The sequence below is a fragment of the Lepisma saccharinum genome, chromosome 8 (genome assembly GCF_977018435.1).
Source record: "Lepisma saccharinum chromosome 8, izLepSacc3.1, whole genome shotgun sequence".
NCBI classification, from domain to species: Eukaryota; Metazoa; Arthropoda; class Insecta; order Zygentoma; family Lepismatidae; genus Lepisma; species Lepisma saccharinum.
The window spans coordinates 80,231,219-80,501,096 of NC_139236.1; the positions used below are offsets into that span (position 1 = coordinate 80,231,219).

Sequence of the window (269,878 nt, forward strand, 5' to 3'; positions counted from 1 at the left end):
CCTAAGTTTAACTTCATCAAAAATCAGCATTCCGCTACGCTCATTCTCATTCTTTTCACTAAAAAAATGTGTTATAACGTCGATGGCATGGCAAATCGTGATGCAAACAGTGTCTATACCCCAAACTAGTCACAACGGATCAATCACAAATCTAACGACACTAAACTCAATAACGTAACAACGTTGTCATTAATAAAAGTACAAAATGTTATTCTAGCACAACAAAACGCAACGCTCTACATAAAGCGCGGCCGCACTGCAAGCAGAAGACGCTCGTCGCAAGCGAAGGTGCTGCCAGTGTTTCGGTGGGGCACCGCTCTGTTCACTTCGCTTACGGGAAGAAACCGAAGTGCGCACACTTTCTCTTCTATACGCTCTGGTTCTACCTTGCCTGGTATAGATCCTGTTAAAAATGTAAACATAAACATTGGTGACGGTTTTACCCGGTTCCACCGGAACTTCCGGTTTAGGCCAGTTCCTGTTGTTTCCAATACAGAAACCGCGGCATACGAAGTAAGATATGAGCACTTGTTTTCATCAATTGTGCGACGATAATAATTTGCTAAATTTTTACCATGAAGGAGTGGACTTGTTGAATATTTTGGATGATCAACTGCAGAGCAGATTAATAAAAATCATCGTGTCTTTGTGGCAGACATATAACATGGGCAGTACACGCACAACGAACTCAAAACGTACAAAAGTTTAGATATATTCAATTATTTTGTAATTGGAAAAGTTAGGGAAATAGAATGCTAGTATTTGCATTACTCATTACTTCTGCAGATTTGTTGGGAAAGATTCACTTCAGCGTACATCATAACAATATCACCAGTTTTTAAGTAGTGCCTTTAACCAACCACTTCAACTTCGCATTGGCGCCTGAGGGATTTAGGGAAAACCTATGATAAGACATGGCATGCCACTTTTGCTTGCACGAATTTAATTCAAACAGTAAGGCAGAATTTACTCCGAAGCGACAAGCGACAGGTATGTACGTATGTATGCGTTCGACTGGTGAAATCCTCAAGCGGCACGTGTTGCGTGTCACTTCGGTGTGAATTCTCACTAAGAAAGCTTTCAGACTGAAGCGACAAGCGACACGGGGAAGCCCCGGTGTCTCTTCGGTCTGAAACCTCCCAAAGAGACGTGTTTTTTCAGCATACCACCACAGACAGATCCACTGTCTTGAGCCGGGTACCAATCCTTTCTTCCTCTTGTATCCACAGGTTTTTTCTCGTTATGTGTTTCGGAAACCTACGAAATGCTACTTGTCTCAATAAATTTGTTTCCGATCGAACTGTGTAACCATATGATACACAGCTGACACTCCATTTCGCCGTTTAACATTAACGCCCATAGCACTGTCAACGTAACCGGATGTTCGAGGGGAACCGGACGAGTGCGCATGCTCCGCAGTAGCTCCGCCTTTAACACCGTCAATTCCTTTTGCAGCTCCTGTTTGGGAGATCTGTTCACCAATGAATAGCATACAAGAAGCAAAACAACCTTTCGTTTCCAAGTAGAAATTCCAAGAATTCTCATTTCGATTGATTTGTTGAGTTGGTTTATTTTACGTCCCATTTTACGACCCTTTTGGCTAATCGCAACGATGAGGATGAGTGATGAAATTGATGGAGGGATTCACAAAGAACAAGCATGCCCAGGCCAGGATTCAAATCCGCAACCCTGTCGTCGTAGGACGCTGTGATAATCACTCCGCCAAGTTGTTCTGTTATTCTGGCATCTAAAGTATGCCTAAGTTAACCGATCTCCCAGCATACAAGGACAAGGCTAAGCATATTTCTTAGAAGTCCGCACTGTGTGTTATTTGGCTTCATTGAGGCCCACGCTGTGTGTACTTTGTCTTCAGAGAGGCCAGAGCCTACCGACTAAACACCGCCAGGAGACACATTTAGTACAACAACTTTCTCTATTCTTCTTCATCTATTGTTTGCAAGAATTAATGTATCAAAGGATGGGTTTTTATATCACAGCAGAAACAAAATTCAGGCTCACATTGAGTCCTAAATCGCCAATAATATATGACACTTACATGGCAATTTAAGTGTCGCAAAGTAACTGTTGAAACGTTACTTCTATCGTAAGAAAGTAACTCTGTTACAGTTAGAGTTATTCACTTTTAAAAGTAACTAGTTACAGTAACATTTTCTCAAAAAGTAACTGTTACTTGTAACTAGTTACTTCCAAACACTGTTAAAAAGTCATTAACAAACAATAAATTTATGTCTGGATACGAGCTTTCAAAGTGTGTCCTGGGTCCTAGTTTGCCTTTCATTGGGCCAGCCAGGACACCATCATTTTAGGATACAGTAGGATATATTATAAATTAGGTAAAGATAGATGAGAATAAACATTCTGTTCATAAGGGTTTATTAATTTGCTAGAAGAAATGAGCACAATAGTTATCATTAAGATGCACTTAGAAGTTACCTCCTGATTAATGTATTTACTTGTAACGGCGATAATATTTTTACTATTTTTTTGTGTGGAGGGACGGATAAGAATTTGTTATTACTTATGAACCATTAACATCCGTGACTGCGACACATTCCGTTAGGTTGTTGCCTCCTGGGACCGCTGAACAAAGTGCTTTGACTGGAGCTGGAACTGAAACTTCCATATCCATGACTTCTACTGGAACTTCAACTGGAGCTTTTACTGGAACTGAACCCTCCTCCCGAGTTCCACCCACTGCTACCGCTGCTGCTTTGGATTTGACTGGAACTTCCAGCAAAATTTCCACCGGACCATGCATGGCTGGAACTGCCACTTTGGCTCTGAGAACCACCAAATTGTCCAGGCCAAAATCCAGCGTTGCTTCCGTTTGAACTCTCGCTCTGGCTGTTGCTGAAGTATCCGCCTGTATGTCTTCGACGGTGGTCATGCCATATGTGTCCATTTTGTTGTCCCGAGAAGCTGTTGCTGGAACTTCCGCTTTGGCTACTGCTGGAGCCTCCAGAACTTAGTCTTTCACTCCCGCTTTGACTCTTGCTGCCGCTGACTCCACCAGAACTTAGACTTTCACTTCCGCTAGAACTTTGAGATTTTGAAGCTCCTCCTGCATCTAGACGTTCACTATAAGGCTGACCAGAGCTCATGCTCTGGCTACCTGGGAAGGCTATTCCGACATTTCTTTTGGCAACGCCTGCAAGGAAAACAAACATGTTATCTTTCAGCAAATATGAATAACATGATAGAAGAAGGAGAATACAAGCAATACAGAATTAATTATCACAGATAATAATTATATACGGGGAAGATACAAATACATTTTTTCCTCTGGTGTGCAAGTATGCCTGTGCGTCGGGAAGGGGTCTGTTTGGCGCAAAATATTCCAGAAAACGTAAAATCCACTGGCGCTACCACACCACCGAGATGTTTCAGTTCAGAGGGCATGATCTAGAGCAGTATTTCTGAACAGCAGGGCCCTGGCGTCAATTATACTGGGCCGCGAAAGGATCTCCTAAAGTTTAGATTTGAAGCCAGAGCTGGCAACCATCTTGTAAGATGGCATTTCGTTCGGGGTTCACCAGCGTTAAGAGGAAATCCTTTCACGACAGTTCTGGTGAGCGATCAATCAACCATGGGGCCTGTTGCATTCCGCATCCAAATTTGGAGGCTCACGGAAGGGCCCCATGGTCAATTTAGTTTGCACATCAACTTTCACTAAAAAAATATAATGAAGTGGAAATATTCTGATTAATTGGAATTTTCAGGTGTTGAAATGGAACATGCCAAAGAAAATCAGCACTTACCAAATTTATTTTATGATTTTGGCCAGACGAAACTAAAATATTCCATTAGATCCAGTTGTCAACTAATTCAAACCAAATTTTATATTTGTCTAAAAGTCTATCATATAATCGAACTAATAGTCACTATGTCTTCATCCCTGGCCGTGCGGTCTAAGGCGCTGTGCTTTGGGCTCCGAACGGCATGGGTTGGAGTCCACCTGGGTTCAGTCTCTGGGTTCTCGGCCTGTGTATAGCGTGAGGAAATTGGGGAGCTACGAGTGAGTAGCGTAACCCGGTCTCAGAAATCTCCAACGGCTGGGGTTTCAACGTGCTAACCCCACGTCCCCTTCCGGGTTTGATTACCGGTGGAGGCACATAGTGGTTCGGATCCCACTTTAAACTGTAGGACCAGTCCGGATTAGCCTTACTGTGGATAAAGTGGACTTAAAACAGCAAATCAATCCAATCCAACCCACATCACCCCATTGAAGATCTCCACACTTCTAGGTAGGATTGTGGGAGGAGACTGGCAGCCGGGAGATTGGTCCAGGCCCTTTCGAGGGCTGTGGAGCCATGGGCTATTACTAATAGTCTCTATGATTATACCATAATTTATTTTTATAAGTTTCAATTGTTAATTAAAGTATACATTTTAAAAATTAGAAAGGTACTTAGGAATATAATTGTTTGAGAAACACTGGTCTAGAGTCCTAAGAGGAAGGTAACTTGAGAGGGTTACAGAGGTGCTGTCATCTAGCGGCTATTACCCAGATCACCTTCTGTACTCTAATCTCCCCTATCTCTTAACTTTCTATCCATAAAAGCTGAATTAGCTTTCAGATGTAATGAAGGTACTATTTCAGAAGATTTATCGTAGCAATACCAGAGAGCATGGCAATACCATCTACAAAGTTTCCTATAGGAGGTCACCAGGCATGGCCGAAGAAGTGTTGATATGAGCCACATTCTGTCCAATACAATTATGCAAGACTAGCACAAGAATATAATAAAATGATTCCGAATAACCTGGTATTTATTTTTCGATGAGAGAGACTAAGGGTATTAAATACGAGTAGTAGATGAATGTGACTACGTATTTCCATTTTTATCACCATAAAGTACAGTAGAAAGTTCATCATAGTGGATTTAGATTTACAGTACCATACATATTTTAATGAACATGAACAATTATAATGCCTATAGCAACAAAGGGTTTGATTTTGTTGAAGCAATATGTGTAAGGTCAATAATGATAATGGTGGAAATAGAACATGTTGTAATGCTTCCAAGTAACGTCACCTATTGTTATCAATTTGAGTGTCATTACTCCTACCCTACACAATGAATAGTGCGATATTTCTTGTAGAAGAATAGTATAATTTTAACAGCTTTTTTACCATTGGTATCTTATATACGGGCTAATTTATGTATAATTATCATTGGAAAGTCTTAATTGAAGAATGAATTGAGGCATTTTGTGAAGATTTTCAACCAACGTTAAACATTATTTTAAAGTCCTTTTAATGGGGACATTTCCTACAGTTTTAAGTGGAACTTGAACCACTTTGTGCATCCACTGAGAATCAAAAGCGCCCACTTGAAGACAGAGACGTAGCTAGAAACATCATATTTTTGCCGCCCCCCCACCCCTTGCTCCTGCTTGGGACGAATGTTCATCCGAACTACGAGGGGTGTCCCATAAGTAGCGAGCCTAACCTAGAAGAGAACAGGATGGGACCGCAATAGGAATCTATTTTTCTACGTAGTCTCCCTGCAGGTCCACACACTTTTGCCAACGCTTCTGCAGTGCTTTTATCCCGGTCTCATAAAAGCTTTCCTCAAGGCTTGCAAAATAGTCACCCACAGCACTGATGACGTCATCATCACACTGATAATACACACCGCGCAAAGCTTTTTTGAGGTTAGGGAAGAGATGAAGGTCTGATGGAGTAAGATCGGATGAATAAGGGGGATGCCCCAACAATTCGAACCCACAATCACGGATGGTTGCCATCGCAACAAGCGATGTCTGAACACGTGCATTGTCGTAATGCAGAATCACCCCTTTAGAAAGCTTTCCCCGTCGCTTAGTTTTCAAAACACCCCGTAATTGCCTCACCAGGGAAGCATAATGCTCTCTGGTCATGGTGTTTCCCTTTCGGAGGCGATCAATCAACAAAACAACAAAACACCCTTTGAGTCCCAGAAGACTGTCGTCATCACTTTCCCAGCAGAGGGACCGGACTTTGCCTTCTTTGGAGTGGGAGAGCCGGTGCGGTTCCACTGTTTTGATGCCTGTTTGGGCTCCGGTACATAGTGATGAGCTAATGTTTCAGTAGTCATAAGTCGTTCAACAAATCCGCCTGGATCGGCCTGAAACAGCTCAAGATTTTGTTCTGAGATCATGCGTCTTGTCAACTTTTGTTCACCTGTCAGAAGTTTTAGAACCCAACGCGCAGAAATCTTTTTCATCCCAAACTGGTCATGCACAATGCGCTCCACTGTTGATTTTGACATCTTCAGTTCCTCTGCAATATATCGCACAGTCACACGTCTGTCTGCAAGAATAATCTTGTGCACTTTGTCTACATTTTCTTGTGTCACCATCTCCTGCCTGGGCGAGGGTCATCTTCCACACGCACTCTCCCCCGCTTAAATTCGGCTACCCATCTCTTCACTGTGGCAGAGGATGGAGCATCCTCTCCTAATGTTGTCACCATATACTCATGGATTTCTTTGGGACTGAATCTCTTTTTCAACAGATACTTGCTCACTGCTCGTATCTCTTCTCTGTTCATTTTTCTGACGTTACGAACTTAGCACACTTCTAGCTCCTGCTAAGAAGAACAGGATGGTTGGAACTGGACACAGCTTTGCATATACACTTACAAAGAATTGCTATTTCAAATCCTCAAATTATTTTCAGATTGAACTATGGGAACGCTATCAGGCTCACTACTTATGGGACACCCTACCATCCCCTCCAGGTTTAATCGTCTAGGGATACTGAGGGGGCGCGATGTTGAAAAAGAAGGAAAATAAAACATGCATGCAACCATTAGCCACTACATCAAATGCTAATGAACTTTGAGTAGTTTCCAGTACATGCTTTCGATTTTCAATGAGACTCTCCCCGTCACTCAGTACCTTGTGTATCACATCATCTACAACAGATTTTATCTCATATCTATTCTTAACTAATAAGTATTATTTGTTGTGACTATTAGTATAGCTATATCTATGCAAAAGTGAAAATAATTTTAATTTAATATGGCGCCAATACTTTCGCAGGGCAGCGAAACGTTAATCTTTTCCATTTTTGTCTCTGCTCGTAGGGTCTCGGGTTCGAATCCACGCCTAGGCATAGGTATTTTTTGTAAGTGCCCCTTCATCAATTTCATCACATCATCACTCATATCCATCGTCGCTATTAGCCAACAGTGGCTGAAAAGCGACGCAAAATGACAAGAATCAGCCTGTTTGCTCGTTCCCTGCCATCCTAGCCTCGCCTGTCGTGGCAATGCGTACCAGAACGAATTCCAACAGTGGACGAAACACGGGGAACGTCGTTTTCACTATACTTTTGAACTGTTTAAACTGCCTAACAAGGAAAAATAAAGTACATTTGTAAACAGTTCGGTTTGTTTTTGTCCAGGCCTCGTATATTTTATAAACTGAATCAATAAAATTATATTGTTTACTATGTAATGGTATTAAATAATTTTAAACGGTTGTGGTAATTTATATACGTAATAGAATTGACGGTCTTATAACGTAAGTTCTTCAGTCAACATCAGAAAGTGTATGGGCCGCAAGCGCTATATCCCTGACGAGAACACGTCGGCCTCCGTGGCGGAGTGGTTAGCACATCGCGGGCGGTGCCTGGGCCAGGGTGTTCTTTGTGAGCGTCCGTTCATCAATTTCATCATATTATCCTTCATCCTCGCGATTAGAAATAAGTGGCAGAAAAAAGGAGTAAAACAAAACAAAATCAATCAATGTGGTGAGAACACGTCTCAAAATGTAACAGTAATATATCAGTATAATATCTTACCCGATTCTAGTGGCAAAGCTGCCACGTAGATGCACAAGTTGACGAAAAGAAGAAAGTTGAAAGTTGTCATGGTGTGGACTGTTAGGAACCTACCACTGACGACGTTCCTATATATATATACATACACACAGCCTCTTCGGAGGAGTGTAGTGTTTACTTCTCAAGAGTTTGAGGTTAAATTGTGTATTTGATATTCTAAACTACGTCACTTCTAAGAATCCTGATTTGTAAATTAGCACAACTCTTCGGAATTTCTAGACATGACTAGCTTTACGTTTGAACCATTGCAAAAAGCCATAACTTGGGTTCTTTCCCTTATGATTTAATAGTATTGGTTTTTGGATCGTAAAGCTATAAACTTAGTACAAATAAGAAATATTTCCGTAATAGTATTTGTTCTTCGACTTCCTTCACGTTGGATGGTGTTAACATGTGTCTCGTGCCTGTCTCACCTTGAAATTTGAGACCAAAACTGCAGTTTGCAAATCGGTTGGCTTTATCTTACTTCGCTTCTTGTGACACTTTTGGCTAATTTGCAAAGATGTGGATGAGTGATGACATGATAATATTCATGAATGGACACTCAGAAACATCCATGCCCAGTCCGGTATTCGAACGCGGGAACCCTTGCGTAGTAGCGCGATGTGGTAACCACTCCACCACGGGACCTGGCAGTTCGTAATTGGAGACGAGACGTTAGAACATTAGAATGCAAGATCTATGAAAAACTCGCTTACTTAGAATGTAAGAATAGAATTATTGAAAACATGTCAACAATGCGCTGTTGGAGTAATTAGCTGCACTCATCATTTTTTAAGACAGAGCTAAAATTCTTCAATGCAACTATAGTCAATTAAATATTTCTCAATATAATGATAATACACGGGATATTTTTTTCTCTGCGAAGCTCTGTGGCGTAGTGGTTGCACAGCGCGCAACGACGGAAGTGGTCTCGAATACCGGCCATTAGTGTTGCCCACGAGACGAGACGAGACGAGACTTTGGTCTGTCCCGTCCCGTCTCGTGAAAATGCTGTCTCGTCTCGTGTCTCGTCTCGAAAATATTCGTTTGTCCCGTCTCGTGTCCCGTCTCGAAGGGTTCTGTCCCGTCTCGTTTTGTCTCGTCTCGTCTCGTAAAAGTGATCCGGGATATCATGCCAACAAAAGTCAAAAGTAGCAGAAACACGAAATATTTTTCCGGAAAGTGGGATAAAGCTCCAAATATTTTACTCATTGCGTGGTGAGAATAAATAAGGTTCGTTAATCATGAGGACATTAATGCAGTTTGTTGGTTACTGATTGCTAGGTATCTTATGAAATCTAACTTGTGGTTTTTCTGGCTTCCATACAAGAGTGCTCTTTTCATTACTGCTATACCTTTTGGAAGTTTTGAAATGTTTTCCACTAGACCTTCTTTCTTTCTGAATGTCGAACTTTCGTGCACTATGAAAATGTATATTTCTTCTTTAAATTCTAAGCTTGGCGCTCGGGAGCAACAAAAAAGTTTTTAAATGTGTAGTACGAACACAAAAGACTATTTAAAATTTCAATACTTAGTATATTACAAATAGATAGCATTTATTGTTTTTAATATTGTTAAACATCTTCTATGACATAAGTTTCAAAAAGTGTTTCTTTGTGATATTGTGCTGTTTCTTATGCTCAGCTTATGACGCACATAATTCTTTGTTTTCTCTTTAGCCTCTAAGTCAGATACCACCACCGCTTGATCTAATTTATCCTTCGGCAGGCACGCATCTAGAAATATATGTCGGGGGAGGGTGTCCGAGCCAAGTGTTTCAGAAAAAATGATAATAATAACATTAACGACAACAATTAAGCAAATGTTTAAATTAATACATTAATATAATTCATAGGTCTATTCACTTGAATATGTAAATTAATCAATTCTATTATTGTTATTACATGAAATGTTACAAAGATTGTAGAAGAATAGTAATATAACAGCACGAATATTAGCTAATATCTAGCTTACGTGTAGTTAAGATCGCCTAAATTTGCATAAAAACAACTGTCCTGGCAAGAAGTTTAATGTCAAGGTGATGAATTGAATATTTGCTAAATAACAAAAAAGGATGTTAAGTCCACTTGACGAAAAATAAAATTCCTGATTAATATTTTATTCTCATTATTATAAGTAGTAGTGTACATAAATCTTCATTGATACTGTCATTCAAAGCCGTATGATCGCAATAAAATCCTTGTTCGGCATAAAAAAGTAACCCTCGATTATGCTAAGAAATATATTTTTGTTTAGCTAGAGCAAGGCCCCAGGAGGATGCAAGAAGCCGTTCCTGCAAAAGTGTATGTTGTACGAAGCGAAGAAACGTGACAAAACCACCACGTATGGAAGGCAAACCTGCATATATTTTATATCGCACATTTACAGAGCCGTGCCTCCTGAAGTTATAAAAATCCCAACTTCAACGATTCTTTTAGACATGCTATAGTTGAAGAAAATATGTTTAGATGCACCAAAAGTGCATCATTATCATATTATACATATAACGTGTTATTAGAATCAACATATTTGTGTAAATTGGGTGCCTCCCCGATTACATAGTAATAACGTCGAGGTCTTGTAATCAAGGGTCCCCGCGTTCGATACCCAATGGAGGCACGAAGTGGATCGGATCGCACTTTAAACTGTAGGTCGGTTCGCGATTTAGCCTATTTGTGAATCAAGTGGACTTGAAACCCAATATCAACCTTAAGAATATTAGAACCCACTAATTCACCCGCAGCTAAGTCAAATTTCACATATCCCTCTTCATCCTCGTTCATAGACTTTCTGCAATACTCTTGTGCATGTGGGTTGCATCCCACCAGGTGCGAGAAATGTGAAGAGTTATTCTTTCCCTGTACTGCGTTATTTCTTTTCATAAGAGTAAGGCTAAATTCTCGTTTTATCTGAACTTTTTAAAAATGTGCAAAATACGTCTCTATCTTTAAACAACCACCCTTTCTCATGTATGTGTAAAATAATCCCACTCTGTCTCAGAAAACCTCTTCCTACGATCAAATGAAGGAAACAACTCTCAAGTCTCAACAATTATAATTTTTTGCTTAAATTTCCTATAATTTATACAAACAGTAGCACACATCACGTCCTTTGGTGCAACATTGTCAACAACTAATGTTACTTTCCTCGTCCTAATAAATTTACTTCCAACCAGTGACGGCGCCAGGGAAATGTGACTGGGGGGGGGGGCGGAAGGCTGGCAACAAAATATTGTAAGGGGGCAGTCACATTAAAACGCCCGAAAACACTACACATATATATACATATATAATAATACTTATAATAATAATTATTATTATAATTATAATTATTATTATAATTATAATTATTATTATTATTATATTCATGTATGGTGTTTTGTGTTTGTCTTTTATTTAGAGTGGACGTTTACTGCCTAAATTTACTTCTTGATTACGAGTTTATCTCCACATGATTCGTTTTAATAAAGACATTAATTCTTTTTTATTGATAAGTTGCGTTGTCTCTAGTGGCCTATTTCAGTATTGGAAGACATTCATAATTTTATAATTCATCGTCTCTCTTGAGATGAAACTACTGATATAAATATTTTAGTTATAAGATAATAATATAAATGACGAAAAATGCTTCGAAGAGTTTAATTTTCTTGCAAAATAAACGTGACGTTGGAAGAAATGAATCTTCTTAAGTATTAGAAACAATGTGAGGCACTTCTCCTGTAGGAGAATTCTGCTCTATGTGCTTTGGAGAACACATTGCCCACCTTTGGTACGTCCAGGACTTGACATTTCTTCTCAATGGCAAGAACAGCCAAATGAGGCAGTTTGCATCCAGCATCCTGTTTCGAGCAAGCCTTTTCAAAGATTTTATGGACAACCATCTTCGTAACGCTGAAGAGTTTTGGGCAAAATTTGTGTTTCACCTTTCAGGGAAATGTTATCACAGGATAAAAAAATCAGACAAAGGTTACAGTTATCTCATAATTCAAGAAATATTCAGACCCTGGCATTACTTACTCTTACTCTACCACTCCAACGTATGTCTGTGCTACCCAATTACAGGCACCTATGGAGTTCGTGGGAAGAAGTTCTTCGATTTTGATATGTACGAGAAAGAGCGAACCTGCATCTAATGATTGAAGAGTGGCAAATCCTAATAAGCGTTCTTTTACCTGCCAGCGATATGTTTTGAATCGAATTTTAAGTGTAATTTGCATTTTAAGGTTCACGTTCAATACATTTCCAAACAATATCCCCTCATTAGCTTCAAGAGTATCGAAGAAATCCCCTTTGTTATGGTTTGCCTCAGACTCATCATCTCGAAATTCAAATCCCTGAATAGTAAGAAACCGCGATGAATCCACAACAACTGACATGTAGTGTCGGGTTTTCTTCGATCACCTTTGGTCCTGGGTTCGATAACCAGTGGAGGCACTTTAAACTATAAGTCCAATCCCGATTGGCTTTTCTGTGCATAAAGTGGACTTAAAACACCAAATCAACCAACCAACCAAATCTTGAATCAACTTTCAATGTCTTTTAATAATTAGCGTTGTCACTAACGACCACGATTAGAATAATTTGCCCGTACTACAGATGATGTCTTGTGGTCCTGAAAATATTCGTGATGTTTTAAAACCATCCACATTCAACACCTTTTCCCAGTTCTTAAGACTGGTTAAAACTTAGGTTAATCTCGGCTATTACAGGAATGAATGAGAAATCACCTATGCCCAGGTCGGCGCTCGAATCTTGAACGAAAGTCACATACACATAGCTATATATATGAAAGGTAAAAAAGTAAAGTGCTCCCCTGTGCTTAGCACCACGCCATGAAGGCGTATAGGGGGTGTGGGGGTAACGCCCCACACTTTCTTGATCCGGTCATGAGTGGGGGTGATGTGATCAGCATCACGCCCCTGACCGCCTTTACCCCCCAGGGTTTCCCCCAGGTACCCATGTTATTCGACGCTGGGTGGGCGCCTGGGCCGCTTCCAACGTTAGAAAAGTTCCCGGATTTGAATCGGCCGGGGATCGAACCTTGAGCATGGTAGTCAGACGCGTTACCGACTGAGCCACCGCGGCCATAGCTATATATATACTAAACAAATTAATATTTGTTAATCAAGTTGGTATTATAAGCAGGAAAGTGATATCGTGCAGAATACACCACTTTGAAAAGGTGAAAATCGTCATACTCTTATAAATGAACTCTCTTATTATTCGATATTTAATTAACTTCAGTTGGAGGGCCCGGGGGGGAGGGGGTGGCGAAGTGTCTGACATAGGGCGTCCCCCTGCCTCCTCTGGCGTCGTCACTGCTTCAAACCCTCTAATAACTTCGCTGCTGATAGCCTCACCTTCGAAATGGAAGCTTGTGTGTCGGCGAATAATACAAAGCACTTGTGTTCACTGTCCCTCTATCATTCAAAGTCTGCCGTTTTCCTTTTCAGCTTTTCCTGCAAAACTTCCTGTAAGCAAGCAAAGCAAATTTCAGAATTTTTATTGCCCCTCCCTTGCATCAACCTTCATTCCTACTTTAGGCCTGGATTTATGGCACTTACCCGCTACTGCAGGTCAACCTCGCCCCTATGTTTGGTGTTTACCCCCTGAAGCAACGGTGTCCATTGTTCAAAGCGAAACCTCTGTCAGTGAGGAACGGCGAAAAATAGTCTCGGAATACACCCTGGCCGTAAACAGGCTCCCGCCACCCTGACATTGGTGTCAGCTTCCCTCTGAAGTTTGATAAAACTACTTTGTGAAATTTGTTTAGTAACGATTGAAAATGTAGACAGTAGATACTACATGTATTTTGCTCATAAACTTGAAGGCTAAATTCACAGAATAAAAAGAACAGCTACAACATTCCTTCATCTGATTTACAGAAAGGCTAATCGGGACTGGACCCACACTTTAAAGTAGGATTCAAATTACTATGTTCCTTCACCGGGTATCGAATGATTACAAGGTGACGACGCTACCACTGTACCATCGGGGAGTCCCCATAGAACAACGTTTCCTTCTACGACGATTATACAGAACTTAGTGCACTTCCTTTATTTGAAATCTATTCTATATCAGGCTCAGTATTTTGTTATTACAATCCAAGGAATAGTATTCTCCTTAAATAAGAAATAAATAAATAAAAAAAAAGCATTGGAAATAATCTTCAAACGGACGTAAAAAAATCGAATCCAACCACCTGTAGAATGCCTGAGGGAAACAACAAGAATTTTCTCAACAAAGATATTTCCGAAATTTCCATAACATTCTAAATATTTCGCAACCCGTGCAAATAATCACGTGGTAAAATCTTGTCGTGGTTCCCTGTAAACACTAAAATCACCAAATTACTTCTTTCCATAATACCCGTATTTTGTCCTCCTCTTTAGCTCTCAGATGTTCGGAGTGGGATAATGCAAGATTATTTGTCCCTAATTATCTCTTTCTCTTAGTCTTGCTAATATCTTGGACTCCTTAATAACTTTCCCAACAACTCCTTATCAATTTGTAATGCCATGTTTCCCACAATGTTTTTCCTACTTCCTAATAACATTCACTTCCGTACACCCTTTGATGTAAAAATTAAATAATAATAATAAACCCTATCCGTCGGTCCGTTTATCTTTCCAACCAATAGAGCTGAGACTATGTTTACAAGATAAATCTCGGACTCAGATACTCCACGATGTTCTGGCCCCTCCTTCCACCTTCTCTACCTTCCCTTTTACTTGATGTTATTCAGAATTGTATTAGTATCAGGAGTACTATCGTCATAAAATTATTAACCTGGAATGAATTGAAAAATAAAAATGGGGAGTAACGCTGTGTGTCGAAAGAGTATTGAAAATAAGTTTAGGTATTCAATTCATTCATTACTCTCTCTAGAATAGTCTTCTTTTGACTTAACACGCGCTTATCAACGTTTCTAATTGAAATACCTTTTTCCAAGCAAACAAGTATTTGCAACTATTTTGCTTTTATTTTTTCGAGACATTCGAGACGAGACGAGACTTTTCAAAAGCCGTCCCGTCCCGTCTCGTGTCTCGTCTCGAAAACGAGACGAGAAAGGCGTTCCGTCTCGTGTCTAGTCTCGAAAACGAGACGAGACACGAGACGAGACGGGACATGTCCCGTCCCGTGAGCAACACTACCGGCCATCATATCATCATTCATCATATCATCATTCATCATATCATCATTCGACCCCCTAAATATGTCCTTCCCGTTACACAATTCATGAGATATTTTTCCATATAGTTGGAAGATGTTTTTTTCGGCTGTTTTTTTTCTTCGACTTTTTACCCCAAAGTGTTTGAAATCAATGAAAATACATTACTTGGCTGCATTTATCTTATTTCACAGCTTTCATTTATCTGTCTACTATAAAAAGACGCCCATATCTAAATTTAAAGTACAACTTTCGATATGGAATTCATAGCTAGACACAGCAGTTTGCAAGAAATGACGGCTTTTTTTGAATGGATAGTTTTTCCAAAATGTTATCTTCAAATTTCAGTGGGTTTAAAAATATATCTACATAGCATATACGTACTCACATGACTTTAGTAGTGTTGAACGTATATTTTGTAAACATAATTTCATAGTATAGTATAATTTTCAATGTTTAATTTTTTTTATTTGAATTTTTGTTTAAAGTCCACTTTATGCATAGAGAGGATCATTGGGACTGGATCTACACTTATTTATTTATTTACCAGAGAATTCCAAATACAGCTTTGGCCATTTTACATTGGACTGTAATAACAATGGAAATAACAAAGAATAACAATGAAAGTAACAATAAAGAATAATAACATATACTAGAATACAATATATATATATAAAGTGAATTACACGTTGCTACACAATAGCCTTTTAAAACTTGCCTGGTTTTCAAAAATATCAACTCGGTTTGGTAGAGTGTTGTATTGGCTGGGTAGTCTGTGGAAGAGAGAACGCTGTATTAGGCTTAATCTTGATTTCTGATATGTGAAATGTAGAGTGCTCCTTGTCGTGCGGGACGGTACTCGAAAGTGAATTTCTTTAAAGTGGGATCCAAACCACTGCACAATGTGCCTCCATCGAGTATCGAACTCGGGACTCCTTGATTATAGTGGAACCACAAGCAAAAAAAAACTGCGCAGACCCGCGACTTCTGTGCACCGTACTCCCACGTGGAGGGGAGGGGCAGAGTGGAACATGCTTCCGTATGGCCCGAGTTGAACGGAAGAAGGGGGAGGTGCATGGAGATTTTCCCCCGAAGGTGTGGTCGCTCTATACAAGGCCACAACATTACCACTACACCATGGGGGAGGCACTTTTCAATGTTTGAATTTGGACATAAAGCAAAAGGAAAAGAAGAAATCTTGCTACATGTTTTAACACAATCAAATGTATCCTTGATAATACAGTTTCTTCTTGAACTATGACTATGAAAGAAAATCTAATATTAACTGCTTGACATTTGTATTAGCATAAAATATTTGTATTCTGGCTTTCAAGTGCATTATGTATAATTTGACTTAATGGCCGCTAAACTTGGTCGTGGAACAAGATGTGGTGTATTTTGGCCACCTAGTGTAGTGGTTCTCAATTGTAGTGAGACCACAGCATGGTAAATTCAGATAATAAAAGTCAATGCCCAGCTCAAAAAATTCTAATTTCATTTTTTTAAACTTTATATAATAATGTGCATCCTTGAAATTAAGTATAAATGAATAATGGAATATGGTATGTGCCTAGGCTTGTTGACAAATATAAAATTGGGTTCAAAATAGCTGGCAATCATTTGATCTAATGAACTCTTGTGGCCTGGTACAATTTATGCCAGCGCCCGTTACTGGACCACAGCCTGGCACTTGAGAGGCATTGCAATAGTGTATGGTGGCACCAAAACTAAGGCAGAGACTGAAATATACTAATGTCGAAAATTAAAGCAACAAACGGAAATTCTTTCCCGTGTGTCCATTTGACCACATAATACGATCAGGTGATAGTAATATTCATGATGTCATAGACAACTAGTTTAAGATAGAAAATAAACTAACCTTAATGTGCCAGGATTTATCAACAAAAAAATCACGATAGCAACAGGTTAAACTTGGCAAATTTATCAAAAATAAAAAAATCACACGAGGAAAGGATTTCTGTTTGTTGCTTTAATTTTGGACACTAGTGTAGATTGGTCACAAATGGCAATTTAAAAAGAAAATCTGGCTTCCTGGCAGTAAAATTTTGTTTGTTTAATTAAGCCAACTTTATGCTCAGACACGATAAGATAATTGATATTGGATCTACAGCTTAAAATGGGATCTGAATCACTGTGCCTTTATTGGGTATTGAACCTGGAACTTGGAATCTGGAACCCCTGAAATCACAGAAATGCAACTTGAGAATAACCCAATTATTTTCAGTTTTTAAACGGCCCATGATATGTTGACAATGGCACGTGAAAGTTTGTGTTAAGTTCATTTTGTGCTCAGATAGGTTAATAAGGACTGTGCCTACAGGTTTAAAATTGAATCCGAATCACTATGCAATATGTCCACTGAGGATCAAACTTGCAACCTCCTGATAATAAGACAGTGTTACCACTATGCCATTGGGTAGGTAATACACACACTCGGATATGGTAAAAACAAATTAGATACTAGCAGAAATGGCCAATGTGTGTCTCTTGGATGTAAAAGTATTTACGTAGTTCCAAATATAACATTAGGAACCTCTAAGACTCTTAATTGACATTGCAAGTGAAATAGGTTAGCAGTAATTAACAAAAAAGCCAAAAGAGCCAAAATTTCCGGTTTCTTTCTCATTATCGAAAAAAAAATCCGTCCATTAAAAAAAGCCGGCTTTTTGTCAACTCTATTTTTCCATGACATGAAACGAAATCTTTGGTATAATTTATTTTCGTAAGTGTTGCAATCTTTGATTGATAATGCATCTATATGGCTTTGAAGTACTGGGAAGGAAGTGCACGTGTTGACTTTTATTTTACTCTTGTAGTCGAAAGAAACTTGGGTAGTTGACAACAATCTCCATCCGTCGATATTTATTAGAATTACCATGTGCAGGGTGTAACCACAAGAGAACGGCTGCTGCAAGGGGGCAGGGGGGCGTTGCGCCAAATGGAAAATGAATGTCACCCTTATATTAATTATACGTATATACTGATTTTATTGATTTATTGAAATATACATTTTGGGCGAGTCCTCACTTGGGCTATTTGCACCCGTCACATTATACGGGGCCAAGCCGTTTGCCACAACTAAAATCAATACATGTCTTTGAGGACTAAAAACTCCTTAGCTAGATTAAAAGCTGAGGGTGTAAAGGATACTTTGGTGGCTACGTAACCCTATTTAACTATTGATGAAGTCTAGCAAACAGCAGAGACAAACCATGCAAATAATTACTTGAATGCTCGAGAAAAAATTCTAAGCATATATACAGTCACCGGCAAAAGAAATGGGACACCTAGATCCAAAAATAGTCCCTTCCCGTAAGGCGTTATATGTGTTGCCTAACTCTACTGGGGTGATAGAAGTTTCCATTGAAAATTTTCTATTAAAATCCACTTATTGCCGTAGAGTTAGGCAACACACACAACGCCTTACAGGGAAGCGAGTATTTCAGGATCTAGATGTCCCATTTTTATGTACACTGTACATAGAACTTTCCAGATTTTTTTTGGAATATCGTAGAGGTTTTTTCGAAAGAAAAGGAAATCCCCAGTTCCGCTTGCGTCGGCCAAGGGTCCAGCCGAGCCTTAAATAGCAAATGCGAATTTATGGTTATTAAAAAGGCTGTCTTCTCGGGTGGAGCAACATCTGGTTAAATTGTATTCTCTTTCTTATCCAGTTTCTGTAGATGTGCAACCATCACCGAAGCACACGGAAGGTTCTGGAGTCCAAATACTACCTCCTCGAACACCAGCACCAGTAGCGCCACCGGCACCACAACACACAGGAGGTCCCGGGATCCAGATACAACACACCCGAACACCGGCACCGCGCACCAGGAGGGACCAGCCAAGGATTGCCCTTGAAGACCTTTCACCAAGAGAGAAGCGGGTCGCCCAGGTGCGACACGGTTTCGGACACGGAGGAGGCGGTGGATTCGGCGGGAGCCAGAGCTCAGCGTCGGCAGGCTCCCTCGACATCTCGGCGTCTCTGAACATCCACGGGAGCCAGAGTGGGGCCCAGAGCTCTGGTTTCGGAGGAGGGCGTGGTCCCGGAGGCGGATTTGGTGGCGGTCACAGCGGCGCTGGAGGGTTCGAGGGAGGGATGCCTGGATTTGGACCTCGACCCGGTCATGGTGGGTTTGGCGGAGGTGGTGGTTTCGCCTCTGCTTCGGCTGGCGGAGCCGGGTTCGGTGGTGGATTCGGACGTTGAACTTGCTAACCTTGAAAAACTCCATTTTCTCTTCAAGTTCGTCCCGGACTGAGAGCGTTCTTGAAATGGTACATGGATCATGGATCACCAAAACAATAAAAACTTTTACATCTGGAGAAATATTATTCTTTTCATCCCTTTCGAAATAGTGTTCGAAGTGGAAATTCCCTGCTAGTGGGTGACCCCTCCCTTTGGTTCTCCCACTTCGAGCACTGTTTAAAAACAGCCTTTAGAAGTTACCACCCTTTCAAGTAACTATAATAAAGTTTCTTTTGGAAATGACTGACAGTACCTGCAACTGATTTATTTTTGAAGAGCTTCAACTTATGGAGATACATGCTACCAGCACCAAAGCTGACCCGCCTAACCTATCCACGCAGGCATATAATAGCAGAAATAAGCATGTAAAGTTTTCAGTCAGATTAAGTTTTGTTTATTTAAGCTTAGATATGCATACGTGAATAGGTGAGGCATACGTGAATAGGTGAGGCATGTCAGCTTTGGTGCTGTTAGCTTGTATTTCTAAGTTGCTAAGGCTGTCGGAAGCCGCTCGTCTTCTGTTAAGCAGAAGATTAATTTTGCTCGACAGATGGTGCTCATTAGTTTCCTTTATTTTTTGATGTATTCTGGGTCAATTTGCTAAGATTTAATTATATTAGAAAATATTTTCGTGAAGGAAATGTTCTTGTCGTTCTTCTAAAGCTTTGTTTACATAATATTAAAACAACATTTGTAATTGTTCTTCCTTCAACAAACTTTCTCATGGTTTAAAAGTAAACATATCGTATTAAAAACTCGCAGCACGTATTAGAAATATAATTTGAATTTAGTAGTATTAATGTTACTTTTTGAATGGGGGAAATTATTGTTTTTTTTTAATGACCAAGTTCCCCAAAACTCAATATTACCAATGGCTAGACAAATAAGCTAATCAAATCGTCTTTGACGCGCTTCAAAAAATAAGACCTGCTTTTTTTCCCCAGATGAGGTGACCCACTAGTGAGGAGTGTAAACTCTTGCCTTCTTCACTCAGTCTCAGGAATATGTGGAGCAAGGTTGCGTTTAACGGTAGAGAAGTGGAGAAGGCGAGTGGCAGGAGCAGGACAATGTGACCTTCTGGTAACGGCTTCCGAGTTTTCGGCTCCATGTACTCACTTTCCCCTCTCACGTGTTCAGTGATAGAGCTCTGAAGGTACTACTTGCACGGAGACTTATTATTGTTTGCTTACTTCAGAGCTTTACGGCACAGAGTGTAGCTTGTAATGGTGGTTTAATCGAAGAAAGGTACCGTATTTATAAACTGTATCCCGTCTCTAAGACTTTCTTCTGGTGTCATTGCATATTCCGTTTACTGTACATTATTCAATGGCAACTTCTACAACCGCCATACAGTTAGGCAACATTCGTTACACCTTGCAGAGAAGCGAGTATTTCTAGGTACTCCATTTTTATTGCCGGTGACTGTACGTACTGGAGGGAAAATGCAGAAATGTTCTCATTTTTTTATTATCTTGACAGAGTTACAATTAAGACAATCAATATATCCTTATAAATAATATTAATGGAGACAATGGCTTGACATGATAACCTGGTAAAAATTCTAAACAAAAGCCTATTATTATGGAAAACGAAATGAATTGCCAAAAAGTACAAGAATTTAGCTTAACCTTCACTATTGCAATTTATAATAGTCATAGTTTCTTTAAGCGAGTGAAGTGACTTGCTGAATGTCAACGAGCCTTACTTGGAGGTAGGCAGTGCTGCGGTCCTAAAATTCTCACAGGGTATACACTAAGTTTCGTGCAATGACCAATGGAGACCGTGTTTCCATCTAGCTTTGGGTTATGTTTCCATTAAGTATATGGATGCACTGCTTTTGTGAATTATCAGTTTGTAGACGGTTACTACCTAGTCATGGAAACATACAACGACTGGGTGTTCGTGGGGCTGACAACACGTCACCCCGCAACTGGTTGTATGATCTCCCATCTCGGCAGGTAGGTAAACCCTGGCCCCCAAGGTCTGTTGCGCCACGGGTTAATACTGTTAATAACACTTAAACTTGGAGAAATACTTTCGTCCTGGTAACAAAAGTCAGGTCTGCACATAGAGACCAACCAAGCTAACAAAAGCTCTGCTAAAATTAACTGTACACATAGGGCACATTTCTACAAAATTATTATTATAGTAGTCAAATGATGCATATAAAATGCTGACACGCAACATTAAGTTCCCAATCACGTGAAACCACAAGTATTGGACCGTAAAAAACTTATTGGAGTAATGGTCAAATTACATGATTGATTGATTTGTTGTTTTAAGTTCACTTTATGCATAGAAAGGCTAATCGAGACTAGACCTACAGTTTAAAGTGGGATCCGAACCACTATGTGCCTCCACCGGGTATCGAACCCGGGACCATCAAATTACGTAAATATAAACGAGACGAAAGTAGAAGCTACACGAATTATAGCAGATGGTATCCGCTAACGAGTAAGGTTAACCAGAAGGTATGTGGGAAAATCTGCTTCCCGAGTATACACCATCTTCTTGGACTTGTCACTGTTGCCACATCTGAAAGGAGCATTTCCACTCTATGACGTCCCAAAACGTCGTTAAGATACCGCATGAACGAAGAGTCGTTCACAGGACTGTCTCTACCGAACATTCATTTGGATATACATCCAATTTTTGACAAAATAATGCAGAGGATTTCTTGGAAAAGAAGACAATATTAGATCAAAGACTGTAAATCTTGTTTGAACAACATGAGCCGGCCTTCGTAGCGGAGTGGTCAGCACATCACACTACGACGCCAAAGGTCCTGGGTTCGAATCCAGGCCTGGGCATGGGTGTTCTTTGTGAGTGTCCCTTCTTCTATTTCAACTCATCCTCATCTTTGCGATTAGCCAAAAGTAGCAGAGAAACGAAGTAATAAAAAAAATATGACTTCAACTTTGATATTAACCATGGTAATGAAATTGGTTAAAAATATTTAAAGATCTCAACTGCATTAATCCCCTCCCTGCGATCCCATTGAATCGCCAAATAACCCCTAAATTCGGGACCGCCACCACCCCTACCAACCGTAATCGCTTTAATGGGCGTCTGAACAAACATTTTACCTGATACATACGGATATTAAGGCACTAGCTTGCCTGGTATTCCTTTCGCAGCGCTGTTTGGAAGATCTGTTCACCAATGAAAAAGCACACAAGAAGCTAAACAGCCTCTCCCTTCCAAATAGCAGTTCCAAGAATTCTCATGTCGATTGATTGAATAATTTGGTTTATTTTATGTCTCTTTTATGCCACCTTTGGCTAATCTCAACGATGAGGATGAGTGAAATGGATGAATGGACTCACAAAGACCGGGATTCGAATCCGGGTCCTCTTTTGTCATAGCGTGCTGTGCTAATCATTTCGCCACAGAGGTCGGCAATTTTGTTGTTATTCGGCCATCTAAAGTACGTACGTCTAGGTTAACGAATCCTCCCTGTAGACAAGGACAAGGCTACATATTTCTCAGAGGTCCGCGCTGTATGCTATTTGTCTTCATTGAGGTTCGCGCTGTACGTTCCTTGCCTTCAGAGAGGTCCGCGCTCTGTTTTCTTTGCCATTTGCCACAAGCATCCTAAACGTTGAGTCGCGCTCTTTTGGGTGACCAAAGGAGTATTTCAACAGCCACGTTTACGAGCGGAAAGTATGTGGTCAACCTTGGGATTTCCCCTTCGAAGCCTTTCCGTCTAAGATTCCTCCACGCGATCTTTAGAACAAAAAGGCAAGGTTTTCTGATTCCACATGCAAGACATGAGAACCCAATTTAACAGCGGGAGAGGATTAATGCATGCGATGCCATGAGGTCAACAGCCTTCGCCAAACACTTCCGTTCCCCTAAAAAAACACTTTTCCTCATCTCGCTTCCAGGAACTGCTGTACCACAAAAAGACTTGGAATTGCATTTGTGACGTCACTGCATAAATTATTGACGAAGACGGCAAAATTAAATCAAGAGAGGTTAGATTATAGTTGAGGTACTAAATTAAAAGTGGGGAGAGAAGATGGACGTTGGCGGAAACTTTGATTAAGAAACGGTTCGGTATATAGTTGAGGTGCTATACTAAATAAGTTAGAGCTGCGTTTACCGCTCCATGGGTACTAATCAGAACCTGATGTACGGACTTCTTTGTGACATCTATGTATGATTATGTTACATAGAAAAGATGTTCATGACTGAAATAATTACAGAGAAGTGTTTTGAAATTTATTATTTAACCCATTAACCTCGTTCCATTTGGTGATCTTGATGTGGCAGGATCTAATATAAGGACAATAAGCTTATTAATTATAGTTTAAAGCTTTAGAAATTAATTTCATAGTTACAACTTTCATTGTTCGAGTCTTTCTGGGTGTTCTTACATCAATTTCATGCCATCATTACTTATCCTCATCGTCGCGATTGACCGAAAGTGGAAGAAATGCGACGCTAAATAACAAAAATACAAATACACCTCTTTCTCTTCTTTTCATTCTGTACCTTTGTTCTGCTTTCCCCTATTGTTCATTCTCTTTCTCACCCACCCTCGCTACTTTAAGTTCTTCTATTTCTCCCTCTTTTATATTTCTTGCCATCTATTTTTCATACCCTACTCTCTCTCTCTCCCTCCTTCAATCTTCCTCCGTTATTCTTTTTCTCCCACAATTTTTCATTATCTTTCTCTCTCTTGAATTTACATATTCATTTTCGTTTGTAAGAGTGAACGTCATAAATTTTCCCCCTTTTTAATGTAGCAACCCTGTAGATATATGCTTCAGTAACACAAGCAATGTTCAAGGATTTTGAAAATTCCCCTTTCGTTCTCAGTATGACTAACTGGTAAACACGGAAAAGCGTTTTTTTACACTCGTAACGTTAATGACGTAAGCAGAAGTGACTTCAGTAATCCAGTTGCTGGGTTAAGAGCTTTTGTGTGTTAGCTCGCTGTTCTACAATGAGTGTGAAGACCAACAATGGGCTTTCTGTGAATTAGAGGCCATTTGTTGAAGTTCCCTGCTGGCACAGACTTGATAACGTCATTCGACGACAATGATCTGTCCTTGAAATCGCGACGTTCGTTTGTTCGCAGGTGGAACAAACACAATTAGGAGGTGGAAATAACTTGTTTTACAACGAAGGTGAAGATCTATGCTGAAATGCTAGAATGTAACAATGGTAGAGAAAAAAATCTGACGTTGCTTAAGGAAGAATTGTTCTCTTTGCCAGGGATAACAACACAAGCATTTATAAACATAAATTTAAATTTAATCCACTGTAGTTTAGAATGTAATTAAGACACACTTTTCAAATTGCAGTTTGAAGTTATATATTCAATTCTTGAATTTTACTTTGTATTCTTTATATATATGTCATGTTACTTATAATGCATTATCTTAGTACTTCTTTATATCTTGTTGTGTACGTTCTGGTTTCAGATGTCAAATACAGATGGGGATAAGTTTCAAATTTGGTATGCAATGCCTGTAGGGTACAAGGTAGCCGGAAATTTTCTTTCAATCTCTTCAATTTAACTTGAAATATTTTATTGTTAATATAATTCATTGTTTCAGTATCTATATTTTCTATTATGTACAGTCACGGACACTTTTGGATTGTAACGATACTATTGAAAGTCAATGGGATCCTTACAACACAGAAGTGTCTGTGATTGTACGTTACTTTAGCTTTAATGTGCTTAACTCACCCGGTGGTTACTACAAAATGTGTATACGTCTACTTACATTTCAGTAATTTCAAATATATTTCTTGTCGTCATGTCATGTGAGCTTAAAAACCCAAAACAGACATTTGGTTCGAAATAAATAAATAATGATATTTACCCCCATAATAGGACCTACATTCATGTGAAGTATTTTTTCTAATAGTAAACGTAATAAAGTGATAGGTGTTTGAATTGAATTGAAATGACTCTATTGCTGGGCGAGGTTCAGCTCTTGCTGATCTACCACCTAGCCAAAAAAGTAGGACCCATATATTAAAATAATGATACAATTAAAGATTAAAAAGGGATTGAACGACAAGACAATACAATAAGAATAAAGCTATCGCAAGACAATAGATACAATATAAGCAGTAAATTATAAAATAAAGTAATTGGGTTAAAAGTGATGTGAAAATAATTTCTGGCAACTCATAGGAATTTTTGATTCTTCATTTGTTGATAAGTGATTGAAGGCCTAGAGTCCTAGCCCTCACACATACGATTTGAGGTTTAACTTTTAGGCCAATTTATGTCAGATAATCAGTATATTTTCCTGCACGCACGCACGCACGCACGCACGCACGCACGCGCTCACACACACAAATGGTGGGCCTTTTCGGATCAATTTTTCTCAATTGGAGGCCCCTCTTTGATGTTGAAGACCTGTGACTTTAGTTCTTAATTCGAATCCTATTGAAAAAGTCATTAACAAACACTTAATTTATATCTGGAACCGAGCTTCCAAAGTGTGCCCTGGTTTGCCTTTCATTGGGCCAGCCAGGACTCCATCATTTTAGGATACAGTAGGATATATTATAAATTAGGTATAGATAGATGAGAATAAACATTCTGCTCACAAGGTTTATTGATTTGCTAGAAGAAATGAACACAATAGTGATAATTAACATTCACTTAGAAGTTGATTAATGTATTTACTTGTCACGGCGATATAGTATTTTTACTATTGTTTTGTGTGGAGAACGGATAAGAATTTGTTATTACTTATTAACCATTAACATCCATGGCTGCGACACATTCCGTCAGGTATATTCGGTTCAATCGGCTGCTTCCTGGAACCGCTGAATGAGCTGCTTTGACTGGAGCTGGAACTGAAACTTCCAGACCCATTACTTCCACTGGAACTTCCACTGGAGCTTTTACTGGAACTGAACCCTCCTCCCGAGTTCTCCCCACTGCTACCGCTGCTGCTTTGGCTTTGACTGGAACTTCCGGAAAAATTTCCACCGGACGAGCTCTGGCTGGAACTGCCACTTTGGCTCTGCGAACCGCCAAATTGTCCAGGCCAACGTCCAACGTTGCTTCCGCTTGAACTTTCGCTCTGGCTGTTGCTGAAGGATCCACCGATATGTCCCGGACGGTGATGATGCCCTATGTGTCCATTTTGTTGTCCCGAGAAGCTGTTGCTGGAACTAGCGCTTTGGCTGCCACTGGAGTCTCCAGAACTTAGACTTTCACTCCCGCTTTGACTCTTGCTACCGCTGACTCCACCAGAACTTAGACTTTCACTCCCGCTTTGACTCTTGCTGCCGCTGACTCCACCAGAACTTAGACTTTCACTCCCGCTTTGACTCTTGCTGCCGCTGGAGCCTCCAGAACTTAGACTTTCACTCCCGCTTTGACTCTTGCTGCCGCTGGATCCACCAGAACTTAGACTTTCACTTCCGCTAGAACTTTGTGATTTAGAAGCTCCACCTGCAGCTAGACTTTCACTTGAAGCCTGACTAGAGCTCATGCTCTGGCTACCCGGGAAGGCAATTCCGACATTTCGTTTGGCAATGCCTGAAACAAAAGAGGTCCTCTATCAGAAAATTCGAATAAAATGATAGAAGCAATACAGAATTTTCATAAGCTAGCAATATAGAATTAATTATCACAAATAATAATTGTATAAAGAGGTGAAACAAATACAAATGAAATTTTTCCTCTGTTGTGCAAGTATGCCTAGGTGTCAGAAGAGATCCTTCGACCCCCTGCAAATTTTCATAGTTTGTTTCAACCCAGGTATGCATACTGTCATTTGAGTCAGTTTTTTTTTACTTCGCTGCTTGAACCACATCCTGACCAAGTTCCTCAAATGTCTTAATACATGGATGCAAAACTAGCACAAGAAAATAATGAAATGATTCACAACACGTCTGATGTTATGATTCGGAGAATATGAATTAGACAATGCATCTATCTTCATGGGAAAATTTATCGCTTTGATAATACTTTTGTATGTAGAAAGTTAATTATAATGGACTTGCATTCATCAAGAACTGAGATTCATATTACTGTATATTTGAAGAAAAATGTATGATCAAAGAGTTTAATTTTATTAACGGTACATGCAAAAGATAAAAAATTCTAGTGGTGAAAATAGAACATATCGTTATGCTTCCAAGCGGGACATCTCTCGTCATCCAGTTCAGTTTCATCATTCGTACCCACGAGCGGCTAGGGACAGCCTTAGTATCTTGGGAGCTAAATGCTAACTGCTAACAGTAACGAACATGACCTGCCTAACATATGCACGTATGCATATAATATAATAAATAACCATGTAAATAGGTGAGGCAGTTTTTAAATTTTGTTTATTTAAGCTGCTATATGCATATGTGGATAGGTTAGGCAGAGCAGGTTTCGTACTGTTAACAGTTAGCATTTAGCTCCCAAGGTACTAACAAGGCTGACCCTAGCAGCTCGATTCCTAACTTACACACTGTCACTTATACAAACTGTCACGTACACAAACTGCCCGACCCTGTGGCCGAGTGGTTAGCACATCACGCTGCGACGCCAAGGGTCCCGGGTTCGAATCCCGGTCGGGCTTGGTTGTTTGTGAATCTCCATTCATCAATTTCATCATTTCATCACTCATCCCCATCTTCGCAAATTAGCCAAGAGGCACAAAACGCGAAGTAAAATAAACTAAATCAATTCAAATTCAATTCACGTACACAAACTGCATTGTTGTTGTTGTTTGAGGTAGAGGATCATAGATGGCAGCATGCAAGAAGAACGACGCTTATATTTGATGATGCATAAAGCAGTTTAGAAAGTGGGCTAGAGATGGCAGCACTCAAGAAAACGGCTACCATTGTAAAAAGGAAAAAGGGAAAGCCCTGATGTGGTGAAATAATGATTGTAGATATTAATACTAATTATAATGAAATAAATAAATAAACTTAGCACAATAACAGGATATAAATAAGGTGGAAAGGGTAATTAATATTCAGTAATAGCATAAGTGATCATTATATAAAAGTAAAGAAGTCGAATTGTAATTACGATTCTGGGTCTATTACGGTTCCCACGAACTGAGAGTTTCGAGCGGCTTTTGGGTTGTTTTCCCAGGTGTAGCGCCATTTCACGGCAGGCACCCAAGCACTTTTGGTAGGCGCATCTATTGCAGCTCCAAGTTAAGGTTAGCGCCGGTCAGGCGGCGATCTTTAACTAACCCCTTTCTCTTTGTCTATCTGGGAGATAGATTTTCTTAATATTTCCGTCAATTTGTATAAGGTGATGCGAAAGAAACGAGGAAAGAGAGGAGGCAGGAAAACGTAAGAACCTATTTTGGCAAGACGAAAAAGGGAAGGAGGAGAAATATATAACCTCCAATCATAAAATATGATCCACTGGGTCTATTGCACGTCGTCTCCAAACAAGAACGTGCATATAAGCTGCAGAACCTAGATATACATACCGTTCCAGGAAGTATATACAATGATACAAAGGGAAGCGTATCTAATGATCCACGTACAAGTCAAAATCAATCCAGCCATGACCTAAAAGGCTCATTAGCAAGACCAATGAACGAACCAAAAGATGTAAATAAAGAATAAGGAAAGGATGATGTTACATAGATGAAGAAACTCAAGTAGCATCAGGAATTTGTAAATATGGATGTAAAAATACAGTAGGTAATTATAAGAAGAAGATGCGTTAGTTATTGTAAAAAGAAGAAGCCTTAGTAATAATTATAAGAAGAAGAAGCCTTAGAAATTAGAAGAAGAAGATGCCTTAGTAATTATAAGAAGAAGCCTTAGTAATTATAAGAAGAAGATGCTTTAGTAATTACAAGAAGAAGAAGCCTTAGTAATTATAAGAAGAAGATGCTTTAGTAATTACAAGAAGAAGAAGCCTTAGTAATTATGAGAAGAAGAAGCCCAAAGAAGAAGATTGGCTGTAATTAATAAGAAATAAAAATAGAAGGAAAAATATTCTATAGAAAGATTTCCAAAGTTATCTAGTATTTGTACATGTTATTCAAGAATATATTACGAATTGTACCATCCGTAGTGGGTTAAATCTATTGTTTCTTTCCATATATTCGTAGTGTTAGTCACTCTGATCTGTACCCAGAGGTATCTCATTGTTTCTACCCTGTGCTAAGCTGGCAGATGTTCACGTGATAGGACGTGGCAACACTTGGGTGTAATAGTGCGAGATTTCCTGCTGAAGAATAGTATTATAATTTTAACAGTTTTATACCATAATTTTGTTATGTATGGACTTACATCCGTCCAATTATAATTGGAAAGTTTTCTTAGTAGTAAAAGGCAAACAAGAATGGAACCTGTCCCAAGAACAACATTGTATCCAACAAAAACCAAATGCCACACAAATAGCACAAGTGGCCCTCTTGCTTTTCCTTACATGTTTTTACTCAAATGGGACGTTCTACGATGCAGAGAAATCTTCCATCTGTTCACAAAGCTTGTTCAATATATATAGCCCCAATCCCACCACTGACTCACTGACATAAATGTTCTCCATGAAGGAAGCCCCGAAGGCAAAAAATTACTACCCACCAAAAGGCCGAGAAAATTAAAAAAAATCGCTCATTTAACCCTTTTTCACGTCGTTAGCAACACGTTGCTACGGCGAATTTTTTTGCACACATTGTTCATTCATTCATACTTTATTGGTTTTAGCCGTATACCAGCTCTACACCAAGTGTCCTAAACATAAGTCATGCATGTAACATGATACTGTTACATCAAATTACAAATTTTGAATATATACAGTTTTCATATACATCACATATATACATCAATATCATGCAAAATCTAAAAATGATAAATACAATTGTTACATCTGGTGACGATATTAAAGAGGATAAAGAAGTTGGGAGAGGTATTCCCTTTTTTATTAAATTCTTGAATAAGATCTTCCTTTGAGTGGTATAAAGTGGACATTGAAATATAACATGATGAGCATCTTCCTGATCTAGATTGCACTTGCACATAGGTGAATTAACTCAATTAATTTTATATAAATGGTGATTTAAACGTATGTGACGTGATCTCAATCTTAGTATTAAAACTAAAAACTTTCTGGGTATATTAATCGTATAAAACCACCGAGTCTTATTGTTGAAATTTAGTACATTTTTATATGAATGGCCCATATATGTAAATTTTTGATTAACCCATATCTCCCAATCTTGTTGAATTTTGTTTTTAACTCTTGGCAACATATCTGTATATGATAATAATATATTCGTTCTGTGATCCATTATTATTGCTTCTTTAGCATTTTTGTCTGCCTGTTCATAATAATGGAATCTTGAATGTGCTGGTATATATGCAAAATGAATTGTCCTTCCCTCTGTAGTTAACTTACCATATCATATAATCTTATTATGTAAAGCACCAATTCTGATGCCTTATATAACTTTTTATATGAAGATTGCACACTGTACAAAACACTTTTAGCATCTGTTAATATTAGTATATTTTTTTCTGGAATATTATTAATGTACATAAGTGAGAAAAAAGAACACTCTCCAGGTGGTCTAAACTTTTTAATATTTCCATTAGAAGAGTCAATAAAAGCACATCCTATTTCTTCTTTTTTTTTGATGCATCTGTGTATATTAATCTATAATTATCCCAATTTTATAAATATGATTGAATATTTGTATAACTTGTTAATGAAACATTCCTTACTAGTATTTGATCATATGAAATGTCATAAATTGGATGTATGCTATGCGTTATTATTGTTGAAAATAAATCTTGAAATTCTATTTTACATTGTAGGAAAATGAATGTTGTCCCTTTATTTTGTTCTCTTGATATAAAATCCATTGTTCTTGCATAAGTTTATTTGCTGGATGTTCTTGTGTTTTCCAGCACTTGAAAACAAATTTACTTGTAATCCATTTGCATCTACACTTAAAAGGTTTCTCTATGGATTCTATAAACCCCTACATTGGGAGCTAAATTCATGAGCCCCAATAATCTCCTGAAGACTTTTCTTTTTAAATTATCTATCTTTCTGTAGCATTTCCATATATGCTGCATCCGTATTCTAGGCCTAAATTTTTTTTGTAAAACAAGAACATTATTCTTGGGTGAGTACCCCAATTAGTATTTGCTAAAATTTTTAGCATGTTGAAATTTTTTAAATACCTTATATGATCCATCCACGTAAATTTTCTATCAAAATTAATTCCTAAATATTTTACTTTATTTTGAAATGGAATACCAGCAATTTGTGTCAATGTAGTTGGAAATTTATGTTCACTTTTGTTATTAAAACATACAGGTGCTGACTTGTTCTGTGATATGATAAAGTTCATTCCCTCCAGCCAACATTTCACTTCATAAAAAATATTTTCTATTTTTTGAATACCTTCATATGGATTACAAAATGATCCTAATATACACAAATCGTCTGCATACTGAATTATTTTTATTGTAGAATTATTGAAATATTCCTCTCATATATATATATATTAAATAATAATGGACTCAGTGGGCTTCCCTGAGGTAATCCTTGTAAAGTGATACGGGGCGCACTAAGTGTGTCGTCAAACCAAAACAATATTTTCTTATTTATCATTAAGTTCCATATTATCTTCATAATTATTCTCGGAGTATTTGTCTAATTTACCATATCAATTAATATATGAGGATCAACGCTATCATATGCACATTGTTTGATTCATGTTTTGATTGTCAAGCTACATTATATTTATCACAGATCAATAACACACACACATGAATCAACCCCAAGTTAGAATAGATGCTTCAAATAACAGTGACATCTACATAATAAGGAGTTTCAGTCCAGATACAATTATGTATATATTGGTATACTCAATGCGAAAAAATTATGTACATCGTGATTCTTTTAACTAAATGTTTAGAGGCATAATAACAAACAATTCTTTAGAGCTTGCCGTGCTTGTTGTTGTCCATGGAAATGGACGTTGCTATGGGACTTAAAGAAAGTTTATTTTCACCCCGAAAACTACTGTAAGGGAATTATGCTAGACTTTTCGAATTTCAAAACATGAGCATCAGAATTTATTACAGAGGAGAGGTGGGAATTTAAGGGGATTGACGGAAAACAATAATTTTTCAATTATGTTTACAAATGTGAAAATGTCAAAAGACGTAAATATTGCTTTTCGAATTTAATGTCGCAATTGAATTCGTTTATACAAAAAATCTAACTAACTATCTTGAAACGGTTATTGCTTACTCACTTTATTATTAAGAAAATATACAATTTTGAATATTTTGTTGATTTGTACGATATTAGAGCCCGTACACACAAAGTTACGTTCAAAACTTTCCAAATAAGCGAACCACGTCGGCGAGCGCACGAAATGACGGAAAACAATTATTTTTTAAATTATGTTTAAAAATGTGAAAATGACAACAGACGTAAATACTGCTTTTCCAATATAGTGTCACTATACAATTCGTTTATATGAAATATCTAACTATTTTGAAACGGACAATATTTACCCAGTTTATTATTATGAAAATAGACAATCATGTGTTGAATATTTGTACAATATTAGAGTACATACATGAAGTTATTTTCTAAACTTTTCAAATTAGCAAACTTATACACTTGTTAAATGCTAAACCTTGCTAAACCTTGTGTACCAAGTGAAAGCAAACTGTACCTGCCCCCAACCTTAAGTTTTGGCACCCGAACAAGCAATAACCCATAAGTATAATATAATTTGGTTATTAGAACTACACTAGTGTCCAAAATTGAAGCAACAAACAGAAATCCTTTCCTCGTGTGATTTTTTTGTTCATAAATTTGCCAAGTTTAACCTGTTGCTATCGTGATTTTCTTGTTGATAAATCCTGGCAGGGGTGTCCACAGGGGGGTTTTATGGCGCAGGTTGCGCTATCGAGATTTTTGGGGGGATTTTTCCCTTCAAATAATATAAAATTCAACATTTATATCTTTTAAAAAATATATGTAAAACTTTACACCTTAAATGCACCATATTTAATCTATTAGATGAAGAAATGAAAGTGTTTAGGGCATTATCGAGGGTGGGGGGTATCGAACTCCTATATATTAGGCCTTAATTGGCACGTGGGTTCTAAGGGGGATTCTGAATTAAACTTTGGGGAGGACAGTATCCAACTCTAGGTCATAGATTATGGCGAGTACTTTAGTTAGCATTAGTGAGCATTAAATTGAAGGGGGAATCCAATTCTTGTGTAATACTATTGTCTTCGACTGTTGCGGAAATTCTGGCGTGGAGACTGAGAATTAATTTTTTGGAGGAGGCAATATCTACTTTTCAATATTAACAGTAAGTCTAAAATTGGCATGGAAATTTTGGTGGTAGGATTGAGTATGAAATTTAAAGGCGGAGATAGAAAGCTTTTGATAAAATGTTAAATCTTAGATTGTCAAGGGATTTCTGTAGTGGAGAGAGATTTCGAACATTACATTTTTGAGACTGTATTTAGCGATAAGGCATCCACACGTTTCCGACCCCGAATGTGCCAAAGGAAAAGCTGGAGAAGGAAAATACTAAATATCTCGGGATCTTAAGAAAGTATTGACACCCCATTAAATTAATATTCTTCAAAGCATGCAAAGAAATGGATGTAAATATTTTCTTCCTCGCTTCGCTCTCAATAATCTGTTGCTACGATGTGTGTCTGGCGCTTTAATGAGATGAATATGAAATTTTTATACTAAAGCTGCTTTACAAGACAAGCGATATTCTCGATTGATTGATTGATTTGGTATTTTGAGTCCACTTTATGCACGCTAAGGCTAATCGGGACTGAACATAGAGTATAAAGTGGGATCCACGCGATATTCTTGATTATGATGAACGATTTTAGGGGTGGTCTTGAGTGATGGCACCCCTGTTTAGTGAGGAGGAGCAGATCAATTATAATGTTCAGTAAAGCAAAGAAAAAAGTTACTTTCGGTAGACACGCTATCGTAATTAAATATTTTGTGGGGATTACGATATGGTTTAAGGGCGCGAATGATTCGATTTGGGGGAAACACATGACATGATTTCGGGGGGATGCGCCATTGCCCTGGGGGGGATGGGCATCTGGGCACCCCTGAATCGTGGTACATTAAGTTTAGTTTATTTTCTATCTTAAACCAGTTGTCTATGAGATCATAAATATTACTATCACCTGATCGTATTATGTGGTCAAATGGACACACGGGAAAGAATTTCCGTTTGTTGCTTTAATTTTGGACATTAGTATATATCTATGCAAAAGTGACAATAATTTAAATTTGATATGGCGCCAATATATTCGCAGGGCCATACGTGTGCGAACATGTCCCAAAATATGACAATAATATATTAGTACGATATCTTACCCGATTCTAGTGGCAAAGCTGCCGCGTAGATGCACAAGGTGACGAAAAGAAGAAAGCTGAAGGTTGTCATGGTGTGGACTGTTAGGAACCTATCACTGACGACGTTCCTATATATACACACACAGCCTCTTCGAAGGAGTGTAGTGTTTACTTCTCAGAGTTTGAGGTTAAATTGTGTACTTGACATTCTAAACTACGTCACTTCTAAGAATCCTGATTTGTAAATTAGCACAGCTCTTCGGGATTTCTAGACATGACTGGCTTTACGTCTGAACCACTGCAAGGAGACGTAACGTGGGTTCTTTCCCGTATGACTTAATCGTATTGGTTTTTGGATCGTGAAGCTGTAAACTTAGTACAAATAAGAAATATTTTCGTAATAGTATTTGTTCTTTGATATCCTTTACGTAGGATGGTGTTAACATGTGTCTCGTGCCTGTCTCACCTTGAAATTTGAGACCAAAACTGCAGTTTGTAATTGGTTAGCTTTATTTTACTTCGCTTCTTGTGACACTTTTGGCTAATTTGCGAAGGTGTGGATGAGTGATGACGTTAGAACATTAGAATGCAAGCAAGATCTATGAAAACTCACTTATTTCAAAATTAGAATGTAAGAATGAAATGATTGAAAACAAGTCAACAATGGACTGTTGGCATAATTAGCTGCACTCATGTTTTCTAAAACCGAGGGAAATTTCTTCAATGCAACTAGTCAATGAAATATTTCTGAATATAATAATACACGGGATATTATTTTCGCTATCAACATCCGTGGCGGAGTGGTTAGCACAGCTCGAAACGACGCAAGCGGTCTCGAATACCGGCCATCACATCGTCATTCATCCTCATCGTTGCGATTAACCAAAAGTAGAAAAGCGACGCTAAATAACAAGAATCAAATCAAATTGTTTGTCTGCTTCACTGGTGCCCCAGCCATTTGATTACTTCAGAAGCATATTGTCTGTAAGTAATCATGAATTAAAACCTGGCATAGTGTTATGTACAGGGTGTCGCCGAAAAGTACCGACAAACTTCCATAGCACATCGAGGACATCCATGAGAACAATTTTTCTTAATAAGGTTTCTCTTGTTCAGTTCCCGTGTTAGTGTCACTACTCCGTGTACTCCCTTAAGTGATCGTAGCTATTAACATTATACATATACTGTACAGTCGGGCTGACTTAGCCGAAACCATGGACAGAAGTGCGCATGCGCCAACTGGACTTGTTCATTGTCAAAATAGGGGTGACGGCAGAAATCACATACCTCTAATTACAGACTGAAAACGATGAGCTTTTGTTTGAAGCCGTGCATAGTCCTGGGGTTAGAAATATGGCGGAGATGCACGTCAGAGCTTGTTAAGTTTTCATTTTTGTGAAGAAATTATTTGTACTCATTTGTAAAGTGTAATGTGTATATTTATATATTTCTTAATAAACTTAACAATTACAATCTTGAATGGTGCAATCACTCACAATCTTCAAAATAGTTGTTACAAGTGGAAATATGAAGGTATGCTTCGCCGCCATGATAGTATCTCCCTCTCTACGAAATTTTTGGCTTAAAGTTGACCCATGTAAAAAGGCTTACGTTTCCGATCTGGTCTGGTCTGTGCAGCAATGACATTTTGGGAAGGTAAGGGTCAGCCCTGGCCCAAAACCATGGTAACGGTTGAAGTTTTTGCGTGCGATGACGTGTGACCGGCCAAGTGAATGCATCACTTCAATGTGAAGTCACGTGAAATGACAAAACGACAGTGTTGCAGTATGCAGATATTAAACACCAGAACAAGAACAATGTCTAGATGAGGATGTGTACTACAGGCTATGGAAAAGGAGATGCGATAACCACTAACGCCGTCAAACGGTTGGGCGGGAACTTTACGTCACATACCATGAAGAAGTAATAGGATCTGAGCTGATTATGTCCTTTGCGATTAGTCCACTTTATCAAATGATTTACTAAATCTCATCAATTTACATTGTCGAATTCATTATTTGAGTTGTTTTTTTTTGGTTTAGGTACAACATCTTCACCGAAGAGAAAATTATGCTCATTTCTTTGTTTTCCTTGACCCTGTACATCCAGGGTCAAGGAAGTCAGTAATAAGGTGTGTACGTACAACTATAGATTGAATTGTATCTTCTCCAAATATGATGTATAAAGAAACAAACTGCCGGAGAACTAAGTGAGGTGAGTGTACAATTTTATATTACTATTATAGTGGAACCACAAGCAAAGAAACCTGCGCAGACTCGCGACTCCTGTGCACCGTACTCCAGTGTGGAGGGGAGGGGGAGAGTGGAGCATGCTCTCTTATACTCCGAGTTGAACGTAATAGGAGGAAGGTTATTTTTCTTGTGGTCGCTCTTGTAAGTAAGGGGAACTGTGATTGGCCATTCATCTATTTTATCACTTCTTCATAATCTCAATTGACTTAAATGGCCGGAAGAGCAAAGTAAATTTATCAAATATAAATACAAACACGTACCGTTTAATAAATAACCAAAATGGAATGAAAAGTTAGCAGTTTGTATTTTTATTGCTTTATGTGAATATGTAGGGAAAAAGCGAGAGAGAATTGTACACCAATGGCAAAGAAATGGTAGGCGAAGTATTTACCAGGATTATACTCCCTACATTCCTGCTCATAATAAGGAGTTGAAGGTATCTTGCTTAAGGATCTTTCTTCGATGTAAACCTAAAAGTTGACTTTTCAGATTACGTACATAATCTTCTGGGCAGAAATGCGCACTGCAGATTCTAGCATTAGCATGATTCACGTTAGCGTTTCCACACGAATCCAAAGCTCGGTGGCCGAAGAATCTTTTTGAAAAACGTATATAACGTACTTGGAAGATGCATCTTGTGCTGAACTAAAATAAATAATAATAACAAGTGGAGTGCGGTATCTCGGAAAGTCGGGATCGGGATAGGAAAGAAAAATTCCGTCCCTATCACGACTTCAGCAAATGACTTCCCTAAATTTCTGGATCCCGAGAAGTCGGGAAATACCGAATGGTCATTTTAAAACGGTATTAATTCTTGACGTTTTCTACATTGCAAGTGTCTGGAACTTATCGGAAATTGTTAGTTTTCATTCCAGAAATGCAAAGAAAATCTCTTAAGGTGAAAATGAGAATTTGAGATTTCCCGACTAGTCGAGAAATTGCGAATATTTCCCGTCCCGAATGTCGGGATTTAAAAAAAAATTCCCGTTCCGATCAAAAATATTCTGTCCCGCATAACAATAAGTACCTATCTATATTTATTTTCAATTTGTCTGAAGCCACAAAATGTAAATGGGTGGAAATTCTCATTTGTGTACTCGATTTCGTGTGTTCAGTTTCTGGCATGGTTTCCTATCTGCATAGTGCAACACTAGCGCATAGATTTGGAATTCATTTCATGGATAAATTCACCTCTTACCGTCGTTTCGTCATTACGAGTAAACAACGGATTGGCCCAACCTATACTTCTAATAACCTTGGTAAGGGTTCCGTGAAAATAGTTTGCTGTGGAAACATCAATGAAGTACGTAGAGATTTGTTTCAAATTATGGAAGGGTTCAGAATGAAAATAAAAACAAGCAAATCTATATAAACGAAATATCACAGTGTATGGCTTGTGTTTTTACCTGCTTCGTCCTCTCGGGTTTGGACTATACCTTCCCAGCTAGTTTTGTCTTCCCTGGCTCAACTGTAAAAACGATGTGCATATTAATAATTTTGGATTTCTTGAATTATCATTGCCAGCATCTCATTGCAATCCTTTACGTATACAATTACAATAGACAAAATGAGAGCGAACAATAGCTTGTGCAAGTCGCCGTTTATATAGGCGGAAAATTGTGTTTCTAATTTGCATAATAAATGTAAATATGCATACACTTTCTTGAATATATTATTAATATGGTAAGACCAAGTCAGGTTTGAATTTACTATTGCTTAAGTGGTTAGGAGTTGAGTTTAAAGTCCACTTTATGCACAATTAGGCTAATCGGTACAGGACCTATAGTTTAAAGTGAGATCCGAAGCACTATGTGTCTCCAGCGGGTATCAAACCGGGAACTCCTTGATTACCACGACACCGGAAAGACACAAGTGATTAGAAGATTGTGTGAGCATTTCATAAGTAGACTTAGAGTGGGATTCATAATTTCATTTCGCTTAAGGTGGTCAAGAATTTGAGAATTTTCCTCAACAAGCATGTGTAAGCTTACGGGCCAATTTGGTCACGATTATCTCAAGAACTGTAAGATCAAAATTTTGAAAACTTTACCTGAGTACTGAAAAATCATGTTTCTAGAGATCCATTGTTCGATATTTTCATTAACTGCAACAATTTCCAGAAAATTAACGGAAGATTGTGTTTTGTCACTTTTGATGGCTTAGGAAAGATGAGAATGATCTTTTTTATTGTCTCATGGCTTAAATAATTACTCTTGGAAGACTAATCTTGTTATGGAATAATTAATAGAATAGGCGTTTGCCTATTTAAAGTCATATTACCGTTAAGTACTATTGGATGTACCGCGAGCTTCTCGAAGTATTACATGGCAGTTACGTACTGCATTTGGAATGTAAAGAGGACGAGACAAGCATGAAATTATTGCTATCTCCAGTCCTATTGGTAAAACGCAGTTTGGTCATAAAATATTTATGCCTTTTGGAGACACTACGTAAATCCCCAATCACACAGTTCATGCCCAGATTATTTTTGAAAATTGGAAAATGAAAGGATTCTCGTGCGTTACCTTTTCCCTTGCATACTTATCAACCACGATAAATAGACCAGTTAATATTCGTTTTTACTGCTTTTGCTGGAGAAAATGAAACGAACAAGTCCTGATGTACAGATTAGACACACAGTTTTTCTGAATATGTCAATAATCATATTTTAAAGAAGTCACAAGGGAAGAATACGCCGTTTTCCGTGAGAATTTTTAGCGAGATAAATGGTTTCAGTGTTGCTAACCCTATTTCAAGTAATATCACCAAGGATCTATGCAGAATTCTCTTTGATTGTAAACCCGGTGGAAGCACATAGTGGTTCGGATCCAAGTTTAAACTGTAGGTCCAGTCCCGATTAACCTTACTGTGCATAAAGTGGACTTAAAACACCAACTCAATCAATCAATCAATCAGTCAATCTTTGATTGTATGGATGGCAGTGTCCTGGTCTAGTTCTCATATAGATTTATATGTATCCGTCTCGGCCTCGTTATCGTCTCGGCTTCGTTATCGTCTCGGCTTCGTTATCGTCTCGGCTTCGTTATCGTCTCGGTCTCGTTTCGAGTCTCTAAATACATAAATCAGGGGCTCCGGGTTCGTATTCCAGCCTGGACATTAGTGTTCTTTTTTTAGTGTTCCTTCATCAATTTCACCATATTATCACCCATCCTCATCGTCGCGATTAGTCCACAGTAGCAGAAAAGCGAGGTAAAATAACCTAATTAATAAACATAAGATGTGAGAGAGAGAGAGTGCCGAGGCATATTAAAACTCGATGGCATTCAATCAACAAAAAGGTATTACTGGTAGAAACAGACAAATATGCGTCACAGTGAAGCCACTTTTCTGTTTGTATACTAGAGCTTTGCTGTAATAATCTGTCACTCCACTCCGTCCGTCAGCTCAAGTCAAAAACTGGGAATAGAAAGGAACTGTGTGCACACTTGAAAGAAGACAATAGTAAATCTGGCTTTGAAACGTTGCGAAAAAAATAATCTATTTAGTGAACAGAATGCAACCCGGTGGCAACCCACCATCGTGAGGCAATTGGGGAGCTACGAGTGAGTAGCGTAAACCCGGTCTGGGAAAATCTCCTGCAACGGCTGAGGGTTCGACGTGCCGACCCCACATCACCCTGTTGAGCTGTAGCCCTTGGTAGAACATTAATAAGCTGCGCCGCATGAACATCGGCACTGTTAGCCATATGTGTTAAAACAAGACGTTTGTCAGAATTCGTAACAAATTGTTTAATATGTAAGCTTATTTGATCTATTAGACTGTTCTAATTCGTTCAATCAATCTAAATACCTATTATAAGCAGCACATCTAACATTAAACCGTAGTCCCCTTACCATGAATCACTGGCGTACGTAGGATTTTTTTCGGTTGGGGCTGGAATTGTAAAGATGGATAGGACGTAGCTGCTTTCTAAGTACACACAATAAGATATTTCGTATATTTAGAACTTCCTCTTCTCAAAAATGGTAAGGAGGTGTTATTTTAAAGGCGAGTTTGGATTTACCAATCTGTTTCCTCCTCAGTTCTTCACTGTCTTTATTTGAAAATGTTGATTTTTCTCAAAATTTCGGAAGGGGCTGTAGGCCCATCAGACCCATCTGCATACGCCAGTGCCATGGATATATGTACACCCACCCAACTCAGGCTCATAATTTACACTAATCTGTTGGGTAATGATTATAAACAAAATATACTACTTATTACTGGAGGGTGGGGTAGTTAAAGTGGTGGGTTCAAGGGTGAACGAAGTAACTTTCCGGTGGGTACTTTCCAGATTATTGTGGCTAGTACGAAACATTCATAGAATGTTTCTCCATATCGTCATTCACATCTTCCTGCCTCTCTTTCTCTCTCTGTCTATTTTTCGCGAGAGAATCGTATCTATAATATTCCTCTTTCTCTATCTCTCTTGCCCCGTCCCTCTGTTTTTTGTATAGTTCTTTCTCTCTTCCTCTTTCTTTGTTCTTCTCTCTTATTTCCTTTATTTGTTTATCTCCTCTTATCTTCCTCACTCTTTCTCTCCCGTTTCTAAGGGAATGAGGGATACCGCTCCCTTAGGGAACGCGGGGTATTCTCGAACACTTCCTTTAAGTTTCAAGAAGGCTTCATTGGTGCTACCGTCTTCCGTGTACTACTTTATATACCGAATGTTTCAATAAATTTGATATAATTTCGTAATCTAATTACGTTACCAATTCTCGTGTAAATGATCTGAAAATTTAACAGTATGTGTAGAAACACCTCAAAAGTCAATGTGTAATGTGGTATATTTTTGTCTTTAGAGGTATAGACATGCTATTCACTGGAAAAGAAAAGGCCTATTTTTGTGTTAGAGTAAGCTCGAATACAGTCGAACAATACTGTGGAGCGTGCATATATGAGGGAAATTACCAGCTGTAATGCAGATGTGGACATGGCACAAAAAGTTCAAAGAGGATGGCTGTCTGTGCAGGACAAATGGATCTGGAAGTCCATCAGTATCGGACGAGTTTGTCGAGCGGGTTCGGGACACATTTGTGTGATGCTCCAGGCATTCCATGAGAAGAGCAAGTCAGGAAAATCAGATTCCTCTGACGACAGTTTGACGTGTCGTAAGGAAACGCTTGCGAATGTCACCCTATAGGCTGCAGCTCGTCAAGCCTTAAAGGCAGATGGGAAGCGAATGCGCAAGCAATTCTGTGTCGATATGCTAGAGAGACCCCTTGTGATTTTTGCTCTGGGGCTATGTGAAGGGCCTCATCTATGACCCCCTCCTCCTACAAGCCTAGAGGAACCCCTTCAGAGAATGACCGCCGCACTGGAGAATGTAACCGCAGACATTCTGCAGAGTGTTTGGCAGCAGCGGGACTACCGACTTGATGTGTGCCGTATCACAGGTCATATTGAACACTTGTGAACAATCATTTATGACATCCATATACCTTCGAGTTTCTTATTCAAATTTTTATGCATAAATCTCATTGAGTTGAGGATTGCACCTGTATAGTTTCCTTTAGCTTGACTATGTAGTTACTGAGACATTTACATCTGAAATAATATCAATTTTTTTTAAACACGCTGTACTTCTCTTGTATCGCCCGCCATTACTCTAGCAGCCATTGTTCAGCACTGAAACGGTTTCTTGTATTTATGTGAGGAATTCTATTATTTAAACTTGACAAGCCTAGTAGACACGAGGGTGGATTAGAGCTTTTTTAATTGGCATATTTCCATGAAGACCTACTAAATGTTGCTTGGTATTTGATATAGCGTCTAAACCAAACATGCATGTTTCACTTTTCCTGTATTCTCAACATCGCACCCCCTAAATGTCGTTCCGCATCAAAAGATGGTAAATCTCTTGGCGAGAGAGAATAAAAATACAGAATGTACAACAGAGAGAAGCAGAGGAAAAAAGAGATAAATGAGAGTAGATGAAGGAGAGACATATAAAGCAGAAATGAGATAGAGAGGTGGGAGAAGACAGACACAGAGAGAGGGAGAGGTAAAGGAAGAAAGAGGGAGGGAAACATAGAGGAGAGAAACGAAGAGATGGAGAAAAAGTGTCCAATACTTGTTACTAGAGTGACCATAATATTTTGACTCCAAAACGGGACATCCCAAGGAGATCCTGAAAAATCGGTCAAGCCTAATTGTAAAGTTATTGTTATTATTAACATATTATTATTACTACTATTATTTATTAAAGGACGGATCCATGAACAATAACTGAAATATGATCTCTCGTTGTCAAGAGGTATCAGTTATTATAATCTCGGTATGACTTACATAGTGTTTCTCGCTCCTTCTGATCAACTTTTCATGTTAGTCCTACGCTGAAGTTGAGGAGTGCCAGAGGTATTTAACAGAAGAACCAATCTTCTTGAGAACAACTTTATTCTTCCCCAACCGTTCATAAACTTCCTCGAAAACCTTACCCCACATATACAGACACACAACGCGAGATTTGTCTTTTGACTTTGTGTCAAGGCGCAGGAATTTAAAATCTTGTTTCAATTCCGTATTGAAACTGCATGTACGCTTCTTGGTCATGCTTATGCACTGCTCTACAAACAACGGAACACACATAAAACATATTTTTTTAGCATGAACTGTCTCTCAAATTTAGATTTGGTTTTCAAGATAACTCCTAGACTTTTATAAACGGGGCAATAGTGACTTTTTACTAATATCGACGGGACGACCGGGACACGCCTCTGAAACGGGATTGTCCCGGTCAAAACGAAACGTATGGTCACCCTACTTATTACCCATGGACACCGAACAGGCTCCACCTGAAAATATTAAAACAACCCCAACAAGAGTCTTTACCAAGTACATTTTTGGCTCTCGCAACCATAACTCAATTCCCATGATGTCAAAATATGGTGTATAATAGCCGCCGTTTGCAACCCTACAGTGTTTACAGACATGATTATCCACCCTGTCCTTTAATTGGATGTTTCCATCGCCTCGCCATATCATTAACCGATCGGATTCAGTTTTCTGGCATTGTTAATATGACACGCAAACTTCACTGACAATGGAAAACCAAACCGTAATGTTTACCCATGGCAGTGATAGCATTTATGACCGGCGAGATGCAAAGGATCTTTCGCAGGATTGACCCATTGTTTCCTTTAAGCGGTAGACTGGAATCTTAACGCAATTTTTTTCTACTGTTGACGTACACCTTGAAAAACCTACGTTAATAACAGGTATTGTCGGTGAACCATCTGCAATAATCGACTATGCCCATTGGTACTGACTCACATACGGATCTGCAATGAAGCTGAGAGGATGTGTGTGTCTGTTGTCCATAGTACAGGTAAGCAAAGGCTATGTGCTGTTAACTCTCCATGCTATAAGCGTGTGATCCCTGCATGGATGGAATGTCTACCACTGTGCCTTTGTAAACTAACAGGGATTTTGCAGTTATGTTGGTGAAGTCTTGCCTTGTTATGCACAGATGAAACAGCTATTTACGCATCCTGACACGACTTTGCCAAAGCTTTTGGTACATTAGACAAGAACTTTTGAAGCAATCGACTGTTCAAAAGTGACAACCAGCACGTACCCATTACTTTATAATCATCTCTTGTAGTATTCTCTAAGGTCGAAGAATTCTGTATTCTAAATTCTATATTCTTCTTTGATTACCACCACAACTCCCCAATGCTGTAATGATAATGAAAACGTCCGAAGTTCGGTACCCGCTGTAGGCACATAGCTAGTGGTTCGGATCCGACTTTAAACCGCTGATATTCTCGATTAAAAGATTCTTATGAAAAATAAAGGAACATTTCATTAAATTAATTTTCTTCCTTGTTGTGTGGTTCAATTAAGAGAGAAAAAAATGAATGTTTCTTTCAAACTCTACGTTTAACATTTAATGTCTTGCTATTGAAGCACCTCTGGCGATTGAGTTATCCAAAACACTATGAATCAGTTGCCAAACTCCGCAATTCTACATTTACTTCAGCTTCTAGAAACGATCCTATACGAGTTGAAATTCTTCGTTCTATTTGTTTCACAATACGTACAGAAATATGAATACTTCCAAATTGTCAAATCCATACCATATCTACAGAGCATTCCCTGATATTCGCTACGAGACTCGGCTGCAAGCGGCCCGGCATCAGCGCTTTTGTTTTCCGGTGAACGGGTCCGCGACAGTCGCTAGAGTCGGCTATTAAAATTACAGTTTTCATATTGTGTACTAACCTTGACTTCAGAAGGTGTTGAAAATGATGTCCCTCTGCTGCAATACATTCCTGGCATCTCCGAAGGAAATTGGCATTTACACGTGCCAGTTCGTCTACTGTAATTCTCCCGATTTCTCGTACATTACTCTCTTTTAACTCACGGATGGTGTGCGGATTGTCTTTGTATACTTTATTTTTAAGATTTCCCCATTCTTCTTACCACTTTCATTCAGACTGACCCTGTTACTCTAAACTTTTTTACGAGGTTTAATATATAGTGATCCTATGTGGAACGGGAACACCAGGAAATTTCGTTGGAAAACGTCAACGCACTTCTCCACAATTCCTCTTTCCGAAGTAACACTCGACAAGATAAATCCTTTGTTGTAATGTAAACTTTTGTGGTGCCATATTAAGCCACAATCTTCAACACACGGACACGACACAACACAACTTCCGAGGGTGGATTATACTGGCGTCAGTCTGCAACGTCAACAGAAGGGGAAAGAGAGTGAAGGCAGGGAGAGCGGAAAAAAAAACAGACTGTAGCGTGGGACTGTCGCGGACCCGTTCACCGGGAAAGACAAGCTCTGATGCTGGGCCGCTTGCCGCCGAGTCTCGTAGCGAATGTCAGGGAATGCTCTGTATAAATCTGTACTGTTTTATCAGGTTGCAACTTCTTAATGGCACTGCAGAAAATGCCGGCCCCCGTGGTGTTAGCACATCGCGCTACGACGCCAGGGGTCCCTGGTTCGAATCTCGGCCTGGGTATGGATGTTTGTGAGTGTCCATTCATAAATTTCATCATGTCATCACTCATCCCCATCTTCGGAAGTTGGAGAAAAGTCGCACAAAAAACGAAGTAAAATAAATCAATTCAATCAATTAATCACTGCTGAAAATCTCAAATAAAATTAATAATTATTATTTATAATTTATCGGCAACTATCTTTCAATTTTACCTATTGTTACAGTGAATGAAAAAAATGAGTTATATGTATTACGAGTAGGGCTGAGCCGATACCGCTTTGAACCGATACCGATACTTTCACCGATTCCTACCGATACTTGAAAATTGTAATGATTAAAATTTGTACGAAATATTCATGAATATCAGTGGGTTAGTATTCCACTCTAATTATAAGCATCAATTTATTCAAGGATTTTGTTATATTATAACAAATTTTAGTTCTTTTTTGCACAAAACTAGTGCGAAATAAAAAGAAACTTGGAATTTTTCAAAATCTTCAGGATAATTAGACTGCAACAAAGTATCACGAGGTATTTTTTGCGGTGCCCGTGAAAGATCAAAATTCTGGGAAAGTGTCAGCCGGTATCGGGAAATAAATTCCAGCCGAATACCATGCCCTAATTACGAGCAAGTAATTTGAATTCTCACAATCGAGTAATATATTTTTATAAACAAAGTCAAAGTACCCGTCTGTCATTCCTAAACCCGAAAATTTGTTGCAGCAGCACAAACCTTCCATCTGTCACTGTCCAGGGCATGCATCGAATCTTTACAATGACTCCGTCAAGTCTTGACATTGCTACAGGCCTGTTACGGAACAGGTTTGTTGTAATCTTCTCGCTGGCTAAACATATTGAATTCTGGACTCACGATCTGACCACCAGTCTGTACGTGTATTATTCGTGAGTGTCCCTTCATCAACTTCATAAATCAGGACTACAATTCATCGTCGCGGTTAGCGAAAAATGTAACTAAAGCAACACTTTAGGCATTCTTGGACATGCCAACATGTCCCCAGGTTGTGCGAAGAAAGCATTCTACTTGACAGGAACATCTTGTTTCTTATAAAAAAGACCATTCTGTAAAGAAGTTCAATGAAAAATATGTGTTCAAAACAATCCAAACACCGCACTTACATCACCATTTCTTAGAAATAATCCTGTACAATATTTAAAATATTCAACAACAGATTAATTAAATGCAATTTTTTGGTTCATACATCAACGGGAATCATCACTGTGCAATCATACCAACATAAAGAATCTTATATCGATGATTGGATACACACAAAGAAAGCTAACATTTCATTATGCATATAAGTGATTGGCACAATCATTCTAAACAAAAGTTAATAAGAATACAGTAAAACTTTAAACTACGCTCGCTATATCAACAATATGGAAGTGTATTGTCGAGGTTGGGAAACAATGGAAGTAATGGTTACCAAGGCAGGATTGTTCTGTTGCAATATTCTGAACAAATTTTGCTGAGAATTCATTTAGAATATGTCTATGTGAATGTGATTTTTTTAGCTGGTATGATGCTAGATCGGTAAGCAAAATGTAACCCAATTTAATTAGGGAAAACGTAGGTGTTCATTGGTCGTAACAGACTTTGCGTGGGAATGTGAAAGTGTTTTTTTTTTTAAGACCTTGTACGATTAGCCATTGTTGGTACGTATATCGGAAGAAACGTTAATATTACAGTTAATTTAATTGTAGCAATAGTCACACAGAAAATATTCTTATGTGTCACTGGTGTTTGTAATTTTTAAAGTATTAAAATGTTGACGTACTTCGAATGTATATAGCAGCAGGACCAAGATGGATAGGGAAATTCACAAGAATGATGAACCGTGGTGCTAGATTGGGTATACTTCGAATACCGGAAGTATTTGCATTCAAATTTGGTATACTCACTAATTTTGACCTCGAAATCACGAATCTGCAGTTAAAAATTGGCGGTCACGTCTAGAAAATGCGAAATACAGTGCATACATTACCGCTATGATTGTCGATACACTAATGGTCGCCATGTTTGATGATGTGAACAAGTGAAGTTCGCTATCCGTTCCATGGAGCATTACTTTACATGTCACAATATGGCGTCTTCAGTAAATGTGGAAAACATACTTGCCCCACGAACCATTCACGTAAGGTTAGGTTAGGTTAGGCAAGCATAGTTAAAATTCAGGGTGTTCATAAACATAGTTTTTGAACGCTAATCATTGCAAAAAAATGTTGTTTCCTTCATAAATCACCGGTGTTTACTTCGTTCACGGACCTCCTTATTTCTACTTATTTCGCATTTTCTAGACGTGACCGCCAATTTTTAACTGCAGATTCGTGATTAGGACGCCAAAATGAGTGAGTTTTCCGAATTTGAAAGCAATCGGAGATACTTCCGGTATTCTGTAATTGCTTCCTAGATTGTAACTCAAAGGGCGCGGGGTGGTCCCGTATTTTGGACCATCTTTATGGAATTATGATAAAATGTTATCCACTAGTTCCGTTATTGACATTTTTATTACACAATAACTCTACAAAAATCTGTCACATGTTCGTAAACAGCTCTATAAATACATTGTCACATGACTGAAAGATACAAAGAAGCTTTAGTTGATCAATTATCACAGAACATACGTGCAGTTACCCAAATATAACAAACTTCCCCTCAGTTAAGAAAATTTTCATTAAGCACACCCCTCCTGAACTGGACTTGATTTTCTCACGTATCATCTAGTCAGTGAGACACTAAATATTTTGACTGGAGGAATTTCTATTCATTACATATGTCAATAGCCTTTGTCAATATCGTTTCTAACCATACGCCATATTCACGAAGGTTTTGTATGGTGGCTCTAAGATGCCGGCAACAAGTCAGTCTATGATGATTGTAAATACCTGGCAACTATAGCAATCGTACTTATAGCAGAGCGTATAGAAGAAATAGTGTGCGCACTCCCTGAGTTGCCGTGGTCCACCGCCTAGATGGCAGTGGTGACGTTTGAGACGGCGCGGAAGATGCTCGCGTTGCTTACATAACTAACTACATAATAAACAAAAATGCATGTTACTTACGTTTGGAGAAAAGCACAGCAGCTGGATAGTTTGGAGAATTTCCGAGATGATTTTGCTGTCTTCGAGGCACTTAATTCCTTTCTTATCTGCTTGGTGCGGAAGAAAAATCGACATTTCAGATAGTGAAATACGAGTTTAGGTAGCGTACGCAGCACATGATCTTCACAGCATCCTAATTGCGAAGTTTTTACAGCAATTATGTTTAAATTGTCCAAACACTCAAAAAATATATCACCCCATAAACTATTAGCACATGATATTTTTTCTGCAACAAATTCTTCCACTCGTAACAGCACATCATAAACACTTTTCGATGCATAGGTAAGGTATTTACAGCCGTCGCCCGAACCATAGTCTTGGATTAACGTAAGTGAGGCAGGTACATTAGTTGGTTCCGTGCAGAAAAGTTGTACACAGTTTACAATCCGTCACTTTGGAAATATACCGCACTATGTATCCTGCCAAATGATACACCAAGTATTCTTTACCAACACTTTGTTCATTTAAGTTCGGTATGTTGTTTTCCCAGTCCGGTATTTGAATTTCATCTTCAACAATGGAAATTTTTTCCCTTATTTTATTTTCAGCTTGCTTCTTCACAGAAATATTTTTATTTTCGGTTGATCTTGCCAGAGTTCGCATTTGATTAACAAAAGACGTCAGAGGAGATTCAGTCCTGTATTCACAGTTTCCGCCCGCAAATAAAGCAAGTTTTGCTGGTACGTAAATTGATTGCAGCATATGTAAGTGCAGAAAATCCACAGTGGAGGGATGATCATCGCAAGTGAACGACTGCAATATACCAAAATGGCGTTCTAGGGGATCTTGATTAAATTTTCCTGTCAAAACGTACTTGTAATTGTTCTTCCACAAATATTCGGACACTTCTAAAGTACTTTCTAGAGTCACTCTTAAGGACACTAGAGTTTTTTTCTGAAGCGAAGGAATTTCGATTATCTCTAAGGACAGCATTCCATTTTATTAAAGTTGTATGTGCTTCTGATCCTTTATATAGTGCCTGTGCAGGAGTGAATGAATTTAATGCGTCAACCAGGCAGTTTAGGTCCCTTGTGAAATTTTCTGTTGTTTCACTGCCTTCTAACCCCTCTGCATTAATACTCCGATAAAATTTTATTCCATTAGCCACAGATCTGCTGAACAGCTGCATTGCGAGTCTTACATTCATTCGTTGGAATGAATTAGGATCCAAATGAGCAGAGGTCACTTTGTAGCAAGCTTTCATACCGGAAAGTTCAGTAGATGAATCATGTTCATACAATTTTCTGTAAAATGAATAATCAACAATATCACCATTATAGTACACCTGCACTTTATCATGGAAGTTATTCCTTATGCATTTAAATATATGTGGTGCGTCTGAAAATGCCCAAAGCTTTCTACTAGGGTCAGCTGGATTGGATATAGAGCACTTAAGATTGTTTCTGTTTCCGGAAATTCCTAAGCATTTCCATAACTTTTTGTTAGATTGGCTACCGTCAGATGTAAAACCAATAATTCTCACCCCTGCTTTTTCCAAATGTATGATTACCTGGATAAGTATTTTTGTGAGAATGTCACCAGGGGTGGCATTCCTGCTAGCATATACTGCTATGGGTTGAATCCAATTATACAGAAAAGGAACAAACATAAAAACTAGAGCATGATTTGCTAATTGATTCTTGCTTTCGTCTGGAGTAAGATTTCCCAAATCAACAAAGCCGTCTATTTTTAAGGAATTCGAGTTAAACTGAATTGCTTCCCTAAGTTTATCTTCAAAAATCAGCATTCCGCTACGCTCATTCTCATTCTTTTCACTAAAAAAATGTGTTATAGCGTCGATGGCATGGGAATTTACGCCGTAAGGACATTTAAGACCCTTCACCAATTTTCTCAAGTGAGCTTCAGAAGGCAAAGGTAGCAAATCGTGATGCAAACAGTGTATACCCCTTGGGGGACTTAATTTTTAAGAGAATCCAGTATAAACTCAGAACTGTATCTCATTCCTGTCTTACTTTTCAGTTGGCATTTCTTTAAGATTGTATCAATTACAATTTTTTGATTTTTGCTAAGAGACGCGAACTGTTTTGACTGTGTGACCGTTGTCTTTAATTTAGCATCTTTAACGCCTTTTTCAAGCAAATTTATTTTAGCCTGTGCGACCTTTAGTTTATTCTGCGTTCTAATTAAATTGCGTTTCTGATTCTTAAGTTTTTTCTTTAGCAATGCTATTGTATTGCTAGCATCCGCAGTGTGAAACAAATCATCCTCTACTGATAAGCTTAATGATACATTGCGACGAGTACTTACTTCATTATCATCTGTTCGCAAGGATTGCCTTTACATGGGAGATTTTCGCTTCTTAACTGTCTTAGAGAGGTATTTGGGCAGATTAGGAAATATATGAGGAACTGCTTCTGGTTTTAATTTCCACCTTTGTCGTGGAATTTCTACTGTATCGCCATCCACTATGAACGAATCCACTTTCACTAAAAGGTCAGTGGAAAAATGAATATCACACACATAGCAATTATGACTTAGTTTTTTATCTTTTCTAGGGATGGCACTCTCCCATTTTGAGAGACCATTACTGTCTTTAGGTGGCCTAAAAAAATGTCTACTGCCTGAAGAACAGCGGTCATATCCAGATCTACAGCCGGGTACGAAACACGTAGGCATCTTGTAGTTTTCGCTCGCTGCTGTCTCAAGCACAATAATAATGCGTTGAACACAACACAAACTAGTCGCAACGTATCAATCACAAATCTAACAACACTAAACTCAATAACGTAACAACGTTGTCATTAATAAAAGTACACAATGTTATTCTAGCACAACAAAACACAACGCTCTACGTAAAGCGCGGCCGTACTGCAAGCAGAAGACGCTCGCAAGCGAAGGTGCTGCCAGTGTTTCGGTGGGGCACCGCTCTATTCACTTGGCTTACGGGAAGAAAACAAAGTGCACACACTTTCTCTTCTATACGCTCTGCTTATAGTATGAAACAATATCTATAAATATATCACGAATTGAAATGTTCTCATCTGCAGTCCTTTTGCTTCTGCTATTTGTGGTTTAATTAGAGGGGGCAACTGACCCTCTTGCCTCCCCCTCATGCGCACGCCTATGCAATATAACAATATACATACAAATATGAAGGGGTGAAAGGGGTGGCTCTTTTCGAAGACACCCAAAAAATGCCAACCTGCCTTCCACGTAGTACATCCTGGACTGCATTTTGTAGACTAACGAGCCCCTGGCGTCTAGACTCAGGGCCAGTATAATAATCCTCCGTGGGACTTTCGTTGTGTCGCCCATATCGTATGTTTGTGATTGTTCCTTCACCCATTTCATCCTATCACCATTCATCCTCATCTTAGCCAGTGGCAGGAAAGCGAAGTAAAATAAATCAATTCAATCAATCAATCAAATATTTCCTTCACGTCACAGTTTACTACATGTATTAATTAATGAGAGACATATTCCCATACTGAGTTTTTTGGCTTTATTCTTAATTATTGCGGTTACTCATAGCTTGGTAAAATATGTAATGCATTTTTAAGAGATGTTTTATTAAATGATTTTGTCAGGACTGTCGAGAACTTAATTATTAACTTACATGTTCTTTTTTCCAGTTAGTCGCTGGGGCAGCTCTGAAAGGACACAAATATCGCGATGAAGGAGGAGGCAAACAGAGGGATCCAGATGATATATTTCGATTGGGCGATGACTGGGACGACGACTCATTATGGAGCGACTTCGTACAACCAGGTATTTATATTGAGCTTCCAATAATTGTATACGGGCCTGGTTTTACATACATTTGTAAACACTGGACTAACGTCTCAGGGTCCATATAAAGGGTGTTGTTAAATTCAATACAAGGGATAAATGTTTTAATCAGAAAAACATGACATGTACCAAACCCCCAAGCAGGAGTTTTTGAGGGGGGTGGAGGGGCGATCCGAAAATGAGGAACAAAGGAAAGAATCGAAATGCGTTGGATTGATTGAGATAGGTTATTCTACGTGTTTTTTCTGTAATTTTGGCTATTCGCGACGATGAGGATGAGTGATGATAAGTTGAAATTGATGCCCAGCTCGCTGTGCTAACCACTCCGCGGCGGTGGTCGGTGAAATGCTGTACAAGTATTAGATGTGACCATCAATGTTATGGTAGCATTGCATTGTCCATTACTATTTCTTTGAGCCTCTTTTCCACAGAGTGATGATCATGATTGAAATTAAAACGCATCAACATAATTCCATACCTTAAAACATCACAAGATATAGAGTAAAAAAGAATGAAAATAGCGATGGATAATTTAACAATTATTATCTTTGCGATTGACTGTACAATTGTAGATTTACAATGTTACGGCCGAAAGTAACAAAAAAACAACACTTCGATACACCCACCCACCCCCCAATGGTTATAAAAGTAAATTACTCAATGTTGCAGACTGCAGAATTCTGGAGCATGCTGCTCTCCACAAACAACCCATTAATTTTTGCAAGGACAAAATCGAAATTTTTGCACAATCTGAAAAATCGCAATGTTATTTTCGTAGGTTTTTATAGGTTCACATTATCATATTTCAGTGTTCGAGGTGTGGGGTGGGGGCATGGCAGTAATTGAAACTTTGAAACAACCTAGTTTACCTTCTTGTTTTCAAAATCATGTCTAACTAGTGGTCGAACACATTGAACACTCTCTATGAACCTGAGAAGGTCAACAGGAATTGTGTTGGATGTTGCTTAGGACCGCTAAGGTCTGTGCTCCTCTTTTTTCAAGCACTTTGCTTTTAGGCAGCACACGCAGGGAATAACCAGAACAATTAAATCGGGTGTCTTGACAGCGACATCATCATAAGAACTGTTTTCTAAAAATAAAATGCCGTAACATCAAATGAATCCAAGTTTATACAAATTGAGTGGTTTTGTTGAACAAATGACAGTCAACTAAGTATTGCCAGCGCCATGAAGGAAAATATCCCACAGCAAACACAATAATCAGACCGGTCGTGAATTTGTAAAATCACTATTAAACAGTTGTTGCCTGCCAGCCGTGTGAATAATGCATTGTTTTCCAGTTTTGTGATTATTGGAATTATGTTAACGTTCATCTTTATCATCAATCGTCTATTCCTTAAGAGTTAATTTATTACCATTGTTTTCTTTGTTTAACATGCCAAATAATAGTTCAATGCAACAATCGAACTAAAGTGACCTGTTGGTATCTCGTAAATTAGTAAATGTGGGTGTGCATACATATACAGGGTGACCTGTAATTAGATGTATTCCCTGAAAGGGGTTAAAGTAGAGACACGGGTGCAATAAATTTGACTATATGTCAAATTAGTAGTTTTCGAGATAATCGAATTTCTATTGATTTTTTTTAAAAATGACAATTTTCCACATAAAAAGATGAATTGAGAAAAAACTGCTCATTGTATGGCACATATTTCAGTGTTTTCTGATAGCTAACAAATAAGTTGTTCGTTGAAAAAAATGTTTTCCCAAATAACAATCACATGTAAGTAAACTTACAAGTGGTGATAAAAAATACACTCTTAGTTTACTAGGCAACGTATTAATAACAAAAATGGTATGACACGAAACGTACAAATTACTTAAATTACCTCCTTGAGTCATCAGCTATCCAACAAGGTACAAATGTTGCTAACATTCACATTTGTGTACAAGAAATAATACTTCATTCATTTTCATGTGAATGGAATCAATGAACATTACAATTAAAGAACATTACACGTCTTGCTCAAAGTGGGCACCTCCGTTACGAATGCAGGCACGGAGGTTTTTACGGACATTTGTTCTCGTAACTCGTGGTGTGATGGTGTCCTTGATGTGTTGAGCAGCTGTTAAGATCCTCTCCCTGAGCTCTTCTTGCGAGTTTACCGGTGTCTTGTAAACTAAGTCTTTCATGTGGCCCCAAATGCAGAAGTCGCAAAGCGGCAAATCGGGGGATCGAGCCGTCCAGGGAATCGGGCAGCCTCCGCCAATCCATTTATTTGGGTAATTTTCATCCAGCCACTGTCGCACGCCCAGGCAGACGTGAGCTGGGCAGCCATCATGCTGGTAAATCATGTCACGTCTTGTGGCTAGAGGCACATCCTCCAACAACATTGCCATCTCGTTCCTCAAAAAAATGTTCATAAGTGATGCCATTTAAGATTTGGGGCAGGAAAAATGGCCCGATCAAATGATTGTTGATGACACCCATCCATACATTCAATGACAATCTCCTCTGACTGGCTTTTTCTTTGACTTTTTTCGGGTTCTCGCCCTTTGGCGCCCAATAATGCGCATTATGGAAATTGGTTACACCGTTCTGGTCGAACATTGATTCATCCGTCCATAAAACCTTGCTGAGGTAATCTGGATCTTTGAGATCAGCGTTTATTAGAAAACGACAAAAATCCATCCTCCTGGCAGGGTCTCCCTCCTCCAAAGCATGCACGGGTGTGTAGTGGTATGGATAAAGCCGTGCCGTATGCAAAGTGAACCACACTTTCCACTGACCCATGCCAAGTTGCTTGGCCACATCTCTCGTCGAAGTAGTGGGGTCTCTTTGAAAACACTCCAGTATTTCCCCCTCCGCTTCAGGAGCAAACTCGCGAGGTCTACCTGCATCGCCTTGCCGTCGTCGAACCGAACCGGTTTCCCGGATGCGGCGGTATGTCGTACAAAACACTGGCGCGTCTGGTAAACGGCGATTAGGGAAACGACGCTCGCATTCTCTTCGTGCTGCAGCTGCGTCACCATCACAAAACCTTTAACAGTACAAAATATCAGCGTATTCTTCATACTCGAATGCAGCCATTGCTGAACAGCACAATAACAACATTAGCACCTATTCTATCACTTATTGATTTCGTTGCGAGGCTACGCAAAGGAGACTTATGTAGATCAGCCACTTCCAACCTGAGATAAGCTCTTAGGTACTGCCATCTAGTGAGCGTCATTTCACTGCCATCTACTGGGCGGCATGATTCACATTTGTATCACTTGTTTACGTGATAACACAAGTATTGTCCTGTAGTTGGCGTACAATGTAATATGTAACAACCAAAGTGTGAGTATCAGCAGCCCAGATAGCGCGCTTCTAAGGAAATTCACATGAAAATGAATGAAGTATTATTTCTTGTACACAAATGTGAATGTTAATAACATTTGTACCTTGTTGGATAGCTGATGACTCAATGAAGTAATTTAAGTAATTTGTACGCTTCGTGTCATACCATTTTTGTTATTAATACGTACGTTTAGACCCCGCCGTTACTTACATGTGATTGTTATTTGGGATTTTTTTTTCAACGAACCATTTATTTGTTAGCTATCAGAAAACGCTGAAATATGTGCCATACAATGAGCAGTTTTTTCTCAATTCATCTTTTAATGTGGAAAATTGTCATTTTTTTTAAAAAAACAATAGAAATTCGATTATCTCGAAAACTATTGCAAATTGTCTCTACTTTAACCCCTTTCAGGGAATACATCTAATTACAAGTCACCCTGTATGTAAATGAACACGAAATTTTCGTATGAAATGTAACATTTATGAAATTTAATTTAAGGAAGGTTTCAGACCCAAGCCATAAGCGACACATGTCCAACCATCAGAAATAGATGATATTTTTTAAACAAAACGGCACGACAAGCTGAACGTGTCACACGGACTGGATCGTGGACAGTTTTCTCAAAATTTTGCATCATGTCACCTCGGTATGTTGTTCGCGCATGCGTGGTGAATGTTTTGCTTTAGACTGGAGGAGTTCCGCTTGTCGGTATGAAATATCTTGTCGCTTCGGTCTGAAAGCGTATTAGAGCAATGAAACAGTATCCCAGAATATGACTTGAAAGAAGTATGAAAAGAGGGAGATACAGAAACACACTATTTCGTGCATATGTTGGTATGAAGTATGAAAGTTCTACTAATGTATTGTTCCATTACTTCCAGTTATTCCAAACGCTCCGGACTTGAGCAACTACACAGGCAACGGCAGCGGTGTTATCTGGCATGTAGGAGGAGGGAGCGAGAAGGAACCGGGAAAATATGTCGTCTTTGGGTTTGGGGCAGAAGATAATAACAGCAAGCCTAGCGTAGATAAAAGTAGCCCTAAAGGAAGTGGGGACGGCTTTGTTTTAAGTGGAAAAGGACCAGGGGATAGCAAATATTATGCTTCTGGACTTAGATTTTCCAGCAGTAATCAGGATGGCTCGGGTGGTGCTGTTGCTGCAAGTACAGGGGGAGCAGTTAGTGGTGGTCCTGGCTCCAAAATCATGGGATCCGCTATACAGAGTAGAAGCTTATCAGGAGATAGTTCTGCTGCTGCGAGCAATATGGTTGCGACTGGTGGCAGAGGGAGTCGTTCCAGAGCTGTTGCAAGCAGCCAAGCTGTTGCGAAAGGCAATTCTGGAGGAGATTCATCGGCGACAAGTCTTGCGTCAGCTTTCTCTGGTGCAACCAGTGATGGTGGTGATGGTTCAGCCAACAGCATGTCCTTGGCAAAATCTGATGCTAGAAGCGGAGGTAAGTCTGGATCATCCGCGAAAAGTTTAGCTATGGCGAATTCTGGCGCTGGTGGTAACGGGAATTCTAGGGCTCTTGCTCAAAGCTCAGCAATATCTGATGCTAGAGGTGGAGGGAACTCTGGTTCTATGGCTAAAACTATAGCTGCGGCAAAATCAGGTGCAGGGGGGGATGGTAGATCAGCAGCCCTAGCTCAAAGTTCAGCAATATCTGATGCTAGAGGTGGAGGAAAGTCTGGTTCTATGGCGCAGAGTATTGCCTCAGCTAAGTCTGGTAGTGGGAGCGGTGGATCACTTGCTAAAAGTTCAGCCCTTTCAAGAGCACAAGGTAACAACGGTGGTACGTCTTTAGCTCAAAGTAAGGCGATTGCGAATTCAGAAGGTTACGGCGGTGGAGCGTCGCAGGCTCAAAGCATGGCTCTTGCACAGTCTGGATCATCTGGTGCAACCGAACCGGAAGGACAGGCAGACCCAGATCCATATGACAATGGCGCTGGTGATTATGACGATAATGAATTTGGAAATGAATTTAACTTTGGTTCGTTCGGAGGATTCCCTTGGAAATCTTTTGGAGGAGGTGCAAGTGCTAAAAGTAAGGCCCTATCGTCTGCTGATGGCGGAAGTGGCTCTTCAGTGGCAAAGAGCTCAGCTTTAGCAAGCTCTGATGGTAACGGTGGTGGATCTTCAGCAAAGAGCTTGGCGCTCGCAAAGTCTGACGCCCGTGGCGGTTCCGGAGGAAGTGCTAGGGCAAATAGTTTTGCGGCATCGAAATCTGGAGCAGGATCTGGTGGACAGTCGCTAGCTACAAGTTCAGCTTTGGCTAGTTCTGGAGCGAAAGGAGGAAGGGGATCTGCAAATAGTATTGCATCTGCTTCGTCATTGGCGGGAAGTAAAGGAGAAGGTGGAGCTTCTGCTAAGAGTATTGCAGCTGCAAAAGCTGGTGCACAAGGCGGCGGCTCAGGAGCTTCTGCCAAAGCTATATCTGCTGCTAAATCTGATTCTGGCAGGCAAGGTGCTTCAGCAAAGAGTCTAGCTGTGTCAAAGGCAGATACAAGTGATTCTCCATCATCAGCGAAAAGCAGTGCTACTGCTCTGTCTAGTGCAGGAAGTGGTAGTGGCGGTAAATCATCAGCTCAGAGTTTAGCTCTTGCGAAGTCTGATTCTCGGGGTGGAGATGGTTCTGCAAAGAGCCTTGCATCTGCTATCTCGAACGCCAGAGGCGGAGGAGGTGGCTCTGCATCCGCAAAGAGTGCAGCTCTCGCCAACTCGCAAAACGGTGGCAAATCACAGGCATTGTCTGTTGCTAAATCAGTAGGAGGATCAGGCGGTTCCGGAGCAAAGAGTATAGCCAGTGCTACATCTATGGCTGGAAGCGGAAACGATGATTACTCAGAAGAGCAGCCAAGGAAGAAAGGAGGCTACGATTCGTTAAAAAACGGTAGGGGTTTGTACGAAAACGGTCAGCGGGTCCCAGGATATGGAAATGCTGGTGGATCGAGCAAAGCATTAGCTAGTAGTATTGCTTCAGCTAAATCAGGTGCAGGTAATGGTGGTGGTAAATCAGGGTCATATGCAGCAAGCAAAGCTGTAGCTGGTTCCAATTCCGGTTCTGCAGGGTCATCTGCAAAAAGTTTAGCAGTCAGTGATGCTAGAGGCGGTGGTGGTTCGGGTGCTATAGCTAAAAGTACAGCTCTTGCGTCATCAAAGGGACAGGGTGGAGGGAACAGAGGCAACCAGGGATCTCTTGCAAGCAGCAAAGCTGTTGCCGCGTCTGAGGGGAGTGGAAGGGGAACAGCACAAAGCATAGCCAAATCACAAGCTCTTGCTAGTGGTGGCAGCGGTGGGAATAGCTTAGCTCTATCAAAGGCAGAAGCAAAATCTGGCTCAGGTGGAAGAGGAAGTGCAATTGCAGAATCTCTCGCAAGCAGTACATCGCAAGGGCAGGGTAATGACTACGACTCTCCGAGACGACCCACAATTCCCGACTACAATGGTGAGGACTACCCCGATGGCATTGGCGGCAGCCTTTTCTCAAGAGGACCTCAAGAGCACAGATTATCACCACAATGGATGTTTGGAGGACAAGATCTTTACTCTCCTTCCAAAGGTAAGCTAAAAAGACAATGCATTTGGGGAACTTGCAGAAAGATGCAATTGGTAGCCAAAGAAAGTAGTATTTTCTATGTGAAACGGCACAATGTATGCACTTTAGATTCTAATTCGTAGAATTGGTAGGCAACACAAAAAGAAAATTGAAGCACGAAAGCAAAATGTTTATCGTACACTGCACGAAGTTACACTCTTGTTCACGGAGGCTTATGTCCATGTATTCATGTAGAGATTAAACGAGGTTGATTGCTTTTTATATAGTGGGCACATTAGCACATAGGCTTTTGCCCTTCACACAATATGGGGAGAAACCCTTTAACTAGAGGGACTTACTAAATTAATTGCTGAAACTGTCTCTGAGGATATTATCTCCACAGCGAAGTTGAAAGCTAAGGCTATAAAGGGGCATCAGCATACATAAGGACAAACAGAGGATAACCCTGGCTTTGGGTACAGGTGCCGAGGGCGTATACGGGGAAATGAGGATGTAAACGTGATTGCACATATATTTAAATTAGAATTTGAACTAAATTGATTAGCTTCAATTTAGTTAATTGAATGTTGATTAGTTGTACAGGAAACACGAGGAATCGTAAGATATAAAGAGAGCAAAAAATTTTACGAGCAGATCTGTGAAACTAGTTAAAGATATCATCCCATCATTCACTTCTATTCACTGATGCCAATAATGGAATATCGCAGAATAACGAGCAGCGTATGTGTGAAATCAGGCAGCATTTGATACAATTGCCTCATAAGCCACAACGATAAAATTATTTAGTAATACGCAACATGATCTACGATGGTTATTCCAAATTTATTTTTCAAACAGGTAAACATTCAGTTACGCCTCTCTTGTGATTGGATAAAGACAGACAGGTCTGCTCTGGATCGGAAGAAAGAAGACACCAGACTTTGGCATTTAAACAAATTCATTCGTTAAATTTTTTGTACATATATTCGACGTTCCAGTTGGAACATTTTAGCACCTTTTGTTACCTCTATAACCTCTCTTTAGGCTAGTAAAGTGCCGACACCTTGAGTTTTTCAAATGAGCAAGAAATTTGGGTTTATAATTTGTTCTGCAGCGACCATTAATGATGAAAAGACTTTTGTTTAAAGCAATTGGTATGTAGGTGTGTCCTCCTGCAGGTGGTATATTTTTTGATAAAGCCAAACATAAATTTCAACTTCTCTCATCAGGTGGTTTTGGAGGCAATGGTGGGAGGACAACAGGGCAAAGGGATTATGAAAAACCCAACCGCATATCTCGAGGACCTTCATATGACAACTATGATGAAGAATCACCAAGAGGTCGACCTACTGGAAGTGAATATGATGGATGGGGTACTCCCGGTAAGCAACATGGGCATTAAAAAAAGTGGAAGCGAAGCCACACGAATCACCGAAAGAAACTAGAGTTTACAAATCTTTAATTGTCATTGATATGTCTTTCTGATTATTTAAACAATCTTACAATTATACTAATAGAGGAAAAATATTTCAGACTGCTGGGAGCATTGACTTGTTAAAAATATCAATATACTCGATATAAGATAGTAAATATTAAACAGATGAAGTTACAATAGTATAAAAATGGGGGAAGTTATTTAAAATTCTATCCATATGATCAAATTACCAAGTCACTTGGGTCTAGGCTCAAGGGTTCGATTCCCGGTGTTAGTGATTTCGAGTGGGTTTTTACCAGCAATATCCTTGTATGGAGCAACTCTGGGGTTTACCAAACATCTAATGTGTACCTTAGCAGCAACCTAGGGTGGTAAAGGTGGTAGGTCCATGGTGCTCATCGCATCACTTCCAAAAATGATTGAAATTGTGAACGTGAGTAATTGTTTCGAATATCGTCTATTAAAATTGTTTGTCTTGTTGCGGAACCTTCGAGGTATGTTCAAAAATTGGTTTCTGTACAGCTTAGTTTTGAATTACTTAATATTTGAAGCAAATACAATACCAAGTAATACGTGTTAATGTCTGATTTTCTTGTTTCAGAAGATGATTATGGAGGTGGTTACGGTTCGGCTTTGTCGCAAGCTTCGGCGAGAGCTGAAGCACGATCAAAAGCTCAGAGTAAAGCGCAGGCAAAAGCTGCAGCCAGAGCTCAGAGTCAAGCTCAAGCAAACGCCCTTGCAAAGGCTCTCGCCTCATCCAGAGCTCAAAGTTCCGCAAGAGCCAAAGCTGAAAGTAGTGCCTCCTCGAATGCCAAAAGCCTTGCATCTTCAAACGCTAGGGCTGACAGCTATGCGAGAGCCCAGAGCATTGCCCAAGCTCAAGCCAAAAGTCAAGCAAAAGCCAAAGCACAAAGCCAGGCAAGAGCCCAAGCTCAAAGTCAATCAAGAGCACAAGCTCAAAGTCAAGCAAGAGCCCAAGCTAAAAGTCAAGCAAGAGCTCAGAGTCTCGCTAAAGCTCAAGCGAAAAGCAACGCAATTGCCAACGCTTACAGTAACGCGCAAGCCTTTAGCCAATCTGAGGCGGAGGCTGAGAGCAATGCTCTAGGAGATACTTATGGAGAGTATGGTCCAGACTACGACGGAGAAGGAGGAGCTGAAAGTCTAGCTCAGAGCAAGGCTCAAGCTCTAGCAGAGAGTAGGGCCCAATCTCAAGCTTATGCCAAGGCTCAAAGTCGTGCACAGGCTCAAGCTTCCAGCGTCGCCAAATCGAAAGCTCTTGCCAAGTCACTGGGACAAGCTGGTAATTACCCAGATTATGAACAGGGAGAAGACGGTGGTGATCTTTATCCATATGAAGATGGTAGTGCTGAATCAGGAGCTGGTGCCAAAGCTCTGAGCAGAGCCCAAGCTCAAGCCGAGAGTCGTGCAGACGCTATTGCATACTCCCGAGCTCAGAGCTATGCTAGAGCCCAATCGCAAGCCAGAGCGCAGTCGCAAGCTAGAGCTCAGTCACAAGCAAATGCAATCGCGACAAGCAGAGCACAAGCCAAGGCAATGAGCCGAGCACAAGCCAGCGCTTCGAGCAGAGCACAAGCCAGCGCTTCGAGCAGAGCACAAGCCAGAGCTTCGAGCAAAGCACAGGCGAACGCAGCAAGCAGAGCACAGGCTTTCTCCTCTGCTAAAGCACAGGCACTAAGTGAAGCCAATGCTCTAAGTGGTGTCAATGACTACGACAACTATGAAGATGGCCTTTACAACGATGTCTTATACAATGATGGTAAGTGGAATTACGTAGAAGAGAACAATGAATTCATTAGTTTTCCATTCTTGGGAAATTGTACAGGAGATAAATTTAATGTAGTAATATAAAACAGTTCGTTAGGATTATTTTCTCAAGTCTATATGACCTCTACAGCAATATAAAAAAGTTACTACATATATTTAATTCACCGATAATGAGAAAATATGACTATTTATAGAAAGTATGTAATCATTATTAGTATAATTAAGCCTTGTTTCCATATTAGAAACACTAAGTTGCTGACCAAGGCAGATTTATTAAGAAATAAAAACACTTAACAAGTAACATTTCAACCCTGTATCAAGATCTTCTTCAGACGAAGAACTAAACTAACTAACTGATTAGTTTGTAATCATGATGTAAACAAACAACACTCTTTCCACTGCATCCTTAACACAAAGAAAATATGACTTATGAAATAAGAACATTGTAACTTGCTCCCGTGGGGGAGTGGTTAGCACATAGCGCTGCGACGCCAGGGGTCCCGGTTTCGAATCCTAGCCTGGGCATGGACGTTTGTGAGTGTCCATTCATCAGTTTAATCATATCATCACTCATCCCCATCTTCGCAAATTAGCAAAAGTGGCACAAAAGGCGAAGCAAAATAAAACAAATCAATCAATCAATAAGAATATTGTAGATTATTATATTACAAATAGTGTAGATAGTTGCATCACTTTCATTACTGCTGACTCTTCTGAATTCCAACTTTTCATAACTTACAACACTTCCATTGTTCGAGATATCTATTGTTCTTCAACAAAATTAGCGGTTTATATGGAAAAAAGAGCCGAGTTTTATTATAAGAATATCTGGAAACTGGTCACGACAAGTCTTCATGCTTAAAAATTTAATAAATGTGAACAGCGAATCGAAATATGTGATTGCCTTGATGTGCGATATGTGAGTTTTGATTAGACTCTACTTCAACTAAAAATACGGATGTATTATTTGGACGGTTTAAAGTTACAGTGGTGTAAGTCACTTTGTAAAAAAAAAGACTTCACAGAAACCAGATCGAGATAAGTCAATCTGTTAACAGAAAACGTGCAGTAAGTCAGAGATTCATTCAGCTGGCAACAGATGACAGTTGAAGTTCTAGTGATAAAGGAAACAGCTGTTGTGTTGATCAGCAAAGTGCTGTGAGTAAGACTCTTCGCATTTTTTGTTTAAAGTGACTTACACCACTGCAACTTTAACCTTAACGAAGAGAAATGCACAAGTAGTGGTTAATGTAATCTGTTGTCGTATGTATTACCAAAATATATCTTGATGATATTTGATGACTCTTCTTTACGACACAATATACCTATGAGATTATTTCAATTTGAACAAGTTCGGGAATGGAATAGTAAATATATAAATATTATTACCATTTCTTTTTTTTTAACTTGCAGACCCTCGTGAAGGATCTCGCATATTTGGACTTGGAAAAACAACAAGTACGTATTTTTCTATTTTTACAACATAGTGTGTGTGTGTGTACAGTATGTGTAAGTTCGAAGTTTATTGATGCGATATTACATGTTTGTCGATACCATATGCAGCAATTTTGTTGTAGCATTAGATGATTGAATCCTTATTGATTTAAATAATTTTCAGCTAAACCTATTGCAACTTAACACATAGCTTAATTCCAAAATATTATAATATGTAATAAAGTCACTTTGTTCACAAATTAAATAATCATGACTGGACTCTAATGTTGAAAGAAAATAATAGAATAAAAGTTCACTTACTAAAATATGAAGAATTAAAATTAGAACTTTGAAGAATCAAAATTGTAAATTCATTAATCATTGGTATCATTTTTCAACCATGCTTTTTGTGTGCATTTCTATGTAGACTTGGATATAGTATGAAGTTACTATGGAAAAAATTTCGTATACTTTCAGAAGCCGATGGACAAGGTGGAGCTGAGGGATCTGTTGGCGGCAGCTGTAAGTGTGAAACGAAAGCTTACTAATATAGTTTATGCTTTAGTAATGAATTGACATAGGGTAACCAGACGTCTTCCCTTTTCCCCGGATATGTGAAACATTATAGATGACATACAATTTGAAGACATATTAATTTGCACTTAGAAAATACGTACCTCAATTTGAAAAGCAGAGAATTGAAGAGAAATTGTTTACCTCGTGAGGAAATCTATTACTCTACGGTCTGGTGCATGGAAATGTGAACTTTTATCAGAAATGAATATTCCAACTAATGATGCGAAGTTCTGTGATCAATTATGTGATTAAAAAATTGCTATATTTTCAACTGAAACTTTCTGCACAAAGTGCCAAATTGGTAGGAGAATCAGAAAAGGTATGGTAAAAGATAATGGAAGAGAAAGCGACATAGGAAGGAAATAGATCGTTTAATTTGATTTTTGTAATTCAGCGTTGCTTTTATGTAACTTCTGGCTAATCGCGACAATGAGGATGAGTGTGATGATATGATGGAATTAGTGAAAAGACACTAACAGAGAACACCATGCCCAGTCCGGGATTCGAACCCGGGGACCCTTGTTTTCGTATCATGTTGTGATAGCCACTTCACCACGGAAGTAGGCAGATTGGATAGAATCTAGGTAACGTGACTTGGTGACAAGATTAAAATAAAATAACTGAGAATGCAAATGAAAAATACATGATCAGTTTGAACGATTGTATACGCAAGTGGTGAATTTTAAGGGAGAAATATTTGGTTCCTACTCTGTTAAAGGAATTTATAATTGTAGTAAATATTGGAGACTTATTTGTTAATGGGTTGTACATATATTTAGAATTAATTGGCGTACAGTCATCAACAATAAAAATTGAACACCTAGATCCTGAAATAATCGCTTCTCTACACGGCGTTATGCGTGTTGCCTAGTCTACGACGTTAGTTGAAGTTGCCATTGATTTGACTGATTTAGTTTATTTTACTTCGCGTTTTGTGCCTCTTGGCTAATTTGCGAAGATGGGGATGAGTGATGAAATGATGAAATTGATGAATGGACATTCACAAACAACCAAGCCCGACCAGGATTCGAACCCGGGACCCTTGGCGTCGCAGCGCGATGTGCTAACCACTCGGCCACAGGGTCGAAAGAAGTTGCCATTGAAAATTTGCAATTACAATTCACTTATCTACCTACAGTTCGGCAACACTGCAGGGAAGCTAGTATTTCAGGATCTAGGTGTCCTATTTTTCATTTCCGGTGACTGTACAATATAAATAATCCAACTAAAATGCAGATAGGAAGCTAGACGTTCCGTATTTATACTTTACTGATGGTATTCAACCGGGGATATACGGACATGTAGTGTAACGAGAAAGCATGCTAAGTAAACTGAAAAACTGTGTCATGTTGAGCTAAATATAAGAAACGCATTAATGAAAGTTTGTTCTAATTTTCAGCAAAATTTAAATTGAAAGCGAAAGGTGAAGCGGAGGGAGATGCAGAAGGTTCTTTTGGCGGCCAAGGAGCGGTCGGAGGTATGTAAAATTTGACCTATTTTTAGACATTAATAGAATACATCCATTAAATGATATGATACAGCTGAAATATAATAAGAATCAATGACAAGTGTAAAATTACAACCTATGTAAAAATCATAGAGAAATATAAGTTTAATTTCAGAAGAAAATCATCAGAAAGTGTATACTGCATTCTCAAAATAATAATATGAATAAAGGAACAATAACAGATTGTTTCTGGTGCTGAAATCCTTAGTGAGAGTGTAGGTGTCAATTCATATAGACCAGTTTCATGAAAATGAATTAAAGCAGGGATCTTCGTATAGGGCACCAAAACAACCATGATTGACTGAGAATAAATGCAGAAGAACTCCAGTCATGAAGATCGGCCACAGAGTCCGAACACATGATATCTTAAATACAAATTCGTCACCTAATTTATTCCCTTTTTTTTTGAAAAGTAGTGAAATACCTTAAAAGAAAATAAAACTATATTTAATACCCTCTTAGATCAGAACAGAACTAGATTTGTTTGTGACAATTTAAATTTTAAACTTAGAATTTTAATTTATAAACATCTACTGGTTTGTAACATGTCAAAATTGATATAATTTTGCAAGAAGTATATTGATATTTTAACTGGTTTCAGGACAAGGTCAACTCGACAGTGAAACTAAGGGAGGGCTTGGTCTAGGGAAATTTCATGATGCCGGTGAGTAACTGCATATTTAGGATAAGTTATAACGTTCTGTAGTCGAAGGCAAGAGTGGGTTCAAATTACAAATGGTAATTGCAAATTGTTAATTACAATGTGTGGTGATTGCGTATTGTTATCTATTTTTTAACGCTATCCCCACAGACCTGCAGCCACTCTTCGTGTGTATGCAAGGTTTCTCATCGCACTCAAAATTTCTCTTATTATAACGTAAATTACGTCAACACGTAAGGTTTTGTCGTCAGATAAGGTAAGTTTGAAAGATAAGACTGAGGCAAAACACGCGGCTACACCATTCATGTTTTATCTCAGTCTTTTCCTCAGTCGTTCCTAAAAAAACATGGATGAAAAACTATTGATAAGTATACTTTCAGTGTGTAAGGTGAGAATGAAATAGAAAATGCGGATCGCTCACTGTGGCCTCGAGAGTGGTTACTTAAGAGGGGTAAATTCTCAAATGTCACTTTGCTCCGCGAATTACGGCAGGAAAGTGAGGATAGACATAATTAATTACGCTTGGATGTGGACGTCTACTGCAAATTATTGAAAAACAAGACATTACTCACCCAACAATAACGACACCCGGCGTAAAATTATAAGAAGTTTGACAGTTTTGTTTGAAAACAAAGCTCTGGCCCATCCGTCTTTCGAGCGGTTGTCAAACCTCGTTCAGTTCATACAAGACGCCAAACTTGCTGTCCACAGTAATGTTTTGGTTTGATCCGTCTGGCATGATCATGCAAAACTGACGATAAACATTACGTGTGGACCAGGCTTAAGTCTGCCCTCTACAGGTAGCTTTGTAAAGATACCTGTCTCAGCAAGCCGCTGAGAGTCAGTTACGGTCCAGCTATACGACGTTGAAGTACCTGTTATCAGCTGACCTTGGCTCTCCAGAGCCAAGGATTTCCGTGGCTTAGGTGCGTGCACAACAATTCCTGTTATGCACGGAAGTCCAGGAATATCGTGGAGCCTACAAAAATGGAAAGAGTGGGATAGCTTTTTTTACTGGTGTCTATGTTTCATTCTCTAATGGGGTTTTCGTAAAATCATAGAATGGTTTCAACAAATCCGCTTACTAACGAAGCTTCAGTCACTTCGACGGGTCAATATCAATGATTTAAACATCAGCCTGCAGTGACTGAACTCTTCCGTGTGTGCGAAATTGTACGCGTGAGTGTTGCTATATCTGTTCAGAATTCTGAAATGTATTTCTTGTATGTACATTCTTAATGTGTGGAGTGAATGAGTATGAAAATGTTTCAATCATCGTACCCTCTTATTTAAATAATTCATCTAGAAAATATTTGATATTGAAAAGTATTGTATTTATTAAGTAAATGCTAGTACAAATTAATTCCTTACATAAAGGAAAGGGATTGCTGAATATGCTCAGTTGGAACGTTATCGGAACATCTAAAATCTTCTAATAGATATTTTCATCCAAAAGGCGTACAATCGAATGGAGGTTTATTATTATTATTATTATTATTTTTTTTTTTAAAAAGGCAAATCTTAAATTTGTTTGAGTCGATTAAATTATTTAATAGAAAGGAATCAAAAGATAATTTCGGTTAACGATATACCTTCCTTTGTGATTGCGTGGTTGATTGAATTTGTAATTTTGGGTGCGTCAACACTTAGGCTATTTTGCACTCGTCTCATTATGCGGGGTCCAGCCCCTTACTATATAACTAAACTGTAATGTCGTACTAAAATATTATAACTACGGTTAAAAGCTGAGGCTGTAAAGGGACACTCAGCACACATAAGGACAAAACACAGGACAATACACACAAGAATTATACTGCAGAACCTCGTTAGTCTGCAAAATGCAATCCAGGATGTACTATGTGGAAGCGAAGTTGACAATTTGGTGCACTACGTGGAAGGGATAACCCCTTACACCCGGTGATTGCGTGCTGGCGAGGAAGATAAAGAGAAGTTTTTGTTTGTTTCAGGCATTAGTTGTAAGTCGAGAGTGCTGGAGGACACTCGGGGGTGGCTAGACGATCACTCCTATTCCTCCAGGACTTGCTCGAAAGATAGGGAAAGTAGGGAAGATACAGACCAAAAACGACATTAAGATCCACGCGGAATTCTGGGATTAAGAATAGTATTTATGATTAGACCTTTGTGAACTACAAGAAAGGGACTAATACATTTGCCCAATTTTGTTTTGCAGCTTCCAAAATTTGTTCTCCTTACTATACTGTGGCTCAATCTCCAGTGTACTTCTGGAACTCCAGTTCAATTTGATTAGTATATTTGTAGTACTTGAAACAGAGAAGTATTTACTTGAGATTGAGAATAGCTACTACAAGTTGCTATCACATTTTAGAAATCACGCTAATCGCGACCTTTTCTTTTAGTAACAGAATTGTTACAAAGGGAATATTAAATTCATACTTATTCGAATTTTAGAAGATAACCAGTCATTTCAATGGTACGAGGGTCACTATTTATATTTTGAGCCTAACAATGAAAAAACAGGAATTTGGCATTGAAAACTGCTTTATTGTTTTTCGAAGTATTCTCATTTATGGTTACTACACTTTTGCATTCGTTCGAACCATTTGTCAAAGCAGTTTATCCAATCTTCTTGAGACACCTCCATAATATGGTTTTTGAACGCATCAACGGCGTCTTCCGCCGACAAAAATCGTTGTCCACGCAATTTATTCTTGACATTCGGGAACAAGAAGAAGTCATTGGGTGCCAAATCAGGACTGTACGGCTGATGACCCATCAATTCGATTTTTTGACTTTTCATAAAGTCGGTTGTTAGACGAGATGTGTGACAGCTGGCATTGTCTTGATGAAGAATGATCCGACGGCGTTTGTTTGTTTTCCGTATTTGACCGAAGACCTCTGGCAAACAAATTGTTGTGTACCATTCAAAGTTGACCGTTCTACGTTCCCCTAAAGGCACAGTTGCCACATGACCAGTTTTCCCGAAAAAACAGGCGACCATTTGTTTCGATGTGCTTCGAGCGCGAACAACTTTTGTTGGATTGGGTTCATCTTGAAACACCCATACAGTCGACTGCTGTTTACGTTCCGCCTCATATGCATATATCCATGATTCGTCACCTGTTACAATATTATATACGTCTTTTGAAGCACCACGATTGTATTTATTGAGCATTTGTTTGCACCAATTGACGCGAGCGTCTTTTTGAGTTTTTGTCAAATTGTGTGGGATCCAACGAGAACATACCTTTCTCACAGCTAAATGATCATGTAATATTTTATATATGCTGGTGGAACTAATGCCTATGGTTGCCTCAATCTCACAGTATGTCACGTGACGATCTTGCAGTATTAGGTTTTGCACAGCATCAATGTTTTCTTGAACAACAACTGATTTTGGACGACCTTCGCGAATCTCGTCGGTGAGCGAATGGCGGCCACGATTAAATTCGTTATACCAGCGTTTCACAGTAGCAAAGGATGGGGCTTCATCGCCAGATGTGGAAGTAAGTTGATCGATGCACTCTTGTCTTGAAAATCGTAAAAAATCATCGCACGAAAATGTTCACGAGTTAATTCCATTTTATTGTTGTCGCGCAATCTCCAAGGCAACATAAACAACACAAATGAAGCTATTGACAAAACATTTGAAGTACGTTATGGTCAATAATGCCAGACGATTCCGTGCAAACGTCAAATCGCGCCTAACTTCAATCAGTGTTGCCAAGGCTCAAAATATAAATAGTGACCCTCGTAAATCATGCTGAGAGGTAGTTTTCTGAACTTTGAAAAATTGAATTCTTAAGATTTAAAAGTTGCAATTCAGAAGATTTACAAATCATATGATTTTCTTGCATTACGTTTATCAACAGATTATTTTTTTTTGTCAGTCATATGGTTTGTTACAACATGATAAACGTCACTATATTCAGAACTATTGTAAAATTATACACTGACGGTATTTGAGAACACAAAATCTAATATAAAAGTTACATGTGTGAAATATATTGCTCAAGAGGAAAGTGGAACCATTATTGACATGATAAGAATTATACATGATTGACTATTTTAAAGATACTAGAGATCACTGATTGTAGCATATTGCTAAGTAACGTTTCCATCACATTATAAATTTTTCTTTTTAAAACTTCCAGGCCCGAACCATGGATCTAGACTATTTGGAGCTGAAAAAACAACAAGTATGTATATTCCTAATCATGTAACATTATGTGCGTTTTGCACAAATTTGTTCGTTGAAGTTAGTTTAATTCTTGTTTGAGTTATGTTTCTTAAAGTTCACTTTATGGACAGAGACACTAATCGGGGTTGTACCTACAATGGGATCTGAACCACAATATGCACCAGCCGGGTATCAAGGCGGCGATGATACCACTACGCCATCGAAGAGGCCCAATTTAATTCTTGTGAAACGGTACACACCTGCTTTCTTTGAACACAAATAGTTTCACCTTGTTCTTTCAAGATAAAATACTTCTCTATATTCAGAATTATATTAGTCATTTTATGACACTCCAATACGAAACACACTATTGTCAATGGTAATTTAATACCTCTCTCAATGCAAACGACTTCTCAAATATTTCGTTCATATGGTGCAGAGAGAGGTTATTTATTCTGTACATTAATTCAGTTTGAGGATCGATCTGAACCATTGTTTCAATAAACATAGTGTAATTCAAAGAATTAAAACTTTACTTTCAAAGTTGCAATTACGGTGGTACAATATTCCGGTGAAATTTTATTTGTTCATTCCAACGTATGCATGCTTGCAGATTTTTATGCGTCATGAAGTTATCAAATAAAAATATACATTTACTTACAGAAGCTGATGGAAGTGGTGGGGCAGACGGTTCAATTGGCGGCACAGGTAAGTGAGAAATGAAAAAAATATTTCCAATAACACCATGCGTTAATGTTAAATTTAGATTTCGGTTTCATAGTTCAAGTCAATATATTGCTATTTATTTTTCCACTGTCGCATTCTTTTAGATAACTATTGTGTGTGTATATAAGAAAACACATACAAAGTAATAGGACCTATGTGGGAGGAAATTAAGTTTCAATGAAGAAATCAAAATACCTAAACAGGCATTGAACAAGAGTGCAATACATTGAATAAGAAGCATTCCCATGTAACGGCATTAATATAAATTACATTTCTAAAATCAGAGCAGGTTCAGATAGAGATGATGTGAAAGTACAAGGATTGAAAATCTGCAAGAAGAGAAAACTAGAATAGTGGAGGGTAACGTCAGCAGACGCTGATAAATGAAATTGTAAATGTGGGAACAATTAGAGTGAAGTTAGTGAAGTATTGGTAATATTACACAATATGATACTAAAAATTGAGGCAGAAGGGAGAGGTGCAATGTGATTATTTTAATGGGATTGGAAGTACATTAGAAGGAGAGACGTAGTGGTCGAGTGTAGACAAGAAAGCTTCGGCAGTGGCATTGAAAAGCGATTAGAACTTTTGTGGTAAGAGATAATGAAGGGACATTGGATGTATCTAGGTAATAGTTAGGAAAAGTAATGGGTGATAGTAAGTGTGAAATAGAAAATAAGCTATGAAACAGCATGAAAAACACACAGAAGAAGAAAATGTTCATAAAATGATTTCGGACAAGAAAAAAGGACCAGTCGGTAACACTATCTTGTACTTTTCAGGAAAATTTAATTTCAAAGCGAAAGGCGAAGTGGAAGGAGATGCAGAAGGATCCATTGGAGCTCAAGGTTCAGCCGGAGGTATGCCATTATGTGTGCATGTGTGTGTGGGTGTTGTATGTGTCCGAGTTATCAAAATATATATTGAAATCCCATTTAATCAATGAAAGAAGAAACCTGAGGTACAGTGTAGCAACAAGCTAATAAGTGTAAAGTTAAAACCGAGAATAAATAAGAAACAGAAATGAAATGAAAAAAAAAAACTAACTGGAAAAAAATACTATGAAAAATCACAAATTTAGTGTAAGTAGTTAAAAGTTGTAGTTTGTTGTTGAAATGCTTAACGCTTACAATTATTGTGCCTTTCATATTTTTTGTATTTCGAAACTGTTATTGGTTATGAAAACCTAAAAGTGAAATCTGTTTGGTGACATTACTTTTTCATTTGATTCCAGGAGAAGGTCATCTAGACAGGGATGTTGACGCAGGATTAGGCCTAGGAAAATATCATCATGATGCGAGTGAGTAATTACACATCAAAACTAAGAGACGTCATTTTACAGACGGTTATGTTAGAACAAATATTCTCAAAGCATAATGATTTAGTTTCGTAGCCCATTATGAGAAAATGCTCTAGGGGTAGAGAAGGGACGTAAAACAATGAAATATGAACGACAATAAGATAACAATAAGAATGTCTGACTATATATTGAAAAGCTTACTGTACACAGAACGTTTGTAACTCTACACGCTTAAGATGTTTGAAAAAAAAAATCAAAATCAAATGTGAAGTTGAAGACCTGAATTTAATTTGCTAAGAGGATAGTAAAATCATAAAACTAAGGGTAAAAATAGTCGTTATTTTCCTACTGTAGTATACTAAGTAGAAGGAAGAAATCTCAGTGATCCGTGACAACCTGTACATTGGTAAATTAAATTTCTAATAATACTTTCAATTTGCCTTTTTATCTTCTAGGTCTCAGGGAGGGTTCTCGTTTATTTGGAGTTACAAAGACAACAAGTATGTATTTTCCCTATGTCAATATGTTACAACTAATATGTATGTGGGTGTGTGCGTAGCTTGTTTAAAATGATCATGTCATAGAAAATCATGCTTTTCACAGTTTATGTACATTGGTTGTGAACCTACTGTGAATAACAAATAAATTAGATGTTATCTTGTTCTCTCAGAAGAAAGGAATACTCTTAGTTTGGAATTAAACAGAAAATTTGATTTGATTTGCATTTAGTTATTTAGTGGCGTGTTTCTGCCACTTTTGGCTAATCGCGACGATGAGGATGACTAATGATATGATGAAATTGAAGAAAGACGCTCACAACCCATGTCTCTGCTTGAATTCGAACCCTGGTTCCTTAGTAGAATTATGAGAAGTCATGATTGTGAATTTTATAATACCTTTCTAAATAATAAAGAGTTGTCATAGTTCACGATCATTATGAGCACAAATGGATTATCAAGGGCATGGCTTCAATTTACTGAGCAAAACCATAGGCGTGCACACGGGGGGGGGGGCAAGGGGGGGCAAATACCCACCTAATCATGGACGTCCGCAGATTTTTTCTACGGAGGGTCACGCAAGGTATCTTTTCATGAGGAATATTACCCCGATTATAGTGTTGCCCCCTCAAAATACACCCCTTGAATTTGAAATTATCGCATTCCTACATCCCCAATGTAAATAACTATGACTGAAATCAAATTATACGTATGAAAACGTACTTTTAGGTTGACACTCGATTTCAATGGGGGAGATGTGACCATCCTTGCCCCCTCTTCCAGACGTCCATGACCCTATTTTATTATATTTTCACCTAGAAATTTAGGATAGAGGAATCTTATCGCCGTTATTAAACGATATTATACTCAAAGAAAATGAAGTATTTTCAAGCCGATGGAAGTTCAAAGCAACTACGGGGAAAGGGGGTGGTGGAGTGTCGCAACCACAGGGGGCAGGGTGAATTTTCCCCAACCTTGGACGGAAATCATTTTGGGGGGGGGGGCAAACATGGAAGTAAAGGAAGGAAAGACTAGCAGAATCTAAGAGTAGCAGGACAAAAGCATACTCAAGATGGAATTAGTTTTCACGTCTATCTTGCATTATTTCTTCCAGACGGCCAAGAGCACCCGAAGGGCGACACAGAGCTGCAATTGGCCCCTCGATTTCAAATTTTATACAAATGAAAATACATTTCGTAAACTTTTCTTCTTCACTTCGCTCGCAATATCTGCTTTCTTGCGATCTTGTTAAGTTCAGAGTTGTAGTTAGGAGTCGACCAGAGTTGGTCCTGGACGCCGAACGGTCTAAATGGAAAAAAAATGTAAAAGAGAATGCCATGGCGCTCCAGGGGGAGAAATAAGAACAACTAAGTACTAGGTACTGCTAAACGGTCGGGTGGGTTCCAAACTGAACTTTCATCAATACTTTTGCCCCCCCCCCCTAATCAGAAGGCTGCGCACACCTATGAGCAAAACGTACTAATATTCGATTAATCATACTAAAGTGCAAAGAGTTAAAACATGAACTAAGAAAGTGGATTTGAAAATTACATAAATCACTTGAAAAAAGTTTATTGAATGTTGCCTTTTCCATCGCATGAACGCATGGAGATTTTGATATAATACCAAGTTAACATATGAAAACTTACTTACAGAAGGTGATGGAAAAGGTGGCGCCGATGGATCAATGGGCGGAACAGGTAGGTGGGAAATGAATTTCTTTATTTCATAATTGATATAAAAAATAACGACGTTAGTATAATGTCAAAATATTCTTTGGTCGCATAATTATAGAGAATCTTTTATTTTTCATCATTCTGTTATTATTTATTATTCATTATTCTAGTATATATTATTCGTTTAGATACTATATGAATACTATGTGGAATATTCAGTAATGTAAATAATTTTAGATTCACATTTACTGTGGACGGAGGGATGTGAATGCGATAACACACACGAACATGAAGAGAATAGGCCTATATTTAGAAATAATGTGATTTTGAATGAAGAAGGAATGATGTCTGTGTACTTTTGGAAGAAAAGTAGAGTACAATGGAAAAGCGGCACGCCATATAATGGCATTAATATGTTTATATTTGCATTTATTTTTTTAGTGTTACTTTCTTCCACTTATGACTAATCGCGATGATTGAGATGGGCAAATATCAAATGATTATCAAATCATAGATATGACATGAAACTACAAGATTTGATAGTACTGCAAAAACGGTAGCTAGTGTTGTAGTGTAGTTCATGGAAAACGGTAATGACAGTGATAAGAAGTTTTTTACACTGAAGAACAAGAATGAGGGAAAAGTTAGTGATTAACATAAACGTTATAGGCCAGTATTATTAGAGGTAGAATAATAATACATTTTAAGAGAGGAAACAAAGATTCAATATGATAATTAGTGTTGCCCACGAGACGAGACTTTGGCCTGTCTCGTCTCGTGGAGTCTCGTGGAAATGCTGTCTCGTCTCGAAAATATTCGTTTGTCTTATGACACATGGTCAATCTCGTCTCGTCTCGAATTTTTAAAAGCCTGTCCCGTCTCGTCCCGTGGGCAACACTAATGATAATCCTTAATGGAATTGGAAGTGTATCTATTAGAAGTAGACACATAGTGGGGGGAATGTATAGAAAGAAACTTATCTTAGGAGGATTTTAAAGAGATTTTTAATTTCGACGTGAGATATAACGAAAGAAAATATCGAAAAAATAGTCAGGAAAGGCAATTGGCGATTGTAAATGTGAAATAAGTCATGAAAGTTTAACATGAAATACAAGAGAAGAGAATAGTTTGGGCCAGAAAGTAGGAACAGCCTGTAACATTTTCTTATATTTTACAGGGAAATTTAATTTCAAAACGAAAGGTGAAGTGGAAGGAGATGGAGAAGGATCCTTTGGAGGTCAAGGTTCAGCCGGAGGTGTGTAATTATTTGTGTGTGTGTGTGTGTGTGCATCTCAATTGAGAAAATTTAGAGATATAATTAATTAAAATCAATGAAAGAAGGATAATTAGATGTACTGTAGCAAGAAAATAATAAGTGTAAAGTTATAGCCCAGAATATATAGTTAAATAACATAAACGAATAACGAATTGAGAGACATATCATTAAATGAATGAAAGAATAAACCTGAGAATAGTGTAGCTAGAAATAATAAGTCTAAAGTTAAAACACAGATTTTTTATTTTTTGTTTTAAGTCCACTTTCTGTTTTCATAGGCTAATCGGACTTGACCTACAGTGTAGTATCTGAAACAATATGTTCCTGACGAGCATTGAACACGAGTCCGCTTGATTACAAGGCCACAACACAATGGGGAGGACCCACAACCCAGAATATCTAATGAAGATACACAAATAAAATTTTCAAATGCTAAAAGGGAATAATTACTACTCTAATTCACAATAGCATTGGAAGTAGTTATAAGATTTTTGATTTGTTGAATTACTTAACGTAGTCTCTTGTGTCATTCATAACTTCTTATGCATACATTTTTACTGGTTTAGAGCACCATAAAATTGATCTGAGTGGACGGTGTATGGTGACATTACTGCTTTTTTTTTATTACAGGAGAAGGTCATGTAGACAGGAATTTTGAAAAAGGATTAGGCAGAGGAAAATACCATGATGCCAGTGAGTAATTACACATTAAGAACTAGTGGAAAATACATAATTTTAAAGTGGATAATGTTAAATGAAGTATTCTAAAAATAAAGTAGTTTATTCATGTATTCTTCGGTTCATTTCAATAGATTTTCCTATTATGAGAAAAAAAATAGAAATACACAGTCTACGTAATATATTGAAATGGAAATGAAAATGGAAACAATTTTAGACAAGAATAAGACTGTGTGAATATATCTTGTAAAGCTTATTGTACACAGGATGTTTGTTAATTTACACACTATAGGTCTTTTCAGTTCTTAAGGCGGGCGCTCCATATGCTGTCAAGGGAAATGACCAATGCAGTGCGATAAGAAACGCAGCAGCCTGTAGAATGAGGTTCACGTAGTACTTATTTCAGCCAGGTCGTATCTCTCGGCGCCACAGCTGTTGTCTGGTTGGTCTGCGGCAAATTCTCCGGTCCCCACTTCCCTTGCGAGCTTCTAGAGTGCCCTCGGTATGAAGTGAAAAGACCCATAATGATGTTGAAAGACATAAAGGTATAATATGAAAGTTTCACATAAGAATGTAAATGTGAAGCACATACTACAATCATAAAACAGAGGTAGAAAAAATATTGTTAATTTCCGTTCTATAATAAGTGAGCGATCCAGTGACTTCTCACTACTTGTATATTGGCGAATAATGTTTCTGTGTGTCATTAATTTATCTTTTTCAATTTCCAGGTCCCAATGCCGGTTCTCGTTTATTTGGAGTTACAAAAACAACAAGTATGTATTTATCATATATATTTTGCAACATGTGAATGCACTAGTGTATGTGTACTTTGTTTGGAATGTGCATGTAAATAATCACAATTATTATCATACTCATGCGAGTGTTGTCGTTGTGAAACTACTGTGATTTACAAATTAATGAGGTAGTTCAACTGTGGCATGATGGAAGTCGTAGGGTGCCTATCTCAGTATTTATCTAATTTTGAGATCACTTGAAGCACAGAAAAATTATTGAGAACATGGATTTCCGTTTGAGGAGCAATTCCAACCATTATTCGATTAATGACGTACAAAGGTTAAGTCTAGAACTTTGAAGAATAGAATTGCATATTCGATGGCATAATTGTTCATAAATATTTTCTTTACAAACGTGAAGACATGCAGAATTTGATATTAGGAAGTAAACTTATGAATCCTTACATTTACTTACAGAAGGTGATGGAAGAGGTGGGGCAGACGGATCAATGGGCGGAACAGGTAAGTAAGAAATTGTTCGAATAACTGATGTAACATTTAATGAAGTCAGTTAATATGTTTTTGGTTGGATATTATCATTCATTTTACAAGTATATACTATCACTCTCCTAGATGTATGTGAGAACTATTTCGACTGTGCTTTAATATTCAGTACATTTCATTTACGTACACAAATGCTGTGATAGAACATATTTAGAAGTAATGGGATTTGAAGTGACGAAAGGAAAGGATCTACATGTTTACAGAAGAAAATAATAGTGCAATGAACAAGTAGCATGATCATATATTTGCGCTGATTTGTTTATATTTGTACTTCTGTCATTTGTCGTCACTTTTGTTTTACTTTTTTCTAATCGTGACGATGAGCGCTAGTGATGATCAGATGGAATTGAGACAGGACACTCACAAAGGACACCCATCCTCAGACCGAGATTCGAACCCTCGGACTTTGTCGAAGACATCACAAGTCTACCATTAACAGCCCCGGTCAGCATATATACATTTTTTTTTCGGAAAACATATAGGCGTAGATAGAGATGATATGAAAGTTCAAGATTTGAAAGAATAAAGTAACAATAGTGATTAGCTCAAACGTGAAAGGCTAGGGATATTTGAAGTAGAATAATATGGGCACGTTCAGCCAGGAAAACAGATTGAATGTGATAATACTAAATGGAATTCAATATACATATAATTCTGAGAAGAATATACAAAGAGACCATTGGAAAGTGATTAAAACTTCCGTGGTAACAGATTATGAAGGAAAGTAGAAAAGCAATGGCTGACTGTACATTTTGAAATAGAGAATGAAGTTATGAATAGAAGAGGAGAAAATATTGAGATAAAGTTTGTGAGTAATATTTTCTTGTACTTTGCAGGAAAACTTCACTTCAAAACGAAAGGTGAAGTGGAAGGAGATGGAGAAGGATCCTTTGGAGCTGAAGGTGCAGCCGGAGGTGTGTAATTATGCGTGTGTATGATTTTTTTAAAACGAAAGTATATAGAGACACATCATTAAATGAATGCAAGAAGAAACCTGAGAATAGTGTAGCTAGAGATAATAGTGTACAGTTATAACCCAGATTTTTATTTGTTTGTTGTAAGTCCACTTTCTGTTTTGATAGGCTAATCGGGACTTGACCTATAGTGTAGTATCCGAAACAATATGTTCCTGAAGAGCATTGAACCCGAGGCCGCTTGGTTACAAGGCCACAACGCAATGGGGAGGACCCGCAACCCAGAATATCTAATGAAGATACACAAATAAAATTTTTAAATGCTAAGAGGGAATAATTACTTCTCTAATTCACAATAGCACTGGAAGTAGTTAGAAGATTTTTGATTTGTTGAATTACTTAACGTAGTCTCTTGTGTCATTCGTAACTTCTTGTGCATACATTTTTACTGGTTTAGAGCACCATAAAATTGATCTGAGTGGACGGTATATGGTGACATTACTGTTTTTTTTTTTTTTACAGGAGAAGGTCATGTAGACAGGAATTTTGAAAAAGGATTAGGCAGAGGAAAATACCATGATGCCAGTGAGTAATTACACATCAAGAACTACTGTAAAATACATAATTTTAAAGTGTTAAATCAAGTATTCTCAAAATAAGGTAGTTTATTCATGTATTCTTCGGTTCATTTCAATTGATTTCCCTATTATGAGAAAAAAACCGTAGAAATACACAGTCTACGTAATATATTGAAATGGAAATGAAAATGGAAACAATTTTAGACAAATATAAGACTGTGTGAATACAACTTGCAAAGCTTATTGTACACAGGATATTTGTTAATTTAGACGCTATAGGTCTTTTCAGTTCTTAAGGCGGGCGCTCCATATGCTGTCAAGGGAAATGACCAATCAAGTGCGATAAGAAACGCAGCAGCCTGTAGTACTTATTTCAGCTAGGTCGTATCTCTTAGTGCCACAGCTGGTTGGTCTGCGGCAAACTCTTCGGTCTCCACTTCCCTAGCGAACTTCTAGAGCGCCCTCGGTAAGATGTGAAAAGACCTATATCGATGTTGAAAGACATAAAGGTATAATATGAAAGTTTCACATAAAAATGTAGTTGTGAAGTAGATACCACAATCATAAAACAGAGGTAGAAAAAATATTGTTATTTTCCGTTCAATAATAAGTGAGCGTTCCAGTGACTACTCACTACTTGTATATTGGCGAATAATGTTTCTGTGTGTCATTAATTTATCTTTTTCAATTTCCAGGTCCCAATGCCGGTTCTCGTTTATTTGGAGTTACAAAAACAACAAGTATGTATTTATCATATATATTTTGCAACATGTGAATGCACTAGTGTATGTGTACTTTGTTTGGAATGTGCATGTAAATAATCACAATTATTATCATACTCACGCGAGTGTTGTTGTTGTGAAACTACTGTGATTTACAAATTAATGAGGTAGTTCAACTGTGGTATGATGGAAGTCGTAGGGTGCCTATCTCAGTATTTATCTAATTTTGAGATCACTTGAAGCACAGAAAAATTATTGAGAACATGGATTTCCGTTTGAGGAGCAATTCCAACCATTATTCGATTAATGACGTACAAAGGTTAAGTCTAGAACTTTGAAGAATAGAATTGCATATTCGATGGCATAATTGTTCATAAATATTTTCTTTACAAACGTGAAGACATGCAGAATTTGATATTAGGAAGTAAACTTATGAATCCTTACATTTACTTACAGAAGGTGATGGAAGAGGTGGGGCAGACGGATCAATGGGCGGAACAGGTAAGTAAGAAATTGTTCGAATAACTGATGTAACATTTAATGAAGTCAGTTAATATGTTTTTGGTTGGATATTATCATTCATTTTACAAGTATATACTATCACTCTCCTAGATGTATGTGAGAACTATTTCGACTGTGCTTTAATATTCAGTACATTTCATTTACGTACACAAATGCTGTGATAGAACATATTTAGAAGTAATGGGATTTGAAGTGACGAAAGGAAAGGATCTACATGTTTACAGAAGAAAATAATAGTGCAATGAACAAGTAGCATGATCATATATTTGCGCTGATTTGTTTATATTTGTACTTCTGTCATTTGTCGTCACTTTTGTTTTACTTTTTTCTAATCGTGACGATGAGCGCTAGTGATGATCAGATGGAATTGAGACAGGACACTCACAAAGGACACCCATCCTCAGACCGAGATTCGAACCCTCGGACTTTGTCGAAGACATCACAAGTCTACCATTAACAGCCCCGGTCAGCATATATACATTTTTTTTTCGGAAAACATATAGGCGTAGATAGAGATGATATGAAAGTTCAAGATTTGAAAGAATAAAGTAACAATAGTGATTAGCTCAAACGTGAAAGGCTAGGGATATTTGAAGTAGAATAATATGGGCACGTTCAGCCAGGAAAACAGATTGAATGTGATAATACTAAATGGAATTCAATATACATATAATTCTGAGAAGAATATACAAAGAGACCATTGGAAAGTGATTAAAACTTCCGTGGTAACAGATTATGAAGGAAAGTAGAAAAGCAATGGCTGACTGTACATTTTGAAATAGAGAATGAAGTTATGAATAGAAGAGGAGAAAATATTGAGATAAAGTTTGTGAGTAATATTTTCTTGTACTTTGCAGGAAAACTTCACTTCAAAACGAAAGGTGAAGTGGAAGGAGATGGAGAAGGATCCTTTGGAGCTGAAGGTGCAGCCGGAGGTGTGTAATTATGCGTGTGTATGATTTTTTTAAAACGAAAGTATATAGAGACACATCATTAAATGAATGCAAGAAGAAACCTGAGAATAGTGTAGCTAGAGATAATAGTGTACAGTTATAACCCAGATTTTTATTTGTTTGTTGTAAGTCCACTTTCTGTTTTGATAGGCTAATCGGGACTTGACCTATAGTGTAGTATCCGAAACAATATGTTCCTGAAGAGCATTGAACCCGAGGCCGCTTGGTTACAAGGCCACAACGCAATGGGGAGGACCCGCAACCCAGAATATCTAATGAAGATACACAAATAAAATTTTTAAATGCTAAGAGGGAATAATTACTTCTCTAATTCACAATAGCACTGGAAGTAGTTAGAAGATTTTTGATTTGTTGAATTACTTAACGTAGTCTCTTGTGTCATTCGTAACTTCTTGTGCATACATTTTTACTGGTTTAGAGCACCATAAAATTGATCTGAGTGGACGGTATATGGTGACATTACTGTTTTTTTTTTTTTTTACAGGAGAAGGTCATGTAGACAGGAATTTTGAAAAAGGATTAGGCAGAGGAAAATACCATGATGCCAGTGAGTAATTACACATTAAGAACTAGTGGAAAATACATAATTTTAAAGTGGATAATGTTAAATGAAGTATTCTAAAAATAAAGTAGTTTATTCATGTATTCTTCGGTTCATTTCAATAGATTTTCCTATTATGAGAAAAAAAATAGAAATACACAGTCTACGTAATATATTGAAATGGAAATGAAAATGGAAACAATTTTAGACAAGAATAAGACTGTGTGAATATATCTTGTAAAGCTTATTGTACACAGGATGTTTGTTAATTTACACACTATAGGTCTTTTCAGTTCTTAAGGCGGGCGCTCCATATGCTGTCAAGGGAAATGACCAATGCAGTGCGATAAGAAACGCAGCAGCCTGTAGAATGAGGTTCACGTAGTACTTATTTCAGCCAGGTCGTATCTCTCGGCGCCACAGCTGTTGTCTGGTTGGTCTGCGGCAAATTCTCCGGTCCCCACTTCCCTTGCGAGCTTCTAGAGTGCCCTCGGTATGAAGTGAAAAGACCCATAATGATGTTGAAAGACATAAAGGTATAATATGAAAGTTTCACATAAGAATGTAAATGTGAAGCACATACTACAATCATAAAACAGAGGTAGAAAAAATATTGTTATTTTCCGTTCAATAATAAGTGAGCGTTCCAGTGACTACTCACTACTTGTATATTGACGAATAATGTTTCTGTGTGTCATTAATTTATCTTTTTCAATTTCCAGGTCCCAATGCCGGTTCTCGTTTATTTGGAGTTACAAAAACAACAAGTATGTATTTACCATATATATTTTGCAACATGTGAATGCACTAGTGTATGTGTACTTTGTTTGGAATGTGCATGTAAATAATCACAATTATTTTCATACTCATGCGAGTGTTGTCGTTGTGAAACTACTGTGATTTACAAATTAATGAGGTAGTTCAACTGTGGCATGATGGGAGTCGTAGGGTGCCTATCTCAGTATTTATCTAATTTTGAGATCACTTGAAGCACAGAAAAATTATTGAGAACATGGATTTCCGTTTGAGGAGCAATTCCAACCATTATTCGATTAATGACGTACAAAGGTTAAGCCTCGGCTGGATGTTGAAAGAAATCCAAATTTCGAGCGTGTCGTTAGTTCCGTTCTAACAACAGTACCAAGGGAACACGAGGGAGGCGCTGACGTCGCTTTCAAGAAATTCTCCTTTTTCCCAGTCACAAATCCCCCATATTCTTACCATCGTTACCCAGTTTCAGCAACCCGACCTCGCTGCTTTTACGATCTGGCAGGGAGAGGGGGAGAATGAATGGTCGTTCCCACTGGCCATTGACCATTGACAGATGTGCCGAAACCCTGAAGAATAACTGTTTTCCTTTCCTTAGTTGAAAAAAACCTTACACATCGTCCTTTGAGAATACCAGCCTATGCACTGTGAAGCTGCATGTTTCTTCTTGTTTCCGTCGGTACATTCGTTTTGTTACAGTAAAATGGCCAACTAACATAGACCTAAAATATAAATTCTCAGCTTTGGAATCAGGATTCTGTTGTTACTGTTCTCCATAGGCGTAGCTACGGGGTGTGCCGGGTGTGCCTAGGCACACCCTAATGGGCTGCTTTATCAAAGAGAATTAAAGACAGATATTTCAATAAGAGAGAAAATAAGCGGCAGTTTTGTAATAAGTTGAAAATGTCATTACTTGGTACAAACGTGTGCATTATCGCTGATGAAACGGGTGTCTATAGATTTTCGATTTTTTTATGTCATTGGAGAAAGAAGATATTTACTGCATTTTATTCTGTACTGCAGCGCTTTTCTTCTATACCTGTCACAAGCTGCACGTGTGAGAGAGCTTTCTCCAAGCTTACCCAAGTTAAAACTAAATTAAGAGCAACTCAGAAGCAGGATAGATTGGAAGCCCTGCTCTTGCTATTTGTGGAACAGGAAAAAGCTTAGTCGATTGATGTAAATGAAGATGAGTTTAAGAACATTGTACCGTTTGACAGACGTCTCTTGTTATAGATGACGTGTATTTTGAGGTATTTGTTTGTAACATTTATGAACATTTTGTGTGTGTAATTTCTATGCAATTTGATTTTTTCTACTACGTATATTCAGAAATTTGGTGACGTCGTAGTGGTGACGTCGTCGCCTTGTAATCAAGGGACCCCGGATTCAATACTCGGTGGAGACGTAGTGGCTCCAGTGGGGTAGCAGCCACCCCCGCAATCCCCGCAACGAGGGGGGGGGCGAGGTGTAGGAGCCCCACAAAGAGCTCTTAAAGTTTTTATATAATCGCAGAAATTCCACATATAGTGTCGCTTATAAAAAAATCGATTTACGAAACAGAAATCTGGTTCCCAGTAACATCATATACGACGTCTGCGATAACAAGCAGTGACGTATTATCTCAGCCAGAGGGACCCCAGTAACTTGTCATATGGGTCCCCCTCCGAAATGCAGAATTAACTTACTTGCTCGCAGATGTCCATCGATAGGAAAATATCCCTCATCTCATACCTTTGTATCTACGCAGTTTGTCGTAAACGTAGTGTAGCGTGTCAATTGTCTACAGTTATGAATCCAGTAGAAATATTCAGTTGCTCAACCAGTCTATCCTTATTTTACAATAAACATAAAAATTGTTAATTGGTAACCTTTTAGTTTTACACGTGATATTTAAAATGTAACTTCCCACCTAATATTTTCAAGGGGGTTCCCAATTCTTTTCATATTGAAATAAGAGCTGAAATGAATTTCCCATATTGTCTACACTTGTTACGTTTTACTTCAAAGGGGCCGAAAACCTCAGTTAAAGGTGGGACCCATAGTAAATTATCCCTTTGCTGTAAAGACCATTATCCCATCCTCTGCCACGCAGGGTATACAACGTATGAGTTAAATGTGACCATTATTTTGTGTAATTTTGTAAGTTCATTTTTCTTACAATTTGGCATTTTGTGGACATTTCTGTCGAACTAGTTCTTATTTTCCAATGTGTTACGATTTTTTGATCTGCAGTGTTCGAAGGGAAAATTCCTCGCTGCAAATTTCCTTGTTCGCGTTGGGGATAGAAAAAAGGAAAATTCGAGCACTGATGGTCTATTAATAAAAAGGTTCTTGTTTCATGAAAAAGTATTTAAGAAAGTATGATCACTGGTCTATCGAAAAAAGAATGGCAGCATTAAAATTATGAATAATGATGTTGAGGTCTACTAACCTGTGGCAACCTTATTTTATTTTGTTGGGTGCGGGGGGGGGGGGGGGTCAGTCCTTCCAAGCTGCATTTCATGGAGTGACAAATTTTCAGTGAATAGAGTTCCTTCGCAGCTTCCTTCGCAGCTTTATTATCTATCACTCAAGACTAGAGTCCGCAGTCATTTCTTCGTAGCAGATTGACTGCGACGCCAAGGGTCCCGGGTTCGAATCCCGGTCGGGCTTGGTTGTTTGTGAATGTCCATTCATCAATTTCATCATTTCATCACTCATCCCCATCTTCGCAAATTAGCCAAGAGGCACAAGACGCGAAGTAAAATAAACTAAATCAAATCAAATCAAATCGTAGCAGATTGAAATTTACCTTGTGATAGGTTACTACCGACAATCTAGATATCCGGTTCAACCCCCTTTACTGAAGGTTAAGTTTGTTGCTTGAGTATATTACTCACTCAGTATTAGAAGGTTAATATGAGCGACTCTTACGTTGAATCTTGGCCTGGAGGAACCAGGGGATGGCTTAGGGGCTGAAGGCACATTCACCTCAAAGTCCAAAAGAGGAGTGTTTACTATCTTTTTACAATTCCACCAAAACAGTATTTTTTAATATCTGTGTAATATATGTAACTTCATTAAAAAAAATATTTCAAGCAAAAATACAAAGCAACAGTAACAAAATATATGGCAGCGGGAAGCTTCCCATTCCTCAAAAAGTGATTCCTGGCTGTGTCCCTGCGTTGAAGTAGAGAAAATATTTCCAGATTCTTCTTCCAGTTATTTTTCAGAGATTCAGACCATCCTGATTTAGTTTCAAGAAGGTACTACAGTGATATAAGTCGATAACAAAAAAATGGGAAGGCATAATATTTGAGGCAAAAGTTAATTTCTTGTACAACAAAGGGGAGGACAGATAACTATCTAACTATTGTACCTCCGTCCCACTCTGGTATCATAATTTTTTTTTGACACTAGGGGGGCCCCTCGATATTTTACTTGCGGGGGGGGGGGGCAAAGATCTGCGTTACCCCACTGAGTGGCTCGGATCCCACTTTAAACTATACGTCCAGTCCCGATTTGCCTTTCTGTGCATAAATTGGTCTTAAAACAAGTTTAACAAACAAACTTTTTGCTATCAGTTCACAATCATAATTGGCTGTGCTCTAATAGTTGGAGATATTGATAGATGCACGTAAAGAGTGAGGTATTTGCAAAATTTCCGGCAACTACTCTTGAAGCATCGATATATTATAAATTGTACATATATAGTCTCCCCACAATAACCAAATATTAGCAAGCAGATGGAGGACTTCCCCTTCCCTTTCAAATACCATTCTGTACATAACCACCGAACTCCGGACTTCTATTACTCAAGATTAGTCTGTCCGATACCCGGTGGAGGCAAATGGCACAGTGGTTCGGATCCCACTTTCAACTGTAGGTCCAGTCCCGATTAGACTTCCTGTGCATAAAGTGGACTTCAAACAACAAATCAATCAATCAATCAAGATTAGTCAAAAGCAGGCACGTATCAAGAAATATATTTCGGGGGGGGGAGAGTCCGAACCAAATATCAGAAATAATAATAATATAAATGATGAAATTAAAGTATTCACATTAGATTAATGACATTAATTAAATATGTAAATTAATTAATAATGTATTATTATTATTACTTGAATAGGCAAAAAGACGGTGTAAGAACAGGTAAGAACAGGGATATAACAACACATATTCTTTATCTAGCTTAGGTGTAGTTAATATCGCAAAAAAATGAAATGAGAAATGAATGTCAAATAGATCAAGGATCGAATATTTATTGAATATGAATATGGTCCTAGTAAGTACACACACATGGCATTTAGACGATTAAGAACGTGTTATTTATGGAATCATGTCAGCCAAGACACATTTTCACCTCACTCAAGGTCAAGGATTATGTGAATTCAATTGAAATTGTACCAATATCTACAATTGAATGTGAATGCGGGTTCCGTGTCATGAATCTAACCTTTACTGAACAGAGGCAGATTAAATATTTGGTTGAATCATAGAATACATTGCCGTAAATCCATTTCAGTGTTGGTGTTTTATTTTCATTTGGTATGAGTTCAAATTACCATTTTAATCCTTCGTTTTAAAAGTAATTCAAACACAAGAATGGTTATTGGGGGTCATTTTGAGTTTTTTCTACTTTATTACTACCTTCATTGGAATTTTTTATTTTCTAAAAATTTCGGGGGGGGGCTGTAGCTCCTTTAGCACCCCCTCTGCGTATGGCAATGCCCTCTGGATCTCCCTCCCCTAAATAGTCCTCGGCTCAAAAGTGACAGAAAAGCCAAGGTGAATTCCTTTTTATAATCTCTAATTCTCCGAAACTATTCTTTTTGGAATGAAAAAATAGAGATTAAAGTTGATTTCCAAAAAAAGAAGAAGAAGAAGAAGTATTGAAGGACAATAACAGGGAAGTTTTCCCTTTGTAAAGTCGGCTGGGCGTCTCACTGGCCTGCTGGAAACTAAGATTAGGTTCCTGGGCGTGTTTTGTGAGGTCGGATTTTTGCGGCCTTCTCTCTTCATAAAGCGGCTCTGGGGTTCATTCTCAAATAAACAGGTACCATTGAAGGACGACACCCCAAGGGGCGGGGGAGGCTAAAGGAGGCTGGAGCGTGATGCTTAAAAACCAAAGGATAGAGAATGAAAGTGAAAATAAAGATTGATTGATTGATTTGTGGTTTTAAGTCCACTTTATGCACAGAAAGGCTAATCGGGAGTGGACCTACAGGAAGAGGAAAACCAACCAAAACAGACTATAATAACAGAGTGAGGGGTGGATTGAGAGAAATGAAGATAAAATTTGCATTGCGTGCTTGCTTAACTTTTCGAAGGCATTGAAACATTTCTCACGATGGAGTGAGAAAAGGAACAAAGAAAAGAAACAGTACAGAACGATAAAGAGATAAAGGAAGGAAGAGAAACAAAAAGATTGGCATGCAGAAAAAACTATAGAAAGAGAGAATGAGAAACAGAAGCAAAAGGTAGAAAGCGAAATAGAGAACGAGCAAGTGGAGGGAGAGAGAGAAAGAGAAGGGCAAGAAATGAAGGAAGCTCTATATCTGAAGAGCCAGGGAGAGAGAGCAAAGAACGCAGGAGGGAAAATGGAACAAGACCTAATCGTGAAAAAGATACTATGGTTTTACACACACAGAGATAAAAGAGTTATAAATAAAAGTTAGTTTTCTGTATTACAAGTTCTAGACTCTCCCAAGTATCATTCCAGCTCAAATGAGGCGAAAAAAAGTCGCCCTAGTTTCGAGTGTAAACGAAATTTTAAAATTTTACTCGCTAAACTGCTGGAAAAGGAACACAATTCAATTGTATTCAAATATTTTGCATTACTAAGGAGGGCTTCCCAGGTGGCTTAAAAGTAACACCTTGTAATCAGAGGGCCCCGGGTTCAATAGCCGGTGAAGGCACGTCTCTCCCGAAGGAGTGGTTTGGATCCCACTTGTAACTAAATATTAAGATTTCACCAGATTTCTGACTGTGATGCACCGCAAGTTCATAAGTCCTATATGCTCGAATGTCAGTTAATGAATGAATGCTTCCTTAGTTAATGTTACCAATGTCAAGTCACTGTTCAAATTAAAGGGGATTCCAGGTAAGTTTCTCCTGTCCCATTTTCCCCAGCCTCTACATCTTCCAACTAGTAACATAAATTTTCCCCTTCGTAAATTTTCTGTTATTTTTGTGTAATTTGTCTTTTAATTTTTAGGTTCATTTAACGCCGACTCGTCAGTCAAAATTGTCAATTTTTACATAATCTTACATTAATTTTTGTATTAAGTCCTATGTTATGTACAGATAGGCTAATTGGGATTAGGCCTACAGTTTAAAGTGGGACCCTAACCCGGGAACCCTTGATTACAAGGTGATAACGTTACCACTATGCGATCGGGGAGATCATTAATTTCAGATGAAATTCATGGTTTGGAAATAAATTTATTAAAATTTTGTTACTCCACACCAAACTCACACAGAGCATTGTCGTCCTATTAAATTTTGCGCTTTACGTTTTATAATAATAATATGATGATGATGAACGTTAATTTAAATGTTTATTTTATTATTTAATTTGAGCCTCAATAAATTAAAATAAGTCAGTTCTTGGGTCTCAGATTTAGTATAAGTATAATTATTGTATTAGGTAAAAACAAAAGTCAAAATGCGAAAATGGGAATCTCTGAACCACCCTCTTCCATCCTACATTTTCTTCAATTCCCATAATGATGCATATAACCTAGATATGTAAAAAAAAATCGGAGAGCATCACAGAGTAAGTCAACGAAGTAACTGGCTTTCTTGTTTCGGATCAGACTTGTACGAACCGACGTAATTTGTGTAAACTAAGTGAAGGCGATTCACTTCCTCGACTTCCAAGACTGTCTGTCTTGTATTTTGAAAGTAGCCACCCACTGAAGGAATGAATGCACTTCCCTGAGTTTCCAACGTCTTTGCGCGGACAAAACATAAACCAGATGTCAAAGCAAGATAAGTTTACAAATTGCGGTGTGAAACCCTCCCCACCCCTCCCCCTCCTCCTTTCCCAGCGGCACATGACCGGTCCCGCAGATGGGAGCATACACATTCAGAGGGTTGCTTGCCCAGAAACGACAGCAGCGCCATAAGCGGAAAATCCTCGAACTTGCAGAAGGCGTGGGAACTAAATACTTGTCTTTCTTTTAATAAAATTATGTAATTTCTGTTGAAGATATTGTGCAAACGCTTGGAATTATCTATATAAATTCACGACACTAAGATGCACAATATTGAACTTAAATGCTAAAATGGTTTAAAACTCTTCAAACGCCCCATTTAAAGCTGCTTTCAGATCCAATTAATGCTGAATTTCCAATTTTTTGTACGCCAAACTAGAATCCCAAATTGATTTTTTTATCATTACATCCCTCCGTGTATCCTTCTAGAAAAGCCTTGCAGAGTATCATCGAAATTGGAAGCATATGTTAGGAGATTTTGTCAATAGAAAGAGAAGCAGTTTTCAGCTGTTGAGAGAAACATCCAGCCGAGGCTTAAGTCTAGAACTTTGAAGAATAGAATTGCATATTCGATGGCATAATTGTTCATAAATATTTTCTTTACAAACGTGAAGACATGCAGAATTTGATATTAGGAAGTAAACTTATGAATCCTTACATTTACTTACAGAAGGTGATGGAAGAGGTGGGGCAGACGGATCAATGGGCGGAACAGGTAAGTGAGAAATTGTTCGAATAACTGATGTAACATTTAATGAAGTCAGTTAATATGTTTTTGGTTGGATATTATCATTCATTTTACAAGTATATACTATCACTCTCCTAGATGTATGTGAGAACTATTTCGACTGTGCTGTAATATTCAGTACATTTCATTTACGTACACAAATGCTGTGATAGAACATATTTAGAAGTAATGGGATTTGAAGTGACGAAAGGAAAGGATCTACATGTTTACAGAAGAAAATAATAGTGCAATGAACAAGTAGCATGATCATATATTTGCGCTGATTTGTTTATATTTGTACTTCTGTCATTTGTCGTCGCTTTTGTTTTACTTTTTTCTAATCGTGACGATGAGCGCTAGTGATGATCAGATGGAATTGAGACAGGACACTCACAAAGAACACCCATCCTCAGACCGAGATTCGAACCCTCGGACTTTGACGAAGACATCACAAGTCTACCATTAACAGCCCCGGTCAGCATATATACATTTTTTTTTTTCGGAAACCATATAGGCGTAGATAGAGATGATATGAAAGTTCAAGATTTGAAAGAATAAAGTAACAATAGTGATTAGCTCAAACGTGAAGGGCTAGGGATATTTGAAGTAGAATAATGTGGGCAGGTTCAGCCAGGAAAACAGATTGAATGTGATAATACTAAATGGAATTCAATATACATATTATTCTGAGAAGAATATACAAAGAGACCATTGGAAAGTGATTAAAACTTCCGTGGTAACAGATTATGAAGGAAAGTAGAAAAGCAATGGCTGACTGTACATTTTGAAATAGAGAATGAAGTTATGAATAGAAGAGGAGAAAATATTGAGATAAAGTTTGTGAGTAATATTTTCTTGTACTTTGCAGGAAAACTTCACTTCAAAACGAAAGGTGAAGTGGAAGGAGATGGAGAAGGATCCTTTGGAGCTGAAGGTGCAGCCGGAGGTGTGTAATTATGCGTGTGTATGATTTTTTTAAAACGAAAGTATATAGAGACACATCATTAAATGAATGCAAGAAGAAACCTGAGAATAGTGTAGCTAGAGATAAGAGTGTACAGTTATAACCCAGATTTTTATTTGTTTGTTGTAAGTCCACTTTCTGTTTTGATAGGCTAATCGGGACTTGACCTACAGTGTAGTATCCGAAACAATATGTTCCTGAAGAGCATTGAACACGAGGCCGCTTGGTTACAAGGCCACAACGCAATGGGGAGGACCCGCAACCCAGAATATCTAATTAAGATACACAAATAAAATTTTTAAATGCTAAGAGGGAATAATTACTTCTTTATTTCACAATAGTACTGGAAGTAGTTAGAAGATATTTGATTTGTTGAATTACTTAACGTAGTCTCTTGTGTCATTCGTAACTTCTTATGCATACATTTTTACTGGTTTAGAGCACCATAAAATTGATCTGAGTGGACGGTATATGGTGACATTACTGTTTTTTTTTTTTTTTACAGGAGAAGGTCATGTAGACAGGAATTTTGAAAAAGGATTAGGCAGAGGAAAATACCATGATGCCAGTGAGTAATTACACATCAAGAACTACTGTAAAATACATAATTTTAAAGTGTTAAATCAAGTATTCTCAAAATAAGGTAGTTTATTCATGTATTCTTCGGTTCATTTCAATTGATTTCCCTATTATGAGAAAAAAACCGTAGAAATACACAGTCTACGTAATATATTGAAATGGAAATGAAAATGGAAACAATTTTAGACAAAATTAAGACTGTGTGAATACAACTTGCAAAGCTTATTGTACACAGGATATTTGTTAATTTAGACGCTATAGGTCTTTTCAGTTCTTAAGGCGGGCGCTCCATATGCTGTCAAGGGAAATGACCAATCAAGTGCGATAAGAAACGCAGCAGCCTGTAGTACTTATTTCAGCCAGGTCGTACCTCTTGGCGCCACAGCTGGTTGGTCTGCGGCAAACTCTTTGGTCTCCACTTCCCTAGCGAGCTTCTAGAGCGCCCTCGGTAAGATGTGAAAAGACCTATATCGATGTTGAAAGACATAAAGGTATAATATGAAAGTTTCACATAAAAATGTAGTTGTGAAGTAGATACCACAATCATAAAACAGAGGTAGAAAAAATATTGTTATTTTCCGTTCAATAATAAGTGAGCGTTCCAGTGACTTCTCACTACTTGTATATTGGCGAATAATGTTTCTGTGTGTCATTAATTTATCATTTTCAATTTCCAGGTCCCAATGCCGGTTCTCGTTTATTTGGAGTTACAAAAACAACAAGTATGTATTTATCATATATATTTTGCAACATGTGAATGCACTAGTGTATGTGTACTTTGTTTGGAATGTGCATGTAAATAATCACAATTATTATCATACTCATGCGAGTGTTGTCGTTGTGAAACTACTGTGATTTACAAATTAATGAGGTAGTTCAACTGGGGCATGATGGAAGTCGTAGGGTGCCTATCTCAGTATTTATCTAATTTTGAGATCACTTGAAGCACAGAAAAATTATTGAGAACATGGATTTCCGTTTGAGGAGCAATTCCAACCATTATTCGATTAATGACGTACAAAGGTTAAGTCTAGAACTTTGAAGAATAGAATTGCATATTCGATGGAATAATTGTTCATAAATATTTTCTTTACAAACGTGAAGACATGCAGAATTTGATATTAGGAAGTAAACTTATGAATCCTTACATTTACTTACAGAAGGTGATGGAAGAGGTGGGGCAGACGGATCAATGGGCGGAACAGGTAAGTAAGAAATTGTTCGAATAACTGATGTAACATTTAATGAAGTCAGTTAATATGTTTTTGGTTGGATATTATCATTCATTTTACAAGTATATACTATCACTCTCCTAGATGTATGTGAGAACTATTTCGACTGTGCTTTAATATTCAGTACATTTCATTTACGTACACAAATGCTGTGATAGAACATATTTAGAAGTAATGGGATTTGAAGTGACGAAAGGAAAGGATCTACATGTTTACAGAAGAAAATAATAGTGCAATGAACAAGTAGCATGATCATATATTTGCGCTGATTTGTTTATATTTGTACTTCTGTCATTTGTCGTCGCTTTTGTTTTACTTTTTTCTAATCGTGACGATGAGCGCTAGTGATGATCAGATGGAATTGAGACAGGACACTCACAAAGAACACCCATCCTCAGACCGAGATTCGAACCCTCGGACTTTGTCGAAGACATCACAAGTCTACCATTAACAGCCCCGGTCAGCATATATACATTTTTTTTTCGGAAAACATATAGGCGTAGATAGAGATGATATGAAAGTTCAAGATTTGAAAGAATAAAGTAACAATAGTGATTAGCTCAAACGTGAAGGGCTAGGGATATTTGAAGTAGAATAATGTGGGCAGGTTCAGCCAGGAAAACAGATTGAATGTGATAATACTAAATGGAATTCAATATACATATTATTCTGAGAAGAATATACAAAGAGACCATTGGAAAGTGATCAAAACTTCCGTGGTAACAGATTATGAAGGAAAGTAGAAAAGCAATGGCTGACTGTACATTTTGAAATAGAGAATGAAGTTATGAATAGAAGAGGAGAAAATATTGAGATAAAGTTTGTGAGTAATATTTTCTTGTACTTTGCAGGAAAACTTCACTTCAAAACGAAAGGTGAAGTGGAAGGAGATGGAGAAGGATCCTTTGGAGCTGAAGGTGCAGCCGGAGGTGTGTAATTATGTGTGTGTATGATTTTTTTAAAACGAAAGTGTAGAGAGCCACATCATTAAATGAATGAAAGAAGAAACCTGAGAATAGTGTAGCTAGAGATAATAAGTTTAAAGTTATAACCCAGATTTTTATTTTTTTGTTTTAAGTCCACTTTCTGTTTTGATAGGCTAATGGTGACTTGACCTACTGTGTAGTATCCGAAACAGTATGTTCCTGAAGAGCATTGAACCCGAGTCCGCTTGATTACAAGGCCACAACGCAATGGGAGGGCCCGCAACCCAGAATATCTAATGAAGATATACAAATAAAATTTTCAAATGCTAAGAGGGAGTAATTACTACTCTAATTTCACAATAGCATTGGAAGTAGTTAGAAAATTTTTGATTTGTTGAATTACTTAACGTAGTCTCTTGTGTCATTCGTAACTTCTTATGCATACATTTTTACTGGTTTAGAGCACCATAAAATTGATCTGTGTGGACGGTGTATGGTGACATTACTGCTTCTTTTTATTACAGGAGAAGGTCATGTAGACAGGAATGTTGACGGAGGGTTAGGTAGAGGAAAATACCATGATGCCAGTGAGTAATTACACATTAAGAACTACTGTAAAATACATAATTTTAAAGTGTTAAATCAAGTATTCTCAAAATAAGGTAGTTTATTCATGTATTCTTCGGTTCATTTCAATTGATTTCCCTATTATGAGAAAAAACCATTGAAATACACAGTCTACGTAATATATTCAAATGGAAATGAAAATGGAAAAAATTTTAGACAAAAATAAGACTGTGGGAATACATCTTGCAAAGCTTATTGTACACAGGATATTTGTTAATTTAGACGCTATAGGTCTTTTCAGTTCTTAAGGCGGGCGCTCCATAAGCTGTCAGGGGAAATGACCAATCCAGTGCGATAAGAAACGCAGCAGCCTGTAGAATGAGGTTCACGTAGTACTTATTTCAGCCAGGTCGTATCTCTTGGCGCCACAGCTGGTTGGTCTGTGGCAAACTCTTCGGTCCCCACTTCCCTAGCGAGCTTCTTGAGCGCCTTCGGTAAGATGTGAAAAGACCTATATCGATGTTGAAAGACATAAAGGTATAATATGAAAGTTTCACATAAAAATGTAGTTGTGAAGCAGATACCACAATCATAAAACAGAGGTAGAAAAAATATTGTTATTTTCCGTTCTATAATAAGTGAGCGTTCCAGTGACTTCTCACTACTTGTATATTGGCGAATAATGTTTCTGTGTGTCATTAATTTATCTTTTTCAATTTCCAGGTCCCAATGCCGGTTCTCGTTTATTTGGAGTTACAAAAACAACAAGTATGTATTTATCATATATATTTTGCAACATGTGAATGCACTAGTGTATGTGTACTTTGTTTGGAATGTGCATGTAAATAATCACAATTATTATCATACTCACGCGAGTGTTGTTGTTGTGAAACTACTGTGATTTACAAATTAATGAGGTAGTTCAACTGTGGCATGATGGAAGTCGTAGGGTGCCTATCTCAGTATTTATCTAATTTTGAGATCACTTGAAGCACAGATAAATTATTGAGAACATGGATTTCCGTTTGAGGAGCAATTCCAACAATTATTCGATTAATGACGTACAAAGGTTAAGTCTAGAACTTTGAAGAATAGAATTGCATATTCGATGGAATAATTGTTCATAAATATTTTCTTTACAAACGTGAAGACATGCAGAATTTGATATTAGGAATTAAACTTACGAATCCTTACATTTACTTACAGAAGGTGATGGAAGAGGTGGGGCAGACGGATCAGTGGGCGGAACAGGTAAGTGAGAAATTGTTCGAATAACTGATGTAACATTTAATGAAGTCAGTTATTATGTTTTTGGTTGGATATTATCATTCATTTTACAAGTATATACTATCACTCTCCTAGATGTATGTGAGAACTATTTCGACTGTGCTGTAATATTCAGTACATTTCATTTACAAACACTAAGTTGCTGACGAAGGCAATTTATTATTAAGTTAAAAGTACTTAACAGGTAACGTTTCGACCCTGTATCAGGGTCTTCCTCAGACGAAGAACAAAACTAAAATGATGAAATATACTTCACACAGAAAGATTACATACACATAGCAGTGTCACTAGCCACACAACAACAAATCAAGTTGACAGTCCTTATCTAGGAAGATTTCTCCAAAGGAATTAAACATATCACCTCCTGACAGTTGTTGACTAATTGGTCTACTAAACTGACAGGTGATTGACAGGTCAAGATTAGCAAGAATCTAGAACCACCTGCTTACCACTCCCCCACCTCCTGCTCTGGTCTTCTTCTTTTCTCTTCTTTCTTCCTTGTGCATACTTCTTTTTTCTTCATTCCTTTTCTTCAACTTTTCAACTTTCTCTAACACACTCTTCCATTCCTTGTTTATCATGAGTCCTCCATTCCAATTCATGATGTATTCTCCTTTCTTTTCTATTTCTTTGGCCTCCTTCCATTTTCTCACTAGTTCTCTCTTCTCTTTTCCTATTCGCCTAGCCGAATCCCATTCAACTTCATGTCCTGTTTCTCTAGTGTGTTTGAATATGGCATTCCTGTCTCTCTTCAATCTCACATCATCCATATGTTGCTTTAACCTGTCTTTAAGTCTCTTCTTCGTTTCCCCTATATATACACTTTCACATCCTCTGCACTTCACCTCGTAGATAACACCTTCCTCTTCCTCCTCTCTCTTTTCTTCTTTCTTCTTGCTGGCTATACTTAAAATAGTGCGTCTCCCCTTCCTGTAAGTTCTTATACCCACTTTCCTCAGCACTTTGCATATCTTCTCTGTGGCATCGCCCATACTTCTTATACCAAACCATCTCTCTTTTTCTCTTTCTTGATTCTCTTCCAGTCCTCTCTCTTTTATCTCTTTCCTTCTTCTGTTGATGTTGTGTCTGTCTTTCTTTTCATAGCCATTCTCTTCTAGTTGTTCCCACAGACTATTAATCTTGGTTTCTTCTTCCCCTTTCTCTGTGCATATCTTCTTTATGCGGTCTCCCATGTTCCTTATAAAATTACGTTTAGTTCCATCACCCACATCACTTCTTTTGTGGCAGAACACTCCTGCCGAACACTTCTTTTGATACCGTGTAGCCACAATCCCCATTCCTCTCTTCTTTTTCATCTCAATATCCAAGAAATTTAATGTTCCTTCCTGTTCCGTTTCGAGCTCAAGGAATATCCCTGCTTTCTCATCTTCTACATCTTTAACAAGCTTACTTAGCTGCCTTTTCGTTCCCTTCCATATCCCAAAACAATCATCCACATATCTACAAAACAGACTTAACTTATCTCCTCCTTTCGCTATCACTTCCTTCTCCCATTCATTCATAACTAATTCCGCCAGCACAGGGCTCAAACAAGAGCCTATATTAAGACCTTCACTAATCTTGATGATTTTACTCCCCACTCTGCTGTAGCCATTTTCCCAAATGGTTTCCAGCGCTTGTACCACTCTCTCACTATCCCATTCTCCTATAATGCTTTTCCCCACTTTCTTCCTCACTATATCCACTACATGTCCCCTTTTGATGCTCGGGAACATGCTTCTCACGTCTAGGCTAAACATTGTGATTTTATCCCCAGACTCCTTTAGACCTTTTATAAGGTCCACCACCTGCTCACTGTTTTTCACGGCTCTGCTTTCTTGTTCTCTCACTAACACTTCTCTACTTCTCACTTAAAAATGGTAATTGATGTGGATGATGGAACTAAACTTAATTTTATAAGGAACATGGGAGACCGAATAAAGAAGATATGCACAGAGAAAGGGGAAGAAGAAACCAAGATTAATAGTCTGTGGGAACAACTAGAAGAGAATGGCTATGAAAAGAAAGACAGACACAACATCAACAGAAGAAGGAAAGAGATAAAAGAGAGAGGACTGGAAGAGAATCAAGAAAGAGAAAAAGAGAGATGGTTTGGTATAAGAAGTATGGGCGATGCCACAGAGAAGATATGCAAAGTGCTGAGGAAAGTGGGTATAAGAACTTACAGGAAGGGGAGACGCACTATTTTAAGTATAGCCAGCAAGAAGAAAGAAGAAAAGAGAGAGGAGGAAGAGGAAGGTGTTATCTACGAGGTGAAGTGCAGAGGATGTGAAAGTGTATATATAGGGGAAACGAAGAAGAGACTTAAAGACAGGTTAAAGCAACATATGGATGATGTGAGATTGAAGAGAGACAGGAATGCCATATTCAAACACACTAGAGAAACAGGACATGAAGTTGAATGGGATTCGGCTAGGCGAATAGGAAAAGAGAAGAGAGAACTAGTGAGAAAATGGAAGGAGGCCAAAGAAATAGAAAAGAAAGGAGAATACATCATGAATTGGAATGGAGGACTCATGATAAACAAGGAATGGAAGAGTGTGTTAGAGAAAGTTGAAAAGTTGAAGAAAAGGAATGAAGAAAAAAGAAGTATGCACAAGGAAGAAAGAAGAGAAAAGAAGAAGACCAGAGCAGGAGGTGGGGGAGTGGTAAGCAGGTGGTTCTAGATTCTTGCTAATCTTGACCTGTCAATCACCTGTCAGTTTAGTAGACCAATTAGTCAACAACTGTCAGGAGGTGATATGTTTAATTCCTTTGGAGAAATCTTCCTAGATAAGGACTGTCAACTTGATTTGTTGTTGTGTGGCTAGTGACCCTGCTATGTGTATGTAATCTTTCTGTGTGAAGTATATTTCATCATTTTAGTTTTGTTCTTCGTCTGAGGAAGACCCTGATACAGGGTCGAAACGTTACCTGTTAAGTGTTTTTAACTTAATAATAAATTGCCTTCGTCAGCAACTTAGTGTTTTTAAATATGGAAACAAGGTTTAATTATATTCCAATTTCATTTACGTACTCAAATGCTGTGATAGAACATATTTAGAAGTAATGGGATTTGAAGTGACGAAAAGAAAGAATCTACATGTTTATAGAAGAAAATAATAGTGCAATGAACAAGTAGCATGAACATATATATATTTGCGCTGATTTGTTTATATTTGTACTTCTGTCATTTGTCGTCGCTTTTGTTTTACTTTTTTCTAATCGTGACGATGAGCGCTAGTGATGATCAGATGGAATTGAGACAGGACACTCACAAAGAACACCCATCCTCAGACCGAGATTCGAACCCTCGGGCTTTGTCGAAGACATCACAAGTCTACCATTAACAGCCCCGGTCAGCATATATACATTTTTTTTTCGGAAAACATATAGGCGTAGATAGAGATGATATGAAAGTTCAAGATTTGAAAGAATAAAGTAACAATAGTGATTAGCTCAAACGTGAAAGGCTAGGGATATTTGAAGTAGAATAATGTGGGCAGGTTCAGCCAGGAAAACAGATTGAATGTGATAATACTAAATGGAATTCAATATACATATTATTCTGAGAAGAATATACAAAGAGACCATTGGAAAGTGATTAAAACTTCCGTGGTAACAGATTATGAAGGAAAGTAGAAAAGCAATGGCTGACTGTATATTTTGAAATAGAGAATGAAGTTATGAATAGAAGAGGAGAAAATATTGAGATAAAGTTTGTGAGTAATATTTTCTTGTACTTTGCAGGAAAACTTCACTTCAAAACGAAAGGTGAAGTGGAAGGAGATGGAGAAGGATCCTTTGGAGCTGAAGGTGCAGCCGGAGGTGTGTAATTATGCGTGTGTATGATTTTTTTTAAACGAAAGTATAGAGAGACACATCATTAAATGAATGAAAGAAGAACCTGAGAATAGTGTAGCTAGAGATAATAAGTGTAAAGTTATAACCAAGATTTTTATTTGTTTGTTTTAAGTCCACTTTCTGTTTTGATAGGCTAATGGTGACTTGACCTACAGTGTAGTATCCGAAACAATATGTTCCTGAAGAGCATTGAACACGAGGCCGCTTGGTTACAAGGCCACAACGCAATGGGGAGGACCCGCAACCCAGAATATTTAATGAAGATACACAAATAAAATTTCAAATGCTAAACGGGAATAATTACCGCTCTAAATTACAATAACAATGGAAGTAGTTAGAAGATTTTTGTTTTGTTGAATTACTTAACGTGTCTCTTGTGTCATTCAAAACTTGTTATACATAAATTCGTACTGGTTTAGAGAACCATAAGATTGATCTGAGTTTACGGTGTATGTTGACATCACTGCTTGTTTTGTTTATTTCAGGAGAAGGTCACGTAGACAGGGATGTTGACGGAGGATTAGGCAGAGGGAAATATCATGATGCTAGTAAGTAATTATAGATCGAAAACTACGGGACGTCATTTAACAGTCGGTTACGTTTGATCATAAAGTTTCAAAATACAATTTCTTTCAGGTAGCCTCAAATTCATTAAGATGAATTTTCCTATTATGAGAAAATCTGCAGTATTAAACAATCGACATGAAACATTAAAGTGGAAATGAAATTGAATACAATTTTAGATAACAATAAAACTGTGAGAGTGGCCGCGGTGGCTCAGTCGGTATCGCGTCTGACTACCATGCTAAAGGTCCCAGGTTCGATCCCCGGCCGGTTCAAATCCGGGAACTTTTCTAACGATGGAAGCGGCTCCGGCGCCCACCCAGCGTCGAATAACATGGGTACCTGGGGGAAACGCTGGGGGGTAAAGGCGGTCAGGGGCGTGATGCTGATCACATCACCCCCACTCACGACCGGATCAAGAAAGTGTGGGGCGTTACCCCCACACCCCCTATACGCCTTCATGGCATGGTGCTATGCTCAGGGGAGAACTTTACTTTTTTACTTTTAATAAGACTGTGAGACTACATATTGTAAACCTTAATATACACGGAATGTATGTTAATGGGGATACTATTATTAATAATAATAACATCGTCTTTACTAGAGCTGGCGTGTGTCGGCCTCGAGGGCCGCTGTTACAATAGACCATTGTCTGGGTGATTATTACAAAGTAAGGTAAAAGTGGAATATACCTAGGTATGAACATACTCTGATTACATGTAAGCTGGATCAACACTGAATATAAAACTATAAATTGAATAAAAATAAGAAAAGGATTATATTATGATGCTTGAAGATTTGAATACATGAATTCAGTAGCTGAAACAAATTGTTGAAAATAATCGTTATTTTCAGTGCGTACTATAAAAAATGTACGAAGGTCAGTGGATACTTGTAGGTTGGGGAACACTATTTCATCACCTCATTAATTTACCTTTTTCAACTTCCAGGTCCCAAAGACGGTTCTCGTTTATTTGGAGTTACAAAGTCAACAAGTATGTATTTACCATTTTATAATATATGAATGTGTGGTTTTGTATATAGTTTGTTCATTATATTGATCATAATCAAAATGATGTAAGTCTTATGGTTGTGGATCCACTGTGATTTACAAATAAATTAGGCAGGTCATTGCTTTCTTAAGAGCAAGGATACTCTTGTATTGCTTTGGCATGATAGAAGTCGTATAATGCCTATATCAGTACCGACATTCAATCAAAGTTTGCGATCATTTGATGGTTGTCCAGGACATGTTTTTAGTTTGAGGAGTAGTTAGAACCATTATTCGATTGTTACTACTAAAGTACAAAGAGTTAAAACATGAAATTTGAAAAATCAAGCTGCGAATTCAGTTGTATAATAATACGTGGATATTTTCCTTTTCAACGCATGAACACGTGCAGATTTTTACATATTATGAAGTAATATGAAAACTTACTTTTTACTTACAGAAGGTGATGGAAGAGGTGGGGCAGACGGAGCAGTGGGCGGAACAGGTAAGTGAGAAATAAATGCTTTCATTCGAGTCACTAATAGAACAAATAATGACGCGAGTTAAGAAAAAAATTATGACTTTGAAATCAGTGTATTGTTATTCATCTTTACCCTATCGATCAATTTATATAGTATCTGAGTCTGTTGTTTGTATGTGAGAATACACATTAAGAGTAATATGGCCTGTTCAGGAAAGTAAATCTTAATGAAGAAATGAAGTACTTATTCACGGATAGAAGAAAAGTACAGTGCATTGAGGAGGTAGCATTCCCATATTATGACATTAATACAAATTAGATTTCTAAAATCAGAGGAGTTCAGATAGAGATGATGCGAAAATATTAGATTTTATAGAACTGCAAGAAGAGAAAGCTAGAGTAAAGTATGAAAAACTATTTAGACATTGATAAAAGAAGCATAAATAAGGAGAACGAATGGAATAAATTTAATGATTATCCCAAATCTGAAGGTTTAGTAGTATTCAATGCCGTACAATACTAAAAAATAAGATATGAAGGGGAGATGCAATATGGTTATGCTTAGCGGAATTGGAAGTGTGTTACTGTTAGTGTGTATAGAAAGGAACAATTTGATTAGTAGCATTGAAAGGGAATTAGAGCTTTTGTGGTAAGGGATATTCGAAATAAGAGTTTGGAAAATCAATGTATGATAGTAAGTGTGAAATAGAAAAACACTTTATAAAAGGTCAAGGTAGAACATAAGGGAAGAAAATATTGAGAAAATAATTTCCGCAAAAATGTTACATTCTCTTGTACTTTGTAGGAAAATTTAACTTCAAAGCGAAAGGTGAAATGGAAGGAGATGCAGAAGGATCCGTTGGAGCTGAAGGCGCAGCCGGGGGTGTGTATTTGTTCAGTGTCTGTGTGATTTTTTTTTCTTTTTGAATGAATGAATGAAGGAAGAAACCTTAGATATAGTGTAGCAACAAGATAATAAGTTATATCCCAGAATGTTGAGTTTTTTTGTTTTAAGTGTACTTTATTTAACATGGAAGCGTTAGATGCCGTAAGTTGTTTTGGGGATAACCGAAATTATCTATTAGTGTGTCTGTGTAATTTACCAAATATGTAGCCGACTTCCGTGGCGAGGTGGTTAGTTACGACGCCAGCGGTTCCGGGATGGAATCCTGAATCACATGGGTGTTCCTTTGTGAGTGTCCCTTCATGAATTTCATCACTCATCCTCATCTTTACCATTAGCCAAAAGTGGCAGAATAGCGAAGTAAAATAAACCAAATCAATCTATCAAAAAAAATATGTAGAAATATTCAACTAAATCAAGAAAAGGAGAAATTGAATACAGATTAGAGTCACTCGGGGGAATACGCCCAACTTTTTTTGGCGGTTTATAGTTTCGCTAAATGAAGGAGTGTCGCAAATGAAAAGGATGTCAAATGAGAGCTACATCTTTTGTTATTGTTACCTATAAGTTTTACTACTGTACGTCTTATAGCAAAAGAACCAGAGAGAAATAAACAGATGAACGTCAATTTGGGCAAATCACCCCGTGTTCAGGGTAAAATGCCCACCCATTAGGGGTAAAATGCCCAATACAATAGAATTGTTGTAATAAAGGAAAATAATACACAGCATTAACTGGAAGATTATTAACGTTTGTTTCGTAAACAAAACATCATTTGTACAGACAAGAATAGCGTTTCTAACAACATTTATTTTGAATTTACCATAGCCTCTTTTACTGTTTGGATTTGTGAGAAATTGCATGGCTCTTTGGACACATGGACGTCAATTTGATACATATTTCATGCATCCACATACTACAACGAATACACTGGATCCAGTCACATTGTAGTCCTTTCTTATCATAATGCCCATTATGCCATATTGAAATGCCTATGGGCATATTGCACTAAATTTCTGTAGGCATATCACCCCACAGGTACAAGCAGAAAATTGAATCACTGGGTTGGCAACTCTGAGCACCATCCGCCAGTTTCACTCTGCAGATATGTTTCCCTGACTCTTGATCTTTATACCAAATATAATTCAGTTTCTTTCTCTCTTGGAAATACTATTGCACACTATTAATACAGCAACGTCCAAAAAATTATTTCCTCAAAAATTGTCTTCTTACCTCATGAAATTAACCCTGGATGGCTTCAGATTCTTCTCACAAGCTCCAAACCTGCTGCCTCGTCTCATCATGTAGGGCGTTTTCAAACAAGAGTCGGAGAATTGTCATGACATTAACGTTGCGCGAGAAACGAGGGGGTGGGCATTTAACCCCGATGGGCATATTATTCCCCCGAGTGACTTTATAGCAAGAAGGTAATAAGTGTGTAGTTATCACCAAGGTGATATAGTTAAAAAATATAAATTGAATTTCAAATACAAGAAACATATATTGAAGATAACAATGAATAACACTAAGATATATCACAATATTATCGTAAGTAATTAGATGATGTTCTCTGTTGGTGAATAGCTTAACGTGGCTTGTTTGTGGTATCTATATTTTAAATTTCGAAACGTTTACTGGTAAGCAACCCCGCAAACTTCATATCATTCTTGATGGGGCAAATTAATTACTCTTCTTGTTTTGTTTTCAGGAGAAGGTCAGCTAGACAGGGAAGTTGATGGTGGAGTTGGTCTAGGAAAATTCCATGATGCACGTGGTAAGTGATGTTATTGTACAGTTGCATGTAAAAGTTCTTTCTAATTGAATTGAATGATTTTTGAGTCCACTTTATGCACAGATAGGCTAATTGGGACTGGACATATAGTTTAAAGTGGGATTCAAAGCACTGTGCCATGTACATCCACCGGGTATCGAACCCAGCACCCCTTGAGTACAAGGAAAAACATATTTCGAGTCAACAATAATAATGACAAGTGGGAAATTGCTAGCAAATTAAGATGTAATTAGTTACTGAAGTTGTCAAAGAAATGACAGTGAAATAAAAATTTCAGAGGATTTTTCCAGTCTTATGCATATTCATATTGATTTTATCAATAGATTAGACAGCTATAACACTGTGCGTATTATTTATTGTAAAAGCTACTATTGTCTAGATCTATGCTGTGATGATACCAGGTGGTTATAATTAAAGTGACGGTGTTCAGAGTGGTACAGCACGGGCTGTAATGAGAGTAGCAGTCTGAAACTTCGTAGATATGGTAATGAAGCAATGCGCTCGCGAATTATGCAAAAAAAAAATAGTTCCAATTCTCGCCACCAGGGTAAAAAATGGCGCTGTAAGCAGTCAAAACGTGGAATTTTCCGTAACTCTGACGTCAAAGTCGGGGACATTGCCTAACCATTGTGTGAGCTCCCTGGTTGTTGTTTGTGTCGCTTGTTGCTTTTTCCTTTAGTAATGTTCTTGTAATTCGAATAGTGAAATTGTAGCGATATTTTATTACAAAGAGTATTGTTTTCTGCGTATTATAGTGTTTTTCCTGTAACTATACCAAGTTTTGACTACTTACAGCGCCATTTTTTACCCTGGTGGCGAGAATTGGAACTATTTTTCTTTTTGCATAATTCGCGAACGCATTGCTTCATTAGCATATCTACGAAGTTTCAGACTGCTACTCTCATTACAGCCCGTGCTGTACCACTCTGAACACCGTCACTTTAATTACAACCACCTGGTATTTGAAAAGACGATAATGTTATAGAAAGTTACACATGTGAATTACTTTCTTAAGAAGTAATAGAATCACAATGCAAAAGCGAACGTTATTCGTTATTTCCTGGTCATAAAATCTGAAGTGTGGGGAGAGATTCCGAGTAATCTGTGATAACTGGTACATTGTTTAAAAAAATGCCAATCAAATTGTTTATTGACTGTTTATACCTTTCAGGTCCTTACTACGGATCTCGTCTATTTGGACATAAAAAGACAACAAGTATGTATTTTCTATACATTTTTCCGTATAAGGTATGTGTGGATGTGCGTGTGTAGTTTATTTAGAATATGCATGTTTACACAATAATGATTTTACGAGTATGGAGTACATTCCTGTATTAATCTTAATGAAATGGGTTCTTGTTTCGTTAAGAGAAATTAATTATCTCAGTATAGTTAATTTAAATTATGTTAGTTTGATGTTATTAGGGCTCACGATTGATATTCGTAGAGTAGATGAATAGCAACAGTGATCTAAGTTTATGGTCATTTGATGCAGAGATAGAATAACCACAACTTGAATTTCAATTTGAGGAGATATCCATACTACGTATATTTGATTGAACATACTAAGTTACAAAGAATTAATACGTGGATATCGAAGAAAAGGTTTTGCATGTTTTAAGTCAACTTTATGCTAAGAACGACTAATCGGGACCACCACCGGGAATCGAACCCGAGTCCCCTTAATTACGAGGTTACATAATTATTACTACTCCCGCGGGGAAGCTCCAGAAATCAAGATTAAATTCAATGATATAATTGAAATAATATTTTTGTTACTTTTTCTTGTTAATTCCAACGTATGCGCACATGCAAATTTTTGTTTGTTACGAAGTTAACATATGAATACTTACATATACTTACAGAAGGTGACACAAGTGGTGGGGCAGACGCATCAATGGGTGGAACAGGTAAGTGAGAAATGAAAATTTTATGATTTTTGACGAAGTTTTGAAGCTTTAAATATAAATTTTCTGTATACAGAAACTGTGGATTGGTACTCTTGTGTGTATACACACACACGAAAGGTGATGCAATAAATTTTAATAAAGGAAGGAACAATTCTACAGAAATTAAGGAAAAATAGAGAGTAGTGCAGAAGTAAAACACCAAGGTGAAAATAATCAATGGAATTGTGCTTATTGTAATTGGAAAAGTACAATAGAAAGTAAAACGATAATGAGAGAGAAATACCAGAGTGGAACCGAAGGTAGTAGATTTTGCGAAAGGCTCACAAATTTTCTGACATAATGAAGTAGAAATCGAAAGAGAGAATACTAATAGAATATAAGATAATAAAATACAGGAATTTGCAATTGAGCAAAATAAATTGGGAATTATTGTGGTTGTTATTGTGTAAATTTAACCGTAATGGTTATAAACATGCCGGTGGTAGTGTAATTTTCTTTCTCCCACACACAGACACGTAAACATCACAATTCGACACCCCCATGTATGTGTGTGTATTATTTTCTCTCATTATACTTCAATCTTCATGGTAACATAGCAAAATGTTATGAAACTGTTCCCGATTTTACATTTTCTTCCACTTGAAGTTCTTTTCAATTTTGCCCTACAAAAATCTTAAAATCGAGATTCCAACCAAGTGTGTTTGCATTGTATTTATATCGAATGTGAGAAATCCTCACGTAATTGACGTCAATAGAGGATGATGTATGGACTGCATGTTTTACCTGACATGAAGCATTCAACTCGGGGAAGGCGGACCTCTTATTGTAACGAGAATATTAATAAAGACTGTTGTAAAATTATCTCGTTTAGTGCCTAAAAGAGTAATCGTATTGATGACATTTTCTTCTGTTTTGCAGGAAAGTTTAACTTGAAAGCCAAAGGCGACGTGGAAGCAGACGGAGAAAGTTCTTTCGGTGCTCAAGGTGAAGCCGGAGGTATGGAATTATTTAATTTATTTTGCAGAAAAAAATCATAAATCAAATATTGACAGAGTGGAACTATGAAAATTAGATCCTGATAATATTAAATTATATCATTTAGACACATTGCATAATTTCTGAAATAACTTGAAATATACTCACCACATTCTCGCAAATAAGGAACAATAACTCTACGGTAGTTTTAGAAGCGAACAATTCTTTCGCAATTAGGTTAATATAGAAACATCTTGTACGAGAAAAAAACACTAAAATTGTTATAAACACTGTGAATTTAACATAAGGATTGAAAGTGTGTTTTAACGTCCCTTCTTTTCTTTTTATTTCAGGAGAAGGTCATCTAGACAGGGACGTTCAAGGAGGACTAGGCCGAGGAAAATATCATGATGCCAGTGAGTAACCATACACCAAAATTAAGTGAGGTCATTTTATAGTCGTTTGGAAATTTTTGCTCGAATCAACCATAGTAATAACAATGGGGCAATTGTAAATATTAAGTGACAATTAATTACTGTTAGTTTGTAAAACTAATTGCAGGGTTGCTGTAGGATATGCTAAATAATTCTAGTCAACTCTGGATGCACTATTGTTCTCTATTACACTAATGTTAAAAATACCTATTGCAAATTAATATACTGGTTATAATTTAAGGTAGGAAAATAAAATACAAATGCTAGAAGTGTAAATTGTATTTTGAAAGGAAAAAAGCATGATTAATGATTGGAATCTGCCATTATTTACTATTATTTATTTATCGCTAAAAATCGCTAATGTTCTCAAGAGGTTGGTAAATGAAGTTAGTAATTAGTGCAACTCAGTAGATTATCCTCTGACAAATTTCTTAATTAAGGTTATCAATAAGATATTATTTTAGCAAAGAATAGGTTTATCATACTGCATGTTATCAATGCTTCAATAAATTCAGAAAATTAAAGGAAATTTGAAAACATTGTTTATTTGAGTAATACAGCACTATTCGAATACTTCTTAGAATTGAATCTAAACAATAACCACCTAGTTATACGCCATGTGATACCTTTGTCTGTAAGCGAGTGTGTTGTAGATTGTTTGTCGCGTCAGGGGAGGGGGGGGGGGGGTATAAATTTTATCATAGCTGCTTGAAAGGATTAAATCAGATAGAAGTGTTACAAATTTGAATTGTCTTGTTCAATGAGAAATACATTCATGATATATAGGGTAACAATTAGCTCTTATTTGTTGCGAACTTCTGTTAACAATGTTTCCATCAGCATAGTAATTTATACATATTTAATCTGCAGCTCGGAACCATGGATCAAGATCTCGTCTATTTGGACTTGAAAAAAACACAAGTAAGTATATTCTATACATTTTCAACATGGTGTGTTTGTGTAGTTTCTTAAAAATATTTTAAGATAGAGTAGTGGTTGGTTACTTTATCACCCTGTGAGAAAAAGGTTCCGGTGGGGAAAAAATTGGGAATTCCGTTTAAATTGTAGGCCCAATCCCAATTAACCTACATGAGCATAAAGTGAACTTTGATCCAAATTTGACAAACTTTATTTTGATGCAATTGATCTGAGAATAATGTTGGTGAATCATTGACAAATTGTGCATGCATTGTGTAACCATCGAAATTGACGACATTGCTATATAGCTAAGATTTGTTAGTGTCTGTAGATATAGAGAAATCTTTATTGTGCTCTCAAGTTAAAGAAGGAACTAACATTTGAGTAAGCCTAGGAAAAGAAGAAAAATGTAAATTATATTATTAGATAATCAGGTAGTCTTATATATATATATATATATATATATATATATATATATATATATATATATATATATAAATTAGGCAACTCACGAGAAAATTTATATTATTTTTCAGAAGCGGACGGAAAAGGTGGCGCAGACGGTTCTTTTGGAGGAACATGTAAGTGGAAATTGATAATTTCAAGTGCAATTTGTAAATTAGTAAATATATTAAGTACTGTTACAAACACTCCAGTGGCGTATTAGTACATGTCTTGAAGGAAGTTTCATCTTTCCCTTTGAAATATCTGAGGACTCTATGGAAGAAACTACGAACTTTGAATGTGCGTTCATCTCTACACACAACACTTTAAAGAAAACAGGCAGAGTATGCTCATCACAGGAAATAGGATATGTACTGGCTGAAAAAGATTGCTGAACAGTATACAAAGTAGCTTAAAGTAGCACGTCCTGTTAATTACGAAAAACGGATGAAACGTGCAAAAATTGCTAGATAAATCTAGATTAGATTATTCAAATACGGTATAGAATAAATGAAGATAGAATAAAAACAGTAAAACGAAACTATTTTTGAGGTACAAATCCAAATTTATGTATTAAAATATGCAAAATCATTACCACAGTGGTCAGTGAAATTGAATTTGAATTTGGAGCAGTGATAGTTAATGATTTAAAAATAAGTGAAACAAAAATTTGGGAGGGGAGGAGAATTAGAAGCGTAAAATGAGATGGTGAGTGTTAATAGGAAAACAGCGCGATTTGAAAGCGATGATAGGGAACATGGATAAGAAATTTTAAGACAAAATATAAGAGTAGGAAAATATATACATTGTGCGAGTAGGAACAAGACTTTCTTTCATTTTCTTCCAATAGTAGTGATATATTTTCCAGCATTTCCGGTATTTTTGGTTATTTATAGCGTAACGAACCGTGAAGTTCGTGGGATCTTACCAAGAGGTTAACCAATTAAGCAAAGGGTGATGTAAGTTACTCATCATTCATCCTCTGATAAGAGCACTCGTCATTGGCATGACGAGTTAACGCTTGGCAATGCCAAAGGTACAAAATCACACTAAGGAACTAAACTGCAGAAAAGACAATGGTCACTCGTTGGGTTTTGTGAACCGTTGAACCTGAATCATGGCTGGGTGTTAGGATAATTACCTGTCTATCTGATGAATTAGGCTGAATAGAATATACGAAGTCCTCTGTTGGCTTCTGTACTTGTCGACCAGAGCGTCGTTCCACTTCTGCCCTACTGCTCTCCTAACCACTTCTCCCTTCTCAATTCCAATCCAAAGTCAGTCCCCTCTCAGCTTGTCTCACCTCTATATCACTAGGCAATCGAGCTCTTCCTCTATGCCGAATCGTGTTTTTTAATTGCCACTATGCAAACCGCCGACTCCATAGGCAGAAGAAACTACCTGTTTCCTGGATGGCTCAGGAGGTTTGCATAGCGCAACACAGTGCATTGTAAACATGCCTCAGAGGCTGAGACAACTGAGAAAAAGAAGTGAATGCCCTGGTCAACGCGAAGCATTCAGAGAGACTTTATAAAATAAACATATAATCTTAGGGATTGATACGATAGTCCACCTGCTACATATGAACGTCAACCTTCATGACGATAATACATGATGAATTGATGAAGTAATTGATATAAGATGGACAAGATTCAAACTTAGAACTTCTTGCTTCATGTGTAAGAATACCACTACAGAAGCAGACATTTAATATACTCGTATTAAGTTTTGGTGTAATTTCTTCAACCCGCAGATAAGATCTTATTTTTCCTAATGATTTATCTTTAAATGACCAATCGAGTTCAAACTTGTGTACACAAATCGTAATGTAATGAATAAATATCATAAGCAGTTGGTAATTCTCTTATTAGTTACACTATCTTGTGTTTTTCAGCAAAATTCCATCTGAAAGCAAAAGGAGAAGCGGAAGCAGATGGCGAAGGTTCTTTTGGAGCTCAAGGAGAAGCTGGAGGTACATAATTATATGTATATATATATTAAATAGATGTTTGGCAATAAGTATAAAAATGTAATCAATTTGAAATTATGCAATATGAAGTTAAATTGGAAGAATTACTGTAAATGTACTGACTTGACTACATACATTCTCAAAACAACCTAATACTATAACTTAAAAATCTCAATAATAGACTACTCGTAGTAATGAGGCGATGTGGCATATTTGCCCCATTGACAATTTCTATTTCAAACCTTCTACTGGTTAGGAACACCGCACACTATAATTAATGATACTTCATGTATTTCATTTCAGGAGAAGGCCATTTAGATAGGGAAGCTGATGCTGGATTAGGTCTAGGAAAATTTCATGATGCCAGTAAGTATTTAAAATACCGTAACTTATGTCATTATGTAGTCTCATGCAAAAATTGTGTTTCAGCCAACAAAGGGAAACACAGGCAACAGTGGCGTATGCTGTTTTTTTTTTTTTTTTTTACAGAATCTGGGCTATCTCACTAAATCACAATGTTCGATTGGGTAAAAAAAATTATAGTGGGGAGGAAGAGGGGGTTCTTGTTATTTTTTTGGGATTTTGAAATATTGTGAAATATTCATGCAGGCCTAGACGCGAGAATAAAATATATAACAAACTTCTTACCTTGTATATTTCTTTTGGAGTGTCTGAGACCTACATATCTTCACGATTTGAAGCTTGGGGCATCCTCGTTGCCTTAGTGGCAACGTCGTCGCCTTGAAACAAAGAGGTGGAGGCACATAGTGGTTCACATCCCACTTTAAACTATAGGCCCAGTCCTCCGTGCACAAAGTGGACTAAAAAGGAAAATCCAACAATGATACGAAACTTATCCTCATACATAAGCCGAGTAAATTGCTCGTTAATTATGTCATTCGTTTAATGCACTACACAACACAGCACATCATTCACTAAAATATAATCCACGCACTCACTTCCCACACTACACAGCGACCTCCCTTGAAAGAAAAAAGATCCGCGCAAAGGAAATGAACCCAAAGCGATTCCACTTGATCTACAGAACAAAAGTACATGGCAGATGGCACTGTCCTTTGTCAGTTCGGTTATTGTTTAGGTGAGGTTATAAACATAAATCATAAACGGACAGCCAACAAAGTCCCCAACTTTACAGCACCCTCGCATCTACTCTGGTTGTTTGAAGAGGTCAGCGGAACTCTCCATTCTGTCCTAATTGTCTGCAAGTGGTGTGCTTGGCCCAGAGGGTGAATTTCTCTGTAAAAAACAACCCCCCCTTCCTTTTCCTCGCTCCAAAAATCCCTTCCTGTGAAGATTCCACGCTGGGTACAGGGTGTTCCCAAGCCTGACGGAATTAATGCTAGATGACTGCCATGCTAAACTCACGGTACTCTTGCGCGTTGAAAGAAACGGGGCAAGATTACCAACTCGTAAGGAATTAGTGTAACAACTTCTAAGAAATAAGTGTGCCAACTCTTGAAACGCCATCAACTTCTCATTAAATTAACAATTACATGAACATTTTCCGATCGATTTTTCTCCTCTTCTAAGCCTTGGCTTCGCAGGTAGCCTAGAATAAACGCCTCTGACAGGCAATTGCAATTTAAATTAATAAGTACATAAAAAACTACCTAACTCGGAGCAAAACAATTCTTACGTTGGGAGGGACATCATTGTGAATGCAAGGTTTTATATTAAAACTGCTCAAGTTGGAACAAAACTTTCGGTGGGACATCATGACAAACGTAAGGATATTAGGCCATATTAAAACTGGTCAAGTTAAGACATCATTCTTACGATTGTACATAGTGACGAACGTAAGGTTATTCACTTGAAACTGCTCAAATTGCGACAATCAAGATATTCAAATGAAAGCAATGAAGATCTGGGAATAACCAAAATGATAACTGATCCTCCCCCTTGCAATGACCCTCGATCAACATTTTGGTCTTTGGACAACTTTTAAAACAAAATTTAAAATGGTAATTATGAAATATTTAATTTGTGTATTCTGTTCTCCCTCCGACTAGAACCCAGAGATATGTAATAACACCAGCCATCTCCGAAGTAAAATCCTGTGATCCTAGCTAAAAATGTCAGAATAAATAAATAAATAAATAAAATAAAATGAGCAATATCTTTGTTCAGTAAATAAGCAAAAGGGGTATCGGGACATTCTCGGTGCTCCCTCACTACTGGTACATACATTTATGTTAGCGTAATGTTTCCACCACCATAGTAATGCACGTATTTAATCTTCAGATCGCAACGAAGGATCTCGTCTATTTGGAGTTGGAAAAACAACCCGTAAGTATCTTCTGTACATTTACGACTAATTTAAGTGCGAAGTTTGCTTTAAAATATTTTAAGATAGAGTAGTGGTTACGTTATCATCTTGTGAATAGAAGCTCCCGGTGGGGCGATTGCACAATGGCTGAAATCCCATTTAAACTTTAGGCCAATTCCGAATAGCCTACATGAGCATAAAGTGGATTTTAAGACAAATTGGACAAAGTTTATTAGAATTCAATTGAACTGAGAATAATGTTGGTTATTGAGAAATTGTGTATTGTCTATCGACATTTAAAATATTGCTATGTAGCTACGGTTTGTTAATATATGTATTCAGTATATGTAGCAATAGAGGAATCTATATTGTGCCCTCAAGTTAAAGAAGGATTTGAACTAACATTTGGTAAGCCTAGAAAAGAAGAAAATGTATATTCTATCCCGGAAGTCTCTGGAGCAAGGTTTCATATGACGCTGGAAAAGGAGACAATGCTAGTGGGCAGAGCGAAGTAGTACATGGTTCTGCAAGCTGCTGGTATCTTCCTCCGCCGAATCCCGTTCTGTCTCAAGAGTTGATTGGTCGAGTTCTCTCAAATCACTCCTTACGCAGATACTTGCGCCAGAGATTCCTGAGACAGAATATAAATGATATTCTCAGAGAATCAGGCTGTCTTCAATATTCACAGATGTGTGTGTGTGTGTGTGTGTGTGTGTGTGTGTATATACCTAGGTATATATATATATATATATTCATAATGTTTTTCATTTTACAGCTAACTTGAGAAAATGTATATTAATTTTCAGAAGTGGACGGAAAAGGTGGTGCAGACGGTTCTTTTGGAGGAACATGTAAGTGGAAATTGATAATTTCAAGTGCAGTTAGTAAATAAGTAAATATCTTTTGTTCACAAGACGTGCATATAGGATTTTCAGTACTGTTCAAAAAATGTGGCGTCTTACTTTATGTCTTAAAACAGTGCTCGAGAAATCTTCTTCAGAGCTAGACGCCAGCTCTAAATATCAGGCGCCAGGTAATCACCTCCTAGCAATTGTGCTCAAAAGTTGCGCAGCCCAAACTTTGAAAATGTATATCTTGAAATCCGTAAGAGTTTTCTGCATTATAAAAGCCTCATCCATTGAGATATTTTTCAATGTTAAAAAATTATCAGTTTACGCCACACAGAAAATTAGATAAATTAATAACTGGCGGAAGGCAGTGTTAAAATGTTTCCAGAAATGCTTTTTGAGTGTGAAAAATATGTAAGAAATTATCAAAGGGTCATAATTAGATGTCTGATGCTATGTCAATCTGTCATTTGCGACCAATATTGATCATGTGCAGCAATTGATGAATTTTTGACTGGCGATTTTATGGGTTGAGTGAAAAAGTGCCATTTATGGGGCATATCCTCCGTAAATGGCAACACTAGCAGGTCAAAATTTTGTCAACAGATGCACGCAACATGTCCTTATATATTGACCATACTCCATGACACGGGTTAGGTGGCAGAACAGCCCCAGGCTGAACCTCGCCCACGCAAATAAAGAATCTTTAAAATTTCGTACATATTGCAGCATAAGATCACAGTCGCCGGGCTGAAAATTTTAGTCGCCATGTCGACCTGGCGACCGAGATTTTTCGAGCCCTCTCTTAAAGGAAACTTTATCTTTCCCTTTGAAATACACACAACCTTTTTTTTTTTTTTAAAAAAAAAAACAAACCAGTCAGAATATGCTCATCGTAGCAAATAAGATATATACAGACTGAAGAAATTGCTGCACAGTATACTAAGAAGCTTAAAGTAGTACGTACTGTTATTAATTAGAAACGTACTAGAAATTTCGTCCGAAAAACAAAAATGCTAATGACACGAAACGTACAAAACTTCCTAGATAAATCTAGGTTAGATTATTCAAATATGGTAGAGAATAAATAAAGGTAGAATGTAAATAGTAAAATGAAACTTTTTTGGAGATATAACTAAAAATTTATGTATTAAAATATACAATATCATTACCACAGTGATAACTGAAATGAAATTTGAATTTGAACCTGTAATAGGTAACGATTACAAAGTAAGTGAAACCAAAATTTAGGAGGGGAGGAGAATTAGAAGCGAGAAATAGGATGGTGAGTGTTAATGAGAAAAGAGCATGATTTGAAAGCGATGATAGGGAATATGGATAAGAAATTTTAAGAAAAAAAATCAGAAAGTGGGAAAATATATACATTATGCGAGTAGAAAGAAGACTTACTTTTCCTTCCCATAATAGTGATATATTTTAGGAGAGATACCGGGCTTTTCCTGGATTTCCTTATTTTTTATTATCCAACGTCATACTATTACATTTGAGCGTTAATCTTGACGATGATAATACATGGGGAATTGATGAATCAAATGATGTAACAAAGAGAAGATTCAAACTTTGAACTCCTTGCTTCATATTATGTAAGATAACCACTAGAGAAGCAGAAATTTAATAGGTATATTAAGTTGTTTTGTAATATCTTAAACCCAAAGCTAGAATATTCTCTTTACTAGTGTACCTGATTTACCTTAAATTGACCAATTGCGTTCAAACTTGTTTACAGAAAACGTAATGTATCGAATAAATATCTCTAAACAGTTAGTAATTCTTTTACTAGTTACACTATGTTGTGTTTTTCAGCAAAATTCAAGCTGAAAGCGAAAGGAGAAGCGGAAGCAGATGGCGAAGGTTCTTTTGGCGGTCAAGGAGAAGCCGGAGGTACATAAATACACACACGCACACACACATATATTTATATATATATATCTGATTTAGCAATCAATCACAAGAGAAATGGAGTATACTAAAATATAAATGGCAACAAGTATAAACTTGAAATCAATTTGAAATTATTGTGCAATATGAAGTTATATTCAAAGAATTACTGTTAATGTACCTACTTGACTACATTCTCAAAACAACCAAATGCTATAACTTAAAATTCTCAATAAGAGGCTAATAACGATGTAATGTGGCTTATTTGCAGTATTGACAATTTCTATTTGGAATGTTCTACTGGTTATGAATATCGCACGCTATCAATAATGATACTTAATGTATCTCATTTCAGGACAAGCCCATCTAGATAGGGACGTTGATGCTGGATTCGGTCTAGGGAAATTTCATGATGCCAGTAAGTATTTGAAATAAGTTATGTCATTGTGTAGTCTCATGCAAATGTGTGTTTGAGCCAACAAGGGTAAACACATGCAATTGCAATTGAAATTATGAAGTACATAGAAATCGTCGAAGTCGGTGCAAATCCATTTTTGCGTTGCGACATAATTGTGAATACGAAGTTTTACGTTAAAACTGCTCAAGTTGCAACAAACTCATTCTTAATGTGGGACATCATGAAAACGTAAGGATATGAGGCCATATTAAAACTGCTCAAGTTAAGACGACACCATTCTTAGGATTGTACATAGTGACGAACGTAAGGTTATTCACTTGAAAATGCTCAAATTGCGACAATCAAGATATTCAAATGAAAGCAATAAACATCTCGGAATAACCAAAATGATAACTGATCCTCCCCTTTGCAATGTCCCACGATCACCATGTTGGTCTTTGGACAAGTTTTAAAACAAAATTTAAAATTGGTAATTATGAAATATTTTATTGTGTATTCTGTTGTCCCTACCCCTAGAACCCAGATATATATAATAAACACCAGCCATCTCCGAAGTAAATCATGTGATCTTAGCTAAACATGTCAGAATAAATAAATAAATATAATAAAATGAGCAATATCTTTGTTCAGTAAATAAGCAAAAGGGGTATCGGGACATTCTCGGTGCTCCCTCACTACTGTTACATACATTTATGTTAGCGTAATGTTTCCACCACCATAGTAATGCACGTATTTAATCTTCAGATCGCAACGAAGGATCTCGTCTATTTGGAGTTGGAAAAACAACCCGTAAGTATCTTCTGTACATTTACGACTAATTTAAGTGCGAAGTTTGCTTTAAAATATTTTAAGATAGAGTAGTGGTTACGTTATCATCTTGTGAATAGAAGCTCCCGGTGGGGCGATTGCACAATGGCTGAAATCCCATTTAAACTTTAGGCCAATTCCGAATAGCCTACGTACATGAGCATAAAGTGGATTTTAAGACAAATTGGACAAAGTTTATTAGAATTCAATTGAACTGAGAATAATGTTGGTTATTGAGAAATTGTGTATTGTCTATCGACATTTAAAATATTGCTATGTAGCTACGGTTTGTTAATATATGTGTTCAGTATATGTAGTAATAGAGAAATGTATGTTGTGCCCTCAAGTTAAAGAAGGATTTGATCTAACATTTGATTAAGCCTAGGAAAGAAGAAGAATGTATATTTTATCTCGGGAATCTCTGGAGCAAGGTTACACATAATGCCTGAGAAGGGGACAATGCTAGTGGGCCAGGCGAAGTAGTACATGGTTCTGCAAACAGCTGGTATTCGCCTCGAAAGAATCCCGTTCCCTCTCAAGAGTTAGTTTGTGGAGCTCTCTGAAATCACTCCTTATGCAGAGACTTGCTCCAGAGCTTCCCAAGACAGAATTTAAATGATATTCTCAGAGAATGAGGAAGTCATCAATATTCATAGGTCTATATATATTGTTTTTCATAGCGGGGCTAACATGAGATAATGTATATTAATTTTCAGAAGTGGACGGAAAAGGTGGTGCAGACGGTTCTTTTGGAGGAACATGTAAGTGGAAATTGATAATTTCAAGTTCAGTTAGTAAATAAGAAAATATATTTTATTCACATAACGTGCATATAGTATACTCAGTACTGTTCACAAACAGTGGCGTCTTAGTTCATGTCTTAAGGGAAACTTCATATTTCCCTTTAAAATATCTGAGGATTCTACGAACTTTGAATGTTTTTTAATCTCTATATGCACACAACCCTTAAAAAAATACAGTCAGAATATGTTCATCGTAGCAAATTAGATATATACAGACTGAAGAAGATTGCTGCACAGTATTCTACGTAACTTAAAGTAGTACGTCCTGTTATTAATTTGAAACGGACTAGAAATTTCGACCGATTAAAAAAAATGACACGTACAAACATACAAAAATTGCTAGATAAATCTAGCTTAGATTATTCAAATATGGTAGAGAATAGCTAAATAGAGGTTGAATGTAAACAGTGAAATTAAACTTTTTTTGAGATATAACTAAAAATTCATGTATTAAAATATGCAATTTCATTACCACAGTGGTCACTGAAATGAAATTTGAATTTGAACCTGTAATAGGTAACGATTACAAAGTAAGTGAAACCAAAATTTCGGAGGGGAGGAGAATTAGAAACGTGAAATAGGATGGTGAGTGTTAATGAGAAAAGAGCATGATTGGAAAGCGATGATAGGGAATATGGATAAGAAATTTTAAGAAAAAAAATCAGAAAGTGGGAAAGTATATACATTGTGCGAGTAGAAACAAGACTTACGTTTCCTTCCCATAATAGTGATATATTTTAATAGAGATACCGGGCTTTTCCTGGATTTCCTTATTTTTTATTATCCAACGTCATACTATTACATTTGAGCGTTAATCTTGACGATGATAATACATGGGGAATTGATGAATCAAATGATGTAACAAAGAGAAGATTCAAACTTTGAACTCCTTGCTTCATATTATGTAAGATAACCACTAGAGAAGCAGAAATTTAATAGGTATATTAAGTTGTTTTGTAATATCTTAAACCCAAAGCTAGAATATTCTCTTTACTAGTGTACCTGATTTACCTTAAATTGACCAATTGCGTTCAAACTTGTTTACAGAAAACGTAATGTAACGAATAAATATCTATAAACAGTTAGTAATTCTTTTATTAGTTATACTATGTTGTGTTTTTCAGCAAAATTCAAGCTGAAAGCGAAAGGAGAAGCGGAAGCAGATGGCGAAGGTTCTTTTGGCGGTCAAGAAGAAGCCGGAGGTACATAAATGCACACACGCACACACACATATATTTATATATATATATCTGATTTAGCAATCAATCACAAGAGAATGGAGTATACTAAGTGATAAATGGCAACAAGTATAAACTTGAAATCAATTTGAAATTATTGTGCAATATGAAGTTATATTCAAAGAATTACTGTTAATGTACCTACTTGACTACATTCTCAAAACAACCAAATGCTATAACTTAAAATTCTCAATAACAGGCTAATAACGATGTAATGTGGCTTATTTGCAATATTAGCAATTTCTATTTGGAAGCCTTCTACTGGTTATGAACATCGCACACTATCAATAATGATACTTAATGTATCTCATTTCAGGACAAGCCCATCTAGATAGGGACGTTGATGCTGGAATAGGTCTAGGAAAATTTCATGATGCCAGTAAGTATTTAAAATAAGTTATGTCATTGTGTAGTCGCATGCAAAAGTATGCTTCAGCCATCAAAGATGAACATATGCAATTCCAATTGAAATTATTAAGTACGTAAAAATCGTCGAAATCGTAGCAAAATCATTTTTACGTTGCGACATCATGGTGAATACATAGTTTTACGTTAAAATTGCGCAAGTTGCAACAAACTCATTCTTACGGTGGGACATCATGACAAACGTAAGGATATGAGGCCATATTAAAACTGGTCAAGTTAAGACGACACCATTCTTAGGATTGTAAATAGTGACGAACGTAAAGTTATTCACTTGAAACTGCTCAAATTGCGACAATCAAGATATTCAAATGAAAACAATAAAGATCTGGGAATAACCAAAATGATAACTGATCCTCCCCTTTGCAATGTCCCACGATCACCATGTTGGTCTTTGGACAACTTTTAAAACAAAATTTAAAATGGTAATTATGAAATATTTTATTATGTATTATGTTCTCCCCCCCCCAGAACCCAGATATATATATAAGATACACCAGCCATCTGAGAAGTAAAATCATGTGATCTTAGCTAAACATGTCAGAATAAATAAATAAATATAACAAAATGAGCAATATCTTTGTTCAGTAAATTAGCAAAAGGGGTATCGGGACATTCTCGGTGCTCCCTCACTACTGTTACATACATTTATGTTAGCGTAATGTTTCCACCACCATAGTAATGCACGTATTTAATCTTCAGATCGCAACGAAGGATCTCGTCTATTTGGAGTTGGAAAAACAACCCGTAAGTATCTTCTGTACATTTACGACTAATTTAAGTGCGAAGTTTGCTTTAAAATATTTTAAGATAGAGTAGTGGTTACGTTATCATCTTGTGAATAGAAGCTCCCGGTGGGGCGATTGCACAATGGCTGAAATCCCATTTAAACTTTAGGCCAATTCCGAATAGCCTACATGAGCATAAAGTGGATTTTAAGACAAATTTGACAAAGTTTATTAGAATTCAATTGAACTGAGAATAATGTTGGTTATTGAGAAAATGTGTATTGTCTATCGACATTTAAAATATTGTTATGTAGCTACGGTTTGTTAATATATGTGTTCAGTATTTTTGTAATAGAAAAATCAATGTTGTGCCCTCAAGTTAAAGAAGGATTTGATCTAACATTTGATTAAGCCTAGGAAAGAAGAAGAATGTATATTTTATCTCGGGAATCTCCGGAGCAAGGTTACTCACAATGCCTGAGAAGGGGACAATGCTAGTGGGCCGGGCGAATTAGTACATGGTTCTGCAAACAGCTGGTATCCGCCTCCAAATAATCCCATTCCTTCTCAAGAGTTAGTTGGTTGAGCTCTCTGAAATCACTCCTTATGCAGAGACTTGCTCCAGAGATTCCCAAGACAGAATTTAAATGATATTCTCAGAGAATGAGGCAGTCATCAATATTCATAGGTCTATATATATTGTTTTCAATAACGCGGCTAACATGAGAAAATGTATATTAATTTTCAGAAGTGGACGGAAAAGGTGGTGCAGACGGTTCTTTTGGAGGAACATGTAAGTGGAAATTGAAAATGTCAAGTGCAGTTAGTAAATAAGTAAATATCTTTTGTTCACATAACGTGCATATAGTATACTCAGTACTGTTCACAAACAGTGGCGTCTTAGTGCATGTTCCAAAGGAAACTATATCTTTCTCTTTGAAATATCTAAGGACTCTACGAACTTTGAATGTGTGTTAATCTCTACATACACACAACCGCTAAAAAAAACAGTCAGAATATGCTTATCGTAGCAAATAGGATATATACAGACTGGAGAAGATTGCTGCACAGTATTCTAAGTAACTTAAAGTAGTTCGTCCTGTTATTAATTAGAAACGGACTAGAAATTTCGTCCGAAAAACAAAAAAGAGACGTACATAGCGTACAAAAATTCCTAGATAAATATAGGTTAGATTATTGAAATATGGTAGAGAATAAATAGAGTTAGAATGTAAACAGTGAAATGAAATTTTTTTTAGGTATAACTAAAAATTTATGTATTAAAATATGCAATTTCATTACCACCGTGGTCAGTGAAATTAAAATTGAATTTGGAGCTGTAATAGTTAACGATAACAAAGTAAGTGAAACCAAAATTTCGGAGGGGAGGAGAATTAGAAGCGTGAAATAGGATGGTGAGTGTTATTGAGAAAAGAGCATGATTTGAAAGCGATGATAGGGAATATGGGGAAGAAGTTTTAAGAAAAAAATCTGAGAGTGGGAAAATATATACTTTGTGCGAGTAGAAACAAGACTTAATTCTCTTTCCCATAATAGTGATATAATTTAGGAGAGATACCAGGCTTTCCCAGGATTTCCTGATCTTTTTATTATCCAACGTCATAGCCTACTATGTTAATCTTCACGATGATAGTACATGTGAATTGATGAAGCAGATGATGTAACAATAGGAAGATTCAAACTCCTTGCTTCATAGTATGTAAGATAACCACTACAGAAGCAGAAATTTAATAGGTATATTAAGTTGTTGTGTAATTTCTGAAACCCAAAGCTAGAATATTCTCTTTGCTAGTGTACCTGATTTACCTTAAATTGACCAATTGCGTTCAAACTTGTTTACAGAAAACGTAATGTAACGAATAAATATCTGTAAACAGTTAGTAATTCTTTGATTAGTTACACTATGTTGTGTTTTTCAGCAAAATTCAAGCTGAAAGCGAAAGGAGAAGCGGAAGCAGATGGCGAAGGTTCTTTTGGCGGTCAAGGAGAAGCCGGAGGTACATAAATACACACACACACACATATATATTTATATATATATCTGATTTAGCAATCAATCACAAGAGAAATGGAGTATACTAAAATATAAATGGCAACAAGTATAAACTTTAATACAATTTGAAATTATAGTGCAATATGAAGTTAAATTCTAAGAATTACTGTTAATGTACTGACTTGACTACATTCTCAAAACAACCAAATGCGATTACTTAAAATTCTCATTAAGAGAATAGTAAGGATGTAATGTGGTTTATTTGCCGCATTGACAATTTCGATTTGGAATGTTCTACTGGTTATGAACATCGCACACTATCAATAATGATACTTAATGTATCTCATTTCAGGACAAGCCCATCTAGATAGGGACGTTGATGCTGGATTAGGTCTAGGAAAATTTCATGATGCCAGTAAGTATTTAAAATAAGTTATGTTATTGTGTAGTCGCATGCAAAAGTGTGTTTGAGCCAACAAAGGTAAACACACGCAATTCCAATTGAAATTATTAAGTACATAAAAATCGTCGAAATAGTAGCAAAATCATTTTTACGTTGCGACATCATGGTGAATACGAAGTTTTGCGTTAAAACTGCTCAAGTTGCAACAAACTCATTCTTAATGTGGGACATCATGACAAACGTAAGGATATGAGGCCATATTAAAACTGGTCAAGTTAAGACGACACCATTCTTACGATTTTACATAGTGACGAACGTAAGGTTATTCACTTGAAACTGCTCAATTGTGACAATCAAGATATTTAAATGAAAGCAATAAACATCTCGGAATAACCAAAATGATAACTGACCTCCCCCTTGAAATGTCCCACGATCACCATGTTGGTCTTTGGACAACTTTTAAAACAAAATTTAAAATGGTAATTATGAAATATTTTATTATGTATTATGTTCTCCCCCCCCCAGAACCCAGATATATATATATAAGATACACCAGCCATCTGAGAAGTAAAATCATGTGATCTTAGCTAAAAATGTCAGAATAAATAAATAAATAAATAAAATAAAATGAGCAATATCTTTGTTCAGTAAATAAGCAAAAGGGGTATCGGGACATTCTCGGTGCTCCCTCACTACTGTTACATACATTTATGTTAGCGTAATGTTTCCACCACCATAGTAATGCACGTATTTAATCTTCAGATCGCAACGAAGGATCTCGTCTATTTGGAGTTGGAAAAACAACCCGTAAGTATCTTCTGTACATTTACGACTAATTTAAGTGCGAAGTTTGCTTTAAAATATTTTAAGATAGAGTAGTGGTTACGTTATCATCTTGTGAATAGAAGCTCCCAGGAGGGCGATTGCACAATGGCTGAAATCCCATTTAAACTTTAGGCCAATTCCGAATAGCCTACGTACATGAGCATAAAGTGGATTTTAAGACAAATTTGACAAAGTTTACTAGAATTCAATTGAACTGAGAATAATGTTGGTTATTGAGAAATTGTGTATTGTCTATCGACATTTTAAATATTGCTATGTAGCTACGGTTTGTTAATATATGTGTTCAGTATATGTAGTAATAGAGAAATCTATGTTGTGCACTCAAGTTAAAGAAGGATTTGATCTAACATTTGATTAAGCCTAGGAAAGAAGAAGAATGTATATTTTATCTCGGGAATCTCTGGAGCAAGGTTACACATAATGCCTGAGAAGGGGACAATGCTAGTGGGCCGGGCGAAGTAGAACATGGTTCTGCAAACAGCTGGTATCCGCCTCCAAAGAATCCCGTTCCTTCTCAAGAGTTAGTTGGTTGAGCTCTCTGAAATCACTCCTTATGCAGAGACTTGCTCCAGAGATTCCCAAGACAGAATTTAAATGATATTCTCAGAGAATCAGGCAGTCATCAATATTCATAGGTCTATATATATTGTTTTCCATAACGCGGCTAACATGAGAAAATATATATTAATTTTCAGAAGTGGACAAAAAAGTTGGTGCAGACGGTTCTTTTGGAGGAACATGTAAGTGGAAATTGATAATTTCAAGTTCAGTTAGTAAATAAGGAAATATATTTTATTCACATAACGTGCATATAGTATACTCAGTACTGTTCACAAACAGTGGCGTCTTAGCACATGTTTTAAAGGAAACTTAATCTTTCCCTTTCATATATCTGAGGACTCTATTGGAAAGAAACTACTAACTTTAAATGTGTGTACCTCTCTACATACACACAATACTTAAAGAAAACAGGCAGAATATGTTCATCATAGCAAATAGGATATGTTCTGACTGAAGAAGATTGCTGCACAGTATACTAAGCAGCTTAAAGTAGTTCTTCCTGCCAAGCATGAAAAACGGACTAGAAAGTTCGTCCAAAAAACGAAAATGCTCATGACACGAAACGTACAAAAATTGCTAGATAAATCTAGGTTAGTTTATTCAAATGCGGTAGAGAACAAATAGAGGTAGAATGTAAACAGTGAAATGAAACTTCTTTTGAGGTATAACTAAAAATGTATGTATTAAAATATGCAATATCAATACCACAGTGGACAGTGAAATGAAATTTGAATTTGGAGCTGTAATAGTTAACGATTTCAAAATAAGTTAAACCAGAAGTTTGGAGATAAGCAGAATTAGAAGCGTGAAATAAGATGTTGAGAGTTAATAGGTAAACAGCGCGATTTGAGAGCGATGATAGGGAACATGGATAAGAAATTGTAAGACAAAATTTGAAAGAATGAAATTCTATATATTTGAACTCCTTGCTTCATATTATGTAAGATAACCACTACAGAAGCAGAAATGTAATAGGTATGTTAAGATGTTGTATAATTTCTTAAACCCAAAGCTAGAATATTTATTTTGCTAGTGTACCCGATTTACCTTAAATAGACCAATGGCGTTCAAATTTGTTTACAGAAAACGTGATGTAACGAAAACAGTTAATGATTTTTTTATTAGTTACACTATCTTGTGTTTTTCAGCAAAATTCAAGCTGAAAGCGAAAGGAGAAGCGGAAGCAGATGGCGAAGGTTCTTTTGGCGGTCAAGGAGAAGCCGGAGGTACATAAATACACACACGCACACACACATATATTTATATATATATATCTGATTTAGCAATCAATCACAAGAGAATGGAGTATACTAAGTGATAAAAGGCAACAAGTATAAACTTGAAATCAATTTGAAATTACTGTGCAATATGAAGTTAAATTCAAAGAATTACTGTTAATGTACCGACTTGACTACATTCTCAAAACAACCAAATGCTATAACTTAAAATTCTCAATAAGAGGCTAATAACGATGTAATGTTGCTTATTTGCAGTATTGACAATTTCTATTTGGAAACCTCTACGGGTTATGAACATCGCACACTATCAATAATGATACTTAATGTATCTCATTTCAGGACAAGCCCATCTAGATAGGGACGTTGATGCTGGATTAGGTCTAGGAAAATTTCATGATGCCAGTAAGTATTTAAAATAAGTTATGTCATTGTGTAGTCGCATGCAAAAGTGTGCTTCAGCCAACAAAGATGAACATATGCAATTCCAATTGAAATTATTAAGTACATAAGAATCTTCGAAATCGTAGCAAAATCATTTTTAATTGGGACATCATGGTGAATACATAGTTTTACGTTAAAATAGCGCATGTTGCAACAAACTCATTCTTACGGTGGGACATCATGACAAACGTAAGGATATGAGGCCATATTAAAACTGATCAAGTTAAGACGACACCATTCTTAGGATTGTACATAGTGACGAACGTAAGGTTATTCACTTGAAACTGCTCAAATTGCGACAATCAAGATATTCAAATGAAAGCAATAAAGATCTGGGAATAACAAAAATGATAACTGATCCTCCCCTTTGCAATGTCCCACGATCACCATGTTGGTCTTTGGACAAGTTTTAAAACAAAATTTAAAATGGTAATTATGAAATATTTTATTGTGTATTCTGTTCTCCCTCCCCCTAGAACCCAGATATATATATAATAAACACCAGCCATCTCCGAAGTAAAATCCTGTTATCTTATCTAAATATGTCAGAATAAATAAATAAATAAAATAAAATGAGCAATATCTTTGTTCAGTAAATAAGCAAAAGGGGTATCGGGACATTCTCGGTGCTCCCTCACTACTGGTACATACATTTATGTTAGCGTAATGTTTCCACCACCATAGTAATACACGTATTTAATCTTCAGATCGCAACGAAGGATCTCGTCTATTTGGAGTTGGAAAAACAACCCGTAAGTATCTTCTGTACATTTACGACTAATTTAAGTGCGAAGTTTGCTTTAAAATATTTTAAGATAGAGTAGTGGTTACGTTATCATCTTGTGAATAGAAGCTTCCATTAGGGCGATTGCACAATGGCTGAAATCCCATTTAAACTTTAGGCCAATTCCGAATAGCCTACATGAGCATAAAGTGGATTTTAATACAAATTTGACAAAGTTTATTAGAATTCAATTGAACTGAGAATAATGTTGGTTATTGAGAAGTTGTGTATTGTCTATCGACATTTAAAAATATTGCTATGTAGCTACGGTTTGTTAATATATGTGTTCAGTATATGTAGTAATAGAGAAATCTATGTTGTGCCCTCAAGTTAAAGAAGTATTTGATCTAACATTTGATTAAGCCTATGAAAGAAGAAAAATGTACATTGTATCTCGGGTATCTCTGGAGCAAGGTTACACATAAGGCCGGAGAAGGAGACAATGCTAGTGGGCCGGGCGAAGTAGTACATGGTTCTGCAAACAGCTGGTATCCGCCTCGAAAGAATCCCGTTCCCTCTCAAGAGTTAGTTGGTGGAGCTCTCTGAAATCACTCCTTATGCAGAGATTGCTCAAGAGCTTCCCAAGACAGAATTTAAATGATATTCTCAGAGAATGAGGAAGTCATCAATATTCATAGGTCTATATATATTGTTTTTCATAACGCGGCTAACATGAGAAAATGTATATTAATTTTCAGAAGTGGACGGAAAAGGTGGTGCAGACGGTTCTTTTGGAGGAACATGTAAGTGGAAATTCATAATTTCAAATGCAGTTAGTACATAAGCAGATATCTTTTGTTCACATAACATGCATATAGTATACTCAGTACTGTTCACAAACAGTGGCGTCTTAGTTCATGTCTTAAGGGAAACTTCATATTTCCCTTTAAAATATCTGAGGACTCTACGAACTCTGAATGTTTTTTAATATCTATATGCACACAACCCTTAAAAAAAACAATCAGAATATGTTCTTCGTAGAAAATAGGATATATAAAGACTGAAGAAGATTGCTGCACAGTATACTAAGTAGCTTAAAGTAGTACGCCCTGTTATTAATTTGAAACGGACTAGAAATTTCGACCGATAAACAAAAATGAAACGTACAAATATACAAACATTGCTAGATAAATCTAGGTTAGATTATTCAAATATGGTAGAGAATAAATAGAGGTAGAATGTAAACAGTGAAATGAAACTTTTTTTGAGATATAACAAAAAATTCATGTATTAAAATATGCAATTTCATTACCACAGTGGTCACTGAAATGAAATTTGAAATTGAACCTGCAATAGGTAACGATTACAAAGTAAGTGAAACCAAAATTTAGGAGGGGAGGAGAATTAGATGCGTGAAATAGGATGGTGAGTGTTAATGAGAAAAGAGCATGATTTGAAAGCGATGATAGGGAATATGGATAAGAAATTTTAAGAAAAAAATCAGAGAGTGGGAAAATATATACATTGTGCGAGTAGAAAGAAGACTTACTTTTGCTTCCCATAATAGTGATATATTTTAGGAGAGATACCGGACTTTTCCTGGATTTCCTTATTTTTTATTATCCAACGTCATACTATTACATTTGAGCGTTAATCTTGACGATGATAATACATGGTGAATTGATGAATCAAATGATGTAACAAAGAGAAGATTCAAACTTTGAACTCCTTGCTTCATATTATGTAAGATAACCACTACAGAAGCAGAAATTTAATAGGTATATTAAGTTGTTTTGTAATTTCTTAAACCCAAAGCTAGAATATTCTGTTTGCTAGTGTACCTGATTTACCTTAAATTGACCAATAGCGTTCAAACCTGTTTACAGAAAACGTAATGTAACGAATAAATATCTATAAACAGTTAGTAATTCTTTTATTAGTTACACTATGTTGTGTTTTTCAGCAAAATTCAAGCTGAAAGCGAAAGGAGAAGCGGAAGCAGATGGCGAAGGTTCTTTTGGCGGTCAAGGAGAAGCCGGAGGTACATAGATACACACACGCACACACACATATATTTATATATATATCTGATTTAGCAATCAATCACAAGAGAAATGGAGTATACTAAAATATAAATGGCAACAAGTATAAACTTTAAATCAATTTGAAATTATTGTGCAATATGAAGTTAAATTCAAAGAATTACTGTTAATGTACCGACTTGACTACATTCTCAAAACAAACAAATGCTATGACTTATAATTCTCAATAAGAGGCTAATAACGATGTAATGTGGCTTATTTGCAGTATTGACAATTTCTATTTGGAAGCCTTCTACTGGTTATGAACATCGCACACTATCAATAATGATACTTAATGTATCTCATTTCAGGACAAGCCCATCTAGATAGGGACGTTGATGCTGGAATAGGTCTAGGAAAATTTCATGATGCCAGTAAGTATTTAAAATAAGTTATGTCATTGTGTAGTCGAATGCAAAAGTGTGCTTCAGCCAACAAAGATGAACATATGCAATTCCAATTGAAATTATTAAGTACATAAAAATCGTCGAAATCGTGACAAAATCATTTTTACGTTGCGACATCATGGTGAATACATAGTTTTATGTTAAAATTGCGCAAGTTGCAACAAACTCATTCTTACGGTGGGACATCATGACAAACGTAAGGATATGAGGCCATATTAAAACTGGTCAATTAAGACGACACCATTCTTAGGATTGTACATAGTGACGAACGTAAGGTTATTCACTTGAAACTGCTCAAATTGCGACAATCAAGATATTCAAATCAAAGCAATAAAGATCTGGGAATAACCAAAATGATAACTGATCCTCCCCTTTGCAATGTCCCACGATCACCATGTTGGTCTTTGAACAACTTGTAAAACAAAATTTAAAATGGTAATTATGAAATATTTTATTGTGTATTCTGTTCTCCCTCCCCCTAGAACCCAGATATATATATATATATAATAAACACCAGCCATCTCCGAAGTAAATCATGTGATCTTAGCTAAACATGTCAGAATAAATAAATAAATATAATAAAATGAGCAATATCTTTGTTCAGTAAATAAGCAAAAGGGGTATCGGGACATTCTCGGTGCTCCCTCACTACTGGTACATACATTTATGTTAGCGTAATGTTTCCACCACCATAGTAATACACGTATTTAATCTTCAGATCGCAACGAAGGATCTCGTCTATTTGGAGTTGGAAAAACAACCCGTAAGTATCTTCTGTACATTTACGACTAATTTAAGTGCGAAGTTTGCTTTAAAATATTTTAAGATAGAGTAGTGGTTACGTTATCATCTTGTGAATAGAAGCTTCCATTAGGGCGATTGCACAATGGCTGAAATCCCATTTAAACTTTAGGCCAATTCCGAATAGCCTACATGAGCATAAAGTGGATTTTAAGACAAATTTGACAAAGTTTATTAGAATTCAATTGAACTGAGAATAATGTTGGTTATTGAGAAATTGTGTATTGTCTATCGACATTTGAAATATTGTTATGTAGCTACGGTTTGTTAATATATGTGTTCAGTATATGTAGTAATAGAGAAATCTATGTTGTGCCCTCAAGTTAAAGAAGGATTTGATCTAACATTTGATTAAGCCTAGGAAAGAAGAAGACTGTATATTTTATCTCGGGAATCTCTGGAGCAAGGTTACACATAATGCCTGAGAAGGGGACAATGCTAGTGGGCCGGGCGAAGTAGTACATGGTTCTGCAAAGAGCTGGTATCTGCCTCTTAAGAATCCCGTTCTCTCTCAAGAGTTAGTTGGTGGAGCTCTCTGAAATCACTCCTTATGCAGAGACTTGCTCCAGAACTTCCCAAGACAGAATTTAAATGATATTCTCAGAGAATGAGGCAGTCATCAATATTCATAGGTCTTTATATATTGTTTTTCAAAACGCAGCTAACATAAGAAAATGTATATTAATTTTCAGAAGTGGACGGAAAAGGTGGTGCAGACGGTTCTTTTGGAGGAACATGTAAGTGGAAATTGATAATTTCAAGTGCAGTTAGTAAATAAGCAAATATCTTTTGTTCACATAACGTGCATATAGTATACTCAGTACTGTTCACAAACAGTGGCGTCTTTCCCTTTAAAATATTTGAGGACTCTACGAACTTTGAATGTTTTTAATCTCTATATGCACACAATCCTTTAAAAAAAACAGTCAGAATATGTTAATCGTAGCAAATAATATATATACAGACTGAAGAAGATTGCTGCACAGTATACTAAGTAGCTTAAAGTAGTCCGTTCTGTTATTAATTAGAAACGGACTAGAAATTTCGACCGAAAAACAAAAATGAAACGTACAAAACATACAAAAATTGCTAGATAAATCTAGGTTAGATTATTCAAATATGGTAGAGAATAAATAGAGGTAGAATGTAAACAGTAAAGTGAAACTTTTTTTTTTTAGATATAACTAAAAATGTATATATTAAAATATGCAATATCATTACCACAGTGGTCAGTGAAATGAAACTTGAATTTTTAGCTTTAATAGTTAACGATTACAAAGTAAGTGAAACCAAAATTTGGGAGGGAAGGAGAATTAGAAACGTGAAATAAGATGTTGAGAGTTAATAGGTAAAAAGCGCGATTTGAGATCGGTGATAGGGAACGTGGTAAGAAATTTTAAGATAAAATATGAAAGTAGGAAAATATATACATTAAGCAAGTAGAGACAAAACTTACTTTTATCTCCTTAACATAATAGTGATAGCTATATTTTAGGAGAGATACCGGACCTTTCCATTATTTCCCGAATTTTTGGTTATTTTAAGTCATTGACCAATCGCGTTCAAAGTTGTGTACTCAAATCGTGATGTAACGAATAAATATCTGTAAGCAGTTAGTAATTCTCTTATTAGTTACACTTTCTTGTGTTTTCAGCAAAATTCAAGCTGAAAGCGAAAGGAGAAGCTGAAGCAGATGGTGAAGGTTCTTTTGGCGGTCAAGGAGAAGCCGGAGGTACATAAACTCACACAAACATATATGATTTAGCAATCAATCACAAGAGAATTGGAGTATACTAAAAGATAAATGGCAACAAGTATAAACTTGAAATCAATTTGAAATTATTGTGCAATATGAAGTTAAATTCTAAGAATTACTGTTAATGTACTGACTTCACTACATTCTCAAAACAAGCAAATACTATAACTTAAAATTCCAAATAAGAGACTAGTAACGAGGTGATGTGGCTTAATTTTCGCATTGACCATTTCTATTTTGAAACTTCTATTGGTTATGAACATCGCACACTATCAATAATGATACTTAATGTATCTCATTTCAGGACAAGCCCATCTAGATAGGGACGTTGATGCTGGATTAGGTCTAGGAAAATTTCATGATGGCAGTAAGTATTTAAAATAAGTTATGTCATTGTGTAGTCGCATGCAAATGTGTGTTTGAGCTAACAAAGGTAATCACATACAATTACAATTGAAATTATTAAGTACGGTATTCGCCAAAATTTGCAGTACTGAAACTCGCGCACCACGAACGCGCATGTGCGTTTGTCGATGGGGCATAGCTCCAGCCGCTCGTGTTCTCAGTAGTGAAAACTCGCTAATAGTGTGTATGTAGTGTTTCTTTCAGGATAAATAAACTCACAGATGACAACAATTTAATGTTCGTCTCTTAATTTCAGTACTGTATATTTTGGCGCATACTGTACATAAAAACCGCTGAAGTCGGTGCAAAACCATTTTTATGTTGCGACATAATGGGGAATACAAAGTTTTACGTTAAAACTGCTCAAGTTGGAACAAATTGATTCTCACTGTTATTGGGTGTTGATAAGAAAATAACCAGAATTGGTATTCACACTAACTTCATAATTTTTGGCTTGAACCCAAGTCAATTCAATTTGGGGACATAAACCATTTTAACAATCACTGTTGGATTTAAAGTTAATGCACTGCCTTTCCCATTCTATTTTCTGTGGCGATGTTGTGCGGTATGGTATTGGAAATATTCCCAGTGGGGAAGGAGGGAGGGGATTCCAGTTACTTCCAGCTTTTAAATAATATGTAAATTATATATACAGTCCCGCCCAAGTGCCAAAAATTAGTGATCATGGAGATGTAAAAACCAGATTGGAGGGGGCGGACTTACTGGTTCTTAGGATGTGAAAAGCAAGAGAACTTCACTAGTTTAATAAAAAGAAACACAGAATAAGGTAAGCGTTTGTCTTTGAGTCTTCTACTCTACATTGACATATGAGAGTGTGTGTGTTTGAATTCGCATTCATATATATATATATATATATATATATATATATATATATATATATATATATATATATATATATATATATATATCTTTGATTAGCACAGAAGCCATATATTCTTTATAGAATACAACATTGATGGAGAATTTAGTGTTTTATACTCACATGCTTAATACCTCTACAAAGAAGAAATACATATCCCTTTTGACAGTTGTGTAGTAATATTAGTTCTTGTATTTAATTTCAGGAAAACACCAAATAGATAGGGTAGAACACAGAATGGCCCCTGGAAGAAGAGATGCAGGAAAGTAACAATTTCTTTAAAAGTGACATCATTGTACAGTTGGATGCAAAAAAAAGCTTGTCTATGCCAGCAAGACTAGTGACTGATATGTTATTGGAATTGAAAATAATTAAGTCTATAAAACAAAATATTGTTCAAAATTAGCAACCAAATAATAAAGTATATAATTTTAAATTATGCAAATGAGCTGTCAAATGTACAAAATTGAAATTTATGGTTATTTAAGTTAGGTTTGTCTAGATTAGGTTGAGTGTGTTGTATTAGAATCATGTAGTGTGTGTTCTAGGTATACAACAAACGTATACCTTATACCTTATACGTTTAAAACATGTTTTCTACATAGAAATAATTAATTTACATGAAATAATATTTTTATGATGAAATAATTCAGACAATTTTTCATATTTGACATTCTCTTGCATAATTTTGTTCTCACAGGTACTGGTTCAAAAAACTGAATTGCTTCTGTTGAAAATAATGTTGCTTGCCATTTTTAAAATTAATTATTTATTTTGTCTATATGTTTTAATTGACTGTGCCTTTTAAGATAAAAATATAATTGTATTCTGGACTAGCATTTTTGTGGAAGTTGGCGAAATAAAATGTATTTTTATAATTTATTCATACGATATGTTTTGAAATATCATTCTGTATATATGTATATTTGGCATCCAAGGACAGTTGTATTTTTCTGCCAAAAATGTGTCAGCAGTTGAACGAATGTTATATTGATGTTTGTAATAAGAAATAACTTGTTTGAATAAACTGATGAGTTGTTGATGTACATATAAAACCTATGAACTTATTTTTCCATGTTATTATCTTTATTACACAAGTGAATTGGAACTGGAATTCTTTACAGTTTAGACCATTCCACCTCACCATAGAAAGGCTTTTGTTGAAAATCGCATCCGTGTGCACAAATGTAAAGATGTTAATATTTTGTTTATGAACCAAAATGAACAATGTTACGTGATTGATTCATATAGGTTTGATGATACTTTTTTGATATCACATCGCACTTTAAAACATAAGAGAAATGTATTTGAGTAAATTTCCCTAAGATGATAAAAACATTGTATAGCACTGGCTTAGTAATAGGTACGTATATCATAATATTGCTCAGGGTATTGTACAAATAGGTTTATTTCTACTCCATGATTTAATTTCTGTATTGACATTTTAGAACACTGAATTATTATAGTGTCATAAGCTAGACTTGACGTTATATGAAGACAAAATATAATTGACTTCAGTACGAAATAAATGGATAATTTTGAAATGTTATACTTCTCGATAACACATATTCCCAAATAAAATTAGTATAAATATTATAATATAATTATTAACATTCATATATTCAAACTAATTCCAAAAATAATTCTTGTTACTTACAGATACAAATTTGATTTGAATAATTTCATATGTCTTATCATTTTCTAATTAATACTTAATCACAAGATATTTTTGATTTGTGAAATCAATATAAAACAAATCTCTTTCATCAAGGAGTCTTTTAACTTAATATCCAGTAAGTTCTTAAGGTTTCAAAGTAATCTTAAAATGTTTACGATATTATTAATTGAATATATGACAAGAATTAATATTTTGTACTTTATCTATAAACACAGCTCAGATATGAAGTAATATAATTACAATTTATTAAATGCAGTTAATGTTTTTATTGCCTAGTATATTATAGTAGTTGAAATTATTATCTTATTATAAAAACCAATGAATCATAAGAATTCAACTGTGAGTATATGTGAGCACAAGTTATTTCAGCATGGTTTGAGTTGCAGCAAACCTTTTAATTATTATTTTTAATATATATCAATATAACATTTAAGTAATGTTAAAAGTAAACATACTATTGCTATACTACAGTACTTAAGTACAAGAATGAATATCCTATCAAATTTATTTCAAAAATTATTTTTTCTAGGATTGACTGCTCCTTCGCTACAAATGAAGAGTTGGCGATCAAGATCAAGAGGAGTCCCATTGAACGGTAAGAAATGCTGGTTCTGTTATACTGGGAATACTAATTTTCCTCAAGATATGAACTTTAGATACGTTCAATCTGAAAACAAATATAATATAGTAGAAGGAATTAGCATTTAAACGTTCAATGAATTAGAAGAGAGTGAAGTAGTATGTATGTATACGTAATTCTCGTTGCCTTGTGAATTCTAGCCCCTATCGCTTTCTATCTTTTATGTTCTTCCAACATTTAGGTCAGCCCAGACAGATTATACCTCCACCTACCTCTTTCAAGCTTATCATTGAAGCTAAAACGAGAACAGTCTTTGTCTGTAATTTCAACCTACGCAATCTGACAAATGTTAAGTTTGAGGCCGAGAACGTTCTTATATGTATCGACTGCGTCTTCATGTAGATAATTACTATTGGTGCACCAATCAGGAACAATTCTTCCATGAACTGTCTGTAATTTCAATCTAGGCAATCTGACGACTGTTGGCGCTCAAGCCGAGAACAGTTCTTCCCTACATTGTTCGTAACTTCAAGTAATCTGACATCTATTGGGGTTCAACGAGAACAGTTCTTCCTTAAATTGTTCGTAACTTCATGCAATCTGACACCTGTCGGGGGTCAAGCCAAGAACAATTGTGCCTTCAGGCAATCTGACGTCTGTTCGAACTCAAGCCAAGGATAATCGGATAATCAATTTCTACATAATTTTCTTCTGCTTCGTATTATTAGCATTTTGGCAATTTGTTCTTGGTGTTTGGATATATTTAGCGGCAAGACAAGAAATCATGAACTAAGATTTGTTGTATTATGTCGGAAAATCAGTTCTTATGCTTAAAATCTATGTTACCATCAATTTTTTTAAAATATTTATGTAGACTATAGCACAAGTAAGTCATTTTGTTTTGGTGTATTTTGCTTTCCTTCTGGTTTTTAAATTTACATTTTCATAAAAAAAATTCAAATTTTAATAATATGTAATCTTTTTTCCTTTTTTCCTTAGAAACGGCAGTATTGCAAAATTTCAGAGCATTTAGGGATCATATTTATAGAAGAGGTATGTCTTATATAGTGAATATACACAAATTGCAACAAAATGTATGTAACAAATTTTACTCGCAAGCTTTGCATACAAAATGCTACAAGAAATCAAGAATATTACATATTAACCTTCGACAAAAATAGTGATCATGCCCTTGGTAGATATTTTCTCTAATATTTTTTTCAAATTACACCTACAAATAAAGAAAAGCATCTCTATAAAATTTGCCATTTAATTAATGGACAATATAAAAAACATATGCCTGTGGGTCTAGTTAAACAGATGCTACATAATTGTAATTCTGATATTGTCATCTTTAAGCAATACTCAGTGATATCTTGGTAAATTGTGGCAAAATAACTAACTAGCAAACTACGGTCAGAACACAAATAACTTTTTATGTTAGTGAACTTGCATAAAAGACAATTAGTATATATAGTATATATATAGTATAATTAGTATTGTATATCAAGAATAATTAAGAAATATTAAATCTTGTTGAGTGCCAGCTCATTGAAAACAGTGCAAAGTTGAAAATTGCGAGCACTCACGTACAGTAATGCTTTTTCACTGTCAAAATTAAGTTAACAAGATGTGTGAGATTTATTAATTCAAATAGGGTAAATTATTTTTAATCTCTTGTAAATAATAACAGCTATTAGATAATAGTATGCATGTATAATATCTGCTTCATGTTTTGAAACATATGGACCATTCAGTATTTGCATTTATTCCATTGTATCTTTCGGCGCATTTTTTTAATTATCTTGCTTAATCACAGCGATGAGAGTGAATAATGAATTGAAGAAATAAACAAACGTCCATACCTTACCCAGGATTCGAACTTGTAACTCCATGCTTCCTAACGTGACAGGTTAATCACTTTTCCAAGGGTACTGTCAATCAAATTTCGTGCAGAAATGTTTGTCGTCTTTGCAACAAAACAGCTTTACCATTGATAATAATCCTCTCTTATCATTACAGCTTTTCACCTTATAGGACATGTGATAAAAGCTAAAGCAAAATTGAGAAACGTAGCAGGTGAGACAGAAATCTATTAAAGTTAAATTCATTTACTGTTTTATTTATATTTATATTGGATTTGTTTTCCACTTGCAACATCATATTTCTTCTGCTGTACTAATAATTATGTTATTCTCAGTAGTTGAAGAAATACTATATATAAGGTCAAGTTTTGTATGATTGAAATTGTTATATAACCATTTGCATCACAGTGACAGCGCCAGAGGAGGTGCCCCTCGGCAACCAAAGAAACTCGGTAAATAAATGCTCTTTTAGCCCAAATATGCATTTGTAGTATGTTTTTTAGTTACTTCTCCCCCTATTTTTTTCTGTCCTCTACTCTGTCACCCCATTCATATTTTCCTAGCTAAGTCACTGTTGTATCTTGAACAAAATTTAACGTAAACATTCGTTTTCTTCTGTTTGGAGTGCTGTGCTTCCGTACTTTAGTTTATCTTTATACTTTTATAACTTTATTGCACAAATTGGGCTAGAATTTAATATGCTGATTTTATTTTACCCTAGATCCTGTGGTGGGCCGTCTAGCAGAATTAAGTTTGGGACTAGCAACTAAAGGTAAGTGCAAGTTTCTATCAGTCTGTGAGGTTACCTTAACTTTTGCATTTCTAAAGTATTCAAATTTCAAATTTCAGAATGTATGTATATATATATATATATATATATATATATATATATATACACACACACACACACACACACACGATATATACGATGCGTATCAACTGAACTTTACTTCTAGATATTGTGCTTTCGCATTACTTGCAATAACACTTTGATAAAACCTGATGCATTTTAATATTGTATATTCAATATATGATGATGTATTTGGACGTTTGCTTCAAGCTATAGCTATTATACACTTTTTCATGTTATGTAATGAATTTACTTTTCCGTGTGAAGGTGTTCAAGAAATGATCACATGCTCCAGCTTGGTATGAGTCCTCCTTCGCATAGTTTCCAACCTAGTGACTTCTCATAAACATATAATTGCTTTTATGACCTGGTGATACCTGTACGTCGGCTTACACTTGTGTAGACATGTGTGTTTACTTAAGTATCTGCTTAATTTCTGACAATGTGCTAACTTTCACATTGACCACTGGAGTAGGCACTCACTGAAGGATAAGTGCTCCCAGCCTTTTATAGTTAAAGAAATGAAGCACGTGCTCTAAAATGTTGAAAGATTAGTGTGTGCTCAGTTTTATTTACTTGACTCAACTTTTTGCACTTATTTTACAGGAGCAATTAACATGTCTTTGCTTGCACCATTTAAGATGATTATTTCAGATATATTTGTATGTACTTTCCAGATAGCAAAATTCCCTCATATACTCCTGCATGATCAAGTCTCTTTTATAAGTCTTAGTTTCTTCCTTTTATGAGCAATGGAACATTGTATATACGTATTTACATATTGCCATGCTGAAATGTAGCTCGAATGATTCAGTAGGTCTTCACATCATGTTTTTGTAAAGTATACTAACCTACTATAGTGGGACCACAAGCAAAATAACCTCGCGCGTTGATTAAGGGACAGAGTGGAGCAAGCTTCACCGTGGGCCGAGTTGAACGGATGGGGAGGAACATGCACGAAGGCTTCTGGCTGAAGGTTATGTTGTTTGTATTATTGTTGAACTGAAGAGTAATTTCAACAGTGCATTGATTATTCCATAGATACAATATGATAGTTTACCACATACAGATGTGTCTTGATTTCAAATAAGTTAAAATATTGTTGAAAAATTTCTCTCTTCCACTGCCAATGGTGAATAACACTTCATAAAATTTTCAACTGGTATATGTACACTGAGTTTCTATTTCTTTCAGTCTTAAATGGTTTTGGTACAGCGGAAAACGTCGCTTTCGCATTGAGAGGTGAGTCAATTGTGAAATAGAGATCAAATAATATAAAATATATTATATTATTTTTTGTATAGTATGTAATTATAAAATACTGTATATTATAATGTAATGTATCTCTCCTTTGGGATATTTCTAGTTGATGTAGGTTTGAATCTGTGTGAATTAAAAGAAACTCTTATAATATGACTTTAACCAGAAACGGAGATTTTAAATGACGACAACGTCTTGGAATACTGAGAGGTGAAATCATAAAATGTGTGAAAAATCGAATATGTCCAAGTAAATAAAGCAAATATTTATTCCCTTTTTGTCCCTTTTAAGTATTTCAGAACTTTATGTAAGATGTCTCCCCTTGTAAAACCCTTAAAAATGATATAAGTTTATTATATTGTCTATTTTTCCTGTGTGATCTTCTCTTAGTTAAATCAAATCCCTTGTCTTTTTCTAACGAATACAGATGTGTTAAAATATTGTACAATATTGTTTAATGGTGAGATATATATTGAAGTAGTAAGTGCTTGGCAACAGTAAATTGGTGGAAATGTTCTTTAAAAAGTGTAGTTCTTTAAAGAAAGGCATGTCTCCATAATCGTGATGTAAATAACTATTCAGTAAAAATTAATTGAATAATTGTTGACTTATTAATGAAAGACTGTTGTTTGATTAGAATTATACATATCTGTTTACAGGGAGCTTAAAACTGAATGTGAGCATTGAACTGGAATTTGATATAAAAGTTGGAGGAGAAGGTAAGATAAGAAATTCTAACAATTGATTGAATAAAATTTATTTGTCATATTAGTTAATTATTCTTTATTAACATTATATTTAATTGTTATATGTATCGAAACTTGAAACAATCGAGCCAATGTGATACAGAATCCCTGTAATTCTAATTTGATTATGAGCATAAAATTATAATTTGTCACTACTGAGATATGAAAATGAGTTAAAAATGTAATTTCTATATTTTATCACTGACTAAACTGCAGGTTTCTAGCAGGACACTACGTAGTTAACTGAGGGAGCGGTGACAGGGATTACATCCCTCAAATAAATCCAAGTAATTATATCTGTTTTCAAAATTTATCTTATTGACTGATCGTAAAAACTTATGTACGTTTATTATAGTATAATACGTAATGCACACATTCTCACGAAGAAATTATCTTTTGTTGCAAATAGAATTGCATTAAATATACGGAATAAGAAATTCTATGGTAATTTTATGTTACTATGAAATGCAACTATGGCAAATGACAATTCTGTCATCATTGGCTATATAGGACAATGACACAGATGCACACAAAATGTAGTAAAGTAATGTTACGTACGAAAACAAATTATTTTATTGTAAACTTAACACTTTTCTATGGATTCACTTGCAATGTTCTATTATGTTTTAACATATTTTAATACTTTATATACAGGGGCAGTGCAGCTGGAAGGCAATGGGGCTGTCACTGGTGACGACAAGCTGGAAGGCAGTGGGATTGTTACTGGAGACAACAAGTTAGAAGGCAGTGGAGCTGTCACTGGTGACAACAAGCTAGAAGGCAATGGGGCTGTCACTGGTAACGAAAGGCTAGAAGGCAGTGGGGCTGTCACTGGTGACAACAAGAGTGAATTGCAAAGTTAACGCTTTAGAAAAGTTTATAAAGCTTTGTCCCTATGTTTCCGTAAGTGCCTATTGACAAGAAATTAGCCAATAAATGGTTGACAGACTCCAGCTATTGCCTGTAATACAAATTAACTGTAATTTGTTCTATGTGATTGTGTTTCGTTGTATAAAGTTGTGCAATAAATTAAGCGTTGTGTTTGTTCAAATTTTGATTTTATTTACTGTGCCCACACCAGGTAATTGTAATTCAACGTAAAAATTTCCGTGTTTGTAAATAGAACTCACCAATATCGTTTTTACAAATTTAACATCAAGTAAAATGGAAATATTATATGGTCATATGTATCTAGTTCTGTTGATATGCTTAGTTTCAGCACAGAACAATAGGTTTATCTGCGGTTTCAGGTAAAGGACTCGACACTTAACCTAAAATTAATTAGAAGTAGTGAAAAGAATCCATGTCATTGTTACTTTAAAAATGCATATATGAACTTGGAGATAACGCTTGTGTGTGTGCGTGTGCGTGCGCGCGCGTTTGTGTAGAAAATATTAGCTAAGTGATGTTTGATCGAGACTTGGTGATACCATCCTTCGTATCGCCTCTCACTTTGAGCACTGTGTGTGTGTGTGTGTGTGTAAATATAAACATAACAGTTACTTTTTTGTAGCACTTAAGCATTTTTCACATCGAAAATTTGGAATCGAATTCTCGGGTGAATTTCAACGCTAGGAATTTGCGACTGCTACAAGTAAAATTTCAATTTAGCTCGCATATTAATATTTCTAAAATTAAGATTACGTAAAGGTAACTTTTCCAAAGACTACTATTTTCTATGATTTCTATCTAGGAGTTTGCAGAATACAATATTTTCAAAATTTCATTTTTTTACATAACATGTTTTAAGCAACCATGTTCTTTCATGAGAAGAGTGTTCTTAACTGTACTCCATTTCAATATTTTTACATACATAACTAATTCGTATAATTATTTGTACAATGTACTTATATATCATGGGGAAAGAACATTTATAGACGAGATATTACTGAAACAAATACATTTAACTTTCATTATCGCTTGCACCGTTATTTTTTTTTCATGAAACTCTCCAACTGAATAGGAAACCATGATACGGTTTCACTTACATTTTGGAAACTTCAGATTGTTTTAGAAATGTTAGGAATATGTTAAGGGGATATGTTTTATGTACTACGCATGAAGTCATAAAACGAAATCTAACTTCAAACAGTTTATTGAATGTAAACAAAATTGTTGACTCAATTGGATAAACATTTCGAAAAATGAAAGCAATATTTTTTAAAAGAACCATATTTCCATAAATTATTTCACATTTGATTTGTTCACCGCCTCAAAGAGACAAATAATTTAGGAGTGGATCCATCGCCGATGGGAATCCTTCAGTAGTGAACGTCTTTGAAGCCGGTTATTGGTGATTACAAACCTGAAAATAGTTAATGATTGTATCAGGGGTATGTGTTGATAAGAAAATTATTACAATGATAACAACAAGTATCTGAGACCTGTCTGCACATAAAATAATATTTTTTTTGAACTATCCAATTTTATGAAAAGATGCAAGTTTCATTTCAACAAAATAGTAGAAGCAAAGTTTTACTGACATTCTGTATATCAAATATATTCCACACACGAATATAAATTTCCACTCAGTGCTACTTTGTGGACAGATTTCAATTTTCTTCTGTAAATATTCTTTCCCATCTTACGCACGTGCACAATAATATTTCAATCCTTCAGTGGACAGTGAATTCAGGCAGTGTGACATTACTATATTTAATATTTTAGATGTAAACATAGCTTGCGTGAGTATAAGATTTGAAACTCAAAGAACACTATCTAGTATAACCTTCTACAGCCCAAATAGTCCATCCATGTGGAGATTTAAAAAACTTTTCGCGTTCTAATATTTGGTCAGTAATTATACATTGCATTCACCAGTTCTAGTTTGATGTACTCTATTATTGTTACAGTAAGACCAATAACATAGCGTTTTGTACTGCCATGACGTATCACCCATACATGGCATACATTGTATAAAATATTCTTATGTTATCATTCTCGAGTTAGTTCTAGGATAAGAAACATTATGCGAACTTAAATTTTGCAGGATAATATTATAACGGAATTTGCACAAAAATAGAGATTTATGAACTTATATCCGTGGTGTGTGAGTTTCTATGGCATTTCACTGACACAAAGGAGAGTTCAATTCCTAGGATTGTTGATCTTAGGACATACTTTTCTGCCTCCAGTCAGTTTGGTGCTTGAAAGCGATCCTAAGGATAGATCTTATTGTCGATATGGAGAATGTATTCCTCCTAATTTATATTATGCCTTCAAGGAGTCAACTTTTTTCCCTCTTAATTTGCTTTTTCAAAGTTATTGATGCCTGGAATACTATGTTCTTTCTCAAATAACAAATTAACAAATATGTCGACTCGTGTTTGTGTTGTACATTATGTAATGTAATTAAAGGTATCATTTGTGAGAGTGGGTATATTAATTTCATTAAAAACTTGAGATGCTTTGTGTGAAATTGTCTATAGGATTTATTACATTGCATACATACAGGATATACATCGACTATATTTTGAACCGGTTATAAGCAATAGGGTTTTGAATTATAATATCAACCAGAGGCTGCCGCTTTTGCTCTTCCGTAAGCATTAGGTGATCGTCTACCATATGCAGCGCTTTTGCTTGAAGCGAGAGCGCTCCCTCTGCTACGCCTGCCACCGTATCCACTTGCAAGTGCGCGGGAATGTGCATTTGCACCAGAACCTCTTGATCTGCCATATGCACTTCCCACTCCTTTACCACCGTACACATTTGATCTAGAACGAGCATAAGAATTACCTGCGCCACCAAATGCACCAGCGAGGCTATTGCTTAAAGCTGTACCACGTCCTCCACCATAAGCGCTTGCTAGAGAATTTGCAGATGCGGAACCTAGACCATAACCCCTTCCCATTGCATTTGCATGGCTTACTGCTGAACTCATACCTTGCCCACCATATCCACCTGCTAAAGCGTTCGAACTAGCTAACGACTGACCATAACCATTTCCTGAACCAGAAGCACCAGCAAGGCTATTACTCATTGCCGAACCACCACCATAAGCTCCAGCCATACCACCAGCCATTGCAGCACCATTACCACCATAACCTCCGCCTTGAGCACCAGCCATGCTACCAGCCATTGCAGAACCACCACCCATGCCGCCTTGAGCTCCAGCCATGCTACCTGCCATTGCAGCACCATTGCCACCATAACCTCCGCCTTGAGCACCAGCCATGCTACCAGCCATTGCAGCACCATTTCCACCATAACCTCCGCCTTGAGCACCAGCCATGCTACCTGCCATCGCAGCACCACTGCCACCATAACCTCCGCCTTGAGCACCAGCCATGCTACCAGCCATTGCAGCACCATTGCCACCATAACCTCCGCCTTGAGCACCAGCCATGCTACCAGCCATCGCAGCACCATTGCCTCCATAACCGCCACCCTGAGCACCAGCCATGCTACCAGCCATCGCAGCACCTGCACCTCCTTGAGCACCAGCCATGCTACCCGCCATTGCAGCACCATTACCACCATAACCTCCACCCTGAGCACCAGCCATGCTGCCGGCCATTGCAGCACCATTACCACCATAACCTCCACCCTGAGCACCAGCCATACTGCCAGCCATTGCAGCACCATTCCCACCATAACCGCCACCCTGAGCACCAGCCATGCTGCCGGCCATTGCAGCACCATTACCACCATAACCGCCACCCTGAGCACCAGCCATGCTGCCGGCCATTGCAGCACCATTACCACCATAACCTCCACCCTGAGCACCAGCCATGCTGCCAGCCATTGCAGAACCACCACCCATGCCGCCTTGAGCTCCAGCCATGCTACCAGCCATCGCAGCACCATTACCACCATAACCTCCACCCTGAGCACCAGCCATACTGCCAGCCATTGCAGCACCATTACCACCATAACCGCCACCCTGAGCACCAGCCATGCTGCCGGCCATTGCAGCACCATTACCACCATAACCTCCACCCTGAGCACCAGCCATGCTGCCAGCCATTGCAGAACCACCACCCATGCCGCCTTGAGCTCCAGCCATACTGCCAGCCATTGCAGCACCATTACCACCATAACCTCCACCCTGAGCACCAGCCATGCTACCGGCCATTGCAGCACCATTGCCACCATAACCTCCACCTTGAGCACCAGCCATGCTGCCAGCCATTGCAGAACCTCCACCCATACCACCTTGAGCTCCAGCCATACCACCAGCCATTGCACCACCATAACCTCCCCCACCTTGTGCACCAGCCATGCTGCCAGCCATTGCAGAACCACCACCCACACCGCCTTGAGCTCCAGCCATACCACCAGCCATTGCACCACCATATCCTCCTCCGCCTTGAGCACCAGCCATGCTACCTGCCATTGCAGAACCCACACCCGCTCCACCGTAACCACCAGCAAGACCACCACTTAATGCGACACCATGAGCACCTGCAAGACCACCGCCAAGTACAGAACCTAGAAGACCACCAGCACCAAGTGCTAAACCACCAGCTAGAGCACCACCAAGACCTAATCCACCACCTCCGCTAGCACTAGCCAAGGAATTGGCACTGGCCATGCCACCACCAAGACCTCCTGCTCCACTGGCCAGAGCATTAGACGAAGCTGCAACAGAAAATGTATTCAATCAGGGACGTCAGAACTTTATAGTAAAAGAGTTCTAAACTATGTCATTAAGTGACACATGCATATAAAATACAGAGAAATTGTACATTTGGAACTACAGACCAGTGATTTCACAATGACAATAACACAGAAAAAATTGACTGTTAAGAGAAAGTGCTTTACGGAAAACAATCTTTTACACATAATGAGTCGCTTAGTAACACAAATTTGATAATTACGGAATTCTCAGTGTTTCTTGCAAATTTCACCAATTTATTTGCACGCCATATGCATTTGTAACTATGCATTCGCAAGTTTCTCTTTGCTGTACAAGGAATTGTTAAAGATTATTTCAAAATGTCGTCGTGTGATTAATTGAAATTCATATACCTTTTTAAAAGGGATTTAAATTTATGATTTACAATTTGTTAATATAATTTTAAAACTTACAGCCATCAGACTATTCTTTTTCAAAGCCATGAATCTTGTGATGATGAAAAAAACTTGCATGTTCTTTTTGCTGAATGCAGCGCTTGACTTGAAGAAAGTTAGTTTTCTTTTAGAAACTTTTGCTAGCTGAACATACAATCCTCCCATATCGCCCATCACTTCAAGCACTAGCTGAATTTTATTCCAAGTGGCAATCACTACTATAATATGATGTAACTTGTGATTGATAAGAAAATATGCTACTTTGGCCTCACGAATGTGACATGATTTTCCTCTACATTTCACCTTCTCTGATCAGTTCATGATTGGAAGCGACATTTTATGCTTTAAATATGAGTTTTCAGCGGATATAAACCTACAAGATCGAAAAATACCTCGAAAACAAGACTGTATTTTAATTCTTACTATAGTCTATGTATGGACGTTCGGAAGGGGAAGTTCCCACGAAGAATACATAAAATTATTTCAAGTTAAGACCACACCAAGACAGAACTTTTTAGTTACATGCTTGGACTCCAAAGTGGATGTTTGAATTTCATGTCAACTGATTACAAAATTAAAAAAGTGAATCAATACTCACCAATCGCATCGTATAACATTTGATGATTGCCTAAATGGAAAAAACATAAAAGGTAATGATGAGTACATTGAAAATACCAATGGCTATATTGAGATTAAACATCTGCTTTGGAGCAACTTACTTTTAAAAATACTGTACACAATATAATACGGTACTACAACTTTTCATGACGAAATGTCTGGACACCTTCCTTTCAAATAATAATTATATTTTTAACATGATGAAATTTGATTTCTGTCGAGTGGATTGCATTGCGTAATTTTCATGACATGCAAACTTTATTAGATAATTTTTCACCCAGACGAAATACAAAATAACAGTTGGATGACATCTTTTGCAAACATGCTGTTTGAAAGAAAACTTCCGCATTGCTAAGGGTGACGAATCTACTGTACAGCTTATAATGAATGCTTGCATGAAGCTTTATACAGTATGGAAAAATAGTAAAATATCTATGAAGACCAAACTTGGCATTCTCTAACTAATGTAAAGTCTGTGCTGTTAATCCTATATGGAAATAACAAAAATTGTCACTCGTAAATTACAGACCTTCATCAATAGCTGCCTAAGAAGAAGTTTGAACATATATTAGCCAGAAACGATTGAGAACCAAGAAATGGTCAGGATTAACCGATGTGTCCACACAGATTGAATGGCGGAAATTGACCCGGATAGAACACACAATGAAGGAAAACGGGTTTGGAGAAATAGAAGCATTAGGAGAAGGAAAAGAGTCATGTTGAGGCATTGAAAGAAGGAAGAGAGTCATGCTGAGGCACTGGACAACAGGACTAGGTGGCAGTGCTTTGTTGGGGCCCAATGTTTCACATGGGAAAAGGAATTAGGTCTAGTAATCTTAATTTCCAGTGAATCTATTGATCCAGTACATTGCGATGTATCTCCAAAATATGAAATCAAGCAATAATATCTGTTGTTAGAGAGTAGACGGAAGTAAGTAAGTGTACTTCAATACTAGAACAAGCAAGTAACCTAACAATGACAAATAGGCCAAACCGGTCATTACATAGCTAGTTACAGAGGCCAAACATGTAAAATAGGAAACTTACCATAGTCCAATGATCTTGCTCCAAGTCCAAGTTTTCCCTTCCTGTTTATGTTACCGCCAGCTGTAAATGCAAGAACTTCTCATTAAAACATGCATGGGAAGATACATTATCAGCATTGTTTGATATTTTTTGAGTAAGCACAATTAATATAAGGGATTTCAACGTACAAATTATATATACACCATCTACCATACATAGAATTAAGTTAGTCTTATGCTGACCTACAGAAGAGTATAATGAATTTACTGGTTACTAATTTGAAAACGCTGTAATAATTAGTTTTGCTAACTACCACTGGTGTCCAATACGAAACACTGAATTGAACTGAATGTAGGCAAGACAAGTTTGCAAGTTCTTGCTACAAGAAACTGAGTTGCAGAACCTATAGCAGCCTATAGACACTATGACAGCTGGAAATGCAGTCAGTATATCTTTGAGCTCTCGTCTATCGATGACCTTCTTCAACTGGTATCACTTTTATCCAAGTTCTCATTCCTAGCGTTGAGTGCATAGCAACCAACTACTATGCATATTCACAGCATTGTTTACCAGTCATTGTTAAAATGGTTCTACACAGTCATTTGTTTTATCACAGCAAGTTTGTTTCTGGCACAACAGAAGTACCAACCGAATTTTTGTGACTTGCAACAACGTGATGATTCATTCGATTCCCATACACTTTTGAACGTAACATTGATTTAATTTCTTGTAATCTTTAAAGTGCCTTTACCACTTGTATGTATAGTATGTAGTATGTTCACCATTCATGTACGTATTAATTCTTAATTCTTCCGCCATCCAAGGTGGCGATGTACAAAACTCATTTTTATTAATAATGTTTTCTTGTTTGCTTAATATAAGTAAGAAACAAAAACAGTGGACTAATCGCATCAATTTTTACTTGGATTACATTAAATCTCTTATGTGAAAATAGTAGATAAAAATTATCATATGTTATTTTAAGGCTATATATCAGCAATGGACAACCAGTTAAATTCAGAGATCATGGATTTATATTCGAGGAGTTGCAGGTTAAAATCTGATCATTCTGACTGAAGGATCCAATATGTGTACATCGAACACTTCAAGAAATTGTTGTGATGGTAACTTTAGCTATCGCCACACACGTTTTTTCCACTTTCCTTGTTTCTTTTCTTTCATATTTCTCTCCAGGGGCTTATATCTATGTATGTTTAAGCTGGTCAAAACAATTGTAAGTTTACTTTATGCCCAGATAGGCTAATCTGGATGAGATATGCAGTTTAAAGAGGGATCCGAATCACTGTGCAATGTGACCTCACCTGAGATAAAACCCAGGACCCTTTGATTACAAGCCGACAGTGTTACTGCTACGCCATTGGCGTTTGACAAGAAATGTCATTCTTGTGATAAAAGAAGGACAAAGAAATCCAATGTTTCTTGCACTAATATCAGCATTGTTTTCACGAGCCGGCATTAAATGCTAAATCAGCAAACACCAGCCAACTCCTCGGTGACGAGAATTAGTGCCAAGAGAGTTGGAAGCAAGTTGGAAGAACGTGGACGCCCTCCGCTGGCCAGCACCGCGGGAACATCTTCAGGTAGTGGCGACAACTGGTCTTTTTGATTCGGCTGAGGCGTGAACTTCAACCTCGTTAAGTAAATCCTAAATAAATATTGGTAAGGGGCAAAAGCATTGATTATTCCGTCTCCTCGCATATAAATACAACCTCTCACAGCCAAGCAATTTAAGCCGGCGAACGGCTTAAACATAACATTATTAGTGCGAGGGGTTAAAGCTCCAGTACATTTCCTCTCGGCACGCTTTGGATTCTCTCACTACATCGTTATTTAATAATAGTAAGTATTAATAGTACTAAGTTAATGCAAATAAGTGATGTTCCAGTGGTTCCTGCGACTGGTAAAGCGGCACAACAATTCAATGCGCAAAACTGATATTAATATTCAATATTACAACAGCGTAACTTGGACCTAACTATGAGGGTAAAGGGCGGAAGATAAAAATAGGGGGGCGAGAGTCCCCTTGCCTCCACAGGTTACGCTTATGCTCAACAAGGAAAGTACACAATTGTATTGAAAATAATAATACAGCCGTCCATAGAATTATACTTCTCTTTTCATTTTTATATCTGATATTCTTGTATGATATTGATAGTTGCCTAATTGAGTCCCTACCCTTAAATTTGCACCCGATAAAAATGCTTTAAATCTTGTACATATTGAGAGCTGTAATTGTGATCCAGTAATTGGAAAATGGACTAGGAAAAATATTTACCTCCAACGTTTCCATGTCCACCAAAGTTTCCTTCACCGTCACCTTCCACATCACCTTTACTACCGAAATGGAATTTTCCTGCCAAAATTGAAGCACGAGTATTACTGCTACAGTATATTTTAATATGATGTAACATGTAAAACTACCATTTGTACGTAACGAACAGGCAAAACTTACATTTAAGGAAAACATCAGTTTCAAATTTAAATTTCTAAATATATATATAAAGTAAAGTGTTCCCCTGTGCATAGCACCACGCCATGAAGGCGTATAGGGGGTGTGGGGGTAACGCCCTACACTTTCTTGATCCGGTCGTGAGTGGGGGTGATGTGTTCAGCATCACGACCCTGACCGCCTTTACCCCCCAGGGTTTCCCCCAGGTACCCATGTTATTCGACGCTAGGCGCCGGGGCCGCTTCCACCGTTAGAAAAATTCCCGGATTTGAACCGGCCGGGGATCGAACCCGGGACCTTGAGCATGGTAGTCAGACGCGTTACCGACTGAGCCACCGCGGCCACTTATATATATATATATATATATATATATATATATATATATATATATATATATATATATATATATATATATATATATATATATATATATATATATATATATATATATATATATATATATATATATATATATATATATATATATATATATATATATATATATATATATATATATATATATATATCTTGCTTAATTATTATTATTATTATAGTTATAAGTTCCATTATATGCATCTATCTACGTTTTTCTATTTGGATAAAGGAATGTTGTAAACTCTGTTATTCGCTCTTTGTTAATATCAAAGCTTTAAAAAACTTATATCCATCATCCTGCGAATTTTGTTTTTTAAACTATGCAAAAATAGATTGCTTTTGACTTTTTAAAATGCAATTGATGATTCGCGAGTGTAATTGAGTTACTTATTGTATGTTTACAAATGTACACCCTGTTACTTTTAGACATGAGGTCGTGCAACACTGGATTCAATGTAGAATTTAAGACTAAAGTCAAATTTGTGCTAATGGTCCGACATAACAAATGACAACATGACGGAGAAGTTATTTAAAGAAGTTTACTTAAATATATAATATTAACAATGTTATAAATATTCGAAGGTAAAATAAATAACATAATTTTTACATCCCAAGTTTTTCCCTTAGAGAATGTACGGGGTGATCTGCATTTAAGACAATCACGGTTGGTGAAACCGATACATGATACAGGGAATTGGGGAAAGGGGGGAGATATGTAACCAACATGGTCGCAATCTTGAAGTCCGTCTTCTTTAATTGGACTTCAGTTTTTAAATAAAAATGTGGATATACACTAAAATGAGCTACAATTCCAAGAGAAACGTATTGGTATGCTATCTTTTTCGTTCCAGTATCGCTTTTCATAATATGTAGTCAATCGTCAATGAAGGGGGACCTCGTTGAAAGAAACTGCCCCCTCCCCACTTGACTGTCCCAGGGAAAGAGAGAATAAAAATAAGGTTTACTTGGAAAATTTTCAATCTCTACTGTAGGATATGTAATGGGAAAATCTATCCCAATGATAGGAAACGCAATTAATTTACCTTACTTGTTCTTGCTCTCTTTGAAATTTAATTATAGTTCTTAAATTCTTACTAGTGCGATCTCTAATTTGTTTTCACATTTGTCCTTTCATCAGATATCCACTTGCTTGCATTGCTTGTAATCTTGTAAAAAACGACTCAATAAAGCAAGTCAACAAAACATCGATTTAATTCCTGTGTTTTCCAAGAGAGGGCACTTTATGACAATGCGACTTGCCTGCCATCTACAGAACCTCCCTTGAACTAAATCAACCATTCCCTTGCTCTTGCACTTCACCGATGCCAATTTAAAACCAGTGCCAAATGTTCGCACAGTGTTAGCGCACAATTGTGAACTAACTAATCAAATGAAAAAAATATTCGAATATTAAACTATTTACTGTTCAGTGGCGGCGGCAGACATTCTGGTATGTCTAGGACAATGGATGGCTATCAAAGATTTTGGGTGGAGGAGATCTTTAAGTAACAATACTTCCAACATCCATTATAGTCAATGAACCATATGACGTTATTGTGACTGGTTTGCCCACATTTTAACACGTAAGTTGCAGATGTATTTGTTCAAACAACTAATACCCTTCGTTTAGTATACATGCAGTTTTCTTTGGGCCGCCTTGTATTTAAACATTGACACGTTCGAAGGTAAAGTGTCAATTATATATAAAAACATTTTAGTGATATGACAGAGATTTTTTTAAAAAAAAATAATATACTCAATTTCCACAGCTTGCCTCTGCTAGTATTTGATTTTAGAATTCTGTTATTTTTAGTACTTACTGAGTAATATTTAATATGTAAATCTATTGTTTACTTATCCCCTTATTGTTTATTATAACCGCTTCAAATTGAGAAACAAGGCCCACTATTTTTTTTACATAACTCTTAAATTCATCTGAAAAGTTTTCGTTATACGAGCATACTGAAGTATTTTTATTTACCCCCCCCCCCCCTTGCAATCTAAGGTCGATTCTGCTATAATACGAATGTAAGTAAATTTGGCCTGTGTCAAATTCAAGACAAATGCTACTTCAGAATGAATGGTTCACTTACCACCACCACCAAGTGAACCAGTACCACCACCATAGCCTGATACACCTGAAATGATTTTAAAAAGAGAAAATATGTATTATGTAATATTTATAGCATTTATATTATTATTTGTTTTCGTATTTTATTAATTAATTGATACTTATGATAGATTAAATAGTTACATATTTAATGAAAAATGAAAAATTCGTTAATTATTAATATTTTTTGTAAAATGCAACACAAAACAGTTTCAAATATAGATGTGATTAGTTTTCTAATTACTGATTACTTGTCTTATGGTTCAAGAATAACGGAATGCCAAGTTTGTTTGTACATTTTAAACAATATATAATGTAAAATGTGTCACTTAATACGTAATAAACCAAAAATATGGATTCTTCAATGAATTGTTATGTCGTGATTATTGAGAGTGAATGTATGAAGTTGAAGAACAGAAAGTGGTAAAACTTTGTTATATATTACCAGTAAGTTTGTGTGAGCCCAAACCTAGGAATCTCAATCCTGTAAAATATAAAACGAAAAGAAATTAGTAAATTAAATCACATATTATTCTAAAGTTAATATTAACTTTATTAAATTATTTGTTAACGTAGAACTATCCCATGAATATCATAGTTGCGGTATAGATACATGAAACTAAAATATATTTAGTATTGTATTAATATTTATACTGTGAAAAAGCAATCGGCTTACAGCTCTTTACAATAAGTGATGTGGCTAATTTTCCAGAATTTCGTAAAGGTCTTTGTCTCCAGCCGTTCTCTCCTAACATCACCAGACCGCGAGAACTCGCATCTAAACTACAAATGAAAAAATTCATCAGCCAATGACGGCTGCATGCATTTCTTGGAATATGTAAAATATATCTATTATGAGTACGAGTCTGGAAGACTACTCATAACAACTTTTAACATATATTTTAAATTGTGAAAATATATACTTTCTACTTGAAATTGTGAGGCCAGGTCTACTTGTGGAAATTCCTGTTGGCATACGCTTGTATGTGTACACTTATGTTTCTGTATTTACTCCTACTTTTTAAATGTCGTCTTTATATTTTTACCCACCTGCCTTCGCTTGTCTGTTTATATTTCCCTGGCCTGAAATGAGAAATTAATGGAATAATTATAACTTCGGTTATTGTAGACTATATTATACAGAAATTACATTAGAGCTTATTGAAGAAATCTGCTGTACAATTTATGATTAACAGTGTACCTTGGGACTGTAATATGCTTGCATAAAAATAATTTCGTCTAAATAAGTCAAAACATTTTCAGAATCTTCGTAAGGAATAGATAAGGGAGAGTTACATGTAATTTTGCATGTGGTTAATATTTGTTTGCTTGTAGAATTCCTTAGTACACTCTCTTAGAATACCATGTGTTACCAAAATGTATAGTTTACTCTTTTTAATTTGTATTATTTCTGAATATTATTGTCTCAATCAATTGTTTCTCAAAATTATTTCACATTCTTCAAATTTCACTGCATAAAAGTCATATAATTATGTACATGTAACTATTAATTTTGCTGTGTTATATAGTGGATTGAAAAACAATTTAATTGAAACTTAATAAGAATCCTGCAGAGCTACATAATCTTTTAAATAATATGCACATAACAACTAATATACATATTTATCTTTGTTTCTGCTTTATGTGATGCACGTTTATTATTTGTAAGATTTATTGATCACATTTTTGCTTTTAATGCAATATGTAAATCTAAGTCCACGCCATTTCACGTTGTCAAGAATGCACTTTTGAAAGCAAGATGCGAGGCAGTAATTGAGAAATAAAGCAGAAATGTTTACCTCCAAGGCTTCCATGTCCGCCAAAGGACCCTTCACCATCACCTTCCAATTCCCCCTTGGCTTTGAAATGAAGTTTACCTGCGAAATGATTGAAGAGGAACAAATGTTTTAATGTTTAGGTGAAATATTATACATCATACAAAACAGATAGAGTGAGAGATAAGATTTGATTTTGATTGATTTAGTTTATTTTACTTGCCTTTTCTGCCACTTTTGGCTAATCGTGGAGATGAGGATGAGTAATGGCTAGGGCTGGATCGATACCGATGCGGTATCGGAAAGTATGATTTCAGTCTACTTTTTATGCACAGGCAGGCTAATCTGGACTGATTGATTGGTATGTTGTTTTAAGTCCACTTTATGCACAGTAAGGCTAATCGGGACACAGTTTAAAGTGGGATCCGAATCACTTGTGCCTCCACCGGGTATCGAACCCGTGATCTCTTGGTTACAAGGGACAATGTTACCCACCACGGTATAGAAAAATATTTGTCATTTTATAATATGTTTGATTCTTTTGTGGAATTTCATGGCTCGAATATACTTATAATTGGAGATTTCAATTTACCCACGATCACCAGTTCAGGTTATGAGTTACAGAATGGTGGACCCTCTTGTAGAGCTTTGTTAAATTTTTTGAATTTTTATAACCTTCATTCTGTAAACAATATTAAAAATAGCCTCGATAGAACTTTGGATCTTATTCTTACTAACATTCCAAAGAATGTGAATATATGTACGGATGAAATGCCACTTGTAAAAGAAGATAACCATCATCCTGCATTGACTGTACACCTAACTATAAGAGAATCTACTGATGTAATAACAAATGAAGCTTATTATTCTTACAATTTTAAAAAAGCCAATTTCATGCAGATGTATCATTTGCTTGGAGTGGTAGATTGGTCTGTATTAGATAATATGACTGATGTCTGAGGCGGTTAACTTTTTTTGTAATAGAGTTCATGAAGTATTTCTTGCCACAGTCCCAAAAAGAAGACGAATGACAACAAATAAATACCCATGTTGGTTTAATAATGATATCATTAAATTGATAAAGTTAAAAGAGTATTACAGAAAAAATATAAAATTTAGAATAGAATATAAGTCATTGTTTCGGCAAACTAGAAAGCAGGTAAAAACAATGATAAGTAGTGCCCATTACAACTACATAAAGGAATTGGAAAGCAATTTGAAATCAAATACTAAAGAGTTTTGGAGTTTTATTAGAAATAAGAAAAGTAATAATGGTGCTTGTAACAGCACAATGAATTTTGAAGAAAATTCTCTCAAATCTGCAAAAGATATTTCTGATGGTTTTGCTAAATATTTTAGGTCCGTATATGCTGAAACATCTGAACCATGTATAATAGACGAACACACTGAGTCCATTATATCATACACATTAGCGATTTCGCCAGTTAGTCAGAAAGAATATGAAAGTGCTACAAAACAGTTAAAAGGCAAACGATCTAGCGGCCCAGATGAAATACCACCTTACATTTTGAAAGGATGCTCTGAGGTATTGATGTATCCTCTCCTTAGAATTTATAACTTAATAATGAAAACACAAATGTTCCCTGATATCTGGAAGGAAACGCGTGTATGCCCCATCTTAAAATCTGGTGAAAGTTCAAAAATAGAAAATTACAGGCCCATATCAATTCTCTGTGCACCGGCGAAAGTATTCGAGTCCATCCTATACAATCGCATATTTAATCATGTAAAATGTTTCTTAAGTGACAATCAACATGGTTTCTTGCCAAGTAGATCAACACAAACAAATCTGATAAATTTTGTCCAAGATATACATGATGCGTTCCATGAGAGACTTAGTGTACATGCAATATATATAGATTTCGCAAAAGCTTTTGACAGAATTAATCATAATATTCTTCTAAGAAAACTTGCAAGTTTTGGGTTATCAACACAATATGTAAATCTTTTCAAATCTTACATTATTAATCGAAAACAATATGTAACTTATAAACAAGCAAAGTCTTTTGTTTATGATGTTAAATCTGGGGTTCCACAAGGTTCAAATCTGGGTCCTCTATTCTTTGCAATTTATATTAATGATTTACCAGGTACAATCAAATTTTCAAAGTGTTTAGTGTACGCAGATGATGTTAAAATATATAGAGAAATTAGGGATATTATGGATACTAGGAAATTACAGACTGATATAAACATGGTTCATAGGTGGAGTGTAGAGAATGATGTCAAGTTTAATATTAAGAAATGTTCATACATGATATTTACTAGAGCACGAAATAATGAGCGAAATGATAAGTATGTTATTAACGGCGAATTTGTTAAAAGAGTGTATTCAATTAAAGACCTAGGAGTAATTATTACCCATAATATGACTTTTACTGAGCATATTTCTTGCATTACCCAGAATGCCTACAGGAATCTTGGATTTCTAATAAGAAATGCTAAAAGTTTAAATGATATATGCTCTTTGTGTATGCTCTACAAATGTTTAGTTAGAAGCAAATTAGAATATGCTTGTTCCGTATGGGCGCCAAACTGTGACTCCCAGAAAAATATGATTGAACGTATACAGAAGAAATTTCTCAGATTTTTGTATTATAAGAAGTATCGAATATCGCCAATAATTCTTAAAATATCATACAATGATTTATTAAATGAATTTGATTTTGTAAGCCTGTCAAATAGACGTGAAATTTCTCAACAAATGTTTCTGTATAGAATAATAAATGGACATATTGATAGTAGTTCTATACTAGAGAGAATCTGGTTTAATGTGAGACAGGGTCATTTACGTAATAGACGTTTACTCTCATACAAAATCCCAAGAACAGAAATGTATAAAGGTTCCCCACTACAAAAAATGACACTTCAATATAACAAGATCTCAAATCATTTGGTGGACTTGGATTTCGGCATGACACGAACCAAATTTATGAATATGTTAAAGCGTTATCTCTCTTAATATGTATTTATTATGATAATTGGATTTGTCATATTGAAGTTTGTTGTAATGATATATTATACCAGTGTTTGTGATACTTGTTTTGTGTAATTCAGATGAAATGTGTAAATATCTGAACATTTGTTGTCACAGTTAAGCAGTAAACCTGTTCTGTCACCAAGATGTCTGTATATATATATATATATATATATATATATATATATATATATATATATATATATATAATGTATTAACTGTCTATGTTTGTGAATATGTGTGTGTGTAAAGGAGGAAGGAGGGTGAATGTGTAGGTGCGTACATACAAGTTGTAAATGAAAATGTAATATTTTGATATTACCTTTCTGTAATTGGAGACTTGTCTCTGTTGAAGGGAAATAAATAAATAAATCAGGGAGGCTTGGATGTAAACTGCTTTATAAACTTTTACAAATTTATCTTAATGAAACGCACAGAATCTGGATGTAATTCGTACTCTCTTTCTCGGCACCACGTCCACACATTCACACACCTGATATTTGCATATCACGGCGTGGATATTGGTATCGCTCCCAAGCAGAGCAACGTATTGACCTGTTCGTCTGAAGCACGTGCACCCTTTAGTAGTGCGATAAAGAAGTGTGCTTCTTCAATCAGGTTTGTCTGTCTCGAGACCTTTAACCATGGATTGGACCTCCTTTTCACTGCGTTTTGATTCGGTACATCATGTTGGTGAAATACTACTTTATTCCAGTTTACTCAGATCTATTTGCTTCAGAGGTATCTTTCGTGTTTTCCCAGGCCCTTGCAAACACCGCTACAAAGGAGAATATAGTTGTAGTTCTTAAATGAATGAGGGGCCTGCACGTAAGTTAAATACTGTCCAAATTCCCCCTTCCCCCCAGAAGCGCTAGCAGGCCTTGGAGGGAGAGAACACAGAATTTGTACACGAATCAGTGTTGCAAATTTAGCTCTTTTGGAGCCAGATTTCGATCTTTTACACCCATTCGGCTCATAACATTTCGAAATTTTCGAAGGAGCTTGTCGAGCTCTTTGTTGTAGGGAAGATCGGGATCCTAGACAGTCTCGGAATGGTATAATTTGTCCCGGTGTCCCGGAAACTTTGTTCGGAACGCACTAATGTCTCAGAATCGGATGAGAAAGCAGAAATATTTATGACTATACTTTCATGAACATTATTTTTATTGAAATGCGTGAGCGTAATTTTAAAATACTGATTTTACAAAACAATCTAACTGTACATTGAACAGCTTGCTCTCAATAATACAAGAGTTATCAAGTTATGCAAGAATGTACTGCAGAGATATTTCACTTCACTATTGTTCCGCTCAGTTCACTTGCTGATAACAATTAGTAATAATTCTATTTTTATTTCCTTCCGTTTGCAGTGCTACATTTCAGTTGAGATTATCTTCCCTTGTGTAGTAAGCTGCTTACTGTAAGCAATCAGTGATCGGAGGCCTATCTCTTCAATCCGCAGTTGTCAAATAAAGTTTCGGCATTGTGAATAGCAGCTTAGTTCATTGTGGCACCGAAAAGGAAATGGAAGTTTAATAATAGACTTCGAAGTGAATTTCCGTTTATTAAGAAGTTACGGTGTACATACGTAGACTACTACTTTGTCCGGTCCAGTCTCTTCCTCCGCCATTACCCAACAGGCTTCCGATCAGGGGCATCCTGAATTTTCTCTTGTGAAGTACAGCAACCCTACACAGGGGGCATGCTTCAGGTGTTGCTTTAAGTAACTTCGGCTGTTGGGGGTAACAGACGCGGATCCATGGCGAAAGAGGACTACGAAGGGCGATGAACCCTTCCAGATACTCTGCCAGGTTTTTGTCTCCATTATGTCACTATGGCTATTTTGTATTGCTTTTCTGCCTTTTGGGTAAACTTGCGACGAGACGCCCAATGTTATTTAACAATTACGACGCATATTATTGGTTGTAATACAAATACAAGTACTCAAAATCAAACTGTGAACCGGGGGGAGGCGCTCCGTGCCCCCTATGGCACCATCACTGGCTCTGGACTCCACACGCCAAGAAAGAATTGATTCAATGAAATTTTTCCCTGAATATGCATTTTGCATGTGGTATTTAGAAGCTTAGCCTTTTGCCTCTGTCACCCCTCCCCTCCTTTCCTGCCACTTTTTTCTATACTCTATCCCGGGAATCTCTGAAGCAAAGCTGTGCATAAAGGGGAGAAAACGAGTTGGCGGAGCGAAGCAGTACACGCTGCTGCAAAAGCTGGAAACCGCAATTCCGTCACCCCCTCCACGCAATCCCGTCCCCTCGCACTTCTTCATTGGTCGAACCGTCTCAAGTCACGACTTGCACAGACATTAGATAGAGTCTTGGCTGATGTGAAGGCGACATAATATTAATCCCAGATAATCCTATATTTTCGATTTCGTACGAATCGGCAGATTATTGAAGGGATTATTACCGCCCGATCTATACGTTGAAACCTTAGAAGAATCAATTGTCACCAGTTTAAAGTTAATGACAATAGCACCTCCTATCTCCGTTCATAGCTAACTTAGCTGTTTTACGCGGATCCGGTTTGGCAACACTGATACGAATAGCCACCCGCAGTTTTCGTCATCTCTTTCCGTTGTGATGGTGGAACCTATTATGCGCGGTTTTGTTTTATCATATTTTATAGTGTTTCGGATAGTTTTTTTAGTGCGTAGTGCGAGATTTCCTTGTTTCAAGAATCCAGAAGAAGGTGGCATTCGTTTGGTAAGTACTTTTAAGTTCTTTCGGCACTTATTTTGCTGTTTTGATCGGAAATGCTGTTGTTTCCCATTCATCCATTTTTGCAGTGTAAAGTTCGTGTTCGGTGCATCGGTCTCTTTTCGAAATGTACTGCAATTTGTGTAATATGTGTAATGTTATTGCACCGTGATAATATAAATTACTTTTCTCTAGATGTTTATCACGTATTTTTGTCACTGTGCATGGCTTTGACGTGTGATTCAACCACCATGCCAGAACAGATTCCCCTTGCGCCTGTTTTGGGCTTACGTATGCATTGTATAAACCACTTAAGAAGAGTGTAACTTGGCCAACACGTATTTCGTTTCACAGAACTGCACATAAATAGTTACATATAAAACCTCCTTGTATAAAGATATATCACCGTTTCTCTGTAGCTTACGTAGTTTGTGGAAGTCTTGATAACAAACATAAGTTTTAAACTTACTGTTATTCAGTACATCGACGTACATGAACGTGGGGAAGTGGTATATTTCGAACCTTGACAATGTACTTGTATTTGTATGCTTGACATTTATCATCGGTAAAGTTTTAGTTGCTGGTAATGTGCATAACGATGGAAATTTAATTCTCAATTACTTTGTTTCGTTCATTGGCTACGTTGCCAATGATTGTTAATCTAGATAGTTAGACTCGATTTTTCTGCTAAAAGAAAGTGAAATATTTTGCGTGGTTTACGAAATTTATGATGTTTATGAACGTTTACCGTTGATTTAGTTTGAGGAAATGTGTTATTGTGAAGTAAAGTACGTCCGAAGGTTTCGCATAAGTTAACATGGCACCCAACACAGCAAAACAAGAGTAGATGTAACGTTTCCTTTCATTTCATCAATGTATTATAAAATGAAGTAAATCTAACAAGAAGGACTGAAAACTTATGAAACCAAAATAGAACTGAAATGAACGTTACGGTGTTAGATTGACTGCCATTTATAATTTTACATCGTCAGGTTAGGAGTGTTAGGTTTGAGGCTGATAGCAATTTTCGACGTTTTTGATAAGTTAGGAGTTATAAGTTTGATGGTGTTATCTTTTGCACGTGTTATTTTTCTATTTGAATGTGCACATACCAGCTTTTTACTAATAAACAGCGGCGAAAGTACTCCGAGATGGCCGGTTTTTATATACACGAGCCGTACCGTCCTCGCCTTGTAATCATGGGATCTTGTGTTCGATACCTGGTGGAGGCACATAGTGGTTCGGATCCCACTTTAAATTGTAGATCCAGTCCTGATTAACCTATGTGTGCATAAAGTGGACTTAAACTCTAAACATACGTCTATTAAGAAAAAAATCATCGTAATTCTGGAAAGATTACAGTGGGTCAGCGGCCCCCATATTCAATTCGTTTATTTTCAATGGTTTTTAGAATTAATCTGGTGCCGTACGGTGCACAGGTATTGCTCTCCATGACTATTTTTATGAATTATTCTCTTGCATCCAACGCAATTTTAATAACTATATTTTTACATTAGGAGGTGCAGAGGTTGTTGGCAGCTTGTTTGGTGTTTTTAATTCAATTCTTGAACCTCTCATTTTGTGAACAAAGAGAAAAGAACATGGCGATGGAACGAACGGCTAGCGACGGCCATAGCAATTTGGAAATACATGCTAACAGCACCAAATCTGACCTGTCTAACCTAGTCACGTATGCATCTAATAGCTTAAACAAAGCTTAACCTGCATAATTTATTTACATGCTTATTTCTGCTATTAAATGCACACGTGGATAGGTCAAGCAGGTTTGGTGCTGATAGCATGTATTAGGTTAGTCAAAAAGTAAATGCAATGTTTTTCTTTTGTTCCGTAGGTTGACTGTACAGCTTTCTGCGCTAGCAAGCAGATAGATAGTATCGTTGTCTTCGCCTATGGTAGGTTACAGCGTCATCACTTCAGTTCGCACTGCAGTGTTACCAAGTAAACATGGCTGCGCCACTGTACGTGTGCACCACAGAATCTGTATCCGATTTTTGTGGTCTGAAGGTGTACCAGGAGCTGAAATCCATAGAAAACTTTGAGCACAATACGGTGACAATGTTTTACCGCTGCGAAGTATTTACCAGTGGATTGAAAAGTTCAAAAGTGGTCGAACAAGTGTGAAGGACGAGGAAAGAGCAGGTCGTCCAGCCACATCCACTACTGATGACAACATTGAGCAAGTCCGTTAGCTGGTTCTGAATAACCGACGAGTGACTGTTGATGAAGTGGCAAACCATATGCACGTTAGTCATGGTTCTGCATATGAAATTTTCCATTCGAGGCTCAACTTTCATAAAGTCTGTGCGAGATGGGTCCCTAAAGAACTCATTGACGTGAACAAGAGAAACTGTGTGAGAATCTGTCAGCAATTATTGGACAGACATGCTAACGAAGGTGAAGTCTTTTTGAAACGAATCATCACTGGAGATGAAACATGGATCCATCACTTCGAACCTGAGAGCAAACGCCAGAGCATGGAATGGAAACACTCTGAATCTCCAGTGAAAAAAAAGTCAAGCGTCAACACTGCAGGATGCTCACACTTTTTTGGGACTCAGAAGGGGCAATTATGGAACATTATGTGGAAAAGGGGACAACAATAAACAGTGAACGATACAGTGATATGCTTTCGAACAAGCTGAAGCCTGCAATTCTAAGCAAACGACGAGGTCGATTGTCGGAAGGCATCCTTTTGTTGCATGACAACGCGCGTCCCCATACCGCCGCCAACACTGCTCAAACTCTTCAGAATCTGGGCTTTGAGGTGTTAGAGCATACTGCATACAGTCGCGATCTCGCTCCGTCGGATTACCACCTGTTCGGTCCACTTAAAGATGCTTTAAGAGGCCGTCGATTCGACACAGATCAACAGGTGAAGGAAGCGGTGCATACGTGGCTTGCTGCTCAACCGAAACCTTTTTTTCTCAGGGTATCGGAAAGCTTGTGGAACGTTGGACCAAGTGTATTGAATTGCAGGGAGACTATGTTGGAAAATGATATCATTGTAAGTTTTCTATTGTTGCTGTGAAAAATTAAAAAAAATGATTGCATTTACTTTTTGACTGACCTAATATTTCCAAGTTGCTATGACTGTCCCTAGCCGCTCGTGCTGTTGAAAAGTTGAATTGACATTAACTTATGTATCTCACTCTATGAATTCTAGTGCAACGATCGTTTACAAGTCAATGGTAATACTTATAATACGCCAGAAATTCTTCTCAAAATAAACTTTTAACGCCATGCGTATATAACGAAAATTATATATTTAGCAACCTAATGTGACGCCGTAAAAATCTTTTGATATCAGTTTCGAAAATGTCGAACCTTTACAAGAGTACGGTACGACGGTTGGTACCCGGGACATCATCAGGAAGGGAAGAAGTAGGGAGGGATTTCCTGGGAAGTATCGGGTACATTAGTACGTTCGGTAGTGGAAATATAGAGAATTGTCAAGAATCAGTGAGAGAAGTTTGCAGTGTGTTTAGTAACGAGAATAAAGAAGGGTGTGTAAGATTACAATTTAAGAAAGAAACGAAAAAGAAGAATCTGGGTTAAATTCGGTTGGTTCCTAGGTCGAGTCCTTGCAGTGTTATCCTTTGCCTTTCTCCGGGGAGGCGTAACCTTTTTTCGTTTTGGCGTATCACTGTCTTCTGTATTAGTGTCTCCTTCTTGATGTTCCTGTGGGAGGTTCTTCTTCATTATCCTCTTGGTGATCTTAGTCCTAAGGAGGGATGTCCTGTTGTTGAGTTTGTCGAAGGTGGATTCTTTGTGATCTTCTGGGGGGTATATTACATTCCGGAGGTAGGGGTTGAATGGGGAGGTGAGTGATGCCGGATTTGAAGAGGGAATGTTCCTCTTTCGACACCAGGTTTGTTAAGTCGTTTAGTGACGTAAAGTGCTCGGGATTTCTTATTAACTGGTACGTGTTGAAGTTTGGTAGCTTTTGTCTTAAATCTTCGATTTGTTTCTTTGATGTCTGGCAAAAGAAGACTTTATGTTCCGGTGTGTCCGTCTCGGTTTTACATTTCAGGCATTTATCAGTCTGTCTGAGGATGTTTTAGGTGTTGACCGTAGGGACCGTGTCCCGTTAGGAAATGTATGAGACCTCTCGTGGGATGGAAATGGTCCATCGAAAGTCGTTCTTTTATGTTTGGAAGGAAGCTGTGAAGTCTCCTTCCTTGCGTAGCTTGTGTCCATTCCTGTTGCCAGACGCTAAACAAGTGGTTGTAAATTTCTGGTACCGTGGCAGGGCGTATTCCAATTAGTTTATAGATTTCGTCCTCTTGTCCATTTCTAAAGTAATACTTTGATGCTCTAGTTTTAATAACGATTTCAATAGGCTGTAGGCCCGCAATCATGAGAAGAGCCAGGGTTGAGGTTGTTCTGAATGCACCCGTTAGACGAAGTATCACTTTGCGTTGTGAAGATCTCAATCTGTTTTTAATGTACTGTTTACTGGTTTCCATGGCCCACAGGGGCGAGCCATAGGAAATAATAGAATTATATATGGTAATGAGATATGTTTTTATGTGTGATAGTGGAAGGTTGTAGTTTGCTGAACTCAATGTGGCTAGACTGTTTATAGTTGTTTCGGCCTGGGTTGTTGCCAGGGCTATGTGTCTGTTAAAAAACATCTTCTCTTGAAGAGTAATACCAAGGTATTTAGATTCTCTTACTCTTTTTAAGTTTCTTTCTCTGAGTTTGATTTGAGGGTTTCTTTGTAACTTCCCCTTAAGGATAATATAATGAGTCTTTTCCGAAGCTATTTTGAGTTTAGCATGATCACACCAATTGGATAGCATATTGATTGCAGTGGATGCTTTATCTTCGATTTCCCTTCTTGAGTTACCGGAAGTGAGCATGATAATGTCATCCGCATAAGCTATGATCTGGTCTATGTCTGGATGGTCTTGTAGTTTCATAAGCGCAGGCTCCAAGTTAGTATTCCAAAGCTCGGGTCCCAGAATGGAACTCTGAGGACAACCTTTTGACGTGATCTTACTCATTTGTAGATCCGGATAATTGATGCTAACTTTTCTGTTAGAGAAATAACTTTTCAGAAGTAGGAAGAGTGTACCTGGGCAGTTCATATTTTTAAGTGTTTGAAAAAGGCTGGGCCACCACAAGTTGTCAAATGCCCCGGCGATGTCCACCATAATTCCAACCATGTACTTGTTTGGAGTGTTTTGTGTTGTAGACGATAGCAGGCGTAATGCATCGTCAGTGCATTTACCTTTCGTGAACCCAAATTGTATCCCTGATATGGGTTTGAGCAGGCGAAATTCTTTGAGTCTTTTTAGGATAAGTTTCTCGAAGAGTTTTCCCAAAACGTTTAGAAGGCATATTGGTCTGTATGAATTGACCCTGGTTTCATCTTTATTTGGATGTTTCTTGATGATTATTAAGTTTGCTTCCTTCCAGGTTTCTGGGAATATCTTCTGAACAAGGCACTCATTAAATAGTTGAGTAATGTAAGGCGTAAGTACTGGGGTGATTTCTTGTATTATTTCCACAGGAATTCCGTCTGTTCCCGGGGACTTCTTCATTTTCATGCTGCTTATTTCGTTTTCTACTTCCTGGGTAGTGAAAGGTAATATTGGTGATTCTGGATATGGCTGGTGATAGATTTTTCTTGTATCCTTATTTTCATCGCTGTCGTTTTCAGGTTTGTCGTCTGGTATGAGATTCTTCATTAAGAAGTTGATGGTTTCTTCCAAGTCCTTTGTCATATTCGTGTTGTTCTCGTCATTAATTAAGGTGGAAATGGTTTGCGGTTTTTTTATTTTGCCGGTAGCGATTTTATACGGGGTGCCCCATTTATTTATTTCCAGACGTTTTTCGATGAAGATATTCCATTGTTGTGTCTTATAATTTAGTAGCTCGGTTTCGTATTGCTTTTTTTGGCACGGTAAATCTGGAGGTTGGCATTTCTGTATTGTGCAATGATGGATTTTTGATATAGTTTCCTGGCTTTTTGCATTTGTTTGAATGGGATGTACCGTTTCGCCTTAGAAAGTTAGTGTCACATAAATCACGCGAAATTGTATTGGGGGAGGTGAGAATGCAATAAGGCGAAACGGGCCGTAATCCTCCTTTTGTAGGCCTTATACTGTCACGGACACTTGTGGATTGTTACAATCTCATTAACTTTTAATGGAATTGTTACAACACATAACTGTACTTTCTCAAACGTCGATAGTTAACCCGGACGGACACGATCGTCGCATCAAGGCAGTTTGCTTTAGCTTCTACTGATTATACCCTAACCTGTGGCAAACCTCCCTTCGAAACAGGAGTAGCGAGTGGTACAAGGCACCATTATGTATCAAGCATGTATGTATTTTCTGAATGATGCCAGTGTGACACTTTATCTTCCTTTTCATGTCATGTTGAGATAGATATTTAATAGCAGCTGACTATCCACCCACTAGACAGGGGCAACGAGGCGCTTCCCTGGACATATGGAGCGTCCTCCACTGATTGAAATGTGCTCTGTCAAGTTGCAAATGGTCCAATATGCATACGTAGGACCTGTTGTAGTACTCGATGTAATTCGTTTTTCAATAACATGTATTTCTACATAGTCTCATGTCGAGAATATCCTATCTCTAATTGTTTCAGACAAAATATAGTATTAAAAATATTACGAGAACATCACTGCTGTTCACCTGCTAGCAGTATACACGTAAGTGCAATAGTAACACCCGTTTTAAAGAATATCTATCTACTTTGCTTACTCAGTTCTTGATATGAAGTCATCTACCTATCGCGGTACTTTAATGTAATCGACCTCTTATCTCTCTGCAAATGTAACCTCATTATACCAAACGAATAAGTGCTTTAGATAAAAAAAAGTTTAATGTTTTTGATATACAAATCATTAACCGATGGGAGGGTACGCTGCTCTCCATTGGATTATTTTGAGTCGGAGACATAGTGAGTGATTCTTGCCTCTGGTAAGGGATATTATGATATTTATAACAGTTTATATTCTAGACTGTAATAAACTTCATAATTTTTTATTAATTTAATGTGCACTAAAAGCTTATGAACCTTTATATGCAAACTTATGCATCAATTCCCCCTTCCACATATGAATTTGAAACTTCTACCATTTGATCTTGCTTCATTCAAGTTTAAGGTATAAATGCACCACTCTGTAAAACACTTTAAAAATGAATGGTTCACTCACCTGTAGCACCAAGTTCACCAGCACCACCACCTTCTCCCGTTACACCTGAAATGTCAAAATTATTTTCATGATTATGAAAATATCAATTATAAATTCAAAATATTTATTTAAAAATGAAGTTAGAAATCAATGTTTCCTGCAGTGGAGGAGTTAAAGGGTTATGACCCCCTACATAAAATTAATAACCTAAGAAATATGAGAAAATACTGGAATGTAGAAGTAACTAATAAAAGGGACCTATACCCTATACACCCCTTGTGAAAATCCTGGTTACACTACTGCATGGAATTGCCGAGTAAATATCACAGCTTACAGTAGTTTCAATTTTATTTTTTGTTGTAACATACAAGTTCATTTTTTTTAAACACAGTTCCAAGCAGTACGCCTGGTTCGATACCCGATGGAGGCACATAGTGGTTTGGATCCCACTTTCAACTGTAGGTCCAGTCCCGATTAGCATATCTGTGCAACAAATGGACTTAAAATAAGAAACCAATCAAAAGTTTCAGGCACTATATATAAATATTCATCCCTGTATCACTTTATTTTGCTTATTTTATTGGAATTCTCTTATTGATATTCGGTCAGTTTAAGAAAAGAACATAAAAATTAACCTCTTGAGCTGTCTCTTACCTGTAATTTTGTTTACGCCGAGTAATCTTAACCCTGCAAAATATAAAATAAATTAGGTACAGCGTCAATAGATCAAATTGCTTTTGCTTAATGCTAGCAATACTAAATTACATATCAACTTACAAAATTGATTAGTAACATCATATTGGACTCAACAAAAACTTAGTAATCATAATTTTTCTTGTATGTAGTCTACGCATTGCTTGCATTGCAGAATTATTTCTCTTGTAGGCAACATAGAACCACTATGGAGTTTTCTTTTTCACAAGTGGGGTAAGGCTAAGCCACCATCTTAAAAATTTAATGTAACGGAAGACATGAAGAATCTCTGTAAAAGAGTCAAAAGATGATGATTTTGAATTCTCTGATGATATTTGTGATCTATAATTACAATTGTGATAAAAATCTTCATCTGAAAAAATATTAAAACAGACTGCTTGTTTCATAGTTAAGTTGCTATGTTACAACAATGTTACATTGACAAGGTCCATTATATAACTGATTCTTTTTTTTTTTTGTTACAAATTTTTAACCATGAAACTAAAAATAAATGTCTGATGAAGGGAGCGTGTGTTCTGAAACGTCACAACAAAAAGTGTGTTTTTATCTTGTAACCACCGTAGACTGCAAGAGAAATAATTAATAGTATATAATCAAACATTTTATTAGGTGCTTAGTTTATTATAGGCAAATCCATTATGTTACAAATGAAATAATTTAGGTTCAAGTCAGGAATCTTTCTATACTTATTCTCCTTCACCCACAACCATAAGTGTGAATGACACATTCGTGGTCAGAACTTTCTGTGGCGATGTCGTAAGTCGATCACTCAATACCCCCCCCTCCGTATAGTTCGCTGAAGTTTTTAACTCTCTGCACTCACGCGTCAGTTCTTTACAAAGTGCAACACCGAGCTGTGTACTTCGTTGATTTGGTGTCTCGTAGTGCATTTGGTGTCTGCACCGTTTGCCCTGTGTTATGGAGCGGTGTACGTACAGTGTGCAATAATGGACCTGGAAAGCAGCAGACAGGCATTTGTTGGATCTTCTGAACTTAAACACCACTCTTCTGAGTACAGAATCTACTAGGTTGAACACAGTTCCTTTGCATTAATGCTCTCTAATATCGGCCAGTGGCGTAGATGGAGAATTTCGTTGGGTGTTCACGGGTGGACGGAATGTTTCCATTGGACCCCTGCTTCGGTGGTCATGTTTTGATGGTCTGTCTTTTTTCTCTCTTTCTTCTTGTATTTACTTCTCCATCGCTTTTATTCTGTCTCTCTCTTTCCCACTTTGCTTTCCTATCCACGCATGTCTTTCTATCTTTATTCTCCTCTTTTATATCTGTTTTTTTTTAATTTCTATATTTATTTCTCCATCCCATTCTTTCTCTCTCTTTCCTCCTATGTTCCTCTATCTAGGTATATCTTTTTATTTCTTTCTTTTTATATCAATTTCTCCATCTATACCTTTCTTTCCTTTCCTCCTCTGTTTTCTATATCCATGTATATCTTTCTACTTATCTTGATTTCTCTATTTCTCTTTCCTATATGTTTTCTTTACCCGTTTCTTCGTCCCTTTCTCTCCTCTATTTCTTTACACCTTTCCATGGATCACTTCCATTCTTCCGATCTTCACATCTCTGTGTTTGTATATGATCCTTGCTCTATATTCTCAATTATTCTCAAGATGTCTGCGTGGCTAAGGCCATTTCATAGTTAGTCACGTCTATGCTACTGAAACGCCATATCACACGCAATTATTTCTGTAATTATTTTCTTAATACCGTTTTTTTTTACCTACCTGCCTTTGACTGCCTGTTTATATTACCCTGACCTGCAACGAGAAATTATGGTTAATGATAATTTAATTGTAAATAATGTAAAATTCTCACAAAGTTAATTTCAAAATGTACAAATAATAATCCTGAACGGAGTTTATAATTTACTGCGTCCGTGATATTAATTGTACAAAGTTTATACAATAAAGATAAATTAACTTTAATATTTAAGCGAAAGTGAAGATAATAGATCGTAGTCAGTGGAGATATTACATTGATTAATAGTAAATTATGAAATTGCATGTAAACAATGATGAAATGTAACTTCCTGTGTCTTGAAATATTTAGGCACTAATTACAGAATATATTTAAAAAAATACACTGTGGTGCTGGACAACTGAAACTGGAAATTCGTTTATAGTTATATGTAAGTCTATAGATGGCACACGAATCACTGCTTTATAAAATTGGGTTTAGTTGATAATTTTTATTACATTTTATTTCAGTGCAGTGGCATTAATCTTACTGGAAATTTTTCAATTAAAAAAAAACATGTATTTGTGTGTTTAAACTTGCTATTTTCTACTCAACTTACATATTTTTGCTAGTTCTTGTGTGTTTTTTACTTCCTTCTCTGTATTTCATTTGGAAGAATTTAACGGTGTGTTTCTTGGATGTGCAAAGTGCATTTGACCGAGTCTGGATAGCAGGGCTAATTCGCAAGTTATTCCAGATGCCAATACAGGACACGTACATACATCTATTAGCAAGCTACCTCAGAGGAAGAACATTCATCTCGACATTCCAAGGAGCTACAGCTTTAGCCAGAAACATCAACGCGGGAGTTCCCCAAGGCTCCACCCTGGCTCCCATACTGTATGCCCTCTACACAGCAGATATTACGATAGTCCCAGGATGCTTTCCAGCACTCTTCGCGGATGACTCGGCCTTCTTTGCATCCAGAAGACAACTAAAGTTCTGTTACACAACATTAAGAAGACAGCTAGAAGAATTCGAACGCTGGACAACGAAATGGCGAATCAAAACCAACGCCACCAAAAGCATAGCAGTTATCTTCGCCAGAAGGAGAAGACAAGAGCAAGAAACATTGAAGCTCTTTGGACAAGACATCACAAACGCCAGGAAAGCAAAATATTTAGGACTAACGCTAGACAGCGGACTTACGTTCAAAGCCCATATAGAAGAAATACACCACAAAGGAAACCAAAGAATAGGAGGACTCTATGCAATCTTCAGAAACCTGCAGCTGTCATTAGACACAAGGATAGGCCTTTACAAAACAATGATCAGGCCAGCAATACTCTATGCGATACCGGCATGGCATCATGCTGCGAAAAGCTACCTGGCAAAACTTCAGACAATTCAAAACAAAGCTACAAGAATAATCAGTGGACACGACAGATACACAACTAATCAGCAAATCCATGAAGATCTCGAAATTGACAAGATAGAAGATGTCATCAGAAGAATAACAGCAAAGTTCTGGAATGAACTAAGAGGACACCACAATCCTGCAGTTAACCAAATTGGTACTGCGGTATTAGGACGCCGCACTCACCGCACCCCACGGCCAGAGTGAACTTCAAGTAGAAAGAAAAAGAAGATAACACCCTCGAGCGACAGTTGCAGAGGAAAAGAAACTAAGATCGCACAAACATGAACGAAAATGGGGAAAAATGGATATAGAAGTCAAGGAAACGGCACTTCACAAAGAAAACGTCAAGAAAATGCAACGTGCAACGTGCAACGGTGTGTATATGTAGTTCCGATGCTCCCATAGCGGTATGTAATTATATGTAGTTTCGATGCTCCCATAGCGGTGTGTAATTATATGTAATTTCGATGCTCCCGTAGTGGTGTGTAATTATATCTAATTTCGATGCTCCCATAGCGGTGTGTAATTATATGTAATTTCGATGCTCCCATATAAGCAATTATGATTATGATTAAGCAGTTTGATTTACGCTGCCAAACAGTAGCGGCGATTGGGTATCAAAACTGAGGGGCGCAGAGGGACAAACTTAGGCCATGGTACGGGAGCAAAAATGCCAAAAAGTGTGTGTGGGGGGGAAGGAAGAGCAACCGACCCCCATACATCCCTAATCGCCGACACTGCTGAGAGATAATAGTACTCTCGAAAATAAAGCAGTCTTTCGTAAGGAACTGATGTAACTATACTTGGCTTGGATTTTACGTATTTGTAACCTCATGTTGCTTAGATTGATAGCTATTAACCCCAGCTTACCCGTGGCGTACGAGAAACGTACTTATCTGAGGGACGAGGGGGGAGGGGCGCTCACAGGCCCCCACTTTTTATCACTAAAATTCAAGAAACCATTTTGTTATTGAATCACTGCTTCCTTGGTTGATTATATACGTGCAGTTATTTATAAATTATAATAATTGAAAAAATTACCTTCATTTATAAATAATAATAGCCAATTATTGCATGAGTGTTACACACATATTTTATAATTCGCTAAAACTCACAAAAAACATGATATTTTTTGTTAATCCTGCTTTGTTTTCTTAGGAGTAGTTGTTTGTTGATTATAATAATTACAGAAATTACCATAATTGCCAGCCAATTGTACACTGTTACAGACATGAGTGTTTCGAATGAGATGGCCCCCTGATAGGCCCACCAAGTGCATTTTGCCTTCTATTTACATTACTTTTATGTTTTTATGAACAAAATAATATTGAGAACACCGTAGGTAACAATGTAATTTATTTCAATTTTTTACAAAATATGTCACAGTTGAAAAATCGAAAAAGTAGAGTTGGTGGGCCTGACAGACCCCGCCCCCTCCCCCTCGCGTAAGCTAGGGTTAACATCCTCCTGTTTAATAAATAAAAAAACAAAAAAACAAAGAGATTTGACGCCGTTTAATGTGCCGTTGAAAAGCAATCCGCATTAGCTTCAGTTATGGTCTTATGGAGAGCTACAGGCAAGATATAGCTTTAAGTTTAAAATTTAAAGGGAGAAATATTTACCTCCAAGGTGTGACTGTCCTCCAAAAGACCCTTCACCGCCACCTTCTGCATCCCCCTTGGCTCCGAAATGAAATTTACCTGCCAAAAAAAATTTGAAGCAAAAGTGTTATAATTTCCTCGACGGTATTACAGGTTGTTTCACTCGCTGTTCGCCCCTGATTTTCGCTTATAATATTGAAGCTATTGGTCATAATGTAATGGCAGATAACCTAAACGTTTTATGATGAAATTTGAATTGATTTTCATTCTGTCAGAATGCCTAAATTATGTAAATGTGGGATTTTTTTTTCCAATTCAAACGCTACGTGTAAAATTACGTATATTGTTGAAGTAAAAAAAGAAGAGTTAAATGTTACAAGAGTATATCTGAACGTCTGATTTGCCTCGCTACACAATTTGTTCAATATTTTTTTGTAGCAGTTTCTACTTCAAGTAGCACTATCAGAATCAAAAAGTTTTCGTTTCTTGAAATGGGTTTTTTATAATTATAATATTATTTACAATAAATAAGCTACAAATGAATAGTAATAGGAAATAAAAAATATATCTTATAAGGAACATTTACAATCCTCGCGCATGAAATGCATTTCTACAACACGAAAGTAAATAATATATATTTTGGTGTGAGATATAATTCCAGACAAACCATACCATATCAGTTATAACTCCAAATGGCCTTAAAGAGATCGCTTCGCGGGCTTGCAGCAGACGACAATATGGGGGTGTGTCTGCCAGAACCAATCAGGTCCGCGAATGAACTAGCCCGGTTGCCACAGCTATCTCGCTGCACCCTTCTGGAAGGGTGAGTGACCTCTGCCTCTTGCTACCTCGGCCTGTTTGTTCGGCTGAGGAGCAGACGACACGAGAGTATCGGCAACAGTGTGCGAGCGACGCCTGCTGTTAGCCCGCGAAGCGTTTTTTCTAAGGCCTCCTGCAGTATAGGAATGAATGGTTCACTTACCTTCACCACCAACTACACCGGTACCACCACCTTCTCCTGAGGCACCTGCAATGACAAAAATTACTTACACTGTGATATATTATTATAATTATTAATAATGATAATAATAATCGTTTTGGTGGAAGAGTGCGCCAAGCTGTTGATATTCGAAGTCGCCGGGTTCGAGTCCCGGGCGTTCTTTTTGAGTGTCTCTTCATAAATGTCATATAATCATCCTCATCGTCGCGGTTAGCCAAAAGTGACAGAACATCAACGTTAAATAACAAAAAATCAAAATAAAAAATCATAATTATTTTTCATTTGAATTATTATTTATTAATTATTTTTTTAAATATCATTGAATATGATGAATTTTGCTCTGTATATTTATGTATGCAATTTTCTTAAAATAGATTTTCATTATAAGTACTTAACTACTGAAATACAGCATGCTTGTCAACAAACATATAAGATGTAAATACAATAATTTTCAATGCTTTAAACATATTATCATTATTGATATGAAATTTTAATTTAAAAATTCTTACCTGTGTGTTTGGTCAGTCCGAAGAGTCTGTTACCTGGTGGAATAGGGAGTAAGTGTTAATCCTAATAAATCTATGTCTAAAGGCGTGCACATGAATAATTAGTGAAATTCATAACTCATCTTTCTATAGTCCTACGCCACTAAAAGTGAACATCAAATGTGGTGAAAATGGGACTTACTGTTGAAAAGGAATGCCATGGACATACCATTCACATCACGAAAATACTGACAAGGTGGCGTTGCTAGGAAATTTTGTTTCGGTGAGTTCGAGTGTGGGAAGCATTTTTAAAAATGGCTCTCGTTTACTTGGCTACTTGTAGATTCTCCCTAAATTTTAATTTTCTTCTCTTTGTTTCTTTCCCTTCATCTCTTAATTTCTTGTTTTCGTCCTCTTTCATTCTCTCTCGTTATTCCTTTATGTTTCTCTATATCTTTCTTTCCTTCTCTCGCTTTCTCTTCTTCTATCTCTATTTCCTGCCATTTCTAAATCTCTTCATGTACTGCATCTCTATCTTCGTTTTTCTCTTTTTCTTGCTGTTTCTGTATTTCTTTATATTTCTTGTTGTCTCTCTATTTCTTCCTATATTCCTTGCTCTTTTTATCTATCCTATTCTTTCCGTCTCTCTGTTTCTTACTCTGCTTTCCTACCTGTTTCTTACTCTGCTTTCCTACCTGTTTCTTACTCTGCTTTCCTACCTGTTTCTTTCTCTCTCTCTCTTTTTACTACGTTTCTCTCTCTCTTTTGCTCTATTATTCTACCTCTTTCTTTCTGTTTGTTCTTCTTTTCACCTGTTTCTCTTTATTTATTTCTACCCTTTGTCTTCAATTTTCTATATCTCATCTATATCAAATTCTGTCTATTCTTTCTATGTCTCTCTCTCTCTCTTTGTTCATCTCTGTGTTGTTTCTCTTGTCTATAGGTAAGAGATGAAGAGAGAGAGAGAGAGAGAGAGAGAGAGAGAGAGAGAGAGAGAGAGAGAGAGAGAGAGAGAGAGAGAGAGAGAGAGAGAGATTTATAGATAGATTCGTTACCGTTCCTAAGACAAGCACAATCAAATATAACCGTATTTTTATTATCCTGAAGGATTAATACAAATTGCTACATAAAGAAAAGGTGATATTTCTTCACATCGAATAAGGGACTCTAAGGCGCACATGATTTAATATTGTACCCTTTAGTGCGGTATGCTTGTTGATTCATATCAGTGTTCGGAAAGTTACTTTTCAATAGTAAGTAGTGACAGTTACTCGTTTTAAAAAAGTAACTCAGTTACACTTACTGGTGCTTGAAAAGTACAGTTACTTCGTACTGAAAAATGTCTTGCAAACAATTACATTAATGAAACCTTAATTGGAATAAAATAATATATGAAGACTTACATGCATTTTATTTATGTTTCTGGTTGGTACATAAGCCTTCACATAATTATATTTTCAGTGGAGGCAGAAGGTATTTCTGTAGGGAGGGGACATGTTACCAATTATTTATCGTGCGGGGAGGGGGTCAGTTTTAAGTACGAAAACTACTTGGACGAAAATCTTTAGAGTAGCAAATTTAGCTCTTCTTCCACGTTGCAAATAATCAAGTTAATAATTTAATTCGTAAAGTAACTTTAAAAGTAACTATTGAAAAGTTACTTGTATTGTAAAAAGATTACAGTTACAGCTACTTCATTTTAAAAATAACTAGTAATAGTTATAATTCCTCAAAAAAAGTAAGTGTTACTTGTAACTAGTTACTTCTAAACACTGATTCATATTTTCCACAAATTAATAAAGCCGACAGACAACATTTCATGTACGTTCAGGTCACTAGAATATAATTCGCATGATGCGTTTTGGGTTCGAATCCCTGTCAGGATGTTGATGTCTGTTTGCATGTGATAAAAATGCCAATGGATAAACCTCGGATACTTGTAGAAATTATCATTACTGTTCTATCGTATACTCATTACAATCACTGTAAATTAGTACCTTTATCATTTAATGATGGCCGCGGTGGCTCAGTCGGTAACGCGTCTGACTACCAAGCTAAAGGTCCCGGGTTCGATCCCCGGCCGGTTCAAATCCGGGAACTTTTCTAACGTTGGAAGCGTCCCCGGCGCCCACCCAGCGTCGAATGACATGGGTGCCTGGGTGGTAAAGGCGGTCAGGAGCGTGATGCTGATCACATCACCCCTACTCACGACCGGATCAAGAAAGTGTGGGACGTTACCCCCACACCCCCTATACGCCTTCATGGCGTGGTGCTAAGCACAGGGGAGCACTTTACCTTTTTTTTACCTTTATCATTATTTCTGACCGTTGCAATGAGACTGCATTATATCTTGTTGTAAGCGAGGGTATTGAATTCTCTATCCATGAAATTTATGCCGAATGTTAAGGGTTTGTACGATTATCTTCATCAACTTTCTCCCATCATCATTCATCCTCATCTTTCCGATTAGCTTATCAAGGCATTTTTCGATTGAAAGGGCGTCTTGCTTTGTAAAACCTTACACGTCTCAACATAAATACTTCAAGTGATTACAGTGTGCGAGATAGAGACAACGATTAGATATAAGAGATCAAAGAAGGTTACGAGGGTCACTATTTATATTTTGAGCCTAACAATGAAAAAACAGGAATTTGGCATCGAAAACTGCTTTATTGTTTTTCGAAGTATTCTCCTTTATGGTCAATACACTTTTGCATTCGTTCGAACCATTTGTCAAAGCAGTTTTTCCAATCTTCTTGAGACACGTCCATAATATGGTTTTTGAACGCATCAACGGCGTCTTCCGCCGACGAAAATCGTTGTCCACGCAATTTATTCTTGACATTCGGGAACAAGAAGAAGTCATTGGGTGCCAAATCAGGACTGTACGGCGGATGACCCATCAATTCGATTTTTTGACTGTTCATAAAGTCGGTTGTTAGACGAGATGTGTGACAGCTGGCATTGTCTTGATGAAACGACGGCGTTTGTTTGTTTTCCGTATTTGACCGAAGACCTCTGGCAAACAAATTGTTGTGTATCATTCAGAGCTGACCATTCTACGTTCCTCTAAAGGCACAGTTGCCACATGACCAGTTTTCCCGAAAAGACAGACGATCATTTGTTTTGATGTGCTTCGAGCGCGAACAACTTTTGTTGGATTGGGTTCATCTTGAAACACCCATACAGTCGACTGCTGTTTACGTTCCGGCTCATATGCATATATCCATGATTCGTCACCTGTTACAATCTTATATACGTCTTTTGAAGCACCACGATTGTATTTATTGAGCATTTGTTTGCACCAATTGACGCGAGCGTCTTTTTGAGTTTTGTCAAATTGTGTGGGATCCAACGAGAACATACCTTTCTCACAGCTAAATGATCATGTAATATTTTATATATGCTGGTGGAACTAATGCCTATGGTTGCCTCAATCTCACAGTATGTCACATGATGATCTTGCAGTATTAGGTTTTGCACAGCATCAATGTTTTCTTGAACAACAACTGATTTTGGACGACCTTCGCGAATCTCGTCGGTGAGCGAATGGTGGCCACGATTAAATTCGTTATACCAGCGTTTCACAGTTTCACAGGATGGGGCTTCATCGCCAAATGTGGAAGTAAGTTGATCGATGCACTCTTGTCTTGATAATCCACATCGAAAATCGTAAAAAATCCTCGCACGAAAATGTTCACATGTTAATTCCATTTTATTGTTGTCGCGCAATCTCCAAGGCAACATAAACAACACAAATGAAGCTATTGACAAAACATTTGAAGTACATTATGGTCAATAATGCCAGACGATTCCGTGCAAACGTCAAATCGCGCCTAACTTCAATCAGTGTTGCCAAGGCTCAAAATATAAATAGTGGCCCTCGTATATTCTCGCACTTTTAAAGGAGATTCTCCTACGTTGTTAGTACAGCGCTCTACGACGCCAGGCGATCCCGGGTTCGAATCCCGGCATGGGTGCTCTTCATGAGTGTTCCACCATCAATTTCATCACATTGTCATTCATCCTTATCGCCGCCGCGATTAACAAATCTGAAAGAAAAGGGACGTAAAATAACTAGGGCTGAGCCGGTACCGATGGCGATGTATCGAAGGATCGGTATCGGAAAGTATCGGTCAGAAGTTATGTACCGATATCGACCGGTACCTTTGCTGCATTTTGATCTTTCACGACACTTTCGTGAAGTCTTAATTATCCTGGAAATTATGCAATATTAAAATTTTCACGTTATTTTGCACAAGTTGTGTGTGAAAAACTTAATTCTTTGATGGCATAATATGTAATTTAATATTTTAATGCAATTTTTGAATATTTTTAAAGCGAAAATCTTGTTCAAAATTAATGCATATAATTAAAGTGGAATGCTTACACACTGTTGTTAATGAATGTTTTGAATAACTTTTAATTATTGCAATTTTCAAGTGTTTGTATTGGCCTAGCCCTAAGAATAACGTAATTCAATTAATCAATCAACGCCCTTGGACAAAATTAACTATATAGAAGAGGAAAATTGTACAATCACCTTTTATCTTTATAAAAATGAAGAACAATGATATAAGTACATATTTATCTTACCTTCTGAGGCGTCTGAAAATATCACAGGATAGCTATGAAGTGGAGTTGTAGATACGTCGTAGAAATATTGTTGTTGGGTAGCTACGAATTGCACTGCCTGCAATACAGAATAAGAGAATTCTCAGGGAAATTGAAGGTTTAAGTCAGTTTTATGCATGTGTTGGACCTATTGTTTACAGTGGGCTACATTCACTGTGCGAATTAAGCTTCTTGCTTTTTTTGGGGGGGGGGGATGTCCACTAAGTGTGTTGTTTGTGATTTCATTTTGGGAGGTAGGTTTGTTTGGGTATGCAAATTTTGGCATGTTACCAGTTAGAAAACTAAGACTGTTGCCTTGCGGTTGTAAGTAGCTAACAACATTGGTTCTAATCTAGATCATTCCATCTTATGGTAACATTTACGCGTAATTTAGGAACACATACTACTTTTATATTCTAAGAAAACCCAAACTCATACAAAAGCAGAGCTATCGAATAAAACCACCGAAAACTCGACCAAATTTCTCTTGCCAAGTTCAAAGTTATTGTCCATCTAACTTATCTACGAGGGCTATTTTTTTTCAACCTCCGATGGTGCCGCCAGGTGGCCCGTGAAGTGGTAGGAAGCGGAGCGTCATGCGGCGTGATTGGTGTCCCCCCCCTGCCACTACCACCACCACTGCCAAGGCCAACGCTTCAGTCGAAGCTGAGTAACGGGCACTTAGAGATGTCTGCTATAATCGACTCTCCCGCCAAGTGCGAGGTGCGTAGTGTAATACGATTTCTACAGACAGAGGGGCACAATGCATCGGAAATTCACGGTCGAATGAGCTGTGTGCCGGAGAGGCATGCTGTCTTCAGGCATTGTCTTGCTTCATGACAATGCCCGACCGCATGTTGCTGCGTCAACCCAAGACCTTCTTCAACGATTCCACTTGGAAGTGTTTGGTCATCCTCCTTACATCCCAGACCTGGCGCTGCAGTGACTTTCACCTTTTCCCGGCGATGAAGAAGTGATTGGGAGGACCTGGCAGACCTGGCTCTCCAGACAGGCGGCACCTTTTTTGCAGAGGGTATTGGAAAGCTGGTGCATCGGTATGATAAATGTCTGGATCTTCTTGGTGATTACGTTGAAAAGTAGATTATACGTGTACGTAACTTCTGTCAATAAACCCATTTCGCTATTCACTCTGGTTATAATGTCATGCCCTATCGGAAGTTGGAAAAAATAGCCCTCGTACAAGCTTCTTGTGAATACTTTAATACATGTAAAATATCAGCACTATGCCATAGAAACGTAAGTTGAAAACAGCCTGCTGCTGATGGTTCGATTAAGATGGTCAGTTGCAGAATGGTGCCCTTCTTTAATGCATAAGGCTGCATACTTTCGGACAGAGAAATATTTGATGACTGGACCATAAATAGTTAAGAAAGGGTATGTTTTCAATTCCATTTTCATTGAGGGGTTTAAAAACATCCCTGACAGGGGCAAAATTAATTTTCTTTTGCCGAGGATATTTTTTTTGTTTGGGGGGGGGGATCTACCCGTTAATTCGCACACTGACGAACAAAAGAAAACATGGCCTAAGATATAAAAGACGGCACACCGGGATCATTGTCTACAGTTACAGATAGAGAAGACCGCTACAAAATGGCCGCCAACCGCCATTTTGAAGCCGCTTGAAAAACGTGAAACTTAAACGGGACTTGAATCTTGGCAGATGATCTTCAGACTTGAACTTGATTCTCGAATGTTAGTAAAAATCCTCTGAGCTTTGCAAGCATGAGGATGATAATTACCTGTGCAAGACAGAGAGACAACAAAAGTTGGATTGGTCCCATGTCTGCCGATTTCTTCTACACCGACTAGAGAAGACATCTTTTCACCGGTTGCTTGCGTTATATACACACACACATCACAGAAAAACGCGTGAACAAAAGGAACCATTTACGATGTATAAACTTCGGAAACAAAGCCTTTACAATCAAACCTGCCATTAAATCTTGTAGGTGTCTTATTTTTACAAGAAAGTTGCAATGTGTGTCGACATCAATAAACATTTTGCACAAAAATTACATGATTTTAGAATTTCTGACGGCTGCTTTATTAAGCTTCTTTCACACATCTGGCATTTAAATGATTAAGGGGTCAACTTTGAACAAAGGGTACAGTCAAGTTGGGCCATAATTCTACAAACATTCGACATCTTAATAAATATTTTTATTTTGTGAATTAGAGAACTGATGATTGTTTTCACATATTTGCGTTGTTTGTGTGCATTATTTCCTAATAAAAAAATGACATTTGTGCAAGAGTTGTTCTGCTTTTGTGTACACGTGGAAAAAATTATTGAGTAACGATATAATGGGAAATGTTTGAGAAATGTATTACTTTTTAGTTGATGAATGCAATCGGCGATCAAAAACGATCACATTGTGTGTTACTGCTGTTTGTAACAATGGATGCACATGTTTGTGGAAAAAGTGACAATGTGCACTTCTATTCAGGGTTCCGAAGAAACCGTGCACATTGTTTTTATGCGTTTAAAGAGAATTTCGTTGCGCATGTACGGCAATCACGGGATCTTTTGTGTGTCAGATTTTCCGTGCTACATTCTCCAAGCATCAAGAAAATTGATTACTCTTATACGTGGTTTCTGTTTTTCTTGTCTTCATTTACTTTTGTCCCTTTGATTTATTTTTCTAAATTATAATTTAATATTGAGGGTATCGTTTGATAGAAAACATCATTTAATAGGGCAAAGCCGATACCGATACCGTATCGGAAAGTATCAGTTGACTTTTGTTTACCGATTCCAGCATTGTGATCATTTGCTGTTTCCGCAAAAATATCGCACGACACTTTCCCGGAATCTTAATTTTCAAGGAAGTTATGCAAAAGTCGATATAAAAAAAACATATTTTGTGATGATGCTTATAATTCGAGTGAAATACTCACTCTTTAATATTAATAAATATTTGAACAACCTTTAAGTGTTACAGTAATAAAAAGTAGGCTTAATTCAGGAAATGCTGTTACTTCTCTCTTCATAAACTTTTGTTTTCTCGTTTAATATATCTAAGGAACTAAAAGTTAAAATATACAAAACAGTAATTTTGTCTGTATTATTATATGGGTGTGAAACTTGGTCCCTTACATTGACAGAGGAACATAAATTGAGACTATTTGAAAATAAGATCCTTAGGAAAATCTTTGGACCTAAAAGGGATGAGGAGACAGGTGAGTGGAGAAGGTTACATAATTTAGAACTACATAATTTGTATTCATGTCCAGATATTATTAGAATAATTATATCAAGAAGACTTAGGTGGGCAGGCCATGTGGCACGAATGGGAGAGGAAAGAGGAGTTTACAGGATTCTTGTTGGGAAACCTAATGGTAAGAGACCTGTAGGGAGACCAAGACGAAGATGGAGGGACAACGTTGAGATAGACCTAAAGGAAATCGGTAGGGATGGAAAAGAGTATATAGATCTTGCTCAAGATAGGGACAGATGGAAGGCCTGTGTTGCTGCAGCCATAAAACTTTGGGTTTAAGAAGGCTAGAGAGTTAGTTAAGTGTTACAATTTTCAAGCATCGGTATCTGTATGGGTTGAAAGTGATATCGGTTCAGATCTGTTAAATACCATATGTTCCTTGGTAGCAGGGCAGAAGTTGAGTTCAAATAGTATGATGTAACCTGCATGCTTAGTTGATAATTTTGTCGGTAAGGATGTCGAATCTACCCTTCGTAATACAAATATGTATGATACATCGTTGGAAAAGATATGAATCAAGGTTTCCAGAAATGTAGGATTTATGGTGAAGAAAAACGATTGGAAGTGGGAAAAAAACATAGTTTTAAGTTTGAGGAACCTCCATTAAAAATGAAAGATAATGAACCTAATTTGCGTGAAGATGTAAGTTAAATGCCTAATTTGTTATGTAAGGGTTGTTGGGTTTAGTTCTCTTAGCATAAATAATACATTTACAGTGTATTTATGCTAAGAGAACCAAACCTAACAACGTAGGCATTTCTAGAGAAACGTCACAACGCAAAGTTGTCTCCACGTTGTGCGATAAGAAAGACAAGTGAAGTCAGGGTCTACCTTATCGCACTACGATCAGACAACTTTGAACAATAAAAATAACCAAAAACCATATATTTCCCAAACAAATTGAAGAAAAACAAATTAAAATAATGAAAATAATTTACAGCTATTAAGAAATAGAAATTTCAATATACAAAAATAAAATGAAAATCATAAATACGGATGAAAACACGAAATAAAGAAAGTTTAATCCTAGTGGAAACTAGAATCTATATAGATGTTAAAAACCAAAGTTTGACCTGGCAATTCTGTGTGTTTACAACATGAATGTGGATACAGGAAGTATGTAAGAAAGCTTGTACTATTTCTCAGAACAGGAACATCTAATTGAAAAATGCACAGTGCCAAATCGAAGTTCGAATTAAGTACTACGAGTGAACATATTTTTTTCTTACGCCGAAATGGTAAAACAAAAGGGTCGATTGTGCAGTATAGCCATTTCAGTATAGCCATTTTGTCTTCTTTTCCATTTTTATGTATTGGTTTTTCTTTTACCAATTTAAGTATTTGTATCTTTTACAATTTTGAATTTTATGTAAAGTAAAAGTAAAGGGCTCCCCTGTGCTTTGCACGACTACATTAAGGCGTATTTGGGGTGTGGGGTTAGGGCCCCACACTTTCTTGATCTCGGTCGAGCTGGAGGTGATGTGATCAGCACCATGCCCCTGGCCGCCTTTATCCCTCAGAGTTTCCTCCAGGTACCCACTTCATACGACGCTGGGTGGGCGCTGGAGCCGCTTGAACGGGTTGCAAAAGTCCCGGTTCTCCCCTGCCGGTGATCGAATCCGTGTCTCTTGCATGGTAGTCAGACGCCATAACGACTGAGTTATCTTTCATTTTTATGTACAGTAAAACCTCGTTAATCCGGATTAATGGGAGGGATAAGTTGACCGGTTTAACGAAAGTCCGGATTAACTGAAATAACCTAAAAAAACAGTAGAAAGTGCATTAAAACTCCGTTTATAGCAATAAAACATGTTCATTATGGTGTGTTTAAAGAGTATATGACTAAATACACTATACAGTACAGTAAAATGCAAAGCAATACGACAATGCAGTACGTACATACGCGATACCCATATTGTGATGATGTGCCCGACGGACTTAAAACTTTGCATTTTGCTTCTTTTTTTGCCTTTTGCCTGTCCGGATTAAGCGAAGTCCGGCTTATCGGGTTGCGGATTAACGAGGTTTTACTGTATTTGTATTTTTCACCATTTTATTTTAATGATTTTTATTTATATAGTATATATAGACATTTTTTATCAATAGTAGTAGTCTGTAGCTAAATCGTAATCTTACTTTATACTGTATTAATAGGATAACTGAACATCAGAAATGTGTAAACGTAAATGTATTCCCTGACTTGGGATAAGTGCCATAACAACCTCAGGCTGAACCTCGCCCAACGAAATAAATAATTTCAATTTGAGCGTTTGTTTGTAATAGTACCTTCAAGAATTGCTTTTCGTCGTCTTTCAACGATGAGCAAGACTTGACGATAAAAAATGAAGGAACGTGCCGATGTCTAATCGGGATCGGATGCTATATAAACATTTAGCAACTCAAAAATATATACAGGGTGGCCCGTAAGTCCATACCCATTCATATATCTTATGAAATGGCCCGCAAGAAGTCCGGACTTGACAACGTGTGATAACTCTCTTTGGGGATACATAAAGGACACTTTGTCGAAACAACGTTATAATTCCAATGATGAGTTTGTGAATAAGTTGATTAAGGTTTAGACGGAGAACCTTCTCTCATGTTAATTTTGGAAAGTTTATTGGAAATTTGAGATGTAAATAAATTTGTAATCGTTAATGGGCATTTCCTTCATAGTATATTTGGTTTATAAGTACAAATTAACTGGCCTCCTTTTGGTTTGATGGGGTGTCCCGCCGTCACTGGTCAGTGAGGCGGAGGCTTTATCAACCCATAAGAAGTCAGTTTAGATTATGCTGACTTCGCTCGGGACTCGCATGCGTATCCTCACTGGTCAGTGGGATGCGGGTGCGATCACGATGGAAGTTTAAGCGTAAGGAAGGTTACCTACTTTAGAGTTAAGGTTCTTGGTTAAGTAAGCATAAATTATTTCTTTTTTAGTATTCCAAAGCAGACCCTTACCCGAACTTTGGGATGCGGGGTCTCATGCCCCGCAGGAACTGAGAATTAGTCGTGGCATATATTATAACAGAAATATAATTGGTAGGCAGCGACGCCCGGTCTTGGTCTTTAGAGGGGATCGAGTCGGTGCGTCGTGTGCTAGGCAACGTGGGCCAACCAAGCTTAACTTTGCAAGTGGCGCCCAACGTGGGGCCAACCAAGCTTAACTTTGCAAGTTGAGGGCAGCTGTTACAGCGGAATTCGGAACAATAACCCCTGCTATGTTGTGAAAAATGTCTCACAGAACATGGCGTCGGATAGTATTATGCAGCGAATATGAAGGACAGCACACAGATACACTGGACACAAAAAATATGCGAATGGGTAGGGACAACTATGTTAATGAAGAACAAATTTAGTACCTCCCCCCTTACTTATCTTTATTCACATGTCCCCGTTCCTTATAGCTTGCTTCCAAATTTCTTCATCCATCAGTTGGATCAAGTTTCTTACGGCACTTGTGCGGTGGACTTTCACTTTCACGCGTGATTTTCATCGTGGGACTTGTATCCCGACGGGTTTGTCACACTTTTGTCTTCCGTGTTGTTTTTCATGGAAATGTGTTTCGGAGCTAATCTGTATAGTCCACTTCACGGATGGTCGAGGATTGCTTATCAGGGTTGAGCAAGATTGACACCGCAAGTGGAATACCTATTCGGAGCAGGGGTGCCCATCCCCCTAAAAAAGGTAGAACATTCGCCAAGCCCCCTTTCCCCTTTTATGCAGAATTATTTTCTCAAATTATTTTGGTAAGACAAAATTTGCGGAACAATATAATGCAGACATATTTAAGCAATATATGTTTACTTTAGGTACATTAGGCTTTCTTTCATGTTTGCAAACATAAAACGTACAAAACTGCTCAGGCTCATTGCCATTGTTGGTGCACTGAATCTTATTCTTCAGTTTGTCTGCTCGACAAAACTTGGGGTCCGGTATCCCATTCTACACCCTTGATTTCGGAGGTTTTTTTTTGTACAGCCGTTTGAAGTTGAGATATTGTCGTTTGAAATTGTTGAGTCCAAATTTCCCACCGATTCCGGGATCTGCCCCTGGGATAATTGACCTACCGCCCCTACCGCTACCGCGGCCCCGCCTTTATCTATAGAGTCCCTTTTAAAGTCATGCTAGAAATTGGCCGGAGTCACCTGCCCCCCAACACTATTTCTCACTGTTTTCCGCATTGACACACGAAGATACCAAAAATGAAGGCTAAAATTAAATGTAAGAAGGTAACTTATCTCTTTTTACCAAGGCCAGGTATTGAATTGCGGGTCGAAGTTAAATTTGTAAGTCCAAAAATGAAGTAACTCTGACGTTGAAAGTCCTTGTTGTCCTTTTCCACAGAATACCATCCTCCACTCCCTTCCCATCATAAAAATAAGAAGTCGCAAATTATCCCATCCCACAAGTCATTTAGAAAATACAACCCTCCCCTTTACGGCCTGCAGTTGCCAAAAAGAAATAATTAATTCCAATTTCTGAAGTCGCATAAATGAAATCCAATGTCTTAAATGTCCAACCCGCCAATACACTATGTGGAAGAAACTCATTGGACACCCCGATTTCAACTCTGAAACGAACTCCTCATGGAAAAGAGAGTACAGATGGGTATATATACGGCAGCAGGAGGCTTCTCAGATCAATCGCTGTTAAAATGACGAACAGGAAAGAGCTCAGCATGTTTGAAAGAGGGATCATAGTAGGCTGCTCCATAGGAGGCATGAGTATACGTAGCATAGCTGATGCCCGACAGGTCCCTAAATCAACTGTAGCCTTTGTCATCAAGAAGTGGAAGGAAAAGGGACACTGCAGCAATGCACCGCGAAGTGGAAGACCCACGAAATTGGACGACCGGGACAGGAGAGTGCTGAAGAGGGAGATTCGGAAAAACAGGACCCGTCCAATGCATTCGATTGCAGAAGAGTTTCAAAGTGCGACCAATTTGATTGTTTCGCCCAAGACACTTCACAAGGAGGCCCATGCGCACGGTTATCATGGTCGAGCCGCAGCCCACAAACCCCTGATAACAAAAAACAATAAACGGCAGAGACTACGCTGGTGTAAAGAGCGGAGAAACTGGACGGTGGAGCAATGGCGGAAGGTCCTATGGAGCGATGAATCACGCTTCACATTGTTTCGATCAGATGGGAGAATGTGGGTATGGCGATTACCCGGAGAACGTCTGTTACCCGAGTGTGTAGTGCCCACAGTGAAGTATGGTGGTGGCGGCTCCATGTTCTGGGGTTGTTTCAGCTGGCATGGCGTGAGTCCACTGGTACCGGTGTATGGCCACATGACGTCTGCGTCCTACCGAGATATTCTCGACAACTCCATGCTCCCCAAGTTGTAGCGTTTCCATGGAAACTAAGAATATGTGTTCCAGGATGATAATTCGACTTGTCATGTTTCCAGGGCTACCACGGAATGGTATGCAGAAAATAATGTCACCTGACTGGATTGGCCTGCTCAGAGCCTTGACCTCAACCCTATTGAACATCTATGGGACGAACTGGAGCGCAAATTGAGGTCGTGATCGCCTCGCCCTTCTACACTTCCAGGGTTGGTGAATGTACTGCATGAGGATTGGCGGAATATCCCACTCGGTGTACTACACGACCTTGTGGCCAGTGAAACACAATGTGTAGCTGCTGTTATCACTGCCAAAGGCGGACCAACGTCCTATTGATTGCAAGAAAACTAATGGTATCCGCTGACATGTGGTGTCCAATGACTTTCTTTCACATAGTGTATATCACATAAATAACATATCGCAATCGCAAATGTTCCCATTGCACAAGTCAATCATAAGAAGAAAAAGAAAAAAATCAGACTTGTGCCTGTGAATCCATGATCCGAAATCTTCAGACTTGCGCCTGTGACATGAATCCATCATCCGCCATCATAGAAGCTCTGAAAAACCTTTTTGACGTTACGCAAGGAATTTTAATTAAAAAGAAAAACGTGTTTCGTAGCATCTAGATCTAAAACATTAACTTCCGCGCTATTTGCAAACACTGTTTGTTATGAGGAACTGCTTGTAGCCGTGCCAAATGTTGATTTCGGAGTGCATTCTTAAGGTAAGCACACTATCACTTGTCGGGGTAGTTTCCTTGACTACTGATACCAATGTTTGATACCGATTTGTGCTTGCCACTTGTAGCTGTTAGTGCTTTGGACTTGTGTGCACACCAGTCGTCCCATTGTTGTTGTCTTGATTGATGTGTTCCTTACTGCATGTGAAGGTCACTTCCTGCCCCTTTCTTGCAGTCGTAATGCTACGCTTATAATAAGATAAGGAAATATCGTGAGTGTGTAGGTTGCAATACCTGTTCGTGATAACGTTTGGAGCAGGCTGAAGGCGTCGGTGAGATGAGCGTCGGACTTCCGAGACAAGGGCGACTTCCTTCAATAAACCTTTCAACTTACCATGGTTACAAATTTATAATCAATATATGCAACAACGGCACAACAGAGAAAACTTCAACGAAACAGCACAATGAACAACAATGCGTTTTTTACAACATTTGTGTGAAATCAAATATGTTCACCGCATAATGCGGACAGTAACGGCTCCAAAATAACAAACGAGTTGGAAGCCAAATGGAGCTGAGGTAAGGCATGTAGCCAGGAGGGTCGGAGGGCTGAAGCCTCCCCGAAATCCTACAAATGTTTCGTTGAAAATGGTAATAGTGGTAGCCTATTTAATTTTACTTCCTTAGCAGCAGGATTAAACATCTTGCATAATAAGTTGTATATACTGAGAAATTCATCTTCAGGGCTTCTACCCTCCACTTTTCGCCTTCGGATGGCGGCTGCTGATAAGGGATAAAATAAGCCTCCTTCCCCGAAATAAAATTCTGGCCAAGGGCCAGCCAGGGGTATTTTAGAAGGGGTTCAGTCGCATTTAAATACCACACAAAAATTCCGATGAGGGGAAAATTGTAGTTTTCCTTGAAGCAATAAGATATTATGCAAATTATATATATATATAGTATCAAACTATTAAAACCACGCATGGCCATAAGAAACCGATGTAAATTAACCTGCGTTACTTACCACCACATTGAGTTGTTTTCGAGACGGTAGCTAAGGCTAAGTATTAGTAAATACTATCAGCTTGAAACGGAATGAAGGAGAAGCTGATAGTGTTTTATTTTTCGGAAGACAATATACTGAAATACATGTGGAAAATTTCCCAAATTTTTCTCATTACTACCGGATATGTGTAGGCCGATCATATACGTAGTACTTCCTGCTACGTATATGATATGCACCTTTCTGGTGCGACATCAAATGAACTTTGGGTGGAGATATTATCTGTATCTAGTTCAGATAAACGTTGTCGATTGATTGCACTGTGTGGCAGTTGGAGATAAGAAGAGTCGCCTTATCCGAACACAGACCTGTGAAAAGTTGTGGTTGGAGTGTAACTCAAGGTAAGTACATTGCATAGAAAAAAATTTGTAGCGTTTCATGTTCAGATTTAGACTTTTAGAATAGATTTAGCAGGCTTCCCGGGTTTGGGGAATTTCCTTAATTTCAAATTTTCAAATTTCGTACAATGTTATAACGTGCAGTCACGGACACTCATGGCTCGTAACAGTCCCATTATTTTTAATTTGGAATCCTTACAACCCAGAAGTGTCCGTGACGGTACGAGTTGTTATACATTTTCTAGCAAAGGTGACACCTTGCGGGAAATCTGGCGTACCTACAAATTTGGGGTATCATAGCAATGATAGAAGTTAAGGTATGGTAAAAATAGAAATGTGTTGTTTATCAAGTGATTTAGTGAACAGTTCCCTCATTATGAGATTTATTTTCCCCAGTAACTTTGAATTCATTGAGTGTTAGTTATGGTGGTCCAATATGCTTTCATAATTTAGATGCACTGTGATGATTCTGGCAACTTATAAACATTTTCACAGAAACAGATACTAATACATGTCTTGCTTTAAATTTGTTTCTACTCCTTAAGCTAACTTAGGCTAATCGCGACTGGACCTACAGTTTGAAGTGAAATCTGAACAACTGTTCATTGTGTCTTCACCGGGGTCCAACCTAAGACCCTTTCATTACAAGGTAACCGTTTTCTACCAGGCCACAGGGAAGTTTAGACACGCTTATATTCAGTAGTGGCGATTGGGTGGAAAAACTGGGGTGGGGGCAAAGACAGTTTAATTTATCTTGGTAGGCAAGGCTTATCATTAAAGAGGCCATACTAGTGCGGGGGCAAAAGGTTGGGGTCAACTGCCATCCAACGCCCTCCTAATCGCTTAGACTAGTATGTTTGTTTTCTTCTTTAATATATTTGGATTACTCTTACTCTAGATTTTATTTATTTTATTCTATTTATTATATTTTAATCTTACCAGTAGATAAAACACATCCAAACTTCAGTGTTTCATTGATAGTTACACATGATATTGCAGTTATTCTTAATTTCGACTTATAATTAATTATAATTCACCTTACATTGGTTACCATAGTTTCATGTTAACTCCAGCTTACAGCAAAGAATGACAACAATAACAACAGTACATTTTTTAGATGAAGCACTAATATTTCCATGTACATAGATTTCTCCCATATGCTTTATTTACTTCAAGCTTATGACAATACACTAAGAGTAATTAATAAATTGATAATTGACAAAATATGAACATAATAACGAAAGGCTGTATCAATATAATAAGTTACATGCAGCTAAAGCTTAACTCTTAAATGGATCCCCCTGCGCTCTCGCAGCAGCAAGGTATCTTCACTTGTTTTACACGTGTCATAAAAATTGTGAAACATCCTTCGACGAACCTAAAAAAATCTAGAATGATTCATCGTCAAATATTAGCAGAAAGAGAGAGCCATAAGTGTTTCGGGGAACATGTTATGCAGGTTCATATCAAGTTTTTTTTCTTTTTTAAATACCATGGTATCTAGTTGCGATAACGAGAACAAACATGTGTCACACAAAATGGTGCTGATAAAAGCATAAAATCAATCATCCTCGGTACGTTCTAGCACAAAGAAAATCGAAGTGAAAAATATCTTATAATCTGGTTATTTATTAACGTTATCAATTTTCGGATTTTAATTCATGGGTGTTATGGACGCCGAAAGTAGGGAATAGGGTGGAGAACGTGTTGTAAAATTGCTTAGAAAACTGTACTATACAAACACACACACACACACACACACCTTAAACACAGCATATCTTATGATATTTTAGCCTGTTTTGATATATCACATCACACCCTTCCCATTATTTTTTTTAGTTGAATTCAATATGGCGGCCAACAATTTGGCGGACATCCGCTTGACACACACAAATATGGTTTCTCCAAGGTCTTTAATGGTTTTTTTACACAGCATAAGTCCTTTACATTTTATGTGGTGTGTTAAGTGACTTTTGAATCACCCTGCATATTACATATGTGTGTGTGTGTGTGTGTGTGTGTGTGTATACACATATAATTTACTATAAAACACACACACACACATACACACACACACACACGTACAAACATACATACATGAGAGCTTGTACGCTCCAGTCGGCAGGGCGTCTGGCTGACAAGTGGGAGGCAGAAGTTTAATTCACACGGTGGTTGATTTTTCCAGCATTGTCCCTGCATGGAGTGGCTTTGGGTTTCACCTAGCCTCTTGTAAGTGTAGTAGAGGAAATATACGGTTTAACCCGGAAATAATTGCAACACAAAGGTTTTTTTGTGCCAGATTGTGCGGAATGGTATAGTGAATAATATATTAAAAATCCGCCATCCAAATGTTTGGGGAAAATCCGCCATCTTGGAAAATGACGGCAAAATTCAACTTAAAAATTAAAATAAATCAATATCTTGAAAACGGTGCATTGTACACAAAAAGTGAAGATAACCAAAATGAAAGAACAGAAAATTTGCTAAATTATAGTTTTTGTTTGATAGAGCTACCATAAATATTAATTGAATTATAAAGATTCAAATATTTTCCTTAATTTTTAGAATTAGCGTAAAAGTTGATTTCTGACACAAAAAAAAAAAATATGAGAGAAACTGTTTAATTTACGTCCTAAAGTCACTGAACCAAATTCATAGCTTATGATTTCCTCTACAGATTGGTTAAAGTTTCATGCCTTTAGAGTCGGGGGTTGAGGAGATATGTAGTGTAATGCAGAGTCATGTGTTTCCCTAAATTTACGTGTTCCATTTCCTATGATATTGGTTGATTGATGAATTGATTGATTTGCTTTACTTCACTCCACTTCACTTTTGTGCCACTTTTGGCTAATTTTCGAAGATGGGAGTGAGTGATGATATGATGAAATTGATGAATGGACACTCACAAACAACCATACCCAAGCCGGGATTCGAATCAGAGACCCTTGGCGTCGTAGCGCGATTATGATATTGAGGAGAACTTAATACATTGTTTTATGCAGTGTTTCGTTCACGTGGCATTTGTTACTTACGTGTTGCTTTTGTTGTTTAAGAATGTATGCACACAGTGGCGGCGATTAGGTGTCTTAAGTGAGTAGGAGGGAGGGCAGAATAGCTTAGTTTCTACTGACTCCAATGAGAGAGAAGCGTATTAAAAATGGAATTCGTGCAGATGATTTTGGGTCAAATCCACTGGTAGACAAGGCTTAGCATTAAGAGACCATAGTGCGGAGTCAAGAAATGTGTATACTAATGTATTGCAGCCACATACATAGCAGCATTGTCCTGTTATCTTTCAGATTTGAACCAAATGTAGATAGAGATTTTTCAGCACTTCAGACCTTGAACTTACATAAGAGTCTACTTCTGAATTGAGCAGGCCAGCGATTTATTGAACGTATCTCGGAAATGTGCTAATTTCCAATGCACTATGCTACTTCAAGATCAAGTAGCGTGAAGAGTGCTGCACAAACTATGAAATGACCTCTTGTGCCTCTGGCTATGGCTTTTTCGGATTCATTTGATTCGTTTTAGTTTATAATACGTCTCTTTTCTCCCACTTTTGGCTAATTGCGAAGTCGAGGACTGATGATAATATGGTGATATGGATGAAGGGGCAATATGGACGACACGTCGAGCCCCACAGAGGATTATATTGACTGTGTATCCAGACCCCAGACCTTCGCTAGTCTTCAAAATGCAGTCTAAGATGAACTGCTTGGAAGTGAGGCGCTTTTCCTGTGATCACAGGTTTAACAGTATTACCTCCGTAAATGATCTCAAGGATTTGTTGAAGACCTGAATCTGCCAATAGATAAACACAACATCTCAGGAAACTCATCTATACATGATGACCACCCAGCCTTAGTATGGGCTACTTCAGAGGACTATCCGAGTTCTCATTGGGTACGATACAGAGTGCTTTCAGAAATATTTGTTGATCAAATGTGATGATGTTTGTGGGATTTACCACTTTGATTGCTCACAAATACAGTGCAATGTGGATTGAATGCATATCTGGATGTAAAGAAATCGCTGGTTTCCCTGGATGATCACCTTTTGTTTATTAACCGCAGGACCAGCCACAGAAGGACTCGTGTTGTGTCGTCCATATATGTTTGAGATTGTCCATTCATTCATCCTTATCTTCGTGATTGGCGCAGTGGTAGCGTTGTCGGCTTGTAATCGAGGGATACCGGATTCTATACCTGGTGGAGGCACATTGCACAGTGGTTCGGATCCCACTTTAAACTGTAGATCCAGTCCCCGTTAGGCTTACTGTGCATAAAAAGGACTTGCAACACCAACTCAATCAATCAATTATCTTTGTGATTAGCCAAAAATGGCAGGAAAACGACCTAATAAACTAAAACGAATCAAATGAATCCGAAAAAGCCATAGCCAGAGGCACAAGGGGTTATTTCATAGTTTGTGCAGCACTCTTCACGCTACTTGATCTTGAAGTAGCATAGTGCATTGGAAATTAGCACATTTCTGAGATACGTTAAATAAATCGTTGGCCTCCTCAATTCAGAAGTATACTCTAATGTAAGTTCAAGCTCTGAAGTGCTGAACAATCTTTATCTACATTTGGTTCAATTCTGAAAGATAACAGGACAATGCTGCTATGTATGTGGCTGCAATACATTAGTATACACATTTCTTGACTCCGCACTATGGTATCTTAATGCTAAGCCTTGTCTACCAGTGGATTTGACTCAAAATCATCTGCACGAATTCCATTTTCAATACGCTTCTCTCTAATTGGAGTCAGTAGAAAGTAAGCTATCCTGCCCTCCCCCCTACTCACTTAAGACACGTAATCGCCGCCACTGTGTGCATACATTCTTAAACAACAAAAGCAACATGTAAGTAACAAACGCCTCGTGAACGAAACACTGCATAAAACAATGTATTACGTTCTCCTCAATATCATAATCGCGCTACGACGCCAAGGGTCTCTGATTCGAATTCCGGCTTGGGCATGGTTGTTTGTGAGTGTCAATTCATCAATTTCATCAAATATCACTCACTCCCATCTTCGCAAATTAGATAAGAGTGGCACAAAGGTGAAGTGAAGTGAAGTAAAGCAAATCAATCAATCTATCAACCAATATCATAGGAAATGGAACACGTGAATTTAGGGAAACACATGACTCTGCACTAAACGGCATATCTCCTCAACCCCTGACTCTAAAGGCATGAAACGAAAACCAATCTCTGGAGGAAATCATAAGCTATGAATTTGGTTCAGTGACTTTAGGACGTAAATTCCATAGTTTCTTACATATTTGTTGTTTTTTGTGTCAGAAATCAACTTTTACGCTAATTCTAAAAATTAAGGAAAATATTTGAATTTTATAATTCAATTAAGATTTATGGTAGCTCTATCAAACGAAAACTATAATTTAGCAAATTTTCTGTTATTTCAGTTTGGTTACCTTCACTTTTTGTGTACAATGTACCGTTTTCGAGATATTAATTTATTTTAATTTTTAAGTTGAATTTTTGCCGCTATTTTCCAAGATGGCGGATTTTCCCCAAACATTTGGATTGCAAATATTTAATATATTATTCACTATACAATTTGGCACAATAAACTTTTGTGTTGCAATAATTTCCGGGTTAGGCCATTTTTTCCCGTTCGTTTCCTCTACTAGTGGTTACCTGGGACAAATCATCTCTACGTATGGCCCAGATCTAGAATGTGTGTGGCTCTATCTCCACATCCCACCATATGCCTTCGCGGCATGTTTCAATGTACAGGGACAACCGTGCCTTGATCTTTTAACCCTTAGAGTCGGTGGTAACGTATCGATCCAGATTTGAATTTTAGTTAAATATAACGACACATTTCAATATAGTGCACATTGAAACTTAACTTTAGGTAGCTTGAAGTCTAGCGAAGACTTTCCTTATTATAAATAGCCTCTAAGCTTTATCCTCAGTGTTTGTTTAGGTAAACTTTAACTAGTTCAATATTGTAATACATGTACTTCTATTCAAATTTCAGGTTTCTCAACAGAATTATCAAAATGGGCAGACAAGTCAGGTTACTATTCCTTGCCAGCATAATAATGACACTGTGTGCCAACACCTTGGTATCATCGAACGATAATTGCGAGTGCTATCCGAACATGCAGAAACAAACTTGTGATTGCGAATATAAAGGGCTAACGCACATACCAGATGACATAGATAAAGAAGTGCAAGTTCTAAAACTGATGGGGAATAATATAACTAGTTTAGAGGACAAGTCTGTCGATTTCGTGAAGTTGGACGACCTTGATTTGTCAGAGAATGGCTTGAAAACGATTGAACCGACTGCGTTCGAAGGATTGGCCGAACTGGTTATGCTAGACTTGTCGTATAATAAGCTACAGGAGGTTGCACCGGATATCTTCAAGAGTAACAAGAAGCTGACGTCATTGTTTCTACAGCACAATCCTTTATTGGTGCTTCCACAGGGTACGCCCTTTCTGGTGTCTGCAAGTTTGGAAACCATTGATCTTGGATACTGCAATGTCGAGTCTCTTCCCGAAGGCATGTTCCTGGGGTTGCCATCACTGTGGCAGATCACCCTAGAGGGGAACAGATTGAGGTCCGTTGACGTGACCGTCCTTTCCTCCCTCGGTCAGCTTGGAATCGTGGACCTGAGCGGCAACCCGTGGGCGTGCGACAACTGCACGTCCCTCCGGCAGCTTCGCGGATTGACCACCGAGCGCACCCTGTCCATAGACTACCCACTCTGCTCGGAACCAGAGCATTTCACCGGCATGGAGCTGGTTGACTCATGCGCGGAGCCGTTGTCCTTGAGGTTCGAGGTAAAATCTGCTGGAGGGCAGGAGGAGGTGGAGGAGTCTTACGGGTTCACGTCGCTGTTCGTCGGGTTCCTGGTAGGAGCCGTGATTGTTGGAGCTCTAATCGCGGGTGTCATAACTGTCAAGAACAGACGGGACCGAGCGAGGACTTACGAGAAACCCACCCCGCCACTCCTCGATGAGGAAATGATCTACAGGCCGTTGTCGAAACAGGTAAGAAACTGTACGACACCACACGAGTTCTGACGGAACCATTTTAATGTATAAAATTTCCGTAAAGGGGTTTGCATCACGTAGAGCCAAAAATGCGACACCTAGATTCTGTAAAGCATATAGCCCACCGAAACGCGGCAACATAATTTCTGTTTTCTGCTTCTATTGAAATCAATACTGTACAGCGAAACGCGCGCAATTTCCGTGCCAGACACATGCAGGTTTCTAGGGTGGAAATTTTCCCTTGGATGCGCCTCCAAATGACCTCTCGTGTAATTCCGCATCTATTCGTTTAGCTCCGGCAAGCGTCATGCTCGGCCCCGCTGCAGACGAGCATGGAAAATGTTCCGCTCGGCGGCGCAGCGCATGGGCAGACAACCGTCGGAAAGATTCATGCAATTTTCCACTCGGTGGTTTGGAGTGGCGCGTTTCCGGCGTCTCGGTGTGCGTTAAGCATAATACTCGCTTCCCTGCAAGGCGTTATGCGTGTTGCCTAACTCTACGGCTGATTCGTGAAAGTAATGTACAGTATAATCGTAAATGGATTTGAATAACAAATTTTCAATGGCAACTTCTGTCACCGCAGTAGAGGCAACACACATAATGTCTTCCAGGGAAGCGAGCATTACATGATCTAGGTGTCCTATTTTTTTTTGTCAGTAACTGTACATTCCGACATTTTGAGATTGCATGGTTGGCAGGATAATTCAACTCTGGAAAAGTCGCGAGGTCCCACATAGACTTTTCAACCATGTAGTAAAATGAGAATCAAAACTCAAGAAACACATGCAATAATTTTTCTCTCGTTTTACATTCGTCCTATGTAATGTCATAGTAACGTAGTACCAAACTTAGAAAAATCGCAGCTAATTCGCGAACTAGAGTGGACAGTCATTTGTTTACACCTCTTGCAGTCACAGAAGACGAAAATATTCCTCTTCGATGGTGCCTGAATTAGGGATGGCCAGATCCGGATCCGGTTGGTTCCGGATCCTAAAATTTTTCGGATCCGGAATTTTCGGATCCGGATACGTTTTGCCATCCCACATGCGCTTCTTTGGAAAGTAAGAATGTGCTTATAACACATTGTTACCTGCTAATATACATATATATATATATATATATATATATATATATATATATATATATATAATATACATACACACATATATATAGTGTATGTGCGCGCGTGCGCGATTTGTAATTAATTAATACACTTAGAAGGGAGGTCTAAGTCTCCCCATCCGATTTCCATGAAACTTGGCAGGTGTATAGAGGCCCCTTCCTTCAAATGTCAAGATGAGGAGAAATTGAAGTGGGGATCTGACCCCGAAACCACGTAAATATGGCATAGGAAGAAACAGGGGGCACAGGGCCTCTCTATACACCTGTCAAATTCCATGGAAATCGGAGGGGGACACAGGGGTCAGATGATCCCCACGTCAATTTGTCCTCATCTTGACATTTGAGGCGGGTTTTGCCCCCCTAAAACAGTTTTTTTTAGCCGAAACAATGTTTTATACCCGAAACAAAAAAAACCACTTATTTCTTCCTTTGGGCCCCTCTATACACCTGCCAAAAATCGGAGGGGGACACAGGGGTCAGATCCTTACTTCAATTTGTCCTCATCTTGACAATTGAGTGAGTGGGTTTCGCCCTGTAAAACCTTTTTTTTGCTGAAACAAAAGAAACACGTAAATGCCCACTTAAATTTGTCCTCATATTAACATTTGAGGGGGGTTGCCCCCTAAAACAGTATTTTAGCCGAAACAAAAAAAAAACACGTATTTCTTCATTTGGGCCCGTTTATACACACACCTGCCAAGTATCATGGAAATCGGAGGGGGACACAGGGGTCCCATCCTCACTTCAATTCGTCCTCATCTTGACATTTGAGGGGGTTTTGCCCCCTAAAACCGTTTTTTGCTGAAACAAAAAAGAACACGTATTTCTTCCATTGGGCCCCCACTATACACCTGCCACGTTTTATGGAAATTGGAGGGACACAGGGGTCAGATCCTCACTTCAATTTGTCCTCATCTTGACATTTGAGGGGGTTTTGCCCCCTAAAACCGTTTTTTAGCTGAAACAAAAAAACACGTATTTCTTCCCTTGGGCCCCACTATACTGCCAAATCGGAGGGGGACACTTAGATAACCTCCCTTGTTAGTCTTACACTTTGTAAATATATAACACTGCATATATTATAATGTTTTATTTTAATTTGTAAAACTGTAACTGTAGAACAATTGTATAATTTTTGTATAACATTTCTATCTTGTTATATGTGTTAAAGGTTTCATCCTGGAATGGAATGTCTCACATTTATGTGTGTTTTCATTTCCAATACATTCTAATGAACACATATTCGTTTCAATGGCATTTACAAAATCACCTCTGACCATTTGTGCACGAGTGTGTTAGCCGATGCGTAGCAAATTATTTTAGGAACAACACTTGAAAAAAATTCTTGTAGGGCTAACTAAAGAAAAATCTCTTTGTAATCGAAGATCATAATACCTTCTAAGGTGTGGTAATATTATAATGGGATTGAGATACGAAACTCTCGGATCCGGAACTCTCGGATCCGGATCCAGATCAGGAACTTTCGGATCCGGATCCAGATCCGAAACTTTCATACCCGGATCCGGAATTTGGAATTTTGGATCCGGATCCGGATCCGTTTGGCCATCCCTAGCCTGAATGCCCCCGTGTTGCCATTTTTATAGCTCCCTCTTTTGTTTCATTGTAAAAAATGAACGTTAAATTTTATGCCTGCTTTCACCATAAATTCTACAGCGTACTCAAAAGTCCGAATAGATATTAGATCAGCAGATTGTACTGATGTTTAAGACAAAATTGAACATCTTGGATGAATGTTTTGGTTTTTGTTATTTAGCTTTGCTTTTTGACAACTTTTGGTTAATCGTGACGACAAGGATGAGTGATGATATGATGAAATTGATGAAGGGACACACAGAGAACACCCATCCTCAGGCCGGGATTCGAACCCTGGATCACTGTCGCCGGATAGCCCTATGCTAATCACTACTTAACGAAGATCGACTTTAGATTAGTGAAAATTGCACAGTAGCGTATTTTTTTTACTATGGAGGAAACTCAATATGAATGCTTAATCTAAACAAATTGTACATAATTAACGTGTGTGTGTAATTGATCAAAAATAGTAAGTTTATCAAGTGGCATGTGATGTGTGGAATTTATTTTAAACTCCTTATTTCTATTTCAGATTTCGAAAGTCTAATACAATGGAGCGATGTTTCATTCGGCAACTTGGAAAACAATGTTACACGAGATACAATAAACAATGTCCATCTGCATTCGTTTCCACAAACAAATAAATCTACGTCAATATTATTATGTTAACGAAAGTATTTGTTTTCAGTAAAAGTTGATAAAACAACCACCAGATGTTGCTTTGTTTGTTTATTCTTACCACTAAATTTTATCCAAATTACAAAACAAAAATTACATGTTCTTTGCTATTAAGTTTTAATGTTAATTACAATTAATAATATAAGTTAGACAAGACAGGAAAGCAACAAGTGAACTTTTTATTCGAAATTATTTCTATATAATACACATATGTGGAAATCATTACAACATTTTTTTAAAATTTTAAGAACATAGCCGGTTTACTAAATTATTTTTTGTTTAGTTACATCATGATTTTACACTTTATATAGTGCAAAAAATCTTATAACACTTGACATGAAGGAAAGTTGTACCATGTACGTGTGCACAGATTTTGTCATCACACGCATCCATGCACGTTATGTAACATAAATAAAATACTTACCATAAAGATTTATTACAAATCTGAAGCACTGAAAATTGTTGGTTATTCTAACTAGTTTGAAACACATTTAAAATATGTTCTCCACACAATATTTTTGGACTAAATCTATAACTGCTCATTATTTATGATAATAACTATTTATTAGAGTTGTCACCCAACAATTATAAAACATCTATAGTTCCGGTGGATCGAATATTGGGTGATCAGTGAAAATGTATTTTAGTATTTCACTGAAATTATTTGTGGTGTATTCACATTTGCTGTTCCTCTGAAAAGCGATCAGATGTTCCTAGTAATCTTGTTAGATAACACAAGCATGTATAATAGCTAGAGCCGTAGAATAACAATTAAATGAAACAAATGTTGGATGTGAACCATAACGTGAGTATTTATAATATTATCATTGTCATTATGGAGCAATGCGAAAAATGTAATCTTTGTTCTGAGTACAAAACTATTTTGACTTATGCAACAAAATTTCTATACTACAGGTTCGTATAGATTTCTTTGGGAATGTATCATATTATTCTGTGTTAGAGGATAATAGTTTTATACTGTATATACTTGACAGTTTTGTGTCGTTAATAGGATACATAAGTTTAAGGAAGGAAGATAATATTTGTACCACTGACACATCAAATTTATGATGGAACTTAATAAATCTGGAATTATGTACACCCACATAGAAGGATTACTTTGAGAATGGATTTTTTTCAATAAATGTACCTGAAATAATGCAGATTTGTTTCCATTGTTTTAATTGTCTTCTCTCTCTTATTACAAGATAAATTATTGTACCTAAAATCTTATAATGTGTGAGAACAGTAAGGTTTTTACATCTCCATTTATTTCAGATCGAACATTGAAGAAAACTTAAAACACTGGACATCATCTTGCTTACAATATTCATACCTCGTCAAGATCGTAAGGTAGATAAGATCTAAGTGTATTTCAGTTTGTTTAGAACTGTACATCAGTAAATATTATGCAAGATAGTACATTAAATTTAAAATTTTGTATCACATTCCTAAACTCAGCATTCTTCGCCACGAATGGTATTATCAACTGAAAAAATACCTCTTTCTGTGATCGAAACACATAAAGTTCACATTTGTATCACTAATAATAGATGTAAAAGCAACAGTATGAAGCAGGAATATATATTTGCATCATATATTATCCAATTACAATCTGCATAAACATATAAATAAAGGAACATAATATGTTAACGAAACATAGAATCTATAATTTCTCCTGTGGAAAGTACATTTTAAATTGCTGTTTAGCACACGATGATGTCTAACTAGCTGTCACATAACTTAAGTGTAAGGGCGACAAGAAACACGGTTTTCAAAATCTTACAGCATTGTTTCATTAATTTTACATTCACTCTAATACACGAACTTAAAACACACACACACACACGAGAAAACGTTGTCTCTCACACACACAAATCATCTTCAAGATCTTCGGAAAGCAAAATCTTCGTTATCTATAAAACTTATAGCATTTGATAATCATGAACAGGAATATACATATAACATGAAGTTTCAGTACTGGCAAATGACACTTTACAAAAATAATGAGGCTTCATTCTTCAACTTGTTTCTTCAACCTGTGAAGGGACAAAAATGAATTATAGGTACAGCTGAGTAATTGTAAAGATTTTAATTGTTGCTGTGCTAATAATTAATTGAGATGCTAGGAATCAATACATTACAGCATTTACACTCATTTCGTAAAAAATATTTCATATTGGATAAGTTTGAAAACAACAACAAGATTTGAAACATACGGGAAATAGACTGACTCTATGTCTACTATCCTGAAACGTGTTGGCCGATTTCCCTTAATTTTACAACCCAAGGTGTACCTACAGGTATCTATCATCTATTAAATTTCCAAATCAAAATATCTAAATTTCCGTCAGTTATCAAGGTCACAAAACTGTTCAATATAGTGCAGAGTGCAAGTTACGCATTGACAATTCTGAGACACTCATTGAAAACTTAATTCAGATAGATAGCCGCCATTTTTCAAGATGCTGGTCTAAAGGCATCAATATTTTGTATATTTCTGTGCTAAATTTTATCCTCAGTCCTTTCAACTTTTTATACAGACAGCACTGTACGTGACTACTCGGGAAAATTGCTCGCCGCTTGTCGAGAAAGTATTTTATTATATGTGGTAGGAATAATCCACATATTCTACTTTCTTCCTGTGACTCGCAAAAATTTTCCAATTATTTCATCCCCATAGCTACCTAAGTTCATCAACAAAAATTGAGACCTAACTGAGGTTTTACGAAGTTAACAAAAGTACTCGTAATTTTAATGAAATTTTAAGAGACCAAATTATTCTCGCATAGTAATGATATTTACTTTTGCATCATATTATATGCTAAACATCTAATAATATGTACAACATTGTTCGGTCAATTACTTATATTTATTTTTCCTCGACAATAAAGTGACTGTATTTTAATCTTAGAAACAGGAACAAATCATTCTTCCAATTATGGATCGTTGATTCTCCCTTAAATATCGTTTATCCTATTTTTTTTTAGAGCATTTAATAAATCATGAAAATAAGTTCTATCTCTTGACCTCGGGTTTCTTTACAATATATTTTACAAAATCAAGACCAGTCTGCAGTCTGACTACAACGCGGGGGATCTGGGTTCGATTTCCGGGGTGTGTGATTTATGGTGGGAATTTTTACAGGAATGTCTCGCATAGGGCGGCTCTGGTGTTCATCCAGCCTCTAATAAATTATTACTTGCTGGCTACCCTGGCTGATAATGGCGGCCGGAATGTGATGGAGACACAATATGACCGAAAGTATAATTCACTGTATGGCTGGGCTGTGTGTTGTCCTCTGTTATCCACTTATGTATCGAGTGCCTCTTTACAGAATCAGCTTTTAATTAGGTATGGAGGTTTTACTCCTGGGAGACTGGTATTGACTTTAGCTACGTTAAGGGGATGTTCCTTGTGCAATGTGACGTCCGCAAATAGCCTAAGTGCTAACTCAACCACACTTTTAATCTCAATCAATCAATCTGTCTTTTGGGCCACCCCGATGGCGTAGTGGTAACGTCGTCGCCTTCTAATCAACTCGGGTTCGATAGCCGGTGGAGGCACGTGCACAGATTCCAATGTAAACTGTAGTTCCAGACTCGATTAGTGGTGCATAAAGTGGACTAAAAAAAACCACAAAAAATTGAGTTGCTCACCTGTCCAACTTACATCAATGAACCAGCACCTTCTAGATATTTCATGTTGCTATCATTTCGTTGTGGAGCGTCGAAGTACACTGGCTCTTGTCCCGGTGCAGGGAAATTCCCAAACAACGACTGCCTGGCCGGTTCCCCTAGGACCCCTCCAAGTAACCCCCCACCGGTGGCTGGGGAACCAAATATCCCCTGGAACAAATTCCCCAGGGAACTCCCACCGAACATATTCCCCAACATCCCCGCCACACCGGATCCACCAACGTAAGGGGTTGGTGGGGGGAAGGCAGGTGATGGAACCAGAAATGGGGGAGGTATGTTGTAGTCGCGATCGCCAGCGTTGAATCCTACTACAGGGGCGAGAGGTCTTACTGGAAATTGTGGAGCTATGTTGTCGTCAGGTTGAGCTGAAAAGAAGAAAATTGAATGTATTTTAGTGTTGAAGTATCAGATTCAACATTAGATACGGGCTCAGGCGTAAAACATGGTAAGTGACATTTTGGTTATTTTTGAGTTACAAAGTAAAATGTGGCATCCTATTTTCGAGTGAAATTGCCATGTCATACAATTTGCATTGAACTCAGTGAAGCCTTGTGAAATTGGTAAACACAACACGAAAACGATTTATTTACAGTATAGCTTCTAATAACGGTTTTGCTTAATGAAACTCAGAAACGACCAAAATGTCACTTTCCATGTTTTACACAGGAACCCTTTTTTAAAAGTTTCCTGGTTAAATATTTTGAATATTTATCCAAGAAATATATTTGCATTACTCAATACAAACTAGAGAAATTGCTAAAACACCGCATTTCGTGGAAAATTATGCAACAAAGCATCAATTCCTTATTAACATTACATGGAGCTTCTTAGTTTTAACACCACAATGTACTTAATTTTTGTTTCTTAAGCGCAAAATAACAAGTTCGACATGTGTTTGTGTTGTATCGAAGTAAATATTAATTTAAGAAATGGAGATAGTATATTGGAGATTTCAGACGAAGCGACAAGCGACACATGCCGCTAAGGAACAAATCAATCAGCAGCAACATTTCACACCTTAGCGGCATGAGAGGCTGCACAACCCTGCGTTCGATTGGTGAAATCTTAAGCGACACGTGTCGCCTTTCGCTTGTCGCTTCGGTGCGAATTATTCCTAAGAGTGAATCATTTTCACCACGGCATTTAAAGGGCAGTTGCTTCAGAGTGAGATATTTATAGCACACTCTCAATTTTTAATAACAGTAAACTGCGTCAAAATGTTTGCTAGCCTGAAATACACCTAGTAAAATTATCTACTAAAAATAAAGACATTTCATAGAAGTCACACTCGCTTCAATAATATTTCTAGGAAGGACTTACTTATTAGAGGCGCACCTATTCTCGATGTAGACATCTTGGACTTTGGCAGTCTTGCAAGTCCGCCGAACACCGAAGATAGCAATGCTGGTCTGTTGATTTTCGAGGCTGGTCGCACAGAAGGAACAAAGGCAGTCATGGGCCTTGGAACACCATACATGCTAGCAAAAAGTCTGCCGAGGAAAGCACTTGTCGCAGGATCCATTGCACCACCCGCGCCAGCACCAGCACCAGCTCCAGCGCCATAAGCGTTCGCTCCCATTCCCGCGCCCGCTCCTGCCCCAACTCCAGCACCAACCGCACCTCCTGCGCCAGCACCAAAGCCCGCACCGGCACCTGCACCCGGGGCACCACCCATTCCAGCACCCGCGCCTGCTCCATATCCCGCGAACGGCGCACCACCCACTCCGGCACCCAGGCCAGCTCCCGATCCGGCTCCCAATCCCCCACCGACGCCCGCACCAAGTCCAGCGAAGGCTCCTGCACCCGGGGCACCACCAGCACCAGCTCCCCAACCTGCGTAGAGACCCGCCCCTGGTGCCCCGCCTTGTCCCGATCCCCAACCAGCTAAGTACCCTGGTGGAGGGATGCCGTAATATCGCCTGATTCTACTGTGAAGATCATCAGGTGTTACTATTCCGCTTCTTGCTATGACCTCACCTCTAGAACTTGGAGCGCTGCTTCTAGTTCCCTTTGTCCTGTTCTTCCTGTATGATGCGCTACTTTCTGTACTGATTGTACCGTCGACTCTCTTTGTAGCGTTTCTTTCAGTACTGTTTGTATCGTTGACTTTCTTTGCAGCGTTGCTTGCGGTTCTGTCTGCTCTGCTGGCTCTCTTCCCAGCGTTGATTCCTGTAGCTCTGGCTTGTGATTGAATAGGCGCCGTTTGGAAACCGGTTCTCTTCTTTGCACCGTTTAAACTTCTGTTAGTTAACGTATCTCTCTTTAATCTCCAATTCAACGCTCCTGTAAGGTAAGAAATAATATAAGATAATGACTTATTGTAGAGTGTATTATGATGGATATCCACCAAACTGGCTAAAGCTTTCGGCTTGATATGGGATATGTTACCTTAGTACTGTACAATTGTTTGGAATTTCCCATTGTTGATTTTGTTCGTTACAGCAGTCTTATTCTATATGCATTACCTAGCTCCGTATACGGTTTCTCCAGACTGTAATACTACATCGTGTCCAGATATTATTCACCTTATATATGTTGTCCATAAAAGAAAAAAACAACTTTCTATGCAAGTAAAGTGGAGTGCGTCAGTATTAAAGTGAAGAACATCTCAAAACATTGCTTCCATGTGCTTGACAACACTCGGTACCATCATGCATTGCAGTAAAACAGTGAAAATAGCTACGGTGCAGGAAAGGCAATGTGTGAATTGTTGTGGGAAACCAAATCTCCTGTAACTGTTCAGCGTCGTTGTAGGGGGCTACGTGAAGGACATCGTCTGCAGCAAAAAAGTTACTGACTGGAATTGATGTCCAAGATCGAGGAGGCTACGGCATCACTTACCGTGGATATGATCCGCAACACGTGGAGTCAATAGACTTGATGTTGTCGAAGCTGCTCAGGGTTCCCAAATAGAGATTTATTAATATGAGAACTATGTTCAATAAAATTCTTTGAGCCAATGAATATAATTCCATGACTCTTATTTCCGAGAATCTTTTTACAGTAATGATATTTTGATCTGTTATGAGGTGAATAATTTATGGACACACTGTTTTTCTAACATAATCGCACAATAAACCGGATCCTTCATAACTTTTATATGCGATACTTATTTATTTATTAATGCCTTGTTTTAAATGGCGGAGTTAAGGCCGTACAAAGCCTTTTCTTCCACTCAACCATACATTTAAAATTATACATTATTATATTATACACAAAGTACACTAAGTCATTTCACATAGGTCCACACACACACATTATACTCATACACACAAGTCTTAAAGCCCTGAATATAACACACAAAATACAAAATATATAATACACAAAAAACTAAATATGGAATGAAAGAATGCAAAATTTAAAATTGTATTTAAGTAACTGCAAGGTATTTTAAGAATTCGTTCACTTGCACATGCTTTTTAGTCTGCTTGACAGGGGAAGATCTAACGACTACTCTGAAGAGAGTGGCGAACACGTCTGCTAAAGGAACCGACGGAGCTTACTGCTCTAATGCTTTCTGGCAGCTGATTCCATAGTCTTACAGCCGATACGGAGAAAGAGTTGGAGAAGAAGTTTGATCTGTGGACGGGGATAGAGAGAACTGAGGAGCTGCGTGATCTGGTGTCGCGATCGTGAAATTCGTGAAGAAATTGGAAGCGAGAGAGGAGATAGGAAGGTGACTTGAGGTTGAGAACTTTGTAAAGTAAAATCAGAGTGTGCAGCGTTCGTCTTTCTTGCATACGTAGCCACCCCAATTTGAGAAAATAAGGTGATAAGTGGTCCCAATATTTTAAATTAAAAATGTATCGTACGCAGGCATTTTGAACACTCTGCAGACGTCTAGCTGACTCACCTGTTAAGCCGGAATACGCTACGTCACAATAATCTAAATGGCATAAAACTAGGGACTGACATAGTTTGGCCTTGATAGAGGTGGGGAGGAACTTGCCCATGCGTCTTATAGAATACAGAGATGCGAAAGCTTTTCTACACGCCGAACTTGTGTGATGTGACCATGATAAATTTCCGTCTAATACAATTCCCAGATCTTTAACAGTTTGGTTAAATGGAATGTGAGTCGAATCTACAAGAATGGAAGGCAGAATGTTAAGATCTACGTAACGTTTCAGTTTATCGGAAGCAATCAGAATTGCTTGTGTTTTATTAGGGTTAATATGCATGCCATTGTCTAGCGACCAGTTAACAATCCTCTCTATATCTTCATTAACCTTGGAAATACCATCGTTTAACATTACTGGGGGTGCAGAATAGTACAACTGGAGGTCATCGGCATACAGGTGATAACGGCAGTGTTTCAAGATATTTGGTAGGTCATTAATGTATAAAGAAAATAATAAAGGGCCGAGTACACTTCCTTGCGGAACGCCACAAGTAATCTCAGATAGCGCCGAGCACTTGCCATCATAAACCACCCTTTGTTTACGTCCAGTTAAGTAGGATTTGACCCAGTCGGTTGCAGAGGTGGTGAAATTAAAAAATGATTTTAGCTTGGAAATGAGAATATCATGGTCGAGTGACTGGAAAGCTTTCGTGTAGTCCAATAAAACTAAAACTGTCGCCTGTCTGCAGTCCATAGCTTGTCTGACGTCGTCGGTTATGTGAGTCATGGTGGTGCTAGTGCTGTGATTAGGTCTAAATCCCGACTGAAACGGAGCCAGAACTTCATTTGTATGTCGGCTGATTTGGTCGTGAGCAATGTATTCTAATGCTTTCGATAGCGCGGGAAGAATACTGATAGGTCGGAAATTGTCAATGGAAGTGGCGGGGTCAGTCTTGGCGAGAGGAAGAACGTGTGCTATTTTCCACTTATCTGGAAAAATACCAGAGCGCAGAGAAAGATTAAAAATGTCAGTGATATATGGCAATACATGAGGTAAAATCAGCTTTATTAGTCGCAATGGGAGGTTGTCGGCTCCTTCAGAACCAGATTTGATCCGACCGATTGCAGTTGCAACTTGGAACTCATAGACTGGGTTAAAATTGAACTCTATCATTTCTGTTTTGTGGTTTGCTATAGCTCTAATAGTAACATTTTTAGCATCGTTGTTCATTGAATTAGAGAGAGAGAAATGTGTATTTAATTCATCAAGGGACGAAACACGAGTAGGATCTACGTTACGTTTCTCTCCTAGCCCTAGATTTCTTAAGTTATTCCACAACATTCGGGGGTTGCCTTGCATATTTAATAATTCGTAAGAGAGCCTTCTCTTTGCGTTGCGCACGGCCTGATTACATCGATTTCTCAACACGCGGTAGTTATTAAAACTGTTTAAAGTATTTGGAGATTTGAGGCGCTTGTCAGATTTAAACCTGCGGTGAGCCGAATCGCGCTCCGCCATAAGTGCGAGAATGCTGTCGGTCATCCAGGGGGAAGCAGGCCGCGTGACGCGTTTTTTCTTGAGTGGAGCATGTTTGTCGAAAAGGTGTAAGATTAGACTATTTAATTCATTAAGCTTATCGTTAATATCAGTGAAGCTGTTTATTGAATTCCATGGGGTTCTTGTAGCATCTTCGTTTAGTGAAGCGGGGTTAATTTTCTTTAAATCGCGGTATTCAATTATGTTTGGCTTGGATTTCGGAACATTGAGCGAGTAAGCAACGTAAATAAGATCGTGGAACGAGAGACCGCAGGCGCTCGTTTGTCCATGTTTGGTGATTCGAGAGCAGTCTCCTGTTAAGATGACATCTAGCCAAGAATGCGATGTAGCCGTGTGGAAGGTAGGATCGAGCTTCAAAATATTTAGATTGTAAGAAGAGGTAGCAGCGCGGAATTTATTTACTTCGGGTTTGTCAGTTTCTAAATGAAAGTTCAGATCGCCCAGTAATAATACATGCGAGTACATGGGAATGAGTTTAGCCAGTTCCTCCTCACAATTTACAAAGCACGTTCCAGGTGGGCGGTACGCAACAGCTAGCAGTAGCTTCTGTTTGTTGGTGGTAAGTTCAAGGAAAAGATATTCTGTCATTCGTGCGTAATTACCGTCAGATTTAGCCACAACCACCGCGGTAATATCTTCCCTTATCAGTGCCATCACCCCGCCACCTCGTTTCCCCAACCTGTCGTTTCGGAAGACGTTGTAGCCTCGCAAGGAGACCATGCTGGAGGGTGTGAGGGGATTAAGCCATGTCTCCGATACAAGAATGCAGTGGAGATTCAGGGGGGAGAAAATAGCTTTGAAGCTATCGAGGTGCGCTTCGATGCTCTGTGCATTCACGTGTGACACCAACAGTGAGTTCGGACAAGTCTTCAGCTCATTTCCGAGAATTTCGGCTGTGCTGACCGCGGGGGGCGGAGTGCCAGGGCAATTAGCAGAGCGACGACCCTCTTCAGAATTTCGTCCACTGTCACCGAGATGCGTTGTTGCCAGATTAGCCATTTTTAGAATTGAGGTTTAACGAACAGAAACAAGATGGGAGAAGAAACATTAGCATACCAAAATTAAATTTAGAATTATTACTTACCCTGTCAAGCAGAATAGCATGGAGGAAAGCATCAGGGAATGACACACACACACTCACATTAAAAAACGATAACATAAACAAGAACCCGGACAAAAAACTCACACTAAACACACATGATTTGAACACATCACACACACAATTATTCATACACAGCGTATCATAACGACAAAAGTCACATATGCTCTTCATTACACTTCGTACTCAGTTCGCGTTACACCCCATCTCAAGGGAGAACGTCAAGATCCTCGGGGGAAGATATAAGGTAGCGACGACCTCCGTGAGATACGAAAATGCGCCCGTCTTGGCTCCAGGCATTGCGTGTCCCTACGCGATCCTTTGCCACCCGCAAAACCCTTGGACACTTCGAATAACAATATTTTATTGTGTCATTTTTGGCTGTATTTTCTGAAAAAAGGAGCAAACATACCATAAAAAATAGTTGAGAAGAGCTAAATAAGTTGAGAAAGGACTCGATGCACAAGTCGAACAGTGTTTTCATCGACTTTATTCCACGTAGGCGGTAAATGCCACCCACTCAGACCGATTTGGTGAAGGTCCAGCATTGTAGAATCAAATATCATAATTTTTAGTGTGTTGATCGCTCTTTAACCCTCCGTCATCCGCGCCCACATAGTAGCACAAATGTCCCGCGCCGAAAACAGTCCATTTCGGACATTTTTATTTGCTAAACTAAAACTAAAACTATATAATCTAAAAAAAAAAGAGAAAATATCACATAGAAGTGCACGCTTAGACTCTTGAAGCAAATGCACCAAAATATTATTCAAAGGTAATTCAAATTTTGCCATATAATGAAGGAACTAAAAAATGGACTCACCATTACAAAATTTTCAACATATTTTTCAAAAGGAATTGAAATCATACAACTTATATGGGCTTAGAAAGGAACTATTTGTTCTAAAATTCTTAGTCAAAATCTTCCTGAAACGCAGAAAAAGGAATCAAATGAGTAAAACACAACTCGAAGATAATTACAAAATATTAAAATTTTCAAATCTCAATATGTTTCTTCTACTTTTACGAGATATACGTGAAAAAGAGATATACAAACGCAAATAAAATGAGCCTAATATTGTCATTTTTCAATATCGTTATTTTCACAACTCTGACATTTTGTATGGGTTTTGTGATTATTTCTGCATACAATTAATTTGCATTCCGAACAACGTACCATCGTTTCATTCTTCCTATATCCGCAAAATTCCTGGCTGTAGTGCTATGATTTAAGATAGGAAACGTTCCCGCGCGCGGTACTGAGTGCCGCCTAAGGACGACTGGTCACTTTAAAGGCTTGTAAGTAATTGAAAGAACGCTCGAAAAAAGATGCGAATATGTCTATGTTTTCGTGGGAATAGTGTAGATAAGTTACCTAGTGCTTTGCAGACCATTGTTGCAATGGTAAGGAAAATAATTCAAAATTTCAGGGTTAAATGGATGGTATGAATTAAGGTAGTGGACAATGTTCAAGAAAGTCGGACTTCATTTGGCCACATGTCCTGTTTATCTTTCCAGTTCTTGTAAGGATATCATGTGAAAAGAGCAGTGGTGGTTAGTCAAGAATTTCAGTTTTTGACCTTTTCTAGCAGAAAAGCAAGAAAAAAGAAATGAAACCTTTCTTTAACTGTGTCCACTAATGTGTAATGAATTTGCACATTATTTTCTTTCTTTAAAATATAGTTTTCTAAATATTTGTAACATTGGCTCTTTGATAGCATTCTTTATGCTTGTGACTTTATAGAAATTAATTTCCTGTTTTCCTCTGTGGAACATGTGACATCGTTAAAACTCAGCTAATCATTTATTGATTGAGGGCGACTTCTTTGATTAGACTTTAGATGGCAATGAAAGATTCCATTTCTCTCTTACTATTACATTTTAAATGGTTTGTCACGTCTGACCACTTTGATAAGAAAGATGCCCTAGATGACTCAACCAATATCTTCTCTAACTAAGCACGAATGAACTGCCAAATCATAATCGGCATACACAAAATTATTTATATTCCAATAGGACAGATATATATATATATATATATATATATATATATATATATATATCACTTATAATTATGTTAAGAATGAGAAATACATTTCTATACGTACACGTAACTTACCGCGGAGATCACGATCTTCAGGATTTCTTGTATTTTCACTGTGGAAAAGTGTATCAGCTTCGAATTCGTCAGCTAGAGTTTGAACCTGTAGGCAAAAAATAATTTCATTTTTGTGAATAAACGTACAGACGGTTGAACAACACTGAAACGGATTTTATTATTAAATTTTAGATTTTATTTTTTACCGGTTAATTGAGAATTTGTGAGAGAAGGAAAATGAAAAGTCACACAGTTGCGAATTGTACCAAAGCCATTGAATTTTACAATGGAACATCTACCAATTACAAAAAAAATATTTCCTACAAGATTGTGTGGTTTGATAGCCCTCAGTGCTTTCTTTGAAGTTATTTATATTACAATTCTACGTCAACAAGTTCAGTACATTTATGGATGTGTCAGAAGATATTTATAATGAAATCTGAGCGTTAGCTGCAGGTACTTTAGAAAGTGATAAAAATGGTGTAGAATGGACTGAATCACACAAAACTGAAAGAACTTTGAAAAAAGTCCAGGTTTTATATTAAGAAATATAGACAAGGCCTAGAAAATAATAAAGTTTTAAAACCTGTACATACTTTTAGTCTCTCCTTGCATTTATGGTTATGAACACTCACACAAACACACTCGTATAATCCTTATATTTTGGCTTGGATCAGCAATATATTTCACTTAAAAAAAAAAAAAAAAAAAACAGTCCATTTTCCATCTCACCAAATCGGGTAAGTAAAAGAGGAATTTCCAAACTTACTTGAAACTGGAAGAAGCATTTTTAAACTGTTTGGAGTTTGCAGCAGCAAACGTTTATGTAAGAGGTATATATTTGCATTCGAAGATGTGTTTTCATTACCATTAGCATTAGTATAATTACAAATGAAATTAAATAAAATTAGCAAGCATTCAAAATTCCATGGACATTCACTTTTCGTTCTCATTGATTTGCAAAGCCATTCTGTTAAAATACCATGGGATTTGGGCTGAAACCACAAGTAAATATAAATGTTTCAATGTAATTTGTGTTTTTTGTTATTTTACATCGTTGTTCCACATAACTAAATTTATCATCAGGGTTAGGATAAATTACTTTTTATTACTGTGATTGTTTTATGTTGTGTTGATGAAAACTATAGCAATAATTACGTGCAGATGAACTGAGTTTTATTTACCTGTCGTTTCTTTCTTGAGGAATCACCATACTTAAAACGATTTGAAAACACTAGTTTACATTACGAGGTAATTACATTGATGATTCCTATGAGCTGTTGTTCAGAAGAATCAGGAGTGTATTTTAACGTCGAGACTTGGTACGAGCCATGTCGTACACAGTCTGTGTTTCTTGCATAGAAACATATGCTGCTTGGCTCCTCCCATGTTACTAAATCCATACTTGTGAATAGAAGTTAGAAGTTTTTGATATAAATAGCAAAGTTTTTAATCTGCAAACTTCATGCCGAGTCAAAAATTCCGCAAGGAAGTTTTTTTTTACAAGCCGAGCACATAAAATTTAAATCTAACATAGCAAAACGTATTCAATTGTCTTCATGGTATTTTGATAACAATAATATTCATAAACCCATTGTTAACGTATAAGAATTGCATCGCACCATAGCAACCTGCACTTACCTGGACTACGACAGAAAAACACAGAAAGCATACCACATGCATCTTAAAATGTCGGTGCAACCATGTTCAGTAAGTTTATTTTTACATGATCCGCAGCTGTTGAAATCTTGTAAGACTAGCAGCTACCTCGTTGCATGGAAGGAAAAAAACACTCCACGGACAATCGATATGCATTTTAAATATTTATTGTAATTCCAAGAAGTGTTGAGCGGGAGAACAATGAACATGTTACTTGCCACCAAGCAGTAAAACTCCATTTTAGTACCAGCGTAATCGGAATTTCAAAAAACTTGGAATTCATGCGTTTTTTTTAATGTAGAGACTGAATTAGACCACAGGAGCTTGCTGTCCCATGGGAATTTTATTGACGAACTTCATTTAATTTATTATGTTACGCTTTTTCATTTGTGATACATATACAATGATGCGTGTTATCAAGTGCTTATGATGGCTATGTCATGCTCATTTTACATAATCGTTTTTTTAAAGATCTTGTGTTATGTTCTGTGCTTTCGTCTATTGATTTATTGCTGAATCAAGTATTAACTGAGTTAACTCATAGTTTTACGTCTCTTGTCGGCCAGTTTCTTGACTAATCGCGATAAATTCTAGATAAAGCTGCAAGAATGTAATATGTCATTCAGTGATAAATTACGTTTTTGCAATGGCCAGAATTTTAACACCTCTAATTTATTTGATTTGCCTAGTGGTTCGGATGGACGCGGTCCCGATTAGTCTTTATGACCATAAAGTGGAGTCAGCACACACATACACACACACACACACACAATAGAGTCCTGCATGGGACCACTTTCGCTTGTGGGGGGCTTAATTAATAAAATACCAATAACTATTTCTTGTATAATAATTTCTACACTCTATTCCTTTGAGTCTCCCACCTTCAAGAGTGCTACATTCGAGAGTATACTTTTCAATACTATTTTCATGTGACAATAATCGTAGGCACATATGTGCAAAATATCTGCCTTGGTAGCTTCATACCACAATCATCCATTTCATTTACATACATCACTGTGTTTGGTAAGGTAGACTAAACTTAACTTTAACATGGAGATGATGACTATGTTCACTTAAGTTTAAATTTAACTGCGTCTTTCGCTTCACGAACTATATTTGGGGGCTCCCTAGCACAGACAAATTACATTTATACGTGTACTGCTGGGCTTCGAGTGTATACTGCTTGTTTTACCTGTTTGAAAGTTATTCGGTGGAGGGGAGAAGCTCTCAATTCCGTACGCTATCTACAGTCATCCGTGCGAACTATTTGGCGCTCGAACGAAATCCTCTCCCTGCAGCACTTCTTTCATATCTATTCGTATTTTCTAATTGTCTTCTATACTATTTCTTTCTTTCACCATTCTCTCTCTTCCTCTCTCCCGTTATGTAAATTTTAACTATTCATTCTCTTTCTTACCTTTCTTTCTCACCCCATACTTCATATTTCCTACACTTTTCTCGTTCTATTGCTATCCTTCCTCTAGCTTCTTATATTACTTTCTCTCCGTCTTTCTTTTCGTTTTTTTTCTCTTTCCTACGTACTTTTGTTCTCCATATATCATTTCCCGTGTTCGTAGGGTGCTACATCTCATTCGTGGGTAAGTTAAGGTAAGGCTCCACGTTATGGGCGCCACTAATGCTACGCCCTTGGGGGTACGTACTTAAGATGTTATTTACCACGGCTACAGATATCTTAATCTCAGGGAGATAGGTTCTTTATTCGAGAATTCCAAATAAGAAAGCGTTTTATAGCCAAGAGGATATAGTTAAATGCGGATCTATATTCTGGAAACTATACACAATACAGAGAAAATATATAGCGAAGCTTGTAAATACATTGAAATATATATACATTTGCTGATTCCAAATTTACGTCAGTTATATTCTTCTTATACATATATGAATAATTGAAAGGAAATCTTCTTCTTTCTTCTCGTAATTTCTAGGAAAAGGCTTCTTCTTCCTTCCGATCTTCGATTTGGGAAAATACTTCTTCTTCTTTTCTTCTTTCTATTTTTGGAAAAGACTTCTTCTTTTCTTCTTTCTATTTAGGAAAAGGCTTCTTCTTCTTTCTAATTTTGGAGAAGGCTTATTCTTCTTTTCTTTCTTCTATTTTTGAAAAAGACTACTTCTTCTTTTCTATTTCGGAAAAGGCTTCTTCTTTTTCTTTTCTTCTTCTAATTTTTGAGAAGGCTTATTCTTCTTTTATTTTTTCTAATTTATTGTCTTTCCTTTTAAAGCGTAATCTTATTTATTACATATATGCCCTCGCTTTCCCCGCTTCACAAGCTATACTTTTAGAAAGATTAGGGGCGTCTAAACTGACAATAGCGTCAACTCCTATGTAACGACCAAAAGAGGAATAGCCCAGGATCACTAACAGCAAGCGCTGCCTATGGCCCAGTGCGTCTAATAAGAAGCGCAACCGTAAGTGCTTCGGGGCGTCTAATTGAACACAGCGCCACCGAGGGACGGACAAACACAAAAGCTGACGACGTTCTCCTCGTCAGAGGTATTAAATCAAATTTTGATCACTAGGATCAAAAAGGAGATACATTTCTGAATTCATTTGCTCACTTATTAACATTCCTAATTATTTCATATATGATCATATTCTTAATTATCTTAATTGACTATATACATCTTATTCACTCCTTCTATAATTTTTATACACTTCCTTTATATATTTTGCATTTACTATAATATACAGTGTGACTGGTAATTAGATGTATTCCCTGAAAGGGGCTAATGTATAGACAATTTGCAATAAATTTGACCATATGATACCCCGTCCGAAAGTTAGTAGTTTTCGAGATAATCGAATTTCTTTTGTTTCTTTAAAAAATGACAATTTTCCACATAAAAAGATGAATTGAGAAAAAACTGCTCATTGTATGGAACTTATTTCAGCATTTTCTGATAGCTAAAAAATAAGTGGTTCGTTGAAAAAAAAGTTTTTCCCAAATAACAATCACATGTAAGTACCGGGTGTGTCTAAACTTACAAGTGATGATAAAAAAATGCACTCTTAGTTTACTTGGCAACGTATTAATAACAAAAATGGTATGACACGAAGCGTACAAATTACTTAAATTACTTCCTTGTGTCATCTGCTATCCAACAAGGTACAAATGTTCACATTCACATTTGTGTACAAGAAATAATACTTCATTCATCTTCATGTGAAAGAACTCAATGAACAATACAATTAAAGAACATTATACGTCTTGCTCAAAGTGGGCACCTCCGTTACGAATGCAAGCACGCAGGTTTTTACGGACATTTGGTCTCTTAACTCGTGATGTGATGGTGTCCTTGATGTGTTGACCAGCTGTTGAGATCCTCTCCCTGAGCTCTTCTTGCGAGTTTACCGGTGTCTTGTAAACTAAGTCTTTCATGTGGCTCCAAATGTAGAAGTTGCAAAGTGTCAAATCGGGGGATCGAGCCGGCCAGGGAATCGGGCCGCCTCGGCCAATCCATTTCTTTGGGTAATTTTCATCCAGCCACTGTCGCACGCACAGGCCGAAGTATGGATGGCCGTCATCAACAATCATTAGATCGAGCCATTTTTCCTGCCCCAAATCTTAAATGGCATCACTTATAAACATTTTTTGAGGAACGGGATGGCAATGTTGTTGGAGGATGTGCCTCTAGCTACAAGACGTGACATGATTTACCAGCATGATGGCTGCCCAATATGATCCCCCGATCGATTTGACGCCTTGCGACTTTTACATTTGCAGCCACATGAAAGACAGTTTACAAGACACCGGTAAACTCGCAAGAAGAGCTCAGGGAGAGGATCTTAACAGCTGGTCAACACATCAAGGACACCATCACATCACGAGTTAAGAGACCAAATGTCCGTAAAAACCTCCGTGCTTGCATTCGTAAAGGAGGTGCCTACTTTGAACAAGACGTATAATGTTCTTTAATTGTATTGTTCATTGATTCCATTCACATGAAGATGAATGAAGTATTATTGCTTGTACACAAATGTGAATGTTAGCAACATTTGTACCTTGTTGGATAGCAGATGACACAAGGAAGTAATTTAAGTAATTTGTACGCTTCGTGTCATACCATTTTTGTTATTAATACGTTGCCAAGTAAACTAAGAGTGCATTTTTTTATCATCACTTGTAAGTTTAGACACACCCGGTACTTACATGTGATTGTTATTTGGGAAAAACTTTTTTTTCAACGAACCACTTATTTTTAAGCTATCAGAAAATGCTGAAATAAGTTCCATACAATGAGCAGTTTTTTCTCAATTCATCTTTTTATGTGGAAAATTGTCATTTTTTAAAGAAACAAAAGAAATTCGATTATCTCGAAGACTACTAATTTTCGGACGAGGTATCATATGGTCAAATTTATTGCAAATTGTCTATACTTTAACCCCTTTCAGGGAATACATCTAATTACCAGTCACTCTGTATATAATCGCTCTTCTCCGCTCCTAGTTTCTACAATGAACTCTGCTCTTCTTTATATGGCGTGCTGCCATCTATCGTCGCAATCGGGAAACAGTTCTTCCTTGCTGCATCTTTCATTGTCTCGTCGGAACTGACACGTGACAAGGGTGACCAGACGTCCTCTTTTATCCGGACATGTCCTCCTTTTTAGGTGTCAGTCAGGCGTCCGGGCGGATTTTTTTAAGAATCGGTGAATGTCATTTTTTGGAAAAATGCTTCCACCCATAACGATCAACCAGGTGTTATTTTACATGTAAAGCATATCAGTTGAGGCGCCATAAGTATTCTAGCAATGCTCATTGAGCACCTGGGAGCTCAAACACTATCATCTTGTCCAAATGAGCCTTCAACGCATCCCAGACTGCAGTTCCTTTTCGAGACATACATACGCGACACAGAAACGCGTAATGAGAAATTTGATTATTAAATAATATTTACATTTATGAATTACCGAAGTGCCAGCCTCCGTGGCGAAGTGGTTAGCACACAGTGCTACGATGCAAAAGGCCCCCGGTTCGAATCCCGGAACTGGAAAACAGTATCTCACCCCGCAGAAAATCAATTCCAACATACAGTCTATACAAAGGAGAAGTACTATAAACAGGAACAATATTGCAAAAATAGGGATCCAGGGCTGGAATAGATTGTTGTTATATGTTGGAGGAAGCACATTTTATATATTTATGAAATTAATGGTAATTGCAAATGTGCTGCAATTTTTTGCGGTGTCTTCTTTTTTATGTCTGTGTCCTCCTTGCCCTGTCCTCCTTTTTGAATGTATGTGTCTGGTCACCCTTTCAAAACAGTGCGGTGTGCATTGTAACCATGGCAGAAGAAACAGGAAGTGGTTCTGTGAAAAGGAGGGCGCCTCCTCCGCAGTAATTTTCACTTCTCAACGCAAGAGGCCCTCCCACTCCCTCTCTGTTACTGGACTTAAGAGGGAGGTGGAGTTTGGCGAAGGTCGCCGTGGAAAGCGCTTAAATTTAACATGGGCTTTTTTGCATTTTGTTGAATATAACGTTTTAGGACAAAAATTTGCCGGAAAACACGCAGTAGATGTGAACTTACTTGATGAAACTTTAAGTACATGACACATTTATGCAATTTCAGTTCGATAAATGTGCACAAATTCCATTATTTTTTTTCAATTTCCCATAAGGAAATACGTAAATAAGCACAGAATGGTTATAGGATTTGTGGGTAGCACCAACGAAAATGACCATTATGATGCATACTAACGTAATGCTCAATCCTTTTATGACTAAGCCAGGGAGGGCTTTTCTTTCAAAAGTCACTTGCACAGCCCAAAATGATTGTTTAAAAATGTCATGTATTATCGACGGCGAAAGATACGGTCGCTTCAGCCGAATTTCACTCATCATAGTTCGCAACTTGGCCACTAGATGTCTCTGTTCGAAAATTGCCCCAGGCTGACGGGAGGGCTGGTTCCCGCGGGTGTTTGAATCCTCTGCACAGCTGGGTTCCGTCCCTTCGTCAGAAGGTCCCGTAGCTGTCACAGCTTGATTTATTGCCTCTTTCCCAGGCAAGAAACCAAGAAAGCAGGAAGGCCATGAGTTTGTGTATGTTTGAGTGTAGAGAAGCAGAGCATATTACCGTGAATTGGAATCAGTGACACAGTAACTTTATCTCGATCCCTACGGCGAAGAACGTATTCAGGGGGGTCCAGGAGTCCCAACCTCCCCCCGAAAGACTTACCAAGTACAAAAATTAAATAATGAGATCATAAAATAACTTCAATTAAGTAATGAAAATAAGGTTGTTGTTTAGTCGCAATTTGTTTATTTCCGCAAAAATATTGGAAAGCAATACGACTTTGAATGACAGTACCAAAGAAGATTTATGCAAGAATTATTACTACTTATAATAACATGCAAAATATTACCAGGCCATTTTTCAAAGTTACAGTCTTTCGTTATATTAAAACTTTTATAATAAAGTTATAATTTGTCCTTCTCAACTTCTCAGGAATACCAGGAATGGCAGGAATATTTGTCCACAGTAAAAATACTACGTGATGAATTTGGAAACAGGTTTCAAGACTTCAGAGGGTGCGAAGGGCAATATTCTTGTTCTGCTCTGCTCCCTTTTCTTTTGATGCGTGTGCAATGGGGGAGGTGGGTATTATCAATTGAAAGAAATGGGGGAGGTGGGTATTATCAATTGAAATAATGGGGAGGTGGGTATTATCAATTGAAAGTAATGGAGAGGTGGGTATTATCAATTGAAAGTAATGGGGAGGTGGGTATTATCAATTGAAAGTAATGGTAGGGTGGGGATTATCAATTGAAAGTAATGGGGAGGTGGGTATTATCAATTGAAAGAAATGGGGGAGGTGGGTATTATCAATTGAAAGTAATGGGGAGGTGGGTATTATCAATTGAAAGTAATGGAGAGGTGGGTATTATCAATTGAAAGTAATGGGGAGGTGGGTATTATCAATTGAAAGAAATGGGGGAGGTGGGTATTATCAATTGAAAGTAATGGGGAGGTGGGTATTATCAATTGAAAGAAATGGGGGAGGTGGGTATTATCAATTGAAAGTAATGGAGAGGTGGGTATTATCAATTAAAAGTAATGGAGAGGTGGGTATTATCAATTAAAAGTAATGGGGAGGTGGGGATTATCAATTGAAAGTAATGGGGAGGTGGGTATTATCAATTGAAAGAAATGGGGGAGGTGGGTATTATCAATTGAAAGTAATGGAGAGGTGGGTATTATCAATTGAAAGTAATGGGGAGGTGGGTATTATCAATTGAAAGTAATGGTAGGGTGGGGATTATAAGTTGCCAGGGCACGGATGTTCTTTGCGAGTATCCCTTTATCAATTCCATGTAATCACCATTTTATGTCGTGATTAGCCAAAAGTGACAGAAAGCGACGAAAAATAATCAACCAATCAATCAACGTATCTACACTCTCGGTGGTGTTACATTTCAATTGTTCGGTTTCCAGTAAACATTCCATCTTGACGTCATCCGTAAGACTGCCATTGTGACCGTAATACTTGTAGTTATTTCGGAGCAAGATGACCAGATATGATACGTGACTTATCCTGAGGGGTGCGAAAGCCAAAGCTAAAAACTAAACACAGTCCATAATTACCATAGCATCAGGTCTTACAAGATATATACATACAGGTGAGTCACTATTCTGTGACATCATCAGTAATAGGTCTTAATATTAAATAACACAAAAATCACGCAGCAAATTAAAGGTATTACGAATAACATTAAAAATATTTCTAGAATTGGAAAGAGCAATAAACATTTGTGCAACGAGAAAGGAAATTAACAACAATAAATATTAGTTCGAGGGGAAGCACGTGTCATAATGATACAAAATGATAACATGTAGAAAGTTTCAAATACGTTTGAGCTGTTTTTAAGATGGGTAATACATAAAGTGTAAGTTCAATGTTTACCTATTCGTTACCTTACATCATTGCTACTACTGTAGTTGTACATTTTGTTCCATTGGTTTGTCTTTCGCCTCTTCTGATTATCCCTAGGTCATTCCACATATCCGAGACTTTTTCCTTTAAATTCCAAATAGTCTCGCTCCCATCCATCTCGAATTATTATCAGCACTGTTCGTAGTAGTTAAAATAATAACTGTTACTATTGTTTGTGCTTATTACTATTAGATACAAATTTTGTATCAACACGAAACCCCCTACAAAAAAAAGAAGAAAATGGCGACTAGTATGCCTCTGCCTTGTTATCACTGCCACTGGTATGTTATACATTTACACAGCGTACTTTCAATTAGTTATTCTTACTTGATTCGTCGTCACTTTCAACTGATAATCTCTACCTCCTTCTTTACTCTCAATTTATAATCTCAACCGCACAAAGAGAAATTCTACATAATTATAGCAGCCACTGTAATCAACAAAATTTATTCAATTCAAATCTCATTTGTGAAGGTCCTGACTGTTTGCCGTAGCCACTTTCCAGCCAGCAGTGAATTGAATATTTTGCCAGTGGAGAAATCTTGAAAGAAGCCGGAACCAAAATGAAACGGGTGGTGTCCTTTCGCAGCGGCCACGAAGGGGAGGGGAGGTGAAGGCAGGGGGGAAACATGGTGGCAAGTCTTTCCACCATGGGGGGGAGGTCCTCTGCCCTCCGGCCTGTGCTCTTCCTCTAGTTTAGGACACAACAGAGAAAAATTGATAGTTCCCTGATATGTCGCTAGGTGTCTCTGTATCGCGCCGGGGCAGGAAAACTCTTTTCATGCCAACCTCCAGGCCACTCTTAAGCATCACCTTGCAGCCGAGACGCTCGCACCTCATGGAATGCTTACTTGCCTCTACAAGTACATGCGAGTTGCTTAACCTGTTTTAATTGAATGTTCTCTCGCAAATTTTAAAGGCTCTTCACCAGGGAAGAGATTTGATATGTACATATATATTTATGTTGCAGCTGAAATCAGTTGTGTTTTGTATTATCTTTGCGTACCATGGCATGCAGACTCGAAGAAACACCTTTTTATTTTCCATATTTGTACATATATTGGGTTTTGGTCCATATTTTAGTTATTTTTACATAGTATTTCCATTATAGCCTACTCCATATTAGCGCAATAACTACATGCCCCTTGTGACCGAAAGAGTTCGGTCAATTTCTTGCGAATAACTGACAAATTTAAAATATACTTCCCTTACTTCTTCGATATTGAACGCAGTTTTAGTTAATATAAATCCATCTTAAGAGACAACAGAAGGGAATTCACGTTGTAACACTTACAACTAAATTTAGTTATTCATTGTTTTGGAAACAGAAAATGAAAACACATTTTGTGCTCTTTTAGAATTAATGTCAATGCAAGTGTACTTTTTTATGAAGCTCTCGTAGTGTCTTATATTATTACAACCTGAATCATGGCTAGGTTAGGATAATTATCTGTCTATCTGAAGAGTGATGATTAATTCAAAGTAACGTCGAATAAAACAAAACTAAGACCTCTCTAGGCTTCGTTGCTCGTTGACCAGGCCTCGCCTCACTTTCCCTCAACTCCTTTCTCTAAGCTCCTCTCTCTCTCTCAATCCAAAACCAAAGTCAGTCCCTCTCAGTCTGTCTCAACTCTATATCACTCAGCCCATGGAGACCTTCCTCCATGCCGAATCGTGATTACTCCTACTTCTATTGCAAACAGCTGACTCCATAAACCTGATGGAACTTCCTATATCCTGAATACATCAGGAAGTTTACATAACACAACGTTGTGCATTATTCACATACCACAGAGGTTGAGACAACTGAAGTAAACAAGTGAATGCCCTGGTCAACATGAAGAATCCAGAGAGAGTTTAAATAAAATATAATCTTATAGATTAATACGATATAAACCCGTTCCCTATTCATTACACTCTGGAAGTTATTGATGGAAAATTCAACTACATTCACTTTATTCTTAAGAAAATGAGACGAGAGATGTCACTGTTTGCAGTTTTTAATCATTAGATCAGCCTCGATACTGGTTGCAAAAATTCAATTACTGTATTCATGATTAAACTCTATAACTTCATGATGACTCATAAACATGGCGTCACGTGTATACAATCTAAGCTGATTTGAAAATATTCTGTACGCGTCTCTGTATCTAGATACTACATGGAGGATATTTTTGTACAAAATTCTGATTAGAATCTTACTTTTAATTGATTCAGTGTAGTTGATCATATACGTGAAACGTAGAGGAACGAAAGTACAACTTGAAACAATTTATATGTACTGGAATTTTCTTTCCAATATTCATTCATTCATTCATTCATTCATTGTTTTCTGCCTAATTGGCAGGATTTTCACTGCAATCTCCAGCTTTCCCTATTCTCCGCCTTACGCTTCGTAATAGCATACGACCCAGTTAATTTAATATCATCCATAAGCTGATATCTCTTTCTTCCACGGACTTTTCTTCCTTCAACCATTCCCTCCAAGGAATCTCTTAGCAGGCAGTTCCTTCTTAGACAGTGTCCTAACCAGTTTCTTTTCCTCTTCTTGATGGTCTCCAGTATAGATCTTTTTTCACCAACTCTTTTCAGTACGGCTTCGTTTCTTACCTTGTCCGTCCATTTTACACGCTCCATTTTTCGCCATGTCCACATTTCAAAAGCTTCGAGTCGTTTCTCTTCATTTCTTCTCAACGTCCAGGTTTCTGCACCATATAGTGCTACACTCCACACAAAACATTTCACTAATCTCTTCCTTAGACCTATGTCCATGGGTCCACAAAAAACATTTTTTCTTGTATTGAAAGCTTCTTTTGCTATTGCGATTCTCATTTTCACTTCTTGTTTGCAGCTCATTGCCACGTCCTCTCACGTGAGCATCTGCCAGCTTAGCACAGGGTAGAAACAATGAGATACCTCTGGGCACAGATCAGGGTGACTAACGCTACGAATATATGGAAAGAAACAATAGATTTAACCCACTACGGAGGGTACAATTCGTAATATATTCTTAAATAATTACATACAAATATTAGATAACTTTGGCAATCTTTTCATACAATATTTTTCTTCTATTTTTATTTCTTATTAATTGTAGGCAATCTTCTTCTTTGGGCTTCTTCTTCTTATATTGGCTAATTCTTCTTATTATTATTGCTAAGGCTTCTTCTTCTTGTAATGAATAAGGCATCTTCTTCTTATTACTACTACGGCTTCTTCTTCTTGTAATTACTAAGGTAAAGCTTCTTCTTCTTGTAATTACTAAGGTAAAGCTTCTTCTTCTTGTAATTACTAAGGCTTCTTCTTCTTGTAATTACTAGGTCATCTTCTTCTTGTAATTACTAAGTCATCTTCTTCTTGTAATTACTAATGCTGCTTCTTCTTGTATTGTGTATTTTTTCTTCTCTGGGCTTCTTTGTCGATCTTATCCAAATTGACGTAAATATTAAGAAAATCGATCTCCCAGACAAACAAAGAGAAAGGGGTTAGTTAAAGATCACCGCCTGGCCGGCGCTAACCTTAACTTGGAGCTGCAATAGATGCGCCTACCAAAAGTGCTTGGGTGCCTGCCGTGAGATGGCGCTACACCTGGGACAAAACAACCCAAAAGCCGCAAGAAACTCTCAGTTCGTGGGAACCGAAAAAGACACAGAATCGCAATTACAATTCGACTTCTTTACTTTTATATAATGATCACTTATGCTATTACTGAATATTAATCACCCTTTCCATCTTATTTATATCCTGTTATTGTATTAAGTTCATTTATTTCTTTCATTATAATTAGTATTAATATCTACAATCATTATTTCAGCACATCAGCGCTTTCCTTTTTCTCTATTTACAATTGTATAAGTTTTCTTGGGTTCTTCCATCTCTGGCCCACTTTCTAAGCTGCTTTATGTATCATCAAATATAAACGTCGTTCTTCTTGCATGCTGCCATCTATGATCCTATACCTCAAAGAACAACAATGCAGTTTGTGTACGTGACATCATGTCACTGCTTATAGTGCATCCGAGGTACTTGAAGCTATCCACTTGCTGGATTCTTTCACTGTTTGCTCTCACATTAATATTCCTTGGTTTCCGTCCAATAACCATTGCCTTTGTCTTCTTTACATTAATCTTCATCCCATATTGGCTCATAAATCACAGTTCATGTATTAAAAATAACCACCTTCTCTAGTTTTCTAGCGTTCGTAATCAATTAATGTCTGTTATTAACGATAAGAAATGGAAAATACAACTTGAACAAGGCACCATATTCTGAGAGTTGCTTGTTGACTAATATTCACTCGATTCCTAATGATGTTAATGCGCAAATTTCGTATTCGAAAAGTCAGAGATTCAAATCCCCGGGGTCGAACCGTGAAATAGGTTTTTCTCGTGGGGTCTCCCTGATGATATAGTAGTAACGCTGTTGCATTTTAATCAAAGGGTTCCCCGAGTTCGGATTCCACTTTAATAGGCCCCGTCCCAATTAGCTTATCTGTGAATAAAGTAGAGTTGAAACGAACTTTGTCAGTTTTTTCCGTGGTTTTCTTCAGTCTCTTCAGGAGAATGCTCTTTGAGGAAGCTTACGTACACTTCATCCCTTTCTTTGTTTTTACCATGACCCGTTCTCTTACCTCCACGTCACGATTGACCTCACAGTACAAATAACAGATGGCAAGCTCGGTATCCGATTGCGGTATTGTGCGAGTGTCACGTTGTGAAGTTCCAGCTTCCTGTGTTACGGGGCTTCCTTTGTTAACGTAGGGATTTCGCTTCCTGTTCTACGGGGCTTCCTTTGTTAACGCAGGGATTTCGCTTCCTGTGCTACGGGGCTTCCTCTGTTAACGCAGGGATTTCGCATCCTGTGCTACGGGGCTTCCTTTGTTAACGCAGGGATTTCGCTTCCTGTGTTGCGGGGCTTCCTCTGTTAACGCAGGGATTTTGCATCCTGTGCTACGGGTCTTCCTTCGTTAACGCAGGAATTTCGCTTCCTGTGCTACGGGGCTTCCTTCGTTAACGCAGGGATTTCGCTTCCTGTGCTACGGGGCTTCCTTCGTTAACGCAGGGATTTCGCTTCCTGTGCTACGGGGCTTCCTTCGTTAACGCAGGGATTTCGCTTCCTGTGCTACGGGGCTTCCTTCGTTAACGCAGGGATTTCGCTTCCTGTGCTACGGGGCTTCCTTCGTTAACGCAGGGATTTCAATTCCTGTGCTACGGGGCTTCCTTCGTTAACGTAGGGATTTCGTTTCCTGTGCTACGGGGCTTCCTTCGTTAACGCAGGGATTTCGCTTCCTGTGCTACGGGGCTTCCTTCGTTAACGCAGGGATTTCAATTCCTGTGCTACGGGGCTTCCTTCGTTAACGCAGGGATTTCGCTTCCTGTGCTACGGGGCTTCCTTCGTTAACGTAGGGATTTCGTTTCCTGTGCTACTGGGCTTCCTTCGTTAACGCAGGGATTTCGCTTCCTGTGCTACGGGGCTTCCTTCGTTAACGCAGGGATTTCAATTCCTGTGCTACGGGGCTTCTACCGTCAATGCAAGGATTTCCTTCCTACGCTACGGGCTTCCGCCCAGGTATTTCGCTTTCTGTGTTAAGGAGCCTGCGCCGTTAATACTGCTGTCTCAAGTAGAACAAGCATGCGAAGTTTTGTCTTCATTTCCATATTACCTCAGAGTTTATTGTAATATTCTGGAAATTTGCGTTGTACAATTTTACACACTTTTGAACTTGTCATTGTTGTTTGGATTATATTATGACTTCAGCACTACTGGTTACTTGAATATTGTCTTCGAATAGTATGTGTGACCATTTCCTTCATCTCTGCATGGTAGTGTCTTATTTACCATGATTAGCAATGTACGTTCGAGAATTTCTCTTACCCAGGACTCGAACATAAGATCCGTGCCTTCGTAGAAAGATACGCCAACAAATTGTCAAGTATGCCGAGAATAAAGGCGGCAGGAGCGCGGTGCAGATTGCACGGATTTCACGTTGACAGGGATCGAGAATGTGTGGAGGCGTACACCTACATGCATATTCAAAATGTGGAACGTTGCGATACACAGCGAACATATTTATCTTTTATCAAATTACAGTGTTCTTTCTTTTGCAAAATAATTTATTAACTTCATATAAACAGAAATAGGAATATACCTATCCATTTCCCACATAAACTTTAATTTTTAACAACTTTTACTGAATTCTCTTAACAAAATAACTTTACAGATCATACTATTGTAAAATTTCTTTATGAGAATTTAACGGAATATTTAAATTTTCAGTAAATTAACACAAAGATCATCCTGGTAGACTACAAAACATATCCAGTTCTGTAACCTTTCTTCCATCTTCCTGGAAACAGGAAGGGGCGGGTTCGAGTCACTGTGCCTAACTTGTCTCCTATGTCAAGCAGAGCGCCCTGTTTCATCCGTTTTGCAGTTTTAAGGTACCTTCCCGGTGTTCCTTCTCTGAACACATACGGCTCTCCATATAGGGGCGCGTAGTAGGAACTGTAGTCCACGCCTGGGGCCCCTTCGTAATCATAGTAGTCCAAATCATTATATTCGTTTCCCATGTAGTCAGATGGGTCTGTAATATAACAAAGAAACGCATAGGTTTATTACAGGTTATTATTATAAAGGTCTTATATATTGTATCTACCAATTGCAGTTGGTAACCCTGTCCCGTTTTTGGCGCCAAAACAGTTTCAGGCGAAAACAGGTGAAATTGAGGTTAAAAAAAAAAAACAGTTAGTTTCAGGAAAAAGCAGGTGAAAATCTGCCAAAAAGAGCGTAGTTTCAGACAAAACAGGTGAAATTCAGACAAAAAAACAGTGTTAGGTTCAGTCAGAAACAGTAGAAATTCAAGTAAGAAGCGACCTTAGTCTGAGGGGAAAACAGGTAAAATTCAGGAAAAAAGAGAAAACAGTGTTAATTTCAGGCAGAAACAGTGTTAATTTCAGGCAGAAAAAGCTGAAATTCAGGCAAAAACGCTATAATTTTCAGACAACGTGAAATTTGGCCCTCCCGGCTGGGTTAGTGACAACGCCGTCGGCTTGTAATGAGCTCGATACCCGGTGGAGGCACATAGTGGTTCGGATCCCACTTTAAACTGTAGGCCCAGTCCAAATTAGCCTATCTGTGCGTGAAGGTGGATTTCAAAAGAAAAACCAAACCAAAGAGGTTGAATTACGGCAAAAAAGTGCTCTTTAGTAAAACCATTTAGAAATTAATAGTGACGTTGGCCTTTACTTCCCTTTTTATTTCTACTAAGTCTAAATTTGCAATTATGCTACGTTTCGTTAGTGCACAGAACCCCCTCAAATATTTTACGTACCTGCATATGGAATCTTGAGTTTCGTCAAATGTTGACCGTTTGAAAGTACGTTGAAAATCCGTCCTGAAATATGGATGGTATCGTATCAATTTTAAGGAACAGCAGGATATTTTAAGATATGAAAAAATCATATAACGATCACATACACAATTGAATTGAATAATTGAAGTAAAAGTAAAAAAAAAGCATGAAGGCGTACAGGGGATGTGGGGTTATACGCAATAACTAAGGAGCGGAAGTTGATGAAATGTAATCTTTTTTCTGACATCTCAGACACGATGCCCATTAAATATACACAATATTACACTTAGTCTAGAACCCAAAAAAGGTAATTTTAAAGTGCATTTTTTTTGCTAATTTTCAGGTTTTAGGTCATTTTCCCTGATTTTCGGCATTTTCCCGTCATTTTTCGCAATATTCGCTGTATTGTTTCGTCATATTTTGTCACTTCTTTCATTTTGGTAATATTCTTGAGTCTTTTCACCAAGGTGAACATAGGCCTATATATATATCTCGCATGATTTATTTTTCTTTACTGTGCCACAGAAACACACCACACTACATCACCAGGCAAAGATGCGGGAAATTAATGCACTTTACACCAATTCATTTTCCTATACCACTTTTTCATAAAATTGTTTTAAAATTATTCGGTTGTGGAAATCCTCGTTGCATATTTTAATTGAATGTGTATGTAATAGTATCATTTGGTGTTTTTTTTTAAAGCAAGATTGAATTTTGTTTAATTTCCTTTCCATTTCAATTTTTAACCTGAAACTAACAAATTTAATGGTCATTTTTTGCATTTTGTACGCCATTTTTTCCCCATTTTTTAGGACATTCTATAGGTCATATACCTATATTTTTTAGGTCATCAACTTTTGCTCCCTAGCAATAGGCAATAAATCCTTACACACACCAATATACCGGGTAACCAGAATTAAAGTTACCCAACTCAGAGCCCTCCGTAGTCTGTTTGAGGCATCGTAGAACTCTGAAATTTAGTGAATCCACTATGCAGACCATGGGGAAGAGGATGGCGATAAGAAAAATAAAAGTTCAATTTTCCGCCACCAGGTTGAAATGTGGCGCTGTACTTCCATGATGGGTTGTAATGAAGATAACCTCGCAGTGCAGCTGCACTATTACTACCGTTGTGATAAAACAACTTCATCAGCAATGCACGTTCTTTCTTATTTAATGCCAGGGTGATCACTTCCGAACTTTTGTTCAGCCTCACGTTAAGTGATTTAGCTTAGTTATTAATTAGAAAGACATTTGTTAGTTGCTGGAAGTTGCGAGATAATAATCTCTCGTTTATAGCAAGATTGCAAGGTAAAGGCAAATCCATAACCAATTGGAGCAGTTTACGTCATTATTACAACCCATCATGGAAGTACAGCACCTCATTTCAACCTGGTGGCGGAAAATTGAACTATTTGTTTTATCGCCATCCTCTTCCCCATGGTCTGCATAGTGGATTCACCAAATTTCAGAGTTCTACGATGCCTCAAACAGGCTACAGAGGGCTCTGAGTTGGGTAACTTTAATTCTGGCCACCCGGTACGTATGAGGGTTACCTAGAGACAACCTAGAATGATAAAAGCGGCTGGAGCGTGGAGCTGATCACATCACTCCTACTAATAGATGATTGAGTGATTGATTGAATTGCTGTTTTAAGTCCACTTTATGCACAGTAAGGCTAATCGGGACTGGACCTACAGTTTAGAGTGGGATCCGATCCACTATGTGCCTCCACCGGGAATCGAACGCATGACTCCTGGACTAATACATGAGATTGTGAAAGTGTGGGGCCTATCTCCTCCGGAAACCCATGGTTCGGAACGGCACCGGACAATCACACCCACAGTTTCAATGGAGAGAGCTCGTCAGCAGAGTGGTTTGGGGCATTGGTTGAGGAGCGTATGGCCTTTCAAGGAAAATGGCTTTTCTGCGGGATCGAACGCCCACAGCCTGTAATCCAGCCTTCCACTCACACAGAGGCGTCTCGTGAACGCATGCGGTGAATGCTGCGCATGCGTCAATTGTGGGAAAAAGGACAGCTTGCTCTGCGACGACATTCATGAGCATTTCTACATTCTAATTTCTTCATATAGGAGAAGTATTTACTTTACACGAGAGCGCTCAACTAAGCTTATATTACATTTCTTGGATCTGAAGTGAAAGAAAATAATAATTATTTTCCCATAATTGACGTATGCGTCACTTAGTGTTTTAATGGCTGTCTATATACAGAGTGTCCCAATATAGTGTTTACACTCTTTGAATGTCATAAACAGGAACACTGGTAACAGCAAGCACGAACTTTTTTTTCGTGTCTCATACCTTAAAGTTACAGATGTTCAAAATGACCACCATTGGCAGTAACACATTATGTGCAATCTGAACAGATCTATAAACAGCAGATACGGTTTCTGCGGGAAGGGAAGCGTAGGTTGTCTCAATTCCATGTCCCACGTCATGGCCGTATTTAGAGAGCGGTTTTAGGGTTCACCCCCCCCCCCCCGAAACTTCTGGCATGTTGGATTAATGGAAGTTCAGAAACCAAAATTTGTAACACACTTTCAAAAATGTACTCGCAGTTTCACAAATATAAAACAATGATGCTGAAATGATCGAGCTAGAATTCAAACATTTTGAATTCTGAAATTTTTCGAAACGAGCTTAATTCTAGCAGCTCACCTGCGACCGCTTCATTTTCACTTCTGCTGTCCTGTTTCCAGTGCTGTTGCTGGATCAGACTGGAAATTTCCTTCTGATTGTCCCAAAATTCCCAATGGTAGCACTGTTAAGCCTCGTTTCCATGTTTATAAAACATTCAAATGCTAACCAAGGCAAATTTATTGTATAGAAAAATATACACTTAAAACGTAACGTTTCCACCCTCTAACAGGCAGGGTTGTTAAAGGTACGTACATGAACCCATAAATTCTAATGGGTTCTATGGGGTTCCGCTGCAGGACCGGAACGCTTTTTTCTCGCACAATTTAAATTCGGTCCAAGTTCTGTATTGTTATATTGAAAAAAAGTTCCTGGGCCGTATTTAAATTGACCCGGAAAAAGGTTCCTGGACCGAATTGAAATGCTCTAAATATGAAAAGGGTAGGTATACACTGTCTGGAACTTATTTACGTTTGCTGATTTTCTCTCCCAGTCCGGGATTGAATTTATTTACAATTCCTATATCAGGGTTGGCCGATCAAAAGTTGCCTTCTAAAAATGTCCGCGAGTACGTAGAATGTCACACTGCGGTTGTAGAAAACGTAGCGCAGGGAATAAATCAAAACGCTGTGTTCCGAGCAGATATCACAACAGGGGCAGTGCTGCTACAACCAAGTGAAGGAACGCGCGCGATAGAATGGGGCTACATAGAGAGGGGCAACGTGACTGCAATGTTTGCGTTTCGCCCATTTCTACCTTGTACCTTAGATTCTCGAGGCAGCCAGTACCTGGATTAGTCTTTCATGCTCACAAGTGGATAATTGTTTATCGTTAGGTCGGAACTTGGACCCTATTTAAACTGATTCGGAAAAAAGGTTCCTGGATCGTATTTAAATTGATCCTGGAATAAAGGTTCACGGACCGAATTTAAATTGGTTCGGAAAAAAATTTCCCGGACCGTATTTAAATTCATTCAGAAAATAGGTTCCTGGACTGTATTTAAATTGATCGAGGAAAAAGGTTCCTGGACCGAATTAAAATACCTTACAGACAAAAAGGTTCTTTACGGTCCAGAACCCATTTACGCTTGCTGATTTTCTCAACTGGACCGGAATTGAATTTAATTAAAATTCCTGGACCTTTAACAACCCTGCAAACAGGGTCTTCTTCAGACAAAGATCTCTTTCAATTTATCGTGAATCATTGTCTGAAGAACACCCTGTTAGTGAGTGGAAACGTTACGTTATTAGTGTATATTTTTTTGTACAATAAATTTGCCTTAGTCAGCATTTGAATGTTTTATTTTTTACCAAAATTCCCGTTCTAACTTTTTATATCCCTGTTCGATAAGGGTTTAAATCCCCCTTGATAACCTAGGATATCCAGCTTTGTAGCGCGTTACATTCACTATCCTTCACCCAGCGGTCGATATAGTATATACATTTAACCTATATGCGGTCCCATAAAACACATACTTGTATAGTGCATAGTGGTCCTATTTAATGCTGATTGCTACGTATACGAAACAATATGAGTGTCGTAAAGTGGGACCGATCTGGTCCATAGAACCCATCCCCTCCCCCCGAATTGCCAGCGTTTATTGCAAGTTACAAAATAGCAGAACGTTTGTTAGTTTTATTGTTAATAATGGCAATAAAGTCCAGTTAGTTAGTATTCGAACAGAATAACCAAAGGAAAACGACGTTAGATCGAAAAATTGAGGTGACAATACCTGCACCAGGTTATGTTTCACCATTTAATCCAAAGAGTAACTGGTTCCACAGTTTTCAAAATTCCACAAATTAAGTTTTATGTGAATGGTCAAAGAACATAAACTTTATGACTAAAATTTCTCTCTCTTACTTTTAAAGCTTTTTCTTGAAGGCATCTAAAATTTAATAACAAAATATAACTGTGCATTTCAGTACACACTGCATGAAACGTAAAAAATAATAATAATAGAAACATTCGTGCTGCATATTCACACCTCTGATGGATAGAGTCGTAACGAACCTTAAAGTTCGTGGGATCTTATGAATACCTAAACTGTTAACCAATTAATGAATGGGTGATGTAAATAACTCATCATTCATCCTCTTGATGAGACCACTCGTCATTGGCATGACGAGTTAACGCTTGGCAATGCGAAAGGTACAAAATCACACTAAGGAACTAAACTACAGAAAAGACAATGGTCACTCGTTGGGTTTTGTGAACCGTTGAACCTGAATCATGGCTGGGTGTTAGGATAATTACCTGTCTATCTGAAGTCTTTAGCTGAATCAAATAAGCGAAGTCCTCTGTAAGCTTCTCCAATTCGTCGACCAGAGCGTCGTTCCACTTCTGACCTACTGCCTTGCTGAGCACCTCTTCTCTCTCCACTCAATCCCCAAAAGTCAGTCCCCTCTCAGCTTGTCTCACCTCTATATTACTAGGCCATCGAGCTCTTCCTCTATGCCGAATTGTGTTATTCAATTGCTACCATGCAAACCGCTGACTCTATAACCAGAAGTATTACCTGTTTCCTGAATGCTCAGGAGGTTTGCATGGCACAACACAATGCATTGTAAACATGCCTCAGAGGTTGAGACAACTGAGAAAAACAAGTGAATGCCCTGGTCAACGTGAAGCGTTCAGAGAGACTTTAATAAAAATAAATAACAATCTTTTCTAACGATGGAAGCGGCCCCGGCGTCCACCCAGCGTCGAATAACATGGGTACCTGGGGGAAACCCTGGGGGGTAAAGGCGGTCAGGGGCGTGATGCTGATCACATCACCCCACTCACGACCGGATCAAGGAAGTGTGGGGCGTTATCCCCACACCCCCTATACGCCTTCATGGCGTGGTGCTATGCACAGGGGAAAACTCTTTAAACTTTAGGGATTGATACGGAGTAGAAAAATCCCATCAAGGATATAAGGACAGCAATAATAATAATACGTTTGGAATAAATTAGTTAATTATTATGAAATTTTAATTATTATTATTTAATAATTATTATTGTTATTGTTTCTGTAATTCAAATTTCTTGCGACACACATGGGAGCAATTATGAGTGAACCCCCCCGAAAATGTTTCCTGCCTACGGCCATGTTCCACGTCACTCAGTGTCTAGATGGCTTTGTGGCGTACACAGCATTCATCACAGTTCCCCACAGGTAGTAATGTAACTGTGTTAAATCAGGAGATCTGGATGGATATTCGACTCTTCTTACGTTTCTCGAAAGAAAACTTTCTCACCTCTGCCATTTTGTGTACACTAATGACTACAGCTTGGCAGGCTGTGACGGGACTAAAAACAAAAGAAGGCCTATATGCTCTCACACATGCTGAACATAAACATTGCAGTTTGAAATGAAAAAAGTTCAGTTAAGTCATATTTAATAGTTTCTATGTTATTAAAGTTCAAAGAGTGTAAACATTATTTTGGGACACTCTGTATCATATTAAAGATTTCCATGCATTGTGTGCTTAGACAACTGAGACTCAGCTCGCCACTTCTCTTGAACATGCTGCTGAACGTATAAAATCAGTATAAAATAATAGTGAAAGTTATTATAAGTGAGCGGCATTTTAAACCCGGAGAGGTCTTGCTAGTAACTATGTAATGGAAGTAATTTAAACATTACTTTACCTGGTTCAGATTTTTCAGAGAACGAGCTTCCTCCACCAACCAAGGTTGATCCAGAAGTTCCCGATTCTTCGCCCTCGTCTTCCAATGTTTCACTATTCCCAGCGTCGACTTCTGAATGAATTCCAGCTCCAATACTATGAACTACATTCACAGGATGTTTGTCTCCCCAACCAGCGTTGAAAGTTCCTCTATCGGTTCCAAGTCCCGAACCATTCCTTTGAGGGATCCAGTACACACTTCCGTACTTACTTTTGTACACTGAACCTGCACTGCCTAATCCATTTGGACCCAAGAAGCTCGAAGGGCGACTTTTCTTCACTGAATACGAGATGTAGCTCCTACGTGGCTTATTGCCATAAGCTCTACTCGTAGGCGCCCCGTGGACAGGTTCGGAATAAAATAATGAGCTAAGGTCGTGATGAGGAGCTGAGTGGTCTGATGACTTAGGGTCACCAACGTCCCTTTTGATCCGATTGAGTGATGGCATCTGGAAGTTATTTCTGGACCTGGAGATCTTGTCGTTGTAACCATAGCTGTCGTGTAGTTGGGAGCTCAGAAGGCTGTCATCTAGAAAGTGTGTGTTCTCTGGTAGCGTGTACTTGCTCGCCAGGATGTTGTAGAGGCTCTTAATCTGTTGGGAGGAAAGTGACTTGCTTCTCCTTGGATATTCGTCTTCATCATGCTTCAGCCAATTCATATCTGCAAGAAGAGCGTAGTCGTTCAATGCAATGCCTTGAATCCGTGCTGTATTACAGTGGTCTGCGTGGGACAAGTTGTTTTTAAAATTTTAGTTTTTTTTTACATGTGTTGGAACTCACCGAACCGGAAAATGGCAGAAGTTTTCTTATATTTCGTACACGCAGAAACAAAAGTGTTCTAATTGACACAAATATGTCGACTCTAGTAACACCTTAAATTGCACAAAGGGTGCTTTTATCAGCTGCTGTTCCGTGTGATGCTAAAAATACATCAGTGGAGAAGATTAGACCCGTTCATTTCAAAGAAAACAAAAGTTTCACGTCTAAGCGTGTCAGTTGACGCATCATAAATTCGTCAATCATAATTTGATGCATTTAGATTTCTCTGTGTAGTTTTGAACTTTTTTATGAAGAAGTTCAGACGTCTCTGCATATATGCATATATAAACGATTTAACACCCGCACTGAACCCAACCTTGGAACAAGACTATACCTGGAAAACATTTAAAGTTCAAAATGTTTATTGCTACAACATAAAACTGCTCTTTTGACTATCCCACTTTCATTACTTCCCTGAAAACATAGCAGAAATGAGTCAGGAACAAGCAGATTGGAAAAAAACTAGCAGGAACTTTAGAGTATTATAGCTTTACATTGGGCTCTAGAGCACACAGATTCAAAGGTTATTTAAGCAACGGTGTAAAGAAAGACATACAAATATGACTATCTACGAAAGATTAACTTTTTGACAGACAGGATTTCATAGTACTTTTTCCATATAATCTAAAACACTTACCATAATTCTTGTCCTTGCGAGTTCCATACATCGAGCTAAAACGGGAGCGTTTGTCCAGTTGTGGGTCATGTTCCTCAGGTTTAGGTCTCTCGACTACATACAACGCCCGAACCTAAAATTATAGAAGAGCATGATTAGGCCAAATAAACATAGTAATAGCATGATGGGATTCTCTCGTCTAATTCCATCATAGTTGGTTATAGAATACCCCTCATCAAACTCAATCACAATTTTATTACTCAATCGCTAAGAAAGAAAAAATGATGGAACGTTTCTCCTCCAAGTCAATCGTAAAGGGTTCCAAATAAGAGGTCATGAGAATTCCTCCCTTTTACTGCAAGAATAAAGGGCTCTAGAAAAGAAATGACTAGAATCACTGTCTTTTACCTCAACCCTCGTAGGTTATAGAAAGAAAAAGAGATGAAAGATGGGCATCCCTAACATTTAACTCAATTATGATGGGTTCTACAAAAGAGATTATGAGAATTCCCAGTTTGTAACTAAATTGTCGTGTGTCTATAAAAAAGACTGTGGAAAATCGCCTCTTCACTCAGTTATGAAAGGTTCTAGAGAAGGAATGGTAGGCATTCCTCTCTTTTAACTCAGTTATGAAGGGTTCTAGAGAAGGGATGGTGGGAATTTTACTCTTCTAGCTCAGTTATGATGGGTTCTTGAGGAATGGTGGGAATTTCCCTTTTATAACCCAGTTATGGGGTGTTCTGGAGAAGGGATGGTGGGAATACCCCTCTTTTCACTTATGAAGGGTTCTAGAGGAGGGATGGTGGGAATTCTCCTCTTCTAACACAGTTATGATGGGTTTTAGAGGAGCGATGGTGGGAAATCCCCTCTTCTAACCCAGTTATGATGGGTTCCAGTGGACGGATGGTGGGAATTCCCCTCTTCTTAGTTATTAAGGGTTCTAGAGGAGGAATGATGCGAATTCCCCTTTTCTCAGTTATGAAGGGTTCTAGAGGAGAGATGGTGGGAATTCCACTCTTCTAGCTCAGTTATGAGGGGTTCTTGAGGAATGGTGGGAATTTCCCTTTTCTAACCCAGTTATGGGGTGTTCTGGAGAAGGGATGGTGGGAATTCCCCTCTTTTCACTTATGAAGGGTTCTAGAGGAGAGATGGTGGAATTCTCCTCTTCTAACTCACCTATGAAGCGTTCTAGATGAGCGATGGTGGGAATTCCCCTCTTCTAACCCAGTTATGATGGGTTCTAGAGAAGGGACGTTTTGAATTCCTTTTTTCTAATTCAGTTATAATGGATTGTAAGATAGAGACGATGAGACTTTTCCTCTTCTAATTTAGTTATCATGGGTTCAATGTAAGTTGTCATGGTTTCAAGAAAACAGACGATAGAGATTCCACACGTCAAACCAAGTTTGTTGATTTGGTGTTTTTAAGTCTACTTTATGGACAGTAAGGCTAATTGGGACTGGACCTACAGTTTAAAGTTGGATCCGAACCACTGTGTGCCTCCATGTTGTCGTGGGTTCTAAGAAGAGATCATGGGAATTAACTCGATCGCAGTGGGTTTAGAAAACACGATCGGGATTTTTCACTTCTAACTTAGTTGTCAGGGCCTCACCGATGGAGCGGTGGTAACGTCGTTGTCTTGTAATCAAGGAGTCCCGGCTTCGATATACGATGGAGAAACATGGTGCTTCGGATCCCACTTTAAACTGTAGGTTCAGTCCCAATTAGTCTTACTGTGCATAAAGTGGACTTAAAACACCAATTGAAACTGAAACTAACTCAGTTAACGTGTGGTCTAGAAAAATGTAATGGGTATTTCCCTCTTATAAGTAAGTTTTTATTGATTTTAAACAGAAGTAATTAATCCCATAAATTAAACAGATTATAGGCATTCCTCTCTTCTGCACCAATTATCACGGATTCTATACATGAAAAGCGAATTTTGCCTGAAGCGTGAGTGGGTTCAAAATCTTCTTGATAGCTTTCATAGTAACAGTATTTGTATGTCTTTCACTCCTGCATTGTTCAAATTCCGGTGGTAAAACACGGGCTACCTAAGTCCGAAGAGTGGTGTGGGCACGGAAAGAAGTTGCAATACCGTGAAAGTGATTTTAACACACCTTTAGTAATATTTCATGGTAACAGTCGCTTCAGATCCCGGCCAGAGCATGAATTGCTCAATCACTTCTGATCAGTTTCATCCAATCGACACTCAGCCCATTCGCCACAATTAAACTAGTGATGTAGAAAACAGCAAGAATGAAAAGCAAACCCTGACTCACCTGAACCAGGAGACCAATCCACAAGAAACACCCAAACTTCATCTTGGAATCCACTTCCAACTACAACCAGTTAGCTGTGTGTGAGGTTTGGACTGTGCAATTTGACGATTCATTTACGGGCAATGGTTCTTTTTCTCTGATAAAATTAATCGCAGAAAGCTTTTTGTGCTGGGAGGGCACGTGTACTGAGACAATAGAGGGTGACTGTCACCACCAGACACTGGTCTTTCCTGTTGGTAAACATACGTGCCTTTTCCTAGCTAATTCATAATGCTATTGTTGCCAAGGTCCTTGAATGTTCATTCCTCTGGATTGCAAGCAACCGTTTTTTTATTGGAAAATAAATATTGCTTTAGCTTGTGTAATTGACGAATACTTATGTTCTTATCTTGCCTTGTTTCAACTGAATATAGTGGTTCCTTCAGTGAACCTTTCCATGTTCAACATTTTCTTCTTTTCCTATTGTTGTCCATTGTATCCTTTGGATCCTGCAGGAATGGCCAATGGAGGTCCTCCTCAGCCCTCTTTTTGAATAATGGATAAAAGGTACTGTTTCTTTTCTACTAAAATATATCACCTCCCTTCCTTTTTTATCGGTTACTTCAACAATTTATTTCTCTCCTTTTCGTATGTCATTTTCCTTATTTCCTAGTGCTTTTATTTCTTATCCTTCTTTCTGTATCCCTTTCTGCTCTTCTTGTCCTGTGTTCTTCTTCTGTCTTTCTCTGTCTTCTCGTTCATTTTCTTCTTCTTCATTATTACTCACTTACTTCCTGAAATTTAATTTCCAACCTTTCCCCCCCCTTTTTCCTGTCTCCTCTTCCATATCCCTTTCTTTCCTATACTCTTCCCTTCGATCTTAATATTCCCTTGTGTGTTATAAATACTCTTGATGAACCAGACGTTTCTTAAGTAAAACTTATTTACTATATTCACAACTTTTTGTTCTTCGAAATAAAAGCAATAAAACACGATATTGTTTGTTTGTTCCAGTCATTCAATTACACTGGATATCTGCAATAATTGTTTCGAACTTAGAACTCAAAATGCATTTTAAACGTATCAGATATCTGTATATTACTGTTCAGGACCCAATTCCGATTTTGATTTTATTTAGAAAATTTTCTATTAACACCCAGAATTATATCCATTGTCAATCTTATTGTTACTATATCGTTTATTACTTTGTCCATTCCTGTTCAATTCATTCTTTGCTCATGCCAATTTTCTAGGGTCGTGTTTCCATAATCTGCTCACGGAACTCTACCATTCTAGTTCCTTCTATTATCTTTCTTATACTTTCCTCCATTTCTAACCTCATCTCTTCAGATCTTTTCTACGGCGCTTATGAAATCCACTCTTCTAGGGGTCCCGGGTTCGAATCTCGGCCTGTGCATGGATGTTTGTCAGTGTCCATTCATTAAGTTCATTATATCATCACTCATTCCCATCCTCGCAATTAGCCAAAAGTGGAAAAAAAGGGAAGTATAATAAACCAAATCAATTAATCAATCAATCCAATCTTGCCCGATTCCTTTCTACGAGATATCCATGTTTAGACCTTTTTCCTTGTATTCCATTTCCATCTTTATTCTGGTTTTCGTGTTTCTTTTCTTTTGTGTTTCGTTCTTTACATTCTTGTCTTTCTTCCTATGTCTTTGATACTATTTCTTCTTACTTATTCCCCCTCTCTCTTTATTCTTTGTCGACCATTTGTATGACTACTTTTCCCTCTCCCGTTGTCTATCATTCTCTCTTTCGTTCGTTCTTTCACTCTCGTACTTCTTTTTATTCTTCTTCCTCTTTACTTCTTTCTCTCTCTCTCCCTCCCTCTCGAGTTTCTTTTCATTTCTTCTTCTTCCTCTTCCCTTCTTTCTCAATCTCTCTCCCTCTCGAATTTCTTTTCATTCCTTCTTCTTCCTCTTCGCTTCTCTCTCTCTCTCTCTCTCTTTCTCTCCCCCTCTCAAGTTTCTTTTCATTTCTTCTCCTTCCTCTTCCCTTCTTTCTCTCTCTCTCCCTCTCGAGTTTCTTTTCATTTATTCTTCTTCCTCTTCCCTCCTTTCTCTCTCTCTCCCCCTCTCGAGTTTCTTTTTATTTCTTCTTCTTCCTCTTCCCTTCTTTTCCTCTCTCTCTCTCCCTCTCGAGTTTATTTTCATTTCTTCTTCCTCTTCCCTTCTTTCTCTCTCTCTCTCTCTCTCTCTTCCTCTCGAGTTTCTTTTACTTTCTTCCTCTTCCCTTCTTTCTCTCTCTCTCTCCCTCTCGAGTTTCTTTTCATTTCTTCTCCTTCCTCTTCCCTTCTTTTCCTCTCTCTCTCCCTCTCGAGTTTCTTTTCATTTCTTCTTCTTCCTCTTTCACTCTTTCTTTCTCTCTCTCTCTCTCTCTCTCTCTCTCTCTCTATCTCGAGTTTCTTTTCATTTCTTCTTCTTTCTCTTCCCTTCTTTCTCTCTCTATCTCTCTATCTCGAGTTTCTTCTCATTTCTTCTTCTTCCTCTTCCCTTCTTTCTCAATCTATCTCCCTCTCGAATTTATTTTCATTCCTTCTTCTTCCTCTTCGCTTCTCTCTCTCTCTCTCTCTCTTTCTCTCGAGTTTCTTTTCATTTCTTCCTCTTCCCTTCTTTCTCTATCTCTCTCCCTCTCGAGTTTCTTTTCATTTCTTCTCCTTCCTCTTCCCTTCTTTTCCTCTCTCTCTCCCTCTCGAGTTTCTTTTCATTTCTTCTTCTTCCTCTATCACTCTTTCTTTCTCTCTCTCTCTCGAATTTCTTTTCATTTCTTCTTCTTCCTCTTTCCTTCTTTATTTCTCTCTCTCTCTATCTCGAGTTTCTTCTCATTTCTTCTTCTTCCTCTTCCCTTCTTTCTCAATCTCTCTCCCTCTTGAATTTCTTTTCATTCCTTCTTCTTCCTCTTCGCTTCTCTCTCTCTCTCTCTTTCTCTCCCCCTCTCGAGTTTCTTTTCATTTCTTCTCCTTCCTCTTCCCTTCTTTCTCTCTCTCTCCCTCTCGAGTTTCTTTTCATTTATTCTTCTTCCTCTTCCACTCTTTCTCTCTCTCTCTAGTTTCTTTTCATTTCTTATTCTACCTCTTGCTTTCCCTTTCTCTAGTATATTTTCATTCGTTTTGTTCATTCTTTTTCTCCTTCTCTCTCTCTCTCTCTCTCTCTCTCTCTCTGTATCATTCCTGTTAATTCTCCTGTATAAAAATAATTATATTTTACGATAACACGTGTACACCACCCACTTTAAACTGTAGGTCCAGTCCCGATTAACCTTACTGTGCATAAAGTGGACTTAAAACACCAAATCAATCATTGAAAACGTGAACACCACGTCACACAATTCTCAATAATTTTATATTCCACTCCGTAAGCGTGACTTGATCTCCCCTTAAAACATTTACTGCAGCTGCCTCACGCCAAGCAACACAATCCTACGATTGAGCCAGCCTCCCTTTCGGTGTGGTTATAGCGTGCTACGAAGCCATGAGTTCTAAACAGTTCGAATCTTTACTAAGGCATTATGTTTTTACCTTCAACTATTTTCTCTATTCCTCCTCATAGTCGCGATTAACCTATATATAAAAGTGACGTAAAATTATCAAAGTACATAGATAAACTATGTCGTGTTTCATAAGTTATCGTGTCGTGCCTCATTGCGGAAAGAAGCCGCAAGATTGCATTAAAATTTAACAAGGGCGATAAGAAAAACAAATCAATTTAATTAATACTTTATTTAATTAGAAAGTTTATATAATTACATCATCGGTTAATTTTACATGAAAGGTCATTACATAGCAATTACATGTTTGACATGTCAACGTAAAGAAGCTTGTATATTAAAAATAGTTGTTTTAAAAAATTAAAGATAGAAAACTAACACAATACTTTTATAAGACTAATGTGGATTCTAGATTTATCCATGCAGGTTGAAATCTGAAATGAGAAAGATAAAATAATTAATTTACTTATAACTAAATTTCAGCAAATGGTTTAATTTGCATTTGGTGAAATTCTAGCCCAAAACCATAGCCCACATGCCCCCTTCCCATTTAAAGAAATGAAATTGGATCCAAGATGGCGGTCACCAAGATGGCGGACGTTGCCATGGCATGCACCAAAAAGTTTCCCCCTAGGCCTAACATATTACTACCATGACCTATTGCTGCAATCTACAGTCCCTTTCATTTTATAAGGGGTGGTCAGGGACTTTTGACACCCTGTATTTATTCTATAAAATGTTACAATATGCTCACTGGTCACTGACGGTACCAGAACTGGTCTGGTGTGGGGCACACCCGGGTTCCACCAAACGCCAAAAATTATGCTAAGGGCTGTGAACCTGGCCTTCATAACCTAAAAATTCCTAACCTGGAATTCCACTTGGGTTTGTGAATATTTTGAAATTCCCTCGGGAATGCAAAAACTTGCGTCAATACTCAGTTCCATTCTATTGGGATGGCTCAGCAAAGCACGGTGAGCATCACCGGCAGCTGAATTTGAACATGCGACTTCCTTAAATGAATACTATAACTTTAACCACTCATCTACCTGGATAACTCCCTATAACTTTGTCAAGAGTGGTGAGCAAGACCTGTAAAGGGTTCTACACGAAAAACAGTATTCTTGAAATTTGTTTGTTTTCTTGTTTGCGTGTGTGTGGATCAAGGTGCATTGATTTAAAACAAGCGATAAATCAGTTGTTTTTTTTTAAAAAAAAGAATGAAGCAAAATATATGTACTGATGGGGTAAAGCTCATACGAGAGGAAATATAATATGTAAAATAAACTGTAAACGTACTTAAATTTATCTTGATTAAAAATTCAATAATTTTTATAGGCAAAAATTGGAAACATTTTGTATGGAGAAATATACAAAATACTAATGTTAAACAGTAAATTGTGTCATTATTAGACCTCGGGTTTTAGGTTATAAAAAATGTGCATTTAGGTTCCTAAAATAGGCTCTAAAATCCTGAAATAGGTTCTAAAAATCCTAAAATAGGTTCTAAAAATCTTAAATTAGGCTCGAAAAATCCTAAAATAGGTTCCAAAAAAACGTAAAATGGTACAAAATTCTTGAAAACTACTGATGAGAGAAAATCGTTAAAAACAAAATTTCACAAGAGCAGTAAGAAATTTTAATATATATATATATATATATATATATATATATATATATATATATATATACGCGTATAACAACCAAATATTAATTTTCTAACCAAATTGCCATTTCTTTACATCATTTTCAAAATTATCCACAAATTATTGTAATACTATACTTGTGCTGTTAGCAAAAGTTACTTGTTGATATGAAAAATGAATTAAGCTACGTATGTATAATTTGCTGCACAATATCAGGGTGGCTACTCACTTGGAATTCCCCTAAATTCTGGGAATTATTCGTGAATGATTGGCTCCGGGAATTATGCGTGAATTTTGGCAAGACATGAAAAAAAGGTGCAAGGAGATGTTTTCTCTATTCCAATTTTTTCTCCGTAGACGTGAAGATTGCAACTTTTATTATTCCAAATCCTATTAAATTTATACATGTTTATAAATGCCCTGTGGCAAGTTTCTCTCCGTTTAGCTTTCTTTTATTTTTATCGAGGAAGAAAAAGAAAGCTGTATGGAAAATAAAACAAATTTTTTTCAATATTTACTTTCTTAATATCTTCTGCAGAACAATCTATCTGACAGATCGAAGATTATTGTAAAATAAGATATCTTGAAGTTGATGAGGTAATTTCTTGGGTACATTGGAATCACACAGACCATTTATATTGTTAAAATATTTGTGTTGGGTGAGGGGGTGGTGAAGGTCGGTAATACATAAGGTTGGAATAGAGAAAATAGAGAAAACATCTGCTTGTAAGCTTTAATTTTTGGAAAGTTTGCCTTGAAAATTGAGGATTTGTACTTGAATTTCATCATGGTAGTAGTGACCATCCTGAATCTTTTTTCATGTTATCCACAGTCAAACCTTGCCTTTTGTCTGTTAGGATAATTTTATGTGCTGAAAATTATCTTTGAACAGAAACGTAGTCAGTGGTGGAAATTTGTATGCTGATATGTTACTTCGCAAGGCGTGAATGCCACAAAAGGACCGAAGTGAAGAGAAAGTGGACAAGATCAGAAAATTTGCACTTTGGACTGTGCAGCTGATTGGGTGCCAAAACTAGGAAGGTGGGGGGGGGAGTTTACTTTCTCTTACATAGACAGGGCTTAGCATTAAGAGTCCTTAGTGCGGGGGCAAGGGGGGGAGGGAACTGCCTCTTCTAAACAGTGGCGTCAGACGTTTTGTTTTGTTCAGAGCTTTGAAAAACATCATACACTTGGAGGGATGGAAATTGACAGAGAACTTGTTTCAAACACGCCAGTCATTGAATTGTATCGTTACCAAACCGATTAAATACATATGTGAGCTATAACAAACCTGTAAAAACCTACAAAATATATAAAAACGTAAAAAAAGGTTTAATTTAAGGCACATGAACCTAAAATAGGTTTTAACAAGCAAAGTAGGTTATTTTAGGCACAATAAAACTTTGCCAGTTGTTGCACTTTTCATTGAAACGCTTACATAACTTATTATTTCTAATTTACCTGCAAAGGAAAAAAATAGGTTGAAAACCTAAAATGCGATGTCCAGTCATTATCATTAAACTGTAAATAAACATGGCAGTTGATGTTTTGCAAACTATCATTAAAAAAATTCCAAAATTCAGCTACAAAGACTTTAAAAAATATTTTAAGTTCCAATTATAGAATACATCTAGAATGTTTTACTTTCACTGGAAGAAAAGTTACTGAAACTATTATAGTTTCATTAACACACTTAACAAACATTATCATAGTTGGTTCATATATACAGTATCAGAAACAGAAGAATGTATATTTATATATATTTTTATAGGCTTTAATTATCCTGTTCAAATATTTTATAGGGCCGTTTACTAGAAAAATCCTTTCTATATAAAAAAACAAACATATCTATATGTATGGTGCCAAAACCCAGAAATTTTAAGCATGTTTTTTTAACAAAAATAGATTCAAATAAAAAAATCCGATTTATATAAAAGGAAACATCAAAAATGATTTTTTAAATAAAAATCATGTATATATCCACCGTGGTCTCTCAATCTTTATTTTCGCACATCTTTTCTCCAGGGCCGGCGCCAGGGGGGTGCGAAGGGGAGCTTTGCGCACCACTAATTTTTTTTCCGCACCCCTTTTTCAGACCCTACGTTGAACTGAAAACACTAACTACTTCCAGATAAAACGTAAGGTGGCGTAGTGGCAATTTCTTTATTTACCCAACACACACAAACTGAACCAAACTGAACACTCAGCAGTTATTATCAACTGCATTTTGTATGTACTAAACTTGGTTCAAAAAGTGTGTTTTTATAGGCAAGGATGGCTTTGTTTTGTATTTTACTACACAGTTTCAATAAGGCTGTAACGAGAGTCTGAAAGTTGGCACTCAACACACAAATCTTCGCACTTTCTTGAGCGTTAGGCGTAATGTATGTCATCATGGACGTACGCAAGGGGGCTACGTCCCAGTAATTTATGTTAATTATTATAAGAGCGTTGCAGGGACATGAAAACTTGAAACTTGAAAAGACATTGTCGCATTGTGTTCCATTCCACAATAACAATAGCATAACAAAACATTAGTAAACTTTTTATTTTATTACTGCAGATAGGCTGTACTTACTGTCCCCTCGTAATCCCCGTACGGTATTCCTTTCGTTGCCTGTCATCTGGTTCTTTCCAGGAGTAATTTTTCCTCCTCCTTTATTTTCTGTGAGAGCTGAAATGTATAACAACCATCCTTTAAAATTGTATATAATGAACAGAATATTACAACATACATTAGAAATATACAACAAGAGAGGCAATCCATTGTTACGGATGGGACACCCAGACTACATACATTTTTGCCATTAAAAGTAACTATTCTACTAATAGTTAAGCAATATTTTTCTTGCACTGCAGTGCATTATGAAACTTAACACTGTTGTTTAAACATAACTACCCTTAAAATACTTTACAAGCTATAATATGTCAAATATCTTCTACCTTCTAACTTAATTATGTGTACAGGATATAGTTACGCCAGTGGCGGCGATTGGATTCCAAAACTAGGGTGCAAAGACAGTTTACTTTACCTCGTAGATAAGATTTAGCATAGTGCGATGGCCAAAGTAGCAAAATGTTGGGGGGGGGGGGGGGCAACTACCGTCCCTCGCCCCCCAATCGCCGCCACTGGTTACAGCATAGCATTTCATTTTAAAAATTGAGATTCAGGGGTACTTCGACATGGAATTTCCCAAGAATGTACAGAAATTTGCAGACAGCGTAGATATAGGTATAGAAGAGACGATCAGACGAACAGACTGTCTTTATAGGTTATACAAGGGCTGGGGCATAAGTCATGGCAAATGTATTTTTCATGAAAGGTAAACGGGTAATTACAGATAACTCCACTCAAACATTACGTCATACTCTAAGTTTGTGTAGCACTTTTTTTACCGCTGTGTTTCAGTGACGTCGGCCAGTCGAGAGTCAGGACTTACCACATCGGCTATGGAGGACTGATTGCATGGCCAGCAAGGTCTCCGGACCTTCCACCAAGTGATTTTTTCACGCTCCTCGTCTATTACGGGACTTAGAAGAATTGAAAACAAAAATTACGTATGCAATTATACTGGCCAACAGGGACCGTGTTTTTTTTAAATACAGTCAGGCTGTTAATTTTAACATTAGAATACTGTAAATTTTACGGCAACTTTTGACAGTGTATACGTATAAGACAAGGCCAACAATGCTGTTACGGAGGTTTACATAATTTGACCAAAGTAGCGAACATCACACAAGGACATAAAAGTAAAAATTTCAAGTTTTAGACGTGACGTACATTGTTCGTTGTAATATTGTACTACCTACCACAGGACAGTGACAGAACATTTAAATATTCAATGTGGATGACACAATCAAAGATGACAACACTGGAAGGTACAAGGATGAAAACCTTATTATTATTAATTTTATTTTGCATTTATCCTTGCATATTTTTGCATGTGCGTTTGTATAATTTTGACCTTGTCCAGCATAAATTCTTTGCTGGCCTAGGCATTATTTTCCAACGCTCAAAGAGTACATGGATTGAGCCTTTGGATTGAGCTTGCAATAATTTACGGACCGTGTTCAAACTTTGACGTCTTTCCACTCATCTGCTCGCGAGGTGACGTCAATATTAAACTCCTTTTCCCATTAGTAAACTTACTGGGGTTTTGACATACGTTTTGTTTATTTTTCTTTTTGGTCCCGCACCGTAAGGTGTAAGGTATCGATCAGGCTTTGGGTTCGGGCTACAGGACGCACGCTGGCTCGAGTTTCCTAGGGTGAAGCGTAGCAACTTTTCTCCTGAGATTTTGGCCAGTGTGTGGGACCTGTAGTCACCTACCATCGTGAATAAATTGGGGAGCTACGGGTGAATAGCGTAACCCGCCCTTGAAAAATCTACAACAACGACTGGGAGTACCACACACCACCCCGTAACTTATCCGCCTCTGCTGAGGCATGTGGGAATGGGGCCGACAGTCGGTTAGTAGGACTTGGTCTTCAAGGTCTGTTGTGCCAATGGTTAATATTAAGCATGTGTTATTTCAATATTGAATATTCATTCACTGAAAAATTATATACTGTAAATTTTAAGCTTGCAGAGAGCAAGATACCACTTTTCTTCGGTGGTGCGAGTGCATAGTGGAGACGGCAGTTTGTACACCACAAAATTGTGTTTTCCAGCTCTCCTGACTAGTGCCACAGCTTTGCGGACAGCTCAAACCTAAAGCTGTTAGGCTTTTATAGTTTTCGTTCGACTCACACTCGTAGTATTTGCATTATAGCCAAGGTCAATGTCTCGCACTTATTTCCCAAAAATACAGCCTTTAAGAAAATGAAGGATTTTATAGTGATTCGCCTTATATATTCAATGCTTACCATTATTGTTGCTTCGCGGCCGCCTCCTGTGCTTCTTCTTCCTCCAGTGAGGTCGTCTGCCCACATTTCTGTTCTGCGAAACCATCGCAATCCCATGTCCTCCGTCGGCGGTGGTGAAATTCTTCACCTGGACCTTACCCGATCCGTCATCCGACACCGCCACGTACCCGCCGCCATCCGAGGATGACGCCACTGCGATCTTCCCCTGTCCAGGCTGCAGTCCTTCCATGACATTTCCGTAAGCGTCTACGTTGGGCAGCTGGGGGAACGAATCCATTCCAGCACCCCCGTGCATCATATTACCTAGGGTATTACCAATGCCATCGATGAGGCCACGGTCAGCATCCTCCTCATCAAATTCTGTTGGAACACAAATATACGAGGGTTAAAGCAAAAGTCATGGCAACCATTTTTTTCACCCACGATAATGCGGGTCAGGCAAGAAATTTTAAAATATACAGTGGAGACCCCGTCACACGCAATGCACTGTGACGCCACTAGATGGCAGTGGCTGCAAAGACATTGAACTGAGGGAGGTTGGAAATCAGTGCGTGTTTAACAGTCGTGCAGTGACCCGACGTGAACAGCGTTCTTATGTGAAAATAGCAGTTCTCCGTGGAAGGAATGCGAGAGAATGTCACACTGAGCTTGTGGAAGCTTTAGGAAATTATGCTCTACCATACCGAACTGTTGCGAGGCAGCAGCATTCGGGCGTGCAAGAGAAGCAACTGCCGACATGCAACGTTCAGGACGACCTGTGACTGCGTGTATTTTCTCTCTTTCTCTATCCTGATACAGATCTCTATGTTGTTCAAAATTCATACAATAAACGTTAGCATATATCGTGACCTTCCAATTGTATATTTTACAATTTCTTGCCTGACCCGCATTATCGTGGAAAACAATAGCCGTATCCCTCGTATTATTAGGTTTATTTTAAAGGCATTTTCCGTAGCTTGAAAGATGAAATTGTCCATTTGCAACTTAAGTAGCCCTGTCTAGTTCGCTACACTCTTTGACATCAGATGTAGTGCAGGTGTATCCCGGTGGCAAGCTGGTGCGAAGAAATGTTAAACCAAGTACACGAATCGTATCAATCTCCTCTAAATAGAGATTTGTAGCAAGCCAGTAGTTAACCTCTATCACCGGCCGTTGTTCTCTCAGGTATTCAAACAATGCCATGTCAGGAATTAACCAATCTTCCTGATCGAGTGGAGTTAAGGTGCTGATCACCCGGAAATAGCAGGGCCAATGACCAGGGGATTGGAAGGGATAAGTTTAGAGAGCAACGAGCGGTGTTGGGTCTTTTGTCTCGAGTCTTGAAGTGAGGAGGAACTGGGGAGTTTGAGCGAGCCAGCACAGACCTATTTCGAGAGTCTTCTACGGGAACTTCTTCATCATCAGACAGACATTGTTACGTTCCCCGGTTTATTCTCAATAGATCTACTTTCTTTTATCAGCCTACTATGAAGCCCTCAGGTTGTGGGAAATCAGATAAGGATATGTTTACGTAAACCTTAATAACTCTCGCACACTAAAAATATATTTAGATGTCAGTTAATGTTAATATATTACACTGGCACTCGCAATTAAACTCCTTATTACAAACAAAATTGTATTAAGATCATAATTGTTCTTGACTACACAAATTGACACATTCACATTTCCAAAATCACTTCCATTATTCAGCAACATTCATAATATCTCTCACCTCACAACCCACAATCAAATGTTTTAAGGTTAGTCCATAACCATAACAGACTGCCCAATTGAACAAAACAAATTACGTCATCATAGACAATTAACATATTAAACACTTAAAATGATACAATAAGTGGGTGCGTATCATGTAATATCCTATTTCCAACCATGTTGATCTAGACTTGAAGGTATAAATCCAAATGCTTGTGTTCTGCCATTTCTATTGTGAATAGTTTAGTACCTCTTGCTGCTCTTTACCATTAGTCTCACCTTGAGCAGTGAGAGTTGCTCAATGCGCAAGGATGAATTATAAGTGAGCTACATCACCCTCCATAATGGCTAAGGTTCTTGGTTTGATCTCCCGTTCCTGAGAGAAGGTTCGGTGTTCAAGTTCGACAAATGCCTGTCTGCTGCTATAAACGTTCATTTGATTAGTTAGCATGCACCACGTGACCATACACCACACACTACACCGCTCCAGAACGTCGTGCAAACCACACCAAATACGCCACTTGACACCTAATGAACGAAGTAGACGAGTCTGTGTTGCGCCGTGTAACCAAGTAGACGCATGAGTGCAGAGAGAGTAAAAAAAGTGAAGCGAACTGGACGAGGCTACTTACCAACGACTTGACAGGATTACATCTACATTATTCAAAGTCTAACAGTACAACATCGTCTTCATTACACTCCGTGCCGTAATTCTCTGTATCAAGCGAACGAACACAATTCCTCTGCGTAAGTAGTCGCTCGAGAGGGAAAGTGAGTGCATGGAGGAACAAACGGGGCTGCATCTACCAGCCGTTTCCAGCAGCGCGCTCTGCTTTCTTTCCGCTCACTCGCTTACGAATACCGGCCTGGTCAGGAATCATTGTGAGCTACAATTTTATCTAATCCTCGTTCATCCTCATTGTCGCGGTTAGTCAAGAATGGTAGAAAAGCAACCTAACAAAAAATCCAAATACAACGAGAGGTATAAATGTGTCGATAAGCATACACGCTTTTTACACGTCATCATTCACTCCAGTTATTTCTTCCTCTCAACCACTCATATGTTGAATAAGTTGTATTCATGATACCGGGTAGCTAGAATTAAAGTTACCCAACTCAGGGCCCTCTGTAGCCTGTTTGAGGCATCGTAGAACTCTGAAATTTGGTGAATCCACTATGCAGACCATGGGGAAGAGGATGGCGTTAAGAAAGTTCAATTTTTCGCCACCAGGTTGAAATGTGGCGCTGTACTTCCGTGATGAGTTGTACAAATAATCAAGTTAAGTGATTTAGTTGAGTTATTAATTAGAAAGACATTTGTTAGTGGCCGGAAGTTGCGAGAAAATCTCTCGTTCATTGCAAGATTGCAAGGTAAAGGCAAATCCATAACCAATTGGAGCAGCTTACGTCATTATTACAACCCATCATGGAAGCACAGCGCCACATTTCAACCTGGTGGCGGATAATTGAACTTTTTATCGCCATCCTCTTCCTCATGGTTTGCATAGTGGATTCACCAAATTTCAGAGTTCTACGATGCCTCAAACAGGCTACAGAGCGCTCTGAGATGGGTAACTTTAATTCTGGCCACCCGGTACAATACATTTTGTGTGCATAGGCCTGATTCATCTATTAAGAATGTATTCTAATTTGTTTTATTGCAAGTCAGTGATCTAACAGGTGTCTGCGGATTGAGTGCTTATACATTGATTTCAAAAGAAGAATCTGGCTTTTCGGCCTATTTAGATTTCCTTCCTGCAGCGACTAAGGCTCTATATTAATACTAGGTTTTCTAGACCTCTTATACACACATACAGGAAACTCATGTAAGTCCTGCCAGACTCAATGAAACATCTAATCGCTACAATTCGAATAATGTTACAGGATGTCTACCAGTCAAGAATGTCAAGAAAATCAAGAAAAAGTCCAGAAATTATGATTGTGGTCAGGAATTTTTGCTATTTTTTGCAGTATAGTGAATTTACATTGTTATATATCTGTACTGTGATTTGATAAAATTGAATATTTGGAAGTCTGAAATTTTATTGAGTTGTGGTGAAGATTTGTTCACTTTGTAACAGAAGGAAACAACACAAAATCAGGGTTCACCTTGTATACTATTCTCCAATGTTGCTAGTCATTTTCGTTGCATGTTGCATCTATACCTTATTGGTGTTCACAAGCCCTGATCAAGAGCATCCCAAACATGCTCGATAGGATTGAGGTCCGGTGAGCATTCAGGCCACTCAATACGGGTGATGTCTTCGTTTCCAGGAATTCCGCCACAATACGTGCACGGCGCGGGCGAGCTTTGTCATCCATAAGCAGGAACTCCGGACCATATGTTCCAGGGAAATTCCGAACAAATGAACGCAAAATGTTATTTTTCTCAATTTCTCATGGGGTTGAAACCTCATCAACCCCTCTCTGTGTACGCCAGTGTAGCGTGACAAAGCTTAAATGAACTTCGGACGATGATGTGCAAAAGATATATTTTTTTGTAATGTTATTCTCAAGATTTAGAATATTCTCTAATACTCTACTGCTCTCATAACCCCTTGGTGTTCCTTTAAGTATTATGGTGCAGTGTAAATAAAGTAATGTGGCCATTCCCCATCCAGGATGAAGTCTGGAGCATAAATTTTTACATGCATTAATAATAAAAGATAAATCTCTTGTTAAGTTACATCTTAGTTTTAATTTCAACCGGTCTTGAGGTAGGGGTTTTTTCATTGAGTAAATATGTATATTTTTTTTTACTAATTTTCAACTATACCAAAGTAGGGACCGATTAAATAAATGATAAGTAAAGAAAGGGGGAAGGTCAAGAAAAATGAAAGAAATATCAAGAAAAATTCATGAAAAAGGCAGGAATTTTGAATTTGTTATTTTGGTAGACAATCTGTGTTAGCAAATGGAAAAAATCTAACGAAGGAACTAAACCTGTATGGGCCGAAAAGGCAGATCCTTGTTTTGAACTTAATGCATATTGAAGGAATTAATTCATTCACAACACCTTTTGAAGCTACAGGGAAATATTAAGCTCTGCTTCTGTGAAGTTTAGAAGAATAGTAGATGCATATGCTAGAGGCTGTCAAGAATTTGCACTTACCTCGATTGGCAAATGGTCGGTCCCTTTTACCTTTCTTCTTCCTCTTTCGGTGTCTACGAGCCTCTGGATTTCCCGCATTTTGTGCACCTCGATTACTGGCTTCTGATGGTTCAATTATGGTGGCTGCTTCAGTTTCCTCTTTCCCTTCTATGTCTTCTTGGCTTGCCGTTGGCGCTATTTCTTCTGCATTCTCTTCTATATCTTCTTGGTTTGCCATTAACGCTTTTTCTTCTGAAGAAACCCCTTCTATGTCTTCTTGGTTTCCCGTCGGCGCTATTTCTTCTGCTTTTCCTTCTAGCGCTGTAGGTTCAACGTATTCAATGTATCCACTTTCTTCTGCATGTCCTTCTATATCTGTAGCTCCCTCTTCGTCGCCACCGATTTCTTTATCTCCATTCTTCAATTCGTCGTGATCACCCAAAGCATTTCCGGCTACATTTTGTCCTTTGCCGTAGTAGCTGTCGTAATCCACGTCTCGCTCCGATGCTTCGTTAAAATCGGTGTCCTCCCCTCCCTTCCCTTCAACCTCACTGTCTAAAGGCTGCTGCTCGTCGAAGCTAGAGTTCGTGTATGGCAGAACGGGTATCCTGTACTCGAGACCTTTCTTGGGATCAAATGCTTTTGCATTATTACCTGGGGAGCTAACTGGATTCAATCTCCCAGTCATTTTCCTGTTCGCTTTCGTAGGCACTGAGTTTTTGGACCGGCTTCCGCGTTTCAACTGCGGATTTTTCGACCGCCTTGTACTTTGAGGTTTCTGCCCACTATGCAGAGAACGCCTCTGAGGTCCTTGCTTGCTAAGGGATTTTCGGTTTGGGCTATTTGAGGCGATGCTGCGGGCTTTCCTACTTCTGCCACCCGTTTTGGGGCGTGTTCCCTCTGACGGACTGCCGAACATTCTAGTCCCTTTCCCCTTTGGTAAATTTCCTGAGTGACTGCCTAGCTTTCTAGACGCTCCCTTCGGCGCGCCTCCCGAATGGCTGCCTAGCTTTCTAGACGCTCCCTTCGGCGCGCCTCCCGACTGGCTGCTTAGCTTCCTAGACGCTTCCTTCGGCACGCCTCCCGACTGGCTGCGTAGCTTTCTAGACGCCCTCTTTGGCACGCCTCCCGATTGGCTGCCTAGCTTTCTAGACGCTCCCTCCGGCGCGCTTCCCGACTGACTGCCTAGCTTTCTAGACGCTCCCTTCGGCACACTTCCCGGATGATTGCCTAGCTTTCTAGACCCTTTCGAGCCCTTTGGCATACTTCTTGAATGACTTCCCAACTTTCTAGACCCTTCCAAGCCCTTGGGCATATTTCTTGAGTGACTTCCCAGTTTTCTAGATTCTTTCGAGCCCTTTGGCATACTTCTTGATTGGCTACCTAACTTTCTAGAAGCTTTCGAAGACTTTGGCATATTTCTCGACTGACTGCCATGCTTTTTAGGCCCGTTTACGTCTCTAGCGAGGTTCCTAGAGCCTTTCTTCGGCTTCCTCGCTTCGGCTAGTCTAGCCTTGCGGCTTATTCCTGCGTTTTCACCATTGCCAGGTTTTCTGGCTAGGAAGGGTGGGGTTAGAGAGTTATTCCCTTTTCGAACTTTACCGTTTCCATCCGCGGATCTTTTATTTTTAAGCTTTCGGGACGCTACCGGATGCTTCCGGCTACCGCTTCGATGGAATTGTACGTCCCCCGTACTTCTTCTTTTCCTGTTCCCAACATCATTGCCACCCATTCTGAGTCCAACATCCTTAGAAGTGCCAGGAAGTTGACCAGATGCTTCTGGGACAAATATCACCTTATCGCTAACTCTGCTTCCCGTAATCCAATCGTGAAGAATATCTGGTGTTACACTCTTGCTATCATTAATCCCTGCAAACATGTACGGAGAACGCACTCCAGTTTCGATAGCCATGATACCTGTAACGAGGAAACACGTGAACAAAATCATTGCTAGAGTTTTCTTGACTTTGCATATATTTTTGGGAAAGGTTGTGTGTCCTTAAAATATATTGAATTTCATGTGAATTTCAATCATTTTCAGACCATAATGAATTAGCACTTGAATTGAATTTCTTACACAGATTATATCTCTTTAGCATTTTCCACAGAGCCTGCCTGTGGCGGAGTGGTTTATGCAGCGCGTCTGGGGTCGAATCCCGGCCTGGGCAAGGGTGTTCTTTGCGAGTGTCACTTCATTAATTGCATTGTATAATCACTTTTCATCGTCGCAATTAGCCAAAAGTGGCAGAAAGGCGATGCTAAATACATAACAGAAATCAAATAGAAGAAAAGAAACCAAGTTTTCTATGTAGCCAAATCGATATAACTAATGCTTCATTAATATTACTACATTATCGGAATTTTACCTATGAGTTTGAGTTTGCAATTCCAAATTATTCAGAGATAGCTAATCAGGACTGGAGGTGTCCAAACGTTTTGTGCCTCCAGCAGGTATTTAACCTGGGACAACTTGATTGCAAAGTGATTACGTCATCGGAGAAGAGACAGGAATTTTACTCACAAATATATTTCTACTTTTCTTGGTTATGAATATGTCGGTATAATGCAGCTACAATAAATATCTCATTACACTAGAGCCTAGTATTCAGTGGCGGCGATTGGGGGGGGGGCGAGGGGAGGCAGTTGCCCCCCCCTCACTTTTCGCCACGCACTATGCTAAACCCTATCTTCATATGGAAATATACTGTCTTGGCCCTTCCAGTTTGGGCACCTAGCCCCCTTGGTTTTGGAACCCAATCGCCGCCACTGCTAGTATTCTTTCATTTCACGATATTATATCTTCGTATCTGTGGTAATTTTCAAGCAATCGAGATATATCGAACGGTTCGATTGTTGAAATGAACAGACAAATGCACGGACCAATCTGGGAAATTTCCTAGAATTAAGTGGATATTTAATATATCTTTCAGTTTACCAAATTGCAAATTTGTAGTTTTATTTGGTTCTGAAATATCGAATGTTTGTTTATCGATCGATGACTTCCGATTGTTTGACCCACACAGACAAATCAAAACAATTTATGTGGCGTTAATCTAGCATTAGTCTGGTTCCTTCAGTCGTGACTTAACGCACGAATCGAACGAAAATAACTGTTTTCGTGAATGAATCTGGCGTAATCAGCCGCAGAATTCTTTGTAGAAATTTTCCACATGGTGCCCTTGTGGTCGATATTAACTGTATTGAAGGCATTCGTGATGCCGACCTCCTTTGTGGAGTGGTTAGTTCAGGGCGCTACGACATCAAGGGGTCCCGGGTTCGAAACCCGGCCTCGGCATATGTGTTCTTTGTGAGTGCCCGTTCATCAATTTCGTCATATCGCGATTAGACAAAGTGGCCAAAAAGCGACGCTAAATAACAAAAAACCGATTAATATGCGAAATTGTGCATTCAAATTTGGCGGTCTTGCATGGGCAGTTTGCAAGTTCGCTCGCAGCGAGACAAAAATGCAGTTGTATCAGAAATGTGATGTTTTCTTTTTTTCACTGATTCTTTCCTTGACACCCTGTACTAACACTACCAAACCATTACGTTCATAAACCAGCAACTACTTACCACCGCTTGTTATATTGTTTCCTTTAGGAAATGCGTCAGTATTCGCATATTCAGCATTGCTCCAATTGTTCCTAAGTATTAATGATGCAATTATTAACGCCAATACCTGCAAAATAACAAAAGGAATTTAGCGATTTTTTCTTCTTATTCGACATCCTGCAATTGAACAATGGAAAGAAGATGCAAACGGATGATAAAGCAATAAAAACGAATGCTTACATGAAGTAAAACTTTAAGATTCATGATCTGGTGCCACTGAAACTACTTCTGCTCAAGCAACATTTCAGAATCTGTGCAACTTTATCAAGAAAATGGAAAACTTCTTGTGAATACTTTTTTCAGAAGCAATTGTGTTTTGTTCTTGATATCTTTTTTTATAACTAAAAATCTATGCAACTTGATTTCGACTGCCGTTCTAAATTTTGAATTCAATGCAATTGTGTTTTTCAGGTTCTATGTTCCTTGTACACAAAAGGTTTTTGCACTATCACTGTTGACATAATAGATATGGCTTTCAGCACACATACAAGCAATGCATACCTGTACATTGTTTGTGTATGTATATTATAAGTATAAAAAACGACTGCTTCATTTTATTATTCACCTTCACAACTATGAGGCTTTTCTTTCATGTAATTTTACTTTTTTATCGGCATTTTTCCTTTACTAGTTACATTGTTTTCCACTTTGAACAATCGAATTTTGATTTTTATGTTTTCGTGTGTTGCTTGATACCTTGTTTAACTATTCTTTTGCCTTGTTGACAATTCTTAGACATAATATGGAACCTTTATTGTTTCGAAGATTATAATATAAATTGCATATTCCATCTTTTATAGCACATCCATTTCTCTGTTGCTTATGAATACAATGCTTATCTGTACACTTCTTATCTATTGACTATCAATGTTAGTTTATTGTAGTAAGTGACTTGTTTTGTCTATTGAATTTTAATGTGTTTAATGCTTTCTCATTCAGAGGGGGTCTCCATTTATAGCCAGGAGGTACAGTTCCCGCCATTAAGTGGTCTGTTGTCTGTCAGTTGCCAAATTTCTGTTTGGTGCTAACATGTCAACAAGTCTTTGGAAAGAGCAAGTAAATATCAACGACCTATTTAACCCCTTGACCCGTAAGGTGGCCTTGGGGTCTACTAAGGCGTCAGGCTGTGAGCTCGGGCTACGGGAAGCGCGCTGGTTCGAGTCTCCTGGGTGGAAGCTTTTGATTTGATTTGATTTGATTTAGTTTATTTTACTTCGCGTTTTGTGCCTCTTGGCTAATTTGCGAAGATGGGGATGAGTGATGAAATGATGAGTTTGATGAATGGACATTCACAAACAACCAAGCCCGACCGGGATTCGAACCCGGGACCCTTGGCGTCGCAGCGCGATGTGCTAACTACTCGGCCACAGGGTCGGGCCCTGGGTGGAAGCATAACACCTTTCCTCCTGAGATTTCGGCCAGCGAGTGTCCACTACTTGCAGTCGGTCTGTTGACTTTTTCTTACAGATGCACTCCTTTCTTTAAATTCAAAGTATCACTTACGAACTGCATGCCCGCAGGATGGATATTCAGCAAATTTGCTACAAAAATGTCGTTGTACAAGAATAACAGACTTGTGAAACTTGGAAAATCTCTCCTGTTTTCGATGGAAGCCATTTTCCCTAATGTCACTCCTGGCGGCAAACAGTGCATAGTACGTGGCTGCAAGGTAGGCAAAAGAAAAGAAAGAAAGAAAGAAACTTTTTGAGTTTTTCTTTCACTCCGTACCAATTTTGTGAACTGAATTCCATTAAACATGAGTTATTTGTGCTTGAAATCTGGAACATCATTACGCTTACTTACCCTATTGTTTAAAGATATAGTTTTCGCGGAGAGCACCATTTCTCTCATTTTCTTGTGAAGAATTTCTTTTTACCGGGTGGTGAGGATGGAACCCACGACAGATATGTGATTTAAATACGAATCAGGTGCTCTAACCAATGATTGGGGCGGGCTTCCTCGATGGCGCAGTGTTAGCGTCGTCGCCTTGTAATCAAGGGGTCGCGGGTTCGATACCCGGTGGAGGCACAAGTGGTTCGGATCCCACTTTAAACTGTAGGTCCAGTCCCGATTAGCCTTACTGTGCATAAAGTGGACTTAAAACAACAAATCAATCAATCAATCAATGACTGGGGCACCGGGTTATTCCATACTTTGAAGAATTAAATCTGTGTAAAATTCCGTCTAGATCATTCAGGTGAAGCTTCGAGTGATTTCCTTCGCTATTGTCCAGATATTTCTGATACGAAATGGGCTTATGTTGCTTAAACTATTATGGATATTCAGACGAAACTGACAGCAAATTCACGAAAAATTTCTTGATTGCTCTAGATGGAATTCCAGACAATAATTTTTCAGACTTTGAAATATAATAGGGGGAGGGCAACCAACTCGATCTTATAAATGTAGTACAAAGATCTTGTTATTAATTGCAATTTATTCAGTGGTAGCGTTACATTTTTTGTACAGTAGCTTTTCAATAAGTGCAAATCTTACGTCACGCATATATTTTAATGCTTCAATATTTTTTGTCTCGTCAAGGACAAATCTACATATATCACAGTTTTTTGTCATTGCAGAAATGTTAACAACCTAATTTTCAATCCTTAAGCACTTCCTTTTCTTCAGTGGACCAATGAATATTTTTCGTAACTTGATCATTATCCTAATATTGATAAATCCATATTTACTTTAATATACGTTCTTACATAATCAAGTGTCAATTATTATAAATAGTCATTTGTGCTTCCACGCACAAATATATATTGACATTTACTTTTTTAATAAGTCAATATATGCTATCAGCTACTCCGTTATTGAGATCATGATTGATTATTATATACTCGATATTTCAAATTGTATATTACACTGCTCTCCATAAATTAAGCAACAAATGGTGATCATCCAATAGAATGAAACACAAGGCCGGAGGGTGTACATATTTTATTTGTAACGAAAGTGACCGTTGTCTGACACTAATAAGGGATATGATCCCTACCGCATTCGTTGCTTTCTTTCAGCGTGCCCACCACTCTTCTTCTCTTTTCTCCAACTGTTTTCTCTTGTACCTCACATTTTCTTGTTGTTGCTTAATTTCTGAAGGGCAGTGTATAAGAACATTCATGGTATCCAGTGCTATTTTTTTGCCTCTTTAATTTTTCATTTTTCATTTTACAAATGGAGACTTATTAAAACGAATAACGTTTCTAGATTCTATTTTATGACAGACTAAAATGTAATTTATTTGGAAACATTTGTAGAAGTATATTTCACGGAAAAGGGGAAATAGTTGCTAGATGATAGTATTTATTTTTTCAGTAAATATATTATAATTGTCGATAAATTTCAAAGTCGATAACAATAAGATATTACAAAACAACGAACCATGATAGTAGAAAAACTATTTGATACATGATTCTACATATCATTTTGAGAGTTGTTTGAAGTCAAACACCAAACGAAAAAATATTTTCATAATCACGTGCTGTGTTTTAGTTAATACTGGAAAAACTACAAGCAATATATTTCAAATGTAACAAGATTAATCCTGATTATACAAACATACTTTATAATTTTAAATAAATATAAATGGTACCAATTTAAAGTGGAAACGCTGATTGTGGTAAAGTTTCACTTATTAATATTTAAATGAAAGAAGAATTCTGAAAAATAAATATCTTAGTCAAATGCTTGTTTGAGAAGTTAAATTTCTATATGTATCTCTGTTAAAAGTGTTTTCATAGTAAAACATTACTTATGATGAACAGATCTTTCTTTTATAAAAGTAGTATTATGTCAATAAAGATTAATTCATTGTTATATTTGTTTACGCATACTTCACTAAGATTAACAAACATTAGAGACTACTATATATTTTACAGTTTCCTGAGTAATTATGTTTCCAAATTTAAATTAAATGGCAATCTACAATATTTGGTCAACATCAAATATGGTAATTGTAATTGACCAAAAATAAATAAGAAATAAATATTTGCTTCCAAACGTGGCACGTCGGCGAAATTAATGGTTGGTAAATATTGCTAAAGAAAAAGAAAGTGAATATCAGCATGAATATTTTGGAATTTTGAATGATTTATTGCAGTAAACATGTAAATTTTATCATTATGTGATAAGGCGAGTTTTACTACTTTTTGAAAAATTCATTGTTGCTGTAAGTTTGCCATAATAAGATGAAATTTATATTCAGGTGATATTTTGATTGAAACTAACATGTTTAGAATTTGATAGAATATTAAATGATCAGCGCCTAGAAAATTCAAAATTTTAATGAGAATTAAAGACCATTAGTTTGCACAGGAAACATATATTTCTTTGTATTCCTGCTCGGTTCGTTGGGATCTTCGTTTCCTGTGTTAACTTTCAACGATGAAGGAAATCTGCTCATCTTCATTAAGTGATTCCTTTGATTCCGACCAAATGCTCCGTCATCTTCTATTCCATACTCATTTTCCGGGCCTTCTCCTGGATGTGGATAGTACTGCGGATAATAATATCCTTCGTCGTATTCTTCATAGATGGGCGATAAACGTGGAATATTGGGGTATCCTGCTGCAGAATATTAAGCTGCGATTAGTAACATAACAACGTATATTCTGGCATTTGCATGCTTGAAATTATATGGGGTCATCAAGCCTCTAAAATTAACATATCTGTCCGAAAACTAAAATCTTGACATCTGTAATATGAGCTGAGACTGTAAGAAGAATTTGAAATTTAAATTTCAATATCACATTTTTGCATAGAGATAGATAATTATTATAAATTGTAGTTGTGTGTATTATAAATATATATTTTTTAAAAAATCATTAATATTACAGTTAACTATCTAATAGCCGTTAATAGTACTTTAAAAACATGATCTTTCTTTTTACGATAGTTGGATAGTACCGACAATTAGAGTACCATCACAATTCTTGCAGTTTATGACAGTTTTTATAAAGTTTAGTTTAGCTAATTCATACAAAAAATATCTTACAGTAATTTCAAATTCATTCCTCATTTGATGGAAATGTTTGTGAACTTTATCAAACTTACCACGTTTGATTCTTTGTTGTTCTGGCATATATAAAGACATCGCTGGATGTTGCTCATTTCCAACAGGGAGCGCTGCTCTGATTGGTTGATGGTCGCTCATTGACCACCTCAGTAAATAGTCATCGTAGTCATCATCATAATCAGTGTACATCTCGCCAGGATCATCGTATATGTCATTACCTGACTGGTATGGGACATCGGATATGACTGTTCCAAAATTTTCTGTAAAAAAATAACAAGTGGGAAAAATAATATGTCCTATAGGCAAGTGTGTTCCAGTATCCCCCTAAGCTTTTCGGCGTGCGCTTCGCTTTTTACACCGATGTATGATGTTAGAGAAGCAATATCAGAGTAGTGTGAGGCAACCAGACTTCTGCCTAACGCACAGACTCATGCGATGTGCATATTAGCGTAGTTACTATTAGTGGTGTTTCTATTTATACTCCTGGAAGAGGTTAAGCTGGTTAGTTTTCATGGCCTAGTATATTCGCACTTTCTAGTTTTCAGTGGAACTTGTTGCCAGATTTGCGTGTCAAAAGCGAGAGCAACGTCAAAACGCTTGGAATTTCACAACATTGTTTCAAATAAGTATAGATTACATTATTTTATGTGACATATTGTACTCGTTTGCCAGTATACACGAACAATAAACACACGATCTTTTCAACTGAGTGCTTCTTTGTGGCACACGTTATCACTCTACATTGAGACAAACCCCTGTTTCGTAGTCGAATCTCAAGGTCACAGGTACAGTTCATTTCGTTCGGAGGTGTGATGGTTAGGGAATTTTCATAGGGAATCATGCAAATAAATATTATTTAGGAGTTTAGATTTCGTGGCGAGGAAATCAGTGTGTATTAGCTGTTAAATTCTGTGATATCTTAAAGATTAGTTTGGAAACTAATGAACGCTTATTATCGAATATTATTAAATTATGGTTTTTAAATAATCAAATTATTAGTAATGATGAAATTTACATTCGTTACCTTCAAAATTGAATTATAAATTTCAACTACTTCTATCTTCACACAGAAAACAAATCTATTTGATGCACCAGAAACGCATCGATAGATGCTTTTTGGCCTTTCCCATGAATCAGAATTAGAATTTGATGCATTTTTGTTTATAATTTGTAAAGGTAACGCTAAAAATGCATCATACGATTCAAGTGAGCATTTCTTTCTATGTCGAGCTGATGCATTAATTGGTGCTTGGTCTATTGATTCACCTTCCTGCATCTTTCTTGATGATTTATTTAAACATTTGATCTGACTTACAGACTTTATGCATTTTTTGTTTCAGCTGATGCATTTACTTTCCCATGTGATATTGGAGTGGTATGTCATGCAATAGTATCGAGGGAATAGCAAAATTAATGGTGTTGTGTTACTTTCTGAGCTCAGCACTGCCATTACATGTTTCGATAACATACAATACATAACAGAAGCATGAATGGAAGTAATACGTGCTAGGTATCTAATTGTGCTTACCATTCGCTGGAGCAGACATTGTTGCGCTTCGTCTATTCTGATTCCTGCGTCGGGTGTTCTTTTTCTTGTCCGTGGTGGTGGTGGTTACCATCGTGCCAAAACCTCCACCGGGAGTGGTGAAGTTCTTCACGACGACATTCGTCTTTCCGTTCTTGTCCAAACCGCTGGACGTCATGACTACCTCGGTGTTGCCTTCAGGACCCGATACCGCAGTTGCCGACGCCACCACAGGCGGCGAGGAGCCTTTGTTCTCCATCAGATCTGGCAGCATGGGCTTTCCTTTCTTCTTCTTTTTCTTTTTGGACTTATCCTTCTTCTTACGCTTCTCTGTCGTTTCTTCTTCTGACTCCTCCTCGGACATAAGTTCATCTGGTAAACCCATCATTGGAAACCCGTCCGGGAACGGGTTCCACATGGGTACGGTCTTCATACCGAAGAAAGGGTTCATGTTTTTCATGTACTGGTCGAGTTGCCCAAACCCCAAGTCGCCGAAGAGACCCCTGAGACTTCCCACACGGGATCCACCTCCGGGCATTGCCCTATCTGGTCCGTACGGCCTCTGCCCTCTCAGCTGTCGCTTGTATGGTGTTTGCAACCTCCGGTACTTCCCTAACCGGTTCTCGGGGTTGTTCCTATTGTAGAGCAGCGCGGAGGGCGGCATCAGCTGCGGGTACTGGTAGGGCTCCACGTACGCCATCATCGGCCTACCGTACGGGTACCTCCTCGAGTACCTTCTGGGTACGCCGGAACGCGGGTACTGGCCTTGGAGGTACTCTGGACGTCCAGGGTGAATACTCCTTGACGCGGATCCTAACTCGGAGCCAAGGCCATTCGCGGATTCATGAGGTAGGTGTCTTCCGGAAGGGTGCCTCTGGATTGCGTCGTTCAAAAACGTCTCTCTGTTGGCAACCAATCTCCTGCGTCCAGCCTGTGAAAGTTGTCCTCCAAGACTCCTTCCGGGAATATTGCTATATGCGGCCCTTCGTACGCGTTTTCTTGTTATATCGTTATCTTCATAGGCTGTGGCAACCTTTCCTTTTTCTTCAGGCACCTGGTCTTTCTTCACCGCACCATTCTTGTCTGCCATAGACACATCGCTAGTCAGATTCCATGTCTCTGATCTTGAAACATTACCTGCAAGAGAAGTAGAATTATCATATTGTAACCTACTCTAGATCGCCGTGGGCAGTGTGTATATTTTAGGGGGGCTATGGGGGCTAGATCCCAACGCCGGGCTGGTAATCTGACAGCTCTGGCACAGACTGTCTCGCCACCTAAGTTCCCGGGTTAGAGTCCCGGTCATGGGCGTTCTTTGTGAGTGTTCCTTCCATCCAAACATCACCCATACTTATTTTCGCAATTAGCCAAAAGTGGCAAGAAAGCGAAGTAAAATTAATCACATCAGAATCAATACAGTTTGGAAATGACAAGAGGGCAAATATTAAATAGTTTAAATTGTTTCTGTCAAACTTGTAACAATATGTAAAACATACAACGTACAGGAATATAAACTTGCCGGCCTCCGTGGCTGAGTGGTTAGCACATAACACTACGACGCCAGGGGTCCCGGCTTCGAATCCCGACCTGGGCATGGGTGTTTGTGTGTAAATTCATCAATTTCATAATATCACTCATCCCAACCTTTGCAATTAGTCAAAAGTGGCATAAAATCGAAGTAAAATAAACCAAGGGATATAAACCCCATAAAACGAAAGCCTTTTAATTGAATGTGAGTACGTGTACCGTATCACTTTTGTTCTGAGTTATTAAACTTCGAAAATATCAAGACTTTCCACGTCAAACTTACATTCCAGAGCACCCTCGCAAGTAGAACTTACGTTAAAACACTTCAGCCACGGGCACGGGTTTTTATATTCAAGGTAAAATGCAGTTTTTCAAGCGCTTGTAGCATCCAAAAGAGGGCTCAAATATCGGAACGCAACCGAGATACGTTGTTCGCCTTGATGTCCTCTACACGCAATGTAAGTTAAGTTTGTTAGCATCGTGCGGGACACCCTGTATAACACACCCTTTTATACGTACTCACCAATAAAATTTCTTATATTTCCTTCGCTTGGTTCTTCCTTGTCCCTTGAAGTCGTTATGCTGATCCAACGTCCCCCACAGACCTCCTTGGTTACAAGTAAAGTTATTATCTGCAAGGCAGAGACAAGCATTTTGCCAGGTTGATTGTAATCGTCTATAGAAGTCTAGGTAAACAGTATGATGTGACATTACAATATTCAATTAACATTCAGAATCATAGCAAACGATGACATTTCATTTAGAAATAGTACCAAACAATGTGTGCGCTCCAAATGATGAAAGTTAACCCCGGCTTAACTTGGCTAACCACTTGGTTGGATCACTTCGCCTGGAAAACTACAATTTCTATTAAAAGTTGGTGACATTACAAACGTGCATTTCATTCAATGTGCAATGTTCCCCAATTGCTAACTTTATAAATTAGACACTACTGCAATGGCTTTCAAAACTTTTGTGTAATAATACTATTTACGAAATCGTTAATAGGTTTTATTCGTGTGCAATGTTATTATTTGACAAGTTCCGAATCCAAAAATTGCCGAGCTTGAATACTATATGAGTCATTCCATGCCAAATCAACACAGATATGTGCAATTTCCAACCTGACCATCTCCGATTTTCATGAAATTTGGGGAGTTAAAACTATGCATGGAACTTAGTAACTATGAAAATTTTTAGTGTCCTGCGTCTTGTAATTGTTAAATTATTCAAGGTCAAAGTTCGCATAAATTGTCCTTTTTGAGCCCGCTTAGCTATACTAAATGTGCTGTAAATCCGCCCCTATTTCGCCTAAGAAGCTCTCAAATAAAGCTTATTGTACAGGGAATTGAACAAGCTTTCCAGTGATATATAATTAGCCTACCTTTCGATAAAAATATAATTTTGTCACGTGACCTTGTCCTTTGACCTTGAATATCTCAAAACATGTCATCACCAAAAATCGTGAAAAAATATATTTGGTTTCTCATGCCATACTCTAAAACATATCAAAAAATCATTCTGTGACTGCAATGGGATCAGAAGATACAAAATAATATGTGTAACTATGTGACTGATGAAAGCCCCATTACATGAACTATGACGAATCAAAAGTCTAAGACCTCCACGCTATAACAGGGGATGGAGGAATAGTGTGGGAGGGAGACCAGCAGTCGGTAGGTAAGCCAAGGCCCTCCAAGGGCTGTAGCGCTGTGGGTTATGTTATATTTCTAAAGAAAGAAGTGTATAGATTTTGAAGCAGATCTAGTTATCAAATCAATGGAGCTTTTCTTTCAACTTCAAACCTCAATTTGTACATGAAGCGAATCAACATAGTGGTTGGACAGTTTGCTTACCATTACATTTGCCTCTCGCAATAGTTTGACTGACACTATTCCATTACTTTTAAGTATAATTTTATATTACTTCCTGTAATTTGTCTTGGAATTCTAATTCTAATTATTAATTAGTTTTACAAAACTTAAAAATAAGTGCATGAAAATTGCACTGTATAATTACACAGTACCACTAAATTCGCTGGCCGTACCTCATATGAGTGATTAACGGAAATACACATAGGTAGAATATAATGAGTTACTCTATATTACCTTTAGTGCAAGAAGGAATTGAAATAATTTTAGGAACCGCATCCTAACATCTTATCCGATTGTAAGGTGTACGGCTCCTCAAAGATGTTGTTATACATGAAACACAAACTTTAAATGATGCACTCTTGGAACACAATCAGGTTAGTATTTCTTATCATTTGCTTGCCTACAATAACTTCAAAACGTAACGAGATTGATATCCCTGCGACAAGCACGGTCTCAGTTGTTGTATTCTATCAAACGAATATGTCAAAAATCGTCGTCATTTAATACCTAGTCGGTACATTCTAATGTACTTAATGCATTGAATTTTCCGGTTTATGCACTTCACAAATATTAAATATTATCATAACAAAATTAGTAATAGTAGCGCTTGGATAATTATCAACAAAAAATATGTGAAACAGTAAAATGTCTACATCTATAAATAATTTTAAAAATCCAAATATATATGTACTAAAAACATTTAGGCTACAATGTAAGAAATTTGTAACATCAAAAACATTTCCAGTATTTCCTTGAAACCAGACACACCGACAGAAGCATATATCAAATGTACTATTTAACATATGTCTGTTACTTTTCCAACATTCGATACCCAGGAACAAATATGTGTTTAAAATTTTCAAATATGAAACGTCTCGTGTTATCGCATAAGATGCCCTTGTTTTGACTAAATGATTGTTTCACTCCACACGAAGTAATTGGCACATATTTCAAATTGCACAAATGTTCTAGTGTGTCAAGGATATGAAAATATCAGGAAATATGCAAGTATATGTACTCGTGGAGTAAAATATGTAAATGTATGTACTTCGTGCATACACGAAACACAATAAGTGGTTTCCAACTCCTCCTTTTTGGCATTTTTAGCCATTCAACATTTTCCCATGGTTTCGTAGCCACCCTGTACATAACGACATACGAAAAATCGTCATGTAGAATGTTCTGAATCAATTTGTATAATTTATAGAGGTGAAATTTCACCCAGGCAACATTCATTCAGGCAGTATGTGGCGTGTGACAGAGACCC

The 269,878-nt window shown here is 37.7% G+C and overlaps 8 protein-coding genes across 21 annotated transcripts; 2 read left to right on the plus strand and 6 right to left on the minus strand.

Moving 5' to 3' along the window:
• Window positions 1–25,833: 25,833 nt before the first annotated feature.
• LOC145991575 (uncharacterized) lies at window positions 25,834–34,708 on the minus strand. Its single transcript, XM_083127620.1, has 2 exons — window positions 34,614–34,708; window positions 25,834–26,786 (listed from the first exon to the last, which is right to left on the minus strand). Exons 1-2 carry the CDS (start codon window positions 34,681–34,683, stop codon window positions 25,999–26,001), a joined length of 858 nt encoding a protein of 285 aa, XP_082983746.1. The 5' UTR covers window positions 34,684–34,708; the 3' UTR covers window positions 25,834–25,998.
• A 9,302-nt stretch (window positions 34,709–44,010) lies between these two features.
• On the plus strand, window positions 44,011–142,087 carry LOC145991191 (uncharacterized). 12 transcript variants are annotated; one of them, XM_083127067.1, is made up of 81 exons: window positions 44,012–44,171; window positions 52,512–52,647; window positions 56,857–59,535; window positions 60,741–60,893; window positions 61,548–62,723; window positions 64,145–64,189; window positions 64,643–64,687; window positions 66,141–66,218; window positions 66,850–66,912; window positions 71,043–71,087; window positions 71,732–71,776; window positions 72,577–72,654; window positions 73,029–73,094; window positions 73,550–73,594; window positions 75,247–75,291; window positions 76,445–76,522; window positions 77,174–77,236; window positions 77,953–77,997; window positions 78,436–78,480; window positions 79,359–79,436; window positions 79,959–80,021; window positions 80,710–80,754; window positions 81,193–81,237; window positions 82,116–82,193; window positions 82,717–82,779; window positions 83,496–83,540; window positions 91,192–91,236; window positions 92,117–92,194; window positions 92,718–92,780; window positions 93,469–93,513; window positions 93,952–93,996; window positions 94,875–94,952; window positions 95,474–95,536; window positions 96,240–96,284; window positions 96,723–96,767; window positions 100,554–100,631; window positions 101,153–101,215; window positions 102,182–102,226; window positions 102,683–102,727; window positions 103,509–103,586; window positions 105,316–105,381; window positions 106,571–106,615; window positions 107,265–107,309; window positions 108,228–108,305; window positions 108,638–108,700; window positions 109,589–109,639; window positions 110,173–110,217; window positions 111,975–112,052; window positions 112,353–112,415; window positions 114,312–114,356; window positions 115,143–115,187; window positions 117,009–117,086; window positions 117,439–117,501; window positions 118,246–118,290; window positions 119,025–119,069; window positions 120,236–120,313; window positions 120,666–120,728; window positions 121,475–121,519; window positions 122,249–122,293; window positions 123,441–123,518; window positions 123,867–123,929; window positions 124,680–124,724; window positions 125,459–125,503; window positions 126,473–126,550; window positions 126,902–126,964; window positions 127,711–127,755; window positions 128,486–128,530; window positions 129,691–129,768; window positions 130,120–130,182; window positions 130,934–130,978; window positions 131,709–131,753; window positions 132,671–132,748; window positions 133,077–133,139; window positions 134,263–134,317; window positions 136,263–136,330; window positions 137,315–137,368; window positions 138,338–138,394; window positions 138,902–138,952; window positions 140,225–140,272; window positions 140,950–141,009; window positions 141,691–142,087. In XM_083127067.1, exons 1-81 carry the CDS (start codon window positions 44,130–44,132, stop codon window positions 141,897–141,899), a joined length of 8,727 nt encoding a protein of 2,908 aa, XP_082983193.1. In that variant the 5' UTR covers window positions 44,012–44,129; the 3' UTR covers window positions 141,900–142,087. The 12 variants fall into 12 exon arrangements, with proteins under 12 accessions (XP_082983203.1, XP_082983202.1, XP_082983204.1 ...); XM_083127068.1 differs by having other exon boundaries at window positions 61,551–62,723; XM_083127079.1 differs by having other exon boundaries at window positions 56,857–57,429.
• Window positions 142,088–143,115: 1,028 nt separating this feature from the next.
• Window positions 143,116–181,754, minus strand: LOC145991193 (uncharacterized). 2 transcript variants are annotated; one of them, XM_083127082.1, is made up of 17 exons: window positions 181,622–181,754; window positions 179,844–179,940; window positions 175,272–175,304; window positions 174,745–174,789; window positions 173,784–173,861; window positions 170,789–170,821; window positions 168,987–169,019; window positions 168,354–168,398; window positions 155,450–155,527; window positions 154,701–154,733; window positions 154,096–154,134; window positions 153,634–153,678; window positions 150,992–151,069; window positions 148,717–148,776; window positions 147,650–147,679; window positions 144,775–146,619; window positions 143,116–143,341 (listed from the first exon to the last, which is right to left on the minus strand). In XM_083127082.1, exons 1-17 carry the CDS (start codon window positions 181,661–181,663, stop codon window positions 143,334–143,336), a joined length of 2,622 nt encoding a protein of 873 aa, XP_082983208.1. In that variant the 5' UTR covers window positions 181,664–181,754; the 3' UTR covers window positions 143,116–143,333. The 2 variants fall into 2 exon arrangements, with proteins under 2 accessions (XP_082983208.1, XP_082983207.1); XM_083127081.1 differs by lacking the exon at window positions 143,116–143,341 and having other exon boundaries at window positions 144,441–146,619.
• An 8,720-nt stretch (window positions 181,755–190,474) lies between these two features.
• LOC145991195 (uncharacterized) lies at window positions 190,475–200,995 on the plus strand. Its single transcript, XM_083127085.1, has 3 exons — window positions 190,475–190,539; window positions 196,550–197,570; window positions 200,821–200,995. Exons 2-3 carry the CDS (start codon window positions 196,572–196,574, stop codon window positions 200,833–200,835), a joined length of 1,014 nt encoding a protein of 337 aa, XP_082983211.1. The 5' UTR covers window positions 190,475–190,539; window positions 196,550–196,571; the 3' UTR covers window positions 200,836–200,995.
• Window positions 200,996–201,128: 133 nt separating this feature from the next.
• On the minus strand, window positions 201,129–215,053 carry LOC145991194 (uncharacterized). Of its 2 annotated transcripts, none has more exons than XM_083127084.1 (5): window positions 214,902–215,053; window positions 213,282–213,366; window positions 206,000–206,947; window positions 204,626–205,029; window positions 201,129–203,005 (listed from the first exon to the last, which is right to left on the minus strand). In XM_083127084.1, exons 1-4 carry the CDS (start codon window positions 214,941–214,943, stop codon window positions 204,635–204,637), a joined length of 1,470 nt encoding a protein of 489 aa, XP_082983210.1. In that variant the 5' UTR covers window positions 214,944–215,053; the 3' UTR covers window positions 201,129–203,005; window positions 204,626–204,634. The 2 variants fall into 2 exon arrangements, with proteins under 2 accessions (XP_082983210.1, XP_082983209.1); XM_083127083.1 differs by having other exon boundaries at window positions 205,985–206,947.
• A 14,042-nt stretch (window positions 215,054–229,095) lies between these two features.
• Window positions 229,096–240,409, minus strand: LOC145991576 (uncharacterized). The gene is made up of 5 exons (XM_083127621.1): window positions 240,273–240,409; window positions 238,012–238,123; window positions 236,518–237,216; window positions 230,200–230,262; window positions 229,096–229,452 (listed from the first exon to the last, which is right to left on the minus strand). The coding sequence occupies exons 1-5, from the start codon at window positions 240,312–240,314 to the stop codon at window positions 229,175–229,177; spliced, it is 1,194 nt and encodes a 397-aa protein (XP_082983747.1). The 5' UTR covers window positions 240,315–240,409; the 3' UTR covers window positions 229,096–229,174.
• Window positions 240,410–243,984: 3,575 nt separating this feature from the next.
• On the minus strand, window positions 243,985–259,053 carry LOC145991196 (uncharacterized). Its single transcript, XM_083127086.1, has 6 exons — window positions 258,849–259,053; window positions 258,630–258,735; window positions 255,078–256,973; window positions 250,274–250,633; window positions 247,986–248,081; window positions 243,985–244,195 (listed from the first exon to the last, which is right to left on the minus strand). Exons 1-6 carry the CDS (start codon window positions 258,870–258,872, stop codon window positions 244,176–244,178), a joined length of 2,502 nt encoding a protein of 833 aa, XP_082983212.1. The 5' UTR covers window positions 258,873–259,053; the 3' UTR covers window positions 243,985–244,175.
• Window positions 259,054–262,938: 3,885 nt separating this feature from the next.
• Window positions 262,939–268,965, minus strand: LOC145991197 (uncharacterized). The gene is made up of 5 exons (XM_083127087.1): window positions 268,846–268,965; window positions 267,261–267,369; window positions 265,214–266,347; window positions 263,724–263,945; window positions 262,939–263,237 (listed from the first exon to the last, which is right to left on the minus strand). The coding sequence occupies exons 1-5, from the start codon at window positions 268,885–268,887 to the stop codon at window positions 262,963–262,965; spliced, it is 1,782 nt and encodes a 593-aa protein (XP_082983213.1). The 5' UTR covers window positions 268,888–268,965; the 3' UTR covers window positions 262,939–262,962.
• Between the last annotated feature and the right edge of the window lie 913 nt (window positions 268,966–269,878).

Bases quoted from the DNA above. Each gene is read 5' to 3' on its own strand.
- LOC145991194 (XM_083127083.1), bottom strand. From the start codon at position 214,943: ATGCATGTGGTATGCTTTCTGTGTTTTTCTGTCGTAGTCCAG. The intron at 213,367-214,901 runs GTAAGTGCAGGT...TTTTGCCTACAG, and splicing joins GTTTTTCTGTCGTAGTCCAG to GTTCAAACTCTAGCTGACGA. The intron at 205,030-205,984 runs GTAAGTCCTTCC...TCTTCTTTTCAG, and splicing joins AATAGGTGCGCCTCTAATAA to CTCAACCTGACGACAACATA.
- LOC145991575 (XM_083127620.1), bottom strand. From the start codon at position 34,683: ATGACAACCTTCAGCTTTCTTCTTTTCGTCACCTTGTGCATCTACGCG. The intron at 26,787-34,613 runs GTAAGATATCGT...CTTTTGTTTCAG, and splicing joins AGCTTTGCCACTAGAATCGG to GCATTGCCAAACGAAATGTC.
- LOC145991193 (XM_083127081.1), bottom strand. From the start codon at position 181,663: ATGGGACCAATCCAACTTTTGTTGTCTCTCTGTCTTGCACAG. The intron at 154,135-154,700 runs GTGGGTAAAAAT...TATATTTTACAG, and splicing joins AAACAGACAAGCGAAGGCAG to GATTGAGATTCCTAGGTTTG. The intron at 151,070-153,633 runs GTAAGTGAACCA...CAATTTTGGCAG, and splicing joins TGGTTCACTTGGTGGTGGTG to GAAAATTCCATTTCGGTAGT.
- LOC145991195 (XM_083127085.1), top strand. From the start codon at position 196,572: ATGGGCAGACAAGTCAGGTTACTATTCCTTGCCAGCATAATAATGACA.
- LOC145991576 (XM_083127621.1), bottom strand. From the start codon at position 240,314: ATGAAGTTTGGGTGTTTCTTGTGGATTGGTCTCCTGGTTCAG. The intron at 238,124-240,272 runs GTGAGTCAGGGT...CTATAATTTTAG, and splicing joins GGATTGGTCTCCTGGTTCAG to GTTCGGGCGTTGTATGTAGT. The intron at 230,263-236,517 runs GTAAAGTAATGT...TCCATATTTCAG, and splicing joins CTCTGAAAAATCTGAACCAG to GACGGATTTTCAACGTACTT.
- LOC145991197 (XM_083127087.1), bottom strand. From the start codon at position 268,887: ATGCGGTTCCTAAAATTATTTCAATTCCTTCTTGCACTAAAG. The intron at 266,348-267,260 runs GTGAGTACGTAT...CTTCTCTTGCAG, and splicing joins AAATATAAGAAATTTTATTG to GTAATGTTTCAAGATCAGAG. The intron at 263,238-263,723 runs GTAAGTTTGATA...AATATTCTGCAG, and splicing joins ACAACAAAGAATCAAACGTG to CAGGATACCCCAATATTCCA.
- LOC145991191 (XM_083127067.1), top strand. From the start codon at position 44,130: ATGAAGCTGAGAGGATGTGTGTGTCTGTTGTCCATAGTACAG. The intron at 75,292-76,444 runs GTAGGTGGGAAA...TATATTTTACAG, and splicing joins TGGATCAATGGGCGGAACAG to GGAAATTTAATTTCAAAACG. The intron at 81,238-82,115 runs GTAAGTAAGAAA...TGTACTTTGCAG, and splicing joins CGGATCAATGGGCGGAACAG to GAAAACTTCACTTCAAAACG.
- LOC145991196 (XM_083127086.1), bottom strand. From the start codon at position 258,872: ATGAATCTTAAAGTTTTACTTCAT. The intron at 258,736-258,848 runs GTAAGCATTCGT...GTTATTTTGCAG, and splicing joins ATCTTAAAGTTTTACTTCAT to GTATTGGCGTTAATAATTGC. The intron at 248,082-250,273 runs GTAAGCATTGAA...TATACATTTCAG, and splicing joins GCCGCGAAGCAACAATAATG to CTCTCACAGAAAATAAAGGA.